This window comes from Hirundo rustica, chromosome 1 (genome assembly GCF_015227805.2).
Source record: "Hirundo rustica isolate bHirRus1 chromosome 1, bHirRus1.pri.v3, whole genome shotgun sequence".
In the NCBI taxonomy this organism is placed as follows: domain Eukaryota; kingdom Metazoa; phylum Chordata; class Aves; order Passeriformes; family Hirundinidae; genus Hirundo; species Hirundo rustica.
In genome coordinates, this window is record NC_053450.1 from 1,730,833 (window position 1) to 1,982,792 (window position 251,960).

Here is a 251,960-nt window from a genome sequence, read left to right on the forward strand (position 1 = left end):
TGGTTCTCCTACAGCCCAGACTGATCTACTTCTAGGGTGGAAAGAACTGAGGGAAAAAATTAAGGGTGATAAAATCTAAGTTGATTCTGACAAAACCCAATTGTTAAACACCACAATGAAAGTAAATGCTGCTTATCTGTCTGTTGAGGGAGACAACGAGAAGTTGAACAGAAAATTATAAAACATATAAGAAAATGGACAAGTGAGTTGTCCACTCTGAATGAAGTATGTGAACAGATCAATGGCCACCAGGACTTCTCGTTGGCCACCATGACACTAATTTTTCAGCAGCAACAAGGACTCAAACACAAAGCTGATGCGTGTTGGATTAGGCTGCCAGTGGCATGAGAGAACAAGGCAATGCTCTACCTGTAGAACCTCATGGTCTGTGATCCACAGGGAAGACTTTTGTTTCCAAGGAGTTGGAAGTAGATGATCTTTAAGGTCCCTTCCAATGCAAAACATTTTATGATTCCTCTCCCCAAAGAAAAAAGTGGATTTCATAAATGAGCAAGCTCAAAACATTGTATGAAGAGAAAGTCACTGGTTCCATGGATGTGGGAAATACTAAAACCTGGTTTCTTGTGAAACTGCATCTCACACTATCTGTGAAGGATTATGCTAAAGTTGTAGTTTGAATTCAACCCTATTGGATGTCAGACAGAAACAGATTTTCTTAATGCCCAGCAGAAGGGAGCAGGAGGGAAATCACACTTTGGTGTCTGCAGCAGTCAGGACAATTGTCCCAGAGGAACCAGTAATTCTTCCTCTTTTTACCCAGGAATCCAGCCATTTTCATCCAAGATTGTGAGAATTTAGTATTTTCCTTCTGTCAGATTTCATTTATATTGGCCACCAGACGCAAAAGTCAAGAGAAAGGAACAACTGACAGGCTTAAGTGTGCAGCATCAGCTGACTGAGTCCAGAACTCACCAGTGGTGAGTTACAAGACCCAGACCTGCAGAGGTTGCCAGGCCAAGGAAGATGCACTGAGACAGAGCTCGTATTAGGTAAAAGAAAAAATAAATCAGAAATATGTGTGTAAGTAGTCTGAATTGCAGGGGGAGAACTGAAAAAGAGATAAGTTTGAAGAAGACACACAGCTGGGAGGAATGGCTGCTACATCATGGGAATTTTTGTGGGTGTTGAAATTGCCTTTCCCATTTTAAGGGAGTAACCATTGGTCTTCTCTAACAATAACACACTGAATCTTTCATGTTGTCCACAAACAATTATGCCCAGAACTGGGATTGCTTTAATAGCAGAGGTGTCAGCTGCCTGCAGACAACCTGTGATTAGGCTTGGCTCCGTCACACCTACCTAGGAAATGGGCACCCACTAAACCTGCTGGTCTTGGCTCCTCCCTCACTCAACAGAACAAGATCAGCACCTAGAGAGGTGACTCATCTTCCTTTCTCCCCACACCTGATCCCCCTTCCAGATTATGGTGGGATGAATCACCCTATGGAGGTATCACTCAAGCCCTAATAGATATTGAGGAAAACTGATGAATTGACCTAACAAATGGTACAATTCTTAGCTGGCTTAAAGTATAAATCCAGCCTAGAGCATGATTTGGTCACTGCTGTGGCTTCTTTCCCTCTGGGGCATGAGTTTTCTGGGTTATGAGTTGGGGATTTCCCCATCACAGCAGTATTCCAGCTGGCAGGAGCACCCTCCAATCCAAACAGAGCCCCATCCCTGCAGGAACAGCACAACTCCAACTCCAGCTCAAAGCTCTCTGTCACGAATTATCAAATCTCTAGATATTGACAGGAAATCATTCAGAGCTGCAGGAAAGAAAAAGCCATCAACATTTTCCCTGTGACACCCAGTGATTGTTTTACCAGTGGTTGCTGGCATGTGTTCTGCGGATATCAAATTTTGGGGAATGAGGGAAGACACAGATGACTTCGAAGACTCATCTTCACCACAACTGGCTTATACTCTGCATGAATAAATTCCATTCAAATGACCTTGAGGAAAATAATAATAGTATGATAATGGGTCATTTGCATACACTGCTGAATATGTTGTCAATTCAAACAGAAGAGTTTGTCCAGAGCTCTTTCTCAGCAAACAGAGAAACAGAAAAAGTCACTCTGAAAGTAACTCCTACATCAAAACCCCGGCTGTTATCTGAAAACATTGGTGACAAGTTTGACTTTTTGGTAAAATTTTTTGAATGACAGATTACAGCAAGAGGCAATGGGACTTGGGCATTTTAAAAATATTCCGCACTGTTCAGGGCTTGATTTCACTCTATTTTTACTTTTCCTCTCTTGATGATTTCTTGTATGCTGCAGCATTCCTTCAAAATCAGAAAAAAATATTACCTGACTGTAAGACATGACACATTAATTTCAGTTGTGCTTTCCTTAAAATCCACTTAAATTTTAACTTATTTTTATCGTCAATGAGTTATACACAAAGAAGAAAAAACAAAAGCAGCCTTGCCCACGCAACTTTAGGTATTTCAACTGTGCTGTACCTCTCCCTGAAATAGAGCTCTGATAATTACTTCCAGATGATTTACAAACTTGAAAATTTCATCTCAAGTTGAAAAAATATCCACATTTTGGACTTATTATTTTCATCTCCCTTCATGGCGTGACTTTCCCTGTGGAGATCACATTTATTACGGGCATGGAAAGGACAGTCTCAAACATGAAATATGTGCTTTGTGTGCTAAAAGGGCTCATTTCTCAAAGCTGAGAAAAAATTTGAGAGAAATTGACATAAGTGTAGACAGGAAATTGTGAATGAAAACGGAGAGTCTTTTAGGAATAATTTATTAGATAGCCCAAAGCCAAGCATCTGCAATCAAGACAGGATAACTTTGACTAAAAAGCCATTAGAATTTCCTGATAAAGTGAAAGCCTCAAGTGGAAGTATCTATATATAAGCCTGTTATCTTTGTGTCTGTGGGCATTTATTATGGCTATTTGCTTCTTTACTACTTCTGCATATACCGGACTTCGGTTTCATGCTGATGAAAAAAAAAAAAAAAAAAGCATTTATGTATTTTTTCATGAAATCAGAGAATGGTTTGGGTTGGAAAAAGACCTCTAAGATCATTGAGTCCAATTGTTAACCTAACACTGTCATCTTCACCACTAAACCATGTCCCCAGGTGCCACATCCACATGTTTTTTGAATGCTTCCAGAGATGATGATTCCAGGGCTTCCCTGGGCAGCCTGTTCCAATGCTTGACCCCTCTTCTGATGAAGAAATTTTTCCAAATATCCAACCTGAACCTCCCTTGGTGCAACTTGAGGCCATTTCCTCTTGTCCTATCACTTCTTACAAGTGAGAGGACAAGAGGAAATTTGCTCAAAGCCTCAGCAAACCTGGCTCTGAACCCTTCCCATGATGGGGCATCCATCACTGGACCGGGCTGCTTCTCTGGGCAGCCCAGTCCAGTGTCTCACCATATTACATTCTCCAAATTTTCATCCGCCAGTATCTCCACAGGGCTCCTCTCAATCCATTCATCCCCCAGCTTTTATCAATAATCAGAATGGCTCTAACACAGGTGCAGCACCTTGCACTTGATTTTTTTTGCAGGTTTTTTTTTGTTTGTTTGGTTTTTGGTTTTTTTTTTTTTCATTATTTACTTAACTTGGCATTTCATAGAAATCCCAGATGGGAGGGCAAATAGAAAAGGACAACGTTTTAAGAAAGAATATATAAAGTGGGAAAATCTCAAATTGTCAGGAAACTGAGTGAGGTAAGAATGAAGCCAAGAATGTGAAAGACCAAAAATTTATATATAACTCTCTACAAGTGATACCATTATTGAATAGCCTGAGCTCAAGGCGACTTATGGGGATCATGAAAGTCCAAATCCTGGCCCTGCACAAGACACTCCCAACAACCCCACCACGAGAGGATATTATCCAAACACTTTTGTCAGGTTTGGAGTTGTGACCACTTCCCTGGAGAGCCTGTTCCAGTGCCTGACCACCCTTTGGGTGCAAAACTTTTTCCTGATATCCAACCTGAACTTCCCCTGACACAACTTCAGGCCATCCCCTTGAGTCCTATCACTGTCACCAGAGATGAGATCAGCGTCTCCCCTCATGGGGATGCTGAAGATCTGTCTTAGGTTGCAATGTAAGATATATCCAAAAGTATGTATTCTGTTACCAGCTGTTAAAACCAGGTGTGGCAGTGTTCTTTTTCACTTCCAGGACCCATCCTCCCTCTGGGGGATATCTGCTGTTAATGGGCCATCAAGGCTCACTGCATGGCTGATACAATTACATCATCCCATTGGGAGATGCTCCACCCAGTGGGAGGAGCCAAGCATTCCTACCTGGATAAAGTCTGAGATTCAGAACACCAGGACAGCCTGTGTGCACTGGATTCCCAGAGGAAAACTGGCCATATCTCACCACCACTGGACCTTCAGAGGGAAGCTACACCCTTCTACAGGATCATTGCTTCAACAGAACCACATCTGTCACTCCAGGAGTGTTACAGTGTGTTAATTTGGTTTGTATTGTGTTTCATTTTTATATTGGATTTGTAATGTTTCCCCTGTTCCCCTTGGAAACAGTATCATGTGGTCTGTCCCTGCTCGGCCGTGCCCATCCCCCACACTGGAATTTAACCCAACTCTGTTCCACTCCCACCTTGTCCCTGATTGGGTAGTGGCTGGTCCCTGCCTCTGGGCCCGTTCCCCCTGGGAAAAAACCCCGGGATGGCCGAGGGCTTGGTCTCTTTGGCATCAGAATGGGGATGGGGAAGGAGCTAATGGAGCTCTGGACCAAATAAAGCTATAATTTCCACCCCCCTGGACAAAGAGCAGGCTCTTGCCTTTTGCCATCGACAATCGTCTGGGTCTCTCTAAAGAACCCCCACACAGGAGGATTTGATTGGATTGCTACCAACACCCTGACCAACGAGGTGTTAGGTTGTATTCTGACTCTGTCAGTGTTTTCTTTTTGTTTGGTTGTTTTTTTGGTTTTTGTCTTTTTTTATATTATTATTACTGCATTTTTATTTGAATATTCCTAGTAAAAACTGTTATTCCTATTCCAAAATCTTTGCCTGAGAGCCCATTAATTTCAAAATTATAATAATTTGGAGGGAGGGGGTTTACATTCTCCATTTCAAGGGAGGCTTCTACCCTCCTTAGGAGACACCTGTCTTTCCAAACCAAGACAGGACCACAATGTGGTCTCCTCTCAATCTTGTTTTCTTCAAGCTGAACAACCTGAGTGACCTCAGCTGCTCCTGAAGCCTTGAATAAACATTTTCTATTCTGTTTTAAGACATCTCAAGACTTGCTGAGATTTTCAGTCTTGGCAAGGTTAAGTTTCCACACACCTTGGGATCCCAGAGACATTTCCAAAGGCAATAAGGGCAGAATTCAGTAGGAGTTACAGCCACAACAATGGGTCAGGGGGATGGAGAAGTCCTTGAGGACAACCTGGGCTCATTCCAGCAGCCTCATCCAGCTAAATGCCAAGATCAAGGACCACGGGTTGGGCTCACAGAACATAATACGATTTTCCAGCTAACAATGGGTTGCAAATAGGAATTTGGGAGGTGAATGGCAACCAGCCATGACCTCCCAACACAACACTGTGACAAGAGCAGCCTTTGGCCGGCTGACCAAGGAAGAAGTGAGTGGGAGTGAAAAGCAATTCTCTGTTTACAGAGAGAGTTGGTCAAGCTGGTGTTGCTGAATTTGCGTCACTTTGTGGCTGATCTTTTTCAAAAGGTCACTGGAGGTTCTGGAAAATACTGCATTAGAAGTTAAGATGAAGAGAAACTTCCCTTATTAAATGAGACATAAAGAGGTCATGCTGTTTATTGAAAAACATTAAAAGAAGAAAAGCAGTGCCTAGGTTGTGGCACAGACCTACCTGCACCAGAGGAAACTGTGCCTGTTGAAGCTTTTCAATCTAGCAGAGAAAGGCACAACAAATACCAGAAGCAGAAAACCGAAGACCAGAAAAATCCAGATCAGAGGGAAGTCACACATTATTAACAATGATTAATCACTGAAACAAACTATACAGGGAGGAGACAGAATCTCATCTCCTGATGTTTTCAGAGCAAATGTATTTGCTTTCTCAGGCAAGATGCTTTCAGTAAATATATGTTATTGATCTTGATACAGGAAGAACAAATAGAATTTAAGAAAGTGTTCAAAAATAGGACTTAATGACCCCTATTCTCTTATCTCTTCTTCTAAAGCTTTTATGAGTCTATGAATTGTACCTAATTAGCAATAGTTAGTCATTACAGAGATAATGAGAACACCCTGGTTAGATCAGAACCAAGATCATTTGCATAGAACACCTCCAAACAAGCACAAAAGTCTGACAGACAAAAAATTACTATCAATTGACTATGGGAGGAGTGAAAATATCTTTTTCCTCTGCCCCATTGAACTTTATCCTCATTTTCTCTCAGGGAGTTTGTTCTGTCCTGGACATCTTTGGTCTGGGACACTTTGTGTTTTCACACCTGTCATTTTGCTTGCAAACCTTTTAAAAGAATTATATTGTCTCAAAATGTACAATCTCCCCAGCTTGCTCTTTGTTGCAGAGGCTGAATGCAATGCCTGAGTTCCTTTTCAGTCTGACTGTTCAACTCTGCTTAAAAGCATCACTTAGGAGATGTCCCATATGGGCACCCAAAGGTAGTGGATATTCAGATGATTAAAGGAAGAGAGTAATACTTTGGTATTTCATAACAGCATGAATATTGAGGGCTGTCATATAATGCCTGTGCAGGAGTTGGTTTATGTTAAAGTGATCTCAGAGAGAATTATACAGTCCAAAATTATAGCATCACTGTTATTATTTTTATGACAATATTAAATAATGCCAAGATTTGCATTTTAAGCCATTTTCTTCCCTTAACTAGCTAATCTTCACCCAGAACAATGCCCTGTAACAATATATAATATCAGGCTGGGAACAGAATTATTCTGGGGGTTGGAGCATTAATTAGGAGCAACAGGATTCTGATTTATTCTATTCCCATTCATCAACATGGCTTGAGTCCTCTTTTTCTGATCTGCTTTCTGTTGTTTACCTGTTTTTCTTTGGCCTGTTAGTAAAGTATCCAGGATTCCCGAGCAATCTCCCACCTAAATACTGCCAGACTTTGAATGGATTCATTTCCAAGAAGAGATGAAAGCAGCACAGTTGTTCCAAAATGGGCATAGGCCAGAACATTCCATGCTCACAGCCAACTGCTCATGAACTGTCTACACACCAAGAGTTATTGGCAGGCAGCGTATGGCGAATGTGCTGCTCTTCAGAAAACTGTGATCTCTTTGTGAGCCACTTTTAAGTAGATAAACAGACCAAATGGTTTGTTATGAATTATACAGGCTATTTCTATATGTCACCAGATGTGTTTCAGTGTAAAATCACCAGTCTGCAATGATTAGTTATCAAGTTGGAGATGAGGGGAGCTTGGACAGGCATTTTCAGCTTGCTGGCTTTTAAACACTTGCCAAGCTAAATCAAATTATGCCCAGATATCAAATTGTGCCTAATAAACTCCAGTACTGATAATGAGCACCTGTGTTTTTCACTGCTGAGTCCCAGTGTTGCAGCAAAGATTCATAGGGAAGAGGAATTGTTGAGTGTGAGCATAAAAGTGACCACTGCACTTGCTCCAGTAATTGCTGGCCACCACAATGTTATTGAAGCAAGTCAGATGAGGAAGTGTGGAGGTTTGTCCCCGTGCTAAACACAGATGTGGATGTACATCATCCCTTGCCATGCTTGGAAGGTATCCTTGCTCTTGTGTGCAACTTCAGCTTTCCATCACAGTAAATTTCTGCAATTTTTTTCTAGACTTGTGTCCTGTAATTAACTTCAGATCAAGTTTTAGCCCTTCACTCTTGAATTCAGGGAACTACCTTACAATTTAAGAATATGGATGGACAGTCACACATAAGCTGTGAGCTTTTGTCATCTTCATGTAGTTTTCTCTCTCCAACAAAAAAAGCTCATAGAATTGTTTAGGTTGGAAAAGTCATCTAAGATCATTGAGTCCAACCTTTCCATCAGCAATTCCAAAGCTCCCCCTAAAGCCTGTCCCTAAGGGCCACACACAGCTTTTAAATCCCTCTGGGGATGGAGACTACCACTTCCCTGGACAGTCTGTTCCAATGCTTGACAACACTTTCCATGAAAAAAATTTTCTTCATGTCCAACCTAAACCTCCCCTGGTACAACAGAAGGCCGTTTCTTCTTGTGCTGCCCATTGTTCTCTGGGAGAAGAGATCAACCCCACCAGCTACACTCTTCTGGCGGGGAGTTGTAGAGATGGTTGTCTCCCTGATCCTCCTTTTTTCCAGGCTGAGCTCCCTCATCAGGCTTGTCCTCCAGCCCCTTTCCCAGCTCTGTTGCCTTCTGTGGCCATGTTCCAGCACCTCAATGCCTTTCTCATTGTGATGGGTCTAAAACTGACCCCAGGACTCCAGGTGTGGCCTCCCCAGTGCCCAGCAGAGAGGGACAGTCACTGCCCTGGTCCTGCTGGCCACACTATGGCTGATCCAAGCCAGGTGCCTTTGGTCTTTTTGCCCACTTGTACATGTGCTGGCTCATGTTCAACCAAATCAACACCTCCAGATCCTTCATCACCAGGAAGCTTTCCAGACAGAGGAGTCTTTAGATGAGGTTTACCTCAGAGGGGAATAAGTTCAAGCAAGAAATACCTGGGAAGTTCATTTGGGAAGGGCGGTGGGGAACCCAATCCCTGAAAAGCCAACTGTATAGAACACAAGAGCATGTTAAAAAAACCCCATCCTTCCCTCTCTCCCAGGCCATAATTTCTGCTCGAATAGCAGGCTGATTGATGCTGGGGTGCTCACCCTGGCTGGAAGGTGAACTTTGTCTTCATGCTTACACAGTCTGATTTTAATTTAACGTTTCTCTTTCGCCCCTGTGGGTTCCTGTCCCTGCCCTGCTCTGTGAGTTCACTGGGTTGTATGAGTTATATGCTAATCATTCTGCCAGGGCTGGGCTCATCCATCATCTGGGCTCCCGCGGGTGGATGAAGCTGGGTGGCTGTCCTCCTCGCTCCACACCCCACAGCCCCCAGCAGTCTGGAGGAACAGGCTGGTGGGCAGAGTTAGACCTGCTGGGAAAAGGGGAGGAGGGTTTACTTGGTGGAGTAGAAAGGCCAATGTGATGCCCATTCCTCTCCACCGTGCTGGAAGTCTCCTCTCTCCACGCAACTTTTCCTCCAGACAAAACGATCATCCCCAAGCTCAGTGTGAGGGTGGGGTGCTGGGGAGCTCCAGAAAACAGCATCAGTGTCAGTAAACTGTCAGGAACTTGCCTTGCTCATCACAGGGTTTGGGTAACTGCCAAGGACCCTACAGTAATTCAGGTGAGTTTCTTCCCTGCTAAATGAGTTTACAGTGATGAATAGTGTTTTCTGGGTAATTTAATAATATTAATGGGATCTCATTAGGCTGGCATTCATTAACATTCTTGAAGGTGTATCCCCTGCTGGCAGTCTTTGGAAAGACTGGGGTAGAAAAGGAAAACCAATATCCTAATTCATTCACATCCCTAAATACTTCCAATGAGGCAAAGGTTTTAAAGCACTTTATTGGTTTGGTTTATTTAATTTACGTCGCTCATTGTGTACTGTGGTTTTATTTCCTACACAGGCAGTAAAGCCAATATTGTTTAGCCAAAAGTGCCCCCAAGAAAAATGATATTAGAATTAGAAATAGATATCAAATGGCCAGAATTATTATTATGACTATTATGGTCCAAGAATCAGATGATGGAAATGCAATAATTTACTCAAAATAAATCTGTCTCCAGAGCTCAAGTAACCTCTCTGTATGAGATAGCAGGGCTGATAGCACTGGTAGCTGTCGTCTCTGCCACTGCTCCAGCTATTGAAAAGGCTGGAAAGAGAAAAGGTATTCACAGAGTTTGTTTTGATCTCTCAGAATGAGACTGTCTCCTTGATTTGCATTAAATTACACCTCTCACTCTGTGGAACTCTCTTTTCTTTTTTTGCTCTGCAGGACACATGAAGGTAACAATCATCACCACCAACAAACAGAATAACAGGATCAGAACAAAGGATCATTCCAGAAATTAAGGTGCTGCCATGATGTTCCAGGAAATCCACAGCGGCAAACTGAAAGGGAAATTTAGGTTAAAATTTCTATTCAAACAGAAATCTCTCAAAATATATTTCTGTGCTTCATGTTCTCACTGGCCAGATCATAACATTGTGTGCAGTTTAATTTTCTGAGCAAATGACAGTTTTCTGCAGAACGTTTGTTTGGAAACCAGTGCAGGAGATACTAACTTTAACTCATGTGCTCCCTGATATTCACCTTATTTAATTTCTCCCAAATTTTCCTATTCACATAATTTGTCCATACCTTTAAAGAAACCCTTACTCTCAGAAGCTCATACAGTCAATTGAAAAGTGCCTCATTTTTAAGAGAAACTCTTATTTGCAGTAAATATTTACTTCAATTTCTGAAAAAACCCTCAACTCATCCTTCATAAAACTGAAATTTCAACTTTTAAATATTCTTAATTCTTTTTATGTTGTATGGTGATGAGTACAATTTTGGATGGCAAAGACTTAAACAAGTTGTTTCTGTGTTAGAACACCAAAAAAAAGTGTAGACAAAAGAAGTGATATTTTTAATAAAATGTTTTATTTGAGACAAATCCTCCCACATTTTTCATCACAAATTTCAGATAGTGGTGTGGTTTTTTTTTTTTTTTTTTTTTTTTTTTTTTTTTTTTTTTGGTTTTTTTTTTTTTTTGTTTTTGTTTTTGTTTTTGTTTTTTTTTTTGTTTTTGTTTTTTTTTTTTAACGCCAGCTGTAGTTTACCTCTGGTACCAGAATGAAACCCCTATCATGATAAAAGCCTCCACATCCTCAGAGCTCATATTTCATGCCATTTTTGCACCAGAAGAGTGAATAATTCAGCAGATTGGAGTAATGAATCATTTTCTCATCCCAAGGCGGCTGCTGCTCACGATGATTAATACTGATTTATGTATTACTCATGACTGTCTCAACCAGGTCAGGGCCTCGCTGTGTGACATCCTGGATGGGAGACACTGAATAAACACTTCCTGCCCCAAATTGCTTCCAGTGTAAGGTTTTGTTCTTTTGGCCCTCGCCAGTGGGTAACTGACCTTAGTAAGCAGCCGGCTTTCACCCACACCAGCCTTGGAGAAGAGTGGGGAAGAGAGAAGAAGGGAGGGAAGAGAGGAAAGGAAAAGAGAGAGGAGAGGTAACAGGGGAACGGTCTTCTGATTGCATAAAAACCTTGCCAGTTTATCCTACCTTTGATAAACACCAGTTACTTTTTGTTGTTGTTGTTGTTGTTTTTTCAGCAGCTTTATCTTATGTCACCTGGAAAAAAACCTGTATGATGGGATGTCATTGGAAACAAGGGACCCAGAAAGAGGCATTTCCAGGCTTCTTGACAGTGTTGTTGGGAGCTGCAGTTACATTATTCAGCTCCTCATGCTGGGATGTGTTTAGGCTTTCTGACAGGCTGAAGTCCCTGGCCAGCAAGGAGCAGAGAGATGAAACACAGTTTATGCACAGCTCCATTTCTGTGCCTTTATTAATCCTTAAAAAAAAACCCAAAAAAACAAACCAAACCAAAACAAAAAACCAAACAACAACAACAACAATAATATATTTTCAATATAACAATGCCACCAGTGATGAAATCTCTGCAAAGGTAACAGTTTGCACCCAGGAGGAGAAGTGGGCACTGGACAACTGTGAGACAATCGCACCACCATTGCATCTTCTCAAAACAGAAAAATGGACTGAACTTTCTGAGGCACACTAGACATTAAAAAAAAAAAAAAAAAAAAAAAAAAAAAAAAAAAAAAAAAAAATCACGTATTTTTTTGTAGGTGGAGATTATGTCTTATGACCTCCCATTTTCTCAGAACATTGGAGAAACCTGTTGCTGTTGTTATTGTTATTTTTATTGTTATTGCTGTTGTTTCATGATTATTACTAGAAAATAATTGTGTTAATATAATTAAATTAAGCATTATTATTATTATGTCCCAAGCACAGATTAAAAGGGTTATTATCAAACAAAAAGGATAAAAATATAAAAATGAGGAAGTCTTGGTCCATGACGTGGGACTGCCCTGATCTCCCTGGCATCTCTCCAGCCCATCCAGATGCTGTTTCCACACTGAAACAGGAGCAGGACAGGGTGGTTTTGAAAAGGTGTTGCTTCCCTTCTGATCCTCATACTGTGCTCAGATTTCTCTCTTTGCTCATCCTGCCTCACACATGACACCTGGGAGTGCTGTACTCAGTGGTGTGTGATACTTTTTAACCTAGAATCTCATCCTTCTGCCTTTCTTGACAGGTGTTTTTACCTGGTCAGCTTTGGAGGGTTAAAAATTAAGCTCATGTGAATTCGAGACAGTAGAGTTTACCCACAACTATCTCTCTCATCCCTGTCACTCCATAGTGAGGAATGGGATTTTTCTTCAGGAATCCTCTGCGATTTTTCTCCCTGAAGGGAAAAAAATTAACTCAAGGGAACCTGACTCACACATGCCCAGCTCAGATGTGAAGTGGTATCTGCAGGCTGGGATCAAGCCTCATCTATAAATAGGACAGTTTGGCTGTGGAATAAAGTCCTCTTATCTGTGGGTGATGCCCCTGTAAAGGATGCCCTGGAGGAGCGAGATAACTTTATGGTTCAAGTGTGTCTGTCCCAAAATATTCAGGAACTGCAGCTGCAGGGCTACACCAGCGATGCATCGATACCAGCAGAGCGGCTCCTCCGCTGTTTCCTGCTCAAACAAGCATCATTCATTTTATTGTCCTGCACCAGGGAGGAACAACCCAGCATCACAAATGCCTCCAGTCAGTGATTAGAATAACAGAGATCTACTTTTTTTTCCCAAAAAAAGGTAATTTCAGCCTGCAGTTTCTGCCAGAGAGCCCAAAAATAGTGGTGTCAATTTATCCTGATCAATAATTTCTCCCTAAAAAAAAAGTGCTGTTCCAAGTTCATGTGCGTATTCTAAACTTGGAGTGCCCCATTAAAAAAAACCTTTTAAGAATGCATAGGTCTGGGATTACCTATTTGTTGTCCATCATCATCTGTCTCTTTCTTGCCCTGTTTATGATTGCAAGGTTAAGATATTTTCTGTTTTTTATGATTTTTTTTTCTTCTCAGTTTCTAGAATCATAACTTTTGGGGCTTTTTTTTTTTTTTTTTTTTTTTTTTTTTTTTTTTTTATGGTGGGTCTCCAGACCCCTTCTCATTACTTTTCTCCAGGAAAATTAACCCACAGACACACATTTATCCATTATTGTTATACAAAGGTCCCATAACAATACTTGTCTTTGCCAGCTACATTCCAAATGGAAATATTGTTCTTTCTCCTTGACATTGACCCATAAATGTCCTGTTGTCTGCACAAATCTGTGCTACAGACTGTTCCCCTCTCAGGGGTTGGAACTAGGTGATTTTAAGGTCCCTTCCAACCCAAACCATTCTATATTTTTATGATTCTCCGCCTTCCTTCGTCTACTGGATGATCCAACTTAGAACTCAAAATACCTGCAAGCCAGCACAGCATTTTCTTTTGCCTCCTTCCTTGTTCCTGTCAAAAACACCATTTCCTTGATTGCCATACACGCCCTGAATGTCCATCAGCTCCAGACCAGGTTTGTCTCTCATCCACCCATCCAAATTGTGCCTTGGTTTTGCAGATACCCCCTGGCCACCAACTCTACAACCTCCCTTTTCTGACCTCTCTGCCAAACCAGTGGGCCGAGGTCTTTTACACCTCCCCCAGGGCATTTTTCTCTGCATCCCTCTCATGCAACATTGGGAAAGTCAATTGCTCAGGCTATTTTTACACATCTCTGTTGAGTCCAGCAGTTCCCTGTGTACATAAAGATACTGTGCAGTTTTTTAAACACTGCCTTGCTTCTCACCTCCCAGATTTTCTGCTGTCAAGGAGCAAAACCTTCCTCGTGGACAAGATTCCTCCCTACCCAGTAACCCTGTGCCCTTCTCAAGCGTGAGCATCAGCTTGAGAGCCCAGCAGGCACCAAGCCCTGAGATTCAGGGCAGGATTCATTTCACCAATCCTGTTACACCTATCATAGAAACATCTATACCACAGTTCTTTGCCTGGAAGTTCCCTGTACAATCAGTGGGGGAAAAAAAAAAACAACAAAAAACCCCCCAAAAAGATACTCCAGGGTCCAGCTGACCCACTTTATTTTGGGATGACTATTCCTAATGACAAGAGGCATTGTACACAGCTGTACAATGCTCCACTGCCTGAATTGACTGGATCCCTCCCAATTAGCTCAGGGCAGGAGTTTCCTGTGAAGACATCACACGTAGATGAGACCTGCTTACATTACCAACTGTAAAAAGAATTTGCTGCTGTCAAGTGCGCCACTTTTTTCTTTATTTTCTTTTTCCCACAGTGAGGTGAAAGCATTTAGCATCCTTGCAGGAAGAAGCCACTGGCAAGGTGTAGGCTCTGAATACCAATCCAGAAATAACACTCAAAGAACTGACTGCTTCCTTGGAAATGAAAGTTCAGATGGAAAATTTATGTGCATTCAGCCCGGGCCTTTTATTCAGCATCCACAACAATTTCCACACAGGACATTTTGGGTTAATTAGGTCAGCTCAGATTAGTCACAGTTGTCCTAAAGAATGTTTTTAAGTAGGTTTCCCTCCTTAGAGCTCTGTGGGATTAGTAAGAGTCTCGTCAAAATACATGGACATAATAGCCTTTTCTGGGCTAGGGCTGTACAAAGTTTATTTAGAGAACGCTATTTAAAAAAATCCAAGTTCTAGTTCAGCTCCCTGTGAGCACAAGGAAATAAATAGTGTCCCTGTAGTGCAAAGATGTGTCCCTGGAAGTAAACAAAATAAGGGATACTTGCCACCCCTGCCCTTTGACTTCAGACCTCCAGACCAGACTGATGGCAGGTTTCCCACGGACTCAATAAAATGTGTCCATTATTGCAGTCTGTAAAGTAGAGCTCGGAGGTCACACTATCCTGCAGAAAATACTCAGAGGAGGGGGAAAAGGTTTGGGTTTTTTTTTTAATGTGAATGCTGTTTCATGTCACCCATGCCAGCCGAGATCAGCCACCCCTTGTCCCTGGCTGTCACACTGACCATTGCGACTCAGATATTTCCTGAACTGATGGAAAAGATTTTGTGGGATGTTATAGGCCCATGTCTAGTGGTGATCTTTGTGTGTGTTCCCCAGTGTCATGGCCCATAAATCTGGGGGTCCAGCCACCACAAATCCCTTTGGAATCATCTCTAAGAGAACTGCAGCTGTCCCTGTGTTTATGGTTGGGCACAGACACAGTTGGGAGCTATGGAATATCCTTCAAACCTGGCTATAATCAAGCCCATGTCCATCAAATGTTCTCAGTGACAATGGTCCTCCTGCTGGCTGAGCTGACCTTGGAGAGGTTTCAGCATGAGCAGGAGTTCGCCAAGTGTGCATTGGTGTCACCGAGACACACAAAGCAGTCACACGCAGACAAGAGATATTTGCAGAGGTCCTTCCGATCCAGCTCCCAGCTGAGAGAGCGGAGAGAAGAAGAGAGCCCCTTTGTTTATTTTTTACTTTTTATACATTTGTGGGTCTAGCAGAAGATTGGCTTTTTGGGGTTTCCACCCCTCAGCCTCAGTGGCCAGACCGATTGTTAGTTACAATTGTTTTCAGGTTAGAAATATGCAAACAAAGGACAGAGAATGAAAAACAAAGGACTTGTTTATGTTACATCTGTGGGAAAGGTAGAAAACTGCTCTTAATATTGTACAATAACTAAAAAGATCTGACTGCATTTAAGAAAATCAAAAGGCTCAGAAAAACCAGGGTAACACATTGGGGCTGGGTGAGGTTGTTCTTGTGTCACACTCTCTGGATGGATACCGTAGTGTGTTGTCTATTCTTTTTCAGCCTTTTGAGTTTGCATTTTTGTAGCAGAGTTTCTCACGCATTGTAACATAAACAAAGTGATTGTTTTTGCATTCCTTCTTGGAGGAGGGACAATTGATGGACTTCTAGTTTGACCTGTGGGGTTGGAGAGGTGGCAACCTCATTCTCCAATCCCTGGTCATTGTCCAGGATCTATATAAATCGGGGCTGAGAAATAAATGCTTCCTTCTTTTTGCTCTTTTGCTCTGACAACTTGACTGCATGTCGTTCTTTTCGTGTCCGTCTAGTGACAGTGGTGGCCACTCCAGCTCTGGCCAGCCTGAGCTCTGCCCTACCTTGTTGTTCTTTATCTCACAATCAGCGATGGTCAAAGCCATTCCAAGTGTAATTGATGTGTCTCCAAACCCAGAATATCTTGTGTATGTTCTGGAGGAGAAAAAGAGAATGAATGGGGCTAGAAGGGTGAGGATTTGGGCACAATTTAACCCATTGCCCATTTCTATTCCCTGTGACCCTTTGGGTCACCCATGCCTCTGAGTCCTCTTTGTATCCTGTTAGGGATGCCCCAGATTCCCTTCAGCTTTCACTGAGATAAGAGGTCCAGAAACTCTTCCCATTGCTTTGCCCTTGTCCCTCAGCATTGGCCTAAGAAGGTGGTGTCCATCTCATCCTCAGGGATGGAAACAGGACACGGGGGCTGTTAATGCTTCCTGAGGTAGGGGATGAGGAGATCATGGAACAATCCTCTCCCCTGGGGTCTGCCAGCCCACTTCAGTGGCAAAACACTCTAGAAACGGAGATCCCTCAGCCTGAGAAGGGATTGTCAATCTTGGCCTCATTGTAGGTCTCTTTCTGATGTTTAACTCCAACCATGTGCTGGTTGCAACCTTTCCAAGACATTCCTTAATATGTTCTCCTCCAGTAGCTGTGATCCTACAAATATTTTTGTTCCCAAATGGAGAGGAGAAGAAGAGTGACCTTCTCCCAAATGGAGCCTGGGTTACAACCCCATCCGATGGAGATGCTACGTGGAGGAGAATAAAAGAGATTAAGGTGTTGCCTTCACTGGGAAAATTTGAACTGACTTAAGATGAACAATGTCAAGATCACTATTTCTCAGGAACAAGAGGTTCTTGGGATAGAGAGGGGACAATGCCAACCCTGAGTGCAGCTCTTCCCTGCTGCCTCCCTGTGGATGGACACCTCTACACAACATCACCGGGAAAAAAAAACCTCCAAGAATTATTTCTGCTAAGGGTCTTTCCCAGAGTTGAGTAGAAACACTCCTGAGATCATCACTGGGAATAATCCCTCTAGAGGCTGATGTTGTGGGATTGCATAGCTGTAATCCCCAATAACCCCTACCAGGAACACCTCAGACCCCCAGTGTTTATCTGAATGTGATTTATCAAACCCCAAACACTTCTGAATCCTGAAAGAGAGCTGGATATGTCCCTCTCTCAAAACATTACAATAATTTGAATAAGAGAGGGGAGTCTACCAGGAATCACCTCCCCTTCCAAGTGGGTACAAATAGGTCCATCCTCGCCCCATCCTTGAAACAACACAAGGGCAAATATTTGCCTTTAAAAGGCTTTTTTTCACATGGATTCATTGCAGCAGGGAAAGGAGCCTTCTGGAACTGACACTGCTCCCAAATCCACCACACACTTCAGGGCTCATTTTCACAGGAGGGAGCCGAAGAATTCAGATACTTCCACTCCTTTGTGCTACAGGTGTGTTTAGCATGGTTAAACAACATAAAATAAAAAGAGAAAATAAAATGCATAAATAAAATGCGCAGAGATAACACGGTAAGAAACTGTTGTTCCAAAAATATGCGGCACATTTGTGCAGCCCTAAAAATTATGGGCACTATTATTGTGAGCTGAAGTGGTTCCCTGAGTTTAGTTTTGCATCTGCCTTGTTTAATGGTGGCTACTCCTATTACCCACTGGTAACGGCGCACAGCTCACAATCAAACACCTTGGGGGGAGTCCTGGGGACCAGAGGGTGGGGAGGAAAGAGGGATATCGCCAGGATATTTCCACAGGTACTCGAGTCCTTTGTCACCTTCCGGCAAACAGAAATGCTGCAACTTCTAAAATAAATTTTTGCTTGTCTCACTGGATCATGCACTGACATGAAATTATACAGGTTTAGGGCAAAGCTGGGTAAACACAGGCAAAATATCACAGCTCAGCAGCCGTGCGTGAATCCCTGGGCAATGGGCACACAAGTGTCCAGGAAAAGGCTTTTGGAGCAGCTCTCCTCTGAGTGCTGTAAAGCCCCCCTTGAAGATCCTAGAGGGATCAGGCACTGGATGCAGGTGCATCATTCCAGCTCCTTTTGGGAGTCTGACAATGTCCAGACCCCATATCAGACGTTGTGTTCTCAGACACACCAGGGTGCACTGCCATCAGGAATGACAGCTTTGGGACATCTTGGCAAACTGGTTGGAAACACCTCAGGGGTGTGGTTTTAGCTGGGAAATCAGCTCTGGGATCTGCTACTGGGAAGACAAAGGCAGAATCGTAGCAGAGAGAGAGGAAAGTGAAATATATCCTGGTAAGGAAGTAACAGACACCAAATGATCATAATTTGGGTACTTGAGCCCTGATCCCGCCCTTCAGCTTTAGCATCTTCCTCCCTTCTTGCATCAGCAGAAATGAGGGGAGGCTGAAGTGACCTTCAGGGTTGTTGGACAGAGAAACTGAGATTTTGGGGAGGGATCTTTTGTCCCCTTAGGTTCCCTCATATTCTCATTCTGAATTTTTGTCCTAGGGTAACTTTATGATGCTTGTATCCCCAATCGTCTGTTCTGTTTGTGCTGTATATTGAGTCCTGTGCCTTTAAGACTGGTTCTAAGAGCAAGGAGAAGCGCGGAGTTTGTTTTGAGAAAACTGCCCGACTCCTCCACATTCTTCTGCGGACAGCGTGTTCGGCGGAGGCTTGGAGAGACTGCAGGACAGAGATCTTTTTTTGCTTTTAGTTAGTTTCAGCTAGCTAGGGCAGAGAATTTCCCTGGACTGTTTTTTTTTCCTTTTTCTTGGAACTGTTTAAACCTGCTCTGGACTGAAAACCCAGGGGAGCACTGGGGGCTGCACCTGCGGCCCACCGGGGCCTGGACCTCGGCATTTTCCAGCAGCGCCGGAGGGACTGGGACTGAGGAGACGCTGAGAGAGAGCCGAGCTCCACCCACGGCAAGGACTTTCTCAGTTTGCCATCTCACTTCAGAAGGAGAGGTTTTATTGTTTCATACTATTCATTCTTTATACTTGTATGCACTTCATTCGTTTAGTAAAATAGTTTTTTCCACTTTTCTCCAAAGAGGGTTTTGGTTTTTTTTCCGGACCGGTTGGAGGGAGGGGCCACGTGGGTTTGCTTCCTTGGAGGGATCCTATACAGGGGTTTTCTCCCAAATTTGTCCCAAACCAGGACAATTTTCCACCAAAACTTCCGCAAAGGGGAGTTCTTTCATTACTGTCATCTGTAATTGGAGTTTTTGAAAAGGGGTATGAATGTGCTTGACCACTAAAGACCCTCCAGACACCAACATTTGGATGTTTCTGGCCAATTACTGATGTGATTTGAAGACCTGGAGGACCTTTACACAATGGAGTGAGGTGTCAGTCACCAAGAGAACAGCCAGAAGGGTTTACACCCCCCTTAGATGTGCATTGAATACTCCTGACATCTCACACATAGATGAAAGATAGGGAGAGATTCCTAAAAAGTATCTTGATACCAAGATGGAGTAAAACTTTAAGCCTGTTGTGAACTGAAATTCCCTTGAAATGGCTTGATGACCTTAAGAGGTGTTTTCCAGGCTAAATGAGTCTGATTGTAACACAGGGAGTTTTGGGTGGGGATTCACAGGGAGTGGCTCTGTGAGAAGAACAGTTTGAGTGCCTATTTTAAGTGTGTGGATAAAGCCTGTGATGAAGACAAGACACAAGGAGTGGTAGGGATAGCAAATGGTCCGTGAGAGACACTTGGGAAACAAGGTTTGCACTAAGTGGAACTACCATCACCTTCTCTGAAAACTGGGTGTTTCTTGACCTTGAAAAAAACTCCTGTCAGAGCCCTCTGTCTTCCAGTCTTCCTCTCCTTCCCCTTGGTAATTAATCACCCCTGGGGAGTTTGGGAAGTCCTTTGAATACCTGCACCTCAGGCAGAGAATTTCAGAGCTTTGAATGTTGTAGAAAAGTGACAGGAGGGGTGTGAAAACGAGCCACACATGCTGTTTTCATGGCTGAGACTTGATGTGCCTTGGATGTAGAAGCAGCGCTGATTTATACTCATCCCACACTCACCAAATTAAATTAGGTGACTTAAAATTAAAAATACATATTTATTTTAGCCAGCCTGGGTATTCCAAATGAACTGAAAAGGAAAAAAAGGATGGAATATTACAAATGAGACAATTAAGCAAAGCTAGCAGAAGGAATTGTATAAATTACAGTCCTGTGATGAACACAGGGCTTTGATGCAAGGGAGGGGAGCTGGGAATGATTCCAGAGATGGAGAGTGGTGGGGATGTGTCTTGGGAAAGGACTGAAAGTAGGAAGAAAAAAAAAATTAACTCTGAGAAAATCCATTAGTATTGATTTAGAGAGATAATCAAGGGGAAGCAGTCTCAAACGGACAGGATAGAGGGTTAATGGCAACACATGAATGCCACGATGCTCACACAGCTCCTCCAGCAGCACAATTGCACTTCTGGGAGAGCCTTGATCCATCCCTGGTACCTCCTGACCTGGCCGGATTCCCAGCACTGGCTAGGTGTGAGGAAGCTCCTGGGTGTGAAAAAGGATTAGATCAGACCTGAAGGCTCTTCCCCTGGAAAATGCTCAGGATGGAACCAGGAGCAAATGGAAAGGGTGGTTGCTGCAGTCAGAGGGAAGTCAATGGGAGAAGAGACAACTTTCAGAGCAGCTTCTTGCCAAACTTTGATGATTTTGGAAGAAGTAAAATTCCCAGAATCTCTAAGAGAAGAAGACAAAATTGACCATGGGTATTATTCACAGCTTGTTGGAAACTAGAGATGCTCAGCGTGTTGCAGATTCTGGTTCCAGACAGGTGAACTCTTCCTGAATGCAGAGCAAACAAGATTTTCTGGTGAATACACTGAAAATGTTTCCAGAGCACACAAATTTTACTGGCATGAAGAGGATCCTGCTTAATGTGGCAGGAACACCTTCCACCAGTCCATGTTACTTCAAGACCAATCCAACACTAGCCTGGAACACTTCCAGCCACAGCTTCCCTGTGCCAGGGCCTCACCACCCTCACAGGGAAGAATTTAATTTCCATTTTGTGTGTGTGGCCGTGCAGTTTCTATGCATGTTTAAAATATATGCTTTACGTTTTTTCCTCGAACAATTCAACACAGTAATATTTTGGTCACAACCAAATCAAATCCCTTTGGGATTAGTTTTTCAAAGGGAAAAATAATTTCCATGCAGAGGCTTGGGCTGTCAGTGGAGGAGATTTAGAGATTGTTGAGTAACGCATGAGCTGGATTAAAGCAGTGTATGGGTCTTCCATACTGATTTTTACTTCATCCACCTGTCAGGCAGTCATTTTCACATTTCACAAGTCCTATTGTCACTACAAAATCCTAAAATCACATTTTCCACTGCACCCAGTGGCTGTCTCATCCCTGGAATTGTTCAAAGCAGGGCTGGACAGGCCTTGGAGAAGCCTGGCCTAGTGCCTGCCCGTGGCAAAAAATTTGAAATCTAATGGTCTTGAAGGTCTCTTCCAACCCCAACCATTCTGTGCTTCAATGAAATACTCCTACATAAACCCTTTTTAATCCTCCATATGAGTGTTTTGGTTTTGATTTTTGATTTCTTTTTTTTTTTTAATCCTGTGGATCACTGCCTTGGGAAGTAGATCTGTTTGACTCTGGCTGTGTTACAGATGAAGGGGAATTTAAGTGCTCCTTCAGTGTCTCTTAGCAGGTGTCTCTTTCCAGAGCTGTTATCTGTAGGTCTGAGATCCGAGATCTGCTTGATAACCAAATATCAGCGCTCTTGAATACAGCATTCACTTTCCTTGAGAGCTTCCTGCAAACCCCAGTTTAGCTGTGTACTGCAGAATTATTTATCTAAATACATACGTAACTACTATATAAATGCAAAGTGGTTATTACGGTTATTATTAAGGGGAGAGGAGAATTGCTGTATCCATCTAAATAATACTCTGGTAACTGTCAAAGAGCAAATACACTCTCTGCTAACAGGGTTTTTCTAATTCTAAGAGGAAGAATAACAGGGCTGGAGGCTGGAGGACATTTAGCAGCAAATATGAAAATGGGTTTGTTTGTTCCCCTCCTTTGTTCTGCTAAATTCTCCGTGCTTTGCTGCCTGCCTATTTTCCAAAGCTCCAAAGCACTTTCACCCTGCAGCAAGCTCTGAAAGCAATTTCACATGACCAGCAGAGCTGAAGGAGGGAGTGAAGGGGAAACAGATTGACTTTTCAATCCAAGGAAATGGAACAGGGCATGGAGAGAGACCCAAGAGACAGGCAGGTGTTGTGAACCAAGACAGCAGCCACAGGTCTGTATCTCATAAGGCCTGGCATTCCCTCCCTTTAGCTGGTTTGTGCTGATATATATATATACACACACACACACACACACACACACACATACACATATCACAGAATCACAGAATCACAGAATAATGAGGTTGGAAGAGACCTCTAAGATCATCAAGTCCAACCTATGCCTTAACACCTCAACTAGACTATAGCACTAAGTGCCATGTCCAGTCTTTTTTTTAAACACATCCAGAGATGGTGACTCCATCACCTCCCTGGGAAGACAATTCCAGTGCTTTATTATTCTTTCAGTGAAAATTTTTTTTCCTAATATCTAACCTGTACCTTCCCTGACGCAGCTTGAGACTGTGTCCCCTTGTTCTGTCAGTTGCTGCCCGGTGGAAGAGACCGACCCCCACCTGTCTACAACCTCCCTTCAGAAAGTTGTAGAGAGTGATAAGGTCACCTCTAAGCCTCCTCTTCTCCAGGCTAAACAACCCCAGCTCCTTCAAACGTTCCTCATAGGGCTTGTGTTCCAAGCCCCTCACCAGCCTCGTTGCCCTCCTCTGGACACGCTCAAGCATCTCAATATCCTTCCTAAAAACTGAGGGGCCCAGAACTGGACACAGTACTCAAGATGTGGTCTCACCAGTGCCGAGTACAGGGGAAGAATGACCTCCCTACTCCTGCTGATCACACAATTCCTAATGCAGACCAGGATGCCATTGGCCTTCTTGGCCACCAAGGCACATTGCTGGCTCATATCCAACCGGCTGTCGACCAGCACCCCCAGGTCCCTTTCCGCCTGAACACTGTCCAGCCACACTGTCCCCAGCCTGTAACGCTGTAGGGGATTTTTGTGGCCAAAATGTAGAACTCGACACTTAGACTTATTAAACTTCATGTTGTTGGACTCTGCCCATTCATCCAACCGATCTAGGTCTCTCTGCAGAGCCCTCCTCCCTTCCAGGGGATCAACACAAGCTCCCAGCTTAGTGTCGTCTGCAAATTTACTGATGAAGGACTCAATGCCCTCATCCATGTCGTCTATTAAAATATTAAATAGAACTGGTCCCAATACAGACCCCTGAGGGACACCACTGGTGACTGGTCGCCAGCTGGATGCTGCACCATTCACCACCACTCTCTGGGCCCGGCCATCCAGCCAGTTCCTAACCCAGCGAAGAGTGCTCCTGTCCAAGCCGTGGGCTGCCAGCTTATCTAGGAGTATGCTGTGGGAGGCAGTATCAAAGGCCTTGCTGAAGTCCAAATAGACAATATCCACAGCCTTTCCTGCATCTACCAGACGAGTTACCTGGTCATAAAAGGAGACCAGGCTGGTCAGACATGACCTACCCTTTGTAAACCCGTGTTGACTGGGTCTGATACCCTGGCCATCTTGTAAGTGCTGTGTGATAGCACTCAGTATGAACTGCTCCATTATCTTACCTGGTACTGAGGTCAGTATATATATATATACATACGTGTGTGTGTGTGTGTGTTCATTTGGACATTTGGGTGTCCTTTGGGGACAAATACTTTGTGGAAGAAGTATCCTCCCATTCCAGATCCTTCCACTAAGTCCAGGCCTGAGCCCTCAACACAAGAAAGGTGTGAACTTGTTGGAGCAGGTCCAGAGGAGGCCATGAAGATGATCAGAGCTTTGGAGCTCCTCTGCTCTGGATACAGGCTGGGAGAGATTTGATATTGGAAAGAAATTCTTCCCTGTGAGGGTGGGGAGGCTCTGGCACAGGTTTCCTAGAGAAACAACAGAATACAGAGATTTTCCCCACTGATCCATCTTCATCAGCTGAAAGCCACCCAAGAAACAAGCTGAGACTTAAACTCTGCTCCAGCAGAAGAATGGTAATATTTTCTCCTGGGTCTGCATTGTATTCCTATTTTTATATCAATTTTTTTCTGTTCAAAAAAGGACATGGTGTTGATCAAAAAGGAAGGGGTTTGTTTTGTTTTGTTTTGTTTTGGTTTTGGTTTTGTTGTTTGGTTTTTTGTTTGTCTGGGTTTTTTTTTTTATTTTTTATTTTTTCAATTTACAGTCTTTTTTGGTTTGCTTCTGTAGAGTGTTCAGGAAGGAAAGGGAAGCAGAACTGCAGCGGAGTGATGTGTGTTTACAGATTGAGGCAGATAAAAGGTGCTGTCAATCATTCTGCTTCATGAGCAGCAGAAGGCTGAATGAGTGCTCAGGAGAATTTATGGGTGTTCTCTCTGATTAAATTGACACATGTGCAGTGCTACCTAAGAGCACTAAAATGAAGCAACAATAATGAGAAGGCACTACAGAGATGTCCAGCTCAGATCCAGACATGGTTTAACACAAGTGGTGAGTGTTGTACCTCATCCATGACCCACCCATGATCCTTCTTGGGCTATTTCTGTCCTCCTCAACACCTCTTCCCCATGTTTCAGCATCTTCCTGCTGTTTCAGGCAGGGGTATCCCAAGGGTGAAGAGTAAAAGGAGAGAATCAAACGTGACATCCTTTGACACATGTGGGACTTGTAGGGACGTCCAGCATGGCCCCTGTGTATATGGAAAAGTGAAGTTCCATGGGAGAACCGAGGTCCTGGGATGTGAGGACCTGCAAGGTCCCAGCCGGTGGTGATGCCCATATTTTGAATCTGGAGGATCTGCAGGATGTTGATACCTGTCATTTAAAAAGCAGCCAGTGGGGAAGGCTGTGGCTGAGGAATATTTTAAAGATTTGTTTTGGACGTATTGGACCAAGTTGAGGTCATCCAGCATGAGATGCCACAGGGGGACCTCTTACATTACTGTTTTGGGCAGAAGGGTTAACATTCTTCTCATTTAACTTCTGATTTCTGCACTACAGACTTCCCTCCACTCAGTTCAACACCAAGAACCCCTACAGCCACTGGAGACACACAAATATTTCTCAGTGCTTTTCACCACATTCTCAGGGAGATCCTAAAGCAGCTCTGAAGAACAGTGTTCCAGAAGTACCCATTAATTCCCATTAACCACAAAAAGGATTTTCATCAGTATCTCAGATGCAGAAGTGTCTCTTGTACCTGTATAAAGCCAGGCAGGATCAATCCCACCTCAGGAGACATCTGATGAAAGAGAAACTCTTGAAGCAGATGCACAGGGATGGTAATTAAAGGGGCAAATGACAGCAACAGAGCCATGAGAAAATGAGGGAATTCCCATAAGGGAATCCCCAACCAGCTGGAGGATAAGGAGAATCCCTCACAAGATCTATGGGAGGGGTAGAAGACAGCAACCATGGAAATTAAGAGGGAAAAAGGAAAGTCCATGGTGAGTAAAGAAAAAATGGAGTGCTGATCCTAGCTTGGGCTTGGGAAAGGCCATTGGAGATTTCTGAATGAGCAATTTCAGTGCTTGGGACAGGCACTGGAATATAGATTTGCAGGTGGAATTGGCAGAGGGGAGATCCATATCTTAAAGGCAAAAGGTCAGGGAGGTTGAAGATGAGTGGCAACAAATGAAGTAACTTTACCTTTTGATAAAATAAATAAAACAAATCCTTCCAATCCATTATCATAAATACATATGTGAAATAAGTAAATAGATAAAAGTGGGGTCAGGTACACATCATCCTTCTGTTCAGTAGCTCACTTTTTGAAAATCACTGATACCACAGAGGAGGGACAAACTCTGGAATTAATGGCTAGGCTTGGGTGAGGACAAAGCAGAAATTCCCGCACAAACATAAGCTGGATTTTTCAAACTTGATCAGAACAGCTCTGTTCAAATGGATCCTAATGTGGGTGCCATCAGTTATATCCCATCTCTGGGGGTGTTCAAGGCCAGGCTGGATGGGGCACTGACCAACCAGGTCTAGTGGAAGGTGTCCGTGTCCATGGCAGGGGGCTTGGAAAAAGATGATCTCTGCGTTCTCTTCTAACCCAAACTATCCTGTGATTCTATTATTCTATTTTAAATAGTTTGGGGAGACAGTTTTTAACTGTCCTTGTCACTGAACACCTTGTTCAAGAGTAAAATGATGAGAATCTACTCATTGACTGTGACACCAATTCCCTCTGTAGTACCAACTTAAACTTATTAAAAACCACCTGCCTCAGTTTCCAGTTGCTAAACTGGCGTAAAACTATTCTCTGTCCTGCTTTCTCAGACTAGAAATATTCTGGTTTACTTTAGGATGTACAGAAGTACAACCCTGATGCTCCTGGAAGTATCTTGTTATAGCCAACAATCACAACTTCTTGCAATTTTAATAAAAATACTTTCTTCTCCTTCTGCCCGTCTCCATATCCATACACATGAATATTAATCCTGCTGAAAGAAAAGGGGGAAAAAAAACAAAAAGGCAAAGAGAGGGGTGAGAAAAATCAGTACATCAAACTGACTCTTCTTGATTTACAGTGGGTAATTATCATTCTTCACACATGTCTGGTCCCCTGATGTGGGAAAGCAGAGCAGGTGGAGGAATGCTTGCCTGAAATCCTTCCTCCCCACAATCTCCTCCACCTGCAAACTCCTCACATGCCTGCAGCAGAGAGGAATTGTCAGAAGCAGACAGAAGGACAGGTGGGAAAGATAGATGGAGACAAAGACACCTGGAAAAGTTGGTTTAGCCCATACTCAAAATCTTCCTAAGCACCCACTTTTGCATTTAATATGTCATGGCAATGATTCTGTCTTGTAAGTGAAGGGGTAAAAAAAAAAAAATAGCAGTAAAATTAAAGGCTGTAAAGTAGTATGAAATGATAATTGGAATTATTCAAGTAATGGATTAAAACTATTCTAAGTACCATGATCTAAATCTGAATGTTGAGGGAGGTGGAAGAGGGGAGTAAACTAATAGAATTTGGAATTGATTTTCAAAGAATACAAAAAATTATTACTGGTAAAATTTACTAGCGCCATAGATCACGCTCGCTGCCTCCTTGTTTGCAACAGAAATATCCAATTCCAAAATGAATTGGTCTCTGCTCAAACTAACTCTTGCTGATGGTGGCAAGTTGTTAATTGAATGACACTTTTGCAATGTTCGTTTTGAAAGTCTATGGAAAGATAACCCGAGGTTCTCAGTTTCAGAAATGAGTGGGGAGAGGTGAGTGAGCGCAGACTTTTGAAAGACTTCAGGCATAGGAAAAATAATAATAATAAAAAAATCCCTTCAGGGATATGCTCACCAGGACAGGATTTTATCACATAAACTCTCCGTGGTAGGATTTTAGCACACAGCTTGAGTTTGGCTCAGGCCATGTAGCTGTAGATGTCTACAGAATCGAGACTGAACATGTCAAAGTAAGTTGTCTCTCTAATTAATGAAGAGATATAGGCACTTTTACGCAGTGAGTCACCTGACCTTTTTTTTATAAATCTGCTTCATGATTCAATGAATCATGTCCTAAATTCCACTGTCTGTGTTGACTAGCTGTCCATTTACTGACTCAATTTATTCCCCATTCGTTTTGATGAAGATGTTTATTTAATCAGATGTACTCCAAGCCAGGAAATGTAAGAAATTATTTCTTTATATCTCCCATTTCATGCTCTTAGCCTAACTGTTCATGAGCTCCAGCTGTCACGGCCGGGGGAGTGGGGCTGAGGGACAGGCTGATCCACTGGAACAGGTCTGACAAACCTCTTTAAATCATGTTTCTGAGTAATCAGCTCATATTCTGAGTAGCAAGGTCTAGGGGAAGGTTCCCTGCCTATGGTAGGGAGGTTGGAATGAGGTGATCTCTAAGGTGTGTTCCAACCCAAACCATTCCATGATCCTGTGATTCTCCACCAAGTCATCTACATTTAGAATCTGAAAATCTAAATATTGTGGCGATGAAGAGACAATGCCACCTCTGTAGACAAACAGAGACAAGGCTCCCAGTTTCCATTTCCACAATCGCCCTCTCTCCGTTCAAATCCAAACCAGAACTGGGCTCACAATACTTCATCAAAGACATTTCATAGAATCAATGTGGAATCATAGAATCTTCAAGGCTGGAAAAGACCTCCAAGATCACCAAGTCCCACCAACTCCCAACAGTAGCTGCAGGTTTCTGATGGGATGATCACACATGGACTGAACTATCTCTACTCATTTTCCCCGAGGACATGAGCAGAGCAAAAACCACCTACCCTGGAAGGTTTTACTGTAATTAGGATGAGTCTAGTGGGAGCTTTCTTCCCACTCTCTAAAGAGAGTCTGAAACTAAAGGCCCGGGTTTTTGCAGCAGGGATGTGAGGTCTTTCACTCTGTGGAAGGATCCCAACTGGGAATCCCCACTTCAGATATTCTGCAGGTTAACTTTGATGTTCAAGGTAGAATTCTAGAATTCTAGAATCGTGGAGTCACTTGGGTTGGAAGAGACCTTCAAGAACATCTTTTTCCAATCCCCTTCCATGATCAGGAACACCTTCCACTAGACCAGGTTAACCAGACCTGACCCAGCCTGGCCTTGGACACAAGTAGAATTGGAATGATCTTAGTGCATTTTCTAATGGTCACAACTCCTCATCCTTCCGAGGTCTCCTTCCCTCCCCCATGCAAACAGCCAAAAAAGCAGGAGAGCCAGCTCAGAGCAGAAAATTCCTTGGAATGTAGGACTAGGAAGGAAGAAGGGGACAGTCTCACTCATAAACCTGCCACCCTGATTATTTTGTGGCCAGGACCAGTCCAGCCTTTCTGGTGAGAGCCCCATGCACAGAAGTGAGGGGTGAGGGAAATAACGACCCCATAAAATGTGCCACCTTTTGAGTGGTTAGCAGCAGGGGATGGATGCAAAGGGGTGAAAGGAATTACAGCATGAAAAATTGCTTTCTTTGACAGAATTATAAAATTATTGGGTGAAAGGAAATTTGCAGATTTAATATGCCAGTTAATGACTTGACATTTGAAACAGTCGCACACAAAACACCACTCATGATATTAATTGATATAGTCTGTGAGAGGACTGCTGAGTTTAAAATTGGTGGGAGCACTGAAAAAAGAGAATAACCTTTATCCAGGCTGGTGTGCACCCACAGAGAGGTCTCAATAAACTTCAGTTTTGGTAAAAAGGACTAATAATGTCTTTAATTAAGTACTAAAATCCAAGGAGGTTTTTTTGTTTTTTGCTTTTTTTTTAGCAGGTAGAAAAATCAAGACACTGGGAACTTAAAGTAATTCACTGTACACAGGATTTGCAATATTTGCCCTCTTTTGGTGACTGAAGAAACAATCACAGCACAAGATTGATGGAGACCCCTCAGCCCTGGTCCCTTTAGCTCTAGTGACTGGAGGAGATGCCTCACACAAGTACTTGTAACAAAAATTCATATTTGCCATTTACTGAGAAATCGCAGGATAACAAAATATTTGTTTTTGTGAACTCCAGACTGGCAACCAGCTCAGCCAACCAGAAACTCCTCAGTGTGGATCTCTTCATGTGGCCATAGGTAACACAGTGCCTATAGCAAATTTAATTAGTATGTCCTAAAAAATTCTTCCCTATGGGAGGGCAGTGACCTTGTCCATGCTGTACCAAAGGAGAAACAGTTCAAAGGAAATAGATCCCCCATGCAAACACAGCAAGAAGATAAATGAGAGAGAGATGGATAAGAGCCAGGCCTCAAGAATCCAAATCCAGTGCTTTAATAGCAGCATGTCCTGCTTTGGAATATAAGGTAGATGTGAGTCACAAGGAGCTGTCACTTGGATCACAATGTGAATCAATGTCAGATGAATCTGCTTAAAAGCCTTATGAGCAATATGGAAGGCAGAGATTGGAAAATCCTAATGGCTGCTCTGGGTTGGAGTCGGGTACAGAAATCAAGACACTGCTCACAAGGGAAGAAACACCAAAATGGATTTAATTTCTCAGGGATTAAAGTCCTGTCAGGAAGACAGTTAGAGGGGAAGGTAATAGAATTGTAGGATCATGGAGTGGTTTGGGTTGGAAAGGACCTTAAAGATAATTTAATTCCAATCTCCTGCCGTGAGCAGGGACACCTTCTGCTATCCCAGGTCTCTCCAAGCCCTGTCCAAACTGGCCTTGGACACTTCCAGGGATGAGGCAACCACAGCTTCTCTGGGCAACTTGTGCCAGGTCCTCACCACCCTCACAGGGAAGAGTTTTATCCTGATAGCTAATCTAAATCCACAGTCCTTCAGATTAAGGCCATTCCCCCTGGTCCTGTCACTCCAAGCCCTTGTGTAAAATCCCTCTCCAGCCCTTTCGGAGTCCCTTCAGGCACTGTAAAGGGCTCCAAGGTCTCCCTGAAGCCTTCTCTTCTCCAGGCTGAGCAGCCCCTTCTCCCAGCCTGCCTCCATAGCAGAGGTTCATCCAACTGTGATCAGTTTAGTCCTGCTTCCCCTGGACTCATCCCAACAGGTCCAAGAGAAGTGCAAGAAAAATGTGAGAAAAACAAGTCCCTGGTGTTCTGCAAGTGTTATGGGTGAGGTGTGGAGCTCATGTGGAAAAAGGTTGTGGTGTAGAGACCACCCTGAGAGTCTTCACAGAACATCCCCAGAACCTCTCTTTGGAGAAGGCAGAGGCAGCAATCCAGGAGAGACTGAGAGACTGAGCTGCAGGACAAGTTAGGTAACAACCTGGTTTGGGTTTTTTTTCTTCCTCCCAATGACACAGCACTGTAAAAGCCACTGCTATTGCACAAGATGTTCAGGAAAACAAAATAAACCTCTCATTGTGGATGACCTGAAAAATGCTGATTAGAGACTCAAAAACAGTGTAATAACTTGTGATGAAAAAGGGAAGTGATAACAACTGGGCAGAATGATGAAATCTGAAATGCTGAAAAGCCATCCAGGAAAAAAACTCAAGGCATCAATTAAAAGGCCACACACTTTGGGATAGAAAGGGAAAAATAACAGCAATATGTGACCCAATGATAGATGGAGATGGCCTGTGATGTCTAAGAAAAAGTGTACAGTGAGTGTGTCTTTTTATCCCTTTGGAATAACAATAACATTGGAAAATTAATATCACCTTTGGGTGTCAAAGCCTTTGCAGTTGTTCAGAAACCAAGAGCATTGAAATGCATATATGCTGACAGAAATACGTTGGATGTTTAGGCAGAGTGACCTGCACCCTGAAATTCTGAAATACAGGGGCAAATGGCTGCATTATGTTTGGGGTCAGCTTTTGAGAAACCTTTAAATGTGGGAGAAAATGCAGAAAGTGTGGGAGTGTGGATGTCACGTGGCTGATGAAGTGGAATTAAACTGATCTGGGGTTGCATAGCTGCCTTGTGCATTCTTCTGCAGAGGAACAAACTTTCCCAAAGCCTTTGATGTAGCAGTGATGACAAAATTAGCAGACGGAGATATTGGTAAAACACATGGCAAATGGATGAAATAGATAATCAATAAGGAGTAATCCTCAGTGGGGAAAAGAGGAGCTTCGGAAGGATAAAGAGGGGTGATTTCTTTACCTGATTTACACAACATGTACACCACCAACAACAGCATTAGTAAAAATGGATAAACAATGGATAAATAATAACAAAATGATTCAGTGAAATGTTTTATGAAGAAAAGCAGCCCAGCCCTGGAGATTGTTCCCTCCATGTCTGGATAAGCCACTGACCATGAACTCCCAATGCAATACTGTGGCAAAAAGACTTAATTCAGTTCTTGCTTTTAGAGTGGTGAATGTGAATAGGAATTTATTGATGTCTCTTGTTTTTCTCTTGCTTCTCTTTATTTTAATTTTTTTAAATCTTTCGGCACAGGCAAAGAGGAATTCAGAAAGAAGGGAAGGATGGGTAAAATGCATATTGAACGCTGATGGATTTTTCAAAAGGTTTCTCCAGATATCACTAAAACCAGGAAAATGTGAAAATTATAAACAGACGTGTTTTGTGTTTGTTTGAGGAAAAAAGACATTTTCCTCTAAAAGAAAACTTTAAAAGAAAATACTGCAAATAGCTCTATTTAGGACTCTGGAAGCAAGACTGAACTTAATGCCAAGGAAGGCTCTGTAGAAAGTAAATGAGGCACCAAAAGACTTTATAACTGCTCCATTAGCCCTCTTTCATCTTCTCCATCTATGACACAGCCAACAGAGACACCCTTAGAGTCTCAGAGCAGAGTTTTTACTGGCTTACTGGGGGATGCTATCAACTAACTGTGGTATAAACCATCCAATTTGCACTGAACTCTCCCAGCCCAGTTAATTTCTGCTGTAATGGGACAGACAGAAGTTTCAGAGGGATTTATCATCACTTTCCTTCCATCCAGAAAAATGCAGGAACGAAGGGCACAGAGCCACTGCCAAGAAGTTGGACGGTTGTCATTTAAAGTGTAATTCACCCAGAGCCACTGGAGAAGCATCAGCCTTGGTGGGCCTGGAGCTGCAGGATTAATGGAGCTGAAGCGGAGCTGAAGCTTTTTGCATGCAGTTCAGGAAATGTCTAGACTTTGTGAGAAACCTGCTAAATTAGAGTGGCAGGATTTCGGGAACAGGGAAGCTCTTCTTGCTCTTGGCAAGAGGATTGGCTGGTGGAGGCGGGGGAAGCTGTAGGATTGATGGCTGGGGGGGTGTCTGTGTTTGGAGAGTGACAGAGGAGTTGGCAAAGTGAGGCACTATCTGACTCAGGACTCCTGTCTCTAAATGAAAGTAGGGCAAGCCCAGGAGGAAACTAATTTGGGGGCATCTCTTGTGAAAGTAATGGCCCCAGGGCAAAACTGCTGTGTAGCCCTGCAGCAGCTGAGGAGGGAGGAACAAGACCTTTTAAGGCTGATGGATCAGTGAAATCATTTTAAGATCTCCTTTCCACAGGAAAGCAGCCTGCTTTATCTTAATTTCTTCAGGCTTTCTTCAGGCTTTCCTCAGGTGAGATTTCCTAACAAGCAGAAGAAGTCCCCAGAAGCCACCTAGACCAAAGTAGTGGCATTAATGGCTGCCCTAGGAGATCTGCTGGTGGTCTTTATAAGACAGTAACCTTCTAGGTTAACCTGGATGGGAATTTCTGCTGTTTCAGCCTGTGTTTGTTACTTGAATTCCCTCATTCCTTCCCCTCACCCCTGCTTATTTCCCAGACTTGTGTTACTGTCCTGGTTCCTGCAGGAGCTCCAAATCTTCAGTTTATCAGAACCAATTATGTCAGACAATTGCTGCTGTTTTCCCAGGACAGAGTGATGGGTCTTGGGAGCAGGAGAGAAGCAGCAGAGGTTATGAGCTGGCACTAGAAAGGCTCTGGACGTAGGAGAAGGGAATACAGGTGACCTTGTCCCTGATAAGTAACAGCCGTGTTAATTACCCAATACAACCTTGCCCCTGATGAGCTATATCCGATAAAGACAAGGGTGATAAAAGGGTGTGGGTTAGCTGGTGAGGAGGAATCACAAAGAAGGATCCTGAGGAGAGAGAACCCCTGCTGTAAGATCAGTCTGGGTCTGCAGTTAGAGCCTGTTGTTGGAACCTGCAGTCACAGTCTAGCCAGCTAAAAGCCTGCAGTCAGAGTTTAGCAGGAAATAACCAGGAGTCAACGGCTGCAAGGGAAACCTCCAGTAGAAGCTTGCTGTAGCCAGAGTCAGTGAATAGTTGGAGTCAGGATGGCTCAGCATTAAAAAAGAATAAACCAGGACCATTTTCATGCTGTGATGAACGTGAAGTCTGTGTCTTGTCTCATTTCTACCCTCTAACAAGAGGGCTGCTGCAACATCTGGATAGTGTTTCACATGATGTTTTCCTCAGGAAGATAATGAAGGATGGTGAAGATGGCTGTGGAAAAGTGGGTACCGGCAGAGGGACGATGCTTGCCACGCTGTCACGGTGAATGTGTGCATCCGAGGGGAACCTGCAGGAACCTGCCAAGATATCCATGCAGGAGCAAAGCTTGCATGACTCAGCCACTCAGCTTTGCCCACAGATCCCCATCCAGGTTTTGAGCCCTTGGAAGGTGTTTAAACCAGCCATGGTTCTGAGCATCACACTTCAAAAAGAGTGGACCCTTGGCAAAGGCTGATTTGGGGAGAGCGGGGAGAGGAGAAAGGCCTTAGAGCACCTTCCAGTGCCTAAAGGGGGCTTACAAGAAGGATGGAAAGGGATTTTCCACAAAGAGGGATAGCTTTGAACTGAAAGAATGAAGATTCAGAACAGGTATCAGGCAGAAATTATTTATTATAAGGGTGGTGAAGTACTGTCACAGCTTGGTCAGGGAGATGGTGGACTCCAGGGAAATGCTCAAGGCTAAGTTGCATGCAACTTGGAACAGCCTGATCCAGTGGAAGTTGTCCCTGCCCATGTCAGGGGTGTGGAATGAGATGATCTTGAAGGTTCCTTCCAACCCAAAACCTTCTAGAACTCAATAAGAATTAACTGCCAGAAAATTGCCTTCAAGGTGTGATGGCCTTGTAACAATGTGAAATAATGAACCTGATATGACCCTGTGGTTGCCAGAGCTTCTTTTCTGGGGGTTGGAAGTTGAAGCAAGAGGGAAGAGGATGGAAATGGGGGGTTCTGTGGAGCTTAAAAAAGTAGTGGAAGATGTCATCACACCCATTTTGGCTGCTTTGCACAATTTTTGCTCTGGCTGGGGGTGGGAGCCCGGGCAACGCAAAGATTCAAGCTGGTAATCACAGGGAGGAGAACATTTGAGGGCCTGACAGACCCACATAGTCCCATCTACCACAGAAATTGGACATTTACTAAATCTTTTATAGAAGACACCTGGGAACGGGTATCTTTTTTCACCACCTGCTCTCATTCTGTCACTGCTCTTTTAATTTTCTTTATCTATAACATTAATAATCCTAAAGGTATTTTTAGTGGGTTCCCTAGGAGATATTTCTCTTCCAGTCTATGTGTTTCCTTGAATACCAACAGTTGAATATCCTGATATCATAATTATCTGCTAAAAATGATCTAACTTTTTTTTCCCATAAAGAATTTCCCACTAAAAATATCCAATAAAATTTGTTTTCTAAATTACCTCCATCCTGTGAAAGTGCCTGTGACAGAAAATAGTTTTTAAAATGTCATTTGTTGCTGCTAAATTTTCAAATTAACTGCAACTTTAATGAGAATTATTGCTCCAGACAATCCCATATGAAATCTTCCAAACTTTTATCTGTTGATATTTGCCAGCTACTATCATCTTTCATAAATCAGAGTGCAGAGCTATTCAGTAGTTTTAAGTGTGAAAGCTCATTTGCTTGTTTACCAAAAATATGTAAAGAAGAGCCTCTTTTTTTACTGAACAGGCATTTACCCAGCAAAGCATTCAAACCTCTGCTGTTCTTTGCAGTTTTGTCATCGAGCCCAACTTGAACAACTGCAAATTTTGTCACATTGCTGGTACCTGCTTTTGCACCCATCTTCTTGTAGCCCACCCCTCGTTAACACAGTGCTCACAACTGGGCACACTCACAGCAAGAATCTCAGAAGGGTTTGAGTTGAAAGGGACCAAGACCCTCTGCAGAGGACAGGGACTCCTTCCACCATCCCAGGCTGCTCCAAGCTCCATCCAGCCTGGCCTTGGGCACTTCCAGGGATGGGACAGCCACAGCTTCTCCGAACAGCCTGTGCCAGGGCCTCACCACCCTCTCAGGGAAGAATTGCTTCCCAATATCTAATCTATGTTTCTCCGCCTTAAAGCCATTCCCCTTTTTCTTGTCACTCCAGGCCCTTATTCAAAGTCCCTCTCCAGCTGTCCTGGAGCCCCTTTAGGCTCTGGAAGGGGCTCTAAGGTTTCTCTGAAGCCTTCACTTCTTCATGTTGGACTCCCCCAGCTTGCGCAGTCTGGCTCCATGGAAGATGTACTTCCTTAGGCATCTTTGATCCCATGACAGGGCCGCAACTCCTCTCCCAAGGCCACACGGATTCTTAATAGTCTTGTACACTACCTCAAGGCTTTAGCGTTTTTTTTTTTTTTTTTTCTAATCTATATAAGTCCAACCCTTTGCAATATATTCTTGCTGATTATTGAGATTTGATTTTCCCCTCCAGAGGACATTGTTTATTTTCTCTATTGCACCACTGTAACCAATTTTCCATCCATGGAAATGACATCTTCCTGGACAGCTCCTTTGATACCTTTTTTTAATGTGCATTTTTTTAAAAAATATGTATTTAAAAAATAATATACCAGGTTCATTTGATACCTTTATAAAGTTAAACCTTGATACTGACATTACACATTTCATAATATCATGAAATCATAGAATTAGAGAATGGTTTGTGTTGGAGTGGACCTTAAACTGACATCATTCAGTTCCAACCTTCCTGCCATGGGCAGTGAACCTTCCACTGGACAATATTCTATGCTAGAATAACTACGATTAATAATTCCAGGGGAAAACTGGAACACAGAAACATTCTTTCAGTATATTCTGCATTGGAAAAAAGTCTATCACCTCTCTTTGCTATTATATGAATTCATTGCATTCAGACTGCAGCAGCATCCAGACACTATATCAACATCCTGCTAAAGGACAAACCCTTCCCCAAAGAGCTTAATACTGTACCAGTTTTATCATATTGCTGAACATCAATTATGCTCCAGCTGCTCTCTCCACAAAGGTAATAACTCTGTTCTTTTACAGGCAGGGTCTCAGGCAACTTCCTCATATCTCAAATAAAAAGTCTTTTGAAAACCGATCTGATTCCAGATTATTACAGGACTGGGGAAACACTGACCTTGCACTTTTAAGTATTATGGCTTAAAGAGGAGTGTGAAATAACACCCTAACTTGTTGTCCAGGAAGAGCCTATCTTTGCTCTTCCCTCACCCCCGCTTTAACAAAGCTTTTTACACCTGATATTTCCTGGGCAGGCAAAGACTTTCAGGAGAAGGAAGCAGGAACAGGTAGCGCAGGGGAGATAAGACAGCAGCGATATAAAATGAAGGTACAAGGTGCCCCCAGCCCTGCATAATCAATGCCCTAAATCAGCCAAAACATTCTTCCCAGGTTCAGAAAAAAAAAACCCAGCAGTTTCAGGAGGTGCTTTGTTTGCCTTCTGTTTGGCCAGGGAGAAATCTGACAGTTTGGAGCAGTAGCTCAAACTAACAAGTGTCTGTGTCCTCACTCTGCAGGAGAGGCAACATGCAGGCAGTGAATTTATGTGCTGGTGAAAAGCATCTTATTATTTTCGGCAGTAAATTCGACTCTGCAGATGAAGAACTCGCATACTTTGCCTCACAAGCACGCTTGCATGTGGGAGTGCAAACATGCCAATATTGAAATATTTGCATAAGAGCAGAGATAAGCTCTGAGAGATGCATTTGCAGATGGAGAGAACATCAAGATACTCTCATTCCAACCTCCTGCCATGGCCAGGGACACTTTCCACTAGACCAGACTGCTCCAAGACATGTCCAGCCTGGCCTGGGACATTTCCAGGCATGGGGCAGTCACAGCTTCTCTGGGAAACTTGTGCCAGGGCCTCACCACCCTCACACGTAAGAATTTCTTCCTGATATCCAATCTGTAAATGTAAGCCTGAACTCTTTTGGATTAGAGCCATTACCTCTTGTCCTATCACTCTCAAGGCCATGTATAGTTAAGGATAAATCCCTGGATAAACATGGAAATCAGTAATGCAAAATCTCAAACAACTGCAATGCAGCTGCCAGGCTGTGGGGAACCAGCTTTTTCTAATAGCAATATCCAAACCAAGGACTTCCTCAAAACAGGGGATTTGTTAAAACATGGGACAATTTCTCTCGAGAGAAATTATTATTTATTTATCCTAATAACTATTCAGTCTTATTCATTCAGATGTCTGCAAATTCCAGAACTTTCAAGGATAAAAACGAGATGCTCATCTCTGGACAGCAGTGGCTGCGTCTTTCAACTCATATAATTAAAGGAAATGCTCATTTTCAGGAACATAAGGCTCAGATCTGTGGTTCTTTCAGCGCAGTCCCACCTGTCAGCTGGCTGTGGTAGCTATCAGACTGTATTGTTTCTGTGTTCACTCTGCCTTGGGCTCAATCACAGAAAATCCCAGTGGACTGGGCTATGAACACACTTAGAACCAGTCCTTGCAGCTGAGCTCACGGGCTCTCTGCTGCTGTGGCTCTGGGTCCAGGCCTGCTCTGGGACATTTTCTGTCTCAGATTCCTGCAGTGGTGTAGGAGGTGCTGGAAGGTGACTCAGTAAAGGAATTGGTAACTCCCAAGTGCACAGATTCCATTGTCTTCACCAGCACTCAACTCATTCAACAATGCCCAAATAGCCAAAAAAGGGTTGGTGGCTGCAGAAGGACACATTATCATCAATATGGGGCTGTAGCTGCTTTTTGCTTTGTTTTGCACCAGAACAGCTTTCCTACATATGGCAGAGCTCATCCCAATGATTGATCCACCTCATTCGACTTCCCAGTTCCACAGCTGATGAAGATTTTGGGGGGCAAGTCCATGCAAGCATCAGAGAGAGGCAAATTGGGTTTTCATGGCCCCATGCTACTTTATGCAATTATGCTTCCTCATGTGAGGGTATCCCACTGGGGGCTCACCCTTGGATTCACTCTTCTAAATGACATTCAATCATTTTTGCTGAAGACAGTAATTTTCATAGCTGCTTGCATAATAAATTCAGAGTTACATGCTCAGTGGTTCTCTAATTACACCCCATTTCTGCAAAACAAAATGATTAAACTGAGTTTTCACTGAAAAAAAATGTGAGTCAGCACTTTCATTTTACTGATAAAGTTTGGCCATGTTCGGTTTTGTTTGATATTTTTTTCTGCAATTGAAAGCTTGTATTTAAAGGTTAAAACTTAGAAAATGATTGGGCCAGTGGATAATTGTCCATTGAGTTTGTAGGACATTCTGAATTTTACTCCTGGCCTAAACTGAGCTCAATGACCTTGGGAAAGTTAATCTGCATGCAGTTTGGAGTTTGTGATATTTGGTTATGCAGAGGTAGCAAGACTCATGTAAACTAAAGAAGTTTCTGACCTGGAGACACCAAAAAAATATGAGGAAATCATTCAGTAACTGCCTGGTAGATAATGGAGAATGAACTATTCATCTATATTTAGATCAGTCCAATCACACACCTTGACATCAGAGAAGTAAATCTGGGAAGCTCCAGAGGAGGTTCAGACCTACAATCACAGTGATTAGATTTCCTTCTATTTTAAGTAACCAGTGCTGAGGTTTGTAAGTGGCTGCTGGCTCTGAGGTTTTCTGGGCCTCTTGGGTTGACAGATGCTATTGAAATTGACTCTGCAGTGGGTGATACAGGTTGAGGACACAATTTGGGGTGTGGAGTCACTGGAATTGGTCATACCAGGTGTTGATTGTGCCAACTAATTGCAAGACGTGAGATTAACGCAGTTTAGATCCTAAATACAGTTGAGCATGGGAAAAAAAAATATAATAACCAGAGGGATAGGCACAAACAAGAAAGCTCCATTAGGAGGGGTCTGCCTGCCTTCCTAACACATTCCTCAGTGTCCTATGAGCCTTCTGTAAATGGCCCCAAACCCCTCCAGCACTGCTGGCTACAGGAGCTTCGAGATTCACAACATAATTGTCCCAATGGAGAAAATATTCCTATGACTGGTCACCCAGCCAGTCCCTGTCACTTCCCTCCTGTCGTGCAAGGGGATATATTCATTTAATTATTTGTGTACACACCCAAGAGACTAGGAAAAAAAAAAAAAAAAAAGAGGTGGATCTGTAATTTAAAGGTTTTCCATACATAACCAAGTGATAGGCTTTCCTTTCCAACTTGAAAATTTTGGTTAAAACCACCTGAAGAATTAAAATTAATTCTTCTCCTCGCCACAAGTCATAGATGCCAACACAGTTTCTACTGCATCTCAGGAGGATTTTCCAAAATATCATTGAATTTTCTCATGTGGCTACAGCCAGGAGTGTGTCTGTGGTAGCAGGGAGCTCAGTGAGGGTTTTATCCTCTAAAATCAATTTAGTTTTTCCCAGAAAAAAACCCCAAAACTACTGCAGTGTCTGTACCTGAGCAGGTCCTTTTGATACAATCTGCTGCAAAGGCTTGGCCTGAGGTGGGATTCATCCCACCTGACACATGGGACAAGTTGTGTCTAATCAAATAAAGACAGAGATGAGATGATCAATGTCCTAAAACCCCGTGGCTCTGCTGACTCACTCTTCCTCATCCTTAAAGGGAGCACTGATGGCCTCAGACATCGGCGCTTCCAGAACAGACACCTCCGTTTACTGATCCAAATCCTGCCCTAAGCAAGTCCAGCTCACTTCACCCGGCTTCTTTCCACACCCACACAGAACTTTTCTGCCCTTACACATCCATTTTGCTTCCCTCAGCTCTGGCCGAGGTGTGGTTACATTGCTAGACAGTGACATGGGAAAAAAAAAAATAAAAAAAATCCATCTCCTGCTCCTGTTGGCAGAGAGCTTGACCTGTCTTCATCTGTGAACCCAGTGAGCATAAACTGAGCTCAGCAAGCCTGATATAACTCAGGAAAATGGATCAAAATGTAGGAGTTTTCCATCTGGAAAGGCAGTTGGCAGTTCTGCTGTGGGGACATCACCCTGGGCTGTAGTTGGTGGTGGCTGCAACGTTGAAATGGTTTTGCTTGTCCCCTCTGTGTCTCACTGCAAATCTCCTCCCCAAACCTCACACTCCCAGCTCCTTCATTTTTAAGGCCCTACTGGAAAGTCCTTGAGGGCATGTCAATAAATGAACAAAGTGAGTGTGATCATTGCCGTGTGGATGGAGGATTTATGCCATCACTGTTTGTTTCCTACTGCTGGATTCTGTCACCCCCCATCCCTCATCTTTGTTGCCTTCCAACGTTGTAAATTCTTCCCAGCACAGAACTTGCTCTCTAATTTTTCTGTTAAATGTCTAGTCTACAAATGAGTCCCAGCCATCCTCATTAACAGTACTTTGTACTTATTCCTTCATAAACTGATGGATGAAAAGCTCTGTAAAAGCACAAAAAAACCCCAACCAACATTATTTTCCCCAAGAGGAGGGTTTGCAAAGTCATTGTTCAAAGGAAGCCAGCAGACTTTCCCATCTAACTCAAATCCAACACAACTCTGTTGCCAGAAGCATATCTTATTTTCCTCTCCATTTTTATTTTTTTTTAATTTTACTTTATCTGCTGGTTGATTCACTTATGAAATTATAGGAGATTATAATTTTAACTCTTTGGTTTTAGAGCCACAAGCAAGGAAAGCTACAAGAGCTGCCATCTGCAAATTGCAGGAGACATAAAACAGGATAAAATAAAGAGAAAAATAAGCAGTTTCCACTTAGCAATATATTTCAGCATACGATTAATTTGCTGTCTGACACTTGATGCTTATTGTTTGCAAACTCCAGATCTGCATCTGCAAATCAAGCTGAAAAGCATCATCTAATCAAAGAGGGGATAATTTAGCAAGAAACCACTCAGATTTTCTTCCTTCCAGGTTATCCATGTGCATGCACATGAAAACAGAGATCCATTAACCTGGTGTGTATCTGTGTCCCTGACAGCCTCCTTGGACAAACTGTGACCTGTATTTCAGGTGAGGGATAGAGGCACTGATGCCCTTTCACAAAGACTCAAGAAAACACCCAGTCCTTGAGCCCTACCAGCTCACATTTCAGAGAGATGCATCCAAATGGAAACAGAAGAAAAAATCTAAAGGAGGGAGCAAGTGAAAGTGAGATCCTTTGCTTGGTTTAAAAGGTGTGATTGTTCAGCGGAGAAGCTGACACCGTGATCCAGGAAATTCCTCTTCCCTCACCTTTCCATACATATAAGACGTTATTAAAAGCATGAAAAAAGTACAGCCTTGAGCACACTGCAGAAAAAGCACTTTTTTTTTTTTTTTTTTTTTAATCTAGACTTGTTTGAACCCTATTAAATCTTTGCTTCACTGGTTCTAAGCCTGTCCAAGCCAACCTGAATGATTATTGTTATTATTAACAGAGTGCAAAGTGAGAAGAGAGAGGATTTTTTATTTAAATAGGTTATTCTGCCTGCAGCTGGCTGTGCTGCAGAGGCCTGGCACCAGTTCATATTACAGGCATTACCAATTCCTTGAAGCTTTTCATGAGAGAAGCTTGCTCTGACATTCTCATCTCCTCTTCTCTCCCCTATTTATCACCCACAGATTGGATGATGTCCTCTCACAGCTACAACTGTCGTTTTAGAAGCCATCTCTGCCCTTCTGTCCTCACGTTGGGACTTTTCTGTGGGATTTCTGTTTCCTGCTGTTTACCAAATAAATAATTTTTGTGTTTTCAATGAGACTTTCCTCTCCTTTCCTACCTAATAAAGTCGGCTGTGGCTCTGTAAATCTGTAAGAATTCAGCAGGAAAACCTCAAATGAGAGTACATTAAAATAAAAAATACTGTATGTGATTAAAAAAAAAAAAAAAAAAAATCAGCCCATGTTTTGACTGAGAGTGGTTACAGAGTGCAAGAGAAATGCAGCCAGACTCTGATACTAAACAGTGTATCAATAACCTTCAACATATTTTTCTTTCTATTATTTTTTCCCTAGAAACAGCCCCATCTCATGAATGCCACAGCTCAGCCACACTGCTTGTGAAGAACCTGCTCCATTTCCCCATCCCAGCTCCACACCCATCCTGAATTTAGCCTGGAAAAAAAGCTCCCTGAAATGCCTTTTCCAAGACCAAAGTATGCACATCTATTTAATCCTTTTTTGTGCTGCTGCAGCTGTCCCTTATCACCCTTCTGGCATCTTCTCAGAGCCTTTTCCAGGTCCACTAAAGCTTTTTGAGAGGGGAGGACAAGCAGCAGACACAATATTCAAGCTGCAGGTCCAAAATGCATTTCTTCAGTGGCATTACAATGATTTCTGTTTGGTTTTCTACTCCCTCCTTAATAATCCTTAACATTCAATTTCCTCTTTTGATTGCTACAGAACAATGAGCTCATAATTTCATTCAACTGTTCATTATAAGACCCAAATGCCATTCCTGGGCAGCAATAATCAGCTCAGAGCCCATCACCAGGCACAGAGTTGGAACTGCTGTTTTCCTTGTGTGCAATGCCTGGATTTAATGCCACTGAATTCCACCCAGAGTTTTATTACCCAGCAATCAAAAATTCTTCATGGGTGGCGTCAGGAAGCTCCAAGTCTGGGCTGATCCACAAGGGAAGGTGGAATGAAACAAAAGGGCAACGGCAAGGCAGGCAGAGACATCCCCAGTGGGGTGAAGGAATTTTGTAGAATCATAGAATTATTAAGGTGGGAAAAGACCTCCAAGATCATTAACCAGTCACTAAAGCATGGTCCATCACTAAACCAAGTCCCTAAGCACCACATCCACACGTATCTTGAACTCTTCCAGGGATGGGGATTTCTCCACTTCTCAGGGCAGCCTGTTCCAATGCTTGAGCATCCTTTAAGTGAAGAAATTTCCCCCATTACTCAATTTAAACCTTCCCTGGAGCAAACTGAGGCCCTTTCCCTGTACGTAAGACCTTCTGGACAGAATTCACTGCCCCCTCACCTCTCCCTTGGGGAGAGAGCTGGGGTATGATTCTTTCTGGTCCAACCATTCCTTTTTATTTTCTTTGCTAGTGCAGCCTTATTTAAAGGTGGGTGTTGGAGCCGAGCAGCCTAATCGAGCAGTTTACAGCCTGCCCAGCTGACAGCAATAATTTGGCATCATAAGTTTGCAGCTCCTTTCAATGTGCGTGATGTACCAGATCTCGGAGTGTTCTTCCTAAAGTATCTCAGAGATGTTAGCTTTTCACATTGAGAGTGTTACAGAAAAATCCTGAAGTCTCCCAACTCTTTAACCAAGACAAGCAGAAAAACCTCCCATGTAGCCAGCTAAAGTTACGCATAAATTTATTCCCTACAAATTTAGCCACTTGAGACTGGTTATATTAGGACTTTTCCAGGTTGGACTCCAGGAATCCTTGAAGGAAGGACTGTGCATGAAGTCTTCTTGATGACATGGCCAGAGGTTCAAGTCCTCACTAGGTAGGAAGTGAAGATGGAAAACTGGAAGGCCAGGTAGGTATGGATGCCAAAAACAAGGTACCACCAAGACTTTCCTCAGGTTGTCCAGAGGGATTGTGGAGACTCCCTCACCGGGGGTATTCAAGAAGTGGCTGGATTCAATCCTGTGCCATGTGCTCTGGGATGAACCTGTTTGAGCAGCGATGTTGGGCAAGATGACCCTACTGTATCCCTTCCAGCCTGTCTTCATTTGGAAAGACAGATTACTGCTTGGGAAGGCAGGAGCCTTCCTTGAAGTTGTAAAACCCCTTCCTCCAAATTCTTACAATTTTGAAACTAAGGGGCTCTCAGGCAAAGATATGAGAATAGGAATAACAGCTCTTTACTAGGAATATTAAAATACAAATGTAGTTAAAAAAAATAAAATAAAAAGGCGAACAAACCAAAAAGAAAGCACTTGCATCGTCAGAACACAACCTGACACCCTGTTGGTCAGGGTGTTGGTAGCAGTCCAGTTAAGACCTCCTGGAGTGACAGATGTGGTTCTGTCGAAGCAATGATCCTGTAGAAGGGTGTAGTTTTCCTCTTAAGGTCCAGTGGTGGTGAGATGTGTACAGTCTTCCTCTGGGAATCCAGTGCACACAGGCAGTCCTGGTGTTCTGAATCTCAGATTTTATCCAGGTAGGAATGCTTGGCTCCTCTCGCTGTGTGGAGCATCCCCCAGTGGGATGATGTAATTGTATCAGCCGTGCAGTGAGCCTTGATGGCCCATTAACAGCAGATATCCCCCAGAGGGAGGATGGGTCGTGGAAGAGATAAAGAACACTGCCACACCTGGTTTAACAGCTGGTAATGGAATACATACTTTTGGTTACGTCTTGCATTGCAACCTAAGGCACTGACCCATTCTGTGATTCTGAGTTAACAGGACCCCTCTCATCTTTGGTGCAGGGATTCCAGAGCAGCTACACACAGCAGGGCAAGCAAAAGCTTTGGCAAACAGAGGCACAAATAATGGCCAGAGCGTCTTCCACAGGGAAAAAGTGCCAGTGAGATTTGCTTCCATAAAAACCTCATATTGTTCCCACTTTAGTAATAATGCAAGATTCACCCCAGAGGAAGTAGGACAACATTGCCCCAGCACCATATAAAGTGCTATTAAAATATCGTTTATGGGGATTTGGGAGAACAGGTAGGGGAATTATTCTTATCATATGAAAGTACACAAGGAGATGGGCATTTGGAAATGTGCTGAAAGCTGGGTTATTGCAGAGCTGTTACTAATGACTACAATATATCATTTCAACTTGTTGACTTTTCTTTCTTTAATTTCCAGATTATCCGGCTGTTGCTTATCCTCCACCCATTCTGGGAGTAAACAGAGACATGTGCTTGAGCTGTGAAAAAGTTACTTTCAGCAGAAATTTACTTGTGTGCGTTTGTCCTATTTTGTGAATTTGTTTGTTTGTTCTGTGGCTTGTTTGGGGTTTTCTGTTTTTTGGTTTTTTTTTTTTTTTTTCAAGAAAAGAAAATCTTTTAGCTTTACCTGTCAGTTTTACCTTTCAATTTCCGTTTTCAATTTTCTTTTGCAATTTCACCTTTGTAATATTTCAGTGGTTTGAGAAAGCATTATATCTATTCTAGAAATACAAGAAATGCTGGCAAAGGATAGTTGAAATCTCTTGTATAAAGTTCAAGGGGAAGTCTCTGAGAGGTCTCAGAGGTAAAGCTGCTGCTTTGGGAGCTCCAGCTAAAAGCACTCAATGTGACTGAAATGATGGACCCTGACCAGGTTCCAGCAAGAGGGAATCTTCTTCACACTTTACTGAGATCTCAGACATAAGAATCTTCTGTGATTGCTTTGGGAGCTCTGACTTTCTTTTCCTTTAGAATCATAGAATGGTTTGTGTAGGGAGAGATTTTAAAGGTCATCTCATTCCAACCCCTTGCCACTTGCCACACCTTCCACTGTCCCAGGTTGCTCCAAACCCCATCTGACTTGGCCTTGGACACTTCCAGGGATGGAGCAGCCACAGCTTCTCTGGGCACCCTATGCCAGTGCCTCACCACCCTCACAGGGAAGAATTTCTTCCTATTATCTAATCTAAATCTACCTTTCTGCAGGATCTTGAAGAAGTCCTGAAATGCACTGCCAACCTCAACTGCAATAACTGTGTGCAACCCTGTTTCAGATGAATAGCTCAAGGAATTATAGGAAGATCCTCCAGAAAACCCCAGTAAGGCTCCAGTGGTCTTGGCAAGACTGCCCAAATTTCCTCTGTAAAATATACAGAAGGTCTAGATCTATCTGCTTTGTTTTCCTTCTTTGCTTTGGAAGACACCCCAGGGGGATGTAATTGGATGATCTTCAGGGTCCATTTCAACCCAAATCATTCTAAGATTTTGTGATTCTTTTTGTCTCATGAAAGCTATCTCTTTTTTTTTTTTTTAGGGAGCAGCTCTGTTTTGAAAAGGCCATGAATCACATCCATCAATCTTCAGGAGAAAAATAATCAACAGATGGTTATTTAAGATCACACGGTGCCACTCAGATCAGGAGATGCAGAAAGAAACAAACTCTCTTTCCCTCTTGCTTATACTTTACTGAAGTCAAGTGTTTAGTCATATCCAGCCTAGGAGGAAACACATGAAACCACCAGTGCTTTGTGTATGATACCAAAATCAGGCCACAAAGCTCCAGCCTCAATCAGGAAAAAGTTTCTAAGCAGAAGGTGAAAGAAAGGAATGTTTTCAGGCCACATAAAAGAAATACTGGATTGCTGAGAACCAAATAGTTTGATCTCAATGCTTGGTGTACAACCTGTAACTGTTCCTCAAGCTGGCATCTCCCATTCCCAACATCAGCAAGGCCACATCCGATTTTAATGCCAACAGGTGTGAGGGAGAATCCTCAAAATGCATGTTAGACATCTCTTAGGAGGATATTTTAGGTTAGCTATTCGGATGATTTTATTATTATATAGCTCATTAATGCTATTTTATTAATAATTATATATTTTATGTAACATTATTATATTTATATATAATATTATTTAATTATTATATTATTTTAAATTAGAATGAAATTCTTCCCTGTGACGGCCTGGCCCAGGCTGCCCAGAGGAACTGTGGATACCCCATTTCTGTCAGAGTCCAAGGCCAGGTTGGATGGGTCTTGAAACACTCTGGTCTAGTGGAAGGTGTCCCTGCCCATGGCAGGACTTTGGAATGAGATGGTCCTTAAGGTCCCTTTCAGCTCAAACTATTCCATGTTTCCGGATATTTTCATCTGAGCTTGAAGTGAGCCTCAGAGATGCCAACAAACCATCACAATAAGAGATTAACTTAAAAAATTACTGCAAATTCTGATTATTTTTGCTTTGGGCAGCTTATTTTTAAACCCCAGACCATTACAAAATATGGAATTTGTCCTTGGACATCTATTACTCTCCTTTGGTTTATGTTTGTACAAAACTGGACCTATCCAAGAGGGCAACCCAGGGAATAACAGAATTTTCTCCCTGCCTTGGAGCCAGCTGAAATTCAAGTTGAGCCTTTGATATCATGGAAAAAAAATGTTTTTGGGGTCTTTTTAAGTAAGAGTATCCAAGTCTAGGCAATGGATTCATTCTCCATGACAACAAAAAGCTACTTGATGCTATTACAACAGGTAAAAATTGGACTGTTCAAAAAGTGATGGCCATTTGTTGAAAAACTCTTAAGCAGGTGGTAGGATTTGAGACAAGAATTTTTGTCTCGTTGATATTTGTTTTGTTTTGTTTTGCTTTTTCTAGGAAAAAATGGAACCGTAGCTACAAAAATTTTTTTCTCAAAAATATTTTTTCAAAGATCCTTTCTGAGCTGATTTCTAAAGAAGGAAGAAATTCATGGTCTGGAATGCACAGACAAGGTCCTGTAAAAACCTGTCACTGAAATGTCTTACTGTTGTGTGGAAAAATACAACAATTCCCCTCAACACACACTAAAACGTCCCCAAAAAACCCAAACCAAACAAAAATAGACAGAAGGCCAGAAGGAGATCTGTAGAATTGCTTACTTGGGGGAAACAAAGCATGTTCAGGGGATATTTTTGAGCACTCTATTGGGAAAATAATATTTCCATTTCCAGCAGATCTTAGAAATTTATGGATGTCCTGAATTTCCATGTCCTTCATTTATTCCATTACACATATGAAGGATGAGGAGCACGTCCTGGATACATCATTGTACCTTTGCCATTTGTTTCAGCCAGAGTTCCCCACCTGCGTATGCCAAACCATCAAATTTCAACTATGTAACCCCAACCTGCCACTTGCCCTTCCCACAGCTGTGGGGTGCAGACTGAAAATTGCAGAGTTCTTCAGAACTATCCCAATAATTTTCATCCTGCTCTTGTGAATGATGTTTTTGTTTCCTTCATGCTTTATCTCCTCCCAGTGACCCTCTCCTTCAAAATGCACATTGGAACAGGACAAAAATTCCTTCCAGAGAATCACTCCCAGTTCCCAAAGCCCACCTGAATCACCCCAACATCAGTGTCTGTCATGAGTAATGCATGGGATGGAACCACACACAGTCTGTTCAAGACACGGAAACCATGGAAACACTCCTGACGTGAGCTGCTCCTTGGGATGATCAGAGGAAAGGGTGGATGAAGAACGTTTGTCTTGTCCGCCTCTGTTGCCCCAGGCCAGATCATTATAAAATATGAAAGATTTCAGGTGTCAGACTTGAGACCCAGAGGTTGTTGACAGTTTTGGTCGACAGAAAAACTTAAACAAGCCCAGAAATGGGCAATCGTGGAGCTTCCTCAGTGAAATCTGAATACTTTGAAGGGGGAGCATGGATATTGGGACAAAATTCCTCTCTGTGAGGGTGCTGAGGCCTTGGCACAGGGTGCCTAGAGAAGCTGTGGCTGCCCAATCTCTGGAAAGTGTCCAAGGCCAGGTTGGATGAGATGTGGCATAATCCAGGTTAGAGGAAGGTGTCCCTGCCCATGGCAGGGGGTTGGAATGAGATGGTCTTTAATGTTCTTTCCAGTACAAACCATTCTCTGACTCTGTGAGCTCTGGTCTGACTCTGTGGGACCAAACCACCTTCACAACCTTCAGCTGACCTTGGAGGCACAGGAAAGAAGTTCTTCCTCATGTCCTTATAGAACTTCCTAGGCATCACTTCCTGCCCATTTCTCTTATCACATTGCTGGGCCCCCTGAGCAGAGCCTGGTCCATGCTCTGAGCCCTCCCTGCAGACACTCACAGACAGGGATGAGGTCCCCTCTCAATTGCCTCTTTTCAAGGCCAAGGAGCCATGTTCTTGATGATTAGACCAGTAACAAGCACAGCTTAGACTGAATACCCCCCTCCTCAATGTCCCACTCCCCCCAGTCCCAAAATCAATCTTTCCATCCCTTAGGCATCATCTTTTTCATGCTCAGAACAGAACACCCACTTCCAATACACCTGATGCCTCTCCCATCTATTTGCAAGTTTTTCTCTATCCCCTTTACTTTTGGGGCACATTTAAATGATCCAGAGCAGCAAATGCATCTAAAGTCCGCATGATTTGGTGTGGAAGCAGCAGCTAAAATTAGGCTGTACTGTGAAAGTGTAGAAAGGAGAAAATCTCAGGGTAGATATCCAGTTATTTTACAGCTTCCTGAGTCACCCATGGGGAAGCAGCAGCAGCTGGGTGACACAGACTGATACAAACACTGCAGTGGAAAGACCACAGTGGTGACAACACAGCACACATGGAGGGACTTTCGCTATCCAGCTTCTAAAGGGATTAAAAACTAAGTAAAGCACATGATTGGAGTGCTTCATCCATCCCTTCAGTGATGTGGAAGAAAGGTTGGATGGACAGATTCCTAAAACATCTGCAGGCTTTGAAGGACATTCCTACTCAACAGTGATGAAAGAAAACCCGGAGTGACACCAAAGCCTGAATTGGCGAATTGGGTCTGGTGTAACTTTACTTACATGAATAGGTCCTGAAGAAGCTGATGCAAAGCTTTAAATAAACATATTTTTAAATGAATAGCTTCCAAAATCTTCCACATCTGTGCAGTTTGGTGATGAGCCTGAGCACAGTTGGGAATAGACCCCAAATCTGGATGTGAACCACTGCTTGGTCAATATTCCTTGGTTATGTTTCATGTCTTACCTGTTTCTTTAACTTCTGTCATGAGATGGTAAAGTCTGGTGCTCATGAGCACAGCTCGACTTCTCATCTCACTCCAGCAAAGAAATTATGTCAATTTTCACAGTGTAAAACTTGAGATGAAGCAAAGGAAGGCACATCCCTACTGAGTAATGGGCATGTCTAGCAATAATCTGAAGTTTCTGCTCCTTTGTGGTTACCCAATAACCAGAAACCTCCACAATTCTTCGTTCAGGAGAGGCAGCCAAACAGTGCTGCAAATTGCAAATTATTCCAGCACAAAGATGTTTTCTAGGTAATTACTGCTATTTAAATTATCCTGCATGTGCAGCATGAGTGGCAGATATTAAAATGAAGAGATGACTTAATAAGTTCTAGTTATCCAGATGTGTCATTCTTGAAATAAGATGAAAAAAACAGTGTGGTTATATTTCAGACTTACCAGGTGTACAGTAAATAAAATTAGTTTATTGTATTTCAAAATCCTTGTAAAGCAATATTGCCCCTGCTAGAATTAAGACAAATGACACCAATAAAATAAGCAGATTAGGATATATTGTTTTCTAGGTGCTGAATCAAAAATGTGTGTAACTTGTTGACATGAACATTAAAATCAATACGAATGAAAAAATCAACTCCCATTAAAATCTAGTGGAGGATGTCCCTGCCATGGCAGGGGGGGCTGGAACTAGATGACTTTTAAACTCCCTTCAGCCCAAACCATTCTATGATTCTATGAAAATGAATTATTAAAGAGGCAAAATCACAGTGAATGAGAATTGAGCAGCTTTGAGAGAATGGAGGAAAAAATTCCTGGCACCTGAGTTTCTGTTGAGGCTGCACAGCAAATATTTTTAAAACAGGGATTTCAGGTGCTACTCAGATACACCATAACTGATCCACTGATAGACCTCAAGCACAACAAAGACCCAGGGTGTAATGGCATTTTAAGACTCTCTCTTGCAGCTAGAGCCAAGAATTGATCTTTTTTGATCAGTCATAAACACAAGAAAAATAGGGGATTGCTCCTGCACCTTGCAGCTAAGGCTGGAGCTGGGGAATAACCAGACAAGCTGGGTTTATCCCAGTACAATGTGTTTGGATTTGTCTCATTGCAAGGTCAGGTTTTAACAAACAATGACAATAGACAGGGAAGCGCATTGTACCTCATAAAGCACATTCAGCCAGGCAAGCAGAGTCCTGTTAAATTGAGAAATGCAGTCTTGGATGTCTGGCCAGGGAAACCCTGAGTGGAGACAATTATTAATGCACCCAGCTCTGAAGCACCGTGTCTGCTCCTGCTGCTCCCTGCTGCAGAAGAGGCTGAGAAACAGGAATGGGCTCATACTGAGAAGATCTGCACAGGCACAACCTCAAAAACTGGAGGTATCAAAGAGATTGGAGAAAAAGAGGGATTGGATCATCCATGCTTGGGAGTTGCAAGCAAACCTTGCAAACTCCTGCACTTTGGATCAGATGAAGAAATTGTTCTCTTTAGGCAGCTGAATGTGTTATGCAAGACCTATTGCCAGGTTGTGCACCTGTTTTAGGGATGGTTTGGTGGAGTCATGGAAGGAATCAGATGAATGTCTCTTTCAAAACATACATGGACATAAAAAGTGAGTTTTCCTCTGCTTTCTGTCCGTTTGATGTAATCATGAATGTCAGAGCTAAGAATTTTTCACGGTTTCTTTTGGAAAACTGGATGCCCTTTCGAGTGGGGTTGAATAACCTTCATACATATCTTTACCCAGAGGGAGTGTGGACTCCCCATCCGTGGAAGTGTCCAAGGCCAGGGTGGACAGGCTTGGAACCACCTGGTCTAGTGAAAGGTGTCCCTGTCCATGGAAGGGGGTTGGAACTGGATGATCTTGAAAGTTCCTTGCAATCCAAACCAATCTATGATTCTATACATGAAATAGAAGCATCATTTCCATTTAATGTGCACTGGTTTAGAAAATATAAATATATATATATATATATATGCATATATATGTATGTGAATGGTATTTTCACAAGATTTTTTTTTTTTAAATCTGAGAAAGTTAAGTTTATAGAATATCAACTATTTCTGCAACATCGTATTTGGCTTTTATTCAGGATTTTCAGGACTGCTGGGTCCCCATCTTTTCCAGATCCGGCAGATTGCATTTCAGGCTCCTCAGAGAGCTTCAGACATGCTTGGAAAAGATTTAAAGAGAGTCCCTTCACAACTTCCTCTAGACTGAGTGTGAAAGTTCCCATTCCACAGGAGATTAGAGTTTCATTCTATCTCAGAATAATCATCTCTAAAAAGAAAACAGAGGGGATTTTTCAGTGGAATTCCCAGAGAGTTCCAGTTTTGAGCCAAATCTATAGATAGACTCAGTTTATTCTGTGGTCGGAAATAAACTGTGAATCTTTCTAGCCAGTATGGAGAATCCCTCAAGACTCTGACTTCATACAGGAGTTCAGAGAAATAGATGGGCTGCTCCTCTCAATTAAATCCTTGGAAGAAATCCCACCCTTAATTCAACAGTGTTTGAATTTCTAGATCCCAGCCTTCTCAGGAGGGCAGAGCAGATCTGGCTGACAAAAAGTGTGTGTATGAACACAACTTTCTTCCATTTTCAGTGTATTTCTTGGTTTAACAAATGGTGTTGCCTCCACATGCAATTATGCCTTGCCTACAACAAGGGTGCCAGTACTGGGATACCCTGTTTGGGCAGGGAAGTGGCTGGATTTGAAATGGGACACAGAAGAAAGAAGTCAAACTGAACAGTTCCATTTGCTTCCCAAACTTAGCAAGAAAGAGAATAGAAGCATAAAATCATTAAGGCTGAAAAGACCTCTGAGGTCATCGAGTCCAACCATTAACCTAGCACTGCCCCATTCACTGCTAAACTGTGTCCCCAAGTGCCACATCTCCATGGCTTTTGAACACTTCCAGGGATGGTGATGCCATCACTGCCCTGGGCAACCTGCTCCAAAGCCTGATCACTTCTTTGGTGAAGAATTTTTTTGTAATATTCAATCTCAATTTCACCTAGTGGACTTTGAGTTCATTTCCTCTCATCCTATCACTTGTTACCTGGGTGAAGAGACTGACCCCAACCTGGCTCCACCCTCGTCTCAGGGAGTTGTGGAGAGCAATGAGGTTGCCCTGGAGCCTCCCTTTCTCCAGACTACACACCACCTTCCACTGATTGTTGAGTTTTGAAGTTCATTGCTAAAACTTCAGACCTCAGAGAGAGCTGGTGGCCATCAAAGCCTGAAGTCCCACCTGTGCCCATCAGCTTTGAAAGTGGGAACCTTCCTCTCCCCTGTTTTGAAGATACAGTGGTTTTAATCTTTAGTCCAAGTCCAGACAACACACTGCAGTGAAGAGAAGACATTGAGAAGCCCTGTTAAAGGAACCATAATGGCTCTCTTGTGCTCCTAAACCCTTATGACCTTACAATTTAAAGGCTTTAAGCTGAAAGAGGGTAGATTTAGGTTAGATATTAAGAAGAAATTTTTCACTGTGAGGGTGGTGAGAGACTGGAACAGGTTGTCCAGTGATGCTCTGGGCTCCCAGTCCCTGGAAGTGTTTGAGGCCAGGTTGGATGAAGATTGGAGCAACCTGGTCTAGTGTAAGGTGTCCCTAACCTTGGCATAGCAGTTGTAACATAGGGATTGTAATGAGGTGATGTTGAAGGTCCCTTCCAGCCTAAACTGTTCTATGTTCCTCTGATTTTATGAATTAAAAACACCATTAATAAGCTCATGAGCCCTAACACCTCTGTTCAGAGTTTTCTGGGTTGCTGGAGGTGGCTCTTCCATGCTACCAGGCTGTGTGGTGGAGAGGATAGAGCATGAGCTCTTTCTGCCTGTATTTGTAGTTGGTGGGGGATAAGTTCTTCTCTGAAAACCTAGACCAGGACTGTAGGTAAGTTTTGAGGCCCATCTCAGGAGAAATAAACCAAAGATTATGTGAAGCATCATGCCAGTGTGGCTCCATGCTCCTCTTCTCCGTGTTGCCTGTGTGGTGTGTGAATGCCTCCTGTGTGAAGGCATTTCCTGTGACAGTTCAATGCGTAGAATCATAGAATACATGTTTTCTTGGAAGAGACCTTAAAGATCATCTCATTCCACCCCCCTGACATGGGCAGGGACACATTCCCCTAGACCAGTTTGTTCAAAGCCCTGTCCAACCCAGCCCTGAACACTGCCAGGGAGGTTACATTCAAATTCCTCTGAGTATCCTGGAGCCCTCAGTACTAAAATTATCACTCTCAATGCCTTCTGTTGCTCAGCCCTTTTCTGAGGGCCTCTCAGCCCATTTGTTACCTCCTAGGAAGTTTATTTGTCTCTCTACCTCAGGCAACAAAAACTTCTGCTCTCAGTGAAGCCTCGCTCCAACTCTCAGGTTTCCTTGAAAAGGAGTTGGTAAGGGAAAAACAAAAACAAAAACAAAAACAAAAATCAAGAACCCCACCTGGCTGCTTCTCCCTGCACCATGATCCACATTAAAAAAAAACAAAACAAAACAAAACAAAACAAAAAAAAAAAAAAAAAAAAACAAACAAAACAAAACAAAACAAAAAAAAACACAGAAAACCAACAAACTCATGGAATCTTAGAATCAAATCATTCTTTATTCCACGCAGGCAGCGGGGCTGAGTCACGCGGCCATGCCCCTCACAAGTGGCAGAGCTGGGATGGGATGCAGAAGCACAAACAATCTCTCTGTACTGTATGATAATCAACAAAAATTAGCTGCCTAAGGGAACCAGGAAACTCTGCCATGAATGCAGCAGTTAGAGACTGAGCCTATTTATTTAACAGGTGTCCCCTGAGCTGGGATGCCAGACTCTGTTTGCCAAATTTGCGGAGAGAGGAAGACAGCTTGAATAAATACGGGCAAGAGGAGAACAGTCCTGAACCCATTTTCTTTGTGGATTGTTGTGTTGTTCTGTTTTTTTGTTGTTGTTTTTTTTTTTTTTTTTTCCCCCCTGCAACTTTTTATTGTAAGAAAGTCTATCCTAGTTCTTGGCTGGGAGTATTTAGACAGCAGGAGCTGTGCCAAAATCCAGTTTCCCTCCTCATTGTGGTGCAGCGTCCAGCTCAGCCACAAAGCAAAGTTAGCTCTGCTGATTGGCTTCGTGATTGGTTTGTTTGTTCAGTTTAATTAAAATACAGTATGGGGTACATTTTGGATGAGAACCCATCCCAGGCTGTCGGGGACCAAGAGCCAACAACAGCTGTGCTGAAATGATCTCCTTGCCCATTCCTGTGCAGTGGAAACACAAGTTTCCGTGTCTTGGATTGTGTCCGATGTCACAGCACGAAACATTCCACACAGAGCATCTGGGTGGTCCTTGCTCAATTTTTGGAGTGTTTTCACACAGTCTGGGGGAAAGGGATAGAGAAGGACATAGAGGAGCTGCTGTAGGCATTTATTCCAGGACAAAGCCAAGCAGCTCATATATGGTTTTTCACAGAATCACAGATTGAGTCAGGCTGGAGGAGACCAGAGTGCGGTCATCTGATTCAACCTCTGCTCCAGCAGGGCCATCCCAGGGCACAGGATTGTGTCCAGAGGGTTCTGAAATATCTCCAGGGAGGGAGAATCCATGCCCTCTCTGGGATCTGTTCAGGGCTTGGTCACTGCACAGGGAAGAAGTTCTGCCTCATGACCAGGTGGAAGTTCCTGGGCATCAGTTCCTGCCATTCCTCTTTTCCCATTGCTGGGCCCTACAGAGCAGAGCCTGGTCCATTCTCTGACCTCTCCCTGTGGATATTTTAGCCATCGACCTGTTCCTCTCTCAGCTGTCTTCTCTCAGGGCTGAACAGGCCCCACTCCCTCCACCTGTACTCATCAGAGAGATGCTCCAGTCTTTCGGGGATGCTCAGAACCCAAGTGAATCCTGAGCCTCCTTCTGGCAGGTCCTCACAGGGAGCTGTTTTCTCATATATTTCCTGTTGCCTTTCAGTCATGCCAGGAAGCCAAGGCAAGACAGAGGAATCCAGACTCATGGAGAGGGGCCTGCAGCAGCCCTGCCTGACAACACAAGCTGAAGGCAGTAGGCAGAGTAAACAATCTGCTCATCTGGTGAAAAATGCACAGAGAACATCCCAGACAACCACACCAAAAACTCTGTAAAACTGCAGGGAAAGAAAATAACCCAAAAAACAAAAAACAAACAACTTTATCCATCCAGGTGTTTTGCTTGAGAAAGGGAGAATTTCCAGACACTATGGAAATTTTTACTGACTGCTCCTTACAAGCTGTAGCAAATATTTGCCAGCTGCACTGAGAAATAATCTGATAAATAAACAAGACAACATTCTTTTCACTTAGATTTTTGTATAAGGTATTGCCCCAGCAGTATCAGCTACATGGAGCACACAGATCTCTTGGCTGACCCCAGCCATCTCCAAGCCATCACTTGCTGATATCAGTCATGAGCAGAGCTGACATTTGCATCTTACACAGCCAGGGCAGACATCTGTGAGATGTTCATCCCCATGGTAAGGCAGAGGTGTGACGGTCCTGCTCATTCCTCCATCCTCCAGCAGCTGTGAGCTGAACGGTACAAAGTGAGGTAAAAGCAGATTTTTGTCTTTGATGGGGACATGAGCTTGAAGGATGGGGCTGGATTCCCCCAGCCCAGCCCTGCTCTTCTGTGGCTGAGTTTGTCCACTCATCCATTCGTGCTGCCTCCCACGCTGTGCAACCTCTGCCAACACCTCTGTGCCAGAACCTTCTCCTCTCTAATGCCCTAAAACAGCTCCTCATGGGTGACCATGAAATCTTTGCCCACTCTGTTCTGGAGAAACAGAAGCCAGGATAGGGAAACTGCACCCTGTGCTCCTGCCAGCTGTGATTAAAAAAATAAGGATTAAATTATTTGTGATGATCCTCCAGTTTCTACCCTAAAGACCCAGCAAAGCCTGCGTTTTTCTTGAACCCTATTGCAGGGAAGAGAAATGAAGATGTCTCCATAGGAATAGAAAGCTGAAATAGCTGTGTTCCATAGACCTTGACAGAATGACATTGCCAGTCCCAATCCACAATCTGGTAAAGGGCTCTGTAATTAATTCAAGACACCCAAAGTGTTTTCACACAAATTATCAAGCCTGTGGGAGAGGTTTGTGACAGCATTACAAATTCATAGGTCTGGGAGAGAACTCAAGAGGTTGCATAGTTTATTTTCCTGTCCCAAAGCAAGACACAGTCTTTCTAGGTCACTGTTGATGGATCTTTGTTTAAACTGTTTTATTTTTTCCCAAGGCTTCCCATGATGGAGATGTTGCAGGCAATTAATCTCAGTATTTTGCAGTCCTGACCATTGAAAAATCTCTCCTGATATCACAGAATCACAGAATGATTTAGACTGGAAAAGATCTCTGATTCTGAGTCCAGCTTTTGACCCATCCCCACCTTGTCACCCAGCCCAGAGCACTGAGTGCCACGTCCAGCTGTTCCTCGGACAACTCCAGCCTCCTTCCAATGCTTAACAAACTTTTCCATGAAGAAATTCCTCCTTATGTCCAACCTGAACCTCCCCTGGCATGATTTGAGGCCGTTTCCTCCTGCTTGTTCCCTGGGAGCAGAGCCTGACCCCCAACCCTGGCTGGCCCCTCCTGTCAGGGAATCCTGCAGAGCTTCCCCCTGAGCCTCCTTTTCTCCAGGCTCATTCCCTCCACCTCCCTCAGCTGCTCAGACAACCCAACACCCCTCTTCCCCAAAGCACCTTAAACTTTTCCCCTGGATTTCTCCTCCTATGATAAAACAACCCTTCACGGATCTGAGCTGGCACTACCGTATTCCGCTCAGCCCTCGGAAGGAGATAATAATTTTAATATTTCCCCACAGGTAGTTGTTTTTTTTCCCTGTTGGCTACTCTTTTGGTTCCCACTAGGTATTCCTGAAGTAGGACAAATCTTTCTGGAAATGGAGTGCCCCACTTTACACAATCTCCTCCAAGTGAGGAGTTCCCAGGGGTGAGCAGAGCCTCTCTGGCAGGTTGCACAGCCTACAACTGTGTTCATCTTTTTTGTGGCAGCCCAATGTGTTGATTTGGGGGCAGGCTGTGATTCATTACAGCCTCCAGATGTGGGTTTAATTCTTTTCATTTTCTTTCTGAGAGCTGATGCCTGATCAGTTGTTCCCAGCCCTGAAATTAATTAGGAAATTACTGAAGTTAAACTTCCTGACTAAGGCCACGCTGGAAAGAAACAGGGCTATAGGGTGAGTGTGGGAACTTTTGTTTCCTTGCTATAAATTTACCATTACGTTCAAGACCTGAATCTTCCTTGCCCAGTCACAGATCTGCTGATAATGGGACTTTGAGGGAAAGTAAGCAAGAGGATATAAAGGGAATTGAATCTTTTCTCAGCTTTTTTTCCATATTATTCTCAATTAGTGACATTGTTTAAGCCCAGCCAGCAATGAAACCTCACAGAGCTGCTCATTTACTCCTCTCCTGTGGGATGGGGTAGAGAATTGGAAAGGCAAAAGTGAGAAAACTTGTGGGTTTGGATAAAGACAGTTTAAAAGTTAAAGCAAAAACCACACGCATGCAAGCGGAGCAGGAGAAGGAATTCATTCCTCACTTCCCGTGTCCAGACAGGAGTTCAGCCATGCCCAGGAGAGCTGGGCTCTGCTCAAATACAAACCATAGCCCCACATGAGCTACTATGAAGAAAATTAAATTAACAACCTAAAGAAACACCTTCCCCACCCATTATTTCATAACTTTTACAACCTGCTCAGGTCCAACATTATCCAACACATTGTGTTACCCTCCACCCCCCTTCCCATCATTTCATATAATACATAGATATCATTCCTCTAATCTGTGGATCAATCCTGTAAAATGTTCATAAAATGCCCATAAAGTGTCCACAAATATCCACTGAGTTCTCTTAGTCCATGGCTTTGCGCATCACTTTGTGATGGTGGTCACTCTGGAAAGGAAAGGTGATGAGTGGTGCGGAGTTTTTGGGCCCCAAACCCAGTTCAGTGCTTCACTTGCTGCTTATAAAGCTTGTCCTCCACTGATTTGGATGGTTCCTGACAGAATGATTACTAAAACACACAGCCCAAAACACAGGTTACAACAATTTTAAGGTATTTCCATTACAGTCCCTACCCTTGGTCCCCTTTAGTCAAGTTACAGGGTTTGGTATTGCAATGAGCTCCTGCCTTTGCTCTTAACCCTGCTTGGATTTTTCCACAGCCTGCAGTCTTTAGGAACGTACCTGCTCCAGCTGGAACCTTACCAATGAGCTGTCATCCCTCCATGGTATAGATTTATCCCCAGTTCTTTGATCAAAAATCTGTTCCCACCCAGGCTGAGGCCCATCCAGGGATGTACCTGCTCCATCATGGGCTCACCCAGGGCCACAAGCTTTGAGGAGCTCCAGTGTGACCCCATGCACTACCACTGATGTTTGAGATGTGCCTTCTCCAGCCTGGACTTATTTTTCTGTCCACAGTCATTTCGGAGGCGTGGCCCAGACAAAATCCCTGTCTCGGACCCCTCAAGAAGAACTCACTCTGGTGCGGCACGATCACAGCCACAGGTGTTTCAGAGTGTCCTTTCCTCTCAGGTCCACAGGTCATGTTTTCTTTGACTCGAATTCACTCTGGAAGTCCAGAGTGTCCAGTGAAGCAGCACAGGGGCAGCAGAGACTCCCTGTCCACCTTCCAGGGCAGGCACATCCCTGCTGCGGTTATCAGAGCATTCCCAGGAACCGCACAGGCAGATACGGAGCAGCGCAGCACCACAGCGAGCAGTGGGAGAAAAGAGCAGCCACTAACAAGCACGGGGCTCCAACAGACACCCAGGCAAACTCAGGGACTGCCAATTAACAGCTGAACAGTAAAAACAGCCATAAATTCAGCCCAGCACATCCCAGTCGAACCTGGTGCTGTCTTGAACCCTTCCAGCCCCACCTTGGGTGGTGCCACCCAGCCGCTCGCTCCTGGTGAGAGAAGGCACAAGAAGGGTAAAAGTGAGAAAAAGAGAGGGTTGTGAAAAAAGACAGTTTAATAGGTAAAGCAAAAGGAAAACAAGGAATTCATTCCTCTTTTTCCACAGACAGGCTGTTGTTCAGCCATCCCCAGGAAATCTGCTCTCCAGAAAACACAACAGTGACTTGGGAAGGCAAACTCCATCACTCTGAATGCCCCCCCCCCCCCCCCGCCTTTCCCTCTTTTTCAGCCCTTTATGTGCTGAGCATGATATCACATAGTCTGGAATCTCCCTTGGATCATTTGGGGTCAGCTGTCCTGGCTGTGTCCCCTCCCAAACACTTGTGGACCCCCCTTCCAGTCACTGGTGCTGTGAGGAGCAGAAAAGTCTGTGTAAGAATTGCTCAGCAATATCTAAAAATCTCTATATTATCAACACTTTGCATCACAAATCCAAACCATAAGCCTATATGTGCCACTATGACGGAAATTAAGAGTATCTCAGCCAAAACCAGCAGAGTTTGGTCTTTAGTCGCTGTTCCTGAGACTTTTCACTCCAGATTTTTCTACAGCCTTTCTGAAAAACATTGTATTTCTAACTCCCATGACACGTTCCAGGATGTGTGTAAAGGAAGTTCTTTTTGTTTGCTTTAAGCCTGCTATCTGATCACTTCATTAGTGTCCCTGGGTTGTCACAGTATGAGAAATAATGAATAACCTCTCCTTAGTCAGCCTTTTCTTACTTGTCATCACTTTGTAGACAGCTGCTTGTGCACAGAATGACTCTCAGCTACGGTGAGAATTACTGTTTAGCCATTCCTCCTATTAAAACTGCTCCACATCTCTGATCATCCTTCTCTTTACCTTTTCTAACTCCATCACACGCTTTTTTATATGGCATGATTGGAAGTCCATACAGTGCCCCAGATTTAGGTTCACCAGGGATTCCTGTACCCAAGCACTTTTAAACAGAAGTTCTGTTTTCCATTTGTTTCCTAGTAAATTCTAGGATTTTATTCTTATAAATATATTTTGCTTGTGCTGACCACTGAGATGACCCATAAAAGCATTATCTGCAGTGACTCCAAGATCTCTTTCCTGAGGGGTCAGTGCTAATTTAGAGAAGATTATTGTGGATGCAGTTATCACTTTTTCATTTCCCTCCTGGCTGCTCCTCGGCGTTAGCTCAGGCCCAGAGGGGTCGTAGCAATATTCTGAGTCACCAAACACCCTGGGTCCTCCCCCAAAAAAGGTCTCATGCTCCAGCTGGAGCTTCCTGGTTCATTACATGGGCTCAGATTGAGCAGTTGAAAGGTAGACATATGCTGGGTGCTCATGTGCATCCTTTTTTCTGTCACTAATGGAAGGTGAAACCCAGAGGTAAGAGAAGGTGCATCTGCCCACAGCTTGTGCCACTTCGAGTCAAAATCTGATCAATTTGGCTGATTTCACTGAGAGGTGGAACTTCTATTACCACTTTCTCCCAGAGATGGGATAAACCCCACCACCCTGTGCATTTTCTACTCCAGAGGCTGTTTCATACGACTGAGGAGCACAGCAGGAACAAGCACAGCAGAATTTCCATGACTCTGAATCACGAGGCTGGTGGGGATCTGCTGTTCCTGGCTCAAATCAAAAGAGGAAAAAAGCCTCAAGATGTATTCCCTCAGTTCCTTACAGCGTCAGTCATAGCCTACAGAGGTGAGAAACTGGCTGTTAGATATTATTCTGTCACCTCTGAGGAGGTAGGAGTGATGTGGAGGAACAGGGAGCAAAGGAAAGGTCACATTTACGCAGCAGTCGCTCAGCCCCAGCCTGACAACTCAGAACTCCTAGACAATTTCATCAGCTCACTTTTTCCACCAAATTTTCCCCTTCCTGTGAGGAATTTAAGATCAGATGGATACTTCTTTGTTTAGCATTCATTAAGTATCAGTCTTTTTGGCTTCAAACTTCACAGAGATGTTTCTAAGCTCACCAAGTCCTGGAGCACAAGATTTGCTCCTTCCTGGAGGTTCATTAAACAGCCCCAAGAGCAAGAAGCCAAATCAGCTGCCACCCATGGGGATGTCTGTTCTCACAGACACCTTGTCACCGACACTGTGACGTGATGCCCCTCACCAGCACGACCTGGCCAGGCTCTTAAGTGCCACCAAGGACTAGGCAATGGATACACTGAGATGGACGTACAGGACCTCAACCAAGCCATGGAACCACGAACCCCAAGTCTGTTCTGGATGCGTTGGGCTGAGATGACTGTCCAAGAAGTTCAGGTCCCCTTCCCAAGCTGTCAGAACTTGTAAAAGCTTTGTCTTCTTTTCTTCTCTGCCAATGTCAGGATGAATAATACTCGGGAAATGTCAAGCTCGAGTCTGGACCTGGAATGTTTATTATATCTTATCTATTTACAATATTTACAGGCTCATGCACAATGAGCTCTTAGAAAACGAAGGTAAAATGGAGAGCTTCTCACTCTTTCCAAGGTTTTTTAAGCAATAATCCTCCAATGACGAGATGACACCTAAATTATCTATACTTTTGACCCAATAATGACCATCCAAGGCTGCAATGTGGACATTTTCCACCCAATTACAGAAAACCACCCGAACCCATGAAGAAGAAGGAAGAAGGTGAAGAAGGACTTTGACAATGCCCCAAATCCTCTGTCTTGACTCATATGTATTACTATACACTAGAACCCCAAATTGTAAGTTTCTAGGATTCCAACAAGAACTGGCATGTGAAAGGTCCCTACCAACCACATTCTAGTTTTAAGGCTCATGCTATTGTATATTGCTGTCTTAAAGATAATTCTTGAATCACTGATTCCTCTCCATAGCTGCTGCCAACAATGGAAGAAGTTCCTTCCTCCATCCATCTCTGATTGCGTTTTTGGACCTCCTTGGAGTGGAGATGAGAAGCTGAACTCCATCCTGGATGTTCTCTGTAACTCTGGGCATTTTTGCACACCCACCATTGGGAAAATACTCAGTGTCTGACATTTCCAATACTCTGATGCTTGAGAACCACGCCATGAGGACAAATCTCAGACCCAGAACCTGAGGACATGTTGTCATTGCTTTTCTTACAGTAATTTCTATACTTTTGCAATTAGATTTTTGCTTCTAATTGCAAAGGGGGGGGGGGGGGGGGAAGTGTGTAATAAATGTACAGCAAAGTAATGAGTCCTGATACAGCCAAGGTCTCTCCTGTTCAATTGCATCCGCATCCCCAAAAGCATTTGGACAATGCTCTCAGGCACATGGTGTAACTCTTGAGGTGCAGGATCAGGAGTTGGATTTTGATGATCCTTGTGGGTGCCTTCCAAAGCAGGATATTCTATGATCCTACATGTTTGATTATTTTAAAGAAAAATCATCATGCTATTTCCATTTTTGAGCATAAGATCCAGCCATGAATTTTGAAATGCCAAAATGTACCAGTGTTAAAAGGAAGTTGAACGTCCCTCACTGCTCTGGCTTTTTGTGTATTGGGAATCTCAGCTGGGATGTTAATGAATGACCACATTTGCTTTTGGAAATTGGGCCTTTCTAGCCAGAATCCCTGCAGCTCTGCAGAGATGCAGCAAGGAGGTCCAGGGAAATAACTGCATTGTTTAGGGACAGAGATTTGTGTGATTCCCAGGATCAGAGAATCCCCTGAGCTGGAAGGGACCCATGAGGATCATCAAAGTCCAAATGCTGGCCCTGCACAGGACAACCCCAAGAATTCCACAGCAAGCCTGAGAGTGTTGTATAAGGCTTCTTGAGTTCAGATTTGGTGCTCTGACCACTTCCCTGGGGAGAAGGGACAGCCCTCTGGACGAAGAACCTTTTCCTGATATGCAGCCTAAGCATCTCCTGGCACAGCTCAGACCCTGCCGCTGTTCAGCAGAGGGCAGAGATCTGTACCTTCTCCTCTGCTTCCCCTCGTGAGGATGTTGAAGGCTGCAACGAGGTCTCCACTCAGTCTCCTCTTCTCCAAGCTCTACAAACCAAGCGATCTCAGCCACTTCTCTTATGCCTTCCCCTGCAGAGCCGTCACCATCTTCATGATCTCCTTTGGATGCTTTATAACAGCTTCGTAGCCTTCTTTTATTGTGGTGTGCAATCGTAAAAGGTGGCCTGGGTCCAAAACAGGATCCCTGGCTGGGAGAGAGTGTGGAGACATTACAGGATCAAATTCTGGGAGCAGATCAGAGCTCAGCAGAGAGAAACTGGCTGGAGTGTCCCAGAGAGACAGGAGGGGATAAAACATGCAGGAGTATTCGAGTACCTGAGGCAGGAAACTGCTAATGGGGAGATTTAACATCTCCTCCTAACTCTTTCCTGGCAAGAGGCAGTGAGCATTATTCACCCCTGGCATTCATCCCTCCTGTGCCCCTGCATCCCTGCCTGGCGAAAAGGGATTGGTGCTGGTCTTGGAGGGACCTCTGCTCACTCACTTTCCCCCTGATGAAACGCTCTGTCAACAGCCTCAATATGAATCTGAGCGATTTCTTTTCCTTCTCAAATAGACAAGGTCTATTCTCTAACCAGACTGAAAAATCACTGTGATATAAGAGAGCAGCAGCACGGAAAATTAACTTAATTTCCAGGCTGAATCTAAAGAAAGAAAGAGTTACAGGAGTGTAAACCTGAAGATGAGCTCCAGCTTGTGTTAAGACACTGTTTTCTGGTGGTTAAAACTCCCCTGTGCAGAGCTTTCAAACAGATTTGTATTTCTCACCTTTTCTCTGTCAATAAACACGAAGAAACCTCCATCCAGATCTCTCAAAAAGTCAATTTTCCAGGGCTCCATGTTACAAGAACCCAAGTGCATCTACCCGTGGGTGTGTGGACGTAGGTGGTAATTTAAGGGTCTCGCCATGATCAACTCTTCTGAGAAAATTTAAAATACCATCCTGCTGTGGGTGGGGATTGGAGGACCTTCTCCAAGCAAATTAGAAGCTTTTTTTTTTTTTCAGTGCATGCGTGGGTGGTGAAACTGGGCTCACCTTCGGCAACTTCAGTGTAAAAATAAAACTTGTAAGACACTTAAATCTTCTGAGAGGATTTCAGACCTTCCCGCAGACAAATTAGCAATGAACATCTTATGTGTATGTGGAATACACAGAGATACAGAGCTGGTTATTATTAGCACAATATTAATATCTCTGGAGGTTCAAACTTAGAGAGAGGTGTTGGCGTGCAGGACACTGCAGACACCGTAAGTGGGACTAGCCAATTTTTGTTTTTAATTTTTTTGTTTTGCTTTGTTTTGTTTTTTAACTTACTGATTGGCTTTTCGTTTATGCTTCATCCCCATTGCACATTACCCATCTCACTTTTGGTCACACTGACAAGCTTTATAAATCTTGGTCAAAGTTCCAGACCAATTTTAAGCAAAATAAATAAATAAATTAGAAGATAATGGAACTGCCAATCTTGTGTTCAGCAGCTCGCTGGGATGGGGGAGGTCCTTGGGGTCTTGTCATGGGGATATCTATTTCAGTAGAACTTCTTTAACTGTTGTGCTGGATGTTGTAGACACAGCCCATGAAGGAACACAAAGCCCTACATAGTGGTCAGTGAGAAAGAAAATAGAGCAAGTATTGAATTAATAATCTGCAATTTTAAATAATAACTGAATTTAGTCATTGCTGCATCACTGACACACCACACCTAGGGTTAGTCAAGAATTCTTCTCAAATGTGTCCTTCTCACAGTTTTTGGAAATTATTTTTCCATTAAAAATTTCCGAACTATTTGTGTTTGAGTCATGGGGAAACAGGTGAATCACTTTTTGCGTGGCTCTGGTACAGCTTCTTACTGACTAATTTTGGTATTTAAAGGTTTAGAATGATAATTTTGAAATATATCAGTGATAAAAGTCATGGCTGAAAGTCATAGTAATACAAAGAACATGGTAAAAGCAACCCTAATTAATGTTGATTTAAATATTAGGAATTTGGCAGGACATGTTTTAGGAATCAGAATTAAGATATAGGAAATTATCCTTAAAGGGCTCAAATCACAATTTCAAACTCAGCCCTCTTTCTCCTTTTGGGGATTTTGAACTTTGGACTTAAACTTCCAACTGAAGACCCATTTGTAAATTCAGGAAAAAATATTCCCCAGTCACTGGTTAAAATTTAATATGGCTTTAGATAAGTTCCTAAGTATGGAATATATTATCCACCACCCTGGATGAGACTCCCATGCAGTTTTCCAATGTAGAAAATCCTATGAGAATTAAAAGCAATGTAGTGCTGAAAACACAACCCATTTCTCCCTCCTAAGCACAAACCCTCTGCCCATAAAAGGGCAGAAATTCCTTTCCAGAAGAAAAAGCTCACCCAAGGTGGATGTTTGTGCAAAGGGAGGGCTGGAGGAAGATGACTGAGAGACCAAAGACCTTGGATTGTGTTTTTGGAGACTTCAATCATAGAATAGTTTGGTTTGGACAAGACCTTAAATACCACCCAGTTCTACCCTCTGCCATGGCAGGGACACCTTCCACTATCCCAGGTTGCTCCAAGGCCTGCCCAGCCTGGCCTTGGACACTTCCAGGGATGCAGGGGAAGCCACAGCATCTCTGGGCAGCCTGTGCCAGGGCCTCACCATCCTCACAGTCATTTCTTCCTAATATTCCATCTAAATCTTCCCTCTTTCAGCTTAATGCCATTCCCCCTTGTCCTGTCACAGCAAGACCTTGCAAAAAAAAAAATCTCTTTCCAGCTCTTTTAGAGTAATGGAAGGGGCTCTAAGGTCTCTTCTCCAGGCTGACCAATCCCAACTCTCTCAGCCTGATGCTCCATCCCTCTGTCATCTCAATGACCTCTCTGGACTGGTCCAAGTCTTTTCCTCGGGGCCCCAGAGCTCGACACAACTCCAGGTGGGGTTTCACCAGGCTAGAAGGGCAGAATCCCCTCCCTTTGACCTGCTGGACACTCAGTTTTAGATGCAGCCCAGGACACAGCTGGCAAATAACACCCGCAGGTTTTTCGGCAGATTGTCTTTCCCAATCCACAATTATCCCAAGGTTATTACAGAAATGGAAATCTCTCAGTGGCACAAGACCCAGCAGCACCATCTCCAGCATTCTCCATTGGACAGAGATGATTTGGAATGCTTGAATTCCACTCTCATTCTGGAGATCATCTTGTGCCCCCAGATGAAATTCACCCTGGATAGATTGCTGTCAGTGCTCCTGATTTATTTTGTATCAGCCCTTGCTGGGATTCCTCCAACCCGCCTTACATTCTTAACCAGCCACTCTTTTTTTATTGTATTTTTTTAGATATAAAGCAGAGAGAGATATTTTCCAGTGGGATTTGCAGTTTCTGATGAGGAGAAATGGACAACCAATGGGACCGTCTTTAATATCTTTAGTCTGCTCAGCTCTTCTCCTAGAGCACACAAATGTCCTGTAGCTATGTGCTAAAGCTGACTTCCTGAGTCTGGCTACCCAAGGTGACTCCCAGCTTTGTGAGGGGAAGATCATTTCAAAGCAAAAGGCTTGCCTAACATTCCTGTGAACTCCAGAGTTTGAAGCCAGAAAGAGAAGGAAAGGCATTTCCTTGAATTTCAATGGACACACTGCTAAGCTCCAGAGCTTCTCCTGCAGGATTGTCAAGGTTTGCCGTGTCTTTGAGGTGCAGGAGAACGACAGCGCCTCAGCTTTGTCCCCATAATGTAGCTTCCAGTAAAATCAGTCTGAAATTCAGGCGTGCATGGCATGATAAGGTTTATTTCTCACAGTTTATTTTTCTTCCAGATACATTCCTGGCAAATACAATTAAATAAATCAGCTCCTCCTAACAAAGAGAAGTATCATTAATGAAGGCAGTTATGACAACTGCAGAAAAAAATGGGATTTCAGAAGCTTTCATTTCATTGTTAAAAATACAAACAAACCTCAGAAAATGCTGGCAGAAACAATGTCTCAGCACTTGGGAAGGTGGGGGAAGGTAGGGAAGGAGGAAGCAGAAGATGACATTGACTCCAGAGGATAATAACACAACTTGGAGGAGGAAATGAGGAGCACCATGATACTGCAGATGGCTTGGAAATTATAATTTTTATTAAGTTTTCTTAACTTCAGCTCTGCTGTCCTGGGCTGTATCCAAAGCAGAGTGGGCAGGAGGTCAAGGGAGAGGATCCTGCCCCTCTGCTTCTGGTGAGACCCCACCGACAGAGCTGCCTCCAGCTCTGGGGTACCAACACAGGAAGGATGTGGAGCTGCTGGAGTGAGTCCAGAGGAGGCACCAAGATGATCAGAGGGATGGAGCAGCTCTGCTGTGAGGGAAGGGTGAGAGAATTGCGATTGCTCAGCCTGGAAAAGAGAAGGCTTCAAATGGCCTAGTGGCAGCCCTCACATACCTGAAGGGAGCTGACAGAAAAGATGGAGAGGAACTTTCTACAGGAACCTGGAGTGACAGGACAAGGGGAAATGTAGGCTTAGGTGAGTTATTAGGAAGAAATTCTTCCCTGTGTGGGTGGTGAGGCCCTGGCACACGCTGTCCAGAGAAGCTGTGGCTGCCTCATCCCTGGAAGTGTCCTAGGTCAGGTTGGACGGGGCTTGGAGCAACCTGGGATAGTGGAAGGTGTCCCTGCTCAAGGCAGGGGGTTGGAACTCGATGAGCTTTAAGGTCCCTTTTCCAACCCAAGCTATGATTCTAAGTATGAGCACCAATAACTGCTCCAATATTGTCATTGCCAGTCACTGTTGCCTTGCTGGACTGGACTGTTTGACTGTACAATTGTCTGTACAATCTGTCCTCATGCATCCACATGAGATATTCCTGGGGAACAGGACGACTCTGCTATTTTCTGAGCATGCCACTGCTTGTTTATGACATCCTTCACCCACCTTGTTTCCAGAAAAATGTCTGGAAAACGTTAATCAGTAAAAAAAAAAAAAAAAAGAAAATGCACTCAAGATCTGTTATTTTCAATGACCTATTACAGACAACTTGGCATTTAGTAAAGTAGTTGAGCTTGTTTGTTAAGAAAGAAAAGGGATTTATTTGTACCAACTAAGATAAACCAACAATGGAAAAAAATAGGTATAGAAAGGAATTGGAATTTTATTGTAAATCACTTTTGAAGTCCCATGTTCCTAAAGCACCATAAATTTAGGATACTTCACATCAGTCACCTAAAACTTGAGCTGTCCTAAAAAACCCCAGCATTTTTAAAATGATTGAAAATTCTTTGGACAACTTAGTATAAGTCAAAGTGAGAGGCAGGGGAGACAGCAGGGAGTTTGTTCAGGACAAGAGCTGAGATACAGGCAGAAGAAATGGGGAGCATGGTAGCACACTTCATTAATATTTCCTAGAAAACAGAAGACTCTTCAGAAATCAATCTATAAGAAAAATATTTTATTTTCATGTGTTGGCAGCTTGTTTCTTGTCAAGAGTCTGTCCTGTCATACAACAACCCCTTCCCATGATTTTTCTTTCTCCAGGATTTCTGACCAACTCATTTCTACTCCACATTTGCTTATCCCTTCTTGTTCCCTTATTTCAGTTTTATGTTCTGGAGAATCAGGTATTTGGTATTTGGAGACAGAGTTGAAGTGTCTGAAGTGCTGCATCATCTCATCTCACCTCCACAGGCTTTTCTGTCCTAGGAGAGTTTTCCCATAAAAACCCCTGGGTTTTCTTGCCCATCCTATTCTCACCCATTTATGAACCTGACGTGCACAAACTCCAGTGAACGAAGAGCACCTGCCCAGTTCAGTATCAGAGGATCATCCCAGTAAAGCCTGGGGAAGGAACGGCCCCAGTGCTCCTGATTTGGCAGCCAAGGTGCTAAAATGGAATCAGAGAATCATTTAGACTGGAAAAGTCCTTTAAGATGACCAAGCCCAATCACAAACCCAGCACTGCCAAGGCCACCACTAGCCCATGGTTCCACATCCATGCGTATTTTAAATCCCCCTAGGGATGGTGACACTGCAACTGGCTTGGGCAGCATGTTCTCACGTCTGACAACCCCTTCATGGGAAAAAAAAAAAAAAAAAGCTTTTTAAGATCCAATCTAACCTTCCTCTGGAGCAATCTGAGGTGATTTCCACCTGTCCTATCTCCTGTCACTCATGCATGGCAAGATACAAACCCCACAGCACCCACCTGGATGATTTTACAGAGCTGCTCCTCAGGTACCACCCTCCCTTTCTATTTGCATATTTGTGTGTGAACTATTGGTCCCAGCTTCTGTGGAGGCTGTTTGAATAATGATTTCAGCAAAACTGCCCTGTAATTACATGTTCCAATCAATGCTCCAGGCAAAGCACACAGAATAAAGGACAATTCTTTGTTGCAAGAGGTATTTTAAAGAAAAACTGCTTCTGTTAAAGTATTGGGTATTTTCCTCTAAAGTGAACCTTATACTGCCCTCAAATAGACCACTGAATTTTTACAAGCTTCACTTTTCTAAATAACAAAAGGTCTCTAAGATATTTCATAAAACATTAATTTCAGAATCTATTACAATATTTTTTTACAGATATGATGGATTTAACTTTAATAGAATATGTATTTATCAGCTTCAGGAACTTGTTTGGCTGCACAAAGAAAAAATACTTTTCATAGCTGCTGTGAATAAATCAAATTCCACAATATTTTTAAAAATTGGAAAAAAGGTTCTTTGAAGAAAAAGCATGTGATAATTTCTGAGTGGATGTTTCTTGAGGTATGTAAACACACTCCACTTGATCTTTCACTTCATTCTATCCTTTTGCTCATCCCACTTATTTCTTAATGTTTATGATATCCTGAAACAGCAAACTTTTTTTTTTTTTTTTTTTTTTTTTTTTTTTTTTTTTTTTTTTTTTTTTAAGAGCATCAATAAATTAGGTTAAGAACACAGCGTTCCATGAAAAACAAACACTGGGTATTTCAGAAATAATTTATGTCACTGAATAAAACTTTATGTATGTATGTATGTATGTATGTATGTATGTATGTCTTGTTTGGCTATCACAGTCATTGCAGGTAAGATACAAATATACGACCAATTTTTCAGAATAATTTTTAAGTTCTCTTTTAGTTCCTATGTTCTGCCTAAACTTCAGTGCAATTCTAAGCTTTAATGTTGAACCATAAAACTCAGATAGAGTCTCAACACATTTCAAAAGACACATTAAGAGTGACTGTGAGCAAGTCTGTCCTCACTTTTATCTCCTTTAAAGAACTTAGAAAATTAAATTAAGCAACTTTACCCAAATATGCAAAAGAAGGGTTTGATGACAGGCAAACACAATTAAATGTATCTCAAACCATGAAAAAAACACATTTTGTGGATGTGTGTAAACGTTTTCCTGGTTTCAAGAAGCACATGATGAAATATGTCCAGTAAATTTATAACTCCTTTTGAAGGATGAAGAAAGGTCATTAAGAAATCCCGTTAAGCACCCAAGGCCAGGTCAATGTGATTGAAAATGAAGTGATATGGGAAATCCCTGATAACTGAAAAAAAGCTGATCTTCCAAGAAATCACCAAAAGTAAGTAAAACACAGCAACAACAACAACAAATATTGTAATGAGGAAAACATTGGGAAGTGTAAGTCATCCCAAGTCATTCCTCTCTCTGGAAAAATCATGTAGTTCAACAGGAATAACAAAGTGTGATTGAGGGCCCTAATTGCCTTCTCTGGCAGAATTGGATGGCTGGTAGGTGAAAGAAGACTGCTAAATGTCTTGTGCTTAATATGACTTTAGATATCACCTCCCACTGCATTCTCGTTTGGAGGAAATGGTGGAAGAGCAGGCTGTCAAGTAGGTTGAAAATTGGCTGCATCACCTTGTTCAAAGGACAGGGATCAAGGGCTGGGTGTCTGTCAGGCAGCTCACAACAAGAACAGCCAGGGCTGATATCATCCTTCCCCTTCCTCAGTGTCCTGACTGGTGGCACAGTGCACCCCCAGCAAATTTAAGGATGGCACTAAACTAAGAAAACTGTGGGAAGGTTTGGGTTGGAAGAGACCTTAAACATCCTTTTGTTCCACCCCCTGCCATGGGCAGGGACACCTTTCACTACCCAAGGTTACACCAAGCCCTGTCCAACCTGGCCTTGAACAGTTCCAGGGATGGAGCAGCCACAGAATTCCTGTACAGAGTGTGCCAGGGTCTCACCACCCTCACAGGGAAGAATTTATTCCTAATATCCAATCTAAACTTTCCCCGCTTCAGCTTAAAGCAATTCCCCCCTGTCTTATCACTGCATGGTCCTCAATAAACCCCAGAACAACCGCTGCACTCAAAAAGCACTGAACCTGTTCGCTAGAGATGTCATAGAAGCATCACGACTTGTCTGGGAGAAGTCACTGGTGACTTGATCTAATGTTGGCAACAGCCCTGTTTCAGGCAGGAGGCTGCACCAAATGCCTTCCATGAATCTCCTCCAAGCAACATTTCTGTGAAATTCTCTGGCAATCCAAGACTAAAATGAAGGTGAGAGCCTTGAAAACCAAAGTTTTCCCAAAAAAACTAACTTACACATAAATTTCACTAGTCTGGTTGGTAATGCTGTTGAATATTCACTTGACATATCATACTATTTGTAATCTCTATCTTAAAATGTTTCACTGTTTAGGAATTTTCTAGAACTCAACCTTGAGTATTTTCTGTGAATTATGAACACCCTCTCCCTAAGTCCAGGAGATGCCAACCACTTTATGATCTGTTCTGCTTCCTACACCTCTCTGGCTCCACTGACACTTCCAAGATTTTCATCCAATAATTGGTTAAAAATAAATTAATTTAACTTTGAATGATGATTCCCCCTTCTACTGAGCTTGGCAGGCTGCTGATTCTACTCTGCGTTTAAAGAACACTTTGTGCTCATGGGGTTTTTTGTTTCTTTATTTTCCTTTTTCCTCAGTTATGCCACAGAATCACAGAATCACTGAGGTTGGAAAAGACCTTTAAAATCATCAGTTCCAACTGTCAACCCAGCAGCACCTTGTCCAGCACTAAAAAACCATGGCCGCAAGTGCATGTTTTGAACACTTTCAGGGAACATTCCACTGTTGAAACCCAGGAAACTGAAATTTTGGGGGGTTAGGCTATCGTAGTTGTATGTAGGGCAAAATGGAGGATTTGGGGTGTTGTCTTAGTCCTTCTTCTTCACCTCCTTCTTCTTGGTTTTGGGAGGCTTTTTCTAACTGGGTGAAAAAGGCCCCCGTTGCAGACCTTGTGTGGTCAATTTTGGGGTTAAAAGTTTAAATAGTATAGGTGTCTTCTCGTTATTGCATAGTTTTACACTTAAATAACCTTGGAAAGAATTAGAGACACCTCCATTTCCTACCTTGCTAATTAGAGCTCACAACTCCTGAGACTGCAATATAGGTAAGAATTAATAAACACTGAGTCCAAATATGAAACTGCAACTCCTGTGTATTAATCCTGGCTCTAACATGAAGAAAAGAAGATAAAAACCTCACACTCTACCACTTCCCTGGGCAGTCCATTCCAATCCTTTTACAACTCTTCCAATGAAACATTCTTCCTAATATCTAGTCTAAACCTCCTCTGGAGGAACTTGAGGCTGTTTCCTCTCATCCTGTCCCTTGTTCCCTGGGAGCAGAGCCTGACTCCCACCTGGTTCCATCCTCCCATCCAGGAGCTGTGGAGAGTGAGCAGGTCCTGCCTGAGCCGCCTTTTCTCCAGACGGAGCTCCCCCAGCTCCCTCAGCCACTCCTGGTGCTCCAGACCCTTCTCCAGCTCTGTTCACTTCTCTGGACACGCTCCAGCCCCTCAAAGTCTTTCTTGCAGTGAAGAGTACAAAAATACCAGCTTGTCGAGGAAGAGATTTTATCTCTGGCTAAGAATTTTGTTTATTTCAAATTTCCCTGTGACCAAGGATCAACAGCAGCACTCGTCCCGTGGAAGTCAGTGTGAGCTTTGTCGTCTGCAAACATCGACATGTTGTGAAGCCAATTGACTCGAATGCACTTCTTGCAAATTCAGGCATTTCTAATGGATTTTTCCTCTGTTATTAAAAATAATTTAGCAGACAATAGATCACTTCTCTTCCTACAGTGTGAGAATGAGCATCTGCCAGGAGCATTTTAACATTTCCATGGTTTAAAGCACCAATGGCCACAGAGGAAAATACACCCTTTTCAACCAAGCCTTTAATGATTCTTTTGATTGAAAACGGAGCTAGCATATCACTCGGAACATGCAATGCTTTTATTCTGCCAGGATATATTATTTAACAATGGGTGAATTTTTCAGAAGAACTTTTTAATTTGTTCTTTCAATCTAATGACCCATAGGAATGATCGTAGATACAATTGTGGCACAGGAGTTGCTCCTGTCAGAGTGAGAATGTGTAATTTTCTTCACATCTTCATTAGGGAAAATATTTCAAGTGTTTAAGCCCTGAACAAAAATTGCTTATAAGTTGCTTTGTTTTCATGTTGCCTTATTTGTGATGGTCAAGTAAGGAGAATTTTCTCAGTCATAGAATCATGGATCCATTAAGGCTGGGAAAGACTTTTAAAATCATCCAGTACAGACATCAACCCAGCACCATCACCGTGTTCACCACTGAATTGCATCCTCAAGGGCCACATCCACACGTTTTTTAACACATCCAGAGATGATGACTCCAATACTTCTCTGGACAGCCTGTTCCAATATTTTACAATCCTTTCCATGAGAAAAGAGACAAACAAACAAACAAACAAAAATCTAAACCTCTTCTGGAGGAACTTGAGGTCATTTCTTCTCATCCTGTCACTTGTTCCCTGGGAGAAGCCAGCCAACCTGGCTACACCCTCCCCTACAGGGAGTTGTAGAGAGCAATAAAGTCCCCCGAGACACTTTTTCTCCAGGCTGAGCCCCATCTCCTTCTCACCAGACTTTTGTTCCAGAGCCTTCCCCAGCTTTGCTGCCCTTCTAAAATTGTTTATCCTAGAGATTTTATCCAGACCTTCTCCAAAGTTTGAGCCAAGATCAGTTCTTGATGCAGTTCAGAGATGCTCCTGCTGATACAGGCTGGAGTCAGACACATGTTGCACCCAGACTGAGGACCCAGCAGCTTCTGAGCTAGGGAAGGAGGTTCCCAGAGACCCATCAGAAAGATCTCACTTGCCATCAGCTCCGGAGGCTTTAACCCATAGATAACCTCTCTGCAGCCTGGCAAAGAGACTGATCTGCACCTCTGGTGAGCATCTGCTGCCTGACGAGCTGCTAATGGGCCTTTCGCAGGTCTGCTTCCTTGCATGCAATTTCTTTACTTGAGTAAAAAGTGAAAAGGCAGGGGTTTATGGGGTAATAGCACATTTTGACAGGCAAAGTCCATTATTTTTATTTCAAATGTGTAATTCAGGACTGCTGAGGGCAACATGAATGGGCTTTTCTTAAAACTAATTTGTCCAGGCCTGGGTTCACTTTTCTTAAAAGGTTTTTCAAGGCAGGTTTTGCACTGAAAAGTGCCATAAACAGCCACTCTGCTTCAGTTCTGTCCTGCAAAAATGTGGTTGGTGATTAAGCTGATCTTTCACTTACCTAGAAGAAATGGATGAAACAGAAGGTGTCCCTGCCCATGGAACTAGATGATCTTTAAATTTTCTTCCTACCTACACCATTCTGTGATTCCGTGGTTATTTCCACAAAGGAAGAGCTTGCCATCTTTAGATCTTTCCGAAATAAGGGATAAGCACTTAAAAACAGGATAGGCAGTCAAGTTCATGTACTTTCCTCAACTAAAGTCTCTCTAAATCTACAACAAAGTCTTTTATTCTCAAATACCATCTGTCTTGGAGGACTAGCAGAAGGTTCACAGCCTGTGTGGTGTTTTGTACCCACATGCTCCTCACGAGAGTCCCACCTCAGGGGGCATTCCACAGCTGAAAATATAGAATCCCAGAATCATGGAATGGTTTGGGTTGGAAGAGAGCTCAAAGGCCATCTTGTTCCAACCCCCTGCCATGAGCAGGGACATCTTCCACTATCCCAGGTTGCTCCAAGCCCCATCCAACCTGGCCTTCGACACTTCCAGGGATGGGACAGCCACAGCTTCTCTGGGAAACTTGTGCCAGGGCCTCACATCCTCACGGGGAAGAATTTATTCCTAAATATCCAATCGTAACCTACTCCCTTTCAGCTTAAAGCTATTTTCCTTTGTCCAATTGTGCCCTTGTTGGAAATCCCTTTCCAGCTTTCTTGGAGCCACTTTAGGTACTAAAAGGCTGCAGTGATATCTCTCTGGGGCCTGCCCAACTCCAGTTCGAATAATCCAAATCCCCTCAGCCTTTCCTCACATAAGATGTGCTCCTTTTAATCACCTATGTGCCCCTGACCACCACGGTTCACTGCTTCTCTGGGAGGGCTCTGAGGATGTAGAACCTCTTTAAGCACTCCTCTTCAGCAGCAGCTTCCCACAGACCCCTTGAAGCACTCAGGAAAGCCACAGAGCCTCCCAGGAAGGCACTAATTCCCAGATGCTGCCCTGGTTGTGGTTGTCCTGGCAGTTCCTGTTCCGTTTAGGAGTCCACTGGCTCCACTGGTGTGGGATGAGATCATCTGTGTGTCCTTTCCCTTATTCCAGAGTGCCTTGCAGACCACCTACACTCACTGCCAAGTTTCTCCAGTGACTGATCTGTAGAGGAAGGCACTGAGGAACCCTGGGATGACCAGAAACATTTGTGATTTTCATCCAACAGGACTAAAAACCTCTGATAAAAAATAAAAAATAAAAAAAAACTTCTTTAACTTCTGAGTTTTTTGGTGTTTTTTTTTCTTTTAAATTGATTCAGGTGCTAACTTCCAGCCTCTTTCCCCCCAAATTAAAATTACTAGTTTTGCTTTTACCTTTTTCAATAGAAGCTGAGGCTCGCATGTAACAATTTGGTTTTGAATCTCACAAGAGGCAGGATTTTATCTCGACAATTGGCAATGTTTTTATAATAAAAGCCACGGTGCTTAAGGGGTTTGGATCTGATTCACAAACAGGATTGAGGATGTGAATACTTAAATTACAGGACATCTAAACTTTTAGTATATTAATAATATAACTCAATAATGTCTCAAATGAGCTGATAAACAGTGATTTAGTCCTTGTTCTTCAGTGTATAAATATAATTCCGTAAAAACTGATAAAATCTGAATGACTTCTTCATACTGGAGCTAATTAATATTGTAGGTGGAATGGTTTGGCTAGGCTTCATGTTTTTTTTCCTCCTTCTGTCAACAAACCAGCTCATATGCCAACTATGATTCCCTTTAACAAACTAAAATAGAAGCAAATACATTGGTATCAAAAACTACTCTGTTCTGAACATGTATAATATAACCTTTAATCTGAGGGTGTTTAACATCTCTCACGTACAAAAGATCGTGCAAATAACCTAAACATTTTAATCTGAATGCCCCTGAATTTGCCATTCTGGACCCTCCTGGATCCTGAATTTGGGGAGAAATTCCACGCTTTGAATAAAAGAGATCCAACAGGTTGGTGTTGTGGTGGCAGCACCTGGATTTGGACAGGTCTTTCCTGGGTCAAGATTTCCACGGCCAAGTGAAGAGACCATGAGTGAATCCAAGCAGGGCAATGGGAAGTTTAATGCGTAAGGCATCGAGCCTGGCAGAAATGTGCAACCACACCCCAAATAAAGCTGATATCCATGTGGGAAACAATCATGATGAGAAGCAAAAATATTGTCAGGTGCACAAAACCCCATGTTTTTACAGGAGGGAATCGATCTGATGATAGCATTTGAGGTCAGTGAATACTGCACGAGCAGAGAGACGACCTGAGTTAGAAAGATGAAAATATGTGTTTCGCAAGTTGGGATTTTTTTTCATAACTGATATCATCTTACCACTGAATAAGTCATCCTGATATACATCAATTCCTATCTGTGCTTTCTGAAAGGAAAATTTTCTAGAAATCCCTAAAAGATTAACATTCTGGAAAAAATAAAAAAAGAAAAAGAAAAAAAAAAAGAAAAAAAAAAGAAAAAAAAAAAAGAAAAAAAAAAAAAAAAAAAAAAAAAAAAAAAAAAAAAGGAAGGAAAAAGGAATTGCAAGCATAGGTTCAGTTTCCTTTGGATTTCCAGGCAACTAAATAAGTCACATGGAAAAGGGGAACTTGGACTGGAGGGTCAAAAGTGACTGAATGGTGTGGTAACACTTATTTATATGAGTCAAGCCAGTGGCACAATGGGATAACCTTAAACTAAAGAGACTTTTGCTTTTTATTGCATTTGACTACTGCAGCTTCAAAATACTTTTTTTTCTTGATTTGAGTTTGTCTGAAGAGTATGAAATGGCTGTGGCAGAGGGATTGGAAATAGATGACCTTTAAGGCTTCTTTCAACTCAAATCATTCTAGGATTTTGTGATTCTGTAAAATAAGTGGCCGGCCTTTTATTTGGTGACCTCAGATGACAGAGGTGGTGTTAAAAAAAAAACCAGAGAAAAACCACCAAAATGAGGATGACAGTGATGGAATAGTCAGGAAATGGCATGCGCTGGCAAGAAGTTGTCTTTGCTGGAGTTGTAAAGATGAAGATGAGTTTGGGACAGCCTCTTTGGATGTTTGTGTTGTACTGTCTGGAAACATCCTCAGACAGCAGAACACGATCCATCTACCTCAGCAAAAGTTTGGAGGCTTTGGGGCTCTCCAAATCCCTCCCAGGCCCCACTCCAGCATCAGTGCATTCCAGGGTTCAGGCCCATGTGGCACTTTGCATCTAAACAAGTTCCTAGCACAGAGGCAGCTCGGGAGGTGCCAGTTACCATCGTGGCACAGGAAATTTTCCAAGTATGTTTAATTTTCGAGCACAGACAGAGCCTCCCAGGAAAAAGAGCACATTGCATCTGCATCTGCCTGTGTAAGCCAATGGGAATTTCTGTTCTTGCTTTGCTGGTTGCAAATATCTGCAAGCGGCCCTAACCCAGGAAAGCTTCTGTTGATGTGCGGTGTTAAACCCCAGCCCACAGCTCATACAGGTTAAAGCCCTCAGGCATTACCCAACTTTTTTCCACATATTAATGGCAACTTGAATTATTTTTCCCTCTGCAAGAGCTGACAGTAAAACTTGAGGCGTGAGAATCACAGAATCATGGAGTGGTTTGGGTTGGAAGGGAGCTGGAAGGCCAACATTTTACAAACTCCCAGCCATGAGCAGGGACAACTTCCACTAGCCCAGGTTGTTCCAAGCCCTCTCCAATCTGGGCTTAAACACTTCCAGGAATGAGGAATCCACAGCTTCTTTGGGCAGCTCATGTCAGGGCCTCAACAACCTCATAGGGGAAAATTTTTTCCTAATATCAAATCTAAATCTATGTTTCAGTTCAAAGCCATTCCCACTTGTCCTGTCACTCCAGGTTCTTTTAAATAGTTCTTCTCCATCTTTCTTGCAGGCTCTTTTGAGGCACTGGGAGGACACAATTAAATAGTCCCAAGCCTTCTCTTTCCCAGGTTGAAAAAACCCAATTCTCTCAGCCTTTCTCCACAGGAGAACTTCCCCATCCCTTTAATCACCTTGGTGGCCTCCTCTGGAGTTGCTCCAACAGCTCCGTGTCCTTCAGAAGGCTGAGGATGGTGGGCACAAGGGGAACTTGCAGCCATACCTGTTATTTTATGTGGCGGTGCAAGAATTGTTTTGTCAAGTTCTTAAGTAATTTTGTAAGTTTTATAAGAAGTTTTATGCTATGGTTCATTCCACTGTGCCCACATTTTCTGTAACACTTTGCTGTATAGCAAGTTGCTTTATGTCAATCATCCCACCCCCCCCCACCTGTCCCTGTCAATCCCCTCTCCCCTCCGCTCTGGAGTGTCCTGTCTGTCACTTCGGGACCCCTCCCCGGGCACAGGAAATTCCCAGGAGAGGTGTCGAGTGATAGGCTGGTGCCTGGGAAATCCCCTTTTCCCCCCTTGTGAGTGGTCCGAGGTTTAGAAGTGGACACCCCCTGTTATCCCCCCGAATTCCCTGATTTGCTGACCTGTTGTTACCACCCCTGAATCCTCCCCCGTTTATAAGTGCGGGGAGGGAAATTCAAAGTGGCTTTTTCTCCGGGCAGTTTGAAGAGCGGAGGAGCTCCCGCCGCTCTGACCCGAACAAATCATCATTAAACCTGCCTAAGAAAGAGTCACCTTTTGTCCACCGCCGCAGTCACGACGCAATTAAGGCCAGCCGCCGGTGAGAAGCGGAGTCTCACAAGAAAAGGTTGCCAGCTTGCAACCCCGACCAAAAACGCTTTGGCCACTGCGCAGATCTGAGCCAGCCAGTAGCCAGCACCTGCCCGGCGTGGAGGGACACAGCCACAATTTTACTTATTTTACTTATTTATTTATTTAACTTGCTTTACTTATTTTACTAATTTTACTTATTTAATTTCCCTGGTGTATCACAATTACAAAGGGTCAAATCCCAACACTATACTGAGAGTTGAGCAGGACTTTAATTATTTCCATAAGACTTCTAGGAATAAAAAGCTCTATTGAGTGGATTGCTGCTTGCAGCTAAATTGGGACAGAGGTATTTCTGACCCAGGGCAGTGATGGTGAAACATCTTCAGAGGCAGACAATCAGCTTTATGAGAGTTCAAGGCTGTGGTTTCCATCCTGGCAGAGCCCTGGATGTGACAGCTGTGGCTCACACATGGTGGGCTACAGGACCTCCTCTGAAAACAGAAGCTGAGGTCTCCCAGCCCGCAGTGTGGTAACCCGCCCAAACTAATGAGAGAGATTTGCTCAGCATGTGTAACATTTCTTGTTCTGTGATTCAAGGAATGATTTGGCAGTAAATGTGCTGTGAATGAGCTGACAAGGCTCTGAACCAACCAGCAAATGACTGCAATATGCCGTTTTTATTAGAGCATGCGTCAGCCAGCAATATTTATTTAGAAGTGGATTTCCAAGGGATGCAATAGACTTAAAGGTCGTCAACTCCCGAAGCTTTTGGACTTTTTAATACTGAGCTATCCTTTTTTTCAAGTGTAGATTAGCAGCCTCTCTTCTTCACTCTTCTTCCCAAATTCCCTTGAAAATTATTTTGTTCTCTTCTGTCTGTTTGCATCGATTAAAAGAAAAGAGGCTGAAGGTGGTCTGTGTTTGTTTTTCTTTCTACAGCTTCAAAAATAAAGACTTTGGGCATAGAAACAGCAAAATAGAAGGCTGATAGTAATTTTCTGGGGCTTTTCGCCTTCCCAGGTACATTCTTTGTCCCCAAATCGTGAACCTCTGCCCTAAACCCCTCCTCTGCATCAAGGCAGAATCAAGGACACCTACACCACTCCACAGCTTGTTTGCCTCAGGTCTCCTGGTAAACATCCAAGGAGTTTTCACAGCCTCTCCAGACAACATTCTCTCTACATTTTCTTTTATGGCATTTAATTTCTTTTCTTTGCTGGAAGTGGAACAGATTTTGTGTTGTTTTAGTCACCAAGGGCACAGAACTATTGATCTCCATAGCCGCCCTCTCCTTTGTTGGGAGAACACACACCTGGCTTCCTTTAGGTTTCTCTTTTCTAGGCTAAACAAATCCAACTGTTTCACTTTCTCTTCACATGTTGTTTTCACATACTCTTCTCATTTTCACTGTTATTCTCCAGAGGTTTTTCAGTACCTGTGGACTCTGTATTTGTGCTGTGCCTTTTCAGCCACTGCTGAAATTCATCAGCTTACTGAAGTCTGTGGTTTTTTCATTATCCAGTGAAAGGAGCAAAAAAAGGCACACTGACCTCCAGGGAATTCTGAAGCTTAACTCCTAGAAATTAGCTCTAAGAAAAGAGAAGATAATTCCATCTCCCCGTCCTAACTGAGCTGGAAAGGACACACAAAGGGTCATCGAGTCCAGCTCCTGGCCCTGCACAGGACAGCCCCAAGAACCCCGCCATGGGCCTGAGAGCGTTGTCCAAACAATTCTTGAACTCGGCTACGCTTAATGCTTAATGCCATGACCACTTCCCTGGGGAGCAGCGAAATTAGGCTGAGACTGCAGGGAAAAGAACCCCTAAACTCCCAAAGAATCAAGTTGTCCCATCTGTTTAGCTCAAGAGCCTTGGGGAAATTCTTTGCCTTTCTCGAGCCAGGAAGCAAAGCAAAGCTGGGATGTGGGCAGAGTTCCCCAGCCCAGGGACAGACACTGCCCAGTGCCCATCGTGGAATCTCCCAGTGCCCTGTGTGCTCAGTGAGAGAGATGGGAATTCTGACCCTCCTCCTGTGTCTGCCCTTCAAGGTCTCTGTGCGGAGATATTTTTTGCCTTGAGAAAAGTCTTCTTTGCTGAGGTACTCACAGGATTTACTAAGCCAATGACCTGTGGTCTTTGGTGGGTCTCATGGGAAATAGAACAGTCATCTGGGCCACCAGGTCAGTTAATGCAAGGAATTATTCTGCATTTTGATGATCAGGTCCATAGCTGCACTGAGGAAGGGATATCAGTCTCTGTGGAACCTTTCCAAAATTTTAAGGTTCCCTTCTTGGCAGCAGCAAAATTTGGGTGGAAAGTAGAGTTACTTGGCACTGCAGCCCAGGTCCACTTCTGCTTCTAGACCGATGAGGCAGCCCACAATCCATGGGAGAAAAAGTTGTTGCTTTGCCCATGTGAAGGACTCCAACAGGGAAAAGCCAACTATAACCTCCTCCTGCCACTGCCAAACCCGGCCGTGCCTGTGTTCATCGCCCCTGCGCCAACAGAAGCCTCGTCTCACAGTGGGTTCAGGCAAGCTGGAATGCAAGGAAATGAGGATTTTTTTCTTAGCAATTCAGGTTTAGAAGAAATCCTTAGGGAAATAAAAGAAGGTGTTGAGGACAAAAATAGATGATTTTTTTTTTTTTTTTCCAAGACAGGCATCTTTTCTAGAACATCCTATTTGGTATGGGTGTTGAGATATAATGGAGGAGGATATAACCCTCCAGTTAAAGCCCCAAACACCTCTTGCTGGTTGCTGGCTCAAGCCCACCCCTTGTGTTCAGTGTCTTTTTTGAGTTATAACAATTTATGTAAGAGGAGGTCAGTTTTAGAAGGGAGGTTTTCAAATCCCATCCCTACCTTGAGGAAAAAAAAATGAAAAAAAGAAAAATTAAAAACAACTTGACAGAAAAACCTGACCATGAGTAGCATGAAAATTTTCTTCAGCCATCTGGAAAAACACAAAACCAAAACAAAACAAAAAAATCAAGTGTGCCAGGTATTTTAAGGTATCAATCTAGCGTGATGTTATTTACAGCACTGAAGACAGTCTTCCTAAAACTTCTCTCTGGTGCTGACACTGAGCAACATTAATAAAATTCCTTCTCCAGGTAATTTTTCTTTGATTTCCTCCAACTTGACACAATATTTCTTCTTATTAAGTGCCTCAGAAGTGAGCACTATTATCCAGGTACAGTCAGCCTTGAGGTATGGAGAGGAGGAATAGCTGCTCACGGAGCTGTTGGTAGAGGCAGTGAACCATGATGGAGATGCCGTGTGCCAAAGTCTGGGATATTTATTATTCTTCTAATTAAATCCAGCTCTGCTCTGCAGACACCATTTGCTTCCTCTGATTACTGGACACAGATTTGTGCCACAGGCACCAGGCAGTGCTGCGTGGGGATGGTTTCCAGCGCAGCCACCTAAGCCAGAAGGGAACATCTGGATCATGAAAGTTTTAGGGAGATAAAGATCAGAAAAGTGACAGAGATGGAAAATGAGTGTACATCCCAAATTCAGAGATGACAAGCCCTAGTTCACTGCAGTGGACAGCAAAGATGTGATTCACAGAGATGTAGGGATTTAACCCCCTTCTCTCCACACATCACACAGCAGTGGGGCTACTCAGGTCTCAAGGTTGTGGAGGTGCTACAAATGAAGGAGAAAAAAAAATGGAGAAGTGGAAAAGAGGAAAAGAAATGGAAAAACCACCACATTTTTAGGAGTCATCCATAAAATGTCTTTTTAATAAATTGGGACATATCTGCATCTGGTATAAAAATCCTGTTCATTCATTAATGGCTTCACTAATGGCTCACTAATGGCTTTAAAGTGAAAGAGGGTAAGTTTAGATCAGATATTAGGAAGAAGCTCTTCCCTGTGAGGGTAGTGAGGCCCTGGCACAGGCTGCCCCACCCCTGGAGGAGTTCTAGGACAGGTTGGATGGGGCTTGGAGCAACCTCAGATAGCAGAAACCCATGGCAGAAGATTGGAACTGGATGGTCTTTAAGGTCCCTTCCAACCCCAAACATTCTATGATTAGCTCTTAATAAGAAGCAACACTTATGGGATGTCCATCAGTCACCCAAGCTCTCAAATGCTTCTCCAGATTTTTATGGCAATTCTCACAAAATCCTTTCCCAGAAACAAGAGCTCTATTGCAAGTTCAAGGGGTTGGTTTCTCTTTGGGGAACTTGGACTGAGTTGTGAACTTTTAATGGGAATCTAGAAACAACCTAAAAGTGGAACTGATTAGATTGCTGTTTTGGGAAAATTTTCTACTCACCTTATAATTACAAAAAAAACTCAAAAAAAAGCACAATTGAAGTCAAGCACTCCTGCCCCCTTACGGAGCATGGAGGGCACTGTTATTATAATGAAAGATGAAGTCTTAAGCTTTCCAGCAAACATATAATAAATCAACGTCCTTTCCCTTGTTTTAATTTCTCACACAAGATTTATGAACCTGTATATTTAGACTGTTTATTTAGAGCTCTGGCATGCAGGCTACTCTTGGCACAACAAGAGAGCTTTCTCTGAATGGATTCTCAGAAGCTGCTTTGATTTGGTATTATTTTAATGACTTGAATTTAAGAATCCATCACTGCCTTCCAGTGATCAGCTCAAAGCTACCAAGGGCACAGGCATATTTTGTGTTAGTCTCAGTTCTGCTGCAGCATCATGTTTGAGCTATACCGGATGACACGAATGGAAAAATCTCTCCTTTCTTCACCTCTGTATCTTCACTAAATCTCAGTTCTCTGTTGGTCTTGATCACCTCCCTACCCTCTGCTCTTATTTCTCCACTTCGGCAGGGAATTCTTGGCTTGCAACCACGTGCCACCTTGGAGATGAACCAGGAGAAAACAGAGTTGAGCTCGTCAAGTTCTCCCACCAAAGAGCATCCCTCTGCTTGACTCACCAAAATGAGAATAAATATAGATGTGTAGACAGCTTTTTTAATCACTTTTGAATTTCTATCATTCCCTTTGAATTACTAAAACTCTCTGATAGTGGGTCTCAGCCTTTTCTGTTATCACGAATGTTCCTTGCTTACATACACCATGGATACCAGCAAGGGCTGTCCTCTCCCGTCACTATGGGAATACAAGGGAGTTATGACGGTTTTCTCCTCCACAAACCTTTTTCTCCAAACAAGGGCTGATATTCCTCATTGTTTCCAGCCTGACTGCTCAGTGGATCACTTCTTTCCATATGACATGTCCCGAACACAGACTTTAATATCACCAACTGTCACTTGAGTGTGGGCTTCTGGAAAAAAGAAAAAAAAAAAATTAAAAAATCATGATTTCTAAATAAGAAGTTAAATTCATTATCTTTCCTTTTAACGTTTTCCTTTTTCGCAGTCCATGCTAAAAATACATACTGATTTTTTTGACGTCTCCATAAACCCTTCTCAGATCTTCCCAGGATAACTGTGCTGCCACTCTCCCACTTCACTCCCCCGTGGCTGTGTCTGTCAGGTCACAGTGACCTGGCAGCACCCAGCTTGCAGAAGTTACAAGAGAGATAATTCCCCTCAAGACGCCTCTGGAAACAGGGCAGGGTATTCATAAAAATGAGTCAAAAAGCGACACTCTGATCTCTGCAGTGGGGGAAAGCCTCCTCCTTGCTCTCTCAGAGTTGATCCCAAACAAGGAGGACTCCTTGACTGGGATGAACTGTCAAGAGCAAGGAACAACACATTGCTCTTAACTAATCTGTGGAATAATCTTTGCTATGGATAAGACACTTCAGTGTAAGGAGAAATATGTTTAAATAATTGAAAAGAAAAAAAGAAATTTATTTTAAAAATTCTCTGTTATTGTTACATTTTACTGTTGAACAAACTCTCAGAGCCTTTAGGAAATGCATTTTCCCCTTACCATTGCAAGTATTTTTGTAATTTCAGGAGGAAAATGAGGAGGCTGTATTTGGTTCTAGGTGAGACATTTAACCTTCTATTGTATTTCACTCACTCAGTAAACTGTGTAAATTATCTTTTACAAGAACCAGAGAGCAATGTCACTGCTGAGTAAGGTGTCCTGCCTGGTTCTGAACATTGCCTCTGGATACAAGGTTTGGAAATGGTTTTGTGCAAGTACTGCAGATTGGCCTTGTACTGAGAAACCTGGTGTTCTGCTGAAACATTTACTCAGAGGGGCTGTGAAAGGACAGCTCCGTAAGGACACGTCCTTCCCCCTCAATGCAGAAATGTCCTCCAGCTGCAACTGCGGTCCTGTAATGCTTAGTCTCAATCCAGCAGGTAGAAATACACAGTACAAATGAGAGAAATTTTTTTCTCCTCCTTTACACAGGCCTAATCTGGTCATTAGTAATAAAATCATGGAATGGTTTGGGTGGGGAGGACATTAAAGGTCATCTAGGTCCATCCCCTGACCCCTTGCCATGGGCAGGGACACCTTCCACTGTCCCAGGTTGCTCCAAGGCTCCTCCAACCTGGCCTTGGACACTTCCAGGGAAGGGGTAGCCCCAGATTCTCTGGGCAACTTCTGCCAGGCCCTCAGCACCCCCGAGGGAAGAATTTATTCCTTAAGTCTATATCTATACTCCTTTATTTTAAAGACATTCCCCCTTGTCCTGGTGCTCCATGCCCTTGTGAAGAATCTCTCTCAAACTCTCTTTTGGAATGTTGAAATTCGGGAATGTTGGAGTTCAGGATTTGGGAATTTGGGGATTCGGGGCTTATGTCTGGCTGTGATCCCCCAGGATTAGGGAATTCAGGAGTTCAGAGTCCAGGAATTTAGGAATTCGGGCATTGCACCTCCAACAACTGTGTGACCCTGGAAATCTGTGAATTCTCTGGGAATTTGGGAATTTGAGGACTGCACCTCCGACATCTGAGTGTGACCCCGGGAAATCTGAGAATTCTCTGGGAATTCTTTGGGAAAGTGGGAATGGGGCACTGCACTCCATACCACACTTTAGGTACCAGACAGGACTCCAAGGTCTGCCTGGAATCTTCTCTTCTCCAGCCTGGACAACTCCAACTCTCTCATGTCTTCATAGCAGAGCTGCTCCAGCTCTCGTGGCCTCCATTGGACTTTCCAGCAGATCCACATCCTTCTTCCTGTGGACCCCAGGCCTGGATGCCGTGCTCCAGATGTGATCTCAGGAGAGAACAGTACAGGGACAGAATTCTCCCTTCACCTGCTGCCTACACCACTTTGGAAGCAGCCCAGGAAAAGGCAGCAGGTGCACAATGGCCAGGTCATGTTGAGATCCTCATCAGCCAAGAGGCCCTAGCTGTCTTCCTCCCGAGTGGCTTTGGTTCATCCTTGCTCATTTTTGGCCTGATGGTAGTGCTTAAACTAAAATAGGAAGCACTCTGGGCCCCCAAGTTTCTCCACACATGAAAAGATTCACCTTGAGAGCATGGCTCAGCTCATTTAACCTCAGGATTATCTCCTTAACCTAAAGGTGAGAAGAAAAACCCTTCATGCCAGGAACCAGCAGCAGACCTCAAAGTCTCACTCAAGACTCATCTAAGCTGGGTTTGCACCATTCAACAGAGAACAAAGAAAAAAGGCCTCAAGTGTGCCAGAGTCCAGGAAACATTTGGACAAAGCTATCAGGAATGGGGTGCGATTCTTGGGATGTCCTGTTCAGGGACAGGAGCTGGGCTCCATGATTCTTGTGGGCCCCTTCCAACTCAGGATATTCTTTGATTCTCTCAGTGACACAAAACTATCACTGCAGCATCATCCCAGTTTGGGACTGAAGGTGACACAGCTGAGCTCAGAGTATCCAGGCTTTTTTTCTGGGCAATCAAAACCCATTCTGTACAACAGCTGATGGCATCTTCCAGTTTCTGCCTCATAAATCTACCTGTAAGTAAGGTACTTTGTTTCCATTATTGGCTTTAGAACACTGTCCCAGACCCTTCCATCTCAATACTTAAGACTTCCTAGACTAAATTAATCCATGTCCAATACACAGAAATTTATTCTTGCACCACTCTTGCATCATTCTTGCAAAAGAGCTCTGAGCACCCTGATCTGTGGGTGGCATCCCTGCCCATGGATGGGTTTGGAACTTTAACATAACTTCCAACCCAAGCCTTTCTGTGATTATATAGCGCTATAATTACAGCTCTCTCTCTGCCTAAAGAATCCTTCTTTCTTCCTGGAGTTCACGTATATCAAAGAATAATCATATTCCATCTGAGCTGTCCCTATCCCAGGCTGTATAGAACACAAACACTCCAAGGTTTTCCTGCCTGGTAACCTCTCCCTGCCACAGGTGGTTGGTCCCTCAGGACCATGTGTTGTTTGTGGGAGCCAAACAACAAGGAAAAAGGGCAACCTGCCCCTTTTACTCCCTCATTTTCCACTGCTCCAGCTTTAGAGCTGATTCTCTTGTTATTAATCCCCACACACACGACCTTACTCTTTGTCCCATTATATTTTTCATTTCTCCATCCAATTCACCTCACTAATACACCAATCCTCTCCTGAATTGCCTGTACCTCCCCGCTTTGTGCTGTCTACAAAGGTCATTAGTAAAGCTCTGGTTTTTAAGGCAGGGTCACCAATGGCAACATTAAATAAGATTAGTCTGAAGACAGAGCATTGTGAAAGTCCACTAAAAACTGCCCTGCAAACTACAAGTTCTCCTCTCTTCAGAATCCCAGGTCATTTCTCTTTAGTAGTTACTTACCACATTAGTGTTTTGGAAATGATCCACATTTTCTCCAGTTAATAATATCCCATGTGGCACAATATTGATATTCATTGAAGTCTAAGTGGATTATGTCTAAAGCATTTTTCTCATCCATAAGAATTGGTTATCCTTTTTAAGGAAAGATATCAGACACAAACAGCCTTTGATAAATCTGTATTTCTTCCCATCTTGATTTATTTTCACCTCCTTTGGTCGTTCCTTTTCTTTAATTATTCATTCATTTTTGTTTTCGGGAAGATTTATTCTACAGCTTGCACATTTCTGGGTCTGGGTGGTTGCTTTTCTGCACTCATATATATGGACGCTATATTTAATATTTGACACACAGATGGAGCCACCCCCAAATTCATACATTTATTAAAGAGCTTTGAGATGGAGCACTGATTTCCTGAGCCAGCTCTTTCAAATATCAAGGATGCTGATTACCCGGCTCTGTATCTCCTCCCTTCTCCCTGGCTAAATGAAACTAGTTTAGAGAGTTTTGTTTCCACTTTGGTAATAGAAATTTCCATGTCTACAGTCTTATTCCCATTAATCATCTTGTCTTTTCTTAGCAGGTTCCACAGCAGAGTCCTTACAGAAAACAGAGCTGAATTAGACCTTAAACTGCAGGGTCATATTTTCATTATCTTCAATGCCTGTCCTGTATTTTTTATTTCCTGTTTTCTTTCTGGTTTCATGTTTAAGTGCTGAAGAATCCTTGCTCTCTGTTTTAATTTTCCTTGCGAGGATTAATCTGAATTAACTTTTAGGAATGCTTGTGCTATCCCTGCACTTCTGAGCTCTAAAATGCAGTTTCCTCTTCTGAACTTTTTGCTCTTTGTAAGGTGTCTGCTTAATCCCACTTCTCTATTAAGGTGACTTCAGTAGAAGCAGTTCCTTTCTGAGGACCCTAATAAATCTCATCTTTGCAAAACACAGGTTGCAAAACACATGTGGTGTTTTTTGTTTGTTTTTATTTTTACCTGCCAGGAGACAGATTTTGCTGAAACTTGAAATTGTTGCCTAAAAGTGACACCTCCATCCTCCCCCATTATATTATCCCTTAGGTTTCACTAAAGTCTTACTCAAATGTTTAAAATAAAATCATAGAATATCCTGAGTTCAAGTCCAAATCCTGGCCCTGCACAGGACAGCCCAAGAATCCCACACTGTTCCTGAGAGCACTGTCCAAATGCTTCTTAAGCTTTGTTGTGTGCGGGGCTGTGACCACTTCTTTGGGGAGCCTGTTCCAGTGCCCACCCACCCTCTGAAGAACTTTTTCCTGATATCCGACCTGCGTCCGGTTGTGTCCCCGCTCCGGGTGGGAGCTGACCCCCAGCTAGCTCGGGTCAACACAGACACAAAGTTTCCAGTTCGTTTTGTCTTCTCGGCTTAGCAGCTGGACCCAAAGGTGACAGTCAACAGCAGCAGAAGAGAAAAGGCTGGCTCTCAGCTTAGCAGGTTAAAGGATGTTTATTAGCAGAGATCTCCAAGCTCCGAGGCGAGCGGCTGAGAGCTTCCAGGCTGAGAGCCCAGCGGCTGAGAGATTCCAGGCTGAGAGCCCAGTGGCTGAGAGAGCTTCTTCCTGCCTCCTATCCCCTATATGCGGGGGAGGGTCCCAGGGAGGATACAACGAGACAACAAATCAGGGGTTTCAGGGGGTAACAAGGTGTGCCCACCCCCAAGCTTCAGACCACTAAAATCCAGAGCCAAAGGAATTTCCCCCAGGCTACCTATCACCTGAAGCCCTCTGCCGGAGATTTCACAATCCGGGAGGGACCCCGGGAGTGATTGACAAGCTGCCCCAGAGAAGGGGGTTGGGGCAGAAGGGATGTTACATGTCATGTGAGGTATGGGATGATTGACACAAAACACCTTATTATACAGACAACACAAAAGGGATACAGAATTGGGGATACAGTGAAACGAACCATAACATAAACTTCTTACAAAAATCTAATAAAACAGTTCTGCACCACCACACCGACCTAAATCTTCACTGACACATCTTGAGGCCATTCCTTCAGGCCCTGTCCCTGGTCTCTGGTCCAAGCTGAACAAGCCAAGTGACCTCAGCCACTCTCCATAAGGCTTCACCTATAGACCCTTCACCATCTTCATTGCCAATGAATTATTTCAGTAGCAGGAATCACCTTGAAGACATAAAGAAAGAAATAATTGTTTTTACTTATGAAGGTATCACTTTTTATTTCTCCTGAAATAAGTTACCACTGAAGCACATAGGATCTCCTAGTCACTGAAGTTTCCATAACCACACGGGGCTATGGTGCCATTCAGAGTTGAGGTTTCATGTCACTCTTACTTGGTCCAGCTCCAGGCTGCTTCTGGAAGTGATTCCTGTTCTTTCTGCTGTCCCCACCCACAGAACTGCTCAGCCAAACGTGGGAAGGCACAGGAACGTGCAGCCAGGGCCAGCTGGGAAATGGAAGGAGCAGGACCAGCTGCATTTCTGGTGGCAGCTCACACTGAGATCAGAGTGTAACACAGATCAGAACACTAAGTCAGGGGTGTTTAAAACACTCCCAGGCACGTGGTGGGAGTCTCGGTGTCCTGGGCAGGGCCAGGAGCTGGACTTGATGTTCCTTTCAACTTAGGATCCCTTTCAACTCAGGATATTCTATGGTTCTATGATATTCTCTACTCCCAATAAATGGATTAAGTGGCTCACATTTAATTCTGTTGTGTTTGAAATTATATCGCTTTAAGATTAAGAGGTCTGGCTCCTTCAAGCACCAATTCATTAATATCTTAAGCTAGTGGACTATGAAAAACATTTTCCAAAGTGAATCATTCTCCCTTTTTGCATTTATCACGCTGATGAATGCAGGTATCGTCTCTCCATTTCTCTAGCCCAGCACTGTATTATCTCAATGGCCTGCAGGTGTGTAGATTTGTATCCCATTTTATCAAATCTGTCTGAGAAAAATAAAAAGAATACACTAACTCATTAAAATTAGAGTGCCAGCCTCACTCTGATTTCACATTCTTTAATCAGGTTGATCAATAGACTTCAGCTCCAATCTCCAAACAGATAAATAACTAAGTAAAACAATTTCCAAAAAAAGTTTTATTCTGATGATATGCAAGTAAATGCAAACACTAATTTCGATTTTATATAAAGCCTTCAGGATACATTATTCAAAAGCACTTTGTGAACTGACATAGGAAATTGATCCAGGTATTATTGACTCAGTAGAAGTTCTTCCATTGACTTCACATTCACTGTGGACCAGGAATAGAATGAAGCTGATCCAGGACTGAGGTGAACCAATTTTGATCCAGGGTGGAGGTGCTATCCAACAGCAGAACAACTGCTGTGTAAAATTTTGGGATGCATTGCCTCAATGAGTTATGTCATGATTTGAATTCTTGGTGAAATTTAAGTGAGCAGAATAAAACCCTTCAGGTTCTCACTCAGCCTGACTAAGACCAAAATATCCTTTCTTAACTGTCCTGATCCATTCTACTGACTGCAAGGGCTTATGGAATAGTTTGGGTTGGAAGGGACTGCCATGGTCAGGAACACCTTGCACCAGACCTGGTTACTAAATCCCCATCCAGCTTGGTCTTGAACTCTTCCAGGGATGGAGCAGACACAGCTTCTCTGGGCAACTTGTGCCAGGATGTTACCAACCTCGCAGGGAAGAATTTCTTCCAAATATCCCATCTAACCCTGCCCTCTGACAGTGGGAAGCCATCTCCCCTCGTCCTGGCACTCCATGCTCTTGTTCAAAATGCTTCTTCTGCCCTTTTGGAGCCCCTTTAGTTACTGAAGGGCTGAAGGGTGCTCTGAGGTCACCCCAGAGCCTGGAGGGGTGGGAGAAAGGTGTTTTAAAGATTTGGTGTTGTTGTTTTTTTTTTTTTCTTTTTTTCTTTTTTTTTTGTTTTTTTTTCTTCCCCTCATTATTGTACTCTGATTTCATTGGTAATAAATTCAATTAATTTTTGCCGAGTTGTGTCTGTTTTGCCCACGATGGTGATTGGTGAGTGCTTTCTCCCTGACCTTATCTCAAAGCATGAGTCATTATATTATCTCTCCCCTGTCCATTTAAAGAAGAGGAGTGACAGAGGGATTTTGGTAGGCACCTGGCATCCACCCAGGGTCAATCCAGCACCACAGAGTCCAGGTGAGCCAGGTAGGGTCTCACCAGAGCAGAGAGGGAGAATTCCCTCCCTCGACCAGCTAGCCACGCTGCTTTAGATAGAGGGAACTTCAACTAATTCGGGATCCAGGGATTCCCCATAATGCAGCATCCTTCCAGCCACAAACTGGAACATCTGTTCAGCTTTGAAGCAGAGAGAGCTTTACTTTGTGGATGCCTTTTTTGCACCATCCAGCCTCTTCCTTGGAGGTCTGCCATCAGTGACAGCTTTGAAATGGCTGAATAACCCAGGATATTTAAAGGAAGTAGATTTACTGAAGGTGGGGATGAGGCACTAAAGATGCCCGGATACCACAGCACAGACCCAGGTGTAATGTGCCAGTCTCAGAGCTGCTGTGTGCCCTCTCCAGTCAGAAGCACTTCACAGACCTGTGCTCGTCTCTCCCACTCACATAACACAAAGAAAAAAGCTGTCCTAATGAGAGCAGGGTTTATTTGCACTTAACATTTATTTCCTTTTAGATAAAGGATGCTCAGCCTGAAAAGAATCAGTGATAAAACCTCTCCTCTGAAACATACAGCTCTAGCTCACTACAATAGTTAGTAAAAGCTCATTTTTAAGAAGAAAGGCAAAGTAATTTTCCAATCCCTAGGCAATCTATTTGAGAGCAGGGATGAGGCTCAACAACATTACAAAGGCCATCCACCGAGGGAGGTAACCTCTATTATTTCATCGGACACCCTCTAGGAAAAAGCTCTTCCATATGAGGATTAGGGAAATTCAAACAAATTCCCTCCTTTTTATCACGTCAGACATGAGTATTTTGTTTAACCTTAAAGGTCCTCTGCAGTATATTTTTACACCCTTTTGATGCTCTCCCCCAAGAGGTTGCCTAGGATCCCCTCGTTCACGAGCTGCAATGTCATGTCACTTTTTTGGCTGCTCCTTCATTGCCTTTATGGAGCTTTAAGGCCCTTTTTTCACACAAAAGTACAGATTTGTCTAGCAGGATAGAAAGCAGTTTTAGCCAGCTGCATGATTAGCACATTTTTCTAGAACATGGGAATGGTGGATTGGAAACTTCCCAACCTGTGAGACTTGAGTCCAAACCACCCACTTCCTATGCAAGGAAGATAATCTCTATTATATTGCAAAAAAGACAGATTTTGCATTACCAGAGAGGCAGGACTCGTTGTGTCATTGGTGATCCTTACATGCACCCAGAACATGCTTTTGAGACGAGCTTCCCTGGGGTGTTGGAGAAGAGAACCAGAGTCCTGAATCTCATGAAGTGCTGGGAAGGAACTGCTCAGCTCTGCAGAGAGAGTAGTGCAGAAAATTTTACATATCTAACATTTAATAGTTCCCATCCCTGGACTCAAACAGACCCCTGGGGCTGTCTGAGATCAAGCTGGATGGGGTTCTGAGTAATCTGGTCTTGTAAAAGTTGTCCCTGCCCATGGAAATTAGATGATCTTTAACATGTCTGTAAAAACCTAGAAGACAAAGGGAGCTGATGTTTATCCCTCAAACACCAATAGCTGCATAGCAGTGCAGCCAGCCAAGGATTGTTGTGGCCGGAAGAAGGGGCTACACGGAGGTAGAGCAGCTCTTTTGGGGACAAACATCCTTGTTCTGGGTTCTGGAGATCAGAACAACTCAGCAAAGCCCAAGCACAGGAATGAGGTTGAGAATTGGTGTAAGGAGGGCAAGGACCATCCAAGATCCCAGGAGCCTCTGACCCATTTCCGGACAGGGCTAGAAGAACAGGCTGTGGCTGACAAATAATTTGCATAGAAAGTGAGAAATTTATCTCCAATATGGGGAAAATTCATCCATAAAAATGTACCCCCATGAAGCCTGGGTGCATGGACACCGCAGGACTCTGGACACTCCGTCAGCTGGATCAGTGCTGGAGCGAAGACTGGTGATCCTTCCTTCCTTCCTTCCTCCCACTCTGTAATTCTTCTCTCCTTCTTCCTTTCCACTCCATCCATTTTTCCAGAACCCACTGCCAACGTTTACACAACAGGTCAGTGAGTAACTTATATAAATTTCCACACCATGTGTACAATTTACCTATAAAACTTTGTAAACTTTGTCTGACTATTGCTGTTCCTATTGCCCAGGAGCACCTACAAATATTGAGCGCTCCCTTCCCCTTAAGGATTGGACATCACTGTTCCTTCCAACATTAAACATTATACAATTCTAATGGGAAAAGCATTGGCATTTACGGACACAGGTGCCCAAAAAACCCTAAGAAATCTTTTCTCAGACAGTTTTGCAGAGTAACCATCCCAACTTTCTTCATGAAACAGGACCTAATTGCTAAAATTTTGCAATTTGGACCTCATTTCCAGTGCTAGAAAGCAACCAGAGATCCAATCAGTATTGGAATCCTGTACTACAATCACCTTGTCAGCCAAAGTGCTTCATGTGGGTCTGGGTGATATCTTGTTGTCTGATTTCTTGCTCCCACTATTGCTATATGCAGTCATGACACTGAGAAATTTTAGGAGGAATTTTAGCAACATAAATAAGGGCAAAGGAAAGCATATTTTCCTGATCACAGACTATCTGCCAGCCATTCAGATGGGAGGGGAGGAGCTGATTTAGGCTGCTAAATTTAATTAAAGCATATGTTCTTGGCCTTTTCAGTGGGATATCCTCAAATCTCCCTTACCTTGCCTCTTTTCCAGGTCATTACAAAGTTTAAATCAGATTGAAAGGTTCTTGTTTCACTACCATACAATATTTTTTCTCCACTTCCTCCAGAGAAACCATACAGAGATCCCTAGCAATAAGATATTAAGACCATTTGCAAGAGGACAGCAAAATTAAGATGCTGGGAGGATTAATCAGGAAAGCAGTTACCACCTATTAAAGGTAATAAGAAATATAAGATTATGCCATTTATCATTAGAAGACATAAAGGTAGACGGAAGATTAGGAAAAAACCCCATGATGAGCAGCCTGTGGTCACAGCCCAAACGGGCATCAATGACACAGGTAAGGGAGGTCCTGTGTGTGGATGCAAAAATTAGAAACCAAAGGGAAGGCAATGTTCTATGAAGTGCTTCCTTACCTCTGGCAGGTTCAGAGACATTGGTGGAGAGGCAGAGTATGAACGTAAGACAATTTCAGGTTCATATGATATGCTGAGTGTCAAAATCCCATACAGTAGAGACAGTTCACCTGAGGCATGGTCACCTAAAATCAGCGAGGCTGGGAGGGAGCTTTTAGAGTGGGGAGTGAGGGAAGCCAAACCAGAGCATATGGTTCAGGATGACATTTCTGAAGATGAAGACACAAGCTGAGGTACCTCTCAATAAAGAATAGGTCATGGGAAGTAAATACTCAAGCAGAAAATGGAAAACAAAAAGTTTGACATTTGAAAAGGTTGTCAAGACAGGAGCTAATGTGGCAGTAGGTGTTTTACTATGTAAATGCTGGAAACCTCTGAAATGCAGGCTATGGAACTGGCCTTTCTGAGCCAGAATGAGGAGATGGAAATACACGGATCAAAAACTTGGAGAAGGGAAAACAATCAAAGGGACACTGTATCAAATAAACCAGATGCTGGCAGGAGAGAGGAAAACACATCAACAAGAATCTCTATGAATTGAAACTCCAGGCCAAGACAGAACAACGCACCTTTGGGCCAACAGATCTTCCTACACACCTGTAAAGAGGTACTGTACTGATGGATAAAAACTACAAAAGGTAGGAATGGCAGGAAGTGGAATCATAAAATCATAGAATGGCTTGAGTTGCAAGGGACATTAAAGATCATCTCATTTAACCCCTTTGCCAGGGGCAGGGACTTTCTTCTGCTATCCCAGCTTACTCCACGCCACGTCCAACCTGGCCTTGAACACTTCCAGGGATAGGGCAGCCACAGCTTCTCTGGGCAACCTGTGCCAGGGCCTCCCTACCTTCATGGGAATAATTTCTTCCAAATATCCAGTGTAAGTGTCTCATCTTTTAGTTTAACAGATTCTATCACAATAGGCTGTGTAAAAAAGCCTTTCCTGTGAGCTCCCTTCAGGTACTGGAAAGGGCTCCAAGGTCTTACCAGAGGTTTCTTTGCTCAGCTGGGCGAAACAATCCCAACTCAACCGACCTGTACAGCAGAGGTGCTCCAGTTCTCTGGGCATCTTCATGTCCTCCTCTGGACTAGTTCCAACAGGTCCACATCCTTCTTACATCAGGGTCCCAAGAGCTGGAACCAGAAGTCCAGGTAGAGTCTCACCAGAGTGGGGCAGAGGGGAAGAATCTTGTCATTTGACAAGCCAGCCACACTTCTGCTGCTCCAGCCCAGGACATGGCTTCTCATCCACCAGCATTCCAGGTGGCTTCACTTCCCCCCATGCAGACTGAGCAAAGGTCACATCTGAGTCTGAAGCAGCAGCTGGTGACTGATCCCAGAAGAAAGTATACAACCCCTGGGCTGCTATAAAAATCTAGTTCAAAATCTCATCATGAAGTCAGCATTCTGCAGCAAATTCCTCAATGTACCTTGTATAGAAATCGCTTCACTGCTGTAGACTCCAGGACAGTGTGGATGACTGTAGATGAGAGATCTCTGAAGCTGGGTTTTAGAAGATAAGGTTTATTGTAAAGGATATGAGGCCTTGCTCTGAGCTGCCAGGCTGCAGCTTGTGGCAAGGCCTAGGGAGGTGGGGGAAGGGAGAGGAAATTCCAAGAGAGGAAAGTCCTCGGGGAAGGATGCCAGACAAAGAGAGGGAGAGGGGAAAGAGCAAAGAGCAAAGAGAGACCCACCCACCCTCGCAGCCCCCTGATAAGGGGGCTTCAAGGTGGGCTGGAACAGGACTTTGGCCAATGGGGTTACAGATACCTGATACCTCAGGGGAGGGGTACAGGTGTGGGATGAACCATACATTGGGGGTGAGACAGGACATCCCATTTGACCTCTGGGTCTAGCTGCAGGTGACCTTCAGCTGGTCACATAACTGTTTTCCCAGACATCCAGTAACTCTCAAACATCAAAACTTGCTTTCAATTCTATCTCACTCACAGGTTTCACATTCTCAGAATCTAAGCAGTCATATTTATTGCGCTTCCTGGCTTCATCCTCCCCAACACCTTGCATCAACATCCCAACGGGAGCAAAGGGGCAGAGCATCCACCAAAGCTCTGTTCAAATCCAGCAACAGGACTGGCTGGAAAAAAGCTCCTAAGGAACAGTTAAAAAGGGAAGTTAAAGGAATTAAATCCTTAGAGGTGTTGGCAGTACCATCAGGGTGTTGAGTAGGAAACAAGCCACTGGTGTGCTGCTGGTTTGTTCTTGGAGAAAAAATTGAGTGAGCATGATTGAATAGGAGGGTAAAAGTGATATTAGAAATAAGAAAGGTCTATGGAAGAAACAGGGGTGATAAACATCCCAGACCTGCTTTGAGAGAATTCAGGGAAGAGCCTGCCTTTTAAAAAAAAAAAAAAAAAAAAAAAAAAAAAAAGGATTAAAACAACAGAATAACCACAGACAAAACAGCAGGGCTGGATATATTTACCCAAGAGTTTTAGAGTAAATAAAAAATTAAATATCTGAATTATTAACAACAATGTGCAATGTTTCACTTAAAGTGTCCCTGGTATGTGAAGACTGGAGAGGATCCAGGACAGATCCAGGGAATTGCAAACTTATAAACCTGAAATCTGAACCAGACAAATTATCTGAAACTTTGATGAAGGAAGGTAAAAAGGTTTCACTTCTGGTTAATTGCACCTTAAATAATTTTTTTTTTAATTGTTTGAAAAGGTGTCAATAACCCAGGAAAATTATTTTGGATGTCCAAAAAAAGGTTTAACAAAAAGTATTTAAAGGAAATAATCAGCCTTGGGATAAGATCATCCTCTTATCTTGTCTTGAGTAATATAAATAATCTTTTAAAGCCAGGAAGCAAAGGGTGGCAGTAACAATTTCGTTTCTGCTAGTGCAAGCACTTGTGTCTATAAATGAATTAAAACAAGGAAGGTTCTTCATGGAGCAGGTGTCAGTCATGAAAAATACAAATGGACATTTTTATGGGCTTAAATCTGGGTAGGAGCTGGAGGAAGGAATCAGCAAGGATCACAACAGGGTCAAGAAATCTCGGGACTGAAAGTAGTTGGAGATTGGCACAGTGGTGATAAGAATGTCCCCTGTGCTCTTTTGGCACCCACTTTTGGTGAGGTGAGAAGATGGATCAAATGTATGTGAGTCTAAAACAACACTAATTTTTAAAAAGTGTTTATTTTAAAACAGAATGTGTTTGAATTTCTTATGGACTTAATCGATCCAACCCACCCCACTGAAGAGGGAATTGATTGTCCAACAGAATAGATTGCCCTATGGGATACAGAGGCTTCAGGAGGCTGTTTGGTCCATCCCCAAATCATCTCAACCACAAAAAAACCCACTTCCACCGATGATTTGTGATTCAATCTGGTTTTGAAAACTTTCAGCAGCCAAAATTCCAGGCCTTCCCAGGTACTTTGTACAAGTACTTTACAAACCTTAATACCAGATAGTCTCTTTTCATATCTAAATTAAATCTTCTCCCAGCAATCCAAGCCAATTTAAGCCAATGGCTTCTTGACCGATCCTCAGTGGGCATGGAGAAGAGTTTTTCTGTTTCTTTTTGCAGCAAGGCTTCATGTATCAGAGAAGTTATTCCCATTTCCCTAGATCTTCAATTTTCTGGATTCACCACACTCATCTCTTTCAATCTCTGTTCATAATTACATTGTCTAGATCTTGGATTTTCTTGGTGTTGTTTTTTTGGACTTTTTCTCACTGTCTTACAGTGTGGACAGAAACTTCAACCTAAGTTCTGCTCCGTCCTTACAAACACTGGGAAAAAGCACTTTTGCTTTGGGCATTGAATCCCTAAAACTTTGTTTTTGTCTTGGGCATTTAAAAATTTTCTTTAGGAAATGGAAGACTTTCTCACATGTCTCAGACCAGTGTTACCATTTAAAAATGATTCTGTGGTGGCATTTGCAGTTTGAACAGAGTTATAATCTTTTGTGAGAGATGCATAGAATCACAAAATCACAGAATCACTAAGGTTCGAAAAGACCTCTGAGATAACTGAGTCCAGGCATGGACCCATCATTGCCAAGTCGTGCATTGCCAAGCCCATCACTAAACCATGTCTTTAAGTGCCACATTATGTAGCACAAATGTGTAGAAAACATTTTTCCTTTGAAAATCTGTAATTCGGGGGAAGAAAACTATTAATTGGATGGGAGCAGAAGCAGGAAGAACAATTCCCAACTGATGAGAGATAGTAACTGCAGTTTTAATAACAATAACCAAATAGAGACTTTATTATGGTAGTGGGAATTCAGCCTTGAAACCAGATGATTAATTAAAGCAGAATTAAATGTTTTAAATCCATATGTTTTTCTTATTTTCTATTTTCTATTTTTTTCCATTTTTTTATTTTCTTGCACACCCACTTATATTTCAGGGTTTCTTTTTTCAGGCTCATTATTTCACAAGTGCAACATAAAAAAGAGGTTTTCAGTCACGCTCTGGACATTTTATTGCCTTTAGATGTCCCAGAATGATTTGGGTCTGAAGGGACCTTAAGATTATCCCATTCCACCCCCTCTGTCATGGGCAGGGACACCTTCCACTAGACCAGGTTGCTCAAAGCCATATCCGACTCAGCCTCAGGGAAGAATTGTCATAGGGAAGGAGCAGACACTGAGATTTTTCAGAGCTGAAATCTCCCTCAATTCACTGTTTGCAATATCTTCCTTGCATCCTTCATACCTGCAGCTCCTGGGCCATGGCTCCTCTGCGCCCTCCAATTTTTCCTCCTGATTATCCAGGTGCAGCACTGCTGAACCAAGCAAAAGATCACCGGTGTTTTGTCATGGAGTTAAGTGGAGTGAGGGATTCATTCTGACCTCTGAGTTTCCTCGCCACCAGCTCAGTTTAGCCCTGTTCCCTTGCTGTTGTGTTACATCTGTTGCTCTCAGCATGGGCTCCTTTAGCTCTGTCAACATCACTTTCAGTTGCCACTTGTCATCCCTGCTCCGAGCTCGATTTAATATCTCCAGCTTCCATAAGCAAAACTGATCACTGGGATTACTGAGAGTATCGGACACACTTTATTGATGAGGTGATTGACTTATCACTGTCTCAGAGACAAAGTTTTGTATATTGGCTCATGGCTTTTATTTTCCTAATTCAGATGCACTCAGATGCCTCCAGAAAAGGGAGGGTCAAATGTAGCAACGCTCAGATAAATCCAGGCGAATTGCCACTAAAATCCACAGCTACTGCCGCTATAACCAGATGTAACTGATGAAGGAATGCAAAAAGTATTGAAAATCATTTCTTTATGGCTCGTGATTCCTCCTTGTGACGTACCAGTCCCGGCAGATAGTCACTAGCTTGGGACATGTATTGCTGCCACTGCAGTACTTGATTAAAACATCTGTTTTATGCCAGATTTTGCTCAGTCCTGGAATTCAAGTCTCTCTTGGACTTTAAATAGACTGAAATAAGGTTGTTCAGGGATTAGCTGGCTTTTTCCAGACTCTTTTTATTGTTGCTGTAATATCTTTTTTATTAAATTGCTTACAGGTAACAACATACGGATGTGCTGTGATAAGCTCTCTGAGCTGTGCTGTTTTCAGGGAATCTTAGGTCACTGGATGAATGTCTGGAAATAGGAAATAAGAGTCAGCCTTGGTTTTGTGAGGCATTCAGGCCGACTTATGCTTGTTGTTGTGCTCCTTGCAGTTGACTAGTTTGGTGTGTAAGGCATTTGAGTGGAAAACAGCATTTTTATCAAAGAAAAAAAGTGCTTTTCCAACTGTGTTATTGGCCAATTAAATCAGCATTGAAAAGATGAGTACTGTGAAAAAAAGGTTTTAACTTTTTCCAGCAGTCTTCAGGAAATCCACCAGCCCAGCCTAATTACTGAAAAGAGCAGGAAAAAGTAGTAAAAGAAGGTAAAAAACTGGGAAGGAAAGGGGGGAAGAAATCTGAAAAGAAACTGGACCAAACAAAGAAAGAAACTTCTGAAAAGAAGTTTTGTGGGGTTTTGTTTGGGTTTCTGTTTGTTTGGTTTGTTTGCTTGGTTTTTTGTTGTTGTTTTGGGGAGTTTTGTTTGTTTGGGGTGGGGAGTTTTGTTGGTTTTGTCTAGTTGTTTGTTTGCTTGTCTGCTTGTTTGTTTGCTTGTCTGCTTGCTTGTTTTAAGTGGAGACTCCTTAAGCACAAATGTAAAAGTACCCTAAATAAATAATTCCTATAACATTTTAAACTCTGGAGAAATTTATTTGTACATACTCCAGACAAATATCCAATGATAAGTTGATCCCTCTTCTTCCCTGATGGCTTTGCTGCCATGTTTACATCTGTGTCCTAATGGGATTAATTAGGCACTCACTGACACTTTCTTGTGACACATTTTTAGTTACCTCACCCTTCCTGAATTTATCCTCTTCCAGTCAATCCAGAACAGCAGGGAAGTAAATAGCACCTTAAATCATATACTTTTTGTTAAGAACATAATCCAAATTATAACCTAACCCCCCACTTTATTTAATGCATCTATTTGTCTGGGTTCTCCTGCTTTGTAGAAAAGTAACCAAGAGGACAATTGGATTACCTTTCCATAAATATTTCAATATCCCAGCTATTAAAAGGTTAGGATTTAAGATGATTCACAAAATAAACCTGTGAGCCAAAAGGAAACTCCTTCCAAGGAGTGGAAGAAATTCCCTAAAAACACAGCCAACCTAAGTGGGTAATCATCCCAGCAGGGATGAGGTGAAAGCATCACAACTGAGTTTATTTAAATTCTGTTACAGATCCTCCATTTCATCTTCACAGAGGAATTGGAGCAGTTTTCCAAAGCAGAAACCCACTGACAGTTCACCCCCGAGTCACATTTGCCAAACCCCTCCAGGTACATGGGTCTCACCTCCAGGAGTTTTGTCCATGTGGAAAGAAATCTCTGCTTTCACCTTGGGAAATGCCACACAGCAGCTGGCAAATGGGCAACCGCCTCCCACTAAAAGATGAGAAACATGAAGATTAAGCTGTTTTAATAAAATTTTGGGCCCTGGAGCTTTTGGTTCCCATACAGCTGACTCTATATTTTCCAGATTTATAGATGTTATCACTGTGGGATGGAACAAAGCTGTTAATTATTTGGGTTTTTCTTCCCCTAAATTCACAGAAAGCAATATCTTAATGACGCACAATGCCTCGCCTTGCTTATGTAAAAGACCTGACTTCCACGCCATGCCAAAAACCCACCCTCGGTGCTTCTAAAAGCTGTTACAGATCAATAAGCAGCTGTTAATAACAAGGACCAGCCCTGCTACACACAATGAGAAGGTTTGTAACAGCTCAAATTCCTCAGAAGAAAAATGTCCCAAGAGAATGCACAGCATTATTATTGTATGAATAACGCACATATTGATTAAGCAGTATTTCTTCAGCTCCAAAATGCAAAACCAGCAAGATGCAGCCTGCAAACCAAAGCAGTCATATGAGATTTATCCCACTGTAATTTTTATGAATACTGTCCCTTGGAATACTGGGGCTGTTTTATGTTGGCACGTGTTTATATATTTCTTTTCTTATTTACTTTCATGAGGCTCACGCTGGAGGTAAATATGATTTGTGCTGAAAATTACTGCAAAATTTTCACAGTGGTTTTTGAAATGTAATCTATGCTTCTTGCAGGATTAAGTCACTCTTCCTCCCACTCCCCAAAAAACCACCCAGCAAGACACAGGGCATTGCGCATGTAGCTATAGTCAGAGGATTTTGCAGACGACAAGCAGACAGCTGTATTTCGTTATCAGTATTTTTTTATGTCCCTTCTCCTAAGGGATTTTCCTCAGAGTCCACAGAAATAAATGATTATCAATGCAGCAAAAGATGGGGGAAACTGCTCCGATAGCAGTTCGCTGCTGTAAAACCCTGAAGTTTATGGAAGCTCAGGTGGCCCCTCAGCCCTTTCAAAGCTTTTTTTTTTTAGCAGGGCTACTGGAGCAGAACTCCATTTCTGAACAGACAGCTGGCTTGTCATTCCCTTGTTAAAATGAATTGTTGGTTAAAGGCTCTATCAAGAAAATCCTCTTTATAACTCCTTTTGCAAGCCAGCCACCACATAAAGCTGCTGTCACCTGGCAAATAAAAAGCAAACTCCTCTCAGGTACAGTTGTACTCCAGACTGCTCTATCAAAGCACTTTGGCTAGGTCAACCTCCCATCTGGGGCTGCAATTTGTGGTGTTTTGGAGAGAATTAGTGCCTTTAGGAGCAGCAGGTTGGTGAGGTTTATTCATTTATTTCTGTGAGCAGTGCCCTGAGTACTGTTAAGACTATGAAAGAGGGCACAGATCTGTCAGAGAATCATGGAATCATTAAGTTGGAAAGGACCTGAAAGATCTCTGGGTCCAACCATTCACCCAGTACTGCCGAATTCACCACTAAACCCTGTCCCCAAGGGCCACATTTACACTTTATTTGGACATTTCCAGGGAAAGGTGAATCCACTACTTGTCCTTTACAATGCTTGAAAAGCCTTCCAGTGACGAATTTTTCCTAATATCCAACTTGAATACCCCCCTGATGCAACTTGAGCTCGTTGCCTTCTAGGCTGTCTCTTGTTATTTGGGAGGAGAGACCAACCCCTCCCCCGGCTACACCCTCCTGTCAGGGAGTTGTAGAGCGATGAGGTGCCCCCTGAGACCCCTTTCTACTGAATCAACAGCCCCAGCTTCCTCAGCTGTTCCTGGCGTTCTCCTCCGAGAAAGAAGAAGGGGAAGAGGGCAGCGAGGATGAGGAGGGCGTGGAGCAAGAACATTCCCCGGAGCGGCTCCTGGGGTGCGGCCCCTCAGGGGCAGCGCCCTGAAGAGGGTGGTGCTGAGGGGAGATGGGCGGGGCCCCCTCGGGCAGTCCCCTCCGCCGATTGGTTGTCGGGCGAAGGGGCCGGAACGCTGTGTCGCGATGCACTCTGGGAGTTGTAGTCCAAAAGGGGGGAGAGGCCGACGAGGCCGGCTGGATGAGGACTACAACGATGGGGGTGAGGGAGGGACACGTGGTCGCGGCGGGCGGGGCCGCGGCTGTCACGTGATGTTTGGGTGCCGGTGGTGACGGGCGCGCGGCGGCAGGTGAGCGGCGCGCGCCGGTCCTGCCGTGGGGACAGGGGGGTGACATGGGCTAGGAACGTGGGGACAGCGGTGGCACTGGGACTGTGGGGTACGGGGACGGGGCTGGCCTGGCACTGGGGCTTTGTGTAACACAGGGACAGGTGTGAGTGTGCGACATGAGGACAGGGATGGCCTGGCACAGGTTAGGGGGAGCGAGTGTGAACATGGAGATAGGGCTGGCCTGGCGCTTTGCGTGTGTGTGACACGGGGACATGCTGGCCTGGGTGTGTGTGACACGGGGACAGCTCTGTGTGTGTGTGTGTGACTTGGGGACAGGGCTGGCCTGGGTGTGTGTGACATGGGGACAGGGCCAGCCTGGGTGTGTGTGACATGGGGACAGGGCCGGCCTGGGTGTGTGTGACATGGGGACAGCTGTATGTGTGTGACCTGGGGACAGGGCCGGCCTGGGTGTGTGTGACACGGGGACAGCTCTGTGTGTGTGTGTGTGTGACTTGGGGACAGGGCTGGCCTGGGTGTGTGTGACATGGGGACAGCTCTGTGTGTGTGACCTGGGGACAGGGCCGGCCTGGGTGTGTGTGACATGGGGACAGGGCTGGCCTGGCACAGGGGGTGTGTAACATGGTGACATGGGACCAGGGCCTGGCAGAGGGGGTCTGTGTGTGACGGGGCTGGCCTGGCATCGTTTGGGCTGTGTATGTGACGAGGGGACAGGGCTAGCACAGGGGGGTGTGACATGGAGACAGGACTGGGCTGGCACAGGGGGCAGAGTGCAGCATGGGGACAGAGCTGGGCTGGCACAAAGCTGGGGGTTGTGTGACGTATGGACAGGTCTGGCACAGGGACTGTGTGTGGAAATTGGGGACTGTGGCTGCTGTTGCACAGCATTTTATGTGCGTAATGAGTGATCTGGGGACATGGCTGGCCTTGCCCAGGGCTGTGAGCATGGAGGGACACCTGTGAGAGTGCTGTGCACCACACCTGTGTCCCATGTCACCAGTGACTGGGTGAGGATGGGATGTCCCTGCACAGACTTTGCCACTGTCCCAAAGAAACCCCGATTTATTGATTTCTAGCACAATGGCAATGTTGGGAACTGCTCCCTACCAGGTTTTGTCTCAATTTTAATCTCACAGAGGGCATGATGATGTTTATTTATTATTTTTTCCTCCTTCCAGGCTAATTCGGGAGCTTCAGGCAGTGGGATGGATTTGGAAGTACAAGGAGAGGAAATAAAACCACTTTTGAAAGTACAAAGCACTGCTTTCTGCGGTGGCCCTCGGCTGACTGCAGAAACTTTTTTTTTGATTGCTTTTGTACTTGGAAAAGTGTTTGTGGTTTGAAGCTTTTAATAAAAGCTCCCCCGAGCTGTCGGGTACAATTAACCTCCGGCATCTGGCGCAGGAGTGGACTTTGCTGGGGAAACCTTGTGTTCCCATGGAACTGTTCACTGTCTTTGTGTGCATATCAAAAAGCAGAGGGTTTGGAAAGCTAAAAGCACCTTTCATTCTGCCACCAGCACACTGAATACACCCTGTAGAACCCTCTGCTTGTTAGCATCTGAAGTTTTCTGTGACATTTTGGAGCTTAAGGTGCATCCTTGTGTCTGGGAGTGCTGCAGGAACAAAGAGATGTTTGTTTGCAAACCCTTGCATGGGGTGGTGGCTTCAGGTTTTGCTTTGTGCTTCATTCTGCACAAAGGGTTTAGGATTCAGCAGACTGAATCCTAAATTTTTACTAGCTCTGTGCTGAGGAGTGGGAAGGATTGATTAAAATATGAGGGGTTTCCCCCACCTCTTTTTGTTGTTGTTGTTGTTTAGCAATAAGGTTTATACTTTATCAAGCATTTATCCCTTTTTCCAGGCCGGTTTTCCCCTTTGCAGTGGGGCTGTGGTCATGCTGGGCTCTGCTGGGCTCTGCTGTCGTCCAGGTGTCTCTACAGGTGTTTCTGGTCCCTAACTCACCACTGACTCAGGCCAGCTGCTCTCTGACCCCTTGATGCTCTCCTTCTGTCTTCTCCAGCTGTGATGTCCTTTTCCATCTCATCTCCAGGTTGAACTCTGGATGTTTTTTTGAGTGTTAATCATAGGATCATAAATGGGTTGGGTTGGAAGGGACCTTAAACACCATCCAATTCCACTCCCCTGCCATGGGCAGGGACACCTTCCACTGTCCCAGGCTGCTCCAAACCTCATCCAACCTGGCTTTGAACACTTCCAGTGATGTGGCAGCCACAGCTTCTCTGGGCAACCTGTGCCAGGGCCTCACCACTCTGTCAGTAAGGAATTTCTTCCTAATATGCAATCTAAATCTACCCTCAGTTATCTCAATGGCATTCCCCTTTGTCCTGTCACCCCATGCCTTTCTGGAAAATCCCTCTTCGTTGTGTTGATGCAAATTCAGGTTTTTGTATTAGTTTTTATAGATATATTGCTGTCTGACCCCTTGTTGCCTTCCTGCTCTGCCATCTTTGCCAGGTGCGACATCTTTTTCCCTCTCATCCTCAAGCTGGTTCCTGGACTTCTCCTAGGATGTTAAATATGCTGATTGCCACTTTCCAATGATATCCATGCAACAAATCACCCTTCTTGTGCTCTCCAAGGCCTGCCATCTTCCTGGTTTGCTTTTGTTTATTAATGCAATTAAAAATTAGCTTGACCACTAATGCAGCTATGATGGACATGGGAGAGGCTGACTGGTGCATCCACATGTCCTGCTTGACCCAGGCTTCTGATCCAGATTCTGTCCCTGTTTCCTTCTGTTATTGTGTCTAAAGCAACAGGGTGATGAGGCAATGAACCAGGTTGCCCCGGGAAGCTGAGGATGCTTTGTTCCTGAAAATGTTCAAGGCCAGGGTTGGGACCTGGGTTGGGACTGGATGAACCTAAAGGTCCCTTCCAGTCCAAAGTGTTTTGTGATTCTCTAAGTTATTTAGTTTAGATTGGCTAAAGACACTGGTAGAACAGAAATTTCAATATTACAATATTTTATTCCCATCCTCTCTTGCTCAAGCCACCTCATGAATTTTCTCACAGCTCTCCTTATTTATTTGCTTATTTATTTATTTGTTTAAAATATTTTAAGCGTCTTACCGTTTACTCCTCATCACAATCCTCTGGTGTGACCAGGTCTCCCTGCCTGCTCTGGGTCTGGAGAATCTTTACTGGGAGTGGAGGAGAAATAAATATTCAGTGTCTTGATAAATTTGCACATTGATATTACAGCACTTAAAATGTAATTGAAAAAAAAAAAGAGAAGCTGAAAATGAATGAGTCTGTGCTTCCCCTTCTTTATATAAGTATGTATATCAAATGGTATTTTGAACTGTTGGTTCTTCTGGGATTTCAGGAAGATTTAAATAGCAAGTGTGAAAGGGTAAATAATATCGAGATAAAAATAATACTTTAGATTCTCTGCCTATACCATAAACACATTCTGCTCAATGAAAGTGGAATGAACTGTTGAAAACTTTCAATTTACTTTTCCCATTTTTATTATCCTCCGTGTTACAGTTCACCTACTTTGTGCTGTGGGTGGCTCTCACCTGAGTGTTCATGGACCTTCCAAGGGTTGCTTGGTGCTTCAGAGAACTGGAAATTGGTGGCACCTGAGAGTTTCAGGTGGGCAGGAGGAGCCTCTGTTTTATTTAGGGTTGGAGTCATCATTGTCAGGGCAAAGGCTACTTGCACTGGAAAGGATTTGTGTGTCCAGGTTTGATCCCAGTGAGGATGAGTGTGTGGGTGGATGACGGAATCTTTCCACCCAGGGCATGGTTGATTGGTCTTGTGTTTTGACCTCTGGTGTCTGGGCTGGATCATGAACAGATTGAAGGCAGCTCTGTGGAGAAGAACTTGGAGGTGCTGGTGCATGAGAGGCTGGACATGACCCAACCCTGTGCACTTGGAGCTCAGAAATCCGAGGGTGCTCTGGTCTGCATCCAAAGCAGGGTGAGCAGCAGGTAAAAGGGGGATTCTGCCCCTCTCAGGTGAGACCCCACCTGAAGAGCTGCCTCTAGCTCTGGGTTCCCCAGCACAGGAAGGACCTGGAGCTGCTGGAGTGAGTCCAGAGGAGGCACCAAGGTGACCAGAGGGATGGAGCCCCTCTGCTCTGGAGCCAGGCTGGGGGAGCTGGGATGTTCAGCCCAGAGAAGAGAAGGCTCCAGGAAGGGTATAAAGCCCCTTCCAGTGCCTAAAGGGGCTCCAAGAGAGCTGGAGAGGGACTTTGGACAAGGGCCTGGAGTGATACAACGGGGGGAATGCCTTCCCACTGACAGAGAGCAGTTTTAGATTCAATATTAGAAAGCAATTCCTTATAGTGAAGGTGGGGAGGCCCTGACACAAATTTTCCAGAGAAGCTGTGGCTTCCACATCCCTGAAAGTGTCCAAGGCCAGTTTGGATGCAACCTGGAGCAACCTGGGATAGTGGAAGGTGTCTTTGCCCATGGAAAGGGGGCTGGAACTGGATGAATCCTGAAAATCCCTTCCAGCCCAAACCATTGCATGATTCCTGACCATTAGAATGTGTGTGTTTTCCTATGACAGGATCCACTCAGCCTAAATTTAATCCAGCTATTTATGCATGAGCCTAACTCACAACTGGGGTATCAGAGTGTACCTCCATGATGGTGTTTGTGGAAATTCTTCTTCAGCAGCATCAACAACCTTTCAACGTGTATTTGCAGAACACTTTTTGCCATGTGCGAATCCAAAGTGAGGCCTCAAAGTGGCGTTGGTGTTTCTGGCAGTGGCACTGGGCACAGGAAATCTCTGTCCTTCACTTGATGCTGAGTGCACAGAAAGCTTCATAAAATATTGGTGCTCTTTTTCTATTACAAAAGAGCCAGAAGTGTCTTTGTTTTGCTGTCAGAAAGGCTATTTGTGGTTTTTAATAACCCACTGTATTTCCCAAAGAATATGGTGAAGATAAGAATCCCACTCTGTATTTTTTTTTTTTTCTGCTTGCCTTGCAAATGGTGGCATCTAAGATTAAAATAACGCAAGAGTTAAATTAATCTGCTTTAACACTTGCAGGGAGGTTTCTATTTAAAACTCTTTTTCTTCAAAGTGTCACTAGTCAAGAAATTCAGTAGGCAGGTGCCATCTCTTTGTTGCAGTGCATGGGCACATCTCTGCAGTGTTTCTGGTGATGGAAGAAAACAGCATTTAACGAAAATAAAAAAAGGAACAGGGTGGATTTTTTTTTTTTTTTTTTAATGTCCATTTTGTGTGTCCATTAAGAAAAGCAAAGATTGTACTGATGATCAGTTGCTTTTTAAATACATCCTGAAGATGGGTACAAAAAATAAGAAGAAATGATGTATCAGCAGGTGTTCTTGATTTTTTTTTTTTTTTTTTTTTTTTCTGGGATGCAGAGCTGTGGAGAAAAGCTCTCCCAAGGGCTGTTTAGGTGTGTTAGCAGTTCATCTGCTAGGATGCCGCAAGCAAAATCTGGAAGATATTTTCCAGCTTCTCCTTGAATGAAGCCAAACTTGGCTGCAATACCCATATGTACTTTTTTTTTTTTTTTTTTTTGGGAAAGTAAATACTGATGTTGGGTTAGATTATGATTTCTTCACTCTCTCTGTCATCTCTTCCTTAAATAAAAGCACAGAATAAATGCAAATTGTTTGATGCTTTTCATTGGGTAGCGTTTGTTTTGTTCTTGCTCTGCTGTCCCCCCTGCTCCAAAGCCAGGCATTGCAAAAATAAGATTTTTTTTAGGTTATTGAGGACTTTATTAGTCCTCCTTCTCCTCTCTGCATACATTTATTGTCATTTTAGTCTTGAATAACTTGGCCATGTATTTTTTTTTTCCCCTTGTAGGACTCCTCCATCATCTGGTGCATGGAGTAAAGGAGTGCAGGAGACAGCCGTGCTGTAGGATTTTATTCAGGAGCTGTTGCCATAGTTCTTATTTCTGTAAAATAAAATATTTTCTTCTTCCACAAGAGACTTTGATCATGCTCATTGCTGAAACCTGTTGCTTTTTTTTCCATTTATAATGAATCTTCTTGTGATGCTTCTGTGTGGAGGAGGGAGGTGCCTCCTTTATTTTTCTACATGCAAAAAACCAGGCAAATTTGGAGGTGTTATGACCCAGATTTTTTGGTTAACCCATTTCTTGGCTGTGTGAGATGCCAGAGACTCAAATACAGTATGAGGGAATTCCCAAACTTGCTATTAGCGGCTTCTTTGTAAAAAACCCCATACACAGCCAGGAATGCTGTTTTTCTTCATTTTTCTTCCCCCACTTTGAAATTCCCTTATTTTTTGTGATAGGACTAGGGGAAATGGCTTCAAGCTGAAGGAGCTGAGCAACCTGCTCTAGTGGAAAGTGTCCCTACCCGTGGCAGGGGTTTGGAATGAGATGATTTTTAAGGTCCCTTCCAACCCAAACCATTCTGTGATTGTATGATTTACACACCCGTAATATCTCATGACTGTGACCTCAGTCCTCATGCAATGGTGCTGCCTGCCCAGCTCCTGTGCCCCAGTTTTGGGGTGTCTTAGAGGAATGAAATCCTCTTGGGCTGTATAGGGAAGATTTGGATGATGTCTCACTGGATCTACAAGTTGTAAAATAGTTGCTTCATTTTTAGATTAATCGAATCATTGAATAGTTTGGGTTGAAAGAGACCTTCAGGTTCATCTCATTCCAAGCCCCTGCCATGGGCAGGGGCATCTTCACCAGACCAGGCTGCTCGGAGCTCCATCCCACCTGGCCATGGACACGCCTGGGATGGGAAGTGTTCAGGATCAGAGGGAGCAGTGCTTGCAACTCATTAGGTTTGAGCTGAATTATTAGCAAACGCTTTGCAGCATCCCGTGTCCCAGCATGGAGATGTTCACCATGCTCCAAGTTCTTCTAATTTTGGAGATTAAAATGCTGCCATGCATCTGGAGATGGGGTGGTTGATGAAGCTGCAGAAACAGTGCTGGGTAACACCTTGTTTCATATAACCCTGTATGTGGCAGAAATTCTTGTTGGAAGCTGCAGGTCTTCAGATTTTTTCCTTCATGCAAACTGAATCAAGAGTGAAACCTTAATACAGCTTTTCACTATATTTTTTCCCTGCAAAAACAATTGATTTGTGATCCCTTGTGACACCATTCACTTTCTAGAGTCTCATGGGAATCTCCTAATTTCTAAAATATCTGATTTATACAAGTTTGGACGTAGTGTTAGATAGTTTGAGATGTGATTTACCTTCCCCAAATGTATTGATGTCTTCTGTTATGTGCCTGGTAATCTCCAGCTGCTCCCTTACCCAAGTGCCTGTTGCTGCTGGGGTGACCCTAATGTTAGTCCCATCAAATATTCTGCTGCAGGTTGTGGATGCTCAGTGAAAAAGTATGAAAAATTAAGCTTACAAATATATGTATATTATTAAATTAACAACCAGTTTCTATAGTATAGTGCATAAGACCATATATATAAAATTCAAATATATATAATAATACTGGATGTGGTTTTGTTTGCTTTTGTGTTCTGGTTTTTTACCCTTTGTTTTAAAGAACTGAAAATTTTAGTCTTTCCTCTGCCAAAGTTGCTGTGGAATTGTTGTGGGCAGGATGAGGCTGTGGTGAATACTCATAGCTGGGATCAGGGAAGTTTGTCCAACCTCCTGATGCTCCCCATCCTCTTACAGAACATTCCATGCAGGTTTTCAAGCTTTCCAGAGCTGCAGCGATGGTGAAAAATCAAGTAATTTTACTAAATCTACTTTTCCTAATGATAAATGTGATAAAACTGTAAAATAATTAAAATAGTGGTGCTTAAATTATGTTGTGGCTGCTGCATGTTAGAGGTTTGATTTCTCAGTGTCATGGACCTTCAGCTTCCATTAACAGCAAGTGCTCAAAGATGGTAGTGGGTGGCAAAATGTGGGGGTGGAAGCCCGAGAATGCTGTCCAAAGCTTTTTGACACTTCTATTTTACAGAACAACTCTGTGCTTTCCAAAGCCCTCCTAAGTTTTGATTGTGCACCATCAGGAATTTTCATAGCTGTGGGTTGTTTTTCTAAAAATGTAATGGATTCTGGCCTAGCCAAGCACCCAGACCGGTCCCTTGGAGAGATGTCTTAGCAAGTGGTGAAAACGGGATTGCAATTTTTGTGTAAAACAGGACACCGTTGAATTTGGAAAAGAAAACTGTGGGTTTCACTACAGATATTTTCCTTGGTCATCTTCGGAGCTGAAGCAGGTGTGTTTCATAAAATCCTGGAATGGTTTGGGTTGGAAGGGACCTGCTTCCAACGCCCTGCCATGGGCAGGGACACCTTCCACTATCCCAGGTTGCTCCAAATGCCATCCAACCTGCCCTTCAACACTTCCAGGGATGGGACATCCACAACTTCTCTGGTTTTGTCTCCTTTGTCCCAAACATAGGATAATTGTGTGACTGGAATTCTGGTGGGCTGTGTTTTTTTTAACTCTTATGGGAATACTGGCAAATTAATTGTCAAGATCCTCTTCCCTGTGCATGGAAACCAACATCTGCTTTTTTGTTTTCCTTTTTTTAAATTCTATTTCTTTGCACATTGTTCAGGTGTACCTTTGTTTCCTTTCATATATAGAGATATCCCACAGGCTCTGAGGTCTTCAGGCTTGCTCTTCTCTGGCCAGTTCTTTTCCTACCGCACTGTGCTGCCATCCTTTTAAAAATTAATTAGAATTTAAGTATAATCTCAGAAGCAGAGCTGTGCATCCTAGTCCTGTTTGTGAGGTGTTTGAGCACAGAATTTATTATAAGGAGACTATATTTGTGCAGAAAAGAGTCTGGAGGTCCTGCTATCCCTGGGGGCACTCACTGCCTCTCTGCCAAGAGATTTTGAATTTTCCTCAGTGGCTGCTTTGTGGGCTTGAGATGCTGCTGGTTCCTTCAGCCCTGTTGGTTTGTGATAGCTTCCTGCTGGGATGTTTAGGCTTTTGCTGCTTTTCTCCACCAGCAGAAAGGAAATTGCTTTTCAAAATTTGTGATTCTTCCTGGGCTGGGGCAGTAATCCAATTCCTTGGAAAGCAAGTGGTGGTGGCCTGTGGGCTAAGGGGATGAGTGATCTCCACTGGTCATTTACCTGCAGATCACAGAAGGGTTTGGGTTTGGGTTGGAAGGGACCTTCAAAATCATCTTGTTCCAATCTCCCTGCTGTGGGCAGTGACACCTGCCACTAGACCAAGCTACATCCAGTCTGGCCTGGAACAGTTCCAGGCAGATGAGTCCCTTGGGCTGTTTTCCTCTACAACAACTTTGGTGGAGGGAGACTTATGGACTTGATGCCCTCCTTGCTCCTCTCCCACACCCCAGAGAGGCAGTTGGTTGTCATGAGTAGATGTCATCTCCATGGACATCATCTCAAAGCCTACCAGCATCATGATAAATCCCTTGCTCTTGGCTGGAGCAATGTCTTCTGGTGGTTCTCCACCTTCTGTTTCCATTAACTCACCATCCCAGGCAGACTGAGCCTGGTTATTTTGCCTGGCTTGCTACACACCACTTTGCAAAGTTGTTCTCCTGAGCAGACCAGGGTGACCTTGCGCTTGCTGATTTGGTAGCCGGGCTCCGATGCCAACTCCCCATGTGGCGTCTCATAAATACCTCCAGTTTTCCATTTCATGTCCCAGACCTGTTTACGCCTTGCCAGAAATAATTACAACCTCTGAGCCTGGGGTTTGCTGGGCAAGGTGGAGGAGGGCAAGGAGAAAAACCTGCAATCCATGTTTTTTTGTGCGCTGCCATCAATACGGTGCTGCCAGCGGGACTGGGATCTCCCTTCTGGGGCATGAATCAGGCTGTGCTTGCGTCTGCCCGGCACCGCTCCTGTTCTGTGCTTGAGAATTCTTTCCCTTCCTCTGTTCAGCATCATCTTAAATTCATATCCCAGGCGGTGCCTCCCTCACCTGTTTTATTACCTCCTAATGTGTTTTCCCAAGAATGTCTCGCACGCGGATAAACCTCTCTTGCTTCCCTTGTAAAACCAGCTCTTTCTGCGCTCTTCCTCCTCTGGCACCTGTGTGTTTTCCCCCCATCCATGCAGAGCCACTTTTCTCCTTCTTGCCATGTTTTTCTGAGCACCTTGGAGCCTGCGCATCCTCCTGGAGAGGCGGGTGGATGCCATCAGTGCTGGTTTTGCATCCCAGTCGGCGCTCGCTGTGGTCATGTGTGGAGCCGGTAGGGGAAGGCAGGAATATTTTTAGCCTTCACTTCTGCGAGCTGCTCAGGGGGCCGCCCACAGCAGAGTATTAAAATAATAGCGGGGACATTGGGTAAGCTCTGCAGCAAAATGTTGATATGCAAATTGCCATCTTAAGAGCAAACCTCAAGGCGATTTTTGGCAATGCATGCAAGGCTCCAGAGCGGTGTGTTTTGAATAAAGATTACAGCAAAGGGATTTCGCCTGGAGGCCACGCTCGTCTCATTTATTCTGAAGCTTAGCAGAACTGGTAATTCAGTGTTGGAAGCCAACAGGGTGAAACGTATGCACCTTTAAAAAGGTATTAGATTAGCATTGGCGAAACAAAATGTCATGTCACCTCTGTAACTGAAATTTCCAGGCTTACAGAAGCAATAAATTCAGTTGGATTTCATTTGCGAGTCGTTCCTGGGCTCTGTCCAAGGAAGAGGTGGCTCTGATGGCAGCAGAGTTGGTTTGGGAGGTTTTGAGGCATTACCTGGTAAAAAAAATGGGCTTATGCCAGCTGATTCCACACTGCTTTGACTTTCTTCTTGGTGACGGACAACGTGGCTGTTGGAAACCTTGCACTAGGAAATCACATCACATATTAACTCCCTTTTTTTTTTTTTTTTTTTCCCTGGGTTATTGAGTATATGTTTGCACTACTGGGAAGGAAATAGCAGTAAATTCATATAATATTAGAACAGTTTGGGTTGGAAGGGATCTGAAAGATCATCTCATTCTGACCCGCTGCCATGGGCAGGGACGCCTTCCAGTAGACCAGGTTGCTCCAAGCCCTGCCTAGCCTGGCTTTGGACACTTCCAGGGATGGAGCAGCCACATTGCCATTTATAATGTCATGTCAAACTTCCCATCCACCAATATCCCCCCAAGTCCTTCCTCTCCTTAGGGCTTTTCTCAATGAAGGTTTTGAATTCTTTAGTTTATTCCAGTTCTTGAGGAGCAAGAACAAAATTGTACGTGTTTTCATTATTCTTTGTTTCCTTCATATCACGAAGGTTCATATTACAACAAACATGTTGCTCTAGAATTGGAAAGTGAAGTAAATTAAACAACTTGTGAATTTTAGAGTTTGTTTGGAATTTTCTTATTCTTGAAGATTGTTGCAAATCCATCACTTTTTGATGTTGGAGAGGGATGCTTTTGAGTGGGAATAAAAGTAGTTGGTAGCTAATTTTTCTCTCTTTGAATGAAGCATGGAAGAACCAGGTGGCTGAGACTCTGTGGGAACACATTCTGACTTTGATACAAGTTCGTGTTGATCAGATCTTAGTTCACTTGTATCGTTTTACTTTAATTACACGTTCCAACACCATGAGACTTTTAAATACCAGATTCTGAGAATGTTCTCTGCCAAAACTGCATGCTTTGAGTGCAGATCCTGTTGGCAGGCATCTCAGGAGCTGTTGACTTCTCTCTTTTGTAACCTCATCTTCTCTTGCTGAGTTTTTTCCTCCTTAAAATTCAAACATCATTTGATAAAATAGCAAAGCTCATGGATGTGTAGCCCTGTGAAGATCACTGCGTCCTGCTTGCATCCCAACAGAGCCAAGTGAGTACAAGAAAAACATCTTCCAAATTTGGTTCAGGCACATCTTGAGTCTTCTTTGTGTCTGTCCTTTGGTGCGTCCTGCTTCTCCCTGGCCTTAAACACAAGATGCTGGTTTAGTCTTCTCGTGCTGCCCTGTGCCTTGCTGAGGTATTGATTCTTCCCTCCAAGGTCATGAAACTCTGCTCCTGACTTTGCAATGCTCCAAGTCTCCACCTCTCCATTCTTCTTTCTTTCTTGATGATTTCATTTGTAGGAATGTTCTTAATTTTCTCTAAAGCTTTTTTTTTTTTTTTTTTTTTTTTTTTTTTTTTTTTTTTTTTTGTGTATCTTCAGGGAACACAGCTGACTGTCATGCCAGTGTTTTTGTCTTTCCATATTGTGTTTCCTGAAATTTCCCATCAAATCTGTGTTCAACTCTTTCTCTGTTCAGTCCCCTATTTTAAGGTCTTTATTGCAGGAATTATCTCTGTAGTCTGTATTTATACAACATTTCATGTGATACAGATGTGATTCCAAATTGGTGCCTTTGATAATACCTTTAAAATTGTTGTTTTGCTCGTTAATAATCTTGAGAATGCTGCCATTTTATACTAATATTTTATATAGATAGGCCAGAGACAAAAATTAAGACATGTTAAGACATTGTAGATGTTAATACTTAAAAATCAAATACAAATAATTAAAATATGTATGTATTTTTTCTGGCCCTACCTTAGTTCCTTTGGTAGTTATGACATCAGCTGCTTTCTGTGGGGCAACTGCAATGCTGAACTCTGATCTCAGCAGCTAAGAAATATTTTTGTAAAGCTGTGCTTTTAGACTAATTCTGTCTGCTGTAGAATGTGCTGAGGATTTATGATCCTCAGCAAGCATTTGACAGATCTTAACTAGTTCTGCTCTGTCTTGTCAATCAAAATTAAACGCCCACCTCACTCCTTCCTACTTTTTCTCTCTTCCAGCCTTTTTATTTAGGTTGGTCATTAAAATCGCTCATAACCATAGAAACGAGGAAAACCCGCCCCTTACTTTCCAGAGTTTTAGTGTGATATTCCTGTACTGTGGGTTACATATGCAATGCCTTAAAATAAAACCCCAAAAACCTGCAGGTGGGCAGAGTTGTCATCAATTCCTCCTTATAATGGAATTGTCCCAGTGTATGCCAACCGTGGATCACGTCCCTCTTGCATTCCTTTATGGAGAATGCAAGAGGGACACAAAGGAGAGACCCTGCTGTGGAGAAACCACCAGAAAAAAGATTGAATTGGAGAAGAAAACATCAGTTTGGGGGATGGAACTGGTGGGAGGATGAGATAAGGCGAAGATGGATGGGCAAGAAGTCTCATGTGCAATGTGGTATGGTTTTGATCATTTCAATATTGGTTTTCATCCTCCTAGGGCTGCCTTGGGTGCTCTGGGAGATGGGCATAATAATATTTATGGGAAATTGGACCACCGGGTTTCTACACTTAAGGACCTGAATCCTCACTTGGCAGGATGGGGTGTGCCATGGCTTAGCTTGTTCTGAAAAAATTGAAATGGCCACTGTTTTTTGCTTGTACAGGCAGTTTAAAAATGCTTGTCCCGAGGCTACATGAGGGTGATAAAAGCACCTACCTTAGCAGCCATGAGCATCCTGAGCTTTCAGTGCTCGACTCTGTGTGCTGGACAAATAGTTCTGTTTTCTTTTGCAGCAGGACTGCCTCAATTTGAGACAAATTTTGTCATTTTTTCTCCCCACCTTAAATTGCAATAAATCATATGTAGGAAGGTCTCCAGGATGGAGATGTGGATTTTTCCTGTATTAGTTGGATGTAAAAGTTTCACCACTCTTTTTATATGAAGGCTTGTGTCTTGGGAAGAGGAATTTTGACCTTTGGCCAGAGAAACAAAAAGGAAGAAGTGTTGTGAGATGTGGCATGATAAGGTGCTGCTGAGCAACATCTTAAAATTTAAAGGTCTTGCTTATTTACCCTGTCTTTGAAAGCTGGTCCAGGGTACTGTACTTTAAGGCTCTGTAACTTAGGTACAAGGTACTGTAACTTAAAGGCTCTTAATAATTATTTTTCCCCATGTTTTGGAGGCATTGGCTTTGAGGGTGTTGAAGTCGATTGTGTAATCAAAGAGGAGGAAAGAGTAATTGGATGGTTTTTCTAAGGGTAGAAAAGCTCAAGGCAGGAGCTCCTTCATCATCCTTTGCTGCTCTCCCTGGTGCCATCCCTTGTGATTTGACTTTCTCCACCATGCCATCATAAGGAGGGATTAGAAGGCTTTCATGGTTAGTCTGGAAGGGTGTCTCCTGTGTGGTGATGCTCTTCCTGCTTAAAACAAGCCCAAAATATCAGCATTTTCATTAAAACACTTCCTTTCAGGAACAATTGATGTAAAAATCTGTATTTTTTTATTTCTTTACTTTGCCCAGTGTATAAGTGCCCCTACCTGATTTGCCTAAGCCATTATTTTTCTTCTTTTCTCTTTTATTTTTTTATTAAAGCGTAATAAACAGCATTAAAAGTGTCTTAAATTCCTCTGGAGCATTAGTTTCCAAATTTGGGCGAAAAACCCCACAAACAGTTGTGAAGGTGGGAAATGAGTTTATGGTGTCATTACAGTCTCCAGAGTTATGTGAGTTTTTGAATCCTTACGGAGGCTGTTCCTGATGAGAGGAAATGGCCTAAAGTTGCACCAGGGGAGGTTTGGATTGGATGTAAGAAAAATTTCCTCACTGAAAGCATGGTCGAGCATTGGACAGAGTGCCCAGGGAAGTGGTGGAATCACCATCCCTGAAAATGTTCAGAAGTCCAGTTCTGGGTCCACTTGGTTGTCTCAGTTGAGTGATTCTCTCTCAGCAATCCCTATATTTGCATGGGCTTTCTTTTTGTAGGAAATGTAGTAAAAAATGTAGTAAAAACATACTAAAACCAGATCCTGTTTAACTGGCTAATGCTGACCATAAAATATGGCATCACTAAACAGGGGGGAATGACAATAATGTGAAATCACAAATTGCAGAAAATTAAAATTACTTGCTGGTGTGTTTTGCTAGGTGTCCCCTGATGTTTGCACCCTGAAATGAACAGGAAGAAGTGTTCTTTTGTTTCCTTTTTTTTGTGCGTGTTCCATTGTCAACAGACATTGTGTAGGCCAAAAGCAGAACTTGTCTAATATATGGATATGTTTAACAAATTCACAGGGTGTGAAAACTCCCAGTTGAATCAAAAGATACAGCTAAAACCTCAGTCTTGGGAATCCCTGAGCTTCAGACAGAGGGAGACAGAGCAGATAAAAGCCTGTTTTGCTTTTCACATCTGATTTTGTTTTATTTTTTCCTTTTATCTAAACAGGAACAATACTGCTGAGCTGGGCCTTGGATCCATTGGGTTATTGCTGCCAAATTCCCAACAAGCGGCTTCACAACACAGCAGAATAAAATCGTGGGTGAGGTAATTTTTGCTGTTTTCTTTCCTTGATAATACTTCTCATTTATTTTATTTTCTTTAATTTTGGTTGGTTTTCTCCCCATCCTTTCAGCTCACTGGAGGTGATGCTGCATGTTGTAGAGGAGGCCCTGGAGCAGGGATGTAGGAATACTGTGGGCTTTGCTCTTGCAGATGTTCACCTCTGGATGACATCTTCTGCTTTTGCAGTGGTTTTCTTGTTTTAACTGGTTGCTATTGGGTGATCTCCAGCCAGATTCTCCCCCTGAATCTGATTGTGGATGTACATTAAGCTCTGGGATGTCCCCTGCTCATGGTATGTTGACTTTGAGTTGGGCTTTCTGGCCAAAACCAGAGCTGCTGGATGTTCTCTGCTAGGAACAGATGGTCAGTGAAAGTTCCATTTTTCAAGGTGTAACACACTGTGTCTGTAAAACCTATGGAGTTCTTTAACAGCAATAACAGTTTTCTTAAACTGCATCTGTTTTTCCCACCTGGAATATCGTTAACAGTAATTTGTATCATGGCTAGAATAGCTGGTTCATGGGCTCCAGCTTAATAGGAGGGAATAAGGCTTTTCTTGGGTGTTTTTGGTTCAATGTCTGTTTCTCCTTCTTAGAGTGTTATTATGGAATTAGTTAAATATGTGGATTTTATATATTTATCTGAATTGATTTGTTATCTTGCAAGAACAAGCTGAAGATGTTGAAGAAATTCAAAACAAATCCTAAAAAAGGTGTTTTTAAAATTTTTAAAATATTTTTTTCATTTTGCTACTTCCATTTCCCACAGCATTTGTAGCATTGGCTTGTTCCAGCCCCGATTCATGCACAGAGCTGAAGAGATTTGTGACATTCGGTAAATAATATGCATAAATTGTGCCAATTAACGTTCTGAGTAATTACCAACAACAGAGTAAATACGAGGTTAATGAGATTAACGGGGCAGAGGAAGGAAAGCTCTGAGTGCCCCTCCCGGTGGCCCCGGAGCCCAGGGTGGCCCCGTTGCTGTTGACGAGCCCAGCATGGCTGGAGCTGCAGCAGTGATTTTGCTGCTGTTCCCCATACAGAGCCTAATGAGTTCCTACTGCTGGCATTTTGATTTAAATGCTGGATAATATTATTAAATCCCACTCCTTGTGAGGGTTGTTTTTAATAGTTATTTATGCTTTTCCCCCCCTGTGTATTTCTGGTTCTGGGGCTCAGTGATAAGGTGCCTGGTTAGCCCCAGTCCTCTGACATCTTCTCCCAGACATCTGGTACCCTCCTGGATGTCTTCTCAAGGCCGCCAGAGGAACTGGCCAAAATCTTTTCATGTTAATGTCAGAACATTGTACTCGGAAGAACTTTGAGATTAATTCTTATTTTCTTATCCTAAGCTCCATCCTGGCTTGATTTCATTTGTCCTTTTATTCCCTCTAGGAGCTCTTCATTACATGCTCTCCTTTAAGTCTTGCAGGGACAGAAAGTCCAATTTCCAAGGAAAACATGATTATTTTTCTACTCTAGTATCTCTCAAGCCCTCTCTCTTTTCCAGGTTAGTGGGTTTTCTGCTCTCTGTCCATCATCCTCCCGCATCCTCTGGCAGTCTTCAATGTTTTATCAATGTCACTACCTCAGAATTGTTTATTTGAGTTTTCTCCACCCAAAATTGCATCTACGTGGTTCCCTCAAAGCTCTGGGCACCGACTCCCCTTGCTGGTCATGTCACAAACTGCAACCTATTTTTTTTGTTTTGTTTTTTTTTTTTTTGTTTTGTTTTGTTTTGTTTTGTTTTAAAGGAAAATGCCTTACCCAGAGACCTATGTCGTTTACTCAAGATAAATGTTGTACTTATGACTCTGGTTTTTCTTGTTCCAGCAGTTCTGATTAAACCATGAACGTCCCATGTAAGCAATTCACGTAGAATATGGGCACAGCACATTGCCGAAATGAATTATTCACCTCTTAGCTTTTGTTTTCATTTCTTGGGTGTTTGGTTTTCTTTTTTGTGTGGGTTTATTTTTTAGATTTATTTTAATATTGCAAGTTATTTTCCTTCTGTTTCAATTGTGTAGAGCAGTGATTTCTCTCTCCTCTCAGTTCTTTTGTGCTTTGTTGTGAGGTTGACTGGTTGACTGGTTAAGGGAATGTAGTGTTCAGGAAACATGTAGTGTTCTCCTCAACCCTTCCAGTTCAGGGAATGATGAGGAAGAACCAGGAAGATCCTGCAGATCAATACCTGGCCCTGAGCCGGGTGTCACCAGCAGATTTTTGGGTTTTCTTGTCGTGGGATGCTGTGCCAGTGGAGGCCCTTTGTTCTGCTGTCTCAGCAGAGGTAGGGGATGGAGATTCCTGCAGCAGCAAAGGCACCAGGGTTATTGATGGATTCAAAACTCTGGAATTACCTGAGAATGGCCATATAGGAATTAGGGCTCCTTCCCCAAAAAGAGGGGGTGGGAAAAAAAGCACCAGTGCCCACAGCATGGGCAACAAACAAGAGGAGCTGGAAGCCCCTGTGCAGCTGGAAGAATATGGCACAGTGGCCATGAGGGAAACAGGGTGGGGTGACTCCCACAGCTGGAGGGACAGGGAGCAGAGCGAAGGCCCCGTGATCCAAGGGGAAATGGTCAGTGACCTGCTGTGCCACTCGGGCCACCACAAGTATCTGGGGCCAGATAGAGTCATAGAATAGCTCGTGTTGGAAGGAATCTTAAAGATCATCCAGTTCCAACTCCCCTGCCATGGGCTGGGACACCTTTCATTAGATCAGCTTGCCCAAACCCCCAACCAACCTGGCCTTGAACACTTCCAGTGATGGAGCATCCACAGCTTCTCTGGGAAGCCTGTGCCAATGTTTCTCCACCCTCATTGTGAAAAATTTCTTCCTTAGAACCTATGATGATGGGGTTTTAATGGGAACAGTTCCTCCCTTGCCCTGCACAGACATGATAAAGAGCATTCTGAGGGAGAAGAAAGTAGGTTTTGAGTTTTTTTGGTGGGGCCATCTCTGTCCCTTTTCCCCCGCTCCTGTTTTGGTTGGTAACTGGGGGAGCAGTTGATCAGAGCATTGTCTCTCCGTGCCGAGGCTGTGGCCATGAGTCCCATTGCTGGTCAGCCTGCAGGGAAGTTGTGCTGGTGCTTCCAGATCTTGCAGTGCAGCTGGACAGAGAGGTTGCTGAGCTCCAGGATGGCAAGACCTCCGTAAGGCGAGGAGCGTGTTAAATCATAACATCTTAAACGCTCATGGTTTAATTTTGATATTTTTTGCGAATGTAAAAATGATGGAAGCAGCAAGTGTGTGTGTGAATGCAAGGGAGGGACTCACTTGTATTCCTGTGCGAGGGCAGGGGAAACGACTCAGCTTGCTGCAGCTTGTTGCTAATATTTGTGTCTGAGCGCTTAAAATTTCACAAGAGATATTAAGACTTGAGAAATGTGTTTTGTTGCCTTGTAAGTGTATGATTAAACCTTCATCATTTTCTTCTTTTTCACTGTGGGAATCTTTAAGTCGTTACGCTTGTTTTCTTCAGGCATCATACTGAAAGCAAAGAGTGGCGTCGTTATTTATTTATTTTTTGGAACGTGCTCTTCTCTGCCTGTTTTATGCAAAAGCACTTTAATTGATCTTGCAGACGGTCGAGAAGAGGACAAAGAAGAAAATATTTAATGCAGCGTATAATTCTTTTGGGTTTTGCCTCAAAATAAAAAGCCACTTTGCAAGGATTGATGTATCTAAACACATTTTATGTAGACGGAACAGCTGCATTTTATCTGCCTACTGCAGGAGGCAGGATGCAGAGAAATGCCTTAATCAATGGTATGAAATGGTTCGGGGTAACTCCCAAACTGCTCCAGTGGTGGAACACATTGCCAGTTTCTGGCCACCTTGATTACAATTGCTGTATCTTTCTATAGTTGTGACTTTTGTGACTATTTTAATTTAATCTTCTCGAATGTTAAAAACTAAAATTATGCAGGTTCTTTCCTTGCTGTGCTGTACTGAAGCACAGTAACATCCCGTTCAACCAGGAGTATTTCCTATGCATTTTGCAGCTCCAGGATACTTTGGATGAGGTGAAAGGACTGTGGTTTGTCTTTAATTCTCCTACTGCATCCAGAGCTGAGTCAAGCCTGGCAGTTGGGCAGTTGAACACAGATTGCTTGAACTGCAAAGCATCACTTCAGTGTCAACACCTCCCTTCTGTCTACTTAAGATGAAACAACTGCAGGGATTTGATGCTGTTTGTTTCCCTTCAAGGTCTGAGGTCTGAACATCTTCAGTGCTGGTGGAGTCAGGAATATTTATGGGCTGGAGTCACCTTGCTTTGGCTCTGTTGTAGTCAAAGGTCAAATTAAATAGTGTGTGTCAGGTCCTGTCCCATGTTTGTGATTTGTTGGGGCTGAGATGTGGAATGCACACATGAATTAATGCACAGTTCCATGGCTCACTCCTTCAATACTAAGGATTTCTGGACATATCTGGACATGGCCTGCAAGAGTCAGCTGAGAGACACCTGAAAGCTCTCCATAAAACAGTGAGCTTTAGGAAGCCCTCTGTAGCCTGGAAAGACTGAAATGGTTGTCACCTTGATGTGCTGGAGATTTTGTCAATTTAATTGAGTTAAAATACTTGGAAGAGATTGACCTTTTTAGAAGTTGTGTCAATGTCCTGAATGACTTGAATAAGTGAAAATCCCTTATTTAAAAGGCTTTTTGGTAGTTTGGAGGTTTTCAGCTGCGTTCATTTGAAATATGCCTTTTGCCATGACTTTAGAGTGCATTTTCAATATATTTTTGGGTTTCTTTTATTTAGTATTGAGCTTGAGAAAGAACCACCCCTGTCAGCCTCCCTACCCCCAAAAAGAAGGATGAGTAAAAGCGGGAAGTAAGCAAGAAGAGCTTGTCATTAAACCTACATCCACTTACAAACATCTAGTAAAAAGGCATCTTCAGAGGCTCATTCTGTACTTTTATTGCAGGGATGGTATTCTGCTGCTGTATATATCAGAGAACTGGGTTACAGCACATCCTCTGTCCTCAACAACTGCTTAGAGCTGTAGGTTTTTGTGTTCAAGCCGATGAATATTTTAGCTTGATGTCTCCAAGGGTAAAATGAAGGAGTAGCTGCTCTGAGGTATTAATACAGAGTGAATTAGATGTTTGTAAAAGGCATTAGAAGCTGCAGTCACTGTATTGAATCCTGGCATTGGAAATGCGAGGAGAGATGCTGTGGTGCATCCCCCTGCTGCAGAGGGATATCCATCTGGATTGCAGGATGAAAGCAGCTGGTTGTTTGTTTAGTGGGTGAAAAAAGGGGAAAAAAAACCTTACTCCCCACTCCCTCTCCTCTTTCCCAGCATCAGTCACAAAAATAGTTGTAACAAACCTTGGGGATGTTGCTTCTCTTTTCCCTCACAGTTTCAGCAAGTGCCACAGGCCAAGTGCTTGTGCGTACCAGGATGATGATGTTTCTTGACCCCAGAAGCTGCATCCCAACTTTTTCTCCCTGTCTACCAGCTACAAGGCAGGAATAACACATCCCACTGGGCAAGGAGATGCCCAAGGAATAGCTCACAATAGAGGATGGTGTCCTCTGGGTGTCCTGCTCCTACAGCATCACCAGGAGGGGAGCCAGGCACCATCTTTGGCATAGGTAGATACTCACTGAGGGTACTGAGACCTGTTTTCCCACTGCAAAGATTATTCTGGAGCCCCAGCAATGCTTGGAGCAGCCCAGCTCTTTTTCTGCTGGTTTGGCTTGGGGCTGTTTATTTTGCCACCTTCTCAGAAATCTCTCTCAGCTCAGCTCGCTTTTTTTAGAAATGTGCTATCATCGTTTGTGATCCGAAAGGCTCTCCTGCAATGGAGGAAGTTTGGGGCTGTTATTTTTAACTGAATGTTTCATTGATCTGATTTACAGCACTAGCTGCTGGTCCGTGTATTAGCAAGAGAGCAGAGGGGCAGCTGTGGTGTGGGGCAGGGAGGGAGTGCTGTGGGGAGGTCTTGAGTTCCCTCCCTTGTCAGAGCTGATTCATCACAGAGCTGCAGTCTAAAGGTGCCTTTTTGCATAATTTTAAGTTGCTGAAAGTCGGGGCTCTCTTGTAAGTGGATTCATGGATTTCAGCCCTGTCCCACATTTTGGCCTTGGAGTGTTAAGCCAACACCAGAATCTGATGCATTCCAAACAAAATCCTACCAAGAATAATTTTTTAAAAATGCTTAGATTTTTGATAGACAAGATGCAGTTTCAACTCTTATGAAGAAGCTTGTGCTTCCTCTTGGGTTAAATTAATCTTGCTGTATTCCCAGCTGAAGAGCTTGAGTTTCGGCTACTGGGACATGGTGGGACCTTGGCTGATGTGGTAGGATGGAGGGTGACTACTTCTGGCAGTGTCATTCTCTCCTGGAGAAAAGGAGACTCAGGGGGGACCTTATCACTCCCTGTAACTACCTGGAAAGAGGTTCTAGTGAGGTGGGTGTCAGTCTCTTCTCCCAGGTGACAAGTGACAGGGTGAGAGGAAATGGCCTAAACTTCAGCCAAGGGAGGTTTAGATTGGATTTTAGGAAAAACTTTTTCACTGCCAGGGTTGTTAAGCATTAGAAAAGGTTGCACAGGGAAGGAGTGGAGTTACTATCCCTGGAAATGTTCAAAAATCGTGTGGATATGGCGCTTTGAGGCCGTGTCTTAGTGGTGAACATGGTGATGGTGCTGGGTTAATGGCTGGACTTGGTGATCTTGGAGGTCGCTTTCAAACTCCACGATTCTCTGATTGTCTGTGATGTGCAGAGCAAAGCCTTCATGGAGTGTAAACCAGAGCTGGGAGCACCTGCAACCTTCAATGACAGGTTTGAGTGTTCAGCTCAGTCCTAACCAAGTGCACAAATAAAGCTGAAAGCCTCAGGAACGGATTATTTTTCTACTTGATGAGCCAGAAAATTAAATACAAACAGAATATTTGGGGCATAGGTCTGAAAGTGAAAGCAGATGAGCACCATTGGGTTGTTTTCAGAATTTTTTTTTTTTACCTTTTTTGATAGTTTGAAGTCTCCCACTTCCTTTAAGTCTTTCTCCTGTGTCTTTCTGCCTCTTACGCTGAACTAGGTTGGTTGAGTTAATCACATAAAATAGAAAAAAAATACAGTTCACTGATTTTCTCCTCCACCATCAATGTATGTATTCACCAAGCATGTAAGGACTTAATCTCTCAGTGTCCTCAAGGAAAACTCAGGCAAAATCACTGATTATCTGTTTTTTTGGTATCATGCAATCAATCAGTTAACATGTGTCCAGGTCTGGATTACCCATGTGGGTTGTTTGCTGCCTCTGTGGATGCTTTGAAGAACAAATTGAGGCATGAAGCTGAGGAGGGGGAGTGTCCATGGATACAGGGAGGGTGTGGAGAGGTTGGGACAGAAGCATCATGGGGGTGTGGAGGAGGAGAACAGGGGTTGTCATGACAGGAAGCTTTTTGTAGGGGACATAGGTGGGGATTCATCATCAATTTCTGCAGTCTTCAGTGCTAAGCAGAACAGAGGTGTGTGGGTTTATCACTGCCAAGCCTTGTGTTGACCAGAAAAAGAGTGGAAGGGATATCTTTTTTTTTTTTTTTTTTTTTTCCCCCCAAGACGTTCTGAAAGTTGGGCATTTAGGACATCGTCCTTTATCTTCCTGATGCAAAGTAACAGAACTGCTTAACATTCCATATATTTGGTGTATGTATGCCCTCTCCTCCCCTGGAAGTGGAACTGATGGGAATGCCAAGGAACTCCATTATGAAAAGTAGCAGCTCTGTGAGGTCGGGGTGGCTACCTGTGTTTCAGAGATCCTCAGGTGTTTCAAGGCACGTGTATTCATGTGAATAGTCCAAATTTAGAAAGGAAAGTAGTGTGAGATTCAGCCTGTCCTGCTAGGTTGAGCTTCTTCATATACTCACAGAATGACATAATCACAGAATCTTTAGGGTTGGAAGGGACCTCTGGAGCTCATCCAATCCAGCCCCCTGCCAAGGCAAGGTGAGGCAGGAACACATCCAGGTGGGTTTGGAATGTCTCCAGAGAGGGAGAATCCCCGCCCTCCCTGGGCTGCTGTTCCAGTGCTCTGCCACCCTCCATGAAAAGATGTTCTTCCTCAGATTGAGGTGGGACTTGTGTTTTAGTTAGTGGCCATTGACCTTGTCCTGTTGTTGAGCACCATAAAAAGAGCCTGGCACCGTCCTCTTGACTCCTGTCTTGGAGATATTTGCGTGGATTGATGAGATCCCTTCTCAGACTTCTCCAGACTGACCAGGCCTGGCTCCCACAGGAGCTTTCTCCCAGCTGGACTTTGAACCGTGGAGAATCCACTGAATCCAATGTGTGTCAGTTGTCTGCTGATGACATAGAATCACGGAATCATGGAATGGTTGGAAGGGATGTCAAAGACCACCCCATTCCAACCCACAGCCATGGATGGGGAACCTTCCACCAGACCAGGTTATAGGCAGTGCAGACTTCCATCTTGTTCTGCCAAAAAATGAACTTATAGAGTCTCCCCTTTACTTGAGAAACTGTGTTTTCATCAGATGATGGTGTTCAGGAGGGAGGAAGTGAACTCTTTACATCTCTTATTTCCTGTATCTCAGTGCTTATCTCCTGCAGCATTCACAAAAAGGCTGAAAGCTGAAGCACAGCCAGCTCAGGGCAGCAATCCCGTGCACTCTGCTGCAGGGAGATCCTGGCTCCTCAGACTTCTTCACTAACAGGAATGAGCCATCTGGGAGGCAGGAGATGACTCCAAACCGTTCTGTTGGTATGGATGACTCTGCCAAGGAGGAGGCTCCTGTCACACTGGGTGCTACTATTGGTGGCACTGATGCAGATCTTGTGTGCTCCACCATGAGCACTGGAGATGAGCTCAGTCCTCTGCCTGGAGTGAGGAAGGCTCTTGCACACCCAGACTTCTTCTCTGGTTGCTCTTTTCCCTGAATGGCCAAATAGGCTAATTTTTTTCCTCTTGAAATGCTGTTTGTAAACTTTTCTCTTATCTTCTGTTGCCTTCAATTTACTAATGACCATTCCTGCAGCCTGAATGCAGTGTTCCTGATACTGTGAGCAATGTAAACTGTCTTAAATTATACCCCTGGGCCTCCATCCATCTCAGTTTGGTTTTGCAGGGAGATTGTGCGTTATCCCTTGGAGTTTGCTTTCAGAATTGAGGATGGTGATAAATAAATGCTGTTGGTAGCAATGCGAGAATGTGGCCCGCTTTAATCAGCTCAGTATGTGGAAAAAGAAAGAAGGCATTTTAATTTTTTTTTTTTTCTTCATGTATGTCTTGTATAGAGCCCTGTATCCTCTTCAACCTAGGTTTCCTAGGGTTATAGGCAAAGATGCTCCTGTCAGCTGATTTTCCTGCCTCACATCTGGAAATGCCAGTTAGGGTCACTGCAATAAAGGCAGCTGCACTAATGCAAACTCTGCTATGTGTGCCTTCCTTTGCATGCTTCCTCTGCACCTGGAATTGCTTCCCTCTCCATGAAATGACTTTTGATTGGACACCTACAGGTGTGTTGCTGTATTTTTCTTGGTAATCTCTGTCACTCCCCTAATTTTTACACGGCAGTTTAGCGGAAGGGCTGTTGAGATCCAGCTGTGTTGGCATTCATCAGTTATGCTCTGACTCGACTGCAAACAAGACCCTGTATTTTGTTTGCAGTCAAGATGGTAAGAAATCCTTAAAATAGAACAGTAAATTCATGCAATGAATGGTACAGATTTAATTTTTGGATTAAAGTGACAAAAATCAGGTCACTTTTTAACTGAAGGACACTTTTCTGTTAATTATGGTTCCAATTTCTTCAACAATGGGAGAGTAACGTGGGCAGATCCATTTGTTGGAGCACAACAGCTTTGTGTTGGAAACAAACTGTGGCATTTGCTGGTTGGGCACAGGATACTTGGGAAGCAAGAAGGGAGTCTTCAGGCCTCTGGTTGTGGGACACCTGCTTCTCACAGGGGTTTTTTCGGCTGCAATACATTGACATTCTGGTGCTTGTCAGATTATGTATATAAAAGTTATGGAATCATAGAATGGTTTGGGTTGGAGGGGACATTAAAAATCATCTTGCTCCAACCCATGGGCAGGAGCACCTTCCACTAAACCAGCTTGCTTCAAGCCCTGTCCAGCCTTGGCCTTGGACACTCCCAGGGGTGGGGCAGCCACAGCTTCTCTGGGCAGCCTGTGCCAAGGCCTCACCACCCTCACAGTGAAGAATTTTTCCTTCCCAATATCTGATCTGCTCTATTTAAGTTTGAAGCCATTTCTCTTTGTCCTATCACTACATGTCCCTCTCCAGCTCTCTTGTAGACTCCCCTTCAGGTACTGAAAGGCCACAATTTAAGTCACTTTGAAGCATTTGCTTCTCCAGGCTGAACAATCCTGATTCTCTCAGCGTTTCCATCCCTCTTCATGGCCCAGTTCAGAATTATAGAATAATTTTGTTTGGAAAAGACCTCTAAGATTATCAAGTCCAACCCTTAACATTGTACTGCCGAATTAAAGTGACTGGAGAACTGGAGCAGTAGTGATTGACTCCATTACTTTTGGTGACGCCACCAAGACTGGCCTTGCTGTGCATGGGGACGCCAGTCAGGATGTCACAAAAGAAATGGCTAAAACACAATCCTGAGAAGGAACATCTCCATCTGCTCTCCACTCTCCATCTGCTGAAGACCAAGTAGAAGGCACCTCATTTTCCACAGATTTGCCTTTCACCTCCTGACACTTCATCTGCCATTTGCTGTGTCTAGTTGCCCCCTCCACCACAGGAGAAACCATAAGCCTGGTTGGTTTCCCATTTGTTTACTCACAGATAATCCACTCACTGGGTAATTGCTGCAAATGTTGTGCTTTGGTCTGTTTCTCTACCCTGGTGTTTAATTATCTTTCTTTCCTTGATTCATAGAACCTCAGAATAATTTGGGTTGGAAGGGACCTTAAAGACCATTTTGTTCCAAACCCCTGCCATGAGCAGGGACACCTTCCACTATCCCAGGTTGCTCCAAGCCCTGTCCAACCTGGCCTTGGACACTTCCAGGGATGGGGCAGCCACAGCTTCTCTGGGAAATCCTTGCTAGGGCCTCACCACCCTTACATGGAGGAATTTCTTCTTAATAAATAATCTAAATCCACTGTCTTTCAATTTAATTAATTTCCCATGTGTCCTATCCCTTCATGCCTTTGTGAAAAGTCCCTCTCCACCCTTCCTGTAGGCCCTTTTAGGTACTGGGAGGGGCTCTAAGGTCTCCTGGAGCCTTCTCTTCTTCATGCTGATCAACCCCAACTGTCTCAGCCTGTCTTCATAGGAGAAGTGGTTCCTACCCTTAATACTTCCCTTGATTTTCAGGCTGATAGTTATGGTTTGGGATGTTTAAAATTTCTTTTTCTTTTTTTCTCTGATTTGTTTGAGGCTGTCCAAAAGTTTCAAGTTACAGGAGCAGCTGAAAAGGGCAGGAGAATGGGACAGTGATAGGGAAGATCAGCACAGACCTCTGACGTTTCTTGTATCACTGTCATTCTTTGTGGTGATCATCACCGTGTTGCTGGGAAAGGCTGAAAAAGTGGCATCTGTCACTCCACAGCCATGGGGCCTTTTTGTTTGAACATATAAGAAAATTATGGGGTGCATGTCTGGATGCAATATGGGAACAAGTAGTAAAGGCTTCTCTCTCAGCTCAAGAAGATCTCTTTCCTGGAGGGGAATGTCAAGAAATGTATCTCCTGTGACTTCTGCATCCCTTGTGACACAGCATCCCTCTTGACTTTTGGTAGCCTATTTGTGGAAGTATTCAGAGAACATATTCTCCTACATGTTCTCCCATCTGTCTTTTTCCCAAACTCACTGGCCTTGGTGAATGCTTAAGAATAGATGTGCTTTCTGCGTTATGTTGAGAAGGCAGTTAAGAATTTATTTTTTGACCTTTCTGTGTTTAGATGATAATATTTTTAGTGTCTTCTATGACGGCTGCTTCTGAGTCGAATTGGACTCTCTTTTCCCATTTAAATGCAGAGGAGAAAACCTGGTCAGTGTCTTAATCCAAAAGATATTTTGGGTTGTTTTACCACCTGGGCCAGCCTGTGCAAGAACCCTTTTCATGGATCTTAATTGTTTTACATCATTCATAAAACTCTTTCTTGGTAACGGAGGAACAGTGGTTGTAGCATTTACCAGTTCCCAAGAATGTGCGGTTGCTTGGCTGTACAGACCCTGAATAAACATGCAAAAAAAAAAAAGTAGCCCAAAATATCATCCTACCACCAAAAATGTGTGAAATGGGAAGGAAGGAATTGTTTCTCCATGTAAGCTTTTTTTTTTTTTTTTTTTAATTGGCTTTCCCACTGCATCAGTGTCTTTTTCTTCTGTTTGCCACTTACCTCATCTTAAGCTTGCAGGCAGATGATTCTGGATGGTCTTTTCTAAAGAAAAGGGATAATACAGGCGAGAACATCTCAAACGATCTTAAGATTGTGAGATTTGGAAAAAGCTTTCTATAAAATGACATCTGCTGGGGATGTGATGTATCTCTTGAATTCAGTGCAATTAAACCCTGCTCAGCTGTGTAACTTTTGACATGGATTGGCATCTGCTTCTCTGAAGGCTTAATGGTGCCTTTAATTATAAGTAGTCTAGGAATTGCCTAGAGAGCCACAGGCTTCATTTAGTTCAAGAATCTCTCTTTGGGATGGTGATCAGTAATAACGTGCTCAAAAGAAGAGCAAACGATGTGCTGATGTACAAATGTGGTGATGAATCCTCCCTGGCTTTCTCCTGATAGTAAATCAGTAAGGCTTGGGCATTTCATGCATTTCATGTTGCAACTTAGTTATGGCGACTTTGGCTGGTCTTGTTATGTGCTTCCCTGTGCCTTTGGATCCTGGAGTCCTTGGCCTACTAAACATGTGCTATATGTCAATTATTAAAAAAAAAAAAAAAAAATCACTTATCTCTTGGGTGTTTCTTGACTTTTTTTTCCTTGAGAGAGATTTCCTGGTTTTTGTTTTTTGGTTTTTTTTCTAGTTTGTGGTAGGAAGCTGAGGGATTCTTCTCTAAACTGTTCCTTATTGAGGCTTTTTCTGCTGTATTTGGTGCCAGTTTCCAAATCAAACTGACTCTGTCAGTGTGTTTCCTTTCTTATCCCATCTCCATGGGGCAAGGAACACTTCAGGTCTTAATTTCTCAATATTTTCTGAACTCTTTTTCTGTTAAAAAGAGTAAGAATCAAATGACACTGCACCACCAATTGTCATAGAATTCTACAGTGGTTTGAGTTGGGGGGGAGCTAAGGTTCACCTATTTCCAGAGCCCCTGCTGCTCCAAGCCCAATCCAATCTGGACTGGGACACTTGCAGGGGCAGCCACAGCTTCTCTGGGGAGCCTGTGCCAGGACCTCACCCCCTCTAAGTGGTGAATTTTATCTTATGATGATCTATAATAATTATATTTTATCTTTAAATAATCTTGATATTATTCTGTCTTCTTTCCTATGCATCCCACTGCTCACCTGAAAAGATTAGCCTTGGGCAAAGTTTCCTTTTGGGGTGCCAGTGGTGACACCCAGTTCCTTTCATTGGCTTCAGCTCCTGTTAGGAGTGTGCCTGCTACAACACTTCATCTTCGTTTCACATTTATTGGGCCTGGTGTACATAATTCTAAGCCATATTGAAGTAAAATTTCTGAATAATAGAGAAAAAAATCAACTTGCATGCTCAAGAAGGCAACGACTTGGAATTTTGGGGACCATGAGCTGCTGCGAGCGTCTTAAGGTGTCATCCCCTGTCTTTGCCCATCAGTTGACGTCCCCCATGATCACAGAATCACAGAATCACAGAATCACAGAATCACAGAATCACAGAATCACAGAATGGTTTGGGTTGGAAGGGACCTTAAAGGTCATCCAGATCCAAACCCATACCATGGTCAGGGCCACCTCCCACCAGAGCAGGTTGCTTATCCTGGTTATGTTCATTTGTGTGGTCAGGCTCAGACAGTGACAACAGCAGTCCCAAAGGACTTGAAGAAGTTTCTGGAGACTGTGACTCCTTCTACGGTCAGTGGAGCACTTTGGGGAGGCTCTGGCCTCTCTTCCTTGGCTGTAGAGCTGGATTCACAGACACAACACCTCAGTCACATGGGTGAAGTTGGCTTTTTCTCCCTTCCCTGTTCTCTAACACATTCTGGGACTTTAAATTGAATCCATTTTAGTGCTTACCGCTTTTGGATGTGCTCACTCAGCACTCTGGCTGCTGTTCACTCCCCTACAAGGCCTCTTCTTGCACATCCCAATCCTTTGAACGATTAAAAAATCTTTGACAAGGTATTTAATTAGCCTTGCTGCCTGGACTTGGCAATATTTGTGATTCTGCTTGTGTTTGCTTCCTCCTTAAGTCATGACTGGAAAAGAGACAGCCATGATTCCTGGCCAAAGCTCACTGGACCTGGAATCCCTCTGAGCTCATGCATCACCCAGGGAGCTGTTTCGAGCTTTCATCTCTGCTGTTCATGGTGTTTTTTCCACGTTACAGAAACTAAGGTGAATTTTTTCTACCTACCAGGAAGCCCTAAAATTGAAGCAGAGGCATTAACTGCATTCAAAGTTATGACTCGGAGCAGGTTACAATCATTTTAAATCCTGTATATTTAATTCCTTTGCAGAAAGCATCCCCTTGGTACAACAACTCCCAGCCCAGATCCTGCCTAGAAGGTGCAACACCAGCTGCTGAGGTCATCTTTCCACTTTGGGACAAACTTTGGGATGGTCACTTGGAGGATGCTCCTTGTTTCTTTGGTGCCTTTTATGTTGATCCTCGAGCACTTTTTTTATCCAGCCTCCTGGCATCTTTGCAAGGAAGGGAGGTATTGAGAGAAAATAATTTACAGGGCTCAGTGGCATGGTGCCATTTTGTTACAGTGTAATCACGCTTGAAATATTCAATAGAACATCGTTCTCGAGTTAATGGGGGGACATTGTTGTTGGATTATATCCCATGTGATTTTTCTTTCTGTGTGTGTAGAGTTTTCTTGCTGCAAATGAGATAAATAAAGGATTATATCTACATTCTTAATAGCTGGTATCAGAAGTGAAGCACTTCCAATAAAGTATTCCTATATTTTCTTCCCACATAACACTGTTTTACAAGTTTTTGTCCTTCTATTTTTTTTACCCTCTTTAAATAATCTTAAAATCGCGTTGGAATTTGTTTCCCTTTGCCCAAACTCTGGGTAGAGCATCTCTTCACAAAAATTGCAAAATGATGATACATTTTATTTATTTAGAAGAAAAATTGTGGGTTTGAGGTGAACAGAAGAGTGAAGATCCTTGAGAAGATGGAAATTGCATTTTGTCTGTTCTTATGTTTTGGTCGTTGTTTCCAGATCTGCAGCAGTGACCTGGTGACGCTGTGCAGGTGCTGCAGCTGCTGGAGGGACAAAAGAGAGAGGGCTGTAAGAGCATCAGCAGAGTATTGCTGGGTGTCAGGAGGCTGCAGGATTCATCTTCCCATCAAAGCAGGGCTGAGAGAAATTGGAGCCCTTCAGAGAACCATTTCAGGTGATTTTCTGTATCAGGCTGGAAAAAAATCAAAATGTCCTTTCATACAGGCAAGGTAAAATAAAGGTAATTCAAGGCAGCTTGAATCTCCCTGTTTTTCTCAGAGACTTTCAGAAGATATTGGGATCCCAGAACGGTTTGGGTGGAAGGGATCTTCAAGACCATTCAGTTCCAACCCCCTCTCATGGTCAGGTTCAGGACCAGGTTATTCAAAGCCCTGCCCAAGCTGTTCTGTTCTAAAAACTGCTGCTCTTCATGGGTTTTTTGGAGGCGTGTGTACAGCACCCACTGCCCTGTTACTCTTAGATTTGGTATTGGCAGCAATTTCTTGTTCAGTGTGTTGTTCCTTGTCCTATTTTCTAGGGAAGAAAGTATTCCTGACAGTTACAAAGGACACTGGAGTAGATAAAGTGTTATTGTATGGTAATTCCTGCACTCCAAAGTTACGAGGAACCTTTGATCAGTCCTCTGCATGATTATCTTAATATCACGAAGGCTGATAATGTAAATGGAGATTTCAGGCTTGACCTGATTCATAAATAGGATAAGTTAAAATGAGGAACATGATTGAGTTATTTGCTGCAGCTGCTTCCAGGGCTGGATTGATTTGAATTTCTGCTGACAAGGCATTGAGACCTCTGGGAAGGACATCCCTGAGTTTATTAGCAGAGTGCTGGGGAAAGGGGGAGTTTTGGGGATGTGGAGCGTGGGTGGTGGTGGTGGGCTGGCTGGGCTCTGAAGCCTTGGGCTGATGGTGAAGTCTTCTGCAATAATTTGCTCTGCTGGTTTTAGCAAAAAAACAAATTAATGTAGTAATTTTAATTGAATGGTGGTTTCCTGGTACTGCCACTGCAGTCAGTGCATCTCAGTGTTGGTTCTTGTTTTGCCTGGGTCTGTGGGCTCCTGATTGTTGTTGGTTTGGAGTTTGGGCATTTAAACAAATTCTGACTTGTTGATCAGGGAATCTGTTCGGGTTATATGCTCTGGTAAAAGCTTGTACTAGCAAAAGATTCTCCATTCCATTTGGAGATTTTGTCTCAGAAATTGTGAAATCGGTGAGGTGCAAGACCCAAGCTAGATCTGTGCTTTGAAAATCTCTCTTCTGCAGCATCTCAGTTGCTTATCTGAACATCAGACTCAAATCAGTTTTTCTTCTTCTGCCTTAAGATTTCACCTATGTATAACTTCCATCAGAATTTAAATTGGGTCTGAAACCTTTGGCATCACAGACATTTCTGGCTGTGAATCTGTCTGTAGGGTTTCTTGCCTCCTGGCTCTTGATGAAGAAGGAGCATCTCAGTGGTGTCACTGCTGCACTTCCCACTGAAGACTTCAGGCAGAAAATCGTGGAGTTCAGCCTGGAGAAGAGAAAGCTCCAGGGCGACCTTGGAGTCCCTTCCAGAGCCTCATGGAGCTCGAAGAGAGCTGGAGAGGGACTTTGGACAAGGCATAGAGTGACAGGGCAAGAGGGAATGGCTTTAAACTGACAGAGGGCAGACTTAGATGGGATATGGGGAAGAAATTCTTCCCTGTGAGGATGGTGAGGCCCTGGCACAGGTTTCCCAGAGGAGCTGTGGCTGCCTCATCCCCGGAAGTGTCCCAGGCCAGGTTGAACAGGGCTTGGAGCAACCTGGAACAGTGGAAGGTGTCCTTGCCCATGGCAGAGGGTAGAACTGGATGATCTTGATCCTCAGCCTCCTCCATATCCTGGGTATGGGCAGGGAGCTGGCTGTGTGCTCTGCTGTGCTCTCACTTCTCCACTTGGGAGGTGTTTGCTTTCTGGATAGTCATCCCCATCCACATATCTCATCTACCAACTCTCCTTGATTTAACCTGCAAAGATTTAAGGTGCTTAATGGATGGAGGCTTTGGCAACATGAATTGAAAGCCTTTTATAAATCTCAGTGTTTGGTGGTCTTCACCTCACTGTGTCAAGGAAAGAAGCGACTGTGTCTCCTGCTGCTGCTTCAGGGCTCTGTCCTTGTGTTAAATCCTCCTTCTTACTGTGTTTCCTCTGTAAATCCTGCAGGTTGTAACAGTCTCCTAAATCTTACAGATTGGTGTAGGAAATGTCTTCTGTGTTTACTTGTTTGTTAGTTTTAAGAGAGTAGTTTGTATTTGACCAGCTTTATATAACTCTGTGTGTGTGTGTATATATATATATTTATGTAATATTTCATTCCTTGTACACATCCCTATATATATTATATATATTTTTAGTTCTAAAAAGCTGGGTAAACTTCCTCAACCTGTTGTGAATTGATGCCTTATTTTCATGCGAGTCAAGATCTAGCAGTGCACAGTAGATGACCCCACAGAGGCACTGCAATACCTGTTCCGATTTCTGCACCTCATTTTACAGCACCCGAGATCATCCGGTTGTCTTTAACTTCTCCCACATCCCAGCAAACCTAGTGTTGGCAAATACAGCAACTTAGGTGATATGCACTGACTTGAAAAAGAGAAAAAAAAAAAAAAAAAAGAAAAAATTAGGTTTTCTTGGTGCTTTAGCTTTGGGAAGGGGATTTTAGTGCATCTGCATTTCTACAGGCATCGGAATTACAGCCCCATTTTTTATTTTGCCTTCTTTTTTCCTCTACATTTTCCTCCAGCTCTGCTGCTTTTTATGGGACTTTCAAAAAACAAAAAGAGTGAATTTTTTCCTACTCAGAAGTCAGTGTCTGATGCTGGAAAGGGCTTTTACAAATGCTGTGCAGCGCTGCTGCTGGGAACAGCCTCCCATAGCAACCTTCAGCTCGAAAGCTAAAATTGCATCACCTTATACGACATCTTTATTATTAGACTGGCATGTGAACCCTATGGAAGTGGTCTAGGTGGCAGCAGAAAAGTTCCCCTAGATTCTGTATTTAGGAGGGTTTTTAATTTATTTTAGATTTTGTGGGGGCTTTTGTCACTTTTCGGTTTTGCTTTTGTTTATTTTTTTTTTCTGGTTTAAATTTCTTTCCTCTCAGAATGAATGTTAGACAAGTGAGAGACACCACTGTAGGGAAGGTAGGGGATCTCTGCCATGGTGAATGATGTGTGGTCGTGGCTGTCGACCAGAGAAATTTCACAGAAAAATAGGGTCAGATAATGATTTGGGTTTGAAGGGACCTTAAAGATCACCTCATTCCAACCCCTGCTGTGGTCAGGGACACCTTCCACTACCCCAGGTTGCTCCAAATCCTGTCCTGCCTGGCCTTGGGCACTTCCAGGGATGAGGCAGCTTCTCTGGGAGATCTGTGCCAGGGCCTCACCACCCTCACAGGGAGCAATTTCTTCCCTAAGATCTATTTTTCCTAATACCTATTTCATATTTTCTACTTCTGCACATGGACTGGATGGGAGTCCTTGCTGTAAAGCTGGCAGCGGTGGATTTGGGCTCAGGTTGTGCTTTTTTGGGGTTTGTGTTTATTGCAGTGACATGTGCGCCCTTCCTATTGATCAGCCACTTTGTGTCACATCTCCGTGCTGCCTTTGCTTCCTCCAGACCTGTGGTGGGATGGCTCAAAGGACCTGGAGAGTCAGGGGAAACTCCTGATATTAGCTGGGGGACCAAATCAGGATGTTCCAGATCCAGTCTGAGATAAGGCTGATGATGGGAGGCTTTGTGTCCTGAACTTTTGAGTTTGGCACCTCTGTCTGATGTATTTGGACAGACTCTTCCTCTCCACTGGAAATCCGGATTAGGTGGAGCTTGGAGCAGCCTGGTCTGGTGAAAGGTGTTCTGCACACTACAGGAGAGTTGGAACCAGATGATCTTTAAGGTCCCTTCCCACATAAACCCTTCTGTGTTTCTGTGATTCTCGGAAAAACAATTGCAGAATAATGGGACATGTGTGGCTCACTGTGAGCTGGAGGCTGCTGGGGCTTCTCTGGCTGCCAGGGTAAGAGCCATAGAATGCCTTGTGCTGATGATGATACCAGCTGATAGGATACCCCTGATCACATTTCTCTGGTGCAGGGATAGCCACATCCACACTTTTGAGCCATCGGGTCCATGGCAGGAGCAGCATTGCTCCTGCTTCAGCTCTGAGTCTCTCATCCCAAGCTCTTCTGGGGAGGAATAAACCTCAGTGGAGCAGAGGGGGTGGTTTTCTGTGCTGCCTGAAAGCGAGGAGACAACCAGGCTCAGACCCTGGGAAAGCTCTGGTGATAGAAAAAAGGGTTTGGGGTCCACATGAGGAGTTGCCTCTCTTTTTCTGTGATTCCTTCAAAAGCTTTTCAAGCTTTTCTAACAGGCTTCGTGAGCGTCTCCGTCCTCCATTTAAATCCTATTCCTTCCCATCCCTTTGCACTTCATAGAGAAACAAGAAGTGACTCATTACACAGCTTACGAGGAAGCCTTAATGAATACATGCATTTAAGAAAAAGAAGAAAAGAAAAAAAATAGAGTTCTGTCTGGGTCAGACTGGTGCTTTTGCTGTCTTGAGCTCTGAAAGAATAAGGCTGCTTCTTTTTATTTGCTTTTAATTAATTGAGTCACTTTTGTGCTGTTGTAAAGTCTAATAGGACTTTGTTGGGACTAAAGCTGTGGGTTTGTGGGTTGCTCTTTCTATTTTGGGGTTTATTTGGTCTTAATTTGCTTGAAACATCAAGAGCAAAATCCACAAATCTCCCAAGCTTATTCTTTTTCCCTTTCCCTTCTTTCTCCCTAAAACCTTGTTTCTGGCAGCATCACATGGGGAGAGGAGCAGTTAAGTGCCCTGTTGTGCTTTCTGCTCATCTTTGGCACTAATTGGAGCACAGCGGTGTCTTTTGAGGCACCTGCAGCATTTTGGAGGTTGTTGGGCTCCTCTTGCCTTGCAGAAGAGCTGTGCTTTCCTGCCGAGTCCCTGAAACAATTCAGTTTATTTACTTTTCTTCCTTTGCTGCTCCGATGGAAAGAACCTCAGTGACACTTTTCGCTTTTTCTCCATCAATAAAATCACCACACAGATTAAAACTGCAGTTTAAAAACTAGAACTTGTGCATGCCCTTTCTTGCTTCTAAATCTTCTTCTCAGGCTGGAATCTCTGCTCAGGAGTCCTGAACAGAGCAGGACACGATGTACATATGTATTTATATATGTCCTGCATTGCATGAATTTTAAAAAAGAAGGTAAAAAAATATAAAATTGATCTATTACATGAATTCAGTGCATGAATTTTGGAGTACCTGGGAAGAATAAGGGCAGTTGGCTGGGTCTGGTGGTTATGGCTGGGAATTGCACTTGTTTTTATTTAAAGGTGATGAAAAATGTCTCTGCCCATGGCAGAGGGGTTGGAACAAAATAATCCTTAAGGTCCTTTCCAACCTAAGCCATTCTGTGATTCCATGATCCTTTGTTTTGAAGATTCTCCTTGAATCCAAAAGCTCATTAGTGCTGCTCTTCTCCATGAGCTCCAAGTCTCTTTTTTTTTTTTTTTTTTTTTTTTTAAATTTTTTTATTTTTATTGTTTAAATACAGCAAAGCAATGTTTTCAAAGGGAGGGAGGAGGGTGAGAAGGAAGTGTGGGTGCTCCTTAGCCGATCCATTTTTGTCTTGTTATATATCATTTTAACTTAATGCTGTTATATTATTTCAGCTGTGCTTGGTTTTCAGATTGGGTGCAGATATGAAGTTGCTATAACAACATGATGATTCATACAATGCGAGCAACAATCTGCCAGGGTTTATTTTTCTATCATGACGACTTAGATGTTTTTGGTGGGGATTTCTGCCTATTTTCAGATAGGCCACGCCATTATCTCTCTGCAGTCATTTGTGTTAGGTTACCTGGACTCGAGGTGGTAACACCTGAGCTTGTGTAACAGACCCAGAGGTCTTAAAGCACTTCCCAAAGGTCAGCGCTGTGGTGCAAGACTTAGGGTGGGAGGTGGAGGCACGGAAATATGTGGGGGTGGTCCAGGCAGCTTCAGCATGTCAGGTGCGCAGACACAGCACCTGGCACCTTGGCACCGTGCTCAGGTGGTTTTTCATCTCATCCTGCAGTGATAGAGCTGCCAAAATGATGATTTCCGAGAGCCTCCTGATCCTGTTGTTTAGAAAAAGAAGCATGAGTTCAGATGTTTTGAATTTCTCCTGGAAACATCCTGTTTATGTTTCTGTTGCCACCTAAAGGTCCTCTAGAATCACTGGGGAGTCCAGGGGTAGATCCAAAAACCATTGATGGAATCACAGAATGGTTTGTGTTGGAAGGGACCTTAAAGGTACCACCTCCTGCCATGGGCAGGGACACCTTCCACTGTCCCAGGTTGCTCCAAGCCCCATCCAACCTGGCCTTGGACACTTCCAGGGCCTCACCATCCTTATGGCAGAGAATTTCTTCCTAAACCTAATCCACATCTCTCTGCTTAAATCCATTGCCCCTTGTCCTGTCACTCCATGCCCTTGTCCAAACTCTCTCTCCAGCTCTCTTGGAGCTCCTCTTGGACTCAAAGAGTGCTCTAAGGTCTGTCTGGAGCCTTCTCTTCTCCAGGCTGAGCAACACCAACTCTCTCATCCTGTCTTCATGGCAGTCTCTCATCCCATCTTCATAGCAGAGATGCGCCAGAAGATTTAATTAATAAATCTATTTCTTTTTTATTTTTTAATGGCAGTCTGCAATAACAGAAATGCTTTATTTAGGTCTTTTAATAGAAAAAAAAAGAAATAGAGATATTTGATTTTTTCTGTGAAAGATGACAAATTATATAGAAATATCTACGTCCTGCCAATTTCACATTGCTTCTCCTTTGAAGGAGCAATTGTGATGGGAAGTGCTTCAAGGTACCTCCTGACGCTTTGTCAGCTTCTCAGCTCTGAACCTTGAGCAATGGAAATAAATGCCTCGAGCTTCCAGAAGCCTCACACTGAGGGCTTTCTCCTTTTCTCTCTCCTCCCTCTTTTCTGTCGTGATGTTGGGAGTTTCAGATAACACAGAGAATCACAGAATCATGGAATGGTTTGGGTGGAAAGGGACCTTAAAGATCATCTAATTCTGACCCTACTGCCGTGAGCAGAGACACCTTCCACTACCCCAGGTTGCTCCAAGCCCCATCCAACCTGGCCCTGAGCATTTCCAGGGATGGGAAATCCACAACCTCCCTGGGCAATCTGTACCAGGGCCTCACCATTATAGTAAAGAATTTCTTCTCAATATCCAATCTGAACCTGCTTTCCTTCATTTACTCCTTCCCTGCTTCATTCACATCTGTAAATGGAGCAATGTGCCCTGGCATCTTTTTTTGAGTTTTGGTTTTTCCCCAGTTTTTAAAGATGATTTTTTTTTTAATTAATTGTATTTGTATTTCTTAATTTGTATTTTCTTGCTAACAAATATAGAATTACTTGATTATTTTTTGGCATTTTTTTCCTCCATGTAGAGCTGTAGCGGGGCTTGATGCCTTTTGGAAAAAGGCTCTTCCTCCTTGAACAGTCCTGTGCTGATCCGAAAATCATCCAGAGATGAAAACAGGCTTTTGTCCTGCCTGCCTGTTGAGCTGGTGTCTCTTTATTATCCCTGACAACTGGAATGCAGTTGATCCTGTAAAATGTCTGGGCTTTCTGTCCTGTCTAATTGTGTCAAACTGCATTTGCATCCTAAAGAGAGCGGCTGGGAGAGGATGTTGAAGCCTTATATGCATTTTTAAACTCATAAATGCCATCAGTGAAGTCTAAACCATCAGATAACTGACTCTGATGGCCTTGCTGTAATGCACTGATGCCTTTATGCCTTCATGAGTTGTCTTCCCCTGCACGGAGCCCTCCAGATCCTACACGTGTTGCTGTCAGCTGTATTAGCGATAAGGAGGAATCATAACTGTGAAAACAGCCCTGGGGGGTGTAAATATCTGCACACCATCAAGTGAATTTTTCAGTTTTGCAGGGGGTCATGTTCTTGTTCTATGGCAAGACTTTGGCTGCAGTGCAAGAAGCTGTTTTCAGACCTCTCTTCCTGTGCCAGAGTAACCATCTCTTCTCCTGGTGTTTCTGAGCATGTGCCCACTCCATCTTTTCAGCAATTGGATATTTCGATTATACGACAGTAAAAATGCAGTAGAAGTGGAGACAATGGGAGATATATTCCAGTTAATCATAACTTTTTTTCTGGAGGTGTGTTCCAAGAGTTTAAAGCATGTGAAGAAGGCAAGTCAGCATGGTAGATGAGATATTGTGGGCATGACTAAGTGTTGTTGCTTTCACTTTGCTCCTGGTCATTGTTTTTATCTCTTGACCACGTTGATCATCCTGACCTGATCCCACACAGCCTCTTCCATGCACAAAGTTGTAGGTTTCTCCTCCTGTGACCTCCTCTGCGTGTGGGATGAGGACTTTCATTTTGGCTTGGTGGTTTCTTAGAGGAAACCTCTTTCTGTTCATCATGGCCCTGCAATTTTAGCCTCTGGCTCGTGGTGCTGTTGCTTCTTCTCCTGCCTGTGTTTTCTTCTGGGCACGTGACAGAACTCTTTCAGTCTGATACCCATGGCCTGGGACAAAAGACTGAGTCTCACCCAGCTCCTTGCCTGCACGTGAGCATTTCTGTGATGGGTAGAAGATGATTCTCCCTCTGAGTCATGCAATTGCTGTTTCCTTCTCTAAGAAATCTGTTAAAATCAGTAGAAGTAAGGGGAGGGAAGAAATGGAAAGTGTCTCTGCATTTCAAGAGAAAAAGCAACAGCTCCCCCAGGGTGGTTGTTTTGGCAGCAATCTGCATCTCCCTTTGAACCCCGAAATAGCCATCAGGTGCAGGCAGCTGTATTTTCTCTCCTGAAAGGTGTCTGAGAGGTGTTGGCTTTCTTGCTGTGGTACTGATGGTGTGAAGAGCCACAAAGGAAATGTCAGCCACATGCATGTGGAAAAGAAAAATCATTTAGGGTTTGCAGGAAGACCTTGGAAATTTCTTGACTTGCCATGTTGGTGCCTTGCTGCTGAACAGGGTTTTCACAGAGATTTCAGGGCTGTGGGTCAGTGTCTGTCCCAGTGTTCCCTCTGATAGAACTGCTCATCTGAGCTGGAGTTGCAGTGCAAGACCAGCTGTAGCTCAGATGTCGGGGTTTTGCCCTGGTCTTTGCCCCAAAGCCCTCTGCTGATGTTGCATGGAGGGTGAAGACGTTTCTCTAGGTGGTTCAGATGGAGAATGAAGAGCACTAACCTGATTGTGGGATTGGCGCTGTGGAGACAGGCTGAGAGAGTTGGGGCTGTACAGCCTGAAGGCAAGAAAACTCCAGAGAAAGCTGAGAGCCCCTTCCAGTACCTAAAGGGATTCCAAAGGGGCTAGAGAGGGAGTTTGTACAAGGGCATGGAGTGATGTAACAAGAGGGAATGGCTTCAGACTGAAAAGAGGGAATGTTTATATTAGATATTAAGAAGAAATTCTTCCCTCTGAGGGTTGGAGGTACTGGAAGGTGTTGCCCAAAAATGCTGTGGATTTACCATCACCGGAAGTGTTGGACAGGGCTTGAGCAACCTGGTCTGGTGTCCCTGCCCATGGCAGGGGCTTGGACCAAGATGTTCTTTAAGGTCCCTTCCAACCCAAACCATTCTGTGATTCTTTGATTCTCAGAAGCTTTTTCTCCTTAGGGATGCCCAGCCTCATGAGGTGTCATTGTGTTGTTGCCCCTGAACCTCGTGTTTGCTCCCACCTGTCCCCTGAGGGTTTTGCAGAGATTGAATCAGTTTTCTTCTGGTTTCTAGTTTTTATGTCTCTCATGTCAGTATGATGGCACACCAAGAACACCCATGAGCTCTCCAGCATTTTTTTTTCCTGGGAAAACCTTGTGGTTGCCTTTTCCTTCTCCAAAATATCTGTAAACCACCATTCCTCTGGTTCTCTCAGAGCCATTTATATTGGAGGATGACTGTCACCCCTGTGCATGTGGAAAACTTCTCTAAAAGCAGCTTTGCTGTGTCTCAGGCAGGAGCTGGTCTGCTGGAACACTGGTGGTGGGGCTGGAACCCTCCTCTGAAGCCTGGTAGCAGCTGGAAATGCAGTTTCCCATTATCTCCTTCAGCTGTTGGAGTCTCTTGGTGTGACACAGGGAAGTTTCTGCCTGATGGATTTCAGAGAGTGAGGCGAGGGCGGGTGTACATTTTAATTTTAGTTCTGCATGACGGAAGATGCTTGTGAGCCCATCATATTAATTTCAAAGCTCTTCAGGACTCTGCTTATTTTGCTGGAATAGTGCAGTGGGCTGGCTGGGGAATAAGCAAGTAAAGCAGAAATTTGGGGAAAGGTAAAACCAACCACGCAGACATGAGTTGGTCTGCACAGCCTCTCAGTAACCGCCTGCCTGTTTTCCTTGACCCTGTTCTTGCCCCTAGGAAAAAGGTTCTGACCCTGAAGGATCTTTGCATCCCCAGTCTTTTGGGCTGGTGTTACTGGACTGGAAGGACTCCAGTTGTCCAGCTCTCCAGCTCAGCCATCTTCCACTGCTCCCATCTGCTCATTCACCCTCCAGGAGATGCGAGGTGGATGTCATACCATTAGCTATCTTCATGTCCATTGCCTGGGCATGGCAGAGGGGTAGGCATGGAGAATTCCTAAGAATGCAGCTGAGTAGTGGAAGGTGATGGCTCCAGCTGGAGCAGAGGCATCTCCACAGAAAGGCTGCTCTTTCTCCTCTCCAGTTTCCTTGCAGCTCAGCTTTGACAGCATTAAAACTTGAGGTAACCTGCATGTGAAGACCTTTGTCTGCTCAAAAAGGGGGAGCTGGTTGCAATCCAGGGATGCAATTTTGGGCTGGGAGGAGGAACGTGAGATCAGCACAGAGAGTATATGCAGGACCATGGGTATGAGTGCGAGGTGGCTCAGCAGCAGGGAGTGAGGAAGCCTGGATTCATCTCTCCATGTCAAAAATATTGGTACAACAGAGGTGTTTAGAGGAGTGTTTTTGTAGATTTGGCTTGGTACTGGCTTGGTTCCCACCCCCAGAGTCTCTTTAGGTTTTTGGAATATTAGGTACATCATGGTTGTGATGGAGTTTGGGGGCATTCCTGGAGAACCCAGCAGGGAAATTCCTCCAGACAGCAGCCAATTGGACATTTCATAAGTGAGATGCAATCTGTGCCTCCACCTCATGAATTGTGTTGTTGCTATATTTTTATTTTTTTTTTTAATAAATACCATGTTTGTGTGCTTGGATGACATTTCCCATTCAGAAATGAAGGGGAGGAAGGAATGTGTCACCCACACCCAAGGTGCCAGGCACATAACTCAGGAGAATTACTCATAAAGCCACAACCTCATTATCCAGCTATGAAGGATTTCTGCCACCAACTTCCTCAGTCTGGCCACAATCCTGAAATTAATCCCACCTAAACAGTCAGGAGCATTTCCTCTCTCAGTGCTGGCAGAAATCATTTTGTCACAAGGTTGAATGCTTCAAAGAAAGATGAAAATAGGCAAACCCCTCCAAAAAGCCTAAAGTATAATAATTAAGCTGGTGCATGTGGGGTGTTAGAAAAGGCTGCTCCCATCCCAGTTCCAAGCAGATGATGGAGCGCACAGCATAGGTGGAGCAGATTGGGGAAGACTCAAAGCACCAGATGGGAAGTTGAGGTGGTTTTCCTGCTGTAAACACCTAACTTCCCCTTTTGGGGAGCAGATGGGATCAGGAATTTTCAATGTCCTTGTGGGCAATGGTAGGATGAGCTGAGTTTTGGATCTTCTTTAGTACCTGCTGCTGTATTTCTTTCTCCTGCTGGAGTCACCTGGGTTTTGGCTGCTCTTAGCAATATCCTGCAGGAAACAAGGATGAGCTTGTGATGGTTAAAATCCACACCTAAACACACCTCTTGCATGCTCCTCATCATATTCTTCCTAATTTTTTCTTTTTTTTTTTTTCGTGGAGCTGAAAAGAATGGCCTGTGAAGTCACAAATTCCCAGCTCTCAGCCCCTTTTTTTTATTATTATTTTCTTTCTAAAGAAACAGGGTGAAGGAAAGTGGCTCTGGGGTGTCCAGGAGAAAAAGCCTCCTTATAACCAGAGCAGTGGTGGTGTGGCTCAACAAGAAGCTGGAACCAGGATGTCCTGGGCCAAACAAGGGGGCTGGGCAGGCTGCGCATCTCCATGTCCTGCCCACTTTTCCCAAGCAGCAGGTGACAGGACAAGAGAAAACGGTCTCAGTTTGCACCAGGGAGGTTTAGATTTGATACTAGGAAAAAATTCCTCACTGAAATGTTTTTCAAGCATTGGAAGAGGCTACCCAGGGACATGGGTGAGTCACTGTAGTGGTTTCATGTTCACTAAATTTTGGTCTTGGTACTTACTCTTTCTGTGGGAGAGAGACTAGGAGAAAAACAAAGCAGGCTCAACCTTAAAATTAACAAATAGTTTTATTAACATACACTAAAAGAATAGAAAAAAAAGTTTGAAACCCCCCCCCCCCAAAATGGAATGAAACTTCAAAAACACTCTTCCCTCCCCTTACAAACTGTTCACTTTCTTACAAAACAACATAAAGAGACAAAACTTCTAATTTTCAGTCAGTTTCACTATCTGAAAATAGTCTTTCATTAATTCATTAGGGGAAGAGTATTTTCTAGAGTCATGGATCTCACTGACAACCTAGAACAGTTCTCTTGTGGGTTTTAAACTGTCACAAAAACAACCGCTCGGAGAAACCTGCCTTTGTGACCCGCCCAGGAGCAGTTTCCCAAGCTGCTTATGGGTCATGGGTCTTAGACCTTTGCATATGGGGGTGTCACCTTTTAATGATGAATAACTCCAAAGCAAAGGATTCTTCACCTCAAGGTACAGAGATATCTTCTCACTTCTTCACTGGTGCAGGGGGCTTCTCATCTTTATCTCTGTTCAAGCATCTTAGAGGATATTACTTAGTTCATCACAAACATCTTTGCTGAAATTCACACACAAATTAAAACAATCATCTCCCCAAATGCATATCTTTCCCATGATTTAAAGGAATGATCTAAATATAGAGTTCATTTCCATGGCTCAAGTAAGAATGGAACAACCAACTCTTCAACCCTCTGTCCCAATGGTCTTTTCATTCTTGCTCTACTGACTTCATGCTGTTTTTTCTTTATGTTCACTCTGTCCTTTCTTACTTTCTCAGAGAAAGGCTGAGCTCTGGAAGCTTCATGTTGCTAAGAAAGAGTTAAATCTGCTCAGAGTCTTTGTCTCTCTCTCTGTAGCTCGTGGTGTTAGATGTTCAAGGCCGAGCTGATGAGGGAGGAAGAACTCACAGAAACATCAGAGATCAGAGCACTGAAGCAGTCCGGAATCACAAAAAACCAGGCAGGATCATAAATGCCTTTTCAGCCCACCTCTCAGTGTAAATCGGGGTGCCTTTGGCCCAAATGGTGCCCAGAGCTCTTATCAGGGCCCAGCAGAGATCTCTCCCTGCTCTAGAGAAGTCTGAAGAAAGTAGCTGTTACAAAACAGCAACCTCTCCTTCCCCCCCTCACCCGGGAGCCGATGGAATCCAGCCAGGCCTCAGGCCAGCTCCCATCCCCAAAAGCGGGGAGCAGCAGGCCCAGCTCGATGTTACCTGTCTCTCTCGGGCCAAAGGAAAGAAAAAGGGCCCACCTACAGGAAATCAAGGGGTTTTATATGGTACTTCCCAAACTCGCAGCTAGTAATTCTCAGTGGTTAAAACAGATGCCAATATTCTAACTAACTCTCTGATAGGTTCCTGTCTCTTCCAAAGCAAATCCCAGGTCTTGACCTGGAGAATTATTCTATATTCTTCTATAACTAAAAAACCAAACTGTACTAACCCATGACAGTCACCATTCCTGGAGGTATTTAAAGATGTGTGGATGTGGCACCTGGGGACATGGGTTTGTGGTGGCCTTGGCAATACTTAGGAGTTTGACTAATGGATCTGAAAGGTCTTTTCTAACCTGAATTATTCTGTGACTCTGGGAAGCTGAGAGCATTTCTTCTGTCAGCTGCTGGCTGTGACTGGTGGCTTTAAAATTTGATGTTTTCCCTTTTATCTTGCCAAAGGACATGGAGGTGCTGCTGGGCATGTCCCAAGTGTGGGACGCTGAAGGATGGGGTGGATTAGCACTCATCTGCTAATGAGGACCACAGTAAACAAGAAGGGATGGAGTGGGAGGACTGAGCTGAGTTGCCCCGTGGTGATTTCCATAGGTTAAATGGGCAGGTCGTTGGGAATTACATCCTCCTGATGTAACAACTCAATAAGATCAATGTTTACAAAACCCCTCGCACAATTGGATCCAAATCTTGATTAAACCTCGAGGCTGGTTGTCCCCAGCCTGCTCAGTAACACTCACTCACTTGTTACACTCCCTTTTGATGTTTCTCACTCTGAGCAATAAGAAGCTGCTGCTCCGGGAGGGGAAAATCCTCTGTCACAGTGTGTAATTGGCTTGGTGTGTTTGCACAGAGGTCACCAAGGGCTGGGATTGCTACTCTGCTCCTCTGGGCAGATATAAATCATTGCTGCAATTTTATCTCTCAATTTTTCTCTCTGGTGAAATTACATCCTTTTTTTTTTTTTTTTAACTGAGCTTTCTGTGTAGCGCATGTATGCAGGAAGTACATGGCGTTTGTATAGGAAGTGTTTATTAATGCAAAAGGATTTTTAAAGCATTCAGCCCACAGTGACCAGAGCTGAAGGCAGTGTGTGACGGGCCTCCTCACTGGTGTTAATTGAGCAAAGCAAGTAGGCGTATTAATTAAAAGGCCTTTTGTGAGCTCTTGAGAACTGCCTGGTGCTCTCCTAAGGCAGGACCTGCCCCTTGGGGCTGTACCAGCACTTTTCCATGGTGGCACAATCGGCTGCTTTTGTAACCAGGAGGTGTTGTTTCCAGAATAAAAGCTAAAATTGGAAATTCTTGGAAGGTAGGAGTGAGTGTCTGTACGTGTTTGAAGGCCAGCAGGAGAGAGAGACAAGCGGCTGGTGAGAAATGCCAAGACCTTGATTCAGCAGGGTTCTCCCTGTTCTCTCAAATCTGACACACTGAAATGCTTAACTGGACTGTGGCCAGAGTGTTCCTCCCACAAGCATATTTGGGCTCATAAAGACTGGACACTTAAACAAGTGATTCTCCTTTTCCATTCAAGGTTTTATGTGTAACTTATTACTTTTGCAGGTGTCCTGCAAACAATTACAACCCCCTACTTTTGTACCGTTGCTAATCTGGAAATATTAAAACCTTCTAGGAATTTTAAAGATTTATTTCAAATTTTGTTTTGAAAAGGAGTTGCTGTTCCCCATGCTCAGCAGTGATGTTTTGAGGAACCAAAATGATGTTTTTACACCTGTTCCTACAGCCCTGCTCAGAGGCTGCAGGATGTGCCTGGATATCAGAGCTCTTGGTGCTGATGGTTGCTGTGTCCTTAACCATGACAGTGATTATTTTTTTTTTTTTTAATCAGTTTTCTCACCTTATCAGTTGTCTTTCTTTTCCTTCCAGATTAGAAGAAAGTCTTGTGTGCCTAGGAGAGGAGGACTTGGGAAGCAGCTGGTAAGAGCATCTCTTCAGGAGAGGGTCACCTGAACGTGGAATTATGGGGCTCAGGCAAATGCAAATAAAATTTTTTCCTTGAGAAACTTTTTTCTTTTTTTTCCCCATGACTTTCATTTTATAGGAGTTTCACTCTCTTTTGGACTGAGTTGCCAAAAGGGAGAGCTGGTTTATGGAAGTTCTTGATGCTGAGGCTGGGGAGGGAGTGCTTTATCTTCACTCATATGGAAAGCAACCTTATCCAAGAGTTGTCTCAGAGCTTTGGGCATAATTTCATGTTCTCCCTGTGTTCTCATTGTGCTGATGCTTTGCTGGTTCCATGTCTTTGATCTCTAGGGCAAACCATGCACAGGAGTTAAATAAACACAGGGAATGGCAGTTCTTTGAAACTTGTGTGCTTAAGGATGCCAGGCAGGATTTGAATCATGGAATAGTCTGGGTCGGAAGCAACTTTTGAAGGTCATCAAATCCAATTCCCCTTGAATGAACAGGGACATCTCCAGCTTGATCTGGTTTCTCGTAGCCCCATCCCACCTGACCTTGAACCTTCCCAGGGATGGGGCACCTGCTGCCTCTGTGGGCAACATTTTTGTGTCTTATCAAAATCTTTCATCTCACCTGAACCCCTACCCTCTCTCAGTTTGAAACCATTACCCTGACACTGCAGGCCCTACTAAAAAGTCCATCTCCAAATTCCCTGAAATCTCTGAGAGCCGTATTGTTCTGTAGGTCTTCAGGTTTTAACTTCATGTTCCTCATCTTGGAAACTCCTGACGGGGTGGGTAAGCCTTGTTGATCTTCTGGACAGTGTGAAAGGCAAGCAGAGGAGTGCTGGTACCATCAGGGGGGTGTTCCTGTGTCCATGGGATGCTCAGTGGTCCCCTCCCAGGGAAATTGCTTTTTGCTCCAGCAGCAGATCCAGCCGTGGCGGATCCATTCGTGGGCAGCACAGCCACAGCCAAGTTCTGCTGGATTTTTCTGGGACTATTCTGTCCCTCCCAGCTGGTTTACCTCCCCTTGGAGGTCTAGGGAGATTTATAGGACTCCTCCTTGGTGACCCTGGAGACAGAAACTGATCCATCCCCTGCAAGGCTCGTGTTTGGGGAGGGAGCAGTGCTTTCTGCAATTTTCCCGTCACCTTTGGCAACACCGGTGCTGGATCAGTGCGATGGGTGTCCCCTTTGATACAGGTGATGTTTCTCTAAATACCAGTGCTCATTTTCCTTGGATCTCCTCACGGCAGTGCTGAGCAAAGAGCTTTAGTGGTGTTACCGCTGCCCTGAATAGTCCCCCAGCACCATGTCTGGCTGGAGAGAGAGAGAGCACAAATTGTCCTCCTGCAAGGGTCCGGACTGAAAACCCCAGAGGATTTGGCTTTCAGTACGAGCTAGTCATGCCTTAACACAAATTTTTCTGAGGCCATCTTTTCTCAGCTTTATGGTTTTCCCTTCCCATCTCTTACTTTCATGTGCAGTTTCTTCTGTGCGGCAGAAAGGAGCAGGGACATGGGAATGTGGCCTCTGGGAGCAGCCTGGATCAATGGGTTAGAAAGCTGCTGTCAGCCAGGTGATGGGGCAGATTGTTTCAGCAGTGAGGGGGGAAATAACTGTTGTGGCATCTGTGTCTGTGACAAAGTCTTGCTCTTGCTGGGCCTGGAGTCACAAGCCCAGTTCAGGGCATTGGTGGTGGTGGTGTGAATTGTAAAGAACACCAAGAGATAAATGTGGAAGTCCTGTGGTGTTTTGAGAGCTGCACTGATGGTGTCAGCCAAGCTGGGCTCTGGATCTCTCTCCCCAGCTGTCGTGGTGATCCTTGGCTGTGTTGAGAACATTAGAACTCATTCCTTGGGAAGGCTGACCTGGAACAGAGACTGGACAGAGCTGGAGAATAAAGTAGATATTGATTAAAAGGCCTTTAAAGGTACGCCTTGAGCAGGACAAGAGCCTAACCAGGACTACACCCAAGATGGACCCAAAATGGTCACAAAAATGGACGACCAAGATCTCAGACTTTTATAAGTTTTGGTCCATTTGCATATTGGGGTTTAATTGTCCAATTACAGATTCAGGTTGTGAGGTCCCATCCTTCTTGTTTTCTTTCTTCAGTCCACCGTTGTTTGAGCTTTTGGGCCTGAAAGTTGTACTTGGTCTCCAGCAGGAAAAGGATTTGTTTTGTCTCCCTGCTCTGTTCAGAGAGCTGAGTGACACTGAATGTGAGGCTCAGAACTTCACCCCTGAGCAGCACAGAATCTGAAAAACATGAAAGCTAAAACTGAAGGCATCATAGTTCCCATCAATTTGTTGTCCTGTCCAGTCCTGTCACTGTCCCTGTGTTGTCTTTGAGGTCTTGCACACTTGTTGGTTGCCCTCTCCCCACCCCATGTGCACGAGGGGTCTGTTGCTCTCCCTGTCTATCTGCTGCATGATGAAAAAAGTGGATGGAAGCCCTTTGGGAAGAGTGATGCACTCTAGGCTGGGTGTGGAATGCTCTTGAAAATCCCACTGTTTGATAGCCACATGTGGTGCTGTGTGTGCAAAGCTATAGAAGGACACCATTGCAGCAGAGAGTCCAAATCTCTTCCTGTTCAGATTTGTTCTTGTTCACCTCCTGATACCCTGGAAGTCCAGGCAGCGGAGTTGTTTTTAGCTTTTTTTATGCTCTGTGCTGAGCACTGGTGAAGGCACTTTTGCTGGAAGGGCTGCACAGGGCACAAGCACAAGGTGCTCCCTGGCCTCAGCTCTTCATCCACATGCCCAAATGTTTGCTGGAGGCTGCTGAGCTCTGGAGAGGCCACTCCTTGCTACGGGGACCTCCGGGTTCCCCTTGGGGACTTGGTTCAACTGGCCTGACCTGTGCCTCAGCCATTCAGGTGATGCAAGTAAGAGGTTGACTAGGGCTAAGCTTGTGCCTGGATTTGTGTCCAGCATCGGCTTCACTGCTCAAACTTTTCGTGTGTCACTAAGTGGTTTTCTGTCTTTGTCCCTGGCTGGTCGTTGGTGCTTTCAGTTATAGGCACAGTAATTGGAAAAGTTGTGTTTTTATCAGCCATAAATGTGCATCTGCGTGCGCACAGCTATCCGTAAAATAAACTTTTATTGGGTAAAACAGATGGAGATGTAACATCCGCGTGTTGATGTTCTCACTGTGCCCAGGTCCTTGCTAGATCTCATTGCATTTTCTCCTTGTCCCCATCCTTCTGATCCTTTCAAGTGTCAGTGGTGAACTTCACAAATGCTGCTTTTCATGAACTGTTCCATCAGGTGCTGATTTTTTCTTTAGGGGTGTGAAGGACCTGGGCGCCTTGATTGTCCAAGGGCACATACAAGGGCTCAAAGCTGGTGATGGGACAAGAGGAAAAGGCCTCAAGTGGTGCCAGGGGAGGTTTAGATTCGACATTGGGAATAATTTCTTCACCAAAAGAGTTCTAAAGCATTGGAAGATGCTGCCCAAGGAGGTGGTGGAGGGTGCAGGTGTGCAGATGTGGCACTTGGGGACACGGCATAGTGGTGGCCTCCAATCAATGCTTGGTTAATGGTGGGATTTGATGATGTTAAAGGAATTTTCCAGCTAAACAATTCCATGATTCTTTGTGCGGTCCTAGTGGACTCTGGTTGCCATTGCTCCCCTCGCAGCGAGCTGCTCCGTGTCCTCACCACACACGTGACCCCTGGTTGTGACACTGCTCTGTGGGATGCAGCAGAGCGAGTGTGGAAAGGAAAAAGAGCCATTATGCAACACCCTTGTGTGGCTCTCCCAGCTGTCAGCGTGTGATGTGAGCACTGTGGTGACCCAAAAACCCTTCTCCCTGGGTGTGGGTTAATCTGATAAGCACCCTGGCCTGCCTTCATCGGGATGTCCTGGCATTCAGTGCACCCCCCCTCAGAGCAATGGGCAGTATCATCACACTGCTGGCACCTTTTGTGTTTTCTCAAAGCGGTTTCTTGGCCAGCATTCCAGCGCTGGGGTGGTTTCTGGCCGGATTTCCTCCATGTGGTGGTCCCTGCTCAGTGAGCAGAGCTGGCTTCGCCTCCACAAAGCCTGCAGCTCCCATCTTGCTGCTTTTCCCCTGCATCTCAATCCTTGCATTCCTGCAAGAGAACAAGATAATCTCTGTGCTGCTTTTGTAGCAAATTCTCCTCAAAGTGACAGCCGTGGGCAAGGCTGTGGGGATGTGGTGTGCTGGGATTGCTGATTCCCTGGGCCACCAGCCTAATCTCCTTAGCACTGAGAGTTGCTGCTCTGAGCTCCCTCGGTTGTCTTCCTTGAGACAGCTGCCTCCAAGTAGCCAGAGATCTGCACAAATTCCCTGGTCTTCCCTGGAGAAGTAGGAAGGTGTTCTCCCGCTTGAGCAGCCTTCTTTGTTTTTGGCAGAGCCGAGCATGCAACCAGAGGGAAGGTTTCCATTGCTGAGTGTGAGCGCTGCTGTCTGGCTGTGGGAGGTGTCTGTCGTGCACCTCATGGGAAGAGGGTTTCTTGTGATTTGGGAGTGCTCCTCAGATGGGGAAAACCTGGGTGTTAAGGTAGCATTTGTAATCAGAAGGCTACAGCACCTCTCCTAGGAAGACAGGGTGAAAGAGTTGGGGCTGTTCTTCCTGGAGAAGAAAAGGCTCCAGGGAGACCTTAGAGCCCCTTGCAGCACCTAAAGGGGCTCCAGGGAGAGCTGGAAAGGGACTTTGAGCAAGGGATGGAGGGACAGAACAAGAGGGAATGGCTTTAAACTGACAGAAGAGAGATTTAGATTAGAGATTAGGAAGAAATCCTTCCCTGTGAGGGTGGGGAGGTCCTGGCACAGGTTGCCCAGAGAACCTGTGGCTGCCCCATCCCTGGAAGTGTCCAAGGCCAGGCTGGATGGGGCTTGGAGCAACCTGGGATAGGGGAAGGTGTCCCCTGCCCCATGGCAGGGGCTTAGAATAAAGTTTTCTTTAAGGTCCCTTTCAACCCAGACCCTTCTATGAGTTTATGTTTTTTTCTTTGAGATGTGGGGAAGTAAGGATAAGTGGAATTATGGTTGTTGCAGTAGATATTGCTAAGGGCAGCTCCTGGATGTTTGTAATCTTCAAAAGATGAGATGAATTTCCCCTGCATATTAAGAGACTGATGGAAGCTTTCCTGTGCTGTGCAGGTGTTTGGACCAAGCACCAGCACCTGAAAACACATGGATCTGGAAATTAATGTTGTTCCCATGTCTCACACTATGGCAGCATCTCTAGTCACCTCTTTTCCAGTCTATCAATGTCCTCTTTTGCTGCTAAAGTGCCGTGGGGGAAAGGTGAAACTGTCCTTGCTCTCCTTCTATCAAATGGCTGCCAGTTTATGGTTGGAATTCTGTGACGGGGTTGAGGATTTGACTGGATTTATTTGTGCATCCAGTTTTTAAAGGAGAGGGATTAATTTTTCTCTTTTGACCTGGAATTTACAGAAACTCAGGTCCCAAAATCAGGAGCAGGTGCCTCCTTGTCTTAAGGCAGAGAAATCTTTGAAGGCATCTTCATTTCGGCAGTGAGCTGCCAGTGAATCTGTCCCATGTCAGGCCAGTCTTTTTGACTGCAGCCTCCATTTTGGTAGGACACATCAGTATATTTTGAAATATCTGCATCCCTGGAGCTTGCAGCTTTTTGTTTGCTCCTGTTTGTCCTTTTTTTTTTTTTTTTTTTTTTTTTTTTTTGTGTGTGTGTGTGTGTGTGTGTGTGTGTGTTTAAAACATCTCCCCCTCACACAGGCAGGTTCCTGTGCTGGTTTGAGATGACAGCCTAGAGCCAGTGTTGTGCAGGGTACCAGAAAAAGAGGTAAATCCAGATGTCCCTTTATTTTCCTGAGCAGAGAAGAAGAAGCTGATGTGAGTTACTTCTGCCTTTAGAGATCCAAAAGGCTGAATGTATTTATATTTCAGCTGAATGAAATGGCAGCTCTCCAGCTTGCTTGCTGCAAAATTGAGGTTATTTTATGGAGCCATGGGTGGGATCTTTCCTCTTTTTATCTTTCCTCTCACAGCATGTAAAGATGGAGATACCATGTAAGGGGTGGTGTTAGAGAGGGCACTCTGGGAATCACAGAACCCATAAAATGCTTTGGGTTGGAAGGGACATTAAACATCATCTTGTTCCAACAACAAAATGCTCTTCCAAACCTACACACAGTTCAACATTGTGATCAGCATCCCTCAGAGATGGATCACAATGTTGTGCTGTGTGTAGGTTTGGAAGAGGATTGTGTTGGCAGCTACAGAGCAGGGGGAAGGCAAACAAGCAGTGATTGCACAGGAATGGTCTCCAGAGCCCAAAAAATACTCACCCAGCATCAAACAGTAAGAGAAGGAAACCCTGTGGCACTGTCCAAATCTGCTGTATGAATTCCAAGGGAAAGGACATCACTCTTTTCTGAAATGACAGGCTTTCTATAAAATTTGAAATGCTGATGAAACTTTGAAATTCTTTGTGACTTCCCAACTCAACTCTGCTTCCCACTCTCATTTTCCAGATAGCTACAACCTATAGCAGGGCAGGAGAGTTAATAAAGTCAAGGAGGGTCAGGATAATGAAGGGGAGAGGCCGTGGCACTGTGCCAGTCACTTAGGGAGAGCATTTCAGCATTTCAAGATGTTTTGGATCAATGTTTGTTGTTTCAAAGTTGTTCCTACAGACTGGTTTATGTCATCAGTCCCAGTCTCCTCAGCAATGTAATTGCCTGAGATGATCTGCTCTGGCTCAGGCTGGATGGATCTTGTCCTGGGAACTTTTGAGTATTTTAAGGACTGTATTTTAAGGACTGTATTTTAAGTTAGAAAAAAGTTCTGTCTTTGTTTTGAGAGAGCAGCTGGGAAGCAGGTAAAGAAATCTATCAATTTCGTTTTTTAAACAGAACATGAAAATATATAAATGCAGAAATGAATAAAGAAAACCCGCGGGCAGAGAATTGAAAATTGAAAGTTCAACTTCAGTGCTATTGTATGTGAATATTATTCCAAAGGATCAGAGCACCTTTGCCAAATGCAAAATATTGTCTGTGCCTGCTGGCATCGCTCATTCCCAATAAGGTGCAGTTGTTCAGTAAGTAGTTATAATTTGGGGGGTGAAATATCTAGGCATGATTAAAAAGCAATTTAAAATACCTCTGCTTTCCCATTAAGCTGTAGCCAGGGGCATTGAACAGTCTGTTTCCTCCCCTGCACTTAGAACCAGACTTTTGTCACACTGGAGGCATTTTTTATAATAAAAATACATAAAATTACGTCATGTATCGACCAAAGCTCAGTTACCTTAGGCACGTGCAGGATCTCTATTAGCAAACAAAAACCTGTGTCTGGGGACATTGATTTTTGTAGGAATTAGTAAATTTGGCATATCACTGTATTTTTAAACAGCTCTATACCCTCCCAGTGCCAGGTAAGGAAAGATGGTATTTCCATTCTTTCTCTGACCCTTATATTGGACAAGAAATGTCCTGTGTTGGATACCTTTTTTCCCCTTTCCTTCTTCCTTTCCCCATCCATTTCCCTGTCCTTTCCCTTCCTTTTCCTGTTATTTTCTTTTCCTTTCCCTCAGTGTCTACAGATTTGCCTTTTTTCCACTTTCCTTCCTTCTTGCCCTTCCATTTTTCTTTTTTTCCCCTTCCTTCCTTTTCATTTCCCTACTGTGTCTACAGTGAAAGCAGACTAAACAAAGGAGCTCAGTGCTGGAAAACTCTACAAGACACGAATCATAGAATGGTTCAGGTTAGAAGAAGGTGTTAAAGGTCACCAAGTCCAGTGGGTCAGGGACATCCTCAACCAAATCACATTGCTCAGAGCCCCATCCAACCTGACCTGGAATGTTTCTAGGGATGGGGTATCCACCACCCAGCCTTTTCCAGTGTTTACCACCAACACTGCAAAAAATTTCATCCTTAAATCTAATCTTCATCAACCTACTTTTATCTCGAAACCATTCCCCCTCATCCCATGACAACAAGCCCTGCTGGGTAGCTTTCCCAGCCTTTCTCGTCAGTGCGGAGGGGAATTTTCAGAAAAAAATGGTTCTTAGAGTGTCCAAGGCCAGTTTGGATGGAGCTCTGAGCAACCTGGCCTAATGGAAGGCAGTTGGAAGTGGATGGTCCTGAAGGTCCCAAATCATTCCGTGATTCCGAATGCTGTTCCTTGGCTGAGGTGAAGGTTTCCCAGACAGGCCCTGCAGAGGCTGTTAGCCTTGACTGGACTAAATGTTTTGGTTTTTTTTCCTCAACCCCTCTCACAAGTGACATTTCTGATGAACAGATCAAATTGTCTTTTAAGGACTATATTTGTAATAACTTAGGTACTCTCTGCTGCTGCTGTAGGGTAGCCATAATTCAAAGGAAACCTTTACTGCCTAATTTAGTAGGTACTTAAATATGATGAGAGATGAATATGGGTAGGGGGAGGACATTCTACAGGCTGATGGGATATTTGCAATATACTCTTAAGAATTTGGGTTTATAATTATCTATAAGAGAACAAGGGGAGTAAAAAAGTTGGGCAGTAGAGAAGTTGACTCATGATATTGAAGCAATGAACAATTTTCTCCTTAAAAAAACCCAAAAGACTGTGTTTTGCAATAGCTTTTGAAAGTTAATATTTACGGGACTGGAAGATGATAGAGTTTCTATAATGTCCTAACTGATTTTGATGGGGAAGAGCCTTCTGACTCTGTCATTCCCAGTTAGATCAGCTTTGGCAATGCTCTGACAGGGCTTGCAAGGATCTGATGTTATCCAAGGAGAAGTGCACTGGAGACGTGCACCCAAGCTGTGAACCCACCCATAATTTTTCCATGGTTTCTGCAGTAGCATCTCCCCCTAATGAGAGCAAAACAAACAAAATCCCAACTTTTGAAAAGTCATGACCTGGATAAAACTAACCTTGACTTTTCTGTCTTTCATGATTAAGTTCTCCTGTGGCTTTCTTTTTTTTTTTTTTTCCCCTCCTGTTTCTGCCTGCAGATGTTCTCAAGAAATCCTGAGCTTTGGTATAAAACACAGCTCTGTGTTTTAAAAACTCTACCCCTTTTTACTTTAAGTAAGTGCACCTTTGTTTTAGTACATTGAGTACCTTTATATCCTGTAGACCTTCAGGTAACATAATAGTTTTTCTGGTGGCAATTAATCTCATGTCTGAGCAGAGTTGTAGCTACAGGGCTGCTTTGTTTGTACATGTGGTTGTATGAGATTTTCAATCCCACTGCTCAAATGGAAAATTGGGAGGGTTCGTCCTCTGTGGAAGGAAAACAACAAGCATGTGAGTCAGAAAAAGAAATTTGTGAGGTTTAGTGAGTATTCGCTCTTATTTTTTAGTTGGCAAGAGTTTGGCAGTGTTCAGAGTTGCTGTTAGTGAATTTATAAAGTTGTTGGCAAACTCTTAATTCCCTGTATGTCCTCAGCCAGCATCATGGATATCTTGTAGTGGGGTTATGATGAAGAGAGAGCTGTTTCAGGTTGTGCTGTTGTGGCTGCATCTCCAGGTCCAGATCTTCCGTACCTTTCTTTTTGGTTTAGCCCAGCTCATGGGGAATAACTGGGCTCTTAATCATGGAATGGTTTGGATTGGAAGGGACCTTAGTGTCATTAGAGGACACGAAAAGAATGATACTCACACAGTTAAGTAGTTAGGGCAAAAAGAAGGGAAGTTTATATACCTGACCTCGCTTATATGGATTATGAACAATGACCAGGGAATGGAGAGTGAGGTTGACACCTCTCCACCCCATTGGCCAGACTAGAATTCCATCAATTGTCCCTCCTCCAAGGAGGAATGTGAAAACAACCACTTTGTTTATGTTACAATCTGTGAGAACACTCCACTACAAAAATGTAAACATCAGAAGGCTAAAAAAACAGGTCAATACCTTAGGGATTGTCTCTTTCTGCCTGGTGGTCTGTGGAAAAGTGTTATTTTATTAACTCCCTTGCCTTATGGCATTTAATCTTGCTCAGCCTCTGCCATGTGCTGGCTCCATGTCAGAAGTTTTTTATCTCCTCCACCTCAGGAAGAACGGGCTAAGTGAAGTGGTTGGAGGTGCTGGGGGAAATGTTCCAAGCTGGACGTGCAGTTGGACACACAGGAACCTTCTCAGTGCTTGCTGGAGCCAGGAAGGATTGCCCAGCCCCAATTCGCTCTTTCAGACACAGGCACAGTGCACAGTGCTGTCCTGTTGGCTCAATTTCCCCCTGCATATCACAACTTGGCCACTTCTGCCTTGCAGCTGGACACAACATTAATTTATACAGAGGAGGAAAGAACTCAGCTCCTGTGGGAGGCCTGAGGCTGTGGATTTTTCTCTTTCTGACAAATTCCTGGTCTGCAATCCTCTAACCACTGTTCAGTCTTCCCTGTGGGCTCAGCAGAGATGTCTGGACCACAGCCTTGTTTTTCTTGGCTCTACCCTCAAAGTAATTGAGGAAGTCGTATGAGTCTCTGGGGTGTCTGGGAAAGAGAAGCTGGAAGCTGCTATCCTAAATTCCAGTGCTGTTTTTTCAGGACTGGTGTGTGCGTGTGCAAGAATGCTTCCTTACATCTGTAGGCACATGGTGGGATTCCTGGGACGTCCTGTGCAGGGCCAGGAGATGGATTTTGATGATCCATGTGAGTCCCTTCCAACTCAGGATATTCTGTGAGTCCAGAATACCCACCACTGCTGTGGCTGTTGGTCCAACCTCCTCACCGAGGTGTGCTGGTGGGGGTGCCCACCCTTAATTTCCATTGTCTCCCCTTGGTTTAGTCTGGAATTTGCTCTTCCCCTCGAGCTGGGATATGGGTGTTTGCTGAGCCATTACATGTGGGAGTGCCTGCAGCAGGATTGTTTCAGGATATCAGGTGATTGGTCATGGTTGGGCATTTCTCTGGCTACTAATGGGATGAGCTTTGGTGTTTTATTCTGCTGGGGCCTTATTAGAGACCTTTCTGAAGGACTTTGGTCCCTTGGTCAAGCCTTGCTGCTATAGTTGGGCCACGCTCCACTGTTGATGCAGAACCTTTTGAAATATTCCCATTTAATGGCAATACAAGGCATGGCTGAGCTCTGAAATGCCATGGAGAACCCAAGGAGTGGAAATAGAGTGGCAGCAGAGCTTTAAACTTTTTTGGCTTTTGTTCGTGTTGAGCTATCTGGGTTTTGTGTGTTGACTGATCTGCTTGCTTGGGCTGCTGACACTCATCTCTCTTGACTGTCAAATTCAGTGTAGTAGAAATGTTAATCTGACCGCAGCCACAATGCAAAGAGGGATCTTCAGGTCAAAACACACATAGAAGCCTTCTTAGGAATCTGTTTAGGTCTGAAGAACAAATCTGTACATGATGCTGGTCCTGTTTGCTCATGTTGTACTCTGAAGTCCCACCCCACCAGCCAGTGGAAGCTGCTTTGTGTTGTCTCCTCCTGCACAAGAACTTCAGGGATCCTCCTCTTCCTTAATTCATGGAACAAGGCTCCCACTGGGATCAAGGGGGGATTCTAATGGTGCATATCCTACCACACCTCAGTCTGGGATAACCAACATCCCAATATTTAAACATGCCAAAAGCCATGAACCTCTCTGAGATACCCCTCAAAACTTTGGAATATGGAGATGCCTTTTATTGTCCTTTATTTCCAGGCCATACCTGTGTACAATCTAAGCCATAATCACAATCCTTTGAAGTTTTAAGCAGCTGTCTCATTCCGTCTGATCTCTTCTCTGTGCTGTCACAACTGCCTGTCAGGCTGTCTCCTGCTGAATTGGGGTTCCATGTTCATACAAGATTTTCTGGTCCCCTTTCAAAACACCTCATCTTCTCCCTTTGTCATTTACGTGATATTAAAGCTGGTGGTGGGTTTTTTTTGGGTTTTTTTTTTTTTTTGTGGCTTTCTGGGAGCTTGGATTCTCCTTTTTCTCTCAAGTCCAATTCACTCTGTGTAAGGCAGACCTGGAGGCAAAGTTTCTGTTGCTTTCTGAATTTTTTGTCCTTTTTATCCAGGACATGTTGGTTAATGGTGGCATTCTTCTGGCTCCATGCTATATGGCGAGCACCAGTGCTGTCCTGCCTGTGGGATTGTCCATGAAAATGCAGCTAGACCTGTGCTGGCATAATTTACCAGTTCAAAGCAGTTTGGGGATCACTGGGTGATCCACAGGGCAGAACTTTGCTGGAGGAGAAAAGTCTCAGTGCAGCAGAGATTCCTGTGCCAGTGGTGAGCATGGAATGTCCAGGAAGGAGAAAACCCCAACCAGTGTCTTGCAGGATGGTTTTTCTCTTGGTATATCTGGTGAGGGTGCAGGGAATGATTTTGGTAATTTCAGTGACAATTTTGGTGAGTTCTTGTATAGGCAGGGGAACAGGGGCTTGACCTGCAGTATCATCCAGCGTGGAACTTTTTTTTTTGTCCATGCAATTTTTTTACTGCTTTTTGGATGGATGGGCTAGAGGACAATGAGTCAGTGGGTACTGTGTGCTTAGAACACGATGCTAAATTTGGATATCTAATTATGAAATTTAATTCTTTCAGTCCCAGGACCCATTTCTGCTGCTCTATTTGGATGTTGTTCTGACTCCCAGGTGGTGTTCCAGCTCTGGTTCTTCTGTGCCAGAGAGGACACAGCCTAAAAGTGTCTCAGTTGCCTAGATGGAGCCTGAGCATGTTGGAATAAAGCTTTCCTCCTCAGGGAAAGCGTGGCAGGCTCATGGTGGCACATTTGATGTGTGTGTGGGACACTGAGCATCTGACCTCTGCTGCTCTTTTGCAGAAATATTTTGTCAGGATTTCTCCCCCTCCCGTATTTGTTGAGCAGTGTGTGGAATTCAGCACATTTGATGGAATGATAAGATTTACCTCTGAAATTGAGCTTTTGTGTATGAACAAGCCTGTGTAGGGATAGTTGGAAGAAAAGCTCGTAATCCCACCAAAGTCTTTCCAAACTACGAGCCTGAGCCTGCTGTCCTCTCTTCACCTCAATTTCTCAGGTGTGACAAGCTTGAAAGCCAGAAACCTCTCTCTGACTGCACACTGGACATGACACAGTAAGTATATTTTTGGAAAATGAAGAACAATTGGTGTGTTACTGAAGGAAAAATACAACTGATACTACTCACTGAAAGAAATCCCACTGCTGCCCCCCCCCCCCTTTTTTTTTTTTTTTTCTTCCCCCTGGAAGCTACAGAATTTACTACACAGTTTATGTGCTGAAAGAAAATGGTGATAAATTAGTCCCTGTAGCCAATCCTGCTTGTACCACAGAAATAGTTGTATTTATGGAAGTGGTCAAACATGCAGTAGTGACCAGAGATGTATGGCAATATTTACCCCAGGCCGCAGCACTGTGTGATTTATCGCAGGACACAGAGCAGGCTGTAATGTGTGTCCTAATTAGTGTAATGTACCTTGTAATAGCTGGAAAATAAATTCTGCGTCAAAGCTTTTGGCCCCAAACCCACAGGATCTAGTGCAGATTCCTTGAGGATAGAAGGGAAAAAAAGAAATCATCTAATGTTGTAAAGGCCTTTGGGTGAAGTCTGAAGTACATCTGTAGGCAATCATGGAATCACAGAATGGTTTGGGTTTTGGAAGGGACTTTAAAGATCATCCAGTTCCCACCCGCTACCATGGGCAGGATCACCTTCCACTGGACCAAGCTGATTCAAGCCCGATCCAGCCTGGCCTTGAGCAGTCCCAGGTTGGATGGGGCTTGGAGCAATATGTAGGTGTCAAGTTTATGGGTAAAATGTGTGTTAACCTTGCATTGCTTTCCTCCTATGACACAGAGCTTTCCTCTGCCCCACAGACTCATCCTTCCTCTGTCAGCCCAAGCAGGACTGGGAAGTGCTTATTGAATAATGAATTAATCAGCCCCACATCTTTTCTTGCACCCTCTTGGTGTGGCTCTTTTCAGCTAAAACTTGGTAGCTTTAGAGAGAGAGGATGACTGGTGATTGTGTTTTGAAGCTCTGTGAGTGTCTTCCAGTTCCTTATCTCTCTTGCAGATGGTATTTAAGTGTGCTGCAAAACATAATTCTCATGTGGGAGTGGATCTCCACATGGACTTGTAGAATTTCTTCTGGTGTATTGCTGAATGATGCAACCAAAATCAGCTCTTTTTTTTTTTTTTTTTTTTTCCCCCCCTTCTTATGGAGCTCCTGGAAGACTGTCAAGCATTGGTGTTACCAATTCATAGAGAAGGAAACTGGCTCCCCAAGGGCTTTTGCTGTGAAGTGCTGTCAAGAAGGACAAATCTGAGACCTTTGAGCTTTGCTTCCCAGCTGAGACACCTTCCAAAGGCTTGGGAAAGTGGTGTTTCTTAGTTGATGTGGGATGAAATTTCCTTCATTACTTGCTATCTCTCCATCTAGTGTAAAGGCTTTTTTTTCTTATTTTTATTTTTATAGAGAGCCTTCATTATTCAGGTCATTATTAGAACAGATTTTTATTTTTGAGGCTGGTGCTGTGGGTTTTTTTTTCCTGTTTTCTTTCTGTTCTCCCCTTATCTGGCTTTTTCTCCGTAGATCATGAGTATTTGATTGGGGGTGGAAGAGTCAAAGCAACACAAATTTATTTGGTCTGTCAAACTTCCTCTTTGTAATATTCTTCTCCGTGTAAAAGATGACACAAAATCAATCTCCTTGTTGGCGTCGTCATTCCTCTTCTGGCAGCTTTTGCTCAGTGATCGTTATTTTTTGTTTGGCTGCATTTTATTCTTTAGTGCGTTTTCAAATGCATCATCAGATAACAATTGTTGAGATCCTCCTTCCTTTTGAAGGTCTGAGTGCTGATGTGAATTCGTGTGGCCTTTTTCTAACCTCCTGTGACCATGTCATGCTGTTTTGTTTCAGAAGGGATACCAGAGGGGAAGAAATTGAGTGCCAGTCAAGAATGAAGAATGAGGATATTATACTGTGGAATGAGATGTGGCTTCCATGATCTTTTTTCAAGCAATACATTTGTGGAAGCTTCCTCTATCTATCTATCTATCTATCTATCTATCTATCTATCTATCTATCTATCTATCTATCTTTTTTTTTTTTTTTTTCTTTCTTTTTTTTTTTTTTTTTTTTTTTTGGTGCTCCAATCCTCTCAACTTTTCTTTCCCATCATGCTGCCCTTCTGACACTTTTTCAGATTCTCCATCATCTTTATGAGTAACTGTGAAAGCAGCTGCCTGGTTTTAAGTGAAGTGAACCAAGATACAGATTTTTAAAACTACCATTCCAGTGGTGAAATTATTTTTCTTCCTGAATACTTTAATTCAGTGCAAGTTCTTTCATGCGTTTTTTTTTGTTTGTTTGTTTGTTTCAATAGTCTTTTTTAGAGCCTTTTTATGTGTAGAATTCTGGATTCAGGACAAAAAAAAGAAAAACATATGGACTTAGTTGAGCTTCTAATCTAAATTGAATGAACTTATAATACTTTTTATAGTCAAAGCTCTGCAGTGCTTTCTTTTTCCTCCTGCCCATATAATAAAGATGATATATGAGTTCCGTGATTTGAGGAACTGGTCGGTAAAGACTGGGGAAAGTTATTTTTGTTGAGAGAGTATTGAGGAGTCAACTGATGGTGAGGAGTGATGAGCATGAGGACACAGAGCCAAAGTGAGCCCCAGGAGTGAGGAGACAGAGGCTGGTGATTTAACCTCCAGTCGATTTACTGGAAGATCAATCTTTGCCCAAAAGTCCACACTGGTGGAGATCTTAAATCCAAATCCAGTGAAGGATGTAAATGTAAATCTGAAGGTGATTCTCTATGAGTTTGTCTTATTTTAAGGGAGAATTTCAGGGAGTTCCTTCCTAGCCCAGGAAGTGGATCTGCACGTGTTTACCCTGTATTCTGCAGGAAATTGCAGATCTCCGGAACACCTCTGGTGCTAACTGTGAAATTGCCCTTCTTGCAGTTCTGCCATTAAGCTGCTCAAAGGATTCATTTCTTGAACAGCTGTTCTCAGATTGGAATTTTTTCTAAGTGGGATTGGAAGCTGGGCAGAAAATTTGGCTGTTGGGTTGATGAGTTAGCAGTCAGAAAATAATGAACAACAACAACAAAAAAGGTGTTTTCTTTAGATGTCTTCTGATGATGTGTGATAGCTTCTCCCTCTTGCTCTTGAGAGTTTTGCAGTCAAATTGTATTTAATGCTGTTTTCAGTTGTGTCCCATTGATCATTTTGGTGAATGCTGGTTGCATTTGAATTTGTGTGTCTAAACAGTTTCTTATGATGGTTTGTTGGGCTTTTGTTTTGTTTTTCCCTAACATGAAAGGGTGACAGCAGTTTCTCTAAAAAGACAAGCTAAAATCCTGTAAGTTACCATTTTTTCAAGGTGTCTCAGCTCCTGAGGAGACAAACTGCTCTCCTAAAGGTGTTACAACTGACTTCTGAAACCTCCAGATTTTCTTAAGATGCCTCCCTTCTCCAGCAGTGATTAATTGCTGCTCCTGTAACCCAGTGGATGGAATGGCCTGATATAAATCCAGACACATGGAGACCTTTGCTCATCTTTAATCATCTAATGTCCAGTGCCACAGTGGAATAAATTATTATTGTTATTATAAAAGCTGCAATTTATCTTGGATCAGGCCCCATGGCTATTTTTTTTATTTTTATTTGCACTTCCTTGAGGATTAGTAGATTTTTGAATGCTTTTTGCTTGGTTTTTTTTTGGTTGTTTTTTTTTTTTTTTTTTTTTGTGTGTGTGTGTGTGTGTGTGTGTGTGTTTTGTTTTTGTTTTTGTTTTCCTAATGTCTACCTATGGAAATTAAATTAAGAGCATTTTAATGTCTACCAATATGAATGAAATTAAGAGTATTTGCAGAGGTACTGTAGACACACAGTTACTGCTCATCACAACCTGATTGTGGTGATTTCTCTTCAAACTGACCCAGAGCAGAATAACTCTGGGTGTGTTTCCTTCTGCTCTTGAATATTTGATTCCCAGGCACACACTCCTCCCTTCCCCATATCACTTCACTTGATGCATTGGCAGGAGCTGGGTAGAACAAACAGGTATTTTGTCCTCATGAGATATTTGGCAGGTTTTTATTGGCTTTCTCAGCGCCGTTCTCCTGATGTGAGCCAAGGATCAGAAGCTGGGTTTATTTTAGGCAACTTATAAGACAAAATATAAGCTGCTTCAGTTCCTTTTCTTCCTCTGTGTAGGCACAGGCTACACTGTGGGAGCTGCTGGAATTATATCTCTTAACAATACAGCCTTTCATCTTTCTCAGACTGCAGTATATATATAATCCGACTGGTTGGTTTATTACATTTTTATTGCTGTCAAATTTTTCCGAAGATTAGACTGGGAGGAAAAATGTCTTCAGAGCGAGATCTATGAAGGTGTGAAATGGCCTCTGAGGAGGAGCACCGGGAGCACCACGGCTTGAGTTATTGCAAGGCAGGCAGTCCAGAGGACGGGAAAATCCCCCCTGGAGGTGTTGATGCCTGGGTGACCTGCCTGGGATGGATTAGCCTGTGGTGGGGGTCACCTTTCCAGGTGCAGGTGCTCTCAGGGTGGGTGGGTCCTGCTGGGAGCAGGATTGGCTCTTCTTGATGAGTCTGTGGGATTTAAAACATCTCCGAGATGCATTCCCAATGAAACAGCCAAAGTACCTCTGCAGTCACTGGACTGCAGACTGTGTTTCTTTTGTACTGATTGCTTCTGAATGGTTAATTCCAGATATTCTCTCATTTGTTTAAAGGCTTTAATTGGCCTCCCCCTTTACTGGGGCCTTTCAGTACCTAAAGGGAACTTGTTAAAAGGTGAGGGCAGGTTTTTTTGTGGGGTACATATTGTTAGGAAAAGGGGTAATGGTTTTAAATTAAAGGAAGGTAGATTCAGACTAGAGATCCAGGAGAAAATTTTTATGCTGAGGCTGTTGAAGCCCTGGCACAGGTTTCCAGAGACGCTGTGGCCTCCCTTATCACTGGAAACTCTCAAGGTGAGATTGGACAGGGCTCTGAGCAAACTGGTCTGTTTGAGGGTGTCCCTGCTCAAAGCAGGGGCTTGAAACTAGGTGACCCTTAAAGGATATTTCCAGCCCAACCTGTTTTATGATTCTGTGATTTCATTTTTACGTTTGAATAGGACTGCTGAAGAATAGAAAGGGTTGAGCAGGTGGTGGTCTTATGGGTGAAATGAAAGGACCAAATGATGATTGGTGCAATAGAACTCTGGAAATCAAGAGCTGATGGTTATTTTATTTTTCACATGTTCAAAGCTTTCTTGATGGACCTGCTATCTTTATCTCATTTTTTCCCCCTTTTTGGTAATCAGTGCAGACACACTCCCATTCTGCTTACCAAAGCTGCCGTCCTGCAAAGATTGACTTTCTTTTTCCATTTGGAGGAAAGAATGTCTTTTCTTAGGCAGTGGGAATGTGGGGAGGAACTGCTGCAGCAAATTTGAAAACTTGTCTCTATAAATGGTAAGGGCAAATTCAGCATTTTGAAAATAAATAATAATTTTAATGTGCTTTTTGGTGGAGGCTTGAGCTTCATTTGTGTGGCTGTACGGATGCAAGCAAGAAACCAAGTTATTTCTAAAGAACTCAACACCCCAGCTTTGCTTTTTACCCTAGCAAAGCTGGATCTATTGTGCAGTGTCCGACACCTCTTTTTCTCTCCACCAGGGAAACTTCTGTTCTTTTTACATTCCTCCATTTTACCACAGAGGGTTTCCTTTGACTCACCCAAGGCCTGATTAATTCCTTATTCCCATATAGATGTGAATCCTGGCTGGATCAACTCATCCTCATATTTTAAGCTAATAATTTGAGCTCCATAGAGGTTATCCTGTGGGGTTCTTCCAGAGAAGAACCTTGACCTGTGAAGAAGTTCCTTTTGCTTTTTGTGATTATTAGAAGACCAGAGACACCATTTACAAGAGTATGTCCTGAATGCTTTTCAGAAACGTGTTTTCAAGAAAAAAAAATAAAATGTTTTCCAGCTCTCTGTATTATGTGATCCATTATCTGTTACCTTCACTGTAGAAAGTGCCTTGCTGCATTTCAGCGATAACCTTATTGCTGTGTGTCTGAGGCAGTGTTTAGGTTTCTGTAGTGCCTTTCATTGTGGCATCTCCAGCAGCTTTGCAAGTGCGCTGGAAAGTAGGTCAGTGTTGTTCTCGTTTATAAAGTAGAGGCTGAGTCTTCAGGTTTCTCTGTAACCAATTTTTTTTTGTTGTTCGCAAGTGGTTCTGGCTGTGGAGAAGTCACTGACTTTTCTTCTTCACTTTCCAGTTCTGAACCTCCCCCTCCTTTCCCAGCACAGCTACAAAACCACTTCTAGGATGTTGAGGGAGATCTGCCATCATTGCTCATCCCAAACTTCCATGTTGAGCTTTTCTTCCCCCCACAGAATTATCTGAGTTGGAAAAGACCTTAAAGCTCACCTCATTCCAACCCCCTGCTGTGGGCAGGGACACCTTCCACTATCCCAGGTTGCTCCATGCCCCATCCAACCTGGCCTTGAATAAATCCAGGGACTGAGCAGCCAGAAGCTCTCTGGGCAGCCTTTCCAGTGCCTCATCACTCTCCTTTTTGTTCTTTCCAAAATCCTTTCATCTGTGTCTCCAGGAATACTCAGAACTGAGCACAGTGGGAAGATGAATGTGAAAATTTATCTCCAATGCAGTAATTCAACTTGACCTTTTCTTGTGTTTTTAGTTTAGCATTTTACAATTATTTTTATTTTACAATACAATTATTATTAGTTTACCATTTTTCAATCATTTTTTAAAGTTCTTAGAGTTTCCCAGGAGGGGCTGATCCAAAAGTGGGAGGCAAAGAACCAGTGCTGCAGGAGGGCTGGCAACAGTCCCTGTTATGCTCTTATTGCCTTTAACAAAGTGTTCCAAAAATGATTTTGGAGGGTTTACCAACAAGCTACCTGCTTCTCCCATGTTCACACCTTGAAATGCTCTTGTCACAGAATCATGGAATCATTTGGGTTGGAAGAGACCTTCAAGAACTTGTCATTCCAACCTCCCTGCTGTGGGCTGGGACACTTCCCACCAGACCAGATCATCCTTTGATTTTTCTGCTGCTAAATTCAGGTGTTCCCCTATGTTCCTATACATGAAATAAACCAGTAATTGCCTTGCCTTGGACATCACAAGTGAAATATTGGAAAATAGCATTCTTGTGGCAGATACCATCCCAGAAGGATCAGTGTTCTTGAATTTCTTTTGGATCCGTGCAACTTCTGTGATCCCTGAATGCTTTTTAATCCCAATGGATGTGTGTAGGGAGGCTTTGCTTTATTGAAAGATGAGGTCTGTGGTGCGATCTGCACTGGCCTCTTGGACGAGCAACTGGAAAACAGCATTTTGGTGTATTTGGCATTCAGTTAAACAGAATACATTGTGTTTTGAGGAGCAGTTTTGAGTGGTCCTTGACTAAGCAGACAGAAATATTTCAAAGCAATTTGTAGCAGATGAGGTCCAGTAGAGTAGATTTGGGTCATTATATCCCATTTAAGCTCCTTTTATGACATTTTGTGGACATGTGATGGCTTTCTATAAGAGCCATCTTCAAGATCATCTACTGCTGTGACTCCACTCTCTTTCTGTCCTTTTTCCACCTCCTAAGTGCTACAAACCACCCAGTTACCCTGGAAAAGGAATGGCAGGAGCATTTCTAAGGGTCCTGTGGTTTTGTAATAACAGAGATTTTGTTAGAAAGTGTTCAGGTGAATTTAGAATATGGATTGTGCAATCAGCCCACCCATCTCACACTGTCTGTGAAGCGTCTGACTCCAAATCAGGCACCCAGAGGGGATTTATACCTTTGGATACCGCCACTCTTCTCTGATTGAACTTGGTATGTGACCTAGAGGGGCTATGTGGAACTCCTTTAGAGCCCCAGATGCCTTTAAAATGTCATGTTTTAGAATGTTTGGCAAAAAACGCTCAGGGTTGTGTGTCCTCAGTAAAAGGCAAAGTCCTCCATAGGGTACAGGCTGGAAAATGCTGAGCAGAAGGAACTGGAAATGAGGGGGAAAGCATTGAGTGCTCTCAGTAAATTTTGTCAGCCCCTGTTGCCTGTAAATAACTCTGTGCCACTGCTTGCTGTAAGGTTGAGAAGCTGGGCTCCAAGTGCCTTCCTGAGAAGCAATCTGCTTTATTTTGCAGCCAAAAGATATCAATGTCTAATCTGGTTTTGGTCCATTTCTGCTGCTTCTAGAAGCGCTGATGATGTGTTGATTCCCACAGCGTGTATTTACTGTGGATTCCAAAGGTGTGACATCTACTGATGCATCGAAATGTCCCTGTTAAGCATTAAAATGTGCTTTGTTTGGGTGTGTGCATTAAAATTTTCCCCTTTCCCCCCAACATCAAAAAAGCTTCAGAGAGTTACAAAGTTTTAAACATCTACAACTCTGTTTGTGAATTAAATGGCAAATAACTGAATCTAGACAAGTTTGCTTTTCCGTGCCACAAAATTGTACTTGCTTTTGGAGTGGGGCCTGCCAGCAGTGTAAATTAAGAATTTTCCAGTTATTCCTAACCTTGTTTTGAAAATCAATGCATGAAAATAAGAAATAGAAGCATCAGACTCTTTTGAGGTGGGTACTACCCACAGTCCTCTCCTTCCATGGTGTGGAGTTGCAGTCTTGGATGGGAAAGTTGTCCAGAGTGGTAGATCTCAGCAACAAGTCTAGAAAGGATATTTAATGAATGTAATATTGTATGTGTGAAGGTCAGCAGTGCTGCACTGAAAAGAATTCAGATCATGCTGCTTCGAAGGGCTGCAAGAGATGTTGCAAACTACAAGTTAGGATTTATTCCTCTGAAAATAATTATCATCCTTGCAGGCAAGAGAAGGTGACTGCAGAGAGCTTTGTCCATGGCAAATGGTGCGGTTTTAAAGACTCTGCACTCATCTCAAATAACATCATTCCATGCCAGAAAGCTACTGCTCACAGGTAGTTCAAAAGTTGATTTTATTTTTGCCTCTTTTTCTAATCAATTAGTAGAATAAAAATGTCACTGCTATATATGGGCTGTAGAAAGGTAATGTTACTTTTTGACAGAATGCTCTTGGAGGAGAACACAGCGAAGGAACACAGCTATGGATACTTGAGCTGCCTGTTGGAAATAGCACAATTCAGCTTTTGATTATTATTTTTCACTAAATTACATCATTTCTCCCCAACATTCAATTCCTCTGTCCTTTGTGCTGCAGATTGTCACTGGATTTAAATAGCATCCACTTTGTGCTTGGGGAAAGGGGGAGGCTGAGAGAGTCCCTTTGAGTTGTTTCTTTTTTAAGAGTAGAGATGTCTATCAGGAGGGAGGCGGGTTTGGTGGCTGACTATAATATATTTTAATTATAATATATATTTTTTTAAATTGCTAATACAAAAGGCTTTTTCCTCCTGTTAAACACGTGGGGTTTTGGCGGCATAGCCTCCTTGGTGTGCCAGAATGCAAATAAACCTCGAGGGCAGGTAGTGAGGCTTTACTGCAAACAGGTGCTGCTCTCATATCCCTGGAATGTTCTCATCCTGCAAAAAATTATGGAATCACAGAACGGTTTGGGTTGGCTGGGTTCTTAAACACCATCCAGCTCCAACGCCGTGCTATGGGCAGGGACACCTTCCACTGGACCAGGCTGTTCAAAGCTGAATCCAGCCTGGCCTTGGACACTTCCAGGGATGGGGCAACCACAGCTTCTCTGGACAATCTGGGTCACCCACCCCCTCTCATAAAGAAATACGCAATTTCTTTCTAATATCCAATCTAAATCTCCCCTCTGTCAGTTTGAAGCCATTCCCCCTTGTCCTATCACTCCATCCTTTGTCCAAAGTCCCTCTCCAGCTCTCTTGGAGGTGCTTTAGGCACTGGAAAGAGCTCTAAGATCTCTCCAGAGCATTCCCCTCTCCAGGCTGAACACACCCAGCTCTCCCAGCCTGGCTCCAGAGCAGGGGGCCTCCAGCCCTTGGAGCATCTCCGTGGACTGAAATTTCACTTGTACTGAAAATGTGATCCTGGGTCTGTGGGTGTTCATGTGCTTATGGGGAGGGTTTTGTTTCCCACTTGGAAATGAGATGGGCTTTGGGAGATGCAGCTCTTGAACCCTCCACCTGCTATTCCACCATCCCATTTGGCCTTGTTCCTTTTTTTTTTTTTTTTTTTTTTTAATATATCTGCAAGTAGATAAATATAAAAATAGGAAATAAATAAAACAGTTTACTGGAACATAGCCAGCTGTTCTCCACAGCAAAAAGGATTAAAGTGCATCTAGCTCTTAGCCCCTCTATGGTCTGGAAAATGATTCCTTTTATTCCAAAGCAGATACCCTAAATAAGGTGCTTGACTCCACCAAAGGTTGCAACCAGTGGAACCAAGCAAAGAAAACATAATTTAAACTACCTGATACTATTCACCTTCTGCTCCTGTCATCGTAGCCCGATGTATTTATATTTTTTGTCCTGGGTGGTGAACGTGAGGGTTATTCATTGAAATAGTTCCTTGATAGAAGGAGAAAAACATCTACAAATGGAATGTGCTAATGCTGTCTCCATGTGGGATGTTTTTTAGTTATCCCACCCCCAGCAACACACACACACATGCAGAGCCCCAGTGAACTACCAAAACAAATGGTTTTCAGCCTAAAAGTCAAAGCAGCCTTTATTAACTCTTTAGGGAATAAGGAATTTGATGTTCTGGTTTGGGGTGTTCCTGTTGCATCGGTATCCTTGTTACCACAGAGATAAAATCCAAGTGGGATTCAGCTTGAGGAAGAAAAATAGAAAAAGACTTTTCAGTTTGCGGTTGTTAGGTGGTGTAACTGGTGCCTTGGTGGGAAAGTGATTCACAACTCCAGGGCATCGATTGCAAGTCAAAATATTTCTGAGGCCGGGGAGTGTCCCATTCTTTTTGATGCCAGTCAGTAAATGTGGCTCTTGAAATACTTCACAGATCCTCCTGCATCAAAGTAGATCTTCCCCCGCTGGGTCCCTGCTGATGAAGAAATATCTCCTTAGGTGGTTTTGGGTATGTTTTTTTGCCTCACTCATTTGCCCTCCAGGCTGCAGCTGATCTGGAATGTGCAAACTGCTCTTCAGCTGTGAGAAGGTCTGGTGTTTACAAACCAGGCCCTTGTCCTTAACCAGCTGGAGAAGGTTCACCATCATCCCCGTGCATGGGAACCCCCTTCAGCTCCCAGCCATGACCTCTCCATAACACTACTGGCCCAAAAAGACAAGAAATAGGGTTGAGGCCACATGTGTGTCCTCTGACTGCCATGACTTTCCAGCTGGGTGGTGCTTGTGGACATCAGCTTTTCTCTCAGGGAGCTTCCAGCTTGGTTTCTGCTGCCTGTGGGCAGTTTTGTGACCATCAGCTGTGGTGGTGTCACTGCTGTTCTCACCTGCCGGAGATGTTGAATGGCCCTTGGGGTAAATCATGTCCAGGGAGATAAATGTCTTGAGGTGGAATCATAGAATCATGGAATCATTATGGTTGAAAAATACCTTTAAGATTGTCAAAGTCCAACCTCTGAACGACCCCCACCACACCCACTAAACCATATGGTAAAGTGGCACATCTGCTCATTTTTTGAATGCTTCCAGGGATGATGACTCCGCTGCTTCTCTGTTCCAGTGCTTTACTTCTCTTTCAGTGAGGAAATTTTCCTTATATCCAACCTGAACCTCCTCTGGCACAACTTAAGGCCAGTACTCCTTGTCCTGTCACAGGAAGCCTGAGAAAAGAGGCTGAACCCCACTTCACCACAGCCTCCTTTCGGGTAGTTGTAGAGTGCAATAAAGTCTCCGCTGAGCCTTCTTTCCAATTTAAACACCAGCAAGATGATGGTGATTGCTGGAGGACAACATTGTGAACTCGTAGGACTTTATTGTTCAAATCAAAATAGGGAGAAGGGGTGTATATGATCAGCTGGATGTACTTTATTAATTTATGGTTTGTTTGTTGCTTTCCAGAGTGTGAATTGGCAGGATTTTTCTTTAAGTCATTTTTTAACTTGGTTATCCTCAATTGCTTCCTCTAAAAATTTCTCTGAGCTCATATCATGATCCCTTATTTGTGAGCGCTTCACTGCTGGTAGCAAATATCTGAAAATGGAAGCATTTTGCCTGGAAATGCAAGTGGTGCTGCACAGTGCTGTTGCCTGGCTGGACAGACAGGAATTGCAGTTCTCGATTGCTCTTGACCTTGTGGCAGGATGTGCCTCGCTGTTTACTGAACCTGGGTTCTGCTGTGAATGATCCTGCTCCTAAGTGAATTTGGGAGAGTGCTGCAGAAAGCAGGGTGGCAGGAAGGTTTCCTGAGCAAAGCAGGAGCCCGTGGGGATATTTTCTCAGAAATTTTGTCCTTGCTTTGCTTTTGTCGTTGGCTTGTTTCGTGTGTGTTTTTATTTTACTCTGAGCTCATTGAAGGCTTTGCTGGAAGAGCCCCTTCAGCCATAACCTTTAAAACTGCCATGTGAAGTACAGTGGCAGTCAGAAAAGCCACTCTCTGGTAGTGACATGGTGGCACGCACTCGAGGATTTCATCCCTCTCCCTTCTTTTTCTGTGCAATGAAAATCTGAATTTGATTTGTAATTTCCCCACTCCTTTCTACAGCACCAGTGCTTCCCATCCACCCTGAGATCTTCCCGGTTCTTCCCAGGAAGTTCCAGGCAAAGCATCTGGAACTTCCCATCTCCTTTGTGGCATTCACTTTTTTGCTGTTCTTTTTTTCCAAAGGAAAAGTTAATTTCTCTGACTCAGTGGGAGGGCAAGTGCATTTGGTAAATGCATTTTGCACAGCCTGACTTTTGGTCACCAACGAGCCCTAAATCCTGCAAAATTCACCTTGGCAGAACAGACCCACCACCACCTTGATGTGCTCATCAGTTCTTCTCTGGTTAAAGCTTATCTCTGCTTCACCTGCATCACTCTTGGCCAGGGGGAGCAGGACATCTTTGCATTGTCCAGTCAGCGTGAACTGTGATGCTCAGGACAGGCAGCTCCTGCTCCTGGTGCTGGAGGTGTTGGAGGCTGGAGCTGAGCTGGTGAAGCCCTCGGGCGAGGCCGGAATTATCCACAACAGGATCTCTCTGTCCTTGTCCCCTGCAGCTCTGTAATAGATTGGTTTAGGTGTTATAATTGCATCACACCTCCCTCCCCCTTCCATTTCCCTCTCTGCTCCTTTCACCCTTCTTCAGTGTTTAATTTATGCAAGTTCTGCTGCAAAGGAAACTCAGAATTTAAAAAAAAAAAAAAAAAAAAAAAAAAAGGAGCGATAAAAACAGGAAGGGAATTCCATTGCTCTTTGCATCATATTTTTTGCATCCCACCCATATTTTGAGAAATTCTGTAAAATTGTAAAATCATGCTATTGACTGTGCAGTTTTTAGCTGCAAAGCAGAGCTCTCTAAGTGCCCTGAATGGGGTAGGAAGAGAGGTGGGATCTTCCCTTCCTCTGTGGGAGCACCCCAGGTGACCAAGGATGAGGGGGAGCGGGGAGCAGAGGATCTGATTAACCTGGTGCTCAAACCACTAAACCAAACATGTTCAGTATTGAAGTTACTAATTATGTGTTTATATTTGCAGACATTTTATTTGTTATATATTATATATAGGGTGTCATAGACTGGTTTGGGTTGGAAGGGACCTTAAAGACCATCTAATTCCAGCCCCCTTCCTTGGGCAGATGTGCCACACACTAAACCAGGCTGCTCAGAGCCTCATTCAACCTGTCCTTCAACCCTTAAAGGGATGAGGCATCCACAACCTCTCTGGGCAGTAACATGGCTTGCTTTGTTTCTTCTGTCTCATCAGCAAGTTTTTAATTAATATGGAAGAGGTCCTAAATAAGGCTTTTATCTTTTTTTTTTTTTTTTTTTTTTTTTTTTTTTTTCCCCACTCCCCATTTGTCAAACTAAAACTGGTGAAAGCTTCAGGCCATGAAGAACACCCGGAAGATTGGGATAGCAGCTGGGCCAGGGATGGGAGTTGCCTCTTTAATTACTTCTTTTCCATCTTCAACCTTTTGCATGCTGGTCCAGCACTTTTGAGAAAATTCTGCTGCAGTGTGTTTATTATTTAACTCATAATAACCTTTATTATTCTCTATCATTTTATATTTATGTGCTATATTTTATCTGGCAGCATCCTGTAACTCACGTATCACATACAGAAACGGTGATTCTGTCACGGAAAGAAACAACACACCAAAAATTGGATTTTCTTTTTAATTGAGGTGTCTAACCTTAATTACAGCAGGCTGTTGGTCCGGCAAAGTTTTTGCTTGAGGAAAAAATCCATCGACAGCATTTTCACCTCATTGAAAGACATAAAAATGAAACCTTGGATATTTTGTTCTTGTTTGCTAATGCAGAGAACTAACAACTCGGAGTATGAATAATGTAAAAGGCATGCAGTAGTTTGTGGGAGAAGTGAGTCAGTTCTGCTTGCTGAAGCAGGCTGGAAGTTCACCCAGAAAGAAGCACCTCTTGCTATGAATGAATGAAGGAAAATGTGTTCGGATGTTATTTTTAATAACTGTCATGGCATTTTTGAGCTCCTGGATGGCCATGTGGTAATCCAAGGCACGTGCAGAGGAAGAGAGACTTTGAAATGGAGCTGTTCAGTAGTAAAAAGTAGTAGCAGAGGTGGTCTGAAGTTCTGGAGAGGTTCTTGTGGAAGTGAAATAGGGAGATTTTGCTTTCTTTGATTATTTACCCACTGCTGCATCTTCCCACCAAATACAGTGGGTTGTTTGTTTGTTTGGCTTTTTTTCCCTGTGTAACTAGGGCGTGATACATAGAAAGGCTGACAGTTTTATACATCATTAATTTATTGAATATGGCTAAAACTTGTGATTTTTTCAGGGACAGAGAGGAAAGAGGGATGGTGCAGTGACAGCTTGGGGAGACTGGAAGGTTTTCCTTTTCCTTTTCCTTTTCCTTTTCCTTTTCCTTTTCCTTTTCCTTTTCCTTTTCCTTTTCCTTTTCCTTTTCCTTTTCCTTTTCCTTTTCCTTTTCTTTTTTATTTTTTCTTTTTTCTTTTCCCCTCCCATCTGGTCTGGAGTGCTTGATCCAAGTGAGATTTAAAGAATTCACTTTAGCTGAACATTTAATTTCCACAGTTGAGTCTTGGAGTTTTTTTGTGTGTTAAATGGTGGTAAAACTGCTAATTTGTATGCATGTGCTTAATTATTTGAAATTCTGCAATTAAGTTGGTTTTGAATGAAATGTTGTTCCACACAGGGAAGTGTTTGGTGGCATCTCTGTGGTCAGAGTTATCATTAAATGCCCTTTTCCTTCCTCTGCTCTGTAACCTGGTTGGTGGCTCTGGGGTGGAGACAGGCAATGTCTGTAGGGCCAAGTGGGAGAGTCAATAAATATCATCTGGGGGATTTAATCCTGCTTTTATTTTCTCTTTCCCTTGTTCTTTCTTCCTTCTTTCCCTCCATGGGAAGCCAGATGTGGATGGAGAAGGTTGTGCACTTTCAGACTGTTGGTTTAAGTGATGTAGGATGGAGCCATGTGTTGCACATCCCTCGAGCAATGGGACAAGAGGACACAGCCTCAGGTTCTGCCAGCAAACACTTCTATTGGATATTAAGAAAAAAAATTCTTCATAAAAGGGATTGGAAGAGGCTGCCCAGGGAAATGGTGGAGCCACCATCTCTGGAGGAATTTGACAGACACATAGATGTGGCACACGGGGATGTGGTTCTGTGGTGGCCCTGGCAGTGCTGTGTTAATGGTTGGCCTGATGATCCTAAAGGTCTTTTCCTAAATGATTCCACGATCTATCTGTCATGCTGTGGCAGTGGATAGAGGCCCAGTGTGGGGAAGAGGAGGAGTTGGGGAATCCTGTTTTGAGAAGGAATATGGGAGGACTGGTGTTAATGGATGAAATCTTGATGGGGGTGATAAAACCACTGCACTCATTTCCTTAGCACAGCTGATAAAAGGTGAGTGGAAGGTACCAGGAGCCAGAGAAGTCAGAATTCGTAGTGGAATCTGAGCTGAAAATGGCAAGGTTTTGGTTGCTATGGATTGGGTTTTTCAACCTTCCTCTAATTCTCTTTTCCATCTGTAGATTGCTGAGGTCAGGGAAATCAAAACAGGTTCTGAAGATTTTTTTGTGGTCTGCAAGAAAAAAACCAAACAAGCCAAAACACCAAAAAAACCTTTTCCCCAACCAATTAGCAAAAAAAACAACCCAGCCCAAGAAATAATCTTCTTGTAGCCAATAATATTTTTCAGTGGTTTCTGCAGACTGTAGGCTACCACATTTAATAGGGAAAACGTGTTACAACCCACACGTGTAATCATGTGCTTCCTCATGCTAGAGACATAATCATGCATAAAATTACACAGAAATATGGATCAGAAAAAAAGAGAAGGTGATGGTGGCATCCTGGAACAGGGGGACAATAAATTGCCAGGAGAGAAAAGGTATGTGTGCACCTCCAGCAATGGACATGAAAACCAGCAGGACAAATTGCAGGAGGAATGAATGGATTCAGTAATTCTTGGTACTCTTGGATGGACATGGACTTTTCTTTGTGAGATACCTTGTGGCCACACAAATGAGTTAAAAGGCAGTAAATGGGAATTTGACAACTTCTTGGTGTTCTAGAAGAGAAGAAACTTAACTCTCTGTTTTAAATTTATGAAATTCTGGAGTTAAAATGCCTGGACTTACTTCTCTGGAGCAAAGGACATTGTCCTGCAAGTAGCTAAAATGGCACTTAAATAACTTGTTGAATGTCCACGTCTTAAGAATCAAAAGAGGTGATCTTGTGTGCATTTGTATTACGGCCCATATCATCACTTACAGGCAAATGTAACAGAGATGAATAATAACATTTTTCTTATTAGCTTCCTATTAAGATGTATGTCCGGTTGCGTCCCCGCTCCGGGTGGGAGCTGACCTCCAGCTAGCTCGGGTCAACACAGACACAAAGTTTCCAGTTCGTTTTGGCTTCTCGGCTCAGCAGCAGGACCCAAAGGTGACAGTCAACAGCAGCAGAAGAGAAAAGGCTGGCTCTCAGCTTAGCAGGTTAAAAGATGTTTATTAGCAGAGATCTCCAAGCTCTGAGGCGAGCGGCTCGGAGCTTCCAGGCTCAGAACCCCGCGGCTGAGAGCTTCTAGGTGGAGAACCCAGCGGCTGAGAGAGTTTGCTCCTCCCCCCCACCCCCTATAAGCGGGGGAGGGTCCCAGGGAGGATACAAAAAAGACCACAAATCAGGGGTTTCAGGGGGTAACAAGGTGTGCCCACCCCCAAGCTTCAGACCACTAAAATCCAGAGCTAAAGGAATTTCCCCCAGGCTACCTATCACCTGAAGCTCTCTCACGGAGATTTCACAATCTGGGAGGGACCCCGGGAGTAATAGACAATCTGCCCCAGAGAGGGGGGTTGGAGCAGAGGGGATGTTACATGTCATGTGAGGTATGGGATGATTGACACAAAACACCTTATTATACAGACAACACAAAAGGGATACAGAATTGGGGATACAGTGAAACGAACCATAACATAAACTTCTTACAAAAATCTAATAAAACAGTTCTGCACCACCACAAAGATGGGTGAATCTGAACTTGAGCAATTTGCAGTACAGCAGATCTGAGCAGTCATCATTTGCACATTAATAGCTGAAATCAAAGCTGGGGTGAATGCAGATTGCTGGATTTAATTTCATTTTTTTATCATATCTCTGCTGGTTTCTGCTGTTATAGTCTTTCAGGCTTTTTTTCTTTTTTTTTTTTTCTTTTTTTTTTCTTTTTTTTTTTTTTTTTTGGTGTACAATTCTTTGTATCTCCATTTTGCCATATTTTATTTTAATAGGCAACTTGGGGATCTCAGGTGCTGCACAAATAAAGGAGAAAAAAGAAAAATAAACAGCTTCCATGTGGAATTATTAATTTCAGATTGTGGAGAAATGTTTTAAAGGGTGCTCATGTGTTGAGTATTTTGGTGTATTATGGGAAGAAGGGATAGGTTGGAAAATAGCTCTGCAAGAGGAAAATACTGTCCTGTAGGGGAATGTGGAGCAAGTGGAATAACAGCAGTGTCAAATCTCAGGAAAAAGGAAAAATTCCATGAATATGAGAGGCCAGGAGCAGGTCAGGAGAAGAGTTATAGGAACAGGGCTGAGCCTTTGGACGTGGCTGAACCTGAACTTTCTAATTTCACTTTTGAGCTGCTGTGTTTTACACCTGTGGCTGCCTGTGGTGGATCAACTTCTGCAAACCCACCCAGCGGCTCATTCTCCCCTTCCCAGCTGCACGAGAGGGGAAAAAATGGATACGGGGGCTCATGAGTCAGGGTACAGACAGGGAGATCATTGACTAATTACCCTCATGGGCAAAACAGACTTGACTCAAGGAAAATTAATTTATTGCTAATGAAAATACATTTGGGTAGTGAGAAATAAAGATGAAAGTAAACCCTCACCTTCCCTCCATACCCCAGCTTTTTTCCTGTAATGAAGAAACCCAGGAGATGTTTCAAACCATAACCTAGAATAAAATCTGTATTTCCAAATTTTCTTATTTTCTGTAAATGTAAAATACCCTATTTTATTTTATTTTTTCCCCTCCAAGTGCTCTATTTACTTCACTACATAATATTAATGGTCTTATGTATTCGTGCATTAAATGTATTTGTTTGTAGTTCTGCTTTCCTGGAAGAAACACCCTCCTAGGTGAGATATCAAGAATATTTTAAACTCCTCTTATCAAACAAGATTTTGTGCAAAGACAAGAAAGATGTGTGTTTGTAATACAATAATTTGGGTAGAGCAGCACTAATGCAAAGTTGAACATGGTTGTTTCTTTGCATTCCGTTTCTAAATTAAAAAAAAAAAAAAAGTATCAAACAGCAAAAAAAGCCACAAACAAACAAAAATTTCCTTTTAATATTTAATGGAGAAGAGTAAGGCTGTGATGTATTTGTATAATTTAAACACTTTGACAGAGAGAGAAACAAGAATGGAATGCAAATAGCTCCCGGGGAGGAAGATGATCCCTTTTTTAAGGACTTCAGAAAACAAAGCTGAGGATTTGGTGACACTGCTGCGGACCACTGGCTCAGTACAAGCCTCCAGGTTACTGCTCCAGGGAGGATGCCTTGGAAACCCTGAGAAACACAGCGCCAAAAGAGATTTTTTTTCCCTGGATTTATGTGACCTAAGCTCATAGTTTTCTGCTGAACATCAGTTTTCCACGTAAGTTGTCTTTGGTACTCCTTTCTTTCAGGAGCCAAGGGAGCAAGTTCTAACAATCATGGAATGGGTTGGGTTGGAAGGGACCTTAAACATCATCCACTTCCACCCCCCTGCCATGGGCAGGGACATCTCCGCTGTCCCAGGTTGCTGCAAGCCCCATCCTGGTCTTGGACACTTCCAGTGATGGAGCATCCATAGCTTCTCTGGGCAACCTGTGCCAGTGCCTCACCATCCTCACGGGGAGGAATTTCTTCCGTAATATCCAATCTAAACCTACCCTTCTCCTGTAGTTTGAAGCCATTCTCCCTTGTTCTGTAGCTCTGTACATTTTCCAAAGCCCTTCTCCATCTCTCTTTTAGACCCTCTTTTCTCTGGATTCTCTTTTGATGCTTTGTTAGAGTTTCATCACTCTTGGTAGTAGAGTTGGACAGGGACAGACTATTCCAATGCCTAATCTATCCCTGCTGGACTGTTTTGGACACTTGTCCTGCCTCTGGAATTGGCTTGCATGTAATTATAGCCTGATACCTCGTGGTCAATGAGTTTTTTAAACTCTGGCATACATGGATTTTCTGGGGTCACTCAAGATGGTGCTCTGCCTCACAGGTTTCATGTCATCAGTGTGGCATGGTCTTGTGGATGAAAACATTTCTTGAGGTCCAACAGACCACAGTTTCCATAAATCCATACTGATTTGAATATTTAATAACAGTCTCTCATGGCTGAGGTTTCCAGCAGTTGAAGAATCAATGCATTGAGCTGTCCCTTCCTTGCTTGCAAGAAAGGAAGTGTTAAATTGCCCATTGCAGCCCAAAATTAAATAATTCTACTTTAATAATTGAGTCCAGCATCAGCTGTTTCTTCTTCTTTTTCATCTTCCCTTTTTTTTCCTCTTCTCCTGGGTTTGTTGTTAGGCTAGCAGGCCATTAATGAGCAGAGTATTGCCTGCTTTACCCTTTTGCTTTGATTCCACGTTAGCTTTTCTTTTGGAATCCCCTTGATTCTTTCCAAATGGTGTCACAAATCAGCACTAATGAGCCAAATCGCTGCTTGTCCTGCTCTTTCACAGCTTTTGGTGCTTGTGTTACCCAGGCTTGCTGGATTTAATCACATCTGAGCTGCTATTTTTGGGCTTTCCTGAGCAACCAACGGGGTGGACATTAATTTCCACTGACTTTTAGTGAAATTTTCTGTTTGAATGTTTTTCAAATATTTGCCAAAGGTGGAAATAATTTATAAACATTCCTGATTTTTCTGAATTGTTCCTGAGTTCAATCTCCTGTTCTGTACCAGCTCCACAGTGAAAATTAATTTTTGCCTTTACCTTTTTTTCTTTTTTTCTTAGTTATTTGGGTTAGTTTTTTTTTTTTTTTTTTCTTTTTGACTGCAGATTTCTTGTATTATTTTTGAGGTGACATTGTAGGGATTTTTGTGGAGTTTTTCTCTGGTTGGTTGGTTCTCCTTTTTTTTCTTCCCAAAGTACATATGCAATCATAAGGTTTTGGAGAGTTTTATACAGTCCTTTACTCCAAACAGGAAGGGCTGCCATCTTCCCCAGCTGAGAATTGTGGATATCCAGGAAGGGATACCTTTGAAATTCCTATATATTGTTATTTTTATCATCTCTTAAACCCTTCTATTTTTATAATTAAATGTCTTTTTAAAATAAGCTTTTTTAAACCAGCAAGGTTCCAGACTTAATTTTTCATTAATAATTTTTGAGGGATTTTTTGTTTGTTTGGTTGGTTGGTTGGTTTTGTTTTGGGTTTTTTTTCCTTTTTTTTTTTTTTTTTTTTTTAAGTGAATGAGTCGTGATTACCCAAACAGCCTCTAATTTTCAGTTCTTTGATCAATTCCTCTATATCAAGATGAGGTCTATCACAAAATTCCCTGGAGTGAAAAATGATCTTTCTGAGGTAGGAGACTTGTCAGCTGTAATGTTTACTAATTCCAGGACTGTGTCAGCCCTGACAGCAGGAGACTACAAGCAGATGCCAGTTAGATTGAAGTCCCTCAAGGAAGCATTTTTCTTTACAGTTCATAAGCAATTGCTGGTCTTTGGTGTGTTTGTCAGTGATGTGGAAGTGCTGTCACATGTGGGTTTGGATTCTCTTGCTTTGTTGGTCACTCTTGAGGAGATTGAAACATGGGAAAGTCATGTCCTGAGTATGCAAGGCCTCTACAGGTTTTCAGTCATAGAATCATTGAATGGTTTGGGTTGGAAAGGACCTTAAGGATCATTTTGTCCAGCCCCCACCATGGGCAGGAATGCCTTTTTTGATGGTATCCACCCATATGTAGCTATCAAAACTTTCCTAATGGGAAGACTTTGAATATTTCAACCACCAAATGCTCCTTGAGGAGCTGGTGGGGAAATAACTCAGTCGTGTCTGAAAGGCTGGCGCTGATGTACTGAACCAACCCTTTTTATGAAGTTCTTTCCTTTTCTGGTGGTTGTTCTGAACTGTAATGAAGTTTACATCCCTGTCTTCCTCACTGCCTGAAAAGGTCTGGGTTGATTTAGTCATGAAATGCATCCAAGAATTATCCAAATGCTATTAAATTTTACTTCATTAAGTAAAAATTGTGACAGGTTTCTGCAAAGGTTGGTGAATGTGGTTTCTGGGTTCTCCCATGAGTAAAACAGCATGAGAGGATGGGCTGGACTTTGACAGTCGAGAGTTCTGACAGATTTAGGAAAGGAAGATGCTCTCATGAGACCACAGCCTGAAATTACTGATTGGTGTTCATCCTCTCCAGAGGATTTTGGGTTGACGTTGGCAATCCTTATCTTTATTTAGGATTCTGGCGCCTCTGGTTAATTACAGACTTGTTTTAGAGAGGATCTAGGAACATGGAATTACATATTGAGACTCGCTTGACAAATCCAAGTATTTTAAAGTGATTCTAGAAGGTGCCTCTTCTTTGACTTATTTTAAAAACTAATTAGCATATAGAATTGAAATGACTTTAAGTGTGTATGTTGTAATTTTCATGGAATCACAAAATGGTTTGGGTTGGAAGGGATCGTAAAGATCATCTAATCCCAACCACGCCTTTCCATGGGCAGGGACAGCTTCCACCACACCAGGCTGCTCCAAGCCTCATCCAGCCTGGCCTTGGACACTTCCAGGGATGGGGCATGAATTTAAAATACAGAGATTGACATGCACACAAAACTGAAATCTTTTTTGCTGATGGAGAAGAGCTAGGGAATGAAATGTCTGAAAACCCATCAGCATTCCTCCTTGCCGGGAATGCAGCTTTCAGACTGTTCAGATCTGAGGTCCTGGGAGCTTTTCAAGTTTAATTTATCTGTGTTGGCTTTCTTGGCAGCAAGATTCTTCCTCTCAGCTTCACTCTAGTCAGACCTCCTGGAGTAATTAATCCAGGTCTGAGGTCCCTAACATAAGAAAGACAAGGACTTGTTGATGTGAGTCCAGAGGAGAACATGAAGATGCTCCAAGGGCTGGAGTCCCTCTGCTCTGGAGCCAGGCTGGGAGAGCTGGGAATGTCCAGCCTGGAGAAGAGAAGGCTCTGAGGAGACCTCAGAGCCCCTTCCAAGGCCTAATGTGGCTCCAAGAGAGATGCGGAGGGAGTTTGGGCACGGGCCTGGAGTACCAAGACAAGGGCAAATGACTTCAAACTGAAGTAGAGGAGATTTAGATTGGGTATTAGAAAGATTTTTTTCCCTGTGAGGGTGGTGAGGCCCTGGTACAGGTTTCCCAGAGAAGCTGTGGCTGCCCCTGGATCCCTGGAAGTCTAGGTTGGACGGGGCTTGGAGCAACCTGTGACAGTTGAAAGTGTCCCTGCCCATGGCAGAGAGGGCAGGGCTAGATTTCCAACCCAAACTATGATATGTTTTGGGGCTTTTGTTGTTGTTTGTTTGTTTTCCTTTGGTTTTGGGTTTGTAGGTTTTGTAGTTTTCAATAACTTTTGAGCCTTTAAATTGCAGAACCGTCAGCTGAGCTTGAAAAGTCTTCTATGTATCCATCAGGCACTGTTAGCTCATGGACCTGGATTTGGTAATTAAATAAGCACTGAAGGAAGGCTGTTCACACTCTTGCAAACCACTGTCTGTAACACACAAAATATTTTGGTTTTTGTATTTTCATTTTGACCAGCATGGAAAGGAACACCTTGAGGGTTTATCTGTGTTCTCTTTATTCCTCTGTATTTATAAATATATACATGACTGGGAAGACAGAAAGAAGAAGGATTTTTTTCCAGGGAATGAGCTAAATCACAGAGTAACAATACCAGGGAGGAACACGAGCAGAAGCAGCAAGGGTCAGCCTGCCTTAATGAAATTACACCGTTTGAGGTTGTTATTTTAAGAGCTTTTCCATCTTGCTGTACCTGAGCACCAGCGTCACGCTGTTAAATCCAGGAGGCTGAATTGCTTCAGTGTGCTCTGGGACAATGTCCTGATACAGGAGGGAGGCTGTAATGGTTCAGGTTAACTCATATCAGCAGCTGCTGTTATGTTTGACAGCTGAAGTGCTGTTCCCTGTGCTCTTCCTTGCCTTGCATTGGGGAATATCGGGAGCAGCAGTTCTGCCGTGGGGATGTGTTGATTATTGCCACACTTTAAACAGTGGCTGCTCTGTGTGTGGGCACGAATCAGTGCGTGCCCAGGTGGGCAAGAAGGCTGAGGGCATCCTGGACTGTATTTAAAAAAATAGTGTGGCCAGAAGGACCAGGGCAGTGATTGCCCCTCTGTGCTGGCCACTGGTGAGGCCACGCATTGGGTGCTGCGTTCAGTTCTGGGCCTCTCATTTCAAGAAAGACATTGAGGAGCTGGGGCATGTCCAAAGAAGGGAATGGTGCTAGAACAGGGTCTAAAGAATATAAGGAACAGCTGAGGGAACTGGGGGGGCTCAGCCTGGAGAAAAGGAGATTCAGGGGGGCCCTTCTTGCTCTTCCACAACTCCATGGCAGGAAAGGGCATCCCAGGAAACAAGGAACAGCATGAGAGGAAATGGCCTTGAGCTGAATCAGAGCAGGCTCAGGTTGGACAGAAAGAGGGATTTCTTCATGGAAAAAGTTGTCAGTTGCTGGAAGGGGCTGCCCAGGAAAGTGGTGGAGTCCCCATCCCTGGAGCTGTCCAAGAAACAACTGGATGTGGCACTCAGTGCTCTAGTCTGGTTGACAAGGTGGAGATCAGTCAAAGATTGGACTTGTTGATCTTAGAGGTCTCTTCCAGCCTAAGTGAATCAGTGAATCTGTGAATTATGTTGTTCATAAAGTACTTAGTTAAACCTCCTGCTATTTTTTTCCTCCTCCCCCCCAACCCCTCCCCTCTTGTTTTTTTTTCCTCTGAGTAAGTGATGGTTTTGAACAAGTGCACTTGAATTTAGTTGCCATGGCGTGTGCCTGAAGTCTGGTACAGCTCCTAGAAAGTGCAGGCTTGACTTTGAGAATGGATGCCCCAGCTGAAATCCTGGGTAGCTGATTATAGCCTGCATCTGCCTGGAGCATCTCTGGGAGCAGGATGCTCTCCTGAGGACACGGCACACTCCAAAATGGGATAAAGGATACCTCTGTGCCTTTCTGAGGAAAGCCAACATGTGGAGATGTCTCTATCTCTGTGTAATGCCCTTCTCAAGATAAATGCCATGGAAAGCCGGCAATGCTGGGCAAATTTGCTCTGCCATATGCTTGTGGAGGAGTGTTTTTCTGAAGCTTTTATGTATGACTGGTAATCATAGATTGGTTTAGAGAGACATTTCTGAAAGTGTGAAGGGAAAGGAAGGGCAGCATGGTAATTTGAATTAATTGTAGTGTTTATCAAGTCAACATCCAGTGGAGACCAAATCATTATGTAGTCTCTTATTCTGCTTGTATAAAGCATAATGACTGAGTAATGAATCCAAGGTCAGATTGAAAAAAAGGGATACACCTCCAACATCAAAAACATTTTAAGTTCTTATCTCATAATACGTGAAATGGCTTTGGAAGCAGACCATAGTGGGGTGGGTTTTGCTTGTTTGCTTGTTTTTCCCTTTTAATCTGCAAATAGATATGTGGAGATAGTTCTTTGTGCTGCACTGAGCTGAGAACAGCCAACAAAGACAGAGATTCTGGTCTAGCACATGCACCAGGAAAAATTTCCTCTCTGAAAGAGCTGACAAACTTTGGAATGGGCTGCCCAGGGCAGTGGTGATGTCACCATCCTTGGAGGGATTTAAAAGATATGTAGATGTGGCACCTGGGGACATGGGTAGTGGTGGCCCTGGCAGTGCTGGGGGAAGGGTATGATTTTATAATCTTGGAGGGCTTTTCTAACCTAAGAAAATTCCATTATTCTGTGTTTTTCTTCCTGCCTCCAGTAAGGGAGCCAAAGGTCTTAAAACATGAATTTCTACCACAGCAAAGATGCAGAGCCTTGAGCAAGAAATCTGAGAGCCATGACCTGGACCTTCATCCCCTGGTTCCAGCCCACTCTTCCTTTTAACATCAAATCCAGAGGTACCAAACCGTGCCTGGATGCGCACCCTGAAACAAGAAGGGTTGAGTTGCTGGTGTTCAGTCACATCCTTCTCCATCAGTCCTGCCAGGACTGATGGGATAATTGGCAGTTACAAGGATTGCTCTGTTTCCCTCTGCTCCATCACCTACGGGACCGCAACAAACAGAAGGTCAATCAGCATGTCATGTACATATAAACTGCCCCCTCGTCCTTGGGGAGCTGAGCTCTGTCCGTCTGGCTGTTGGAAAATGGAATGTACAGATTTAGGAGCAGAAAAGTGAGAACTTTTTTGGCTGCTCTGAAATGAAAAAGTGGGTATTTTACCCTTATGACACATGATGAAGTATCTTTTGGTATCTAGAGACAGCACTGTCAGGGGACTAGGCTGTTAATTTATTATGTGAATGATGGTGGTATCAGGCTGTGCTTATCTGAGCTAAGCCGATTTTAATGATCAAAACCTCGAACCAGGAATTTAGGGGAAAATGTTGGACTAAATTAAGCAAATGGACAATCTCTCTTTTGTATAAGATTTGTAGAATCAACATTGATTAATTGTAGTTGCAGTAATTACCCACTGATTAAAGTCAGTTGAGTTTTGGTGTTTTTTTGGTTTGGTTTGGTTTTGGTTTTTTTTTTTTGTTTTGTTTTGTTTGGTTTGGTTTGGTTTTTTTGGTTTTTGGTTTTTTGTTTTTTTTTTTGTTTTGTTTTGTTGTTTGTCGTTTGTTTTTGTTTTTGTTTTTTCTGGGCTTTTTTATTAGGTTGTTTTTTCTGGGTTTTTTGTTTGTTTGTTTTTGTTTTTGTTTTTGTGTTGGTGTGGGGTTTTTTTGTTTTTTTTTTCCCTGCTAATAACTATTATATTTTCCATGAGAGTTTAAAACCAAAAAAGAAAAATAAGACAGGTGGAGAGCCTTTGGTTTCCACCTCATCAAAAGGAAACGTAAGTTTTGGTGACAGAAGATCTGTAAATATTTTATAGAATTCAGACGGGAATCCATCTGGACCAGATTTCTTTTTTTAGCATTTCATTCTCTTATAATTTGTCTCAATTTTAGCTGCAGAGAGCAGCTACCTCAACTTTTTGAACTGAGTGTTTGAAAATGGATTTTAAAATGTTTCCCTGCAAAATAATGGCCTGGTAGAGGCAGCTGTTTCTGTTGAGCAATTTAAAGTGGGGCTACCCCTCTCTGCTGGGGCTGGACACACTGTTTTTGCAGTGAAACAATTTATTCTAAAAGATCTGCAATGTGTACAGTGCCTGGCAAAATTTCGTTGATGCAGTAGTTTATGATGTCTTCTTGAAATAACAGCAATACCTTCTGATTTTTATGGGCATGTAATCATTAGGGATCAGATTCTCCTCTCTTTCATGAAAAAACATTTAATCCTTGGATTAAAGCAGCACAAAGAAGGAGGCACTGCTCAATTTGAATAAATATTTCTGGTCTTGTTGTGAAAGCCATTAGACACAACTCCCTGCACCCTCTCAGTGCTCCCATGATCTTAACTGCCTGAATTGTTTGTGGTTTATTTCACCTTAAACTATTTCCTTTATGCTCCAGTTGCAGTGTTTTTATTTTCCTCTTAATAGTGAAATTGGGGGTTGATTTGAAAGATGCAACAGATATGCTTTTCTATCTTCTTTAAATTAACAGATAGTTTGTGTTTTTGCATAGCTGATATGTTTTGTGAGCATTATTTTTTTTTCAAGTTAAATGTCACTTAATCAGGTTATTTACCAAGGGGAATGCAAATCATGGAACAGTTCCAGTTGAGTTAAAAACTCACCCAGTTCCAGCTCCCTTGCCACAGAAAAGGACACCTTCCACTACCCCAAGTTGTTCAGAGCTCTGTCCAACCTGGCCTGGGACACTTCCAAGGGTGGGGCATCCCCAGCTTTTCTGGGTGACCTGTGCCAGGGCCTCACCACCCTCACAGGGAAGAATTTCTTCCTAATATCCAATCTAAACCTGCCTTCTTTCTGTTTGAAGCCATTCCCTCTTTGTCCTTGTAAAAATGTTGCAGAGGAGCCGTGAGCTTATGAGTGGTTTTGGAAACAGAGAGGTGTCCTTGGACTTTCCGTGATGCATCTTCAGAAGAGCTTTACGTGCTCGGGGACTCAGCAGCCACCACATCCCTTCCCCTCATCTCTTCTCGGCTCCTTAGATCCTCCAGTGACATGAGAGGGGAAGCAAAAACCTCTGGACAGGACGAAAAATCCTCCAGCTTTTGTCCAATTAATTTTTCACAGGGATTCTTCCATTGCCTTTGTCACTTCATTTTTTTGGGGAGTGGTGGTGGTGATGAATCTCCTCAGTTCACCCTTTATTTTTTGGACATTTCTCTTCCTGCATAAGCTGTTCCATGCTTTTCACCTCATCCTTGAATCTTCAGGTTCATTTTCCCTGTCAAAACCCTTTTTGCTGTCACTGGCACCTTGCTGCTGTAATTTCCATGGATTATTTTGTGTCTGTGCAGGTTTGGATGGCTTCCCAAAGCTCTGAATGTAGCACAAGGAAATGGTGCAATAGAACATTTGAAATACAAGTTCTTTTGGTCCACATCCCAACTCCATTACAGAGGTCTCCTTCCTTTTTATGTTTTATTTATTTTCAGAATGGTGCTTTCTTCAGGCTGAAAAAGGTTTCTGAGTCAAAAAATGTCAGTTAAAATCCTGGCTGATGGCAACAAAGGGCAGCAGGAAACAATTCTCAAGTGCGGATCCTGTGGTTTACGTAGAGTCAAATGGGTAAAAAACCCCACCAAACAATAAAATAATGGGGCCAGTGAGATTAGACAAGCCTGGATAGAGGATATAAAAAAATGAGTGAGAGGGTCTGAATTTCTACTCAATATTTGTGTAATGATGTTGGAATAGGAATTCCTGGGTGGTGGAAGTTCTGTGGGCATTGCTGTCACCAGCTGAGAGAAGGAACAGCAGAACAGAGTCTGTCTCTCACCTCACCTTATTGGGACCTAAATATTTTTATAACCACCGTAATTTACATTCATCCCTAACAGGGATGCAATTACATGATATAATTGCAGTACTGTGCAGAGCAGTAAAATGAAGCACAGCACAGATGCCTCTTTTGCATGCTCTCCATCAGGTGTGAACTTGGCACCTGTTAGTTCCTTGTGCTCATTCCTGACTTTAGTCTCCAAAATGTGTTTACCTTCATAAATTCACAGCTGGATTTAGATTTGATCTGCCTGGACACAGAAAGGTGCTCAGCCATGAGCCCTTGGTATGTGACAGGCCTCTGTCAGTGCTCTTGCCTTCTCCTTTCTCCTTTCTTTCCTCTCTTTCTTATTTTCAAACCTGGCCTTAGGACTGGCTCTAACCTTGTTTAATAGTCCAGGTGACTGGGGCTGAGTGGAGCCGTCCTCACCACGGCCATGGAGGGAGGTAAGACAGAGCAGCTGATCAGGAGAGGTGAATTTCAAGTAGTCTGGCAGCTCTTGAACTTCTGGCTTTGTGCTTTCCTAAAGGATTTCCTTCTAGAATAGTCACAGGAAGAGGTGAACTGTGTCAGGACAGAGGTATGTCCGTGCAAAATGAAGAGCATGAGAAAAAGACAAACATGGCAAGACTTCTCCAAGTGTTTTCCCATGTTCTTTAGTCAGAGGCTGTACATTTGTTACCACACAATGCGTTTTTGTTCTTCCTTTTTTCCTTCCTTCTTTTCATAGTCTTGTTGCATTTTTAGGACTGTGTAAGGTTTCAGGATGCACAACAGCCCTGTGGCATGAAGTTCCTGCTCAATTAGACTTTACATGAGGGTTATCTTCTTTCTTATTTTCATTCCTGTCTCCTCCTGGATTTTCTTCATTACCCCACAGTTCTTGCACTGGGAAAAAACAAACAACAAACAACAAACAACAACAACAAAACGGGGGAGGTTTGCCTTTTCCAGGTGACTCAGGCATTCATGGGGTGTTATTTTATGTATTTTATGGGAATTTCCTGCATTCCAACATTCTTTCCCCAGTCTGATGAGACATTATGTTTTTAATTCTTCTACTGTATTGGGAAGAAAGTGGTAGAATTGGATAAAACATTGAAAAAACTGCTGAAAATAATACATTTAAAGATTTTTTTTTTCTTTTTTTTTTATTCTGTTGTATGTTTAAGCTTCCCAGGAGCTGCAAACTTCCTCCACTCCCTCTCTCTACTGAAAAGTAGGCACCTCCTGTGTATTTTGACTGGGTCTCCACTCTTGCCTGGCTGTACTGATGTAAATCCCTCCCAGTAGCTCTGCGTGCGCACTGAAAAGTGAGGGTCGGTCTCAGAGAGCGAGATAGGAAAAGAGGAAATAACCTTAAATTGTGCTAAGGGAGGTTTAGATTGGCTGTTAGGGAAAATTTCTTCACCAAAAGGCTTGTCAAGCATGGAAACAGGTTTCCCAGAGTAGTGGTGGAGTCACCATTCCTGGGGGGATTTAAAAGACATGTAGGTGTGGCACCTGGGGACGTGATTTAGTGGTAACCTTGGCAGCGTCTGGTTGGACTCAAGGATCTTAAACGTCTTTTCCAACCCAAAAAATTCTATGATTTAGGTGCCTTAATTTGCAGCTGTTTCCCACTCTTCTGCCAGCCCCGAAGGCCGTGCATCACCAGCCAGGTCTTCCAGGCCCACCCAAGCCTCACAGGACATCCGGGATGGTATTTGGTGCCCACATTTTGACAAGTGCACCCCGCACTGTGTGTGTCCTGTCTTCACCAGGATCTTATAGCACACAGTACAAAAAATATAGTGTTCATAGTACAAAAAATGCAACCTCTTCCTTGGTGGAAAACCCAGAAGTCTGCATTTTTAAGGGCAGCTCTTCTCCCCTGTGCTGGGCTTGCCACTCAGCTGTTTCTCCCTGGCTCGCTCGGGGCTTGGCGTTCCTCTCACATGAGTCACGCGCTAGTGCTGGAGCGGAGCTGCTTTTCCTCCTTGATATTTGCTCTCGGTTCCCTTTGGTGCCATCATGTGCTGCACGAGCTCATCAGCAGGAAGGAGGAGTCCTCCAGTGAACTGTGAAATTGGCTGGAATGGGGCTTTTTAGGGTCTCTGGTTCATAACTGATTGGAGGCCATGTCAGAGCAGACCTGACCGACGCTTTTCTCAACGTGAGGGTGAATTTACCCCAAAATATCTGTGGTAAGGGTGAAAGAATAATGGGAAGGGGATGAATTTAGCTCTCCACAGGCTGCCTCAGGCTGGTGGCTGTCTCTGCTGTCTCACAAATGCTTTGTGAGTGCCGCTGGTCTGCAGAAGACGAATTCCTTTGACAGCACATATTTACATGTCCAGATGTTCTGCGTTTGCTGTCTTGTTGTCCTGGCCTGTAAGGCCTTCAAACGAGGTGAGCTCTGTTTTCTCTTGTTATGCTGATCCTGTGCTCTCCTACGCTCTGCTGCAGGCAGGAGATGTGGCAGGAGGCTCAGCTCCGTCGTGGAGCATCCTCGGCTAATGAGGGTTGGTTGTTAGCGTGTTTTCTGAGGATTTGTTGCTGTGTTTTTCTGCTGGGTCCCTACAGTGAATGTCTGTGGTGGAAAACATCTCTACTGCTCGTTCCTCTTCAGTCCATGTTAATATTCATCCTGTTGCCTTGTTGCAAGCAACCCCAGCAATTACTTGCCTCCCCGTGACTTTCCTTCTACTGTGGAACATTCCTTTACTTTACAAACTTTTTTTTTTTTTTTTTAACATTTTCAGTTTGAGGCAAGGGAAAGTTGAAATAAAGATAGCCATGGTGCTCACCTTCCCTCCTGGCTTCAGGAGATTGCATTTTGGTTTAAAAACACAGGCAGGAAGTCCTGTGAACATCAGATTGGTGGGATAGTAACAACCACTTCAGATAATTGAGGAATTAGCCATGTTCTCTGTCAGTGAGAGGCTGTGTCAAAACTGAATGAGTTGGTAAATTGACCATAGTTATGTTTCCTCAAATATGTGCAATGGCAGATTCACTGTAAGTTTTTTAGCAAATTCACTTTAGTCTGGCAGGAAAATTGGCTCACAGCCACTGCTTACTCTGGGCTATGATTCATGAAAATTTCTTCACCAGCAGAGTAGTCAGGCACTGGAACAGGCTGCTCAGGGAGCTGGTGTAATCACCAACCGGGGAAGTGTTCGAAAGACTTGTGGAAGTGGCCCTTGGGGGTTTGGTACCTGTGAACACAGTGGTGTTAGGTTAATGGTTGGACCCAATGATCTTAGAAGTCTTCTCCATCATTATTCTGTGATCTGTTGATTAGATTCACCTTGGACATAAGTGACTTCGATCTTCTCCCAGGGTCTAGGTAGGAAGCCTGAAATGAAGATACCAAGTTGTTTTCTGTCTCTTGATTAATCACAGCCAAAGGTAGAAGTAGATTCTTTATTTCCCACTGTGTCCTCACCAGGCCATGCTGCTTCTCATTTATCCTTCTGCAAGGTTTATTTATAATGTGACTAGTAGTAAACACTGGTGGAGGTGAGTGCATATTCTGATTGTGTGTGTTGAATAGCAATATTTCTTCTTTGGGAAGTGGAAATAAGTTATGTTTGTTGGTGGGGGAGCAGGATCCTGGGATTTAGGAATCTATTACTTTTTTAATTCACCCACTTTGCCCTGCATCTTCCTTCCCTAAGCAATTGCAGCTCTGTCTATCAAGATGCTCCTGAGGACTCAGAATTTGTTGCCATCCTCAGATGCATTTTTCATTATTCTGTTGAAATCCAATATAAATTTATAAATGCCATTTCTAATTTTGTTAAGCTGACCTAGTGTGGTGCAGTTGGTCTCTGTCCATTCGTGCATGTACATCTTATATAATTAATAAGTTTACTCTAACGTCAGAGTAGCAAACTAGACACCAGTTCCCTCTTTCCTGTGTTCCTCCTCCCTGATTTTTATTACAGCAAATAGACATTAATATTCATCTTTTGTAACCAGTGAAAAGGCGGATGAAACCTGGATTTTGAACTGACTGGAAATTTAATTTTGCTGTTCATTGAAATATGTAATACTTCTGTGTTTGTCTAGCATATGGATCGATTAAGACTGTTCTACATGCAAGGTTCACAAAAAGTAGACAGCATGGCACAAAACAGCAAATAGAAGAAGGCAATACAGGTAAAAAATAGAAAGAACCCTTGAGGTAGAAGCAACAGAGTTTTGGAACATTTGTACTCGGGCAGTTCAGGGTTTGAAGCTGTCTAGATCATCTTCTGCAGGAGCCAGAAGAAATATTTAACTGTTGTATTAATGTCAGTTTAAAAAATAGGAAGGGTGACATCACATCTTGATCAAAATGAGCTCAGAGTGACCTGGCACTAAGTCCTGTAAGCACTGCCATGATATGGCCTGGAACAGCAGAAAGCATCACACATGGCTCAGTGCCCAAAAGATCTTTGGTCTCCCAAAGACTCAGGAGGCTCCTTTCCTCTTGATCTGAATTCCTCGGTGTCAGGGAAGCCCGATTGCTTCTCTAGCAGTAAAGATATCTGGGTCCTGAGGGCTGGCCTTGCTTGAGCCATCCCTCTGTCATTTATCACCCTCAGCTGCTGCTTTGGGGCGCTGAACTGTCTCAGGGTGTGCTGCCTTGTCCTCTCAGGGTGGAAGGCATCCATCTTTCCTTGGCATCTGTGAACCTTTTGATGGAAGGCTTTTTCTAGCAGGTAGTTTTGCCCTCAAGAAGTTTACATGCCTTCGAGCGGGGGGAGCGGGAGGGTCTATGAATCTGAGATTCCCAAGGTAAGCAGAACATATCCAGCCCTTCTTCTTGGCATTTGCCTATGGCCAGCCTGTCTCCGGTGCCGTGGAGCAGGATTTGAAGCCTGTCTTCTGTTCCCTTGTGAGAAGACGTGCACTCAGGTAGATATGGAAGGAGAGTCTGTTTATTGAAGTGGCAACTGGGACTGACATGAAAGGAGAACGGCAAGCTTCCAGATTGCTTTCCTTGCCTCTGTTCTTTGTGTCTGACATGCAGACGTTGGTGCAACATGAAATATGTGCAGACAGCTTGCATCGATCCCTTCCCATCTCTGCTGCTTGTGGTTTCCTTCTCCTTTATGTTTCATGTCAGTCCATCAGATCTGAAGTCTTCTGATATCACCAGGAACTCCTGGGCGGAGGCAACCAGAGCTTGGTGGAGTTGGAGGTACCTTGATGGATAGGAAAGGGTCTGTTCCACTTGATGGGTGCTGCTACAGCTGCAAATTTTGGGGATGACTGAGTGATGAAAGGAAAGGTTAGACAGGAACTGTTCCTGTTGGCTTTGCGTGGTGCTGCTGAGCTGAATGAAAAATGTGATTGAGCAAAGGCTGCAATCAGATGTGCTGAGAACAGCCGGAGATCTTGGTGTCATCACAATGAGAGGCACAGTGAACCAGCTGTCTCTGTTTGTGGCTCGGTATATATCTCCATAAAATGTCATGGATGTCTTATCTCGCAGTCTCTGGCTTCGCAGCCTGTCCTGATCCTATCTGTTCCCGGGACAAAATGCTCTGCTCCTGGAGACATCTACAGTGGCAGCAGGGAAGAGACACTAAATCCATTGGGAAGCTATCAGGTGCTTTCCTCAAATAAGGACTTTGGTGAGGAAGAACGTGTAAAGAGAATTTTTGTCATTGTTTCTTAGCAAATCTCATGAACAGGAACAGCTCATTCCTGAGATAATCTCTGCTGCGTTTTCTCTGCATCCATTCCACGATGCCTCTGGGCTGTGGGCGTTTGCTTTTCTCTGTCGTGCACTTCAGTGGAGGAGGGGAGACAAGAGCACAGTTCAAGGGGTTGAGTCAGGCTCTTCACAGTCATTGCTGATGTCATGCCAGTCAAGTACCACAAAGTGTCTGTAGAAGCTTCTGGAAGTCTGTTTAATTTGTACAAGATTATGAATATGATACCCTGGGGGTTTTGTTGTTGTTTTTTGTTGTCGTATTTTGTGTCTTGTCAACCTAGGCTAGACAGTGAGGTCCCCAGGCTGTGGGGACAGAGATGACTTCACTCTCCAAGGGCCTTCCATCAGCTTTGGAATTCAGTTGGGAAGCAAAGTGTGAGGGAATATCTGTACTGCTGCACTCTCAGACCTGCTGCAGGCTGGGCATTGTTCCTGACCACCCTCCTGCCAGGCATTTCTGCAGCTCCCGAGCACTCCTCTCCTCGCTGCCAAAGCCACCCAGGGATGTGACGCTGATGTTACAAACTACACAAAAGATCCAGAAGGGAATAAATTACCTCGAAGGCCCAGGGTGAGAAAGAAGAAACTCACCCCTTTCAGCTACTCTGATTGACCTCTGACTGTTGTGTTATGATCCACTTGAGGATTTGTGCAATGGCACCAACTCGATGCTAAAACCTTTGAGTAAAAACACAACAGAACGAAACAAGGTGATTCAACAACAGAGCTTTTCATAAATTCAGGCTCTGTGAGAAAGAGGAAAGAGAAATTTTTCCAGGTAAATTCTAGGTTTATTGAGTTTTGGTTTTAATAATAGAGAAGAACCCTAAGGAAAGAAGCTGGAAAGCAGCACATCTAGGACACAAGTGACAGAGTCAAACCCAAGCAGAAGGCTTTGCAAATATGCCCTTTGATCTTGTGACTTCAAAAAGCTTTCATATTAACCAAGTTAGTTCTGGCTGAAGATGTCCCTGCTCATTGTAGGAGGGTTGTTCTAGATGACCTTTAAAAGGTCCCTTCCAACCCAAATTATTCTATGAGCCTCTAGTGCTCTGTCAACAGGAGATCTCTGTCTGTTGATTTCACAGGCAGGGGAGTGGAGGCAGCTGTATGGAAAGCAAGGAAATGCTGAGTGCTCTTCCTTGTGGTTCCTGTGTAAACAAACAAAGTGAGAAATGAAAGGAGGTCAATCTGTTTAGTTCATCTGAGGGGATGTTAAACGGCAAAAGAGAGATCAAACAGCAAAGTTCAAAAGTTGGGAAGAGATATCTCTCCTAGCAGAGTGGCTGGGGCTGGTCCTTCATTAACTGGAGCCTCAGGGAGGCTCTTATGGAAAGAGGTGACCTGGGCTGACCAGAGGCTCTAAGAGTTAATACATTAAGATGATTTATGTAAGATTATCTGCAAACTCTTTATGAAGGTCAGGCTGGTTGGTCAAAGGATTTTATCTGGGTGAAAAACCTCAGAAAAATATATCTCAGGTGGATCACCCAGAGGTGGAGGTGCCATCATCATTAATGAGCTCTGAAGCCCACAGTGAAGGCACTCCTCCATCAGCAAGGCAGTGGTAGAGCTGGGAATGGAGCACCTGGACAGGACAGAGAGGTGCACTGTGTGAACCCAGTGAAGTTCAACATGGCCAATGCGAGTTCCTGCACCTGGGTCAGGACAATCCCAAACACAAGCACAGACTGGCAGAGAATGGATTGAGAGCTGCCCTGAGGAGAAGGACTTGGGGGTGTTGGTGGATGGATGAGCAGCTCAAGGTGACCCAGCAATGGTGTTCTGGCCACCCAGACAGCCAACCCTGTCCTGGGCTGCATCGAAAGCAGGGTGGGCAGCAGGTGAAGGGAGGGGATTCTGCCCCTCTGGTCTGCTCTGGAGAGACCCACCTGGAGCTCTGGGACCCCCAACGTAAGAAGGATGTGGAGCTGCCTGAGCAAGTCCAGAGGAGGCCACAATGAGGATCAGAGAGCTGGAGCATCTCTGCTCTGGAGGCAGGCTGAGAGAGCTGGGGCTGTTCAGCCTGGAGAAGAAAAGGTTCCAGGGAGAGCTCAGAGACCCTTCCAGGGCCTAAGGAGAGGAGAGCTGGAGAGAGACTTTGAACAAGGGCTGAAGTGACAGGACAAGGAGTAATGTCTTCAAACTGAAAGAAAGCTGGCTTACATTTAATATTAGGAGGAAATTCTACATTCAGGGGGTTGTGAGGCCCTGGCACAGGTTTTTCACAGAACCTGTGGCTGCCCAATCCCTGGAAGTGTCCACAGCCAGGTGGGTTGGGCTTGGAGCCACTCCTCTGAGTTTGGTGGGATAGGTGAACTTGCTGAGGATACACTGCCCCATCATTCAGGTCATCAGTGAAGATGTTAAACAAGACTGGACCCAGTAATGGTTGGTTTCATCACCTCCAGGTGCAAGAAGACCTTTCTCCATGTTGCCTGTTCCCAGAGGTGCTCTATCGTTCCTCGTAGGCTCTCCCAATGCCTCAGTTTGTCTTTCCAGCTTTGGTTTAAATCTATTCCCTTGACTTGCCCAAAAAGAATAAAAAGAATGTTTTCCTCCCTGTCTCTTTGCAGCAGCCTAGCAGAATTGAAGGATTAAGTCTTCCCATCAATCTTCCCTTCTGTAGGAAAAGCAACCCAATTTACTCAATCTTTCCTATCAGGCTATGTTTTGTTGACCTGTTGTCATTCTCCAAGTTCCCTCCAGACTCTCTTCAGTCTCTGACAAAAATATTTTGCTGGAGCTTGTCGCTTTACAGCTGAGGACTCCACAGTGTGGGGTCAAGCAAAAGGTTTGCTTCCCTTGTCGAGAAGATTGTAATCCTATTTACACATCCTGTGACGATGCCTGCCACTGTTACAGGAAATGTCAGTGCAGATCCGTCTTCAGCTTGAAGTCTGTGGCATCCATCCATCCCTCTCTGCAGCACTGGCCAGCAGCTCCCCATCCTCTGTTGGTGCTCTTGTTTGCTCTTTCTAAATTCAGAGCCCTGCAGTTGACCCGGACTATGCAGAGCCTTATTTTCTTTGCTGAACATTACTTCTGGTTTGTTAAGATTGTTCTGGAGGCTGGAGCTGTCGTCTAACTCCCCTGTTGGGTGCTGTGTGCACTTGATGAGGATTATTCCTGTTCCATCACCCAGCTCACTGCTCAAAATACACTTGGAGAGAGCAGAGCTTGGTGGGCACCACATATATTGTCCTTTGGTTATGGCAATGGTCCAGTGAGAATGTTTAATGGTGAAAGAGAGTGGGTTTAGATTAGATACTAGAAGAAATTCTTCACAGTGAGGATGGAGAGGCCCTGGCACAGGTTGCCCAAAGAAGCTGTGGCTGCCCCATCCCTGGAATTGTTCAAGAACAGGCTGGATTAGGCTTTGAGAAGCCTGGTCCAGTGGAAGGTGTCCCTGCCCATGGCAAAGGGCTGGAACCAGAGGATTTTTAGGGCACTGCCAACAGAAGCTGTTCTGTGATCCTGTGATTCTTCTTCTTCTAAAAAAAAAAAAAAAAAAAAAAAAAAAAAAGCTGCATCTTCTATCATTTATTTGGCCATGCATACATGAAAGTATGACAAGCAACCACTGCCTGATAACTTTTATAAAGAGCTGAAGCTTGGTTTGATACGAACTCTTGCCAGCTGCGTAGTGGCTGTCATTCTGGTTTTTACCATCACATACTTTCAGTGGCTTTATTCCACTGTTTTTATAGGAAATGGGAAAGAAAAAAAACCTGATGGGTTTGCAATTTCCCTACTTCTTTTCTCCACCTGTTTAGTAAATAGGCACAGTAAGGGTCTTCCAGTCTGCCAAGAGGGCTGTGAATGGCTCCGATGCTGTTTCAGGCATCGCAGGAGGAAAATTGCAGAATCCCAGAGGTAGGAAAGAACAACTGAAGGTCGTTTTGTCCAACTGCCTCCTGAGAGCAGGGTCACCTGGAGCAGGTTTCTCAGCCACATGATCTGTCAGGGCTTGAATATCCCCAAGGAAAGGATCCCCACAGCTTCTGTGGGCAACCTGTGCCAGGGCCTCAGCTCCCTCACTGTGAAGAATTTCCTTCTAATACCTAATCTAAACCCACTCTCTTTCACCATTAAACATTCCCACTGGACCATTGCCATAACCAAAGAACAATCAGTGTGGTGCCCACCAAGCTCTGCTCTCTCCAAGTGTATTTTGAGCAGTGAGCTGGGTGATGGAATCACAGAATTTTTAGGTTGGAAGAAACTTTCAAGATCATCGAGTCCAACCCATCTCTAATACCTCAACTAGACCATGACACCAAGTGCCACATCCAGTCTTTTTTTAAACACTTCGAGGGATGGTGACTCCACCACCTCCCCAGGCAAGCCATTCCAGTATTTTATCACTCTTTCAGAGAAAAACTTTTTCCTAATATCCAGCCTATATCTCCCTTGTCACAGCTTGAGACTGTGTCCTCTTGTTCTATCTGTTGTTGCCTGGAGAAAGAGACCAACCCCCAGCTGACTACAGCCACCCTTCAGGAAGTTGTAGAGTGTGATAAGGTCACCTCTGAGTCTCCTTTTCTCCAGGCTAAACAACCCCAGCTCCCTTGGTCGTTCTTCATACGGCTTGTGCTCCAAGCCCCTCACCAGCCTCGTTGCCCTCCTCTGGACATGCTCAACCATCTCAACGTCCTTCCTAAACTGAGGGGCCCAGAACTGGACACAATACTCAAGGTGTGGCCTCACCAGTGCCGAGTACAGGGGAAGAATGAGCTCCCTGCTCCTGCTGGCCACACCATTCCTGATCCAGGCCAGGTGCCATTGGCCCTCTTGGCCACCTGGGCACACTGCTGGCTCATGTTCAGCTGCTGACCAGTACCCCCAGGTCCCTTTCCTCCTGGGCACTGTCCAGCCACACCATCCCCAGCCTATAATGCTGCAGGGGGTTACTGCGGCCAAAGTGCAGGACTCAGCACTTGGACTTACTAAACTTCATCTTTTTAGACTCTGCCCATCTGTCCAACTGTTCCAGGTCTTTCTGCAAAGCCCTTCGTCCTTCCAACAGGTCGACACACACTCCCAGCTTTATGTCATCTGCAAATTTACTAATGAAAGACTCCATGCCTTCATCCATGTCATCAGTAAAAATATTGAACAGAGCTGGCCCCAGCACAGACCCCTGAGGGACACCACTGGTGACTGGCCCCAGCTGGATGCTGCACCATTCACCATCACTCTCTGGGCCCGGCCATCCAGCCAGTTCCTAACCCAGCGAAGAGTGCTCCTGTCCAAGCCACGAGCTGCCAGCTTATTTAAGAGTATGCTGTGGGAGACAGTGTCAAAGGCTTTGCTGAAGTCCAAATAGACAACATCCACAGCCTTCCCTGCATCCACCAGGCGGGTCACCTGGTCATAAAAGGAGATCAGGTTGGTCAAACATGACCTACCCCTCCTAAACCCATGCTGGCTGGGTCTGATACCCTGGCCATCCTGTAAGTTCTGTGTGATGGCACTTAATATAAATTGTTCCATTATTTTGCCAGGAATAATGGAACAGGAATTATCCTCATCAAGTGCACACACAGCACCCAACAGGGGAGTTAGATGACAGCTCCCGCCTCCAGAACAATCTCAACAAGTCAGAAGTAGCATTCAGCAAAGAAATAAGGCTCTGCATAATCCATCAGCTGTGCTGATGTTTGATGACTCTCACCATAAAACAAACAAACAAACAAACAAACCAAAAAACTCGACAAAATAAAGGAAAAAGCCACTCCAACCGCAAAACAAGAAGTTTTTTGGTTGTTGGTGTTTTTTTTGTTTGTTTGTTTGTTTGTTTGTTTTAGTGGAATTTCCCTTATTTCAATCCCTCTTGCCTCTTCTCCTGTCACTGAACACCACCAGGAAGAGTCTGGCTCCGTCATGTTTGCTTCTTTCCATCAGATATTAAGACACCTTAATACCTTAATAGCACCACATCCTTCTCTTCTCCAGGGTGAAGAGCCCCAGCTCCCTCAGCCTCTCCCTATACAGGGGTTGCTCCCATCCCTTAACCGTCTTTATGGTCCCTGAGTAGTTTCTCTCCAATATGTCCACATCTCTCCTCCTTTCCCACTTTTTTCCAGTATTGTCTGGAAAGAGATGTTCCAGCTCGTGTCTTTTTCAGCCAATCTCAACTTTAAATATAAATAAATTGTTTAAAGTGCTGTTGTGGTTTAATTCCAGCTGGCGAATAAGTTCCACACGGCCACTCCCTCACCAACCCCAGCAGGTTGGTGGAAAATGAAGTGGATGAGTAAAAGTGAGAAAGCTCGTGGGTTGAGAGAAAAGCAATCTAATGATTGAGATGCAACAGTATAATAATAATAATAATAATAATAATAATAATAATAATAATAATAATAATAATAATAGTAATAATAATAAACTTACTTCTTCCGTGCTGAAATCTCCCCTTTCATTCCCACCACTAATGCTGCCCACCCAAGTGTCTCTAAATGGAGATTGGTGGGTGTAGATCTCTTAAATAATTTTGCCAGCATGGTGTTACTTGCCAGCATCTTTTCCAGTCCAAGAGATATGGACCAACCCTTTCCTTGAGATTCTACATCCTGCTGTTCTAGTCATGGCATGATTGGCTTCTACAGGATATACAAAGCAAGAAGTACTTGATTTCATTAAAATACAAATTTATGCCCCTTTTAGCCTAGCTTGGTTGTGGTTATTTTTTTATTTGTATTTCAGGTGATGAGGATAAAGCTGTGATAAAGTGTTTTCTTCTTCTTTCTTCTTCTTTTTTCTGTGTCTAGTACATTAGGAAATGCTTGTTCCAATTTGTACAAACTGCCTTCACAATAAATTGGACAAGTTTCCCTGAGGAGCAGTAGACAAAAGACTTGGGAAGTGCCATGGGGATGGGGAGGGAAATGCTTTTATTGCCAATCAAATTAAAGACATTTAGATCTGCTCTTAAATTTCCCTGTAAATATATTACTGTGGGGTAAGAATTTGGCTTCAGAGCTGTGTGAATAAGGGATATTTCAATAGCTTGGTAGGATGGGGTGGGAGGTGGCTGCTGCTAAAAAGGTTGGTTGAGCTACAACAAAATATTTCATTTTCAATTCTTTCTATTTTTCCTCCCTTACAAAGAGAAAAATATTTAAAATGGAAACACGTCTTGAAAATGATAAATCAACATCAAACACTTGGAGTGCTCTAAAAGCCCCCCTTCTCTCCCCGTTTCACACACTCTGTTGCAGAAAAAATAGACGCATTCACCGTTTGCCAAAACAACACTTGCCCAGTTGCAATCAAAGCATTTTACATCAGAGTGTAGACTTTTCACTCCGTGTTTGTTGTCTGTGGCCTTGGGGAAGTCATGGCAAGAAATGCTTCCACTTGCTTATCTCCAAAGAGAGAGGATGGGTCAGGAAAAATCTCTGTACAGAGGCTTTTTTCAAGCTGTTTGGTTGTCCCAAATCCCTGCAGTGGTCTTGAACTGTGGGAGATAGAGAAAATAATTCCTTATCTCTGCCCAAAGACTTTCTCGTAACTGTCTTCATGTGTCCATATTTTCCCGGGTAAGAGTTTTGCTGGATCTCGGGTTGCATTTTGTGATTAAGGTTATGTTGCTAGTTCTGAGCTCACCTGAGACCTGGGAGAGCTGAGGTTTGTTCCCAAGTCCATCACAAACTTCCCAACTGAATCTTCAACTGATTCTTGTAGGTTTTAGTGGTTGTGATCAAGAATTTCCACCAAGACATCACAGAATGGTTTGGTTTGGAAGGGACCTTAAAGATCCTCTTGTTCCAACCCCCTTCCACGGGCACGGACACCTTCCACTGTCCCAGGTTGCTCCAAGCCCTGTCCAACCTTGCCTTGAACACTTCCAGGGATGGGAGAGCCACAACTTCTCTGGAAAACCTGTTCCAGGGCCTTACCACCCTCTGAATATAGAATTTCTTCCAAATATCCAATCTAAACCTACTCTCTTTCAGTTCCTCTGTCCTATCACTCCATGCCCTGCTAAAAAGCCCCTCTGCACCTCTCTTGCAGACCCTCATGAGCTACTGGAAGTTGCTCTGAGGTCTCCTGGGAGAAAGTACAACTGTAGGGTGTACTTCCATGGAGCTCACGGTTTTACAGTTTTACTCAGCTGACATGATGGATTACAAGTTTGCTTTACAAGTTTGCTCCTTGGTTCCTCGTGCTTGCTCCATTTTCTGTCTCTTCAAAGCACACTCCAACACAAACCCTCACCCTCTCCCTGGCTGCTCAGGCTCTCACAGCTTGGCTTCCATAAGTTTAGGCTGAAGGCTGTCTCCCTAAAATGAAGGATTTCTGGCCAGGGGGCACCTGCAGCCTGGGATGCCAATTATGTGTGTACGTGGTACACTGAGGCTGGCTGGGGAAGCTGCACTCTGGATTTTCTCCACTTTTAATGGATGTATCTCCCAACCACTGCTCTCTCAAGGCGGCTGCACTTTCATCTCTTTCATGTGTCTGGCCCAATTAAGGAAGGGCAGTGAGTGATTTATTTTGGTCCTGGAGTTTTGCTGTCTGGTGAATCTCAGCACTGATTTTTTTGCTTGGTTTTGAAACTCTGGGGAAAAAAAAAAAAAAAAAAAAAAAAGAGATTTAAGTATATCAGGTGCCTGAGGCCGTCAGGCTGTTCCCTGTACAGTGCAGAACTGGGATTTTATGGTGCTTTGCTTTCCATGGAGGACAAACCAAAGGAATAGATGCGAGTGTCAATATCAGTGCATCCCAAAAGAGACTTCCCTGAGATACCTATCAATTAGGACATCGTGTGACACTTGGTCATGTGCCATAGAAGGTGGAGGCCATTGCCAGCTGTGAGAGAAAAATGGCTGGTCCAGAACATGAGAAATTTGAATATCCAAGCCCAGAATGAAGCATCACAGCTCAGGTCATCCAGCCTAACACCCCAACATCTTCCTCAGTACAAGAAAGACATGGACCCGCTGGAGCAGGGCAGAGGAGGCCACAAAAATGATCAGAGATGAACCAGCTCTGCTGTGAAGAACAGCTGTACAGCTGGGGGGGTGTTCAGCATGGAGAAGAGAAGGCTCTGGGGATTCCTTAATGTGACCTTTCAGTACTTAGTATGAGAGAGGTAAGGACAGACTTTTTAGCAGCACCTGTAGTGACAGGACAGTGGTTTTAAACTAAAAAAAAAGAGTACATACAGAGTAGTTATAATGAAGAATTTTAGTTTATGGTAAGGTGAGTAAAACACTGGACCAGGATGCCCCATTACTAGAAACATTTCAGGCCGAGGAGGTTGGACTAGATGACCTTTAAAGGTCCCTGCCATCGCAAACCATTCTGATTCTGCCATCACACCAAAAGTGTTGCTATTCTTGTAACCTTTTTTTGTGGCAGAAGCACCAGTTTGGGGTGTTTTTTTCATAGCTTTGGTGTAAGAAAGTGGCAGCTGGGTTTGGTCCTGTACCATTTCCCAGCTGATGCAGCACGTTTATCTCTTCTCTTCCTTGCTGCCATCATCTTCATGCTTTTGAGGTGAACTATTTTGATAGTAAAGCCCTGGGACACTCTTGAAATGCTGGAGGATGTCTGGGTGATGAATTTCTGTGGATAAGGAGGTGGGAAGGAGGAGGAAGTTGTCTTTCTCTGACTGCTGAATTTATTTCATGCTGCTGCTGCTACCTCAGGCCTTGCAGAGTATTTATTTATTTATTTATTTATTTATTTATTTATTTATTTAAACAACAAGGCAAAAATAACTTTGGCTCCAGTATTTCTACTGGAGGCCCAGGAGCTTATATCAGCAAACTGCCTCTTCTGGGAGCTCATCAGGACTGCAGTGTGATGGACGGACTCCAGCCAGATGTGTACTGGTAGTGTTCCAGAAGACAGCATCACCATTTTTGATCGAGTGCTTAAGTGTTTGCCTTCCAGCCCAGGATCTCAAAGCACTTTGTGAGCAGCGAAGAATTAAAAGTTGCCCTGTATCAGTGGAGAAGATGAGACACAGGGAGGTCAAATCTCTTGCTTGCCCTCAAAATCATTTGTAGTCCAGAGCAGCTGGATTTTAGTGCTTTTACTTTTTTTGCAGGTGGGTAGCCTGAAGTTTGGAGATTGCCCTGTGTCTTTTATTTGCCTTCTCAGTCCTCTTTTCTTTTTAGGCTACTGAGGTTTAACTGCCTTTTAACAGGGCTGTGCCTTTCTTTTTTTTCTGTTTTTCAGGTCTGAAGTGTAATCCCGCATCCATCACTATCCAGAAAATGTCTTATGGATCCATCGATGGGAGTGGATTTGGGAGCAGGAACCCATTTGGAGGCCCTTCGAGACAAGGCTATCAACCTCTCGGTGAAGTATTGATCCCTTGCTGTAATTTATTCCACCTGACTCCCTGAGGACTGGAATTTGACTTGCTCAGGTTCACTGTGGCTACTGTATAAATATCACACCCTCACCAGGGGTCATTTCTCATGCTGATTTTCAAAGGTGAAACTCAGGCTTTTTCAGTTTGATTTGTGTGATTGAGGCCTGACATCTTACCATGCTCAGAATTTGAGGCTGCAACATGGGAGGGAGAGCAGCACTAACAAGGGTTTTGGAGGAAATTTGGGGGATCAGAAGGAAAAATGCAGAATATTTTCTGAAGTGGCTTGTGTCTTTTCTCATCTCCCCATCACCTTTGTAAGTTTATCTAGATGGCTGTTCTAAGGCTGCCAGATGGAGGGAGTAGATGGGAATATGTACAAAATGCAGTGGGCTGTGCTTTCCCAGAGGATAACTTTGCTCTGGAAGCTGCTTGAATCTGGGAAACATGCTTGGATGTGGCATTCAGGATCAAAATCTCACTCAGGAAATGCTAAAACCATGAACAGTGGCTTGCAGATGGGCATGGACTCTTTCTTTATGTCATTTTTTTACGCGGAGGCCAGACCAGCTGTATGGCTGATCTGGGCTTATCTAATCTGGCTTTGAGCAAGTCTTTTTATCTGGAACATATCCTTCATTTTGTTCCTGGATCTGGCTTGCTCTTGTAAAGTGGCAAAGGGCTCTCTTTTCCCTTTTTCACCAGGGAAGAACGTCACCCCTCTCTCCACTTGCCTTTGATTTCAACTGGGCCGTTCACTAACCCAGCCTGATTTGGTGTTCATGTTTTGAGGGTTGCAAATGTTCTTTGGGAGACATTCTTTTGTTTCGCAAATAGCCATCCTCCCTGGATGGGAATATACATATATATATGTAAAATAAAGGTTTCTCTTGGGTTTCTGTCTTCTTTCAAATTTGGGTTTAATTTAGATTATTTTTTTTCTTTGAACAGGAAGAAGGTATTGAAGTAAGTACGAGTTGTCTGTTCAGTTGTAAATAGTGATTTTTTGGCTATTCTGCAAGGCAAAATTAAAGGCATAAAAGCAAGGAAGAATGGGATACTTGGGCACAATCAAGGAACCGTAAAAAAAGAGGCTTGAAATGTGGACTAGACAAACCATGAATCTCAGTGCATTGTAGCTTAGATTTTAAAAAATGAATGCTTATTGTGCTGTGTGAAAGAACCTCTGTTTTTAACGCAAATTCACAGAATAGCTCAAGACACTTGAAATCTCTGAATATTTGAGGAGATCCCTTATTGTGCCCAGCTTGCCCACGCCTTGGCAGTTGGAGCTGTGATGCTGAAGCCACCCTTGGTGGATGGCAAAGAGGAGCTGGTGTGGAAAATTCAGGTTTTTTGAAGCTGCCACAATGTGTTGGCTGCCCAGCAGAGCCTGTTGATGTTCTGGATTATGGCTTAGACTTGAGTGCTGGTTTCCCCTCCAGGCTTGCACACATCCTGTCCATTGTGGCATTGCCATGGACGCATCTCCAAGGTCCTCCAGCGTGGATTTTCCCAGCCAGCCAAAATTGGTTGGTCCCTTAGCTAAGCATCCCTGTGGAAAAGATTGCAAGGGGAGGGACCTGTTTGCATTGGCCAAGGCACCTTGGAGAAGTTTCCTTTCTGTGTGTCTCAGTCAGAGGTGGGTTCATTCAGCCTTGAGAAAAGAAGGTTTAGGGGAGACCTTTTCATCATGTTCCTGCATTTGAAGGGTGGCTACAAATGAGATGAAGACTCTCTTTTCACATAGAAAAGATGTGGGGCATTGGGTGCAAGTTACTCCTGGGGAGATTATCAGACTCAGACAAGAGGAAAATGTTTTGCAGTGAGAACAATCAGTCTCTAGAATGATCTCCCCAGAGAAGTTGTGGGTTCCTGAAGGTTGGACAATTGTAAAGTTCATCTGGATGGAGTGCTGGGCAATCTTGTCCAGGCTGTGCTTTCACCAAGAAAGGCTGGATCCGATGATCCTTGAGGTTCCTTTCCAACTTGGCTTTCCGTGATTCTGTTCTATGCTCCTCTGAACCTGTGTCCCTTTGCCACGGAAGGATACATTGGATGCCTTTTGTCATAGTATCCCCAAATATTGCCATTAATTAAGTGCCAGGAGAGGGTAATGCAGCACTAATTATCTGCCTCCAGCTTCTGGACAGTGGGTGACTGGTTTGCTAAGAAAAATTGCCTTTTGCATTAGATCATGGTGTGGCTGGAACAAAGGAGCGTGGCCTTCCTGCCAGCGTTTGTGTCTCTGCTCTCAGCCGGGACAGACCTTGATGGGAATGTTCTGTGTGTGTTTTAAACCTCTCCCTCTCTTCACAGATAATAAATAAATAAATAAATAAATAAATAAATAAATAAATACGAATAAATAAATAAATAAATAAATAAATAGATAGATAAATAAAACCAGGTATCCCTGCAGGTAAATGTCCAACAATGGTCCAGTGGTAATATTCAATATCCAGCATAAAACCCTGGGATACAGCAGCAGTAAAGGTGATGGGGGTGGAACTGCTTCATTTGTAATACAGAGAGCAAAGAAAATAAAGCTTAGGTTTAGTTTGGTTTTGTTTAATGAAGGGTGATACTGCCATGGGGGTTCCCTCCACACTTATACATCTGTTTGTCTTGGCTCTGCTTCTTCCATGCTCCATCCAAATGTGCTGCCAGGATGGGAAAGTTTAATTACTTGAAGGTGATCCCCTTGGTTCTGTGCTGATGCGATGATGGATGGACTCAGAGCTCATCCTCAGGCCATGTGCGGGTTAACGTTGCTGACCAGCCTAATCAGAGAGATCCACAGACTCCATCTGCAGAGTATGGGGAGAACCCTAAGGCAGCGTTTGCCGCAGCTTGGTTTGCCCTGGACACCTTGGTGTTGGAAAACTCTAGTTCAGAGTCTGTTTTTGATGGTGGATATCCAGGATTTCTCGGGGAAAACAAAAATAGTTTTGGTGTATTTTTTTTTTTTTCCATTTTTATTATTTTTATTATTTTTTTAATATTAGCAGGTTTTAGGAAGAAAGAGAGACAGAGAAGCTCAGCAGAACTCAGATGCTCTGTGGCCCTAGTCAAAGAGTACCCTGAGGTGTGTCACAATCAGGATTACCAGGATTACCTGGAGCAGAGCACTTCGGGGGTTTGCTTGCCCCATAGCCACTGAGGGACAGACAGGACTGGCAGGTGGAGGCATAAGCCACGTCCCTGCCCTGCAGCTGGGAGTTACAACCTCCTCCATCGACATCTGCTTTTCATATCCTCATCCTATCCCCAAAATCATTGTAAACCCTTGTGTTCCCGTTTCCTCATAGGAGCTTCTCTGGGGTTCATCTGGGCATTGGTGCTGCATGGAAAAATTAGAAAGCAGGTAGCATAAAGTTATTGTTTTCATTTTTGAGTTGTTTTTTTCCTTTTGCTTTTAAGTTTAAACTTGAGAAATGGAAAAGATGGATTTTGAAAATGTTATTTTTTAAGTCATGTGACATGTCTGAGATAAACAGAGAGCAAACACCGTACAGCAGTAGGAATTAGGCTCCGGGTTCTTACTGTGTGCAACCTGCACTCTCTACCATGTTCAACCAACCCTCCCCAAAACCATTTTTTTGTGGGGAAAATGAACAAAACCTGCTTTACACAAGGAGGCGTATCGGTCAGGGAATTTAAATAGCTTGGATTAAAATGCCACAAGACAGGAAATTTTTAACACTGCTTTTATTAACCTTACTGTAACCTGGACATTAAATGCCAGCTCTGAAAAGGTGAGGTTAATTTCACATTCCAGGAGTGCATTGCTTCCAGGTGAACTCAAGGGACTGCTGGATCAGTGCTTAATTTGGCTGTGACTTCATTTAGACCATTCTCCCCTCAGTTTCTCCAGAAGATTTTGTGTGGGACTCTGGCCAGGGTTGTACTCAAGATATATCACACATGAGTCTTTCTCCTGGTTGGATAAGGTTGGTTATCTTGTCACTGAACAAAATGAGATCGGTCTCTGCAAGTTCTCCTTGGCAGTGTTCTCTGGGTATAAATAAACTAATTATCATTTTGATACTTAACAATTATTAAATGATTTTTTCTAACTTTTTTTTTCCTGCACTCGGGTCTATAATTTTCTTTACCCTTCCATCTCTACCACTCACCTGCCTCTGTGCTGCACCGACCAGCTGTTGGGTGGAAAGCCATGTGCCACTGCTGGCAGCGCTGTCACTGACCTGTCATGGAATTGTTTAGGTGGGGAAAGCCCTCTAGGATCCTGAAGTCCAACCATCAACCCAGCACTGCCAGGTCCGCCACTAAACCGTGTCCCCAAGTGCCACATCCACGTGTCTTGTAAATCCCTGCAGGGATGGTGACTCAGCCCCTTCCCTGGGCAGCCTGTTCCAGGGCTTGACAATCCTTTCAGTGAAGATTTTTACCCAGATATCTGATCTGAACCTCCTCCTTACAGATGATCCACCCTTCTGTCCTCTCCAATCCTATTTTTCCTCTTTCTCTAGCAGTTCAGGAAAGTGATTTGTCTTTAGAAACGCACCATGGAGTTCATGGTTCTGCCTCCCAAGTTTGGCAGAGTCACAGGGCTCATGTGCTCCATGGGAGGGAGATGTTCAGATGATTGTCACCCCTCTGGTGGGATGGGGCTGGCAGAAGCTCTGTTTTTTTGGATAAAACTCCCTCAAAAGCTCATGTACAAACCAGCACCATGGCCTGACCACCACGTGGCCTCACTGCAGCCCCGGGTCTGGCGTCCAGTGCCAGCTCCACATCTCGATACTTCAAAGTGCTGAAGCACAGAACAAACTCCTGAGCGCACAAGGAGTGTCCCCTGAGGTTAATTAACGCTGAGCAGGTGGCTGGTTAATCCTTTTGCTGTGTTGGGGCCTGAGCACTGCTTTGGTTTTGCATTGGCTTCTTACGTTAATTCCGGTACTTGGAACGCTTTGCTGAAGGGAATTTGAAACCCGTGGTCGTTGCAGTGAATGGCATTGTCCAGAGGGTCTGGTGGGAGATCTAGGTTTGGTTGTGGCAACTGTTCCTCACTGGGACAGTGAGGAACACTATCCACAATCATGCATTTAAATGTCCTCAGGAAAGAGTGCTAGAAAGAGTTAAAAACAGTGAAAGAAAGCAAGAACAAAATTGTTGAATTTTGGAGGGAGATTCGAAGCTACTATGCAATATTAAGAGTGTTTTTTTCCAAAGGCTGAAGTCCCAAACTGAAGGGCTGGATGGGATCACATTCAGTAATTTGAGCAAACTGTGCTTTTGGGATGGAGTCCTGTCAAGTGTGGAATTACAGGATCATTGGGAATGAAAAAGACCTCCAAGATCATCAACTCCAAGCTTCAAAGAAGGAAGGGCTGAAGCTGTCCTTCCTCCTGTAGCACCTTTTCTCAGTCATGCTTAGATGGGTTCACGCAAATATTGCTCCAAAGTTACCTCCTGGACTTGTCTCGAATTCAGAGGGCTCTAAACAATAATGTGGCTTGGCAAGTGTTGTGTAAAATGTTTCTGAGGATCTTAATGATTGACTTTGGCTTCTTAGTCTTAGGTCCCATCATATTTTCTTGAATTTATGGTCCCACAGAAGTTGAGGAGTTGGTGTCATATTTAGTAAGTCATTAGTAAACTGCAAGTTGAAGTCTAAGTGCAAACAATACCAAAAATCATAATAAGATGATCTCTCTTACTAGAAAAACCCCAAAAAACGTTTTGTGGCATCTACAGAATTATTCTATATTGTTTCTCTGCTATTGTGCAAAACTTCCAAAAGTTATATATTTATTTCCTTAGTCAATTTTCACTAGATTTAGAGGAACTTCTCTGCCTTACATCCAGTTCTTGGAGATCTTAGCAATGATTTAATGAATTAATAAGACTAAACTTAAGAAAACATATTAAAGAATAATGAACAACGTTTTTTAGCAAAAGGAATTGCCAGGAGAATTAACTTTCATAAACAAATTGATTTTGAAATTGTTTGTTTTGAAAACCTCTGCCCTATCCCTTCTGGCACTTTTAAAATTATAATAAATGTTTTTCTGTAATTTCAGTATTTTAGGAATTTTAAGTGGTTATGTATTTATTTATTTATATAACTAGCAAAACCAGAACACGCCATTAGAATAAATAAGTATTTTAATGAAATATGTGAGGGTGAGCTGACTACTTTTTAGCAGGGAAAAAAAAAAAAAAAAAAAAAAAAAAAAGTAACAAAACCAACAAACCAATCCAAAAACCTCTTGGGTAAAAAGAAACTTTTTTAAATTATTTTTATTTTTATTTTACCAATTTTATTTGCTTGTCTTGGTTATCCAAAGCAATTTTAATTCGATCATGTAAAACTCATGCTGGCAGTCCCAGTCTTTGACAGAAAATCAGAAATCAAAGACAGTCACCTTTCCTTAGGCATTTCAGCTGGAAATGCATTTAAATATCAGAACAGCTCAGAACAGCTTGCTTCATTTTCCACTCAATTACAGTGGAATTAGTAGTTTCATAAGATCCTCTGTCCATAGCTGGCTCGTTGTGTGCGTGTGGGTAGAGGTGCCTTGGTAGGGAAAGCAAAACAGAATTAATGTTGCTGGTGGAAACTGACCCTGGAAAGTGTCCCTGCCCATTGCGGAGGCTTGTAACCAGATGTTTTCTAAGGGCCTCTCCAACCCAGGCCATTCTGTGATTCTGTAATTCCATGAATGTGCTTGTGGTTCCTTTACTTTCCCAATGTGTGCCCAGACCTGGCTGCCCTTCTGGGATGTCTTTCCACATGGGTATATTTTCCTAAAGGAGAAGAGCCTGTCCTGTGCTTTAGTTTCAGCTCCTGAAATGAATTTGGCTCAACATTTTTTTGGTTTTTTTCCTTCTGGCTGCTCTTCAAAAAGCTTTTCTTTGTCTTGGAGGCAGAGGAAAGAAAAGTTTTATTAACAAAACAGAACTCAGCTACTGCCTCACTCGAACTTTGTACCAGCTCTTGTTTAAGCTGTTCAGACCTGGACAAGACATCAGTGATTTTAAACTGAAAGAGGGAAGGTTTAGATGAGATGTGAGAAAAAAAATTCTTCCTTGTGAGGGTGGTGAGGCCCTGGCACAGGTTGCCCAGAGAAGCTGTGGATGTCCCATCCCTGCAAGTGTTTAAGGCCACGTTGGAAAGGGCTTGGAGCAGCCTGGGACAGTGAAAGGTGTCCCTGTCCATGGCAGAGGGTGGAACTGGATGATCTTTAATGTCCCTTCCAACCCAACCATTCTGTTTTTCAGTGATTCTCTGATCGATGCTTCCAAGACTCTTTAATTCTGTAGATTGAATCCAATTGTCTTTTTTGAATTGCCTCAGTTTCTCTGGTTAGGAGAGCAGAGCGCTTCTCCAGCAAGCGGTAAGGGAGTGCTTGGCTCTATTATGAAATTCCTGCAAGTGCTGCAAGGCTTCCTCAACATTTTCTACACCACTGGGTTTCCACCCTGTGCTTCTCATCCTGATCATTCCATCGTGGCAATGTCCAGTGCTTGGATAGGATCTGAAGCCTGTTTCTTTTGATCTGTGCCTGCAAAAAAGTCCACCTGAAACCGAGCAGCAGGATTGCTGCATGACCTTGCATGAACATCTGTCCATGTTTGCTGAATTTGCTGTGGGAAATAGGGTGAGGCTGGAGCAACCCTTCTGCAGCTGTTTGCTTTTCCATCAGAGCTGTCTCTGCGTGCACATCCCAGTGCTCCCCAGTGAGCTGCTGTGCCAGGCAGATGTGCTGCCAGGATGGTTTCATTCTGAAATCAGGGACAGAGCAGATCAGAGCTTATTCCAGGTTTGCTGGAGTATTTCCATTCTCTGGGGTGGTGCCTGCATCCCAGTTTGGTTCATCAAGCTGTCTGCCCAGGGAGGAAGCAGAATCAGCGTCCAGACAGGCTAAATACTCCAGCCAGCATTTTTCCTGGGGTTCTGCGACTTCTTCCCTGCAATATGAATGGAAGAATCCCCAAACTTCACTGGAAAAGGTGGTTTCCAGGAACAGGCTGTCATTTCTAACACAGCTTTATCTACTCCGTGTTGCATTTCCTTTTCAGGAAGGTGCTGACACTTTTTATTGCCCTTATGGCTGCTAAAAGGTCTTTTCTCCTATTGCTTTTTTGGTTTTTTTAATTAATGTGCTCATCAGGAAACCAAATGAGGTTGAAGTTTGATTCAGCCTGATCTGTCCTCGTTTGGATATCCATGTACAGTGGTGTTCTGTCTCCTCCACTATTGCTGTAGTAACCCCAGTAAATTTGGGAGTGGACATTCCTGGGCATTGGAAGAAGAGCTACAGTAGTTTCTGGCAGGAATTTGCTTTGTCCCAAGCATTTCCCAGGTGTGAATCAGACACTGGCACAGCTCAGATTCTTAGCCCAGGTGAGACTGTGCTCCCTCACCCTGATCTTGGGCTGCAAATCAAACTTGATATCAACTGAATTGCTCCAGAATAATTTTCTTGGTTTTTGCTGCTGCAGAATTTCCACTTGGGATTTTGGCTGTGAAAGGGAACTAATCAAAAAAGTCTAAAACCTGGGATGAAGTTTAGAAGGAAAAGCGTCTCTGTTGCCTGTGCTGTTGTGGTATGCACAGTGGGTGCTGCAGGACATGCTGAGTGAGATGGAACTCTGCATGTTTGAGATGTTAATATATTATTTGTATTAAAAATATTCATATTTAAAGTAATGATAGATAAACTAGCAAAATCTCTGAGTGTGAATGCAGCTTGTAACCTACCAAGTCTTTGATCTTTTTGAGAGCTCATCCATGCCGTGATCACTGCTGTCGCTACTCCATAGCGCAGCCAGGTGCAAATCTCTTAACTTCCCTGTTTTCTTGTTTCCTTCTCCTCCTAGAGTTAGTATTATCCAATTAATTAAATTCTTGAGGATGTAGAATTTCTTAATTGATTAGAAATAAAAGAATTTAGCATCCTCTGTGCGTGAATGAATTTTCCTTTTTCTCTTTGAAAATGCAAGTGGAGTTTTATGGCATAACCTTCTGTCAGGAAAATGGGGATGGAGATTAATAGATATTGAAGAAAACACATATTTTGGTTTGGGACAAATTTGGAAGAGAACTTTTAAAGGGATGTTTTTTTAAAGGGCAAAATCTAGCGGCCTTTCCCTTCACTTGTTTGTGAAAAAAAGATTTGAGAAAAGTGGAAAAAATCTGTTTATTTAATAAGCAAAGTATTCATAAGCATAAAAAAAAATTATGTTAAACAATAAAACCTTTTGCTGTTTTGGAGAGATAGTAAATTCAGAAAGTCTTTTTGTGGACTGGAGAGAGAGAGAGAAAGAGAGAGAGAGAGAGAGAGAGAGAGAGAGAGAGAGAGTTCTTTTCATGGCTGTGTCCTCGGCTTTCTCTCAGTGTTGCCGGGGCTCAGGTCCGGTGTATTGGCTGCAGAGCAGCTTGGGGGGCTCTTAGATAATGTCTTAAGTTTTGGATTTCATATTTTCCAGATTCTGTACTGCTTTAGAAGGTAACTCTGAACTTCATATGAAGTGTTAGCAAGTTCTCCTCACAGAGTATTTAGACAAAACAATCATTTTCCAGCCCAAGAACCAAGGACACCATTGCAGTTTCAGGCCCAAAAGCGATAAACAGCGAGTTGAGGAGAGCAGTCTGGGAGGATGGGACTTTATAACCTGAAGCTGTAATTGGACAATTATGGGATAACCCCAATCTGTAAATGGACCAAAACTTATAAAAAAGTGTGAAAACTCGTGAACCATTGTCCATTTTGGTGTAGCCTCGACCAGGCTCTTGTACTGCCCAAGGTGCATCCTCTGAAGGCCTTTAATAAATACCTAATGCATTCTTTTCGCTCTGTGTGGCCTCTGTTCCTCTCCAGGCATCACGGATGATAGTCCTGGTGTTCCCAGACCGTACAATGGCTGAACAGTTCTACAGAACATCAAGCTTCAGCTAACTAAGAAAACCTAACTAAAAAGCAAAGGAGGGCTCTGTCCTGCTGTCCGTGCTGCAGACGACACAGTCCAGGAGAAGGAATGTGTGGGAGCAAGTTGCAGCTTCTGGAAACAAACTCTGAGTTTCTTTTTCCCCCAGCTTCGCATTCGGAGCCAGTCTTAAAGGTGCAGAACTCAATATCCAGCATAAGCAGAGCAGACAGCTGGGGATACAAACATCACAAAGTCACCCCAGGACAACACAGTCGTGGATTTCTGTTCTGCAGCCCTGCTCTGAGGATGTATTTATTTGCAGAACATACACAAATCTCACTGCTGTACATAACGGAGGGGTAGGCACGGCTGACCCAAATACAAATGACACAAACAGAATTCGAATGGAGACAGGGGGGAAAAAAAAAAATGAATAAAGCTTTTATCCATGCTGTCAGTCCAGAAACATTATTTCTGAATATCCCTTCTTCCAGGTGACGTTGGCTTGGAGACTGACAGTGGCAGCTAGAAGTGGACAGGGATTAAAGATCAACAGTGGGGAAGGACTTGACAGATGTAAGCAGGTAGATTGGGGATTAGGGTGAATTGGTGAGGATGGAGAGCATTTAGGAGCGAGGAAGGATTTTAAATTGGATGTTAGGATGTATGAGCTGTAGATCTTCCCCGAATTTCTCTGTTGTACTCGGATATTAATGGTAGGGATTTATGAGCAGGTTCAGTGGCTGTTGGTGTGGCTGAAGGTAGAGGTGGTGCTGCAGGTGGTTGTAGTGGGCTGGAAGAAGCAGCGTAAAGAGGTTCTGAGATGTACAAGTGGTTGTGTAGGTGTTCCTAAAACCAATTTCCCTTTATTTCCTTATCCCAAGCTGGAAACACATTTTGGGGATATCTCTGTGTTTCTCACTTTTTTTCCTGGCTGCTGAGCGCTGCAATGGGATGATCATGCTATTATTTTTTTCTATATGAACACATCCTAAGTGCATAAAAAAATTCTTTAATTCCTTCTAAAGCCAATGTTTTTAGTGGAAACTGAGCTTGAATTGGTAGTCATGTGATTCTTGGGAGATACAGTACCAGGATTAAAATAATCCCAATGGGCTTTTTTACAGTTTATGTCCTATTTTCAGAATCTCTTTAAGGTCAGGCCTCACAGATCTTCAGGTATCCAGTGATGCAGCTGTGGGTGTGGGAGTGAATGGTCCAAGGCCCCCTTTCTGCTCTGGAAGGTTTTTAAGGATCTCTTGAAATTTCAACCAATGTGGGAGTTTTTTGTTTTGTTTTGTTTTGTTTGTTTGTTTATGGTTTTGTTTGTTTTTGTTTTGCTTTGTTTCAGGGTTTTTTCTTGTTGGTTTTGGGTTTTTTTTGTGTTTTTGTTGCTTTTTTGGGGGGTTATTTTGTTTTGTTTTTTTTACAGCCAGTCAGACCTGATTGCTCCTAAATCCCTTGGTGCCCAGCAGTGTGCTAAAGTGGAATCTTTCTTTCCCATGGATACTTCTGTGTGCTTGGCCATTCCTTGCTTTAAAATCTACACCCAGAGATTTGGGAGTGGATTTTCAGAGAGACAAAGAATATTCCATACATGTGAATGAGTTGAGCATTATTTGGTTAGGTGGGGCATTTTATTTTATTTTTTTTGGAATGTTTTTCTCAGGTGCTTAGTGCAGAGCAGAAGAATGAAGAGCTGATCACAGCCATGCTGCATAAAATATAAAGTTCTCTATTCCTTCTCCTCTCCTAACAGAGATGCAGAAATGGAAATGGGGATACAGCTGCCAAAGTAGAGGGACAAAGTTATGTAAAGAAGGTTTTTTGAAGTCATAAATCCATCTGAAGATTTTTGAAGTTACAAATCCATCTTTTGGAGCTGGGAGTAGCACTTGACTTGGCATGTAACTGGGCATGTAAATCAGGTCTGTTGCATATGAAGCTGTGTGGAAGCAAGACCACTGGGAACTATCCCATTCTCCCCTGAAAAAAGGTTTTGGAGGGAAGAAAACCAGTCCTGTGAGTCTGGAAATCTGAGACCTCCTATGCGTTTCCACCTTTTTGGCAGCCACCGAAGTGATGGGCTGAGCAAAATAAGATTTCTGCATCACTCTCTCCCACTCATTCCTCTGAGTTCTTTTTTATTGTTATTTTCACTTCTGCAAGATGGTGTAAAGCAGAGATTTAGAAAGAGGGTTTGCTGTAAAATACAGTTTGCAAAGAACTTGAGTTTATGACAAAATGCAGCAAAAAACCCCTTTATTGCAATCCTGCAGTAGTAATTTTTTTTTAGATTTATTTCAGGTACCGCAGGAGTTAAGCAGGTGGGGAAAGAGGAGATGTCTGCCGCTTTTCCTGAAGTGCTTTACCATCCAGGCTGTAGCCAGATGGCTGGGACTGAACAATACACAGATAATTCCAAGCCAGGATCTAACAACAATAAAATCACTAAAAATGTACAGGATGTGCATACCTGGGGGGGGTGGATGTGCAGTGTGTGTGTCTGTGTTTTTGAAATGTAATTTGGAGGTTTCAGTCATAATGTCATCTCATACCTCTCCTTCTATATTCTTACTGCTCAACCAAAGTGCTGTCAATGCATGCTTTTAAATTTCAGATCTGTTAATACAATTTCAATATTTTCAGTGATTTTTCAAATTTGTTGTTGTTGTTGTTCTCCATGGGGTTTTCACATTTATTTCTCATTTGTGAAGAAGAAACAAGGCCATATTTACATCCTGACAGGGAGAAAAAGTTCCTGTTTATGTACAATAAGAAAATAGCCACTGTGGCAAACAAGAGATTCCTTTTAGGAGATTGAAATTCCTGGAGATCAGAGAGGTTGAGCCGCTTTATATTTGGGGAATACCTGGCACCCTCTACTCCCACATGATGAGGGATGTCAATTAACTTGTTAGTGTGTCTTATGTAAATTCTTCTTTTTCCCTTTATACACTCAGATTTGACTTGATAAGAATCCAGCATTATTTTATTTATTTTATATTTATTTTATTTTATTTTATTTTATTTTATTTTATTTTTTATTTTATTTTATTTTATTTTATTTTATTTTATTTTATTTTATTTTATTTTGATGATGTCTAGTTGGTGGGAGGAGGGCTACTTGTCTTGCTGCTATTCTCCAACTCTTGTTTCTGGTTGAACATCCTGTCCTTTTTGGTCCATTTCTTCCCTACTACCTTTTGTTTTTCTTTTTTTTTATTTGCTGTGTTTTACTTCTTTCAGGAATGTCTGAGACATCGTCAGAACTGAGAGCGGGGCTGAGGACAAGGCCAGCATTTCAGCATCACCCTAGACAGTGGCAGAGCCTGTCTGCAGCAGAAAGCCTTAGAAGAACTCCTTGTAGCATCTCTCCTCCTTGGCATTTGCATCAGGGGGGCTGTGAGTCAGGCAGGAGGGGTTCCCTGCCCATGGCTGGGGGTTTCACTGCTGGAACCTGCTGTGAATTCCTTTTCTTGGCTGAAAACAAAAGCCAGCTTTGCTTTCAGGGAGAAATGCTGGGTATTCCACTTCATTTGCTGTCCCTCTCTTTCCTATTTCTAAAAATCCCGCTCCCTCTATATCCAATGGTTTAGACACAACAGGGATTCAGCTTTATTCCCCCTGCCATCTTTCTCTATCTTTTCCCCAGTTGTTTTCATCCTCCATCTCTCAGTCCCTCTCTTGCTCCTGATGCTTTCCTTGACCAGGTTTCCCAAAGCGAAGTCAATTACATTGTTAATTACATTGGCTTTTTGTGCTGTATAAATACTTTCCCCAATTTGGCACGAGCGTATTTACATCCATGTCCTGAGGAATGGCTTCGTGCTCAAACCCAACCCTTCCCCTGAAATCCCCTGGAGCCCCAGCCCTGATCTGCATCTGCAGGGGAAGGATGGGCACAGCTCTCAACCGCCTTCCTGGGTGTTCTGTTTCAATGCTTGACAACCATTTTTGGTGAAGAAATATTTTCCTAAAATCAAATCTAGCCTTCCCTGGAGGAAGGTGAGGCTGTTTCCTCTTGTCTTGTCCCTTGTTCTCTTGAAGCAGAGACCAAACCCCATCTGGTTCCACCCTCCTGTCAGGGAGCTGTGGAAAGTGAGAAGGTTCCCTTTGAGCCTCCTTTACTCCAGCCTAAACATCCCCCCTCATCCAGGTCATCCATACAGATATTAAATGGGATTGTTCCCAATACTGAGCCACTTCTGACTGGCCACCACCTAGATTTAACTCCGTGTACCACCAGACAGTTTTTTTACACAGAAAACCTGTCTAATCCATGAACAACCAGTTCCTCCAGGAGAATGCTGTGGGAAGCAGTGTCACAGGCTTTACTAAAGGATCCTCACGCGTGTTTTGCTTCTTTGACATGGGAGAGGGGAGGGAGGAGAGTTTTATCACCACTTCCTTGGAAGGTTTTCTTTCCTGTCCAGCCTGCAGACAGGACAGGGATCAGGAGTCAGGAGAGTTTGTCTGCTGTTAAATTTCTTCAGCTGTTCTTTTCTAAGTCATGTTTATTTGTCTGGGATGATTTTTGGGAGCTGATAGGCCTTTCAACACTGACTGTGTCAGGTCTAAGTGAAGCAGAAAAAGAGGGGAAACCTCTACAGTGAGTCAGAAAACAAAGATGCCTTAGTGGCTGCTGGTCTGAAAGGGTTTTAATGCAGAGATCCTGAGAAATCCTTAAAGGAGCAAAGATGTCAGATTCCAGCATGAGAAGTAGCTCAGTTCCTGGGAGGAGGCTCTAACAGGCCTTCTAATGACCCCCAGTGGCCGAGATCAGTTTTATCTGCAGCTTGGCAGGAGCACATGCCCACGGATGAAAGGCTTTGCAGTAAAAGTCACGTACAGAACTTGGCCAAGTGCCAGGAAACAACACAGTGATCAACCCAAGCCTGGGACCCAACTGGAGTTTCCCTGTGGCAGCACTGGTTCCTGGGCTGCAACGTGTGAATGCCTCCCCCTGGGCTCGACCTTGGCTTCCTCTGGCTGTACCTGCATTTAGAAGATCAAAAAATAGATCAGGACATTGGCTTTACCTTCTGGGAGAAGTGCCACAAGGTTTGAAGATGCAATCGTTTAAAAATAAACAAATTCGTATTGGTGTGCTCTAATGCAGGAGCTGTTCTGCACCTCTTTTTTTTTTTTTTTTTTTTTTTTTTTCCTTTCTTTTTTTTCATTTTCATTTTCCTTTTTTTTTAATATACTTGATAAATGGCCTTCAAACTACAGTGCTTCAGGGGAAGTCCAAAGCTAATTCTCCATTTCTGTGTTCTGTTAGGCTTTGCTTTGCTTTTTTTAGAGAGGATGTTTCTCTTTCCAGGTTTAAAATTAGAAGAGGTAAAATGCTTAATGATACTTGCATTGATATCAAACTTAACTCCTCTGCTCACAGAAAACTTATAAAACCTACTGCTTCAGGATTGAAAACTACATTTGAGCTGGAGCATTGAGGCATGAGAAACAGATCAAGTGCTTGGGTGTGCTTGTAGACAGCTTGATTTTCCTTCATGGTTTGCACACATGAGGGTGCTTGGAACACAAGGCTGTGTAATCAGGTATTTTGATCCTAAGCTCTGTGGAGAGCTTAGTTTTTATTCTTTGGCATGTGCTGTTTGGGAGTTTTTTAGGTTGGTTGTTCCAAAGTTGGTCCAGCAACCCATCAGCGAGTGAAAGTTGCTGTGGGAAGGCATCACCATGGCCAAAAATCCAAATGAGCACCAAGAGGGACCAATTATTTCTGTCACCCCCAAAGAACATACACAGCTCTAATGGTTGTGGTAAAGGAGATTAAACCCTTCTCCTTCAAGGTATTATAAAAGCCTCCAAAAAAATAAAGGCTTTGACAGACCATTTCCTTGTAGGTTACCTTTCCATTTTGTAACTTCTCCAGAGGTCCTGGAGGCCAGGGTTGAAACATGAATTTCTATCCTGATCCATTGGCTCAGGTATTGTATAATACCTGTACTTGTTTTGGGAAAAAAATTATTTGGAGAAAAGTCTTCCAAATTTTCTGCTGGAAGAAGTTTTGGAAGGGAAGGAGTAGAAAGAGGATAAAGAATCAGTGGATGTCTGCAGAACAGCACTGTATAAATTTAGGGAGATGAGGGGCAAGACCAAAAAAAAAAAAAAAAAAAAAAAAAAAAAAAAAAAAAAAAAAAAAATCATCTCTTACAGATGTGGTTACAGTATCTGGTTGAGTCTTTATGAGTGAATGAACAGATTTCTAGAATCTATAGAATGGTTTGGGCTGAAAGGGACCTCAAAGCTCATCCAGTTCCACCCCCTGCCATGGGCAGGGACACCTCCCACTATCCCAAGCTGTTCTAAGTTCTGTCCAACCTGGCCTTGGACAATTTCAGGGATGGGGCAGCCACAGCTTCTCTGGGCAACCTGACCAGGATGAGACTCATTGCTGTCCTCAGAAGAAGGTTTTGGAAGGATTTGGCATCACTGCTGTTTGTGGGAGAGGAAACAAGTAGAGAAGGAGGAGAGAGATGGAGAGAATGGGTGTGGCAATCCCACATGGCAGAGCAGTCCTAAATTCTTTACTCAAACCCTGGCACAGGTTGCCCAGAGAAACTGTGGAATTCCCATCCCTGGAAGTGTCCAAGGCCAGGCTGGATGGGGCTTGGAGTAATCTGGGATAGTGGAAGGTGTCCCTGCTCATGGCACAGGGCTGGAAGAAGATGACCTTGAAGGTCCCTTCCAGCCCAAACCATCTTGTGATTCTGTGATAAGACTCAGGAAACAGGACTAGCATCCTCAGGGCAGAAGAAATGGAGAACAGCAAGTTGTCCCATCTGCATATTTCAATTTCTTCCCACTAATTAGGGACAGACCAAAGTAGAGCTGCAACCCCACTTGGGTAAAAGTAACTTTCCTGGTCAAACTCTGCAAACATTGCCCAGTGTTAGTGTGAGATCAGAGGAGAAGTATTTTGTGCATGGTGAGTTTCCCACTCCCGAGACTGGAGCAAGAATATATCACTGACTTTGTTAATAGGAAAACAAGACCATCGTGGAAGAGAGCAGAGTGCTCATTTGGACACGATCTCCTGACGTTCCTGGTGATTGCATTTTATGCAGGATCAAATGCTCACTGTCTTTTGAAGCTTTCATAGTAATTCTTCAAGGTCAACTTACTGTGTTCCAGAAAGGACCCAGCTGAATGGTAAATTCTGCTTGATTGAAATCTGCAAAGCAGAACCGTTGTCCTTGCCTCTGCAGTGACATAATTTTGCTCTGGGATTTTGGAGCAGGCACACACAAATGGATTGTAATATAGCAGGCATGTTTGATGTCCTGTCTTAAATCCCCAACTATTAACTTAATTAATGTTGTAGGCTCTTAACACCTTTCCCCACTTGCGAGCTACCTTGCGTGAGACTGGAAAATGAGGCTGTTTCACCTTTCCTGGCCTTGTTCAGGCAGAAATTGTGCTTTTTGGTCTGTATTAATTATTTCCCTCTCTAGGTCCTGATCAGTCTTTGGTGGAGAGCTCCATGTGGGCTTTTAGCTCTGGGCTTAAGCAGCTCTCTCACCTTATGCCAGGGGCAGCTGCACTTGTTCAGTGTGTGTAGAGGTACATTTTTAGATACACAAGCCAAACTCCACTTTCTCAGTGTTTCAAAGGTATTTTAAGGGGTAAATGAGGGTTTTTCCCCCCACTATAGAGTTGGATAATGTAATTATGCACTCTTTTTATCTCCAGTATAACTGTCCCGTGACACAACCAACACAGTAATGTGCAAGCGTTTGTTCTTTTAGGGGTATAGTGTGCAGTAAAATATGCAAAATTGTTCTATTTGATTTGTTGTTTGTGTGGACAAAGGGGATGATGAGATGGTTTGGCTGCCATGTGATGTGGACAGTAAATTCTGTTAGAGCAGTGCAGTGGTGTGTCACTGAAAATAAGCTATAGGGAATGGGTGGTTCCCTTAATCAGTGCTTTTAGATATTTCCAAAGTGTTCAGATTGGATGTGAAGCTTTTATGAAAATATATGGGGCCCAGAAGTCCCCCAATTTTTCAATAAGAAGGTCTCCATCTTTCCTCCATAGGAAAAAGAGATGTGGGAATTGTAGAAACTTTTTTTTCCCCTAGTGTTCAGGACAATACTGAAGAGTTGGATACCCCAAGGTCTTACCTCAGACCTGATTCACCATTACTGGGCAAAAATCTGGCACACCACTTCTTTCTGTAATGATGTTGGAAACTTGTGTTACACATCACTCTTTCCTTTGTAATTTTGAAGCACTTTGAAGATCTTGCTGTGATTATAGGCACTGCAAAGAAATACTTTTTGTTTCCAAACTGTTAGACAAGGATGGAAGAAGAATCTTACTGTCTTCTTAGGGATCAAAATTCTGGTAAAGGATGGGGGAAGAGCTAGGGTGCCCAGTGTCCTTCCAGATATTTTTCCTGTTGTTAATTCCCGCACTCCTGAGTGCATTTCATCATCATAAAGGTCTCACTGCAGATTTTGCTTTGAGTGCTAAAAGCTTTGCTCCCCTATGCTTTCCTCCGTGATTTAAAAGCCCCAGATGCTGATACATCTCCGAGACAGAATCTATTACACTTTCCCTGCCAAGCAGAGCTCTGGCACTTGCTTTATTTCCCTCCTCCTAACACTCCATTTGCTCTTTGTCGGTGCTCAGCTGGCCCCATTGCTGAGCACCAGCAGGGATCCCTGCATGCACTGCTTTCCATTGGTTGTCTCCTTCTTCATTTAATTATCCCTTTCTAATGGATATTTAATGTCTGAGCTGAATTTACAGCACCAAGCTCTTCATACACCTTCTGTTTCTCCAGAAGTGTTTTGGAGAGGACATGATTGGCCACCACTTGTGCCACAGAGAAGAGCTGTTCTCCAGGGTGGGAAATGCCTTTGTTGGTGTTTTTTCTTCTTCTTCCCTGGAATGTGGATGCTGGTGAATTCACCTGTGTGTACTGAGCTTCCTACCCGTTTGTAGCAATTGCCAATTTTCCTTCTTTGTTCACAAATTATGGGATGTGTTGAGAATGTCTTTGTCGGTTTGGATCTACTCAGGTGTGAGAAGGTTGGCCATAGAGGATTTCCAGGTTGCCCAGAGAAGTTGTGGACTCCTCATCCCTGAAGGTGTTCAAGACCAGGCTGGATGGGGCTTGGAGCAACCTGGTCCAGTGAATGACATCCCTGTCCATGGCAGGGGTTGGAATAGAGGAGGTTCCTTCCAATCCAAACCATTCTGTGATTCAATGATTGTTGTGTGGCGTGATGTAGGGATAACTGGGTCTGGGGTTTGTAATGGAAGACAGAGAAACCTTCAAAATTCTGAAAGAGACAAAGACAGCAAGAGTTCTTGCTTCTGGCCTTCTAACGTGCTGACATGTACCAACTGCAGCGCGTCATCTCTTCCCTCTCTCATCTTTTGTCCCACATGAAGTGAAATGAATGGTAAAGATGAAATTTCTCAGGCATGAAACCTTGTGCACCCGTGTTCTACAGGGTTAAAACAAACAAAAACACAAATAAAAAGTGAGAGCTATTTGCTTTCTGGGAAATGTCTTGCTTCCACTTCAGAGCTTCAGCTGGGAAATTTGGGTGTAGTTCAAAAGTGGAAAAATAGTTTCCTCAGAGGGGTGTCTGCCATAAGGTGGGAAACCAGTAAATGAAAACTGTTAATATTTATGTGAACACCAGTTCCCAAAGCTAATGGAGGGGGATCAGTATTCTTTCCCTAGAAAATAAAGGTTGTATCTGTCTCTGTCATCCCTTTTCAGCTGTGGCTCTGGTGCATTTATTCATTACTTTATATTCTCAGAAAGACTTACACTTCCAAGTTCTGTTTTCCCACCACAGAGGGACAGTGGTGAAAGCAGAGTAGGACAGGTGGGGCTGTCTTTTGGGAGGGCAAGGACAGAGAAGATCTTGCTGATGCTTAAGGTGTGCTGTTGTGATACTGGGGTATGGTAAAGCAAAGCCCGGGAATGCAATATGTGTAATCTGTTCCACCAGGTATTTCCTGGACCGTAGAGCGGATTTAGGTGAATTCCTCTGGAGGGAATTACTGTTTCTCTCTCCCAGGATAACTGATGCTTGTGTACTGAAAATAAGTTTTCCTTCTTTTCAAGGACAGCTGCAATAAAGGGAGCTTAGGGATGAATTTACTTCCAGTCTCCTCCAATGCTTCTCCACAGCAAGAGGGAGTGGAAGGATATTTTTTTAAATTCTCAAACACTATTTATGTGGGCTGTAAGTATGCTCAGCAGCATTTTTTAACTATCAAGAAAAACCAGGAGTGTTAAGCACTCAACCAAAGCAAGGCACTGTGTTGCAAATCCATCTGTCCCTCTGGAGAGAAGGGAACAGGGGAATAAGTGGCTTTATGAGAAGCAATATCAAGTCACTTTGTGCACTTTGCTGGAGGGCTGCTGTAAGAGATGGCAGAGCCTACAGCTCTCACTCTTTTTTCATGTCTTTAGCCACTGGAGAGGATAATTCAAGACATCCTCCTAAAGGCGCACGAGGCTCTGTGAGCCGTCAGCTCAGCTGCCCATTTAGGATGGCTGGATTTAGTTTAGTGCTGCTCCTAAGCTAATACTGGCAGGGTTATTTATCTTGGACACCCTGTCCTGGTGTGGTTGCTACTCTTCAATCTGTATCTGGCAGGCTTCTGTATGTGGAGTGGATGGGGCTTTGGGCTACCTGGTCTAGTGGAAGGTGTCCCTGCCCATGGCAGGGGGAGTAGGAATGAGATGATCTTGGAGATCCTTTCCAACTCAAACCATCCTGTGGTTCTGAGACTTTTTATGTATTGTAAGGGAAGAAGAGGGGGAGGTAAGAACAGTGACCAGACAGCTTCCTCACAGTCTGTGCCAGTGCTGATAATTCAGTCCTTGCCTGTGAAGCCTCCAGAGGATTCCTTGGAGCTGGGCAGGGTTCTTCCCCATGCTCCAGCAATGCAAAGAAATGGTTACACAAAAATCACAGGAATCTGGGGAGGGAAAAAAAAAAAAAAAAAAAAAAAAAAAGGCGCTAAGTTTTGGGGGTTTAATTTATTTTCAGCACTGGGGGAGGAAAATTTACTGCTGCTTGCAATTTGCCCACAGCTGACAAATGCAAATAAATATGCGCAAATAATATATGCAAATAAATATATGTAGTTGTAGAATAATAGAGTGATTTGGGTTGGAAGGGACCTTAAAGATCATCTCATTCCAACCGTGTGCTGTGGGCAAGAGCACCTTCCACTATCCCAGGCTGCTCAGAGCTCCATCCAACCTGGCCTTGGACACCTCCAGAGATGGGGCAGCTGCAGCTTCTCTGGGCAGCCTCTGCCAGGGCCTCTCCACCCACACAGGGAAGAATTCTTTCCCAATATCTAATCTGAATCTCTCCTCTTTTAGTTTAAAACTTTCATTCCTTGCCCTATCACGTGTAAAAAGTTCCTCTCCCTCTTTCCTATAAGCCTCCTTTAATATTGAATGCACATATTGGGGTCTATCAGATGTGAGTATTATGTTTACCAAGCTTTTTTATTTGCTCTGCAGGACTGGTAGGGCTCAAATGTGCTCAAAATAGAGAAGGTCTCTCATTTCTCCCAGTGTCGTTTCCGGGAGAGGGTTGTGTATGTCTCCTGCCCAAGCACACCAGTGTGGTGTGAGCATAATTTCCATTTGGAGGAAACAGGAGTCATGGACTGGATGAAAAAGACAGGGCAGGCTGCCTGAAATGAATAAAATACCACAGTGCTCAATGCCTGCCTTTCGTCCCATCCGTTTGTTTTGGGGCTCCACCCCACCTGAGCTGGTTATTCTTGTAGGGGCTGTTAATAGATACACGTCTGTGGGACATGTGTCTGCTTCTAACGAGCAGATTTAATTGCGCTCCTGGCAAGCTCGCGTCCTGGGCCTGAACACAGAAACATTCCAGAGGGGACTCCTGTGGGGAGGAAGGGTTTAATTGTGCATGTTGTGCGTGTGATGGAGTGTCAGGGAGCAGTTCAGCCCCAGCACTGGTGAAAAAATGGTGATAATTAAAACTATTACCATTTATCCTACTAATGCTGGGGTTTAACCAGGCTGGCTGAGCCTTTCCCTGATTCAGGAGATGCAATTATTTTCACATATGCGAACCTCAGATAATGTGATAGCTCGAGTGCTTACTCTCTGGTTGGGGATTTAATTATATGAAATGTCAAGTTAGTTTAAGAAATACTTGGGGAAACCCCTACCTCTGTCAACCAGGAATGTGTTTCAGAAGACAACTTGTACCTTAGTATTAAAAAGAATCAGGCCAGAGAGCAGCACTGTGCACTGTGTAATGTAACTTGAATATTACAGTAAAATTGAAGCAATAGATACAATTTTTTTTTGTCTTATGAATGACAAATAAAACAGCTTTTTGTTGTTCTTGGTGTGTGTCACAGATGATGCCTTTTTATTCTGCCTATTTTACTCTCAAGTATGGTAAATAAAGGTAGAATCAGGACTTTGGTTGGGGGGAGGAAGTGTAGTTCACTCTTCTCACAATGTGGATCCACTGCCTCAAGGAAATGTGTTCCCTGAGATTTTCAGCCTTCTGAATGTTTGCATTTTTGTAGTAAAGTTTCTCAGGCATTGTAACATAAACAAAGTGATTGTTTTCGCATTCCTCCTTGGAGGAGGGACAATTATGGACTTCTAGTTTGACCAGTGGGGTCAGAGAGGTGTCAGCCTCATTCTCCAACCCCTGGTCATTGTCCAGGATCTATATAAATCAAGGTCAGAAATAAACTTCCCTTATTTTTGCCCTGACTACAAACTGTGTGAGTATCATCCTTTTCATGTCCTCTAGTGACAGAAAGGGACTTCTGATTTAGAGGAAAGGCCTGGGTGAGTATAAGGAATGGATGTGCTCTCTGCTGAGATAAAGAGTGTGGGGTTTTATGCCCTTGAAGTCTTTGAGAGGCAGGGAAGCCACATCAATGTGACAAGTTGCTGTGGTTTGTCCAGTGAACCTGATGCAAATGTGAGATAAAACCCACGCACCCAAAACTTTCCTGTGGGTCCAAGCAAGGCAGATTTATCTTGGTTTGTTGTTGACAGAGAGCACATTGGTTTCATGGGCTCGGTTCTGTAATCTGGTTGTGCATCGCAGTCATCGAAATAGTGACACCAAGAATTCAGTCAAGAAGTTTACAGGATACTTTGCAAACATCTCCACTGAACCTGATTTTCCAAGAGCGATTATTAAATTTCAGATGTGCGTCTATGGTGGGATGATTAAATTTCAGATGTGTTTTATGCTTGGATATAGCCCTGTTCAAGATGTGGATGGCACCCAGGTCACATCCTTCTGCAAGAGCCAGGAGATTCCATCAGCCTTCTGAAGTTTACTTTTGATGCAAACTACTTTTGAGATGCAAAATATTTGGAAATCCTTTTTGAGCATAAGGCTGGATTTAGCAACATACTTGTGGCATTATTGCATCAACAAGCTCTTTGCTCACCAGTGCCATAAGAGTGTTTGAAGAAATAATTGGCTGCTATTTTGGGGTACAGCTTAAGTAGAAAAATATTAATACAAAGTGAGGAACTTTGTCAGTATTTAAGAAATACTTTGCTAGACTTAGGAAGATAAGTGTCGTGTTAAGAAGAACAGACAATAGCTTCTTTTACTAATTATGGACAAAGACTGCCTGAATTTTAAGAAAGCTATCTAGAAAAAGGAAAAATACTTTTACATAGGCATTGAGAGTATTTTTGGTACTCTTTGAATAACAGTTTTGGCTTCTTGGTAGTTTTCTGCGAGATCAGTAATGTCTGGATGGAGACTAAATATAAGGAATAGCTGCAACTTGATTAATGGTGGAGTTCTGCATCTGTCCTGGTATGACATCCAGCCGAGGCTGCATGGGGCCCTGACCAACCTGACCCAGTGAATGACATCCCTGCCCATGGCAGGGGGTTGGAACCTGATGATCTCTGAGGTCCCTTCCAACCCAAACCATTCCATGATTCTGCTCTTCTGTGAGGCAAAGGTGATTACAAGGCTCGTCAGCGTGCAGGGACGTTCTCTGCTTGGTATTGTAGACCCTAAGACCAGTTCTAGATGGATCTTGGAGGTATTTTCCAACCCTAATGGTTCTGTGATATTCCAGTCCAGTCAAACCTCTGGAAAAGATGTCACAAATTCTGTTGGTAAGGGAAGAGGTGTTTTTTTTCATATTAAGCTCCTGGTACTGTTGCCGTTCCTCTGAAGCCTCAGATCTATTTTGGGAAGCTGAGAAGCCCAAGTTGCTTTTTCTCGGAGCTTTGGTAGACATCCAGAGTCAATCTTCCAGTTCCTAGAGGGGGTCAACAAGAAAGCTGAAGAGGGACTTTTTACAAGCACAGGTGCTAATGGGACAAGAGGAGTGGCTTGAAACTGAGAGAGGCCAGGTTTAGATTGGATATTAGGAAGAAATCCTTCCCTGTGAGTTTGGGCCGGCCCTGGCACAGGTTACCCAGAGAAGCTGTGGCTGCCCCATCCCTGGAAGTGTCCAAGGCCAGGCTGGACAGGTCTTGGAGCAACCTGGGACAGTAGAAAGTGTCCCTGTCCATGGCAGTGGGTTGGAATTAGGTGATTGTTAATGTCCTTCCTAACACAAACCATTCAGTGATTTAACAGCTTCTGAAAAATGTTGCAATAGAAAGTATCAACAGCCTCTTCCGGTTTAAAATATCAGGTTCTTCATCATAACAGAGAAACTTAAGGTGAGTTGTTTAAGGCTCTGTAATAAGAATGAATTTGTCTTCCTGGACTTGTGCAGGAGTTTGAGTGGGAGCTTCAGTTCTATAAATCAGGGTTAATTTGACCCATTTATGAGAAAGTAAGTTATTTGTAGGAGCACAATACACATCGGTCTTGTTTCTGCCAGCAAAAGGTGTTCCCAGCAGAGAAGGCGCCTTTTGCAGCTCTAGTCTCAAGTGGTGTAGGAGTCGATGTGCTCGTCACTGAGAACTGCTGGGGTCATTTCTGCTGCTGGGTCTGTGTGTCTGTGTGGGATGTTGCTGTTCTCCCTCTCCTTACAGTTCTTAAATCATGAACAAACAGCTCTTTTTGGTTGTTACTTCCTTTAATATGTGTAAGGTGTTGTGAATCAGTTCCCAAAACTGACACTGCAGAACATTTCTGTGGGTATATGATTCTTCATCACTGGTATATGATTTTTCCCCCTTTGTTTGTCATACATTTTCTGGTTTTGTGACTTTGTTTAGGTGCAATTCCTTGGAACACTGTATTAAGACTCCTGTTTCTTGTCCTGCAGACCCTGGCAGGACTTTTGATTGGGCTGAGTCATCCTCCCAGCCTGTGCCTATGACCAGCATTGTGGAATTCAGCCTTTTTGTACAGGCAGCTTCAGGGAGATAAAAACTTCTCTACAGCAGGAAAAAAAAAAAAAAAAAAAAAAAAAAAAAAAAAAGAAAAAAAACACCAAACAAGAAAACCCCATAACTATTTAGAGTCTGATATGTTGGGCAAACCAATCAAAAATGTACTTTTCAACTCTGAAGTAATGTGAATTCCTTTTAAAAAAATCAAAGTATGTTTTTATGCTTAAGTTTTACATACATAATTATTTCATAGGTAATCACGTGAGTTCAATCAATGGAGCACAAAGGAAACTCTACAACTTCTATTATCTACTTTCCCACAGAGCTCTTTCAGTCCTTTTCCCATCAGCTCAGTTTTCATGACAACCGAGCACCTGGTTAATATACCTTTAGGTATTTCAAGCTATGTTTGGGGCCTGTGCGTGTCAAACACCTCTGCTCCCACACCCGTGGACATTTCCAACTTCACTTTTGTTCTGGCACTTGGAGAGCTCACGGTGAGCACTTCCATAGGCTTGAAGTGCATTTTGGACAGGCCTGCAAACCCTTGGATGAGCCTGGAAATCTGGTGTGCTCATCACTGCCATGCTGCATAATTAACTGAATGACTCCCAAATTATGTCATTTTGGGCTCAGAATGACTTCAGAGAAATTTTGCTTGATGTGGAGTCCAGCACAGATCTGGAGGTTGCTCTCTCCCATGTGAGCACTGCAATCTGTGTTATCCTAAAGGACCAATAAAAAGGAGTTTATATTAATATTTTTGGCAGTGACTGGCATCGCCCATCAGCCCAGGAGGAAAACCAGTGTGTCTGCTCCTGACAATGTTCGATTTAGTGCTGGTGAGTCAGAGCCTTTAATTCTCTCTGCTACAGCTCCCTCTGTAAATTAGGGATAATTATTGCCTTCCTCACAATTCTGAGGTATATTGGAAAGTGAGGTTTGGAAATATATTTTGTTTTTCAGACACGGATGTTATAAGATTAGAACTTCCACCTACTTTTTCTCGTCATTCCTGCAATTATAGGTGTTGCATTTTCTGATAAGCCACTCTGGCAGTCTCTGTGGGTTTTGTTGTTTGGGGAAGGGTATCTGCCTTAAAGGGAGGAATTTCTGGGAAGGTTTTGGGCAACGTCTGATGTAGAAAGGCTGCTGTCATGTTCCTGAGATTGTGGGAGAATCATGGAATGGTTTGGGCTGGAAAGGACCTTAAAGGTCATCTCATTCCAACCCTCTGCCTTGGGCAGGGACATCTCCCACCATCCCAGGTTGCTCCAAGCCCCATCCAGCTTTGCTCTGAACACTTCCAGGGATGGGGCAGCCACAGCTTCTCTGGGCAACCTGTGCCAGGGCCTCACCACCCTGACAGAAAATACAACTTATTCTAAAATCTAATTGGAGTCTCTGCCTTTTTTTTTTTTTTTTTTTTTTTTGTTTTTAATTCCTGGCTTTTAATTTATGGCTAAAAGCATAGGCACTGATAAAGACGCGGCTGTGATTCTTTCTGCCTTGGTGATTTTAAGCATTTAATTAGTCAATTTAATCGCTTTTAAATTCTTTAATATTGATAGAGAAAAATAAACCTTCCCTTGTCATTACTGTGTTTATTCTCTTATGGCAGCAGAACCTTCATCTTGTGTACTTTTCTTTTATACATATATTTAATATTAACATTTGTTCTTTGGATCCAGCATTACAGCAGCAGAGTTCACCTTCATGTGCCAGGTGCAGGTCCCTCTGAGGGACCTAGTCAGGAAGAAGATAGCCTGCCTGTGTCTGAGGAATCCAGCAGGGGTGAGCAGGCTCCAGCAGATCCCTTTCAGCAGGCAGCAGCAGCAGTACCTCCAGTCCTGCAGAGCCTTCTGTCCTCGAGGTGGAAATTTAATGTTCCACAGCGCTTTCCTTTCCATTAAGCACAGCCCATAAAGGTACTGGAGTGGTACTGGCTCGGGTAGGTTGACACTGGCTGGGTGCCATGCTCCCACCAAACCTCTTTCTCACTCCCCTCTTCTGCTGGAAAGGCAAAGAAAAATAAATAAATAAATAAATAAATAAAATACATATAAAAATAGCTATATATAAAATGAAATGAGAGAATTTCTGTCATAAGCAAAACAGTCTCAACTTAGGGAAAGTGAATTTAACATTGCCATTCAAAACCCAGGTTCATGAGAAATAAAAACAAACCTTCTAACACCTTCCCACCACCCCTCCCTTCCTCCCAGGCTCTACTCCACTCAGTATTTTTATTACCTCCTCCCCTCCCGTGGTGTGGGAGCACAGGGAATGGGGCTTATGGTCAGCTCAGCACAGGTTGTTCCTGCTGCTCCCTCCTCAAGGACTGGACTCCTTACACTCTTTCCCTGCTTCATCATGAGGTCCCTCCCACGCCAGACAGTCCTCCATGAACATTTCCAACACCAGTCCTTCCCGTGGGCTCTGGTTTCCATGAGCTGCATTCGAGGTGGGATGCAGTCCTTCAGGAAGAGGCTGCTCCAGCCAGGATCTCTTGTGGGGTCACAATTCCTGCCAGCAAACCTGCTCCAGCCTGAGCTTCCCATGGAGTCCAGCCCCCTTCAGGCCTCCCCCGTACCGGTGTGGGGTTTTCCATGGGCTGCAGGTAGATCTGTGCTCCCCCTGTACTTCCGTGGGCTGCAGGGGACAGCTGCCTCACCATGGTGAGGATCAACTTCCAAGAGATTTTCAGCTGAGAGGAGAAAAGCTGGGCCCTGCTGATTTGGTGACCCTGGACAGTGGCACTGTGGCGTGATGATATGATTTATCAGGAAGAAGCCTCTAGACAAAGCATGAGCAGGAGACCAGCTCCAAGTAATGCCGTGGTGCAGAGTTTGATTTTTCCTGTGCTTTCAGCTCTCCTCTGCCACCCACTCAGTGTCCTTCGAGCTCTAAGTGCCAGGAGCTGAGTAATGCTCTGGTGTTTATCCCTCATTATGTCGTAATGAAAAGTGGCTTTGGTTCAATGAACATGGAATTAAGGTTCTCATCAGAGACCTCCCTCAAAGTCCTCTCATTTGCACCATCTCATGTTCACATGTTGGTTTTAACAAGTAGACAGTATTTCACAATTTCAGAAGGATCTAAAGCTGCCATCAGGATTCCAAATGAGGGCTACAAAGATGGGGAAGGCTCTGGAGGTGAAGCCCTTCAGCCTGAAGAGGGGACTGAGGGGAGACCCCATTGTGGTCTTCAGCATCCTCATGAGGGGAAGAAGAGGGGCAGGCACTGTTCTCTTCTCTTCTCTGTGGTGACCACTGTCAGGACCTGAGGAATTAGAAATTGTCTGAAATTCTCTCCAGGGAGGTTTAGGTTGGGTATCAGGTAAAGGTTCTTCACCCTGAGGGTGGCTGGGCACTGGAACAGCTTCCCAGGGCTGTGGTCACAGCTCCAAGCCTGACAGAGCTCAGGCTCACGGTGGGATTGCTGGGGCTGGGCCAAGCAGTGAGTTGGACTTGATGGCCCTGTAGGTTCCTTCCAACTCAGGACATTCTATGATTCCATGATCCCCTTCTTAGCAGGCTCCAACATGGTAGAGGCCTCCCCTCCATCTGTTTATTTCTTGCCATTTTTACATGGGCACTGCTGTTTTGCCATACAATGACAGCGGTGGGATGGGATAAAATGGCTCAGACAGCGCAGAAAAGGAAGATTACCTTTGCAGAAAGCTTATTATTTGATTATTTAGCCAGGCAAGAATTGTCATTTGTAGTGAGAGAGAGATGAGAGAGATGTTATCAACAAAACTGATTTGGTTTTTTACTTTTATCTTCTCCACTGTCAGAATAAAATGAATGTCTTTCCTTGAAGAAATATGTATTTTTCTTGATTTCTGGAGGATAAACTTGAAGCTTAATTAGATTCAGTGGTGCAGTATAACTTCTCATCTTCTGATCACTTTAATTAAATTATTGCAAGAATTGGAAAGTATTAATCTAGTGGTCGGCAAAGTGAGCAAACACTTGAGAGGTTTTGTGCAGTGATTCTTACCTGGAAGCAAATTCTCTGTAACCATATGTGGATCCGTAATTCTGTTTTCCTTCCTAATAATATGCTAATAATCTGTTTCTCTGGGTTATTCAGAAGATGGTATAATATCTAGAAGTGCATGAAACATGTAAGACATTATGGGAATGATGTTCTACATTCATCAGAATGACATGCACATTAAAAACTCAACAATTTCATTAACAGCATACTTCGAATTTTCATGAGAAATTTGGAGGTTTTAGCAAAGATTTAATAGCAGGTGCATTTAATGTTCTTGCTTTGTAGGACACCTCAGGAAAACACTTACATTGAAACAGAAATTTGGTATAAAATGTGTTTTATGTGTGTCTATAGTCACGTCACATCTATCTAAGGTGAAGAATTATCAGTAATATGCTAATGGTAACAAATGTGCAGAAGAATTCAGATATTTTTCTTTGATTTTCAGATATTTTTCTTTAATTTACCTGCTTTGTTATCCATAAAATAAAGTGTTAGGTTTTGGGGGGATTGTTGGCATTTTTTCATGTGTATTTTTAGCTGTGGGCTGGGTTGTTTTTTGTTTTGTTTTGGGGTTTTTTTGTTTGGCTTTTTGTTTGTTTGTTTGTTTGCTTTGCTTTGTTTTGTTTTGTTTGTTTTTTCCTTCTAAGCAGCAAGGGATGAACAAGTCCCTACTTCACACTGGTGAAGTTTCAGCCTATATGGCTGAGTACTCTTATGATGCATCCTGCTGTTGAATGTGCCCTGTATGTGTTAAATCCACTGAAACTAATGGCAATATCTCCAGGGATTTCCAGGTTTATCTCAATATAGAGCCTGTGCAATGCCTGGCTCTGTTGCTCACCTAAAACAATTTGCCACAGGTTTTTTTTCAGCCTTTCACAGATTCTTGTTTCTATTGGAAGGGCACATGCCTGGCACACCACTAGAGCAATGCTATAATGCAGAATTCTATTTTACAGATGCCATGTAATGCAAAATAATGCATCTTGGTAATATAATAATAGTTCTTCTTATTAATAATAATAGCAATGCATTATTGGTGGCATTTCTGTATTGGTACATTTTCTGCTAAACTCAAATTCCCATGGTTTTACTTGCTTTCCCTCATCTCTTATGAGCAGCTCTGTGCTGTGCCAGAGGCAGATTTTTGTCCCTCCCAAAGGAAACTGCAGCTCACTTAAAAAAAAAAAAAATAAAAAAAAAAAAAAAAAAAAAAAAAAAAAAAAAATCAAGGGCTTCACTTGTCTCAGTGGAAGGGAGCTGCACCTGTAAATGAATTATTTTATATCTATTGATGTCAGATGCCAGGAAACATGTATTAGTATTGATTTGGACTAAACACATGGGCAAGAGCTGTTCCCTCAGAGCCCTTTGCTGTCCAGGTTCCATGGACATCCTCCCCTCACTGATGCACAGCCAGGTGGGAATGACAAGCTGTGGGGCAGTGCAGGGAAGTTTTCATCTCTCTGTTGCAGCTGGCATTAGCTCATTCCCTTGAGCAGGAAATTCTCTTGCTTGCCAGTGGATTTCCTACCTGGTCTTGCCTCCTGAGCTGCGTTCTGGTGCACACGATGGACAGACTGGCACAGCAACACCTTCGCAGCAAGGTGTCTGGGTTGTGCTGTGCAGCCTGATTGAGGTTTAGGAATAGAGGCATGCATTGTCCATGAAGGAAACTGCCTGCTTTGGGAAGAGCAGGAATGGGATCGTTGTTTAACACTCATGTTGGCTCACAAAGGGCCATTTCCCTCCTGCCGTGGCAGAGGGACAGTGGCCTTTCCCCTGTGCCGCCCCGGGGGCTCCCTGGCAGGGCTGGGAGCTGCCCCTCAGACAGATTGATTGCTCCGTCCCGTCCTCAAATCAGGCTCGAGTCAAAGTCGCTTTATTGACTTAACCAGAATGCGAGTGTTGCCAAATCTAATACATGGGAATTAAATGGCAATTATCCATTTATTTGAGCTGGCTTCTTCCTCCCTCTGTTTCAGCTCTCTCTCAGCTTGCAGCGAGCTCTCCTAATTGAATGCTGCTCAGTGCTGCGCTGCCAGCTCTGGCTGGGGGAGGCACAGGGGCAGCTCTTGACCCCCTGAGAGAGGGGAAAGGCTGTCCAGACCAACCTGAAAGGACTTGGAGCGCTTCCAGACCCACATCTGGTGTGAACAGCCTGACTCAGGCAGATTTCCCTTGTGCTGCTCTCCACAGCTCAGGTGTGTCCTCCATCCCCTACCTGAGGTGAGCTGTGTCTGCAAGAAAATTGCCCTCCATGAGATGGGTGAAGAGGTGGAGCAGTCAGATGAGAGTTGAGCAAGGAAAAGGAAATATTTGCAGGCTTTTTTGGGCATCCTTATAGGTTTTCTCTTAGAAGACCAGTATTTGATGGGGGTATTTGTGTGCCGGAGCCTGGGCTGTACCAGGTCTCTTTTTTTAGAGGTTACAGAGATCTTCTGTGTCACTGTGTATCTTAGAGCTCACCAGCTGCCAGAAGTTGTTTTCTAGTGCTACTGAAATGCACCCAGGGAATGTGGGACTGTGTCTTCTTCATGCTTGGAGCAAATGCATTTTTTTTAATTACAAAATCCTAGAATGACCTGGGATTTTAAATATCATCCCGTTCCAACCCCGTGCCATGGACAGGAACACCTTCCCCTATCCCAGGTTACTGCAAGCCTTGCCCAAATGGGGGATTGTTAGCATTTTTCCATGTGTTTTTTTTTTGCCATGACTTTTCTGTGCAACTGTTCTTACCCAATGGCCAATATCATAGAGTCATAGATTTTTTAAGATTGGAAAAGACCTTCAAGTCCAATCATAAACCCAACCCTGCCAAATCCCCCACAAAACCATGCCCCAAAGTATCATCTTAGTGTGTTTTCAATAGGGAAAATAGGGTAAGAAGAAAAAAGTCTTCAAAAAACTCTGTATATTGCAACCTTCAGAGTAAAAATCTAAATTTTGCTGAAAGAGGAAAAAGAATGATAATGAATTATTAACAAGATGAATCTTGCTAATGGCCTTTGAGCTTTGTTCTTTAAACAAGCCAACTACTGTTTGATAAATGGAAGCCTCAAGCTTTTTAATGGTGGCACAGGAATTTTAACTTTCCATGTCTGTGAAGCTTGGGGTTTTTTTAAATTTTTTATTCTTACAATATTTCAAGACAATGGCATAGAAGTCCCCAGACATAGTTCCAGCCCATTTAAACAGAGATGGCTTTTAGTGACACAAAGATGCTCCTTTTACAAATGTTATTTTCCACCTACTCAGACAGTCTATAAGTGCAAAACTTTACTGGAAGTTTTGAATTTCTGTTATTTAGCCAGCTTGGGTGAAAATGCATCTAACCTTGGCATTAAAAGTAGTATTATATAAATACAAAAGTTAAGTAGCATTATTATTTTTTTCTGGCATGCCTTTCAGCTCTCGCAACCATGGATTTTAAAGCTGGAAGGGATCATGAGATTATTTTGTCAGTCTTTTTGAATTACCTGTATGCAAAGAACTTCCTGCAGTATTATTCTATATTCAGCTCCATATATCATCCTTGCAATTGGGACCCAAAGTTGCTATTCCCTCTCAGCCTTGAAAGCAGAGACTACCCAGCCTCCATAGAAATAGGGGACAGGATTCCAATGGAGAAGGGGGAGAACTTCAGATGTTGCAGGGTCAGGACCAGGACTCGGGGCCATTCCCCTGCTCTTGCCCACAAGACCTTACCTTGTTCCTGGTAAGGTCTTGTATTCCTCCTGTTTGCAAATATAACCCCAAATCTCTTGTGTGGTGGCCCAGAGACCAGAGTGGTTCTGCTTCATGGTGCTGTGGGCGCCTGTTGTAGTGGCCTTTGATCTTTGTTCTTAAAACAAGCCAACTACTGTTTGAGAAATGGAAGTCTCCAACTTTTTAATGGTGGCACAAGAATTTTAGCTTTCCACATCTGTGAAGCTTGATTTTTAATTTTTTATTTTCACAATATTTTGAGACAATGGCATGGGTGTGCAGAGAGGGAAGGGGACAGAAAAGGAGCCATCGTGACACAGGTGAGACCCCAGTCAGGGTTGTACGGGTGGGTTTTACCTGCACCAAACCAGCAAACAGCCTTGGGTTGGCTGTGGGTGGGAACATTTGCATGGGGTCACGGAACCATGGAATCCATAAGTCTGGGAAAGACCTCAAAGATTATCAAGTCCAGCCTTTGACCAAATACCCCCATGGCCACATTGACTCGATTTTTTTTAAACTCTTTTGGGGATAGTGACTCCACCACTGCCCTGGGCAGCCTCTTCCAATGCTTAACAACTCTTTCAGTGAATAAATGTTTTGTAATATCTGATCTGAACCTCCTTTGGTGATCCTTGAGGCCTTTCCCACTGTTCTTTGAGTTTCCTGGGAGTACAGACAGGTACCACCAGACCTGCCTTTGGGCAGTTGTAGAGAGCAGTGAGGTCTCCCCTGAGCCCCGTCTTTTCCAGACTAAACATCCCCAGTATCCAGTAGCAGTTGGTGGATGCAACTGCCCAGCAAGCTCATCTTGCCTCATTTAAATATTTGGGAGCAGAAGTGATGTGGAATTTGGTAGATCAGAATGCTCTTGCTCTGGAGCAACATCAATACCAGCATGGTCCAAAGCACCACGTACTCTGCTGTTATAAATCTCAGCCTGTATAAATTTACCCCAGGCTTGTTTCTGTAGATCTTGTGCCACTGCACTGCAAAGAGATCCACAGTCACGGTGCTCAGCATGTTGGCTGATATTTTGGTTTTTTTGTGTGTAACTTGTCTTTTACTAAGCCCAGGTGACTGAGGGGTGTGTGCAAGTTTGCACATGTGTGTGCCTGTGCGGGGTTTTGTTTCTTTTTTTTGACTTGGGACTGCTAGACAGTGAGAAGAAAAACCAAAACAATTAGCTTTCTAGTTAATGTCTAGTGGCATCAGTACAGAGAATTTCCTCCTGAATATTCAAGCTTTTACCCCCCAGACATGCAGGCATCACCTTTCTGGGAAAGACACGTTTTAGAGATGTAATTCTTCTTACAAATTGCTTTTCTCTCTCGGCTCTAATTATAGAAGCCTTGACAGTGTTTGTGCACGCACGGAGGTGGCAGCAGGAATTTCTGATAAAATCACCTTGCTCAAAGGAACTGCTGCTAACTGCTCGGGGTGCTGGGTACAATGAACTGGAGGAGAGGTGCTGATTGACCTCCTCAGATCTCTGGGGGAGGTTAAACCATCTCAAGTGCGGAATTAGCACAGCGCAGGGAGTGGGATATGAGAATGAGTGAGGCTGCCAAACTCCCGTTTCCAGGTGGTTTGGGGAAATCTCCTGATGCTGAACTTTCCAACCAGGCTGTGAACTCGTTGGAACTGGATGGGTGTTAGGGGGTGATCACCACCTTCCTGACAAGCCTTCAAGAGCATCAAGACATCTTTTATTTGTGTCCAGTGGGAAATATTTTCTGGTTTGGGGAGGAATTGACTACCGTGGCTTTTGCATCCTCAGCGTAGTTTTCTTGGTGCTCTCCTTTACTTCTTTCATCCAGTGCACACCAGCAGTGGAGAATTTGAGCTTCAAAGCATCTCCTTCCCCAGCAGACCCATGAGCCCCACCTAGTCTACATGAACTTTCTTGTGGTTGCCCAGTGGGGTGGTGCAGGGATAACACCTGGGAACTGCAACATGATGGGAAAACTGTGGGAAGAAACTTCTGACCACTTAGGGATCAATGGTTGCCTCTAAAAAGCATTGTTTTACCTGTTTGAGCAGCAGTGTAGCACATTTCCTGCAGATTGCTTTGCTGCCAATCCCCTCTGAAGAGGGATTTGGAAAGAGGAAAGGCAGGATGTGACCACAGAAGAATCACAGAATCATTGAGGCTGGGAAAGACCTCTGAGATCATCAAATCCTACCTTTGATTAGAAAATCATAGCACTCCTGCCCTTTGGATATTCGTCACTGTTCATTTTAAGGAAGAAGAGGAATGGTCTGTTCAGGAGCTGTGGAATGATGGAAGGTTCCAGGGAGGAACCTCTGGAGTTCATGAAGTCCAAGATCTCTGCTCAAGCAGGACCAGATGGTTGGATGGGCTGAAGTTTGCTGTAGATGAACCCAGGCCCTGGGGATGCACCATCCTGGCAACAGAGGTGGAGGCAGTTTTGGGGACCCCTTAGTTTCAACCTTTTCTTCCGGAGAAGCAGCAAGGAAGGAATTTTTTTCCCAGGGAGGAATGTGACACACCTCGGTCTCCCTGAGCTGCTTTGTGAGCTCTGCATGGCAGCAGATGCTGCTGACTTCAAAAGTGGTGGGTGGGAAAAGTAAGTGAGAGGCTGAGGGAATGAAGAAAAGGAAAAGGAGACAAGAAGAGGTAAAAGGACTCATGGAATAGGTTGGATTGGAAGGGACTTTAAAGATCATCGGGCTCCTGCCTTTGACAGGGACTCCTTCCACTAGACCAGGCTGCTCAGGGCCCCATCCAGCTGTCTGTGAACACTTCCAGGGGTGGGACACCCACAACTTCCAGGGATGGGCTATCCCCAGACTCACATGCAAGACAGGTTCCCACTGGGTGGCCACTATTGGCTCGTGGGTGAATGGGTCCCCTGACCTAGCCAGAGGCTGTCCCCACCTTTTGTCCCCACCATTTGATGCTGGTGGATGCAAAACCAGCACAAGGGAATGTGGTGGAGCAGGGATTTGGCAGCAGTCCTGTTCCTTCTGCTGGAACATTTTATCTTCTTATTGCAGTCCCAATATTGACAAAAATCCAGAGAGCCATTGCTGGCAACACCCTGCTCACATGTTCACAGTTACTGTTACTGGAGGTGTGCACAGGAGGGAATGGTTGTGGGTGTTCTGGAAATCAGGTGTTAACCCTTTTATTGGCATTTGATAGGCAATAGGTGTGGGAAAGGGTTTTCTTTGACCTCAGCTGCAGCAACATGCTCAGAGAAACTGTGGATGCCCCATCCCTGGAAGTGTCCAAGGCCAGGTTGGATGAGGCTTGGAGCAACCTGGGATAGTGGAAGGGGTCCTTGTCCATGGCATGGGGGTGGAACTGGACGAGCTTTAAGGTCCCTGCCAACCCAGACCATTCTGTGATTCTGTGGTTCCGTCACTTGTCACGCACTAAGTGTCAGAAAATCCCTGTAGCACTTGGCAAGAACGCTTGGAGACAGGCTACAGGAGGAAAAGAGACATGAAATAGTTCAAAATGGAATTTCTTGGATTCTTTGACAGAATTACTTCCCTGACCCTTTAAGGATTGTTTGCCTTGGGGTTCCTTGACATTTTCCAAAGGAACTATACCTCCTGTGGAGGTTGCACATCTGCCCATGCTTTGCTCTTGGAGCTAAAACCTTTGAGATGTGTTTTGATTTCACCTCTGCTTTGTCTTATACATGCATTTATGCATTTTTCTCTGCATGAGCAGTGGTCCTGGTACTCAAGGAGGTGAAATAAATTATTTTTATTTACTTTTTAAGCTTTTCCTCCTTATGGCTGCCAATTATGTTTAGAACTTACCTGCAAATAAAAAAAAAAAAAAAAAAAAAAAAAAAAAAAAAAAAAAAAAAAAAAAAAAAAAGAGTTGCACTAACTGTGAAGTATTTGGGGAAAACCCTCACTTTTTAAAAAAATTTTCTTGCTATTTTTTTTTTTTTTTTTTTAGTATGGATAATTTTGAGAACACAGTTTTTCAATTCAAAATGTCAAAACATTTCCATTTGAAATATTGTATGGGGCTGCTTCAACTATGGTAAAGGGGAGAAGGAAAAAAAATAATTCAGCTGCAACCAACTTACTGTTTTGGCAGTGTTTGACATTTGTATCTGTTGATCTAAACCAGAATGCTTCAGCTAATAAACCAGTTGTCTAAAAAATTTAACTCAGCCTTTTCTTCATCATTTCATCATCTGTCATTTCCACTTTCTCATACTCATCAGTATCACAGTGCTGTGAATTTTTTTTTTTTTTTTTTTTTTTTTTTTTTTTTTTTTTTTTTGGGCAAATACTTCAAGCCATGTCTCAGTTTTATTTTGAAAGAAAGGGAGAAAGTCTGCGTTCAAGTGCATAATAGAGTCTTTTCAATTAAGATGAAGAGCAAAATCTGGTCTGCAGATATTTAATGACTCATGCTGAGAATGAGAAACAGAGCAAAGTTCTGCTGAATTAAACAGCGAAAAAGCCACTTTTTGTCTTGCAGCTGAAGGCAGAGTTGACCCTGAGGATGGATCAGTCCTGAACATGAGGGCTGAACCCCAGTGCAGTGTAAATGCTGCTGGTTTACCCATGAGGAAGGGATATTTTTGCTTTGCAGTGTTGCAGAGGACAATATAGTAATATCTAATTAATGCTAACGCCTATACAGTCCTTTCCTTTCCTTTTGTGTGCAAGTGTGGGTATAAATTTCATTGTCCAAATCACATCACATGTGGAGAAACTACGTTTCTTCTGTAGCTTTGCATAAACTTCTAATGAACTTCTCTTTTATCTGAATTTTATTTTTTAGCTCTGTCTTTTTAGGGCTGTGCTGCTGTGGTGCGTTAGAGGTTTCCTTGTAGAAAAGGAAATCTCACAGGTCTGTGAGATTACTTTTTATAAGGGTGCATAGAGGACAAAGGAGAGTGGGTTTTGATTAGACATGAGTAAGAAGTTCTTTGCTGTGAGGATGCTGAGGCACTGGAACAGGTTGTCCAGAGAAACCGTGGCTGCGGGAAGTGTTCAAGGCCAGGTTGAGTGGGGCTTGAAACAACCTGGGGTAGTGGAAGGTGTCCCTGCCCATGGCAAGGATTTGGAAGATGATTTTTATCATCCCCTCCAACCCAAATCATTCTACAACTCAGTGTTTATGCCTGAAATCGTCTGTGGAACAGCAAAGTAATTTCTTTTCTACGTAATACGTGGCAGTAAGGTGATGTTCTCCTCCACTCCTCCCTTGGTAGATGGGGACGGTCTGTTCCTGAGTGTGCGTGCCTCTGTGTACGAAAAATAAAAGCATAATTCTGTAATGTTTCCCCACCACCAATTCCCCAATTGACCATTTCACTGTGATGGGCAATAAAAGGACTCGCCAGCAACTTGCTCAGGGTCTGAGAAGTCAAAATTTGGTCCATGTAAATCCCAGAGAGTAGCAGATGAGCCTGTGCTTTCCTTACTATTTCTTCCCTTTCCCGGGAATAACTACAGCAGTAGCTGTGTAACAAGAAACAGGACATTTTAGGGCCATGGTTACAACCTCTCTTGACCAGCTGCAGATTCCACAAGCAGTGGGTGACCTGATCTGTGTAAAATGTCCCACAGAAACAAGCCCAGGAGACTTCCAGAAGCTCTGGCAGATGGCACTTCAACTTCCTGAACGATGTATGGGGTCTGGTACATATGGATTATAAAACCCTGTATAGGTTTTATGATTTCTTCCAAAAGAGCTGATTCTTGGAGCCAGATGGTTTCTATTATGCTTAATCTTAAGCAAACAAGAGTAATTTTCCTTCCTCCATTCAGTAATGCTGAGAAGGTATATAAAGTATTATGCATAAATTAGCAGTATGGTTTTCTTATTTAAACATGTAGATAAAGATTCCCAATAAATGGCAAGGGTTGTATTACCCTTTTTGATTTCTTTTTAAAGTGTCTAATAAATTACTTTGCTCCTTTTTTTTTTTTTTTTTTTTTTTTTTTTTTTTTTTTTTTTTTTTTTCCTTTCCTCCTTAATGGAGAGTTGACGCTCTCCAGAAGAGGAGGGTGCATCAGTTGTGACTTTGAGCTGGGAAATCTACTCCAGCATTTACAACATTACCCATGCACAAAACTCTTTTTCCCATAGATGGGTGCTAGCTGTTGCACTGCTCCATTGCTATTTTCCATTGCATCTGCTTTATCTCTGTTTCAGTCATTTCTGCTGTCCTGTCATCCCAGATCTCACTTCATCTCTCCGGGGCTTTTAGTTTGTGAAAACTCTTCATGCAGGTCTCAATGACACTGCAAGGTCTCTCCAAGATTTTTTGTTTTTACTTACTGTGGGAGCAATTTGTCTTCTGTGTCCTTGAAATGGCCCGAAATTTTAGTTATGAAGGAAGTTATGAAGAGGAAGAAAATGGGAAGAAAAGGCATTTTCTATACTTGAAATTCTACAGCCTTGTGCTGCAACAAGTGTTGACTCTGGAACAAACCTGAGGGTCCAGCATCACATTTGCAAGAAGCATAGAATTATCCATTTACCCGGATCATGGAATGATTTGGGTTGGAAAGGAACTTAAATCATCCAGTTCCTACCCCTGCCATGGACAGGAGCACATTCCACTATCCCAGGCTGCTCCAAACCCCATCCCAGCCTGGCCTTGGACACTTCCAGGGATGGAGAATTCAGTGTCCCATCCCAATGGGATGTGTTTGTTCAGCTGGGAAAGCTGTGGCAAGGTTATATTTTCTAGGGTTTCTCTCTAGTGTTCATAAGGCTGTTTTTTTCTGCTACCACTCACTTGCATCACATGGACTTAATCAGGAAAAAAAAAAAAAAATCTCCATCTTGTCATTAATAGCCTGAATCTTTAAAAAGATATTTTCTAAGGCAATTAGTGCTGAGTTCATTAATAAGACCAGAAGAGAGGCTGATTAAGTGCCAGTTTAAAAATAAAAAACAGTACTTTGTGATTTATATCACCAATAAATTTTTAAATAACACCATTTCAAAAATATTTGGATTCTTCATCTTTTTTGCTAGCTGTTTTCACATTACACTCCCAACAGCTCGGGCAGTAAGTGCAAGATTAATCATTTCCACTTTGCTTTTCCAGTCAATTCCTTTACATTTTCACATCCTGTTGGTGCTGTTGTTTGTGTTTGCATTGACACAGGACTGCAGACTATCTCAGGAATATGGCAGTACAAACAAAACTTGCTTTCACTCAGGTTTTATTTATATCCTCATACAGCATTAATATTAAAAAAAATGAATCAAACGTCAAATACCTTAAATTGCCTTTTTTTTTTTTTAATTTTTTTTTTTTTTTTAATGCCTTAGGTATTCTTTCAAAAATAAAGGCAGACACTGCTTTAAAGCTTACTTTTGCCACTGCTTTGGAGCATGAAGGAGGGAACGTGATTAGACTTTCCATCTTGGAAAGCAAGAAGCAATAGGATTTGATAGGGAAATTTCAAAAATTAATTGGTATTTTCCAGTACATTGATTTATTTGAATCAAAAATGAATTGTCCTTTTAACTCTATCCTAATCCAGTACCAGCAAAAATTAAAAAAAAAAAAAAAGTGATTTTTTTCCTGTAAAAAGGACTTAACTGAGTCTTGGTGACACATCAGAATTATGCAAAACCTTTTAAACTTTGTCTCCCCGTTGCTTAAACATGGAGAAAAACTCTTAATTGTAAAGCTGTCGAACCAAAACCAAAATTTACATACTGCCAGAATTAGCAGCTTCTAAATCCAATGCCCAGCTCTGCTCTGCATTTATTCTTCATAAAATTTTGCTTAAAATCTGAAGCCTATTTTGCATTAACCATCACGGAAAATCAACTTTTCCCTTAATACTCCCATCTGGAGAAGAGCACTGCAGCCCATGTGGATTCCTGTGGTGGAAGTGGGAGTTCTCTGAATTACTTTGTTCTTATTTTACAGAGGTTTGAAATGTTTGAAAGAGGTTACAGGTGAAACAGGGCTGAGGATCCCACAGCTCTTTTCCCATGGGCTGCCAGCCTCCCCTGACCTTCAAATCACTTTTAGCCACCGTGTTGCCCCCATGAAGTGATGGGCTCTTTATTTCACTAACAGCCTTGTGAGTCTCTGACATATCCTTCTACTAAATCAACAAGAGTTGCTGTTTTTTATTGTAGAAATTGGGAGGCAGTGTGTTTGGTTGGATTTCTTTCCCTGCTGCTTTTTTTTTTTTTCTTTTTCTTTTAGTTTTTTTCCCTGCTGCCTAAACAGGCGCATAGGATGAGAACAGTTTTTTTTCTGGCAGCATTAATGCAGCTGTAGAGAATATCAGGTTTTGTACTAAAGGCTGATGTTAGCAACATCTTCAACAAGCTTGAGAAGAAAAATGTGAGAAGCACAAACTGTCACTTGCTGTTGGGGAAAAAAAAAAATCTGATATATTTCTAGTGGTTTTCCAAAAGTAGGGAACTTGTTAATAGTAAATTGAAATAAACTCTTAGAGGAGTAATGCAGCAAAGTTTATTGGTTGGTTGGGACTTTTGCTTGAGTTTTGTTGGGGGTTTTCCTCCCCACCATGAGTTGGAAGCAACACCTCTGCTTCATCTCACCACTTCTCTTTTACAACGGAGTGTATCTCCCCTTCTGGGTGACACCTGATGCCAACAGGATTCTCTCCTGCTGTTTCTGATCCTCTCTGGAATTTCACTGCTCCTGGTCAAAACCGTACTTGCTGATTTTCCAGGATTTTGTTCATGGATTTGCCGTTCATTCACGTTCCCTCTTTCATGCTCCAAAGGAATGGCAAAAGCCAGCATTAAAGCAGTGTCTGCCTGTATTTTTAAAATAATACCTAAGCCATTAAAAAAAGAAAAGGAAAAAAAAAAAAAAAAGCAATTTAAGGCATTTGACATTTTGTTTCATTTTTTAATATTGATGTTGTATGAGGATCTAAAATCCTCCTCCAGGACTGGAAGGAATTTGGGAAGGGCTGCTAATTGCTCACGTCTGGGCACGGGGAGCAGGTGATGCTCCCCAAGGAGGAGCTCTCCACTTGGCCAAGGGTCAGTGCATGGCCTGGCAGAGTGTTTGTCTCCGGGCTGGCTCCAGGAGCAACCTCTCTTTGTGCACAGTTTGGATATTTCTCTTTATTTCCTCAATGCCACATGAGTGGGTTTGGGAGGCTGTTTTTGGCTACTACTGCTGTGAGAAAGTTGGAGATGTACCCTCAGGGACATGGACCCAAAGTGGTTTGGCAAAGCTGAAAATGAGTCGTCATCAGAATTCTCCGGCTATGGCAGGGGGTTTGAACTGGATGATCTTTCTTTCAAGCCAAACCATTCCATGATTCCTATGATTTTATCAAAGTTGCAGACCTCCTTGGCCACACTCCTACGTGAGCTGAGGTTCTGGCACTGTCCGTGCTCTCCTGGACACACCAGGTGAGGTGTTCCTCACTAGAGAGTCTTTTCCTTTCTTCTTCAGCAGTTTGCCATTAGCATATATGCTAAAGAAGAAAACCAAAGTGAAGGAAAACATCTTAACCAGAAATAATGCAAAGCCAGTCTGATTGAATTTTGACTGCACTGTAGAAAGATTATTAATCATAGAACCACAGAATGGTTTGGGTTGGATGGGACCTTCAAAATCATCTTGTTCCAACCCACCTGCCACAAGCAGGGACACCT

General features: G+C 43.5%; 1 long non-coding RNA gene across 1 annotated transcript; it reads left to right on the forward strand.

The window, feature by feature from the left end:
- The first annotated feature begins 105,530 nt into the window (after positions 1–105,530).
- Positions 105,531–222,724, forward strand: LOC120761352 (uncharacterized). The gene is made up of 5 exons (XR_005703608.2): positions 105,531–105,582; positions 120,665–120,758; positions 151,701–151,751; positions 209,229–209,351; positions 222,520–222,724. It is a non-coding gene; the product is annotated as an uncharacterized LOC120761352 (long non-coding RNA).
- The last annotated feature ends 29,236 nt before the right edge of the window (positions 222,725–251,960 follow it).